The sequence below is a fragment of the Trachurus trachurus genome (assembly GCF_905171665.1).
Source record: "Trachurus trachurus genome assembly, chromosome: 3".
NCBI lineage: Eukaryota > Metazoa > Chordata > Actinopteri > Carangiformes > Carangidae > Trachurus > Trachurus trachurus.
Window position 1 is genome coordinate 8659741 of NC_139893.1, and position 288358 is coordinate 8948098.

At 42.0% G+C, this 288358-nt stretch overlaps 6 protein-coding genes across 18 annotated transcripts in view; 1 reads left to right on the top strand and 5 right to left on the bottom strand.

Annotated features, from left to right (window-relative positions):
- cilp (cartilage intermediate layer protein, nucleotide pyrophosphohydrolase) overlaps window positions 1–2563 on the top strand; it is a 6112-nt gene extending 3549 nt beyond the window's left edge. For both annotated transcript variants that reach the window (XM_083999987.1, XM_083999988.1), the window contains exon 9: window positions 1–2563. This exon is cut by the window's left edge and continues 274 nt beyond it. In XM_083999987.1, coding sequence (XP_083856113.1) covers window positions 1–2086 — 2086 coding nt within the window. In that variant the 3' untranslated portion in view covers window positions 2087–2563.
- Window positions 2564–3093: 530 nt separating this feature from the next.
- eif3jb (eukaryotic translation initiation factor 3, subunit Jb) lies at window positions 3094–7690 on the bottom strand. Its single transcript, XM_083999997.1, has 8 exons — window positions 7580–7690; window positions 7278–7393; window positions 5251–5314; window positions 5017–5120; window positions 4808–4904; window positions 4147–4317; window positions 3967–4040; window positions 3094–3645 (listed from the first exon to the last, which is right to left on the bottom strand). Exons 1-8 carry the CDS (start codon window positions 7590–7592, stop codon window positions 3517–3519), a joined length of 768 nt encoding a protein of 255 aa, XP_083856123.1. The 5' UTR covers window positions 7593–7690; the 3' UTR covers window positions 3094–3516.
- Window positions 7691–37058: 29368 nt separating this feature from the next.
- ctdspl2b (CTD (carboxy-terminal domain, RNA polymerase II, polypeptide A) small phosphatase like 2b) lies at window positions 37059–51777 on the bottom strand. The gene is made up of 13 exons (XM_083993947.1): window positions 51548–51777; window positions 47463–47653; window positions 46300–46438; window positions 44923–45075; window positions 43868–44116; window positions 43676–43772; window positions 42883–42994; window positions 42700–42786; window positions 42417–42479; window positions 42250–42329; window positions 41900–42026; window positions 41330–41425; window positions 37059–40440 (listed from the first exon to the last, which is right to left on the bottom strand). The coding sequence occupies exons 2-13, from the start codon at window positions 47628–47630 to the stop codon at window positions 40375–40377; spliced, it is 1437 nt and encodes a 478-aa protein (XP_083850073.1). The 5' UTR covers window positions 47631–47653; window positions 51548–51777; the 3' UTR covers window positions 37059–40374.
- Window positions 51778–53741: 1964 nt separating this feature from the next.
- On the bottom strand, window positions 53742–67143 carry golm2 (golgi membrane protein 2). 3 transcript variants are annotated; one of them, XM_083994366.1, is made up of 11 exons: window positions 66435–67143; window positions 65909–66285; window positions 62313–62367; window positions 61910–62012; window positions 61469–61559; window positions 60602–60725; window positions 60292–60375; window positions 58782–59072; window positions 58165–58302; window positions 55770–55937; window positions 53742–54773 (listed from the first exon to the last, which is right to left on the bottom strand). In XM_083994366.1, exons 2-11 carry the CDS (start codon window positions 66233–66235, stop codon window positions 54697–54699), a joined length of 1458 nt encoding a protein of 485 aa, XP_083850492.1. In that variant the 5' UTR covers window positions 66236–66285; window positions 66435–67143; the 3' UTR covers window positions 53742–54696. The 3 variants fall into 3 exon arrangements, with proteins under 3 accessions (XP_083850492.1, XP_083850491.1, XP_083850493.1); XM_083994365.1 differs by having other exon boundaries at window positions 65909–67143; XM_083994367.1 differs by lacking the exon at window positions 55770–55937 and having other exon boundaries at window positions 65909–67143.
- Window positions 67144–68948: 1805 nt separating this feature from the next.
- fam189a1 (family with sequence similarity 189 member A1) lies at window positions 68949–186827 on the bottom strand (the record flags this gene model as incomplete). Its single annotated transcript, XM_083994787.1, has 12 exons — window positions 68949–69152; window positions 70869–71194; window positions 71727–71798; window positions 72227–73018; window positions 73112–73190; window positions 74899–75034; window positions 76637–76797; window positions 79403–79510; window positions 88741–88872; window positions 92079–92189; window positions 134928–134984; window positions 186564–186827. 12 exons carry the CDS (start codon window positions 186825–186827, stop codon window positions 68949–68951), a joined length of 2442 nt encoding a protein of 813 aa, XP_083850913.1.
- Window positions 186828–190588: 3761 nt separating this feature from the next.
- tjp1a (tight junction protein 1a) lies at window positions 190589–247852 on the bottom strand. 10 transcript variants are annotated; one of them, XM_084001788.1, is made up of 30 exons: window positions 247267–247852; window positions 227607–227663; window positions 226383–226507; window positions 225570–225672; window positions 224967–225294; window positions 224210–224316; window positions 223055–223223; window positions 222212–222347; window positions 217484–217623; window positions 216713–216818; window positions 215953–216103; window positions 212621–212729; window positions 212296–212515; window positions 210813–210997; window positions 210045–210140; window positions 209093–209119; window positions 207084–207166; window positions 206595–206805; window positions 205969–206069; window positions 204599–204943; window positions 203398–203652; window positions 201163–202041; window positions 200334–200416; window positions 199956–200132; window positions 198879–198985; window positions 198531–198787; window positions 197230–197384; window positions 196917–197137; window positions 194731–194874; window positions 190589–191438 (listed from the first exon to the last, which is right to left on the bottom strand). In XM_084001788.1, exons 1-30 carry the CDS (start codon window positions 247288–247290, stop codon window positions 191344–191346), a joined length of 5196 nt encoding a protein of 1731 aa, XP_083857914.1. In that variant the 5' UTR covers window positions 247291–247852; the 3' UTR covers window positions 190589–191343. The 10 variants fall into 10 exon arrangements, with proteins under 10 accessions (XP_083857914.1, XP_083857916.1, XP_083857919.1 ...); XM_084001790.1 differs by having other exon boundaries at window positions 224210–224313; window positions 247267–247851; XM_084001793.1 differs by having other exon boundaries at window positions 194791–194874; window positions 247267–247851.
- Window positions 247853–288358: the final 40506 nt, after the last annotated feature.

Consider the following 288358-nt stretch of genomic DNA (forward strand, 5'->3'; position numbering starts at 1 on the left):
CACCAAGGCTATTGTGCATGGTAGGGCCATTGCTGCAGACAATGGTGAGCCAATGAGGTTTGGCCATGTCTTCATGAATGGAGTGAGAATTAGTCGTACCGGCTACAAAGGTACCTTCTCCATCCAGGTCCCTCCAGACACAGAGAGACTTGTCCTGACTTTCGTGGACAACATGCAGAAATATGTCAACACCACAAAGGTACTTCCATTCAACACCAAAGGAGGGGCTGTTTACCATGAGATCAAACTCCTAAGAAAGAAAGCTCCAGTCACTATTAGCTCCACAGAAACCAGCACTCTGGAGCTTGGGGAGGTGGAGGGCCAGGAGGCAATGGTTCAACTCCAGATTCCTCCAAATTCCTTCTATAAGGAGAACGGAGAAGTCTTTGTCGGTAACGTCAATGCTAGCGTAACTTTTCTTGACCCAAGAGATGTTTCCACAGCGGCTGCAGCTCAAAGTGACCTCAATTTTGTAGGAGATGATGGAGACACGCTGCCACTGAGAACCTATGGTATGTTCTCAGTTGATTTCAGAGGGGAGGAAAACAATGAGCCCTTGAACGCAGGAGAAGTAAAGGTATTTCTGGATTCTGCCCAGGTGACAATGCCTGAGCACCTTGACACCATGAAGCTGTGGTCACTGAACCCCGAGACTGGCCTGTGGGAGGAGGAGGGAAGTCTACAGGTGGAGAAGAAAAGACGAGGCAAAAGGGAGGAGAGAACCTTCCTGATTGGTAACATGGAGATCAGAGAGAGGCGGCTGTTTAACCTGGACGTCCCAGAGAACCGCAGGTGTTACGTGAAAGTGAGGGCCTTCCGCAGTGAGCGCTTCATGCCCAGTGAGCAGGTGGAGGGAGTCGTGGTGAGTCTCATAAACATGGAGCCCACAGCTGGGTACTCCTCTAATCCACGAGCCTGGGGACGATTCGATAGTGTCATCACCGGCTCCAACGGCGCCTGTCTTCCTGCCTTCTGCGACGAACAAAAAGCCGACGCCTACTCTGCCTACGTCATGGCCAACCTTGGAGGAGAGGAACTGGAGGCCGTCCCTTCTGCTCCCAAACTCAACCCCAACCTCGTTGGAGTGCCTCAACCTTACCTGGGTAAACTGAACTACAGGCGCACTGACCATGAAGACCCAAGGGTGAAGAAAACTGCATTCAGCATTAATGTGGCAAAGCCGGGTCCCAACGCAGCCGAGGAAGGCAACGGTCCAGTGTACGCGTTCGAGAAGCTTAAGGAGTGTGAGGAGGCCCCGTTCAGTGCAGCACACTTCCGCTTCTCAAGAGTGGAAGGAGACCGCTACGATTACAACACGGTGCCGTTCAATGAAGAGGACCCAATGAGCTGGACCGAGGACTATCTGAGCTGGTGGCCCAAACCCATGGAGTACCGGGCCTGCTACATTAAGGTCAGAGTCACCAGCCCGCATGAGATCAATGTGCGGTCCCGCAACATGGGTGGCACACATCCCAAAACAGTGGGCCAGCTCTATGGTCTTCGAGACACTCGTAGCATCCGTGACATGGATCAGGCGACTGTGTCGGCCGTGTGTCTGGAGTTCAAATGCAGTGGGATGCTGTACGACCAGGAACGCGTCGATCGTACCCTGGTGAAGGTGATTCCACAAGGAAGCTGCAAGAGAGACCAGGTCAACACAATGCTTCAGGAATATCTGGTCAACCACCTGCCTCTAGCCGTCAACAATGACACCAATGAGTTCACCATGCTCGCGCCTCTTGACCCTCTGGGCCATAACTACGGAATTTATACGGTCACAGACCAAGATCCCCGCACAGCTAAGGAGATTGCTCTTGGACGCTGCTTCGATGGCACTTCTGATGGCACATCTCGTGTCATGAAGAGCAACGAGGGCGTGGCGCTGTCGTTCACCTGCGTAGATCGAGAGGTGTCACGCCAGAGCGTTTTCCAGGCGCAGCAGAGCTCTCAAGGTCAGTCGGTAGCAAGTGGGGGCAGAGGAGACAGCAGGCCGAACCGACGCCGGCAGAGGGCAAACACACTCCGCAGCAGTCGGAGACGCAGCACCAGAAATCCTACAGGAAGACGCACAAGTGCCACAAGCTAAATAACACTGAAGGTCAACATGTCAGACCAATTGAAAACCTAAGAGTGGAAATGAGTGGGTAGTTTCAACCATATGTTTTGATACAAATACTTTATATAGACTTTTTTCAAATTAAGTGAATATGTAACTGAACAAATCTCGGCCAACTTCTTCCCAAAGAATAGCTGCATTATTTCTCTTACTCTACAATTTCAACTGTACTGTCGTAAATATTTACTTGAAACTGTAAATAGAGTATTTATTACACGTGCCCTCAAAATCAGTAATTGGTGAGTTGGATGCTGTTTCATTAAAGATTCCTACATTGATGTTATTAAAAAGAACAAACACATCTTATCTTTTTGACCAGTGATTTATTAAATTAGATGTTTATAAAACACTGCAGATGCTGTATTTTCCACAATATAATGTATCCAATTGTCCATGTAACATTGAAACTGGTCAATTGCTAGAAAAGAAAAGGAGAAATATGCCCCTTTCAACTAACTGTAGCCCATATGAAGACATGGTGGGGTGAAGCCCATAAGCCCCCGCTCCTCATCACACTTGATACAAGCCTGCAGAAGCAATGATTAGGAGACCAGTTGTAGCAAGTTAACCTTCTTGCTTGATCCATACTTTTTCTGCATTAGTACAAATCAAATTAGTAAATTACATGTTTGTCATGCACAAAAAATACCTATAAGCACTCTTTGCTCCAAATTTTCAAGGATATTCCAGAGATGTATCAAGAGAATGGCTGTGAGGTTTTAAAGTCACATTTATTATACTTGTCTATCCCTTTTATCTTACAATGAATGTCATGTGCTCTCTCTCTCTCTCACAACTACTACTTACATGTTGCATCAGTCTCTCAAATCACCTACAATGCAACCTTTCCAGAGATAAAGATGAATAATGTACTGAATAATTGTTCCGCATTTGGCAACCAAAGTTATAGATACTATATACTTTCCTGTAAGAACCATCCACAGGTAAGTGAGACCTATAATATATACATGACATTCTGGTTAAAGAATTTGCATAGAACCTTGTGTTTCTATGTCACTACGGTTATAACTGCAATACTATATCTGCCATTTTGACAGGAGCAACGTTTAATAAAAAACGAGCCCCTCAAAACTCAGACAACAGCAGTTACAACGTATTCTCCATTGAAGCTGGGTCACCCAACGGTTACTACATGATTATGTGTGTGTGTGTGTGAGTCGAGGCTGAATGAGACAGAGAAAAAGGCAATTCCATATGTATGAACATAAAGAGTTGGTGAGACTGTATGCTCCCTGGTATAGTCCCTCTGGTCATTGAAGCAATATGAAGGGGGCAACACATAGTTCAGATTTTCCAGGATGGCACTGGACAGCATGAGAAGTTACAGCTGCATTTCTGAGGGGTGGGAGGAGGAAAGGGCAGTAGTGATGGAGCCAGTGTCACATGAAGTCCTCATAGTCTTGGGCGTAGCCACCATCAAACTCTGCATAGTCGAGGTCATCTCTCAACTGTGCTTTCAACCCGCCACCAGGTACGACGCCTTTCTTCTTCTTCTTTCCTTTGTTTTGCTGTAAAAAGGCAAAAATGACTCACTTAAAATGATATACATTATATATGAATACACATTTACAGCAGAGTGGTTTTCTCATTTGATCTGAAAATCATCTGGTTGAACAAGACAACACACTAAATTATTCAAATGTATTTGGTCTACATGTGGCATATTACAAATAGGATAAACAAATATGTCACTGCTGATTTAGATTCAGGAGCAAACCAGTTGATTTGAACTATGAGCACACATCACGTAACTAGATAAGGTAAACAGCACCCCCTACTGGATATAAACTGTAGATAAGAGAAAATACCTAAAGACAGGTTTCACTTACTTTTTCTTGTTTCTGTTTTTCACTAAGTAGAACTGTCAGGGAATTACTGACTTTCTTCAAGTCCTCTACTTCCACTGTAAGAGAGAAGAGAAAAACAGTTAGTAGTTGAGTCTTGTGTTGACTCACATGCTGAATATGGTATCTATAAGTATGTTTCAGTATGATGAAAAAGATCCTTACATGAAATACAGAGTTCCCGAAACAATGAATCCAAGAAACTTGAATAATGCACAGACTTTTCAAACTGGGATATCTTTTCTTTCAGCAACTTTTCAAACTCTGTGAAGTCTTCTTTGGATGATGGACACATCGCATCGATCCCAGTGACACTGTTAGAAGTGCTGCTAACACCTAGAAAGAAAATGTATAAAAGAAAATCGTTTTAATGTCTCCGCTAAGTACATTCACAGTGACAGAAACAATTACATGCTGTTGCAAGTGTTTATACACAAACAATCTGGCTCAAGAGTGTAAATATGAGCTGGATTTTTGAGAAGTGCTTATATTTTTGTTGGTTGTACAAAAAGTATGTAATATCAGAAAGGTTTGTGTTTTTGCTAGTCATCAACACACATTTAAATTCTACAAACACAATATAGCTAAACATGACTATAGAAACATGAGTTGCAGAAGGTGTCAGTATGAACAAGAGGGTTATTTGTTTTTGAGAAATGCAGGAAACCATTGCAACAATCAACGAAAGACTTAAATACCAAATTAAACAAGTGATACTAGTTACATACTCTCCAAAGTATGCAATTGTTCTAGTTACATCTGTACAAACTTAAGTATTGTATATTGTGACAGACTACTTTTAATTTGAAAGGTGATTCTGTCTTACCAAAAGCATCTTTTGCTAGCTCCAAGTCTGCGGCTTCCTGTAATTTCTGCACTCTTAACTTCTCTTCGATTTGTTCCTCAGCAGTGAGCTCTGTCTTCTGTAGCCGAGTCAAAAGTAAAAAATTTGAGATGACAGAGGGGGAGATTGTTTTATCCTTTATAAAGAAAACTGTAAAAACCACATAATGGTAAAAACAAACAAAAACTCACTTCCAGCAGCTCTTTCTCCTTCAGCTCCTGTTGTTTCTTCTTTAACCGGTTTTCTTTCTCTTTGATCTTCTCACTCAATTTTTTCTTTTCGGAAACCTTTGCCTCTGAAAATTAAAGTCATTAAATATAAGATCAACATCAAGTTGAAGACAAAGCAGAGAATTTAGCACCTGATTAACATACAACAATGAAACAAATCATGTATGAATGAAAAAGGTGCAATTATATACGTACCGGCACCTGTCTTTTTCATCTCTCCTTTTTTCTCGTCATCTTCATCCTCATCATCCCAGTTATCCTTTCAATAAAGAAGGTGGGACAGTACGCATTTGTTATTCAGGCTACATAGACAAACAGTGTTATGTACATTAATTGAAACAACTGTATATTTTGTTATAAAATAATTATTCTTTTGCAATATTTATATAATACACGTGCAAACAGTATACAGATTACATTATATTGTTGCCTGCATTACCCCAACTCTATTGTAATGTTGGATAAATCCAAGTCCATCGAGACCAGTAAATATCTTTATACTAAGGATGATAATTCCAGGAATCTCATTTTAGTGAAATCGGATGATGTAAAATGATGGTTTGTTGTTCTACAAATGTGTATTGTGATGAATGAACCTCTACAATCTGTGATTAAAAAAACAAAATCAGTTGTTTAAGTTTTCATTTGACACATTCAATGACTTATAATCCAAACAGGAGAACACATCTCATTGTTCATATAGAGATGGTACTAATTAAAAATTCACATGCCCTACATCATTCTGCATTAAGTAAAACACTGCAAGTGCTGGGGAATGATCCAAAAACTCAAGTACAAACACGCAGTTCAAGATGTGCCAAGTAGTGCACTCCGATAATATCCACTTAGTCCCTGTTTAACATTTAGAATAGATCCTATCCTTTAATTTCGTTGTGTAATTAATGGCCTTTCCCCAACAAATACTTCATCTGAAAAATGAAGTACTTCACAAACTGCTAGATGAAAGATTGATACAGTTGAGTTGAGTAATTACGTCTACTTAAAACACAAGATCATAAACCCATTACTCTTTGACCTATTTACAGTCTAATGATTTGACAAGCAGAGTGTAAACTGTAAACACAAGAATAACTCAACACAATCCACTAGAAATAAATAATTAGTTTAATTCATTAAATTAACAGTAAGATTGTTATGAGCATTTTACCATGGTTGTTGATAAAAAAAAAAATAAAAAAAACACGGCACGAAGGACATGAAACCCAACAGCTTCTTTTACTTAGGGCACCATATGGGACAGAAAAATGAACAATTGAAAGAGGCCTCCACCAGCACTTTCCCTGGGTCAATTACCTGAGGTTTCTGGACAGCAACAATGTCAACATTCAGGTAATAACCACCTGTTATGAATGCACCATCAACCGAAAACCCACTATCCTACAAAACGCCTGTTGTAAAGTCGGAAACTTCTAGGCCCTGGGTCTTGGCTCGGTTGAGTCATCAACCCAGATGATGATTTCATGTGATTGTGGCTAAAGTTGGTTAGCAAGCTAACGCTGCCTCATGTTTAAATGAAACTCAACCTGTGGGTATTTAGGGACAAGACAACTTTACGAAGCTCACACAATTATTTAAAGCGACCACACTTTGGCCATTGACGAGATAACCGTGTACATTACAATAACGACGCTATCGTCGAGGTTAGCCAACGGTGAAGCTCATTTCAGACGCAGGCTGCCAGGGAGGCTAGCATGTTTGCTTAGCTAGATGGCCCGGGAAACGGTTAGCATCAAGCTACGTGGTCCTAATTTTAACCCGGCTACCTAACAACCACTCCCCTAACCGTACACATCGAACTAAAAATCAAACAATATCAGCGTTCAGAGCGTAAAATTGATCCAAAACGCGTTAAATTGAGTGTTAACGGTCGTTGTGGTTACGGTGCGTGACGACCGTTAAAACCCGTTTTAGTAGCGCACGGTTAGCCATAGCTCCAGTTACTACTACGGCATGCCCGATAGAGCCACATGAGTTAGCCACCGTGAGCTAACGATGCTAACGCAGAGTCGGGGATTAGGACTGTCAGGCAACCAAGGACCGCGGTGAAGCATGGCACTACAGCCGGAGGTGCCTCTGCTAAGTTACACACCGTTAGCTTCACACCGACCCACCGGACCGGCTAACCCCGGCTCGAACAACGGTCATCCGGCCGCCTTTTATTTATTTTTTTGTAATAGCGACCGTTAGTCAACATTTCTTACCTTAACATCTTCCTCTTCGTCTTCGCCTTCCCATTTGTCCAGTGTTGGCGCCGCCGCCGCCGCCACCGCCTCCGCCGCCGTTTTAATCGGCTCCTCCGGCTCGAAGTTGTCAGCGTCTGTAAAAACGACAACATGAAATTCGTTAGTCCATGAATCCACATCTAAAGACAAGCGAGTTTGTAAATAATGAATGTGTAATAAAAAGGCTCCTAAAAAACGGAGCCCGTGTCGTGTCGTGTCGTATCGTATCGGGATGGTGAGGAACCAGATAGCTGTCCTCCTCCCCAACTTTAGTTTCTCACCCCAGTCCGCCATGTTGGCTGTGTTGGTTGTGTTTGACAGGCTCGCGGTGAAGTCAGTGCTGCAGCCCGCTGGCCACGCTCAGAAGCAGCTCCCACCTCCTGACGTCACCGCCTCTCTGACGGCGGCTTATCTAACGTCCTCGCTCACCCTGGACTGGACTACTCTAGGCGGGCAACATGACACTCACCAGTTTTTTATTTAAATTATTTAAATATAACACAAGGAATGTGCTCGATGTGCATTATATTAGCATTAACCGCCTTTTTATATATTTTATTTATTTTTTTAAATTGTCAGTTAAATAGGCCTACTTTATGATGAGTTCACAGCCTATGGTTCACAGGCACTTTAACTGGACAAACAATTAAATAGCCTACATAAAAGTGATATATTTTATATAAATAATTAATAAATAAATAAATGAACATCTCTCTGTGTCGGTTTATCTAACGTCCTCGCTCACCCTGGACTGGACTACTCTAGGCGGGCAACATGACACTCACCAGTTTTTGTTTTTTATGTATTTAAATTATTTAAATATAACACAAGGAATGTGCTCGATGTGCATTATATTAGCATTAACCGCCTTTTTATATATTTTATTTATTTTTTAAATTGTCAGTTAAATAGGCCTACTTTACAATGAGTTCACACATACACAAAACAAACAATTAAATAGCCTACATAAAAGTGATATATTTTATATAAATAATCTTAACATCTCTCTGTGTCCTTTATCTAACGTCCTCACTCACCCTGGACTGGACTAGGCTACTCCAGGCAGGCAACATGACGCTCATCAGGTATTTTTTTTTAAATTTAAATTAAATAAATAACACAAGGAATGTGCTCGATGTAATGATAAATAGTGATAGAATAATAGTGGTGTGATTAGTACCACAACACCAGCTGATGGGAAATAATCTAAACATCTCTCTGTGTCCAACGTCCTCACTCACCCTGGACTGGACTAGGCAGACAACATGACACTCATCAGGTATTTTTTATTATATTTTAACTATAGGCCTATAACACAAGGAATGTGCTTGATGTAGGCTACATTATATTAGCATTAATGCCTTTTCTTTTCTTTTTTTAAATTATCAGTTATTATCAGGTCATTGAGTTCAATATTAAATAGGCCTACTTTACCAGAGTTGATATTTGGTACGGTGAGTTCACACACACACGCACGCACGCACGCACGCACGCACGCACGCACGCACGCACGCACGCACGCACGCACACACACACACACACACACACACACACACACACACACACACACACACACACACACACACACACACACACACACACACACACACACACACACACACACACACACACACACACACACACACACACACACACACTTTAAATGTACAAAACAAACACAATTATATACATAAAAGTGATACATATAGGCTACCATTACCCACACCAAAAAATGACAGTAATTAAGTAATTAAATGATAATGGTGTTAGTACCACAAAACCAGCTATGTGCACAATTTTGTGATGGAAAATAATCTAAACATCTTAAACTTTTCAAAATTTTGGACAGTAATATGCAGCATATAGCCTACTATCACAGTGTCTTACAGTATAAAAAAAAGACCATCAGTGAGTTAGGATCTAAGGGCACAAAGACCTCTGGGTAGTGCTGTTGCAGCACTTTGATGCCCTAGTTTGGATACTTGACTCATTTTTATACACTCTTAGTCCATAATTATACTATTAACCTTAATCTTTCACAATGTTGATTTAAAGTGTTTTTAAAAATCTTATTTTAGCACAAAATGTTAACAAAGTTAAATTGTTACAAGCACACAGTTTGTTAATCAATTCTTACAGCTCTACTGTGGGAAAATCATTTTGCACAATTCCACTTTATATATGCATGAGTGCTAAAAACAGACAATCAGAGGCAGAGTGCTTTGTTTTAATAATTTAGGTCTACATGATCACACCATAAAGTGTGCACAACAATACAAAACTCACAGCAAAATAGACAGAAGCTGCTGACCAGTAGTGTTAGCTCCTATTGAGTATTGTCAATTTAAGATAACTCATCATCAATATATAAATGTAGCAAAGATTTAAGTTCTTACTCTGACAAAAAATATTATATAATTTCACAAAAAATATACAGAACTTTGCAGGTTTGCAAGACAACTTTGTTTTGTTCATAATAAGTGTTTGGGTCACTTTTCTGGATATGGCGTCACATCCCTGAGAAGGACACATTGGGACAGTTGGATTCATACAGGTTTATCAAAATATACATAAATAAATAAATAAAATATATCTATGGGTGTTGGTTAGACTTGGTCGACGTATGGTTTACACTATGAAAATGTTTTTTCTTCTTTTAAATAAAACTTTTAATGTGGTTTGTTTTGTGCTGAATGTTAAAGTGATAACTGCAGGTAAGAGTTACTGAGGACAGTTTATAGAAATCCTGAAGTGCTGCCTATTTCGAAGACGTGTGTGAATTATTGCACGGATCAATGAGATCATCTTGGTCCTGTGGCCCGAGGAGGTGTCTCTCCTGATCCGACAGGGGTGAGTGGGGTCATGTTCCAGGGCAGATCGGGTCAGGGCAGGGCAGGACGATCAGCAGCATCAGCAGTCCCAGCATGAGACACACAGGACTGTGGCTCAGCGCCAGCCCCAGTGACTTCCCTATAGGAACACAGTGAAACCAAATACAAATGTAGAGTCATGCAAACTATGATCCCTGCTGCACATCATCTGTCCGTTGTATATTTATCACAGTGAAAATACTTTTACTAACTAATTTGACCCCACTTTCTGAGTTGAGCTCTGTTAACAATAAACAGCCATAACATCTAAAATGTCATTACACGTCACATTCCACTGTAATAATAAATAGAAGAACACTCAACTCAAGTGAACCGCTTCTGCTTTTTTTTTTTGATTTCATCCTAAAAAAGCACATGAACTTTTACGATTACCCTCAATGTGAATGTCACGTGTTTCTCGAGGGCTGCTATACAATAAATTCAGTGGCTGCACAAACTCAGCCTCTCGCACAGTTTTGCTCAGTGTCCTAATTCCACACTACATACCACTACTACAACCATGATTATATAAAAAGTTAAACCCCTTCTCTTTGGACATGCTGCTGATACACAGAGGAAATAGAGGAGCTACAGCTGATAAGCAAAAATTAAAACAAATTGCAGATGATGTTGAGACAGCTCAAGGATCATCTCATAATAAATCATAACTGACATCTTTGGAACAAAAACAATTAGCTTAAATTTCATTTCCCACAGTATAGTGCACAGTCTTTTGGAACTTGTACACTTCAAAGACATTAAACTAGGAATATTATTGATATAATATATATACTATAGTGTATAGTATTATTATTGATTTGGGACACAACTTTGAACTTTTAAGGACGTTGTTCACCAGATAAAATGAATTCTGCAATTCTGACATGTGACCCGTTGGTTTTAAAAGTCTCTAACAGGGTTTCAAATATTTCTGTGATTTACCTCTGAAGTCTACAGGCCGGTTCTCCCAGGGTGTCAGCACCATAGCCAGGGCCGTCCTCTGAACATCTGACAGAGCAGACAGCTGCTCATTAGTTACCGCAGTCGCCTGCTCGTAGGAGAACATGCTGATCTGTCTGTGGTTCAGTGCCACCTTGAGGAAACAACAAAACACAGAGAGGATGATGAGCAGAGATCAGACGAGAAGACATAAGATGTCAGAATAAATCAGGATTTGAGTGATGAGGATGAGGTCTGAAAAAAACATTATGATTTAATTTAGTCAAAAAAGGCTATAAGAAAGAAAATGATATTTGTTTATCATGCTGTCATTTGTTTTTCAATAAGTACATAATGGTATCATATGTTTGTCTTGAATATTTTTCAATGGCGTTTAGAAAAATGAGTTTAAACTTAAACTATGAGACATGATAGACGGTTCTTCCAGCTAATTCCCTCATTTTGAGAGATTTAAGGCAGCACAACCTTTTAAAATACACTGTCTCTGATAAATTATTCTAGGTCATATTGCCCCAATTGGTTTCCTATTGTACTTTCATCCTTTGGACGGTTTGACTAGAAATTAAATTTCACTTTAATAATATCTTGTTTCCATTTGCTGAAGCTATGCAGGAACCCTGATTAAAGTACAAAGGTGAACATGGTTGGAGATACTTTGAACACCAGAGGACGAAATTAAAATCCTATTAAATCGCAAGAAACCGTGACTAACGCTTTGTTGTGCTCATTAAAATTCAACTTACATAAAACCGTTCAGGTGGTATTATTGAAATAGCCATGGGAGTGATTCCTTCGATTTGCTCTTTCACCAGAGCCGACATGGGGAAGTCTGGGAGACCAGCTGCAGAAGTGAAAATGTTTCAGAGAGACTTTCAAAGTAGTACAAAGGTCTGAATCCAGTCACAAGACACAAGAGATTAAGAGTGTGCCAAAAATAAAAATAAAGATAAAAATAAATATGATGACTTTAACTTAAACTTGTGAACACATTTGACGACGCATCTGACGGCGAGGACGGCGAGTGACCTTTTACCTGCCAGGACTCCGATCTCAATGAAGACGTCGGTTCCCCAGGAGCTTATTGGTCCGAAAGCAAGACTGTGGGTCAGCAGCCCGACCAGAGCCCCCAGCTGCTCCTCTGAGCAGGAGAGCTTCAGCTGGCCCAGCCACAGCACCGCCTTACTGCAGCCACCGGGGGGCGACACCACACGAGGAGAGAGAAAACACAAACATCCAAACATCAAGGATCAGGAAAATGTGTCTGTTGAGAAGCATGAAATTAAGATGTCTGTGGTTATTAACTCACCTGAACTCTACGGCGTTAAAAGAGTTAATCTCAGTGGTTTTGGCTCCACACACGATATATCCCATAGACACCAGTGTGCTGGACTCGAGCTGGCTCGGGATCTGTTTGGTGGAGTTCAACACGGTGGTAAAGAGTGCAGCCAGCTGGAAGGAAAACAAAGGTTATGATCTGGACATTATTCACACATCCACATTTTGATTTTAATTTTAATGCACTTTAGTCTCCTCTTCTTAAAACATTTTGTACAGTTTCTCCTTTAACTTGCTGAATGTCTAAACTTCCATCAGGATCAATTAAGTATCTATATACGTATGTATCTGTATTGTAGCCTAATTAGGAGGTAGGAATAAATAAGTTCATACTTCTTCCCAATCCTTTCGAATTGCTTTCTTTTCATGGTCCTTTTATGTCCGCTTGTGGTTAAATGACCATCTGTTTTTTGTTTTACATTTTTAAATATTCGAATAAAGCTTAACTGAACAAATCTATGCTCTTCTTAAGTTTATACTCAGTATGTTAGGTACACTAGAACAACAGCACTGCAAAAAGAAGTGGATTTAACTTCATGGTAAGTTTTTAAAGATGTAGTTTGTTGTGCTGTGTTTTATCTATTGGATTATTATTATCTGAGAGATGTTTGTAATATTTAGTCTACTCTCTTTATCTGAATTGTATGACAAAACAAAATATAACAAAAATAGTAGGCTATAACAAAATATTATTAAAAAAAAAAAGTTCTATTAGGCAAAACAACAAAATTGGCTGCTATTAATTCAACTTTGACCAACTTTGTCCACTGTTTAATGCAAATGGCATAAAAATAAATTGTGTTGGTGGGTTGGTGGCTGAAGCAGCTACCTGTCTGTTGTTCCAGGTGCTGATGGCGCCCAGAGCAGCGATGCTCCTGCGCTCCGTCAGTCTCAGGCTGCTCAGCTCCTCCACCGTCAGTTCAGCGGCTACTCCGCCCAGCTGAGCGATCACAGACTGGTTGAAGGAGGAAACGGGTCCGTACATCTTCACGAAGAGATGTCGAATCCAGAGGAGAGGGACCCAGCAGAGACAGAGCAGAAACACAAACCGTTTAAAGGGATAGTTCAACACTTTGGCAAATTGGCCCATTGCCATAATCCCTATAGTTTTAGTAGTCGGTTCGTTACCTTTAATTGTCGGTGCAAGCTGTTTTTAGAACGGTGGAGCAGAGCCGCAAGCTGCTCAGAGCTACGTTACGGAGGCTCATGGGATTTCTTGGTTTCCCTCATCAAACTCAACAAATACACAATCCAACAACTCCAAAACGTTGTGACCTGCACATTCACAACACTATGAGATAATAACAGAACGTTACGAGACAGAGTTGTTTTAGAGATAAATTCATGCAAAACCGCTGATGCGTGTTCCTGTCGGGGGCAGTTTTTCGCCAAGCAGTCTCTGCATTTACATCTAATGGGGATTTGATGAGTTTTATGAGGGAAACCAAGAAATCCCATTAGCCTCTGTAGTGTAGCTCTGAGCAGCTCGTGGCTCTGCTCCGACAATTAAAGGTAACGAACCTACTGCTAAGACTAAATGAACACGTTGTCCGAGTCAGACTACAAATGAATCTCACCTGTTTGACCCTCTGGAGCACCTGGCCGCGTTGGTAGGATGCAAGAAACGAGTCATTGCCTATGAGCTCCAGACAGTTGGAGAAGTCGGATGGAGACATGTTGATCAGACTGTTGGAGGGCCAGGCCGCCGGAGGTATTGTGTGTAGGAGCTCACAGGAAGGAACCATAGGAGCCGCTAACAAATATATGATCAGAAGATGTTAAAATTATGTGTTATTTGATGGTATTATTTTCTAACATTTTTTTTAAATGTTGTATGCTTGACGTAGAGAACAATGCTCACGTGACAGAGGGTTAATTTTGAGGAAGCCCAGGAAGAACTGAAGGACAAACTCCTTCTTTTTGAAAAACTCGCTCCTCTCGTCGTCGTTCAGGCAGCGACTCCCCACGTCGCCTCGTTCCCACTGGCTCTGGCTCATGAACAGCTTCTCTATCTGCCCCACCGTCATCAACGCCTGCAGCAACACACAGACAACACACACACACAAACACACGGATCAGCACACTAATTGTTTATGGGGAAAACAGGAACTCCACCACCTGATCCTGACACCTACAGGTGATGTGACACCTGGGGGATTTATTTACCGGCCTGGAAAAGGGATCAGGTAACAATCCCGACACTGCACTGTGGGTTTCTGGAAATGAGTCTGTTAAAGCTGCGAGTTTCAAAATTTCGTCAATGTGTGGATCAATTTAATAGGTAAAAAAATAAAATGAATAAATAAAAAGAGCAGTGAGTGGACTGACCATGGGGACCTCCTGCAGGATGGCATCAGGCAGGAAGAAGAGGAACCGGTCCACCTGGCTCAGTGTGGTCTGGTTCCAGTTCTTAACTGGGCTGAGAGGAAAAACGACAAGAAATAATCTTCCTCCAGTTTCCTGCTATGTGAATATGTTTATCACATGAAACCTCTCACATAGAAGATCAATATTATATTTAAATGCAAACTTAAAGTCCCATATACATCCTTTAAAAGCCTTGTTATTAGGGGGATAATTTCTTAATTTTACTTAATTGTATTAATTTGCTGCATAACTAATTTCTCACAAAGGTTTATAATAAAATATAGATAAAAATAAATTCACTCAAAGTCACAAATGTTAATAAATATGCAATATATTTTACTTGAGCTTCAGATTCAAAGAGCCTGAATATAGCCAATATTTTACTGTTTTCCGTTAAAATTTTTATTTATGTATCTCGTTTAATTTTCTTATGATCTGTTTTATAATTGAATTATTATGGGTTGTGAGTTGTAATTAATTATATCCAGCATATGTAATGGCATGGTTATACTGCTTAATTAATTGTTCAACAAAACTAAAGTGCGTATTTTACAGTCCTGACAGTTCAAACCTTCAGGTCAAAGTGATAATATATTTATTACCCGAAGGTGGCCGGATCTTGCAGGACTCGGCCCACGATGTCCATCTTGCTCCTGGTGTAGCAGAGCCCCAGGAGGAAGTGCAGGCTGTCGATGAAGAAGCTGCGCTCCACCTGGACGAAAACCTCGTCCACCACGAACGGAGCCATGACGCCCAGCGAGCGAAACTCCTCCTCGGTGAAGACGCCCGTGTACATGCCCTGTGGAGAGATCGATCGTATACACGTCACTCTGCACCTTGTCTCTCCCTATTCCTGTTTCTTTGCCTTTTAATTTTAAATTTTAAATAGTATATCGGCTCTGAACTGACCATCCCTTGCACTATTTTGTCCACCAGCAGCTCCTGTTTCGTTCTGGCCAGCAGCAGAAAGTGACGAGGCTCCTGAATGATCACCCTCCTCAGAGTGTCCATCATGTCTGAAGGAAACTTCTTTATTGTGCTCACGCTGCAAGGAAACACGCAAGAGCAATATTATTATTGATATTTTTCAACATATTGTCAATGAATCTACAAATCACTGTTAATAAACTGCGTATAAAACCAATTAAATGTAACATTTGGCCAAGTCTTGTACCAAATACTTCCAGAGTTGTTTTCTATCAGCTCAATCATACAGTAAGTAGACTCTCTCAGGGAAGAGTTTTGATATTTAATTCTTATCTACTCAAAGTGAGATGAAGAGAAGTTGTCACCAAATTAACAGTAAAGTTATTAATAGCAGTTTGTGACTCACGGCATGGACAGTGCGATCTCAGCACCAAGATCTTTGAGCAGCTCAGAGAAGAACTCGAGCTGATACAGCTCCTCGATCACACACTTTTTCTGTCCAGAAGAACAAAGACATACTTAAGTTGAAGGTTTAAATCCAGATATATAATCACACACATTATAATATCTAATATCTTAAGAGACAGTACAATCCTTAGTTTACCAGTGAGGTGTGCAGAGGACTGGGCTGCTGCCTGAGGACGCCCAGGATCCTTCTGACTGCAGAAGGAGACGAATCAGCTCGAAAACGTTCCTTTAAGACGGAGCAGCTCACACCTTGACCCAGCGTCCCCAGACTCCTGAGCAGATAATTAATATAATAAGATATTAAAACATAAAGCTGCAGGGTTAAAAGAGGCTGAGCACATGTATCACAGACAGAAGCTGCACTTACAGAAAATGATGTTCGATTATATTTGGTTTGGTTTGAAGCACCTCTCTGAAAATCGCTTTAGCCTGAGGAAGAAAAAAAAAAAAAAACAAAGAAACAAAGTTATGTTGATTGTTGCTGTAACGCGTCGTTTTGTGCTCGTCTCTATACGATCAGACACGAGAGGGTAATTTGATATTCAGACGGTTTTTGTCTGCGCTGTTTGTACTCTCAGGCGACTCCATTCACAGTGTCACAGTGTTGATGACGTCTCCACTCAATAATTTAGCAGCTAATCAAGGTACTGTCATATGCACCCACACATGACAAATTGAGGAAGCACGATATCATCACCAGATCATAACACAGAGTAAAAGTCATGAGGCCGGGGTCGGATCGGATGCTTTTACATATTCAAATTGTGTTTGAGGGCCAGTGGGGCCGATTACTAATTTATCTCTGCTAATCTGTTGATTTAACATTTTCTTTTTTTGCGTGAACAAGCAAAACTAAATTTCCCGGAGGACAAGAGATACATTTGGTGCAAAATAAAACAGTTGACCTCCTCTGCATGTGCTCCCTCCTTGTGGATGGAAGCTCATATGTGTGTGTGTCGATGCCCGATGGGCTGTTCAGTACCTGCTGTGTGTTCCAGGTTTTTGTGGACAGGTTGGTGCTGTTGTTCACGAGCAGACGGGTTCTGGCCAAGACGCTGAGCAGCGGCGTGCAGAAGAGCAACGGCTCCACAGCGTCCAGCCAACGCACCACCTCTGGGAAGCCCTGGTACATACACAAGAAAAAACCTCTAATAATGGCTATAATAAGCTAAAATATTAAAAAAAAAAATGAAAAAGCTTAAATCTTTCATTTGTGTTATAAACAACGTGGACAATAAACCCTCACTACCTTACTCTGCTTTTCATGTTCAATATTATGTGAAAATGTTGTTATATACTCAGACACAATATCCCCCCCAATACATTTTCCTTTTCACCAGTGACAATTATGTTTACGTGTATGTTTTTTTTTTCTTTTTCTTTTAAGGTCTTTATTCCTGTTTACAGCTTTTCACACTTCAGTGGTAGTACTCAAAATGTATAATTTATTTGATCACAAAAAGAAGTTGCGCCTCAACAAAAAGGCTCATTCAAATCAAAATGCTGAACCAATATGAATCAAAAAGTTTTCAAAGAACTTGCAATGGTAGCACATCTTAATTAGTAAATTTGAGGACAAAATACTCACTTTCACATGATTTATTCTGGCTCAGATCATGCAAAAACATGTTCATAATACATAATAATTTATTTATAATATTTTTACTTCTATTTTATCATATACTTTTCTTTTCTTGGATAGAGTTTTGGGCACTTTTTTATTACAGACTATTAATATGTGCCCTTCTGTGTCTTTTAACTTACTACTAGACTCCAAGAGAGCCCTGCACAATAACTCCTATGTGCCTGGACTGTTTGGTTTGTGCACAAATGGCAAATAAAATCTCATGACTCTTGATAAACGATGCCTAAATTCCGAAGTGAGTGAAATTCATTATTTCAAGCCGTACCCATAGTTTGGTGGAGATGGCGTTGGCCTGTTGTGGGCTGAGGCCCGGCGTGTGCAGGGCCATGGCGGGCAGGGACGACAGCAGCTGGTCAGAGGTCAGGGTTAGCAACGTCTCTGTCTTTACGCCTGTGATGAGGGAGCCGAGCTCCTGCAGTCGACCTGGAGCCGTCAGCTGAGGAGGAGGAGGAGGAGGAGGAGGAGGAGGAGGAGGAGGGAGGTGTGAGTGTCAGGGTGTAAATATACAGAGAGTATAAATTCATATTGCGATGTGTTCGCAAAATAACTCACTGTGGTTTCTGAAGAGAGTTTGTCTACGATCACAGCAGCCTGAAAAACACAGAGAATGACGACAAATGAGTCAAAATAAATGACTTTCAACTGGTCAAATGTCCTCTATCAGTTCTTCATCATGTTTAAAGTAGCTGAAATACTCATCATTACTTCACCACTTAGTTGGATATAAGATAAAGTTCTGTGTGTCATTTATCTATTTGTTAAGTCTGAGGAGCTTCATCTTCTCCCAAGACGCCTTGTGAATTATAAAAAGCAAGACGACAGCTGTGAGGCTGAGGTGAAGGCAGGAGGCTCCGGTTCAGATGATCACTGAGGGGGAAGTGAAGCTCACGTCTGAACGAAGCCTCATGCAAACCGACCGACAGCCTGTCAGCTGTTCCTCAGCAGCTACGAGCTCCACCAGCTGCCAGGAAACCCAACCAGGTAGCCTACAACAATTAAAGGCTTATACAGATGAAAAGAAGTAAAGAGTGAAAGGAAATCCCCACTTAGGTCCAGCTGATTTTGACCAAAGAGTCATGATTTAAAAAACAGAAAATAAACTGTTTATGTTAGATGTCACTAGAAACTGAACTATAGAAGTCAGAAGTCAGAATCTTTATTGTCATTGCTGAACGCAATGAAATTGAGGTAGCAGCTCTCGATTCAGCGCAATATGAAGTGCAATTAAAGCGACTACGAGGACTTTCGGAAAGTGGAAGTGTTTTCACACTACATTTCCCATGAGCCTCTGCGCGCACAGTGAAATTCTTGGACCGGCGCAAGACGGACGTAAGCGAAAACATTTGCCAGGAATATTTTCATTCATCAAGAACAAAAGTTGGAGGTTGGAAGACGATCAGATACCGTCGTAGTTCTGACCATAAACGGCGATACGGTGGCGTTATTCCCATGACCCACCGGGCAGCGTCCGGGAAACCGAAACTAGGAAATGCTGGGCGAGTCGACCACTAAATAATAATATCAAAATAACTATAAAGAAAAATGATATATTTATCGAAAATGGACCCATTAACAAGTGTGGGTAACGTAGATTCATCCACATTAATATGAGACTCTTTTATAACCAAAAGCAAACTCCTCAGGGTCTCTTTAAATAATATAAGTTAAAAACAAAGCAACCAAGAACAACAAGTTAACAAAAAAAAACACAAAGACAGTTAGGTAAAAAGCAAAAAAAAAATGTTCAGAGTAAAACAAAACACACATGGATATTGCACAGTTGAGTATTTGGTGAGAGTTCACTGTTTTCAGGATTGTGCAGAGTTCAGCGCGATGACAGCTCTAGGATAAAAGCTGTTTTTCTCATATAGATGATAATGTGTGTGTGTGTGTGTGTGTTTTCCACGGTGTGCCACAGGTGCAGCGTGCTCCTCTCTCTACCTGCGCCGGGCTGAAGGAAACAGAGTGGAGGGCGGGGAGGACGGTCTGCAGCTGCGACGGTGTGAGATCCTGCAGGAAGGTGACTCCCAGCAGCGGCAGGAGGTGGGCGAGCTCGTCGAGTCGAGCCGGACTGAGCGAGGAGGGAACCTTTAACTCTGAGCTGTCCAGTAACACACTGGAGATCTACACAGACACAGGCACAGAACAGGTATTACAGTTATCATAAACACTTTTGAAGTGTGATTATTAGGTGAAAACTGAACAACTCTTACCAGGTGGTTGGACAGAGTGACTCCCTGACGTGTGCAGTTCATCACGATGTCCCTGAGGACGCCGGCGGCTTCACTGTCTTTGTAGAGCAGTAGGTCCTCTGGATCCGCCAGGCAGGCGAGTTTACCCAGCCTGAAAAATGAAAATACACACACTGGTTCAACACACATACACACACACACCTACCAGATAACAGTGTATAAGTCTTCATTTTGTAAAAAGAAAAAAACAAACATACAGTTTTAGATCCACACTGATCAGCACCTCAAGTCTGAAGAGGTCGTTCATTTTGATTCAGAGGTCATTTTGCTCACAGCACAAAAGACCATTTTATATCTGACTGATGTTTAAGTCTTAATTCAACAGTTTGCGTAGTTATATGTTGTTTTACAGCAAAATAAATACTACTTAATAATTAATTTACTCTATTTGATTTCTTATTAAAGCAGAAGTAAGTGGAATATTTGTGTTAATATAAGTCTTAAATAGTTATATCTTCCGACAGCAATCACTTATATAGAGTGTTTGGTCTGAAACACGGGTCTGTCAGTCACTCTGCTCTGCTGTAAGCCGAGGAGAAAACTTTCCTTGTATCCTACAACCTTTATCCAATGAGGAGAGAGAATGGCATAAAGGGGCGGTCCTCTCTGTGTGTGCAGCCAAGGGATGCGCGTGAATGTGGTGACGTAGGGACGAGGGCGGGGACTGCTAACTCCATCGGCTGACAAGAAGTTAGCCAAAACGACCTGAGGCCTGTACTGCGAAGCCAGTTTAGTGGGTTAGCGAGGTATGTTGAGTGTAAAGCCAGCCTCTCCTGTACAGCGACGGTGGCTGTCTTTTAACGAGGCTAGATCACCATGGTAACTTATGCTTAGCTCATAACCTGGTCCCGACCAGGTTATGTTCAGAGTTTAATCATAAAACCGGCTATAAAAGCGCCGCTGTTTCACTATTTTAACTCATTTACAGCTGCGGCACCTTTACTTTGAAAGTCCAGTGGAGCTGGATCAGAACGGAGTGTTTGTACGGAGGAGAGATCAGCTGATCGCTGCTGTTTACTTTCTCTCTGAGCGTCTCCGCTGAGTCTCCGCCTCTTCACCCGTTGAGCTGAGCGTCAGGAGCTCATTATATATTAGACTATAGCCTATATTTTACTTTTATATACAGTCAGTCACCACTGATCGAAGTTGTTCGCTCGCAGCAGGACAGATAATCAGATGGATAATCGGTAAAGTTAAAGGTGTACAGAAAAGAAAATTGAATTTGAGCCCACTTTGGGTCATAAAATTAATGTAATAACTCATCTATCAGACGTTGTAGGCCAAACTTTGTGCAAAATTCTATTTTTGAGTAAATCCGGGATGAAAGTGTGTATTTTTTTTTTCGCATTGGATAACGCAGGCGCACGGATTATACGTCAGCCTGTACACGATTCACCAGCCACTGATATTGGATCCGTCATCCGTCATTCAAACGTCTGAGACACGCACACACACACGGAGCTCGGGCTCGCCCCAAGCTTTGAATATCCCGCCCGCTCGATAACGACCAATCAAATTCGTTTTCCTCACTCGGGTAAACTCGTGTTGCAGCTCGTGACAACTCGGCGCGACAGACAGGACAAACGGCCATTTCTGTACACCTTTAATAATTTCACTTAATGTGGCCATGAATAAATTAATTCCGATGTGTCGCCTGTTATATTTCAGTGTTGCCCAAACGCAAATCTTGAATAAGTCTCCGCTGTTTTCACATTTAAAAAGGTCTTTGTTTATGAGATTTGCTTGTAGCTACAGCACCTAAAAAAAACCTCACTGTAACCTATCCAGCCTCGCTTCCAATAAAACACACACTCGCGTTATAATTGCGATCAGTGAAATATATAACAATATAAAACACAATTTAAAATGACAGTTGATGTTGCTCTAGTTTATATGGATAAAGTTTCATATTTAAAAGTAGCGCAAGAGCTGTCAGAAAAATTAAAAGTAGCCTCCTCTCTTGTCATATTTGCAGCAACACTGTTGCTTCAGGCTGTGATCGTGCTTTTTTTTAATATCGCTCATACTCTCTCCATTAAAACAATTGCACTCGTCTTGGCTGAAATCAGCCCGTTGTGGATCAATTTCATGCGGAAGTAGAATAATATGACGTCAAACGCCCCCTTTTATGTGAACGCGCGCAGAGCACAAAGCTGAGAACCGGACTTGACTAATTAAGTTGATAACCACCGTCACAGTACCGTTTAGCTCTGATTGCGGACTTGAGGGTTTGTTGAGCTGCATCTTGAGCACAAAGCCTAGGTATGTTGAGCCTCCTTCGCAGTACAGGCCTTCTGATCACTTCTGCTTTAACTTGTCTTATCATCTGAAAATAATTGGCTTCGCATAATTTGCCCTTTGAAAATGACAAAACCATGTTTGTTTGTTTTTGGAGACGAGGACTTTATTCCCCCACCTGGTAAAATCCTGAGCTGTGAGGTTTTTGAAGGTGCCGATGACGCTTTGAGCGATGAATTCCTGCTTCAGGGAAGTGAGATTGTTTCTCTGCAGCACGTCCAGTCCGTCCAACAGCTGTGGATAAACACAGTGACAGAAATAGAGAAGTGCCTGTTAACTGAATAAAACAACCACAAGGTCACACGATGTTCACAGGTGACAACAAAGAGAAGGACGGGACAAGAGGTTTGTTCAAAGGTAATGCAGTCTGTTTCCAGCAGCAGCTCCTGTATTAGCACTAAAACATAATAAAATTGTGTTTTTCTAAACTATATCTCAGCAAAATGCCTCGATGTAAAAAAAATGGATGGGACATTTGTGCACATGTTATGGGAATGTGATTTTTTTTTTTTTTTTAAAGTTTCTGGAACTCAATTCGATCCTTCACACAGTCAGTCTTGAAAAATTTGATTTAAGCCCCAGTTTGTATTTGTTAAACAATACGTTGAATCTTCAGTTCGATAGGAAAAAATGCAGGATATTAATTATGATTACATACTTTGCTAAGAAATGTAAATTTTATTTTGTCTCCAACCTTTAAGGTTTTTATGGATCAAATATCAGTATTTTTTACCATTAGAAAGATTTACCTTGAAAAGTTTGGAGAAATTTTCCAAAGGGGATTAGCTAACCCTGAATCTGTTCCTTACGTCGCTGGGTTAACATGTGCGTAATGCCTGTCCTGTTATCTAACTCTTTGTAGTCAATCAGCATCGTTCTCAAAATGTGAAATTATTTCTTTAAAACCTTCGGTTACATCCACCTTTTGGTGCCGAGTGCTCGGCAGCTCTCTACTTTCCGGCCATTGTTAATTCATGTGTTCCTATCTTTACTTATTGAACATTAGTGACAAGCGTATGACACACATTGGTGGTGACAGAGAAAGAAGACGCTGTCTGAGCTTTTCTTTTGACCCACGATGTGACGAGGAGCCCGGCCGCCGTTGCCCCCGGGGCTAATCGAACTCAAGAGTCCTGCTTTCTCGGGTTTCGCAGCCAGGTGTCGGAGCTCAGAGGGGCTGTTACCTGAGCAGGTGAGAGGTGTTGGAAGTTGCGGAAGGGCAGGTAGGCGATCAGGTTCCCGGTGTCCCTGATGAGTGATTGATGACCTCTGCTGATGTTGGACGGAGACAAAACTTCGCTGAACCACGAGCCAAACGCCTCGCGCTGCTCCAGAGTCATCTGCTCCAGGTTTCGGTTTATGGTCTCAATCCTGGAGGAATAATAAACTTGGAAATTGGAAATGTTCCTTTGCAAAATTATGACATGTGGCCTTTAAAATGTCACGTTCTAGTAATTAACACATGGTGGGAGGTCAAAACCTGACATTTACTACAGTAAAGGCTGCATATAAATTACATTTTTAAAGAAATGACTTGACATTTGAGAAGTTTATTTATTATTTGCTTTCTTTTTTAGCACTAGGTGAGAACACTGATGCCAATTTTATATTTCTTTGAACATAAAGAGGATTAGAAACAGCTAAAGGTTAATTAGTTGATTTATGAGCTTGTCACTTTTGTTTAATCAATATATAAAAAAGTAAAAATCAAAGTGTAAAACAGAAACCTGTGGTTTTAAATCAAGTCAAGCTGCCGGAATATGAAGCTATTTCTTTAAGTAGGGTGTACTGTATTGCATAATACTGAATATGCAATTTCGCAGCACTGTTTTACTTTCACAATCTTTAATTTCTCCAAATGTTGAACATTACTTTTTGAGCACAGGCTCCAGTGATGTTCATGTATCTGGTCCCTGGTTCAAATCCAGATTGAAATCCAGACTTTCTTGTTGTTCCACTGATCTGATGACCCACAGATCAACATCAAACACTTACACACACACATTAAAAGCTCTTTCTAGATTGAAATCCAGTCAGTGAACTAGTTTCCTTTACTGGTCATGTATAATGCATGTTCCTGGCACCTTGGGGTGCGATGACACATCACTTCTCACCGAAGCCCGACACCAGGCCAGTGACCAGATGGAGCAATAATGTATGTAGGAAAAGTGAGACTGCATGATTGTGCATCATTGAAATAAATCAGGGTGTTGACCAGGTTCTCTCTGCTTATGCAACAGAGACAAACTCAGGAGTAACTGGATTCAATTCATCATTTAGCTGCGCTGCACTGTCCATTAATCGACTGCAGAGGCTTGTTTCTGTCAACATGGAGGACGTTTGGTGAGGTTTTAGGCTCAGATTTATGGGAGGAGGTTTGTACTTGTTACTGCCATGTCTTGTGTTTAACAGCATCTGTAAACATGTATTCTTAATCACACAGCTTCCCACTTTAGTAAATACCGTACTCTAACTGATCCACCTGATGCTGGGGATCATGGTACGATTTCTCCTACTGACACAGTCCACAGGGAAACAGTCTCAGAGACAAAGAGTCCAGCGACAACAGCAAATAATATTAACAATATTAATAACATGTTCAACATGTACCCAGAAAAATGGCATCTGCTCATAACATCATGCAAAATATTCCATAGTGCATGCATACACCCACAGAGATAGTTCTGCTGTTAGAGTAATCACTACGGTGGCCCGGAGAGCTCAACTCCCTGCTACTCAAGAAAACACAAACACAAACGCTACAATTCGATAACAAATGGGCTGTAAAAATCCCCAGAGAAGTGGAGAAATCAAAAAGGGATGCACCTGGCTAAAGACTGATGCTAAGCTAACAGTACATATTAGCAATAATATCTGAATTATTTTATATTAACGTCATGAAAACCATACAAACTCACTTTATTTTGCTTATTTTAAAACTCCACAAACAGGAAGCTTCTCTGTTGCAACTCTTCTGTTGTGTTGTGAGTTTTTTCAGTGCATGTGTCAAATTAATGACGTTGTTTTCTGACTTTGTAGCCTGTCTGTACCTTTGCATGTGTTGTCTTTAAAAAAAAAAATACTTTATTGCAAAGCTTCTTGCCTTCACATGCCTAATCACTAATTTAATTCTCTTTGTGTTTTTGTTCTTTGCATTTTTTCCCAGGTATATATTTATAAAGTAAATAACAAACCCTAAAGAAAATAGACAAACGTATAATCAGGTCTCATGGAGAGAAAAAAAAAATCACGTACACAATGGGGTCGTTCTGCAGCGGGGGCAAAGCCAGGATGTCGGCTGGACTGGCTGCAGCCAGCAGAGGAGCCAGCTCCCGGAAGAGACTCCCGTCTTTGACCACGTGGGTCTGGAGCAGCACGGACACCATGGTGGACAGGTAGTTATCAGGCAGCTGGGAGACAGAAGTAGACGTATGAGCCAGAGTGGGACCTGTTTGGTTTGGTTTGGTTTGGTTTGGTTTATCAAGATCCCCATTAGCTTTTGCAAGGCAGCAGCTATTCTTCTTTTCATTTTCACAAGTGACAATACAAACCAACTGCAAACGACACATACTCAATACATAGAAAACAAAGAACACATACAGAAGAAACATACTTAATATATACACATACAAACAAAACATCCAAGACGAACACCAAACAAATTAACAGCTCCTACATTGAATCATTACAAAACATAAATTTTACTACATATCCTGTCACACAAGGGTGCCATGACCCAATTTACAGATTTACACTAATGGTCAAAATTATGATCCAAATAATAATCTCTTAGTTTCATTTTTAAAAACTAACCTTTCTTTGTTGTATAACATAATTAGGAAGGGCGTTCCGATCCTTCATAGCTCATAATATTATGTCATAATATTATGTTGCAATAGACTACTATTAAATTAGGCAATCATGTTAAGTTGAATTCAAGCATGTTAATACACCTGCGTTGAACATTTATGCTTTAGGTTATCTCATGTATACTCTTCTTTAATCATGTAACTATTTTATAATCATGTAAAAAACTATATTACTCCTCTTGATCATGTCATGTCTATAATCATGTAACTATTTTATAATCATGTAAAAAGCTATATTATTCCTCTTGATCATGTCAACTCATTTACATTGTACTACTTAATATGCATTTCTATAATCTTGTTAATATATTCAGGATAAATGATTTTATGTAATTCTTTGTATAAACACTGTATTGTTGGAATAAGTGTTTGATTTAATGTGGACCCCAGGAAGAATAGTCTTCATCTTTATGTAGACTAATGGGGATCCAAAGAATACAAAAAACAACATAGCTCTATATAATACTGTACGTTGAGAAAGTGTCCTGGGTAAAGTAAAATAACCTCCAGCAGCTTGTCGAGTTGAGTAATTACAGTGTGTACGTCTGTTCCTGTGTCACGAACTGAGACTGATCAGATTCTGTGTGAAGCAGCAGGAAGAGAGAAGCTGAGCTTCACTCACCTGCAGGATGTCCTTGTTCCTGCTGTAGTACTGAAGGATCAGTCTGACGGTGGAGATGTGAGCTGAGCCGAGCACCGACTTCAGGCGGCTCAGTGGGATATTGAAGTATTCCTGAAAACACACACACACACACACACACACACACACACACACACACACACACACACACACACACACACACACACACACACACACACACACACACACACACACACACACACACACACACACACGAGTCTGTTAGTCCAAACACACATGAAAAAGACTCAGTAAAGACATTTGTGTTTAGGTGACGACCGTTTATCTCACGTTAATGACAAAGACTCCATCGTTGGTCACGTCTCTCGCCGTCTGCATCAGGCTGGTTAGTACAGTCTACACAAAGGAAACACACACACACACACACACACATAAATACACACAGTTGAGACACCGTCTGATGAGGAGTTAATGGCGCCGTATAATCTGGGAGTGTTGACACTTTACTTAATTGTCAAACTCAAGTGTAGTGACTGGACGCAAAGAGATTCATCAGGCTGATATCGATGACAGCAACAGTACACCAGCTGTAGGCCGCACCCACACACACACACACACACACACACACACTGCTATACAGTGACACTAATGGAAACTGATATGTGTGAATAATTAGACAAACTATAAAGTCAGTGAATTGTTCTGCGCAGAAACTGATTGAGCCCCGATGAATAAAAGATGAGGGAGAATCTATTCAGACTATTAACTCTGATTAACCTGCAGAGTTTTATCCACTGGTTTTTTATTGAAGGAAAGATTCTTCACTCTCTCAAAATAAAAAAATATAATAACCCTCAATCTTAATGAACCAACACAAAAAAAGCTATTGAGACATTATTATAAACGATAACTGATGATAGTCCAGTAACTTTGTCTGGCTGTTTGTCACTCGTTACTTTGCAGATTCAGTCTATTAAATAACAAATGTGATCAACTAATAAATAATGATGCACCATTATTGATTTTTTTACCCAACCAGAAGTATATAATGTCAATATCATTAACCCCATTTTTATTAATAATAAACTGTATATGATTTTCTGCAGTACTCTCATATTTCTACATTTAGACTTATTAGTACTTTTACTTTTGATTTCGAATGGTTTTTGTACATGTTGCTGGTTTTACTTTTACTGAAGTGACATCTGTAATGCATGACTAGTAATAGTCTCATGACTAGTAATGCAACAATGGCTGAAAAACAACTAACCGGACTTGGGACTACTTGAATAACTACTTATCTATCGCGTTGTTTTAATGTTGTTGCTTTGTTTTATCCCATCTGAGTACTGTGATCTATATTTTATTTACTGTATTATCTTATCCTGACTGTGTAGTGTACTGTTAACTGTATTTTATTTATTGTATTGTTTTTATTCTATGTAGTGTACTGTTAGCTGTATTTCATTTATTCATTAGATGCAAATTAGTGGCTCTGTTATAATCTGGCATATTTACAACAGTATTCTTTTTTACTATTGTTCATCAATATGCACTGTCCCTATCCAAATAAAGTATCATTATTATTATACAATACTTCTATATTGCAGTAATGCTACTTGGGGATGTGGATATTACGTACCCCGAAGCACTGCAGCAACACCCTCTTTTTGTCGAAGTTGTTTTCCCTCTCCAGGTAGCGAACCACAGACGCCAACACGCCGAGTCTGATGTTTTCGGTGACATGCAGCGAGGTGTTCTGGACCTCCTCCAGCGCCAACAGCACCACCACCGTGGTGCCGACCGCCTGCTCCAACACCGCGGACACGGGCGGGCTCAGCAGAGCCTCCACCCGGGACCTGAGGCTCTCCACCCAGCAGCGCAGCATCATGGACAGCGCCGCGGCGGGACTGGCGCCGGGCCGGCAGGCGGAGGTGAAGTCGGCCGAGCAGCTCCAGTTGAAGCGCTTCACCAGGCTGCGGGCCAGGCAGGAGTCGGGGTCCGAGGTGGTGGTGGTGGTGGTGGTGGTGTTGTTCTTGTTGTTGTTGGTGTAGTTGGTGTAGGCGGTGCAGATGGTGCTGACCCACACGCTGGACGGCTCCCGCGACAGGAGGAACAGGAGGATGGTGTTGGGGCAGATGGAGGAGATGAAGTTGGCCTGGTCGTGCTCCCAGCAGAGCGTCAGCAGGGCGGCGTCCGGGAGCGACACGGTCCAGCTGGGGTACTGGCACTGCTCCGCCGGGTCGAACCCAGTCAGCCCACCTCCCGGTCCCTCATCACCTCCATCACCACCGTTACCACCGTTACCACCATCACCACCATTACCACCGTTACCACCGTTACCACCATCACCACCGTTACCACCGTTACCGTCACCATCGTCTCCTCCACCATCACCACCACCATCTCCATCTCCACCATCTCCACCGTCACCGCCAGGAGAAACCCCGGTGCCGCTGTCCGATTGGTTGGCGCAGTGCTGGATGAGCCAGGTGTTGTCCTGATTGGTCAGCAGGTTCTGCAGGACGGTGTGGTTGTTGCAGACGATGGCGGTGAAGTTGAGCGGGTCGCTCTCGGCGCAGAGAGCGAGCTCGGTCATGTCCACGATGACGGGACGGGTCCACTCAGAGTACCTGCACACCTGGAGCAGAGACGATCAGATTACAAAGTCGCACAGAGTTCAAAACTTAGATTGTGCAATTTTCATAGAGAAACATATAAAAAAACCCTCTCAGCACAGTTACACAATAAACACGCAAACAATTGCACCAAGGAATGTTACGAGACAGAGTTGTTTTAGAGGTAAATGCAGAGACTGCTTGCTGTAAAACTGCCCCCGATGGTAACGCGCATCAGCGGTTTTGTTTGAATTTACCTCTGAAACAACTCTGTCTCATAACGTTCTGTTATTATCTCATAGCGTGGTGAATGTGCAGGTCACAACTTGTCCACCAGAGCGTTTTGGAGTTGTTGGATTGTGTATTTGATGAGTTTGATGAGGGAAACCAAGAAATCCCATTAGCCTCCGTAGCATAGCTCTGAGCAGCTCACAGCTCTGCTCCGCCATTCTAAAAATAGCTTGCACTGACAATTAAAGGTAACGAACCTACTGCTATGACTACAGGGATTATGGCAATGGGCCGATTTGCCAAAATGTTGAACTGTCCCTTTCAGTAGTTTTTGAAATGACAGTGTGTTTTGTGCATTGGCTGTATGAGAAGTCAAAGCGTCTCAAGACATTATGAAACAGTAAATAACTGTGTGTTTGATGATGATTGCTCTTTGGCCAATAAGCTATTTATATCTGCAGAATTACATGGTCTGTATGTTGGGTTGATGATGTTCCTGTGACTGAAATGTGGAATAACTTTTTTTTTTTTTACCATTAAAAGCCTCTCCAACTTTTTAAAATATAGCATTTGTCACTGTTTTGATGCGTACATACACAAAACCCACCTTTGGCAACACCTTGATGTCGTCCATGTCCGTGCAGACCGACACCAGCCATTTGTTCTGGGGGTTTTCCAACAGCTTCTCCAACACGGCCGCCTTGCAGCAGACGTTCTTCTGAAAAGCCAGCTCGTCGCTGTGCCAACAGAAGCCGACCACCGACACGTCCACCTGCCGCTGCCCCCACGTGTGGTAGTCGCACCAGTCCGAGATGCTGAGGGGCTGCGTCGGCTTCGGGGTCGGGATGGTCTGAGACGTCTGGCAGTGATTCTCCAGCCAGTCGTTCACCGGGTTAACGAGGAGGCCGCTCAGAAAGGTTTTGTTGGAGCAAACCGCTGTGGCGAAGCCGCTCTGATCGAGGCGGACGCACTGCAGCAGAACATCTGGAGGGATCTGGGACAAGTCGTGCCACTCTGAGTACTGACAGGACTCTAACGTGGAGGGATCGGTGTCGGGGAACGGCAGCGGAGGAGGCAGGCGAGTGCAGTTGGGCATGAACTGGAAGTTTTCAGGGTTGGAGAACAAGAGCATGAAGAAACCCGTGTGCTCACAGATGAGGCTGGTGAGTCTGGGCCCGTCCAGGCTCATGCAGAACTCCAGGAGGAACGGGCCGACCGGCACCGCGGGCGCGTCCAGCCACTGCTCGTAGGTGCAGAGGTGAGTCACCATGTAGCCGAGGTCTGCGGACGAGTTGGAGCAGTAGGTGTAGAGCCAGCTGTTCATCTGGTCCGAGAGCAGCTTCCTCATCAGCTGGGCGTTGTTGCACACCTGTGTGGTATATATTGATGTGTTGATGAAAAGAAGGGATCACCGCCGACACGTCTTCGCTTGTATTCAAAAAGCAAGTTTATTAACAAGAAGAAGAACAGTGTACAAAGAATGTCGAATCCTGGAACATCTCGCGACTGGCCCAAAACTCTTATATACCTTTTCTGACACCCCCATCTCCAAACAGAGAGGGGCCCTAAACCAGATGTTGAATGACCCTTGACCTACCCCCCTACCCCTGGACCTAGAGTCTAATTTAAAAAAATCTATCTATCTATCTATCTATCTATCTATCTATCTATCTATCTATCTATCTATCTATCTATCTATCTATCTATCTGTCTGTCTATCTATCTATCTATCTATCTATCTATCTATCTATCTATCTATCTATCTATCTATCTATCTGTCTGTCTGTCTGTCTGTCTATCTATCTATCTATCTATCTATCTATCTATCTATCTATCTATCTATCTATCTATCTATCTATCTATCTATCTATCTATCTATCTATCTATCTATCTATCCAAAAACGTGAGAGCTGTAACTGTGTAGTGGAAAAGGGCCGTTGGTCTTTTTGGCAACGAAATCCTCACTGGTCTTAGCAAAATGCCGACTAGGGGTGGGAGAAAAAATCGATTCACATAGATATCGCGATATCTTTTTTGACGATTTTTAAATCGATTTTTTTTTTCAAAAATCGATTTTTTTATTTTTGAATTTTTTTTTTGAATTTTTTTGAATTTTTTTTTGAATTTTTTAAAATATTGTGCAATGTGTATTTGTTAGCCTCTTTTACATACAGAGAGTACAGGCTTTGAAAATGTTTTAAGTTCACTTTATAATGGAGTATGTTAATTTATAGGCTCCTACAGTATTTGTGTGCAGATAAATGTTAAAAATGCGACTAAAAATCGAGAGAATCGGCAATATCGTAGAATCGCAATTTAAATCGAATCGCCATCCAAAAAATCGTAGAAGAATCGAATCGGGAGAAAAGCATATCGTCCCAGCCCTAATGCCGACATGCTTGTTTCCAGTGTGTGGGGAGAGCAGTGGGAGAGCGTGATGGAAGGAAGGAGGCAGCCGTCATTACGATAATTCAGCGCAGCCCAGATTCATGAACGGGGGCTTACCGTAATTACCCTAGTTAGAGTAAAAAATCGATTTTTGACGATTTCAAAAAATCGATTTTTACGATTCCGAATAATCGCAATTACGATTTTAAATCGATTAATCGAACAGCCCTACTAAGGAGTATAATATACTACACCTGCTGCACAAACTCCTCGCGCCCGTTGTCGCTGCACAGCGTCACCAGGACGGCCTCCACCGTGTTGTTGTTGTCCAACCAGCTGTTGTAGTTGCAGGCCAGCAGCTTGAGGTTGGGGGCTTCTCTGGCGACGCGGAGGAGGGGGGGAGTCTCGGTGGGGGGTAGAGGAGGAGGAGGAGGAGGAGGCTGCAGCTTCCCGGCGCCGCAGTCCGACGACCTGCTGAGGAGCGGAGAGGCCAGGGCCTGAAGGATGTAACAGGCGTTGCTCCACACCTGCTCTATCTGCCCCGGGCCGAGGAGGCTCAGCGCCTGGCAGAAGGTGAGGACGGACGTGGAGGAGTTGGCTCTCGACCCGGCGAGGACGTCGGCGCAGAGCGTGTCGTTGAGTCTGGCCAGGTTGTGGCGGTCGCACCGGAGCAGGACGGTGTCGTCATTGTGGTTGTTTTCAGCGGAGGAGGAGCTGCGCTGGAGCGGGACCCGGACCCGGAGCGGACTGCGACACTCTGGGCCTGGATACGTGCACGCAGACTGATCTGGAGCCAGGAAGATGTCCAGCAGGATGTCGACGATGGAGTTAGTGAATGACCAGTTCACGTTGTGGTTCATCCCCCTGAACAAAACACATGTCAGGATTCATTCTTTGCAATCTTTTATTTTCGTGTTTACTGCCTTTGTGTCAGTTTTTATTCCAATATTCACTTAAAGGGATAGTTCAACATTTTGGCAAATTGGCCCATTGCCATAATCCCTATAGTCATAGCAGTAGGTACGGCGGAGCAGAGCCGCGAGCTGCTGAGAGCTACACCACGGAGGCGAATGGGATTTCTTGGTTTCCCTCATCAAATACACAATCCAACAACTCCAAAACACTCTGGTGGACAAGTTGTGACCTGCACATTCACCACGCTATGAGATAATAATGTAACGTTATAAGACAGAGTTGTTTTCGAGGCAAATGCAGAGACTGCTTGCCGAAAAACTGCCCCCGACGGGAACGCACATCAGCGGTTTTGCATGAATTTACCTCTAAAACAACTCCGTCTCTCAGACTATACGGATAGGGATTATGCCAATCAGATGCATGAATTTAAGAAGAAGAAAACATGGTGACTTTGTTACACAATTAACTCTGCATAAGATGCCGAATTAATTTAATCTGAATATGATGAAATAAATGTAAGGTCTCGCATAGTGCTGCAGGACTTTTGCCTTGTGATTGGATGTTTTTTTTTTGCAAAATGCACCTTGGGGCTCATGGTTTACTTCTCCTATTAAGTTTTTCCAGCAGTTTTCCAAGTGCCACTGACTTTTCCTAACACGTTTGGTTTGTGTCTTGTTTGTAAAGTTTCTTGCCTAAAGAGTCATCGAATTACTTCAACACAACCTCCCGTGCATGCACAACACAACAAAACAAAACAGATAACCAGTCTTAAAATCATTGCTCCAGTGCTGTTAATGGTCTCAATCTCCACATAGTTCAAGGGTTAATCTGAATTTTAAGAGTGACTTACCACATAATGAGCTGCTTGAGATCTCCTGCAGAACAAGTGGGGAAACAGTTAGAAAGAACATCTAAGAAAAAAATGGTTATAAACATTGATGAAAATGATGTTTGACCTTGTTTGCAGGACTCTTGTGCATCTAGAGACGGCACACTGACTCCAAACTGTAGAGCTATTCTGATGAAGTCCAGTGGTACTTGGAGTAAAGTTGACATGAAGGTGGAGACGTTCATCACGGCGGCATCGGCCAAGAAGCTCACGGCGCTCATCAGACTCCCACACAGAGGGAAACCTGACAGGATGTTTATCAAGGTTTGCTGCAGGCCGTTCAGAGCCGTCGACGCCGACCCCCCCATCCTGAGGTAGAGTCCGGAGAAGCTGAAGTCTGATTCGTCGTCGTCGTTGTCGTTGTCTCTGCCGTCCAGAGGGGAACAGGTCTGGGATCTCAGGGACGACACAAACAGCAGCAGCGGTTTCACCATCTCCAGAGTCACGGCCTTCGTTAGCTCGGCCTCCAGGCCACAGTCCTGCCTCCCTGACAGAATACAGACTAATATTCTAGGAAGGTCGTCCATGAATCTCTCTCTGAGCAGCGGCTGGACGACGGAGAGCAGGTTACTCAGCGCGCTGTAATAAGCATCGAGGGAAAAACTCTCCTCCGGGGGAGAGGAGACGAAGCTCCGAGCGTTTTCCTCGTCTCCGGACAGAGAGTGGAGCTGGTCGATGAGTCTGTGGATGTCGTCCTCCAACGTGGTGGTTTTCCCTTGAGCCTCGTCTCTCTGTTTCTGTACGACTTTGGGTTTTGAAGACGTGTGTTTGGCATCACACAGGATCCCTGTACATGGAGGAAAACAGAACAGGACGAGACAGTGAGTGAGTTTATCTCCTCTCTGCTGTTAGAAAGTCACAATTATTGACCTTAAATGTTGAATTAGTGCTGTTTTAGAAATTGTATTGTTGATTTTGACCTTGTATTTCTTATCTTATCTTCTGTTTTCTCTGTTGTTTGTCTGTGTGTATTGATAACTTGTTGAAAACTTCTTTTTAAATGACTTTAGAAGCCAACAAAGAGATTTTCAACCTCCACAATAAGTTTTTCTTCTCTTGATAGTTTTATAAAAGCAGGTCGGTATCTACTTTGATGCTTTTAATCAATCTTATTTTGTGTCTTTGTTTATTTATCCATAATTTTACTCTTATTACCATTATCCTGTGTTTTTATCTTTTTTTATAACTTGTTAAAATAAATGCTGTATTTATTTGCTTTTCTTTCTAGTGCTCTTGAATATAAAGGAATTCAAAGGTGCTACACAAATGAGGTTTACCTATTTAAAAAAAAGATATATATATATACACACAACATATCAGGGACTGTAAGACTTCAAGTTTAATTTTTATCTGACCATTGAGGTTTAAAAAAGAAACTAGTGCTTCCTTTTGTTTTACTTTACTAGATGAAAAAAGAAAACTAAAACACTGCTGGTTCCAATGAGAGAAAATAAATCTATTAATGAAGTTAGCTGTATTGACATTGTAAACCATTGATACATAACTAAACAATGATATTATTTACAAATCCCAGTTAATCCCTGGTTTTTAATTAGGACTAGAATAAAAGTCTCTTACCAAACAGGATGCAGACCGTGTAGGCTGCAGCAGCAGCTGGTGTCGCCCGCATCGTGAAGAGTCCTCCCTCCCTCAGACACAGACAAACAAACACAAACAAACAACAACCAGCTGGGACAGAAGCAGCAGGTTAATAAACACAAAGCTGTGTTTTATCCTGTTGCAGCAGCAGCAGAGACGTCGATGTGAAGCTGAAGATCCGGGCTGAGAACAGACATCCTGCTGCAGTCAGGAGTCAACGAGGAAGGAAGAAAAAAAAAAACCTGCACCGTGACAGGTTTGTGTCTCATCCATCAAAGATCAACATCCTCCTCCTCCTCCTCCTCCTCCTCCTCCCGGGGAGATGCAGCCTCTTAACGGGCCACTCCGCTGAGAGGCCGCGGCCTCTTCACCTGCAACTCTACACCTGTCCTCCTGTCCCTCTGTCCCGAGAGGAGCTGCTGCGTAATTAAGGACGCGCGTAAAAAGGGCGCAGAGGAAGGTGCGAAGCTCGGGCTGTGAAACGCGGAGCGGATTTCTGCGACAAGCTCGGCCATCGCTGCTGAATTATTAACCGGCTGTGTTGATTAACTCTGAAACCGACTGAAACCCGAGACCCCGAGGAGCAGCCAGGAGACACACACACACACACACACACACACACACACACACACACACACGACTATGTCTAATCCACGTGTACAACCTGATGTCGTCTGAGGCGATGGCGGCGTGGACATGTGAACACAACACTGAAAAGACATCAAGTTATGTCTGAAGACAGTTAGATTAAGCGATAAACTATAGTTTTCTCTCAATTATAACACATTAAAAACTTATTTTTTGCAGCTTTTTCGAGAGAAACCAGGTGAAAATTAGGCCTAAAATAAGTAAAATTTTTAATACCGTCTGGTAAGACTTACTGTTTCCGGGGTCAACCTCATTAAAATAGTCCATTAATTTCTTTTTCTTATTTACATAAGGCCAATTCACAACTGGAGTTACCTCAAGGCACTTTGTCTCTACCAAACCCATCAGTTCCCACCAGGAGAAGCACAGTGACAGAACCAGAGGGGTTATCGGCCTCGGCCCGTTGTGTTGTAGAGGAAAAGACAGAGATACTGTGAGTAGCTACTGACAAAATCTGATAAAGATAATTATAATTACAGAAGGATTTTGCAGCTGGGATTAGACAGAGTCATGCACCAGACGGCGGCTCAGTTGCAGATCCAGGCTCAATAATTGAACATTTGAAATCTAATTTAAATTCTATCAGTTAATTAAATCAGTATTATTTTGTGTCTGTGTCGTCTTTTTTTATAGACAAACTCTAAAGACTAAAATAAAACCACACAGTGAAACCCTGCTGAGATGAATACTCACCTATCCGAGATGAATAAATATATCTTAGACAAGTGATTTGGAGATTATGTAGAAATACATTAAGTGCTACAATGAAGATAAATGTGAGGGTAGTGTACCTGTACCATTACACTGCACCACACCTCCTCCTCCTCCTTTGTCCCACATGTGGAGAGAAATAAAAACAAAAGGCATGCAAGAGGTTTTTTTTAACTTTAAAACTTTGTTTCAGAAATTCAATGTAACTGTATATACACTTTACAATAGCATAGCCTGACGGCTAACAAAGATGTCTTAAAACATTTTTTAAATACATCTTCAGCACAAATAGCAGTTTCTCGCAAGTAAAATGGCTTAACGGATAAAGAAAAAAAAATCATTAACACGATTGCTTTTTTTTTTTCTGCAGAAAAAGTGCCATGAATAAAAAATTTAATTCAGGACTCTCCCACAAAGCAAGCTGTTTTCTCTACATGCTAAATTTAACAGTTCAGTGACATAGCGCTAAACTAAACATACAGATATTTTTTTAAGAAAAAAACAAAACAAAAAAACTCCATTTGATGTAAAGTTAAATCTTCATTAATACATTTAAAAAGTAGATATGACATGCCTTTTGAAATCAAAAATACAAAATTTTTTCCTTACTTTAAGGATTTTTTTTAAACATGAAGCTGCATGTATTGTACAACACTCAAGTGTACAATAAAACTGGTAATGCACATAAAAACGAGCTGGATTAAAAGTTATCAAATGCCTCCCACCCATCCTTCGCAAAAAAAACAACAAAAAACAAAAAACAAAAAAACAAGCCGCGGGTGACGATCACTCCGCCCACTGAGGAGACGAGCACACCTGGGCTACATCACGCTCTCCAGGTGAGGCTTGCATACTGAAAAGGTGGCAGTCAGGATGGTGAGAGGTCATGGGGGGCGTTAGGATGGGGGGGCGTCGGGAGGGGGTCAGGGAGGCGGGAGGGGTGAGGAAGGGGGGAGGGGCACTACCACCATGTTGGGACATTTCCTTTTCCACGGCCTCGTCTTCAACACCTGGCTGGCAGATGTGAGCCGCTGCCTCCTCCCTCACGGTGACGAGGAGGAGAGGACGCAACAAGGAACTCGGAGAGAGAGACACTTAAAAAAAAAACTTCACCCCCCCTCACCCTCTCACCCTCCCCCATGTACAATTTTTACATTCATAGTCTGGACATGTGCACTCGTAACTTTACGTAAAGAGTAAAACACAATTGTGCCCTGTAACAATTGAACACAAACTTTAAAAAAAGGAAAGTCTAATTTGTGGAGAGCTACCAACGTCTGGTTAGAAAAAAAAAAGGCAAAAAACAAGCGGAGGGGAGGGGAGGGGGGAGTCAGGAGGGAGGGAGGGGTCACAGTGCACAACACATACTGTAACTGCACATGGGGGGGAATAAAAGAAATGAGGGGAGAGGTGAGCGTCTCCAGGTTTCAGTATCGGCAGAGAGTTGAGGTCTGATTGTCTCTTTCCATCTAAGTGTTTTTTTAAGGGGGTGGGGGGTCGGAGCTGGGGGAGTAGGGGGTCTGGGGGGGTCTAGGGTTTTTTTTTGTGAGGAGCAGAGTCGTATGGCACTGTACAAGCAACCCAGACAAATCCAAACACCCACATCTGCTTTAAAATAAAATGCACTTTTGATTTTTAAAAACTGAACAGGAACTGTAAAAAGTTCGACGATAACATGCCAAATGTTTTTTTTGTTTTTTTTAAAGGTTTGGCCTTTTTTTTCTCCTCTTCTTCCTCTTCTCCTACTGACCAACAGGCGTCTGTCTGCACCTCACAGGTTTATTAGGCTTTGTATAATGTGGATGTCGATAACAACGACGACAACGACATCTTACAAGGTCTGCCTTGAACTGTTTGTCTCACTACTTAAATAAGTTAAAAGTTGAAACAACAGCGAGAGAGTAAAAATGTCAGTTTGGCTTGAATGTCCAGGCTGAGACACATTCATATAGTTACCATTCATAAAAACACAATGCTTTAAAAACTGTGCTATACAGGAAGAACAAAAAAAGAAATAAAATAAAAACAAAAAAAAAAAGCTGAAAAGTACAAAGTATGAAACGACAGACAGGTAAGAGGGGCAGTCGATGGAGCCGACAGTTAAAACAGTATGTTGCTGGTACAGGGGTCTGAACCGTCGTTTCTCTACCGCGGCTCGACGTCGTGACACACTGGCAGAGGATGTGCTACATTAGTCATAATGCTACTGACACAGCCATCAAAGTACACACACCACAACTTAAAAAGTAACTGAATTTTAGCCAGAATACTTGATTGATTAGGAGTAAAAAGACAATACTGATGATTATTATTATTAGACAAAAATGACAAAATCAAATACTATTATTAAAGAAAAAAGGCTAACGCGTTGTTGACACATGTCACGTTGAAAAGTTAATGAATGAATGCCCTCAGACCTTTTACAATGTGTCAGATTTACAGGTAACAAGATTGAATTCTTAAATCCTAACATTTAATTAGGGAGCCATGTTGTGTCCACGGTGAAGCCAACACACTGATTTTAACCTCTAGTTGTTAAGAATGAGAACAAACTATAATTAAAAGTCCTGGATTAATTCAGTTTTATCTCACTTATGTACTGTAGTGGACTCATTATTATTATTATGCAACCGTGTTCTCCTAAGTAGGAAAAAGGCTCACAATTAAACTTACATGACCCCCTTTTAAAATATCATATCTTACAAACAGAAGCAAAACATTTTGAACATGTTATATTAAAAAACAAAAAAAACAATGAAACACCAGTTTTACCAGAAAAAAAAAACTGCAACCAACAATAGAAACTTGACTCAGCTACGGAGGAATGCATATGATTTTAAAGGCTACAGAATCGTAGGTTTGCCAAACACCAAATCAGTGAGTGTGTGTCCGTCTGTCTGTGTGTTTGTGTGTGTGTGTGTGTGGCTAGGAGTAAACATACACACATGCACAGATTGATTTACAGGCCAGTCATTCCCGCTGAAAACCGTCTGTAGCCACAGAGTGTCGTTATTCGTCAGTGTCAACAGCGTGAGCACCAGGGGTCAGAGGGAGGGGGTCGGAGTTCCTCTTTTTACCAGGCGGCATTTCCACTTCCACTAAAACCAGCACCAAGACTTCAGAGTTTAGTGTGGAGGAAATATCCGGCTCCACGGCTGGAGAGTCAGTCAAAAAGGAGGAGTCCTACCTGGGCTTGTTCATAGTGTGTGTGTAGTTTCATCATCTATACATTTTTAGAGAATTAGAAAATGTCACCCAGATCTTTAAAAATGTTTTTCTTTTGAAGTTTTTCGTTTTTTAAAAAGCAATGGTGGATTTAAAAACAAAAACGAAACAAAAAAAAGGGGGGGAGGAGGAAAGGCTAAATTTTTTTTAACAGTAATGGCAATGTTGTAGTTTGTAATCCAAAGAAGGGCTTTTTACACGCATGTTGTTTTCTCAGTTTTTTTCATCGTCGTCCCAGTTCTGAGAGACTGTGGTCCAGTTCAGTCGGGGGGCAACAGGTCGTGAAGCCGGAACCGCTCCCGAACGTGTGGGCGCACATCCTCGTTCTGACGGGTGAAGAAGAGGCAGGAGAACCACGACAGGAGGAGATCAAAGAAAACAATTAGATTAATGACTTCTGAAATGGTAAAAACTAAAGGTGCAACAATACGGTATGTATACATGTATTTGTATTGAGCTGCTTCGGAACAGGACGTTCGGTTTGGAACAGAAGTTGTGTGTTTATTGTCCGACTGCAGCTACACGCGCAGCCCGTTTATGTCGTGGCTACCGCTAATGCTACCGCTAACCTGAGAAACCAGAGTTTGAAGACCCTTCCTTGTCGTTTTCTTTTTCTTGCCGTTATAAAACACACATGCTGCTACAGCTGACTGGCGCTCAGATGGAGGTTAGATCTAAACATTTTGAACTCTTTATACAAAGTGCAGCCAAACACCAGGCTGAAGAGAGAGGAACAGCAGAGCTAGCTTGCTGCGAAATATGACCGAAGGCGTGAATGCGTGGAAGTCTACGTATGTCGACAAGCCCCCATGAGATGACCGATAGTATTAGTCAGTCAAAGTTCTTGTCATCGGTTAACGGTTAAATGGTTAATGTGTTGCATCCCTATTTGAGAATATTTTATTTATTGTAAAGCTTATCTTATATGTATTTTGTTTATTTAAGAATAATTTATTTAACTTATTACCAGGCGGCACTTACAACAGTATGTTGTATGTTACAATAATTACATTTGACTAAAACGTGTAAGTTGTTGGTTTACAAAAGTTCCAAATAAACAACGAGCAAATTTATATTATGCATTTTGTTCCCATACTGTACCGAAAATGAACTGAACCATGATTTATATATGTATCGTTACACCTCCAGTAAAAACAGTTAACACATATCAAATAAGTCCTACATTAAAACTTGAGGAAGAGGAGGATCTCTTACCATCTCAACCAACTTCTCCAGGAAGGGAACCAGCTTCAGAAGCTCATTGTCATTCTTGTCCATGAACCAGCTTTCTATGGGAATCCCATTGGACAACTGTCAGGACAGAAAACAGAAAAACACAGAGTTAAGTCTTCCTGTTTTTAAACCGACCTCTATGGTGCAATAAGAGCACTGAAACCTGTTTTTTTTTTTTTATGAAATACAATATGAAGCTCCAGGGGAAAAACGAGCTGAGGAGTTATATCAGACAGAAAACGCCACATATTTGAAGAGGGTGTTGTTCAGAGAGTCGTTGGTGAATAATTCAAAGTGACCTGCAGCTGATTCAGCTCAGCAGGCTGCGATGACTAACCAACGCCATAAGTTTGTTTTTGTGGTAATTAATCAGAGCAGCACATGACAATCAGGAAAAAACCTTGGGGGTTTTTACAATGTGATTAAAAGGTGGATGGTGGAGGAATGACTGAGCACTTCCCTGTCAGACACCAGGAAGAAGGTGGTTTGAGAATCTGTATTGTTGTTAAGCAAATAAAAGACCTTTGTTTTTGTTTTGTTTTGTGTGTTCACCTGATATGCAAAGGCTTGTGGTGAATTGTCGATGATGATGGTCTTTGACAGATCTCTGCCCAAGATGTTGAGGTCCTTGATGTAGTTTCCCTGGACGCAAACACAATGCTCACGAAACAACCTGTGTCTACAGTTACAGGAGGAGGATGAAAGACAAGACACGGGAGAAGAACAGAGAGAGAGAGGAAAAAAAATAAAATCAATCAGTGACAAGGTCGGGGGGGCGATCAATAATTCAGAAAAACCTACAACACTGACACCTGCACGGCGACACTCTTTTCATTCAGGCTTGAATCAGCTCTGGGAGTTCGTTGTGTAACTATAAAAGATTCAGATGCAACACACTGTACCTCACTAGCTGCTTTTTAGGATCCAAGATGTTGAGCAGTTTGTCTGCGTACACTTTTTTAGAGGCTGTGAAAAGGATGATCTGGAAAAAGGAGAAAGACAAAAGGTCAGTTTTTTTCTAATCTAATGCAAGTAGGATGTATTTAAAAGAATTATGGGTTGTATTTACCTCATAGATCTGAGACATGCGTTCCAGAAACTCTCTAAAGAAAGGCCTCAGGCGCACATACACCTGCACATGATGACACAAACATTTCATAAATAAATAATAAAAATACGACATATTTGACTTGAAGTTAGAACAGAAGCAGATTAAAGGTTATAACCTCTTAATTTTTACAATTTTTCTGCATAAACCTTCCTCAGCAGGAGGTTTTTTTCCCCCACCTATGACTTTAGCCCCCTCTAGTGGAATACACAATGGGGAACCGTTCCTGTGAGGCAACGCTTACCTGGTAAATGACATCCTGAAAGAGAACAGGGAAGGTAAGTGCTGCGTCTTCCAGCTCATTTAAACTGCAGTGAACCAATGTTTCGTCCTAAAGAAGGAAAAAAAAACAGAGAAAAGACGGTGAAACTTTAAGAATATCTGCAGTGTTTCAAAAAATGATAATAATACAAACACTTTAACTAACCAGGTCTAGGACCAGGGAGAATTCAGGTGTGCTGCGTGTCTTCAGTGGCAGGGCTGGCTTACGGGTGAGCTGCTCTTCTGTCAGTGGAGGGACGTGCTTGATGAAGAAATACCTACAAATAAAAAACACCCCACAATATAACATCAATTTAAATATGTTAAAATAAGTAGATGGGAAAACTAATGAGTGTCATAGAAATGGATGCTTGTTTAGGTAAACTTAAAGCATTGCATTGTTTTTAACTGCCAGATATGTATCAGCTTGTAGTCTCTCTGTATTTAGTATATGATAATAAAAAAAAACATAATAACTAGGCAATTAATATATCCTGATTTGAAAATGAATAAATTACACAGGGGAATAAAAAGTAGAAGGCAAAGATCAGCAGAAATGTAATGTGTCTGCTCGGAATAAAAGGACGCAAATGCACAATCAGGTCAATCAATGTTAAAATCGTAAAAATAATCAATGCTGTCACCAAAGTTATTCACATGGGAAAGACATGTTTTGATTTACCCACGGTCAAACCTGCTGTTACAACAAATGTCCTGTTTATCTCTAACTGAAAGCTTTCACAGATTAGTCAAATGTGTGTGTATTATAGTTGGCTCTGATGTCCGGTCAGTGGTCCAGATATTTTAGGTCATAATGTTATCATTGGTGCCATCAGCCCTGTCCTCCTTCAAACCATCCCACTATTCTTTGCTTTCCAAATGTCCTCATTTGGACTTTCTTGTCTGGCTATATTAGTAAGCTGTATCTCTTTATCATGATGATGCAGAATTAAACTCACGGGTCAAAGACTTCCCAGTCCTCCTCATAGGACGCCTCTGGTGGCACCGCAGTGGGAGGAGCGTCCACATACGCCATTTCTGGACTGGATCCTGGAGCTTCGACCACAGTAAGAAGAAGATGTCGAATAAATTTTGACACAACAAGAAGGAGAAAGTCTAATGATTCAGAACCAGGTTTTTTTCTTATCTACCTGTGAGAGGTGGAAGGTCGGCGTCGGGATCGAGCTCTCCCTCCTCCGCTGTGGGCGACACCTCGGGGATGTGGGGAGGTCGCAGAGGCGGCAGCTGTGATACACTAGAGTAAAAGTTAGTGGGGGCACACAGTTCCTGCGTGGACGTGGCTGTGCTGGTGGGCGTCTCCACAGTTTGCTCCATGTCCAGCTGCTTGACTATCTCCTCTGCTTCCAGCGCCTGGTCTGGGGAGTCCGAGCCAGAGGAGGCTGCAACACAAACACAACAAAGAGATGAATGAATGAACATGATCAAGAACTAATTAATGAAAATGCATTTCATGACGACATACAGTAAATAATATTGTGGTTACAGTGTCAACTGCATCCAAAAATTTAGAGAGAAGCCTGGATCATCATTAGTTGTGTTTCCATTACCCCTAGAAATGCGCAAAACCTAAATATCACTATAAAAAAAAACAGGTAATGGAAAGCCCTACATTTTCAAATAAACCTCTCATGAGGTGGTTTTTCATACATGTCGATTACAAAGTGTAATGGAAACACTTTTTTCGCATTTACATGTCACTGCAGGTCTGATAAGATCTGATCCCGTTAGTAATTGTTTCCGTTTCCCTTTGCTCTCCCTCTCTGCTGTCTGTTTTGAGTCGTCCCGCCACGTCACCACAGTTGTTAAGGGGCCACCGTTGCTAAATCACTAAACGCAAAATGTGTTAAACGTCCAATTTCTTTAAAATTATGAGAAATATGGGGTGTCACTGTTAAAAAAGTCTGTTCTTCATTTACAAGAAGAGTATCACACTTAGTACCGTTTTCACCCAAATGCGTTATTTTAATAAAAAATACATAGGTACAGTCTGATAAGTCAGGCGGTGTCACACAATAACATGTCCATGTAAACACCTTTCAATGGAAACCCCTGTAAATATCAATGGTACATATAATATATGTAAATATTGCTTTTATTTTGTGAAAACCTGCAACGGAAACCTAGCTATTGTTGCTGTAGTAACATCTAATGGTGCGATTAATGAAGAGGAAACGTGGCTGCTCACCATTTTTAGCTGGTGAGAAAAAGTTGAAAACAGGGGAGAAGATGGTCCCAAGAAGGGTGGTCCTGGGAGGGCTGGTAACTGGCAACTCAACGGCCGTCGTCTCCTCCAGGCTGCCGTTGGGCTTCTCCTTACTCCTGTCATGATTGGTTGCCTCTGTTGAAGAGGAAGCGACAGGTTAAAGACAGTTAACAAAAGACAAGGTGCAGGTATGGTGGGTGTCACCGTGTGGTGGTGCAGTGATGGTTTGACTCTCAGCCCACACGGACCTGGACCCCCAACAACGTTGATATTTTTAAAAGCAAAATGAAGACCTGCTACCTTTTTAGTCTGGCGTTTGATTGAATTTTATTATTATAAGATTTATAGCACTGTTGTTCTTATTGTTTTATTAGATCTAAACTTTGATTTTATGCAGTATCTCAGTGTTTATTCCCTTGAATTATTTATATATCACACATATATTTATATATTTCATTTTATCCGTTTATTTTAGGTGTAAGAAAAGTGTAAGATAGCATTTCCTCAGTATTTCTTAAAGGGATAGTTCACCCAAAATTCAAATTTCACTCATTATCTACTCACCCTCATGTCAACTAAGAGCTGTGAGAATTTTCAGAGTCCTCCGTTCCTTCTCTGAGTTACGGGGGGGTCTGCGCAGCAGTATTTGTCCATATAATGGTTGTCAATGGACACCACGTTTCTTCGTCCAAAAAGACACACCAAAAAACATCCAAATACCTCCATACTGCTCGTCTGTAATGTCCCTCTTGTATTGAAGCCCCGAGATGAGAAATTGTTCCGAAAAAAATTAAATAAGTCTATATTTTAAGCTTGTTTGTAGCGGAAGCTCCCAGTGTCTCGGTTCACTGCTCTGCCTGTGTAAGTGCAAATCTCACGTGATTTGCACTGACCGGCGGAACAATTTCACATGTCGGGGCTTCAATACAAGAGGGACATTACAGACGAGCAGTATGGAGGTATTTGGATGTTTTTTGGTGTGTCTTTTTGGACGAAGAAACGTGGTGTCCATTGACAACCATTATATGGACAAATACTGCTGCGCGGACCCCCCCGTAACTCAGAGAAGGAACGGAGGACTCTGAAAATTCTCACAGCTCTTAGTTGACATGAGGGTGAGTAGATAATGAGTGAAATTTGAATTTTGGGTGAACTATCCCTTTAACTCCTCAGTGTTTTCATTTTTGGTTAGGTGAATGCAAATGTCTTTGTATGTAAATGTCCTCTCTCTGTTTATTACTTTTTATCACATTAAGCACTTTGAGCTGCTTCCTGTATGAAGTGTGAAAACGTTTGTTTGATTGATAGACAGATAATAAAGATGAGTGATTAGTTTTTTTCCTTCTCTGTGTAACTCACGTCCATTGATGGAGCCTCTCCGTCCAACCCTGCTGATCGTCCTGCGGGGGGTGTTGGTGTTTGGGGTTGTAGAGGTGATCAGGTTGTTGTCCACATCACAATGGAGGCGTGTCTTTTTGGCCGGGCTTTCCTGCTCCACCTATCGGAGACAAGAAGACAAAAGACAAAATACTGTTAACGGTGACGTGGGCGTGTGTGGTGCTTTCCTGTTTACATCATAGCACAACAATCCACCAGAAATTAGCTGCATACTCCAACCAGCTACTTTGATGCTGCGCAGTTTGTGACTTTATAACATCCAACATTATCAGTGCACCATGGCCTTAAGATATCTTTGGTCTGATTTATTCAATTCTCGCTAGCAGTGGCAGCATTTTACACTTAAAATTTAAAAAAAAAGAAAACTTGACAATAAATATTTAAATGCAGAAACAGTAGTTTAAAAACGTATCCCTTTCAAAAGCATTTCAAGTTTAAGATTTCATCACAGCAGAAGTTTAAAAGCAGGTGATGCAGCAACAATGAAAGGACAGGTTATGTTTATATACTATATATAAATATCTCAAATGTCAGAAAAGAAGACTAATTAAAATATAAAAGATGTATTTCTCAACTGTGAGGTTGTTGAATAACAGGCACAGATAGGAAATTAAGACATGGCAGACCATGAAATAACGATGTTAAACATTAAAACTTTCTCGTTGTCTTTCGAGAGGAAAAGTTCCTTTTAGCCAAGTTGACTTTTCCACTTGTTACTACCTCCTGTCCCTGCACACCAACTCTGTGAGCCAAAATCTAAAATTAGACCCGAGTCCGAGTTCTCAGACAAGCTGCTGCATTCCTCCAGACATTTCTTGGGAAACATGACACTCTGCACCAAGAAACACTGTATTTAACTCACGGACCTGGAAAGCACAAGACTAAATACTGTTTTTTAAAGCACAGAGGTGGCGAAAAAGCTGAGGTAACACTTAAGGGAAAAAACACACTGACGAAGAGTTGGATGACTTCCACTCCAGCTACAGTTTTTCAGCGCCTCCAGAAGGGGCACCACCACCACCACCACCACCACCACCACCACCACCGCCGCCGCCGCACTCATTTGCATTGAACTCAATTATAAAGCAAGGTCAGCTGATGTGATCACAAAGGTCGTTCGTTACCTTAACCGCATTTCCTCTGATGAACTTTTTGATGGTTGAGAACAAGCCCCTCCCACCACTAGTAGGAGTGTCCTCTTCGACTTCTGAATGCCTCCGCTTGGTCCGGGACGGGCGGCTCGCCACACTGGGGTTCGGCTGCTGAGACGCCTTACGCATTCTCAGCCTCATTGTTTTAGCAGTCACATGTAAGGCTGGGTAAGAAAAAGAGAAAAAAAATCAGACTGAAGGAAGACAGAGAAAGAGAGAGACAGAAAATCATTGTAACTGTGTGCAGTCAAGGAAGCAAATTTAAGCAAATATTCTATTGTTGCGGTGGACGAACAGGTTGTTCTTACAGTCTTAACTGCTGGATAACTGTGGGATGCATCTATGTGTACTGAAGTAATACTGGTGCATTTTCTGCCAACATCTGGATGCATTCAAGATCCCATTTCACTTACATCACAGTGGATCACGGCAGCCACAGCTGGCTTTACTTCCATCACTCTACAAACGCTCCCTTACTATTAAACTACATGTATGCGAGATCAATGTTTAAGTAAAAGAAAACAGAGAGAACTAAAATAAATAACTGGATGCACTTACAAAAGATTTAAAATGTGGTTTATTTCACCTAAAAACTTGTGTGAAGGAAGTACATTCCTTATACTCCAGAGCTGAGGGGATTTAATTGGTCAGCGCTGTCCTCAAGTTTCTTACAGGAAAAACTAAAAACTATTCACAGTCAACACAAATCGTCAGTCAAGCATGCCAGCCCTTTGCTCTTACGTAACAGCAGCTGGCTGAAAATGTGTCTGGACATATCCACAACCTGTCAGGAAACCTTAAACACACAATAGCACCTTCTCAATACAGTAGAGCACAGCACAGCACAGCACACCTCACATACTGTAAGCGCCCTTCCCTACATCTGCTTTACATTTATGCAGGGGTGTACACATAGACGCACAAGAGGTGTAGACCTACGTACTGTTGCTCAATCACACAAACACAAAAAGGCGCTTTAAAAGCATCAGGGAGGGTACATGTAACATTTAAGTAACAGCCGCAGGCAAAACAAAAAAAAAAGAACTGAGCAAGCCGGATAACTGATAACTGTATGTAACAGTGAGAGTATTAAAATAAAATTTGCAGATTAAGACAGTGAATTCATGTGATATAATTTTCAATATTTACTTATTTCCTCTAAGATAAAATATAAAAACAGGGCATGTTTATGTTTGAGAAATAAAAACCTGATGAAACCGAGGAGAACTGAGAAATGCCTCAGTAGTAAACTGTATATGTAGATCAGATTTACAGTCAGTACCTTTATGGAAAGCAAGTGCTTATTTCCATCTTATTAAGAGAATAAATAAAGGATTTTTTCTCCCAGATTGGATTGGATAAAACAAATAAAAAAAACTAATTAACATCTTATCTATCCATCAAACACCTCATTAACAGCGAGGACTCTTTTAATGTCTTTGTCTTTCATCCCCAAATATAAAAACAAGAAATATATCTGATGTGGGTGCAGCAGTGACACCGTCCTTCACACATTAATTGTGTTTGTAAGACGCAAATCCAGTGAACTCAAATTACTTCTGCACTAATCGCAACACTACTGTACAAGCGAGACATGTGTTCAGCGCAACAATGACGCTCATGCAGCAACACTTTTAATAAACATGTTGATGACGCTGCTCTGATTCAAAGACAGGGATATTTTAAGCTGCAGTACTAAGTGACAAATTAAGTAACAAATCTCCATATCTCACTGGTTGGTCCAAATTAACAACTGATCTGCCTGGTCTGTCTCTGCAAATACAGTACAGTACATCTGTAAATATCTCTATAACTATTTGCATCACACTACAGTTCACAATAGCTCAAGCTACAACTGTTAGGCTCCTTTGTGCTACTGAAATGTCAAACCTAACATGCAAAACCTGGCAGAAGCTGCAAACTGGTATTATCACTGACAGAGTATTCAATCATACAGATGCTATTCCTTTAGTTACAACTAAATGATGCCATTGCTTTGAACTACATGCTTTGTCTGCTGTCTTTTCATTCTTTACTTCCATGTTTTTAAGCTCTGTATATGCCACAATACACAAACTTTTTTTTTTTTTTTATCAAAAATGAAGTACAGTACTGCTTATCAAATGTAGTTACTATAAGGTCAAACCTCGCATGATAGCAACACAATAGCTGCTGAACCTCCACCTTACTGGGGAAATCTCCCACTGCCCACAGATTACGCACATACAGTGTCATCATGCAAAAGTCACAATTTCTGTTAATGTGAACAGTTAAGCAAGTGGAAGAGGAAATTATCTTCTCCAAAAGACAAAGTTACAGATGACACATTCCCTTTACATTTTAAACACTATAATTTTTTTTTTCATTCTCATCTTTTACATTTTCAAAATGACAGAAAAGGGCCCACAGCAAAGGTCTGGTCACCCTGCATAGTTAGTACCTGGTAGCCCCTGGTAGAAACTATCACAGCGTGTAAAATGGTAAATAAATAGCTTGTCTGATACCTTGGTCAAAGTTAACTGAGAGCTCAAGTCTCCTGTGTTTCCCATTCAACACACTGCTATTGCTTAAAATATCGCAACAAAAAAAATAGTGTTTTATGTTTAACTGTATGCCTTTTGGAGATCATTTCATCTTCCTCTTGCTTAACTAGTGTTTACATTCACAGAAATTTTGACCAGGGGTGGCCAAACTTTTGCATGCCACTTCAGCTTGGTACGAGCAACTGAGCGGGAAATAAGAACATGCATGCGACTGAGACTGTATGAGCCAGGCAGCTAGCAGCAGACAGACGCAGTGGAGAAACAAGCGAGGCCCTTTCCTTTTTACAGCCCCCCACGTCCACTCCGCAAAAAAAAACTACTCCGATAAGGTTAGCTAATAGGCTAAAGAAGTGGCTAACACACGTATCAATCATAATGGATAAAAAATAAAGTTAAAGCACATGACACACGGTTTTGGTTTGGCTTGGCCCAGCTGCCTTCACCAAATCGACCTTAGTGAAAGTTGCACTACATGTAATCACGACTGTGGCTAATCGAGCAGCTAGAGGGAAAACTACAAGAGGTCGTGTGGGGAAGCGTCAGGGGTTGTTGTAGTACTACTAGAGAATGTAGTTTGTTAAGTGGCACTAAAACATAATGTCACACTGTTACAACAACAACACTAGGTGAAAACGTTCACGGTTCAACAAGGCGAGGCTAACTCACCGTTAGCATAGCAAAGCCAGTGCGGCGGCAGCGGCGGCATCACAAGTTAAAGGTGAAATGCGATTAAAACAATAAAAATAAAATTAGTTAGACGACTACATTGAAGGTTTGTGGGCGATTTATGCATAGGATTTTACACCTTTTTCTTAACAGCAAAGCAAAGCTCGTCAGGCACCACTGCCGTTATTATTATTAATCAAAACAGCTAACTGACAAGAGAGGCGTTATTTATTTATTTACCGGTCGATCGATGGGTCAGTTAATCAAATCAAATCAGCGCTATCTTAACCGAACAAAGCATTGATTAGATTATCTTGTAATCGTGACACTATATGGGCTCCCGTTGAGTTGATTTGATTTTAAATGGAGAGGACGTTAGCATTAGCTGAAAGCTAATGTGAAGCTAGCGAGGTTAGCACCGATGCTAGCTAGAAGACGTTAGCTCGCGTTAATATGTTCATTGTTAAATCAAGCGGGGGTTATTCCGCTTGGTTTGTTTTCCAGTGGTTGTTTTTTTTAATTAAATTAACCAAATTGTTTAAATTAAATTGCTTATTGGTCGAGTCGACCAGGCAGGAATTAGCCAGGTCCGACTTAGGCCGTGTTTTAGCTATGTATGTATCCTAGCTTAGCTTAGCATAGATAGCTTAGCGTTAACCTAACCTAACCTAGCCTAGCTGTGTACCAAAAAAAAAAAAAAAAAAAACTGCTTCGGGCAAACAGATGTGCACAGGCAAGGGAAAGGAAAAAATATGTATCCTGTCGTTAGCCAGCATTACATAAACCGCAACATCTGGAGAAGACAAATGCACGACAACGGGTTGGTGGTTAATGTTTTTAACGACTTACTTTACAGTGATCCGCAGTCTTATCTCGGAGATAACTCGACTCTAGACCGATTAAACCATCACAACTGATGAGGCGGAGGTGGACGTCGTTGTTGTTGATGTTGTTGCTTTTCGTGAGCTTGTTCCCGACCTTTTTTTCCTGTGGTATCTCTCGTACTCAAGGGCCGTCTCTCCGTCCGAAATGACACACCGTTGTGTTACCAGCAGCACCAGGCGCCATTTCCCGCCTCTGCTCGGTCTCTCCGAAGCAGATACCCGTATGGGACACAGACACACCCCCTTACCTCTCAACAACACCAGCCACGGTCTGCAGCAGCAGCAGCAGCAGCAGCCAGGAGCACCACCACCACTAGTCTTGTCTTCAGCCTCCTAGAGAAAGGTGGTGTTTGTTTGTTCTTCCTCTTTTACACACATGATGATGACTGATGATTTTTAGAGGCCAGCCAGCTAAGCTAAGCAGCAGGGAACCTATTGTTTTCGCCAGTATTTTCCTTCTTCTTCCTAGGAAATCGTACTTCCCATAGATGAAAAATCACCAAACCTTGCACAAAGGTCCAGTCCCATGCCAGATTTGCTGGAAATGCAAAGGCATGCCAATATGTATCATAGGGGAAGTGCAAATTCCTAATAAACCAACTGTACGTACACTGCATCTTCGGGCTGTCCTGCACAAAAAGTGGAAAAAATTTAGCCTATAGTCCATGAAAACGTTTGACTGTAAACAACAGTACTGTATACTGTACTGTAAACTTGTACCAGCCAATTTTTGCTAAATACATTTTCAATCATCTTGAAAGAAATTGACAATATTTCTAAGTCGTTGTTGATGAAGTTTGCCAATTATCAGAATTTTATCTCAAAAACTGAATTTTTAAAAACATTTTGAATTCTGCTATCAAATCATCAATATTTCCATGCTGTCAAGATGCAAGTATTATCAAATTTTGGTCTTGATAACATAATTTTTGACATTTTGACAATTTTGGAAATCTGTTCATTAGTAGGGTGACAGCAGCTGAGGTAGAATGAACATTGTAATGTGGATGTTCCTGTTGTCTTCCTATTTTGTCTCTTGTTAAATTGCCTACATTTGTCCAAAATTGCCTGGCCCAGACCACTGCGGCGAAGCAGCTTTAATTTTTTTATTTTCATTAGTTTCTAAATGGTAGATTCAAACTGAAGACTATGAAAACTATGAATGAACACACATGCAATTATGCAGTAAACAAAAAAAAGCGTTAAATAAAGCAGAATATGTTTTATATTTTAGATTCTGTGAAGTATTTGCACATTCTTAACCTTCTGTCATCAGCTCCATGAGGTCGTCACCTGGAGTGGTTTTAGTTCCCAGAGGTGCTGAGCATTTGTTGGCTGTTTTGCCTTCGTGCATCTCAGTTGGGTTTAGGTCAGGTGACAGATAACAGTGTTTTTTAATTAATGCTTTTGTGTTTACAACATAACTCTACTCTATGTGTTCCCTCATAGTTTTGATGTCTCCAGTAAGAATCTACAGTGTAGAAAGTGATGAAAAATAAAGAAAAAACGTTGAATGAGAAGGTGTGTCCAAACTTTTGACTGGTAGTGTAATATCACTACCCTGCTGCACAGACAGACTCAAAAACTCATTGTACTCCTGGCTATAAGACTGCACAACACTGCCCAGCTACAACTTGGGAAAAAACAATAACATCAACCCTTTGCACAGCTGTATTTGCACAGTTCATACATTATGCAATTTAATTTGGCACAGTTGGTTCTATTTATTCTAATTTTAGTATTTTATCATAATATATTAATGCACATAATTTATATGTATGTGTATATTCTTTCTTACTATTCTTATCACTGCATTATTTTTGCTCTACCATTCTCTTATAGTATATGTATGTGCACTACTGTAGATACTTGAATTCCCTTTGGGATCAATAAAGTATCTCTAAGTCTATTGCGACAATTCTTGCTCGATACCCTTAACACATGTATTAACATGACTGAAAAATACATGGCAGTGTTTATTTATGAACTAAAGACACTCACGCATTCACGCAATGCGCTCTGCACACCTTGACAGTGTTTGCATTTAGAAATCAAGTGACTGGTTCTTCACATCTACATTGACTCTAAAGCATCATCACAACTGACAAGTGACATGAAGCATCACCTTTAATAAAATTAAATTACATTCAATCTGCCTTTCCATGAGAAATAAAAAATAAAATAAAACAAAAAATAAAAATCTGGCTGCACAAACAACTGATTTCTTGTTAATGTTAACGGATTTCCCTAAAGTTGAGGAATTCAGGTTTCCCCAGTACAAATGGTAACATTTCAACTACATTATGTACATAAGAGACCTCATTAATGGAAGCATGTGTACAGTATGTCAGTTCCATGTGCTGAGTTCATCTATGCACACTGTGGAGGATACTAACATTGCTCTAAGTATTGCTTAAGCATCAGTATTTTGCTCAACTTGATTATTAATAACAAAAAATAAATGCATGCAATGCCATCATTTAGGAAAATAAAACAAAAAAACAACGAGGAGCACTTTTGAGTGTCTGTCATAAAGAAAAGAAATTGATTTAATAGGCCATAAGAACAGTCCTTGGCATTTGCGATGTATTCCCATTCCTGTAAACAAAAAAAAAGGTCTTCCATGTAAGAGTCCCAAAATAATGTTGGAAAGACAGAATGCCAAAATAGTCTCTTTGATAAACGCCTCAAGAAGAGTTTGTTTATATGAAGCAACAGCGACCTGAAAAGAAAAAGTAGCAAAAAACACAGTTCGACCTTGAAGTCCAGATGTCAGCAGAGCTCGTTGGACCACTCCGTTATGAACTGAGGCAGTTATCAAATAACAAATCTCAACAGTCAATGTACAGTACGTCACCTCTACCGTCTTGGGACCATTAGCAAATCAAGAGCAGCTCAGGACAATGCCATGATTTTTTTTTCTTTTTCTCTGTATTTTGTTATGTTATTCAGAATTAATTCATTAGTTGCAATGTCTGTTCAGTCCATGACATTGAGAATGCACCCTAAAAATCTTTAAACATACTGATGTTCAAACTAGTTTGTCAAGAAAGACCTCGGTTGTGGAGGAAGGTCTGAATATTTTTAGTGAGATACAGCTGTACAAGTCCCAATTCAAAGAATGTCAATGGCTTGATGTCTTTTTCCATAATCCACAGCCCGGTCTCCCTGCATGTCCCGATCGTCGTCATCTGGAACAAAAGAACGCAAGACAATCATTAGACGTTAAGTAATAGACAATACACAGTACTCCACTATCACACAACCTACATTATTGCATATGGTTATTGCATATGCATTGTCTTAACTGCCATGAGTCCAATCACATCAATAGCTATTCAGAAACAAAATGGCAGTAGGAAAAGAATCAGGATTTATGTTTTCCCATTGTTTTGGATGTTGCTGAAAAACAACCATTTAGTTCTCCTGATTTAGCACAATGTATGATATAAATATGATTTTGTAAGAAAAGGTTTCCTTCATCAATATTCGAAGTTATGATATTCCTTGATTGTCACTGCCATAACAAGAACATCCGACTGTTTTCCCCAAATGTATTGTTTTGTTGGCACGCCAATCAATAATTCAAACTCAAATCTAATATAGGCAATCACAAATTCATGTCAGGGAACAATCACAACAAATACATAAAATAAATAAATAATAAAAAGTTGAGCATGCATTTCAATATTTCAAGGAGAACACAGACACATTCACGAACACAGTGAGCTATATTTATCTACTGGTCTAGATGTGGGTCAGATTTGTGGTGGGCACAGACAGGTGGTATAGCTAAAAAAGAAGCACAGGCAGGAGAGAAGAAAGTACTAGATGGCGACTGATTTACTCTCTCACAGAACCGTAAGTTCCTGGGTCAAGTTTTCACTGTACACCGAGATTGTTGTTGTTGTTATGCTGCTAATCTGCCTATGCAAAACGAAATGCATAGAAAAAGTCAGTTAACTGCATATACAGCAGTGCAGTTTTGACTCTAAAAAGGTGAATATCTATAGTATTATGGTGCATTCAAGGACCAAACTCATGGTACTGTGAGCTACTCTTAAACTGTTGGGGACAAATGCAAAGGAGGGGGCAGCAGCAGGACAGGGGGGGTGGAAGGAAGGAGCAAGGGAGGAATGGTGGATACACATCTGAACGGGCAGTCCAGTTCCCCCGGCCTGGCTCACCTTGGACGTCTTCCTCCCCACCATCACCATCCTCTTCCTCATTGTAGGCCAGCTCAGCCTGCTTGTCGGCCTCATACTCACCCACGTTCCCATCGTCCCCATTGTAGTCCGCCAGCTTAGAGCCGTGTTGCGGATCTACTGGGGACTCGTTCTCATCAAAGAACCGGCCTGCAGGAGGCAGAGAAGGGCCTCATCAGGAAGGGAGGGAAGCGGAGGCAGTTGAAGGGGGGAGGGACAGGGAGGAATGGGTGAAATACTGCGTAATGAATGCATGAAGGAGGAGGAGGAGGTCATCGCATGAAGAGTGTGATCATGAAGATAAAAAGATGATTGATTAGGAGGAGGAGGAGGAAACACGGTGGCAGATTTTAAGTGTAAGAGATGTTTCTGAAGAGTAAAAGAAAGTCAAACATGAACTTGAAAGAATAAGAGTGGAAACAAAAGGAGGCTTTTTTTTGTAATGAGCGTTTGTTAAAAGTGTGTAAAAAGCACCGAGCACCAATCCAATCCATCCAGACAAGAACACTGCAGAAAATCCTATCACTTTTTTGTTGGTTCTGTGAGTGAAGTGTTGATTTAACTCGGGCCACAGATACAGTCAGGCTACACTAACAATCTCTCTTCCTACACTTTCACCTCTCGTCTCTGGTGTTTTTGAACACGTGGTGCACACTCCACCTCATTTCTGAACACCTAAAACAGAGACTTTTGCAAACCCACGGTTGCTTCCTGATTGGCTTTTTATTTGCCTCCTCTACAAGTGGTGAAAACAACATGGGTGACGAATTACAAGTGCTCTTTTTGCGAGCAGCTGCTGAGGAGTTAAACTCTGCATTTTAACACTGCAGCTGTCATTGCTGCTCCGCACTCATAGTATTTTTATTTTTTTTTTGCGACTAATCAACTGCAGCAGGGTAGACTATCCACTTCCTGTTTCCACTGGGCCGAGCATGTCCAGTGTACGTGACTTCTCAGGTATGTGCGTGTGGATTTCTGGACAGATATTTTTTGTTTGAAAACGTTTTTTTTTTTAAATAGTGTGGATGTAATGTAGGCGTGTTGTTTTATTGGGTTGGGAATATATGTGATAAAGACAGATTATTAAAAACGCCTCAGTTGAACGCACCTTCGGATACAGCAGCCTCTTTTTATTAATGGTTGATCAACTTTACATAAATCACCTCTCTCTTGGCTATAAACCAATAATCAGTGGCTGTTGGAGGCTTTTTACTGGATAAGTGCCAGTGGAGCTGTGATGTATTTTTTTTCCAATCCTGTAATCTCCAATATTTTTCATTGTTTTAACTGCTTTAATATTGAGCTGTGACCATTTTATTATTACAGCTGCTCATTTTGGAGAGAACTGATTTGAACAAGCACCAATAAGGCCGTTCAAAATGGTGTTATGTTTTCTTTCAGGAAAAAACGGATCACAACAGCATATAAATAATAAACAAAATCACAATTAAGTGTTTTTACTGCCTGCTCTACAATAACTGCCTGGTATCGTCTGAGGCAGCTTATGTTTATGTGTAGCACTGCGCAGATTTGGGATGGCACCGCTGATCGTGACAGGACTGGGTGGGATTCGAGCCGCACACCGAGACAGACGGTATCTTCAGTCTGCTCGTGCCTAGTAAAGTACCAGACACTGCCAAAGAAAAAAGAGACATCTGGTGGGTGTCGGGTGTTAATTTGCCATAAAAGGGATGCGAGTATGAAGAGAACAGAGGCAGAAGATTAGAAGAGAAATAAAAAAAAAATGGAGAAGACGTGTTCTGAATACGGTGAGTTTTTTCTCGGCAGCGAGAGACTGCAGAGGCTGAGATGGATGTGTGAGGGAGATGAAAGAACAGAACATTTTGAAAACGGGGAGAAAATGCAGCAGAGCAGAAGCCAGGCAGCAGGAAAGGATCATCTGGGAGCCAGGTGTGTGTCATTTGTCTCCTCTCCTCTGCAACTGAGTCTTCTCTCTCTCTCTCTAGCCCCTCCACACTGTTTCCTCCCCATATTTCAGACAAGAACAGAGACTCAGAAACGCTTTAACTTTCATGAAAATGTGTTAAGTAGAAGTAGAGGTGTCACCAGTTAGCGATGGGAAAAAATTCACACAGATGGCACAACACCAAATTGCGTTTTTTTTGTTTTTTTTCCCTTTCTCCCTCTCTCTCTCTCTGCATTGACACATTACAGAGAGCTGGGAGGCAGCAGCTAAGCACAAAGGCAAAGCTAACAAGAACAGCTGTGATTATGCTTCTTAAGATGTTATTCTTCCCCCATCCCTTCAAAACCAGTCAAAGGGTTAATAAAAATATATATAAAAAAGATGCACCCCCTCCAGCAACTCCCTTGCCGACTACAGTAATCCCTTTGTCAAAGCGTGGGGGGAACTCACTTTGGCGGTGGTGTACTGGCTCTGCGGCGACCTGGTCTTTGGCGTGGTGAGGCTGGATGGGGTTCGGCACCTGGGCGGGGTTGGGGGGCAGAGGAATCCCCTTCAAGTGTTCACTGTTACCCTTGACGTTATCCGGAGCTGATGGTGTGACACATGTTGTTTCACATTGACTGAGAAAACTCATTAAAAACTAAACACAACTGATTAGTTTCCTGAAGTAAATGAAAGAAACTCAACTGAAAGCATTAAATCAGTAAAGCTATATTATATTATAATGAAGACTGAGAAATAATTATCCTCTACCTAAAAGCTCAAAAGATAGACTATTATTATAATTATTAAAACTCTTATAATTAAAACTCTATATCAAAATGTAAAAAAGCAAAAACAAAAGAAAAAGATTATGATATGATCTGATTATGAAAAAGATTTTATTCTGTGGGTAATGGGGGCGGGACTAGATAAGCTTTTGCTTCTCCCGCTTTCCCTTTCGGCCATGTGTATTGTATTACTCGAACTAAGATGAAGTGTGATGATGATGATTTAAATTGACATGCCCGAAATAAACAAATTGATTGATTGATTGATTGATTAAACGGATGTGGTGCATACTGTACCTCGGAGTTGTCTTTGCTGCTCCCCCAGTTCATCTGCCTTGATACCTGCCTTGTTATCTTCTTCAAACACTATGGGCTTGTCTGCCAGCTTGATGACGCCCGGAGCTGCAGCCACGGCCGCTCGCCCCTCCAGTCGGTCCTGCTGTAGCCGGGGCTGGTCCAGGGAGAGGCCCTGACCCCCCGGGCCGTCCGCCGCTCCGACTCCGGGTCCGGGTCCGGGTCCGGCGCCGGCTCCCACGACCGCATCGGGGGCGTCGTCGTGCTTCTGAGTGATGGCTGGTTTCTTCAAGCCTGTGCAGTAAATAAACAGAGTGACAGAGTGAGGAGGTGAAATCATTTTCCAAGACATTTTAAGCTGCTACAGTTTGACAGACATCAGTTATCGCACCGTTCACTAATAACATCCCTCGTCACATTCATGCTTTGGGGCTCTTTTGGTGCTCTTTTCGACAGTTGTACCTTATTTTGTACATTTAACCAGTTATGTTTATTCCTCTCTCACCTCCACAAGTCTGATTTAAAACCATCCCGCTGTCCTTCTGGGTCAAATCTATTCCCTTCCTCCATCCTTCCTTCCTTCCTTCATCCCTTCCTTCTTTCCACAATCCCCTTTCCCTTCCTCTTTTGATCCAATTAACCTGATTTGTTCCCTCCCTCCATCTTTCCCTTCCTTTTCCTCTTCCTTCTTTCATCACCTCTTCTTCCTTCCTTGAACGAATCTGTTCCCTCCCTCCTTTCTTCCTTTTTCCCTCCCTCCCTCCCTTCCATCCTTCCTTTCTTCCCTTCATCCTTACTTCTTCCTTCCTTTTTGACCCAATTGACCCAATTTGTTCCCTCCCTCCCTCCCTCCATCTTTCTTTCTTTCCTTCCTTCCTTCTTTCCTCCCATCTTTCCCTTTGTCCTTCCTTGCCATCATCCTTTCTACCTTCCTTCCTTGACCCAAAAGGAAAACAGGAGGGTTAAAGATGTGCAGTCTATGGTTCTTCTAACGTATCTGTCATGTTCGATGTATGAAATAATCTCTTACATGCTTAGAAATTATGACACATTTATATTAAACCAACGCAAACATGTTGTTTTTGTTTTTAAACGACGCCCACTCCAGCTCTCTGCTGCTCCTCTTTCTGTCACTCAGCAGAGGAGACAATAGGTCCAAGACTGGAAACACTCACAAACTCAAAGTCTTTTCCAGGACGTGTGGGAAGCCTGTTTAAGTATGTCTTGATGATGAGTTGCCACAACGGCAGAATTAAGAAAAGCTGGTGTCATTTATCCTGATATATCTGAGTGCTACAGTACAGTAAGTGATTGAGAGTCACATCTATGGTCCATTAGTCAGTTTTTAGTTCAATCCTCCCCCATAGTCCCTTCAACAAGTTTCCAGAGTCTATAGCTAAAACCTAATTGGCCAATACATTGAGACTGTGGTGGTTATTAAACTTATCCTTGCTCTGCCTTTGGGTTTGTCACTATAAAAAATGCTCTTTAAAGTTTAGGGTCAGCTTCTTACCAAACTGCACGTCATCGATTTTTCCCACTTCACTGTCTTCAATCCCAGGCATACCAGCATCACTGCCAGGTTTACCCATCTCCTCTGTGACAGAGCAGAGGAAACGTGAATTAAGTTGTGAATGGGTTGATGTTAACAGAAACATACACAGAAAACCGACAGTATTTACCATTTTACATTATTTTCTGCAGGATTTACATATGTAGTCTGTGTATATATTAATTATATTAGCAAGCAAACACTGTATTTATTGTGTAAGCACATATCAAGAGGAGAAGAGCCTTGGTCGAGTCCATCACATCCACTCTACCTTTTAAATCTGGAGCGTTGTGCCGGTGAGTGGCCACTGTGTGGCGCTCTCCCACCATCTCTAGACCTGGTGCTCTATCTGCATGTCGACCTGCCATGACGCCCTTCTGGCCGTCCAGCACGCTCTGAGGGATTATCAAGAGGAAGTAGTGAATGGAAAATAGAGAAAGGACAAACAGTGAAGTGACCTGAAGAGCTCCGGACAAAACCAGAGGAGGAATTCAAAGAATGTAGCTGCTGTCTTTACATTTGTGTCATTTAAACCTTTCAACATGTACTTAAAGGGATAGTTCAACATTTTGGAAAGTTAGCCTATTGCCATAATCCCTATAGTCATTGGTGTTGGTTTAATTATATTAGTGCATGTTGTTTTGAGATCCGCAGGGCAGAGATGCGAACTGCTCAGTGAACACAAAGGAGGTGAACAGTGCTGGTCCCCTGTCCCTCATCAAACTAATCAAATACACAATACAACAACTCCAAAACACTCCATACCTGCACATTCACCACACTATGAAATAATCATGTATAATTATGTAACATTACAACACTACGCTACGCATTTGCCTCAAAAACAACCCTGTCTCGTAATGTTACATGATTATTTCATAGCGTGGTGAATGTGCAGGTCTGGAGCGTTTCGGAGTTGTTGGATTGTGTATTTGATGAGTTTGAAGATGTACCATTCATCTCCATTGGGTTCACTGAGCAGCTTGCGGATCTCAAAACAGCATGCACCGATAATTAAAGGTAATGAACCTAATGCTAAGGCTATAGGGATTATGGCAATAGGCGAATTTGCCAAAATGTTGAACTATCCCTTTAAGAGCCAAAAGACATGTCCACTATCAGGTTTGTTAAAACTCACCTGTCTTAACTTTGATGCTTCTTCTTCCAGGGTCTTTTTTGATTCTTCATACTCCTCTTTCAGTTGTGCAATCTGTCGTCCACACTGTAAACTAGTAAACACATGATCCTCCTCAGTTTCCACTCACATTATCTGGATTTTTTTTTTTTTTTAACTAGACTGTAAAATTTGGGATTTTGTGTCACCTAAAAATTAATTCTTGAAAATCTGCATGCGTGAGATGGTGATAAATCTGTCCTAAAAACCTTAAACCTCCTTGTAAAAATTAAATATGTGAAACTATATCAGACAAAGAAACGAGAAATAAAGATAACCAACGACGTAAAACCACCTGATTATAGGGAATACTCAACTGAAAAAACCAATAACTGTCAAAATAACGGATCATTTAAGAACCAAAAATTCACATATTAAGAAGTGACTTCATATCCATTAACCTACCTCTCGTACTCCAGTTTTCTTTCCAATGTGGTGCTGTTTTTCTTCACCTCTCTTAGCTGCTCTTCCTGTTTCATGAACTCCTGCTTCAGCTCCTTCAGCTGCTCTGTTTCCCCACAACACATAAACATAAACAATATAAGACAAAGTTCCACCATTACAGATGTTTTATTTTATTTTACTCTGTTCCCATTCTGCTTTTATTTTAGTAATAATATTTTTATTTGTCTATGTATATCTCACTTTGTGTTGATTTCTCTTACAATTCAGTAGTTTGTAACAAAGAAAAATTTCCCTCCAGGGATAAATAAAGTAATTCTGAATCTAAATGTTTTATTGGGACTTTTTTTGCCGTGTGTGTCCAAGAGTGTCCCCTGCTGGACACACACCTAGGCTGAAGTCCTACCTTTCAGCCTCTGGATCTCTGTCATCTGGGCAGTGACATCACCCTGCAGCTTCATCTGTGCACAAAAGAGAGAGAGAGAGAAAAAAACAAGGTTCAGGAATCATGAGGAGAAGCTGCAGAAGTTTTGACTTTTCTATCCGAACCAACAGAGTCTCTAACTTGTAGACAAATATCACCAGGAGGACCAACAACAGGTTTGTCTTGTTCTTCTAGATCAGCGAGCGACGCCACTGCACAAACACATGGCACCCAGTTTGACATTTCATTGGAGGCATGTGTTTCTGCCTCATCAAACCCAGTTATGTGTATTTAGATATTAAGACGCCTCCACTTTGCTGATATCATGCGGAGAAGTAGCTTTGCAGGGGAGTATCTCACTAAGCTTAACTACTGAAGTGCTCTTTGGTAGATTGTGGAAAATACCAGTGCAGCTGCTGGTAACTCGTAAATTGCTGGATTATGATGTGTTTTTTCCCCCCAGCATGTTTTTCTTTTCCTGACCTGAGAAACCAGAGAAAGACTGTGATGCAGAACATTTTGATGTGAAACCTAAAACTCTTACCTGTGTGTCCCACTTTAGTGCTCACTCATATTACCAGTTTAATCTGTTGGCTGCTCTTTAATAAAAACAAAGTGTTGTATACACTGACTCTTGAACATGAGGACATTGGAGGGAAGCCAAAATCTAAATTCTTGTCGGTTTGAAGATTAAAGATGTAGTTTAGAAATCTATTACAATGGTGATACGTATTATAGCTGAAAGAGGGGTGTTTAAAATCCCACAAAAGACTGCACTGTCTTAATCAAAAACATAGATGTTTAACAACTTTTTGTTCATAACAGTGACTGTTTTTAACAAACTGCACAGCCCTGAAGTGAATTATGCTGCGTAAGGAGTTTGAGAGATTTCTATCGTTGCACTTTTGAATCCACTGTGTCTGGCTTCTGGACTGACTATAATATAATTGACTGCAACAGAAGACAAGTGAGGAAAGAAAGAGCGGACAGGAAACAGAGCATCACTGTCCGCTGTGGTCAAGACTAAAGCTTCAACATGTCAAACCCACACAGGCAGTTAAAGGCTTTCCACTGCAGCCTGCTGAAAGTGGCTGTATAGACGACGATAATAGCACAGGAGCTATAGACTTGTAGGCTTCATGCTTGAACCTAATGATTACTAGAGTACATATACTGTACTGTAGGGAGGCCATTTAAGACTTGGCCCCATCTCCACTTCCCATTGTACAGACCTCTTACTGTCACCAGCGTACGTCTGTTGAAACAGGGTTGGGCTGTTGACTAAAGAAAGGTGTGTGTGTGGGGGGGGACATGGTGATTAGGATACAAAGAGCAGGATACCGGAGTTGGTGCCAGAACCACTAGGAAGCTGAGAGTCACCTTTACTCAGCACTTCGACACCTCATCACACAGACAAAAAAAATCTATCATCTCTAGATTCATCTGCTCAAAGAGGGACTCTAGTGTAGATGAATAGGAACGAGGAAGAAAAACTAAAACTGGTCGGTAAAATACGTCCATTTGTAGATCATTAAACAGCTACACAGGAGGAAAAACTGTTTATTTGGCCATCGAATATGGGTTTATTTTGGTTCACAAACACAGTGTGTGATGATCAGCAGGAGAATTGCTTCTGAACAGGAAATAGGTTGAAAAATGTCTGATATTCGTCCGATAGGATGACTTACACAATAAGAATTATGAATGGCCAATAACAGGCAGGTGTAACCTTGCTTGTTCAATAAGTAACTAGTTCAATCCTGAAGGTGAAGTGTTGTGTGGTCAATATGGCCGCTTATCATCAAATATTGCACCAACAAGAGTCCGTTCTTTATGACATTCAGTCAACTTGATACTCCTACAGTTTAATGTGCAAACATGCTTGACAGCTCTCTATCTAACGTCTTCACACACTGTGTCCAAGCTCAGTTATACTGGCTGGACAATGGAGACCAGCGGGGTTGTCTATGTCACTAAAGCCACAGATAGATTGGATTAAAAGAAGTAAAACAAACATGACATGTCAGTCGGAGTTATAAGGAAGTCAGGGCTGTATGCAAATGACAGGAAAACACACTCCTCTGGCGTTGTCTAAAATAAGAAAAAGAGTCTGCCAGGGCAACTGGACACACCAGTCAGTCAATATTCAACAAAAAAGGCGGCAAATTGTTGGCAGTGTGCAGGAAAAAAGGTAGGAACAGTCACCGTATTGTGGATAAAGAGTCGGGCAACTCGTGAATATGTAAAGTCCACCAAATGTGTAAAAAAGTGCTGATTAAAGGAAAACAAATATCAATACGGTGTAAGAAACACGAGTTATTTTTTGTTTTCTTCACAAATGTAGTCATATCTTGTGTGTAAGCTTATAAATGTGTGGATTTCTAAACAATTAAGCTCAGACTAACAGGGGAAAGCAAACAAAGTAAACAAGTGAGGTGGACGACCTCAGCTCAGCTCATTACATAGTGAAGACTATCAAACCTAATAGATTAAAAGTACAAAATCCACTACTATAACGTCACCTACACATAAAAAAATATATGCACTATTTACACTATTACAATCATGGATATCAAAAAAAACTTGAGAGGAGGTGATCTATGGAAAATTAAAAATCATCATTGGAGCAGGTGAGAGGTGGGTAAAATCTTGTGGATGAATGAGTCCAGAGTTTCATTTGTCACCAAAGACAAGACGGCTCAAGACAAAACCACTGTCTCATTCACAAGAACTGAATCATCTTCCTTCTTTAAAATAGATAACTGAGTTAAAACCCTCCATCCATCAGGAGATATCCATATCCAGGTTTCCCTAAGTACATGTTCTTCCTCATACAGAGAGGAGGTGGAGGGGAGATTAGGGCAATATGATGCAGATAAGATGATGATACGATATTGTATTATTTTGTGATGTAAAGGAAATGCAGTCTTTTCCTAACTGCATTAAGGCTGAACTTGAACACTGAACTTTAGTTGCCATTATGCCCCTGATCCTATTATTTGTTTTCTCAGAGAACATAACTCACCCTTAAATCAAATATTATATGAGAGCTTACAGAGTTTCTACAGGATGTTTAAGACTTTATAAAAGAGATTTTGATACCACTGGGAATATAATTCAATAACTTTTTTTTTAATGGCCCTGCCAATAAAATTATTCTCACAGATTTCAGTTTCTTTTCTGAACACTTCCTACATACTTTAAAAAGAACTAATTCAAGGTCTAGATGTCAATATTACAGGAGTGATAAATCAAATCAAATCAAATAGAAAATACATTTTACAGTGCAGTGGCAGGCTTTGAAACTAATTCTTAGAGATTAAAGAGGTTTAAAACATTTCCAAGGCCTTTCCATGACCTGCAGAAACCTGACACTCTCCATAATAAAACCCAATATACAGACATAAGTCAATTAAAAACTACTGTGTGCTATTATCACCTTTCTCTTGCTCTGGGGGTAGTTTGATCAAAGAGCTGTGAAAACTTTGGATTCTTAGTACGTGGTCGTGGTGGACCCTCTGGACACTGAACTCCTGCACACAAACACTCGCTCACAGGTTGTGGGTCAGTATCAGTACCTTTTCATCGGAGCACTTCTTGATGAGCGCCTCCCGGGCCTGCAGCTTGCCCTCCAGGACGCTGTAGTCTCCCTCCTTCTGGTCGATCTGCTTCCTGTGAGTGTCCACCTGCACCATCAGCTCCGAGTTGCGCTTCTCCAGCCGACTCCGCGCCGCGTCCGTGCGCTTCACCTGCGTCTGCACCTCGGCCAGCTCGTCCAGCAAGTGGCCGTGCTTGTTGGACACCGTCCAGTAGTTGAACGACAGTATGGCGATGATCACCATCAGGAAGATGAGGATGAAAGACGGGAGGCGGCCTCCCCGCCGGTTTGCACCAAACCCGACCATTTCCACAAAGTATACACAACGTTACTTGAGGGGGGGTTCGTTACCGCAGCCTAGAGAGGAAGAGCTCAGCTCAAACACATCTGTCTACGTGACATGCCGTGTGTATGCGGCAACCGCTCCGAAATACAAACACACAACACCACACACAGATTCACAGTCATGAATGTGGAAGACTTTCACATTTCTAATCGGTGCTTACTCTCCTCCCTTCCTCCTTCCGCACACTCGGCATCTCTCCCTCTCTCTCTCTCTTTCTCTCTGTGTGTGTCTCTGCAGCCCGTCCTCCTGTGTCGGTAGCAGAAAAACACCCGTGGGGACGTGGCCTAGCTCAGCTGGCTCAAACGTTAAACACACAGCGCACGAGACGAAGACGAGACGACACGAGACGTGGACCAGAGAGTCGCGCGCGGCGGCGGCAGCAGCAGCAACGGCGGAGGCTCCGTGGCACCGAGAGGACGGAGGAGGAGGAGGAGGAGCGCAAACACAAAACCACACAGCTAGCCGCTATTCATAGTATCACTGTTATTTGTTATTAAACGTTAGCATTGAGCTAATTCCTCTCCATTTTGTCGGTCTGACACCGTTTCTTCTTCCGCTGCTGCTGCTTTTTAATCACAGAGCAGCCGTTAGAACACACTGCACGAGCCCCGGTGACGTCAGCAGCTAACAGCCACTTCTCCACTAGCTTAGCAACGTAGCAACGTAGCAACGGCTGATGCGAAAACACAACGAGCAGCAGCGGTCGGACTGGTAAACCCGTCTCTCCGTGCAAGGTGGCGGCTGATATCTAACAAAAATAAATAATAAACAACCAAACCGTAAACACACACACTATGATACAGGGTTTGTTTTATAATAATAATCTCCACGAACCGCCGGCCGCACACCGACCAAACGTGATTTCTGCTGCGCTCAGTGCGCTGTGTGTGTGTGTGTATGAAGTCAGCTGCGACCAGCCCGCACCACTTCCGGTACAGGAGTGCAGCCGTCTTTCAAAATAAAAGCGCACAATTATGTTTCCTGAATAGTATGAAAGGAAATGGGAGAATAATTGAGAAAAAAAAAAGCACAGTGGCTAAAGGTAGCACTTACGACAGCTAAAAGAGTCATATTGAGGCACTGGGCAGGGAAAAATAACTATTTACTTTGAATGGCTCAATGCATTAACAGAGACAGCCTCATATGAACACAATTAATAGCTTAGGCCTATAAAAAATAAATAGTAAGATGGACATTTACACAGAAATTTGGAGGCCATTTTTAACACAAATTTACAATTTTAAATTTAAATTTTTAAATCTTAAAAGACGGGACGAGAGCCATCAGCCTCACAGTGAAAACAATAAATCCCTATGAAAATCGCTTTTATTTGGCGAAGACCGGAAGTACGCGGCCGAAATGAAGGGCGCTTTACTATTATAAATGAAACAATCATCCTGATTTAATTATTGATCCATATTTTGGATATGAAGTGTTGCGTGAAATAAAAGTCTACAAATGCATTATTACAGCAGTAATCTTTTCAAACCTGGTTCACTTACCTTACTTCTCATTAACAGGATTCCCCAATGTGTTGCAAAAGAAATGTCACTTTCTCAATTGAAAAGCACTAGATGCCTTTAGGTGCATATAAATGAACAAAACTGTTCATGCATCTTATGATTTTATTTTGAATAATTATTAACAGGCTACTTTTTCTCAACAGCTTAAGAGGCTTGCTGTGCTCTGTATACATGATACCTGGATTCTCTCCATCACAGTAACTTGTTTAGAAATTTACCTTTGAGAGAAAACAAAGCTCTTTAGATACTCAACTCATAAGTATTGATCTCACCAATAAATATAACGACACCCAATTAACATCAGTAACTCTGCCTCTGCAACTTTGGTCTATTTGCCAGAAGAATTGCTGGTGTAATGTGCAAGATAATATAGTTGCTGCTAGTAGAACAGTTGTCAAAAGACTCCTACCAATACAAAACTAAACGTTGTTGGTTTTTAATGAATTACAATCAACAAGAACTTTGCTGTCCACACACACACACACACTGAAATGAGTACACAAACCAGCGCATACAAACTCAGATTTTATTGTAACACGGATAAGAATTGTAACACAATGAGGTAAGTTAAATAATCCACATCTGTGATGTTTTTGAACCAGCGACACCACGAAATATTCACCACCTTATCAGTAACAGTTCCACAAAGTCTGCAAATAACGGCCAGTAATGCCCAGTCGGTTCAGTTCACAGTTTAATACAAACATATTTCCCTCTGTTTCTTACGAGCACAAGAGGAATACTGAAAACAACATCTCCTTTGTCGTTCAGTCACAGATTCAAACTTACCACTTGTATATTTGTTTGCGTGTTTTGTTCTCAGAGATGAAACTCGGTAGAAAAGATCCCCTGAGGGAGAAACATTCTTTTGTTTTTTTCTGATGAGAAAGAAGCCACTACAGTCACTGGCAGGCTCGCTCCGAGTTTGCTACCATTTCTGCTGATGACTTGGCACGGTCTCACAGGGCACTAAGAGATACGGCATGAGAGAGCATTTCAGTTTGCCTATGTCGCAGTCACCCCGCACAAATATATGATCTCCCCCCAATGAAGAGTTATTAATCACTGTGTGTCTGCAGCTAAAGCAGCCTGAAATGCCCTCAGAGCTTCGACCCGAGTCCTTGCTGGAGAGAGAGAGAGACAGAGAGCGGTCAGAGAATCGTCTCTCTGCACTCAAGGCTTTGATCAGAGGAGGGGGAGTCCAGGGGGTTGGTGGAGGTGCTGGTTGTTTGTGGGAGGTGTTTTGGACGGCGCATCGAAGGGGACGGGGATGAACTCAGAGCGCCGCAGCTCTGGAGGTGAAGATCCTGGTAGTCTCGCTTCCTCGGACTGCCGATGATGCGCTGGGTCATCACCTGGGCAAAGAGAAGACAGAGAAGTCAAAAAAAAATGAGACACAAGACGGCAATCGTCTATTTTCTTTTTATATAGTATGACTCACACAAGACTGAAATACTCCTGAGTCAACCCAACTCCCTGATATGCAAAAATGAAATTAATTGCATTCAGAGGCAATATCTCTAAGTGCCACAAGTTTCTGCAGAATGATGTAAATCTAAAAGGCTGAAATAAATCTCACTACTGATGTCATGCTGTTTTATTTCTCTTGAAAGAAACTACCTACTGTGAATTTTAAATATATCGTCAGAGCAATAAAGGGAGTTACAACTGCACATCGTCGCCCATGCATATTAGGGGTGTGTGATACTGCAAAATCTGGACTCGATCTAATACCAAGTAAATACATGGCCAGTATCCCAATACCAATACCAATACTTTTTTCTTTTAAAAGCAGCTTATGTAGTGGAAGAGCAGCGTGTCTTGATTTTTGAGGTGAATGAAGCTCAATCTGCTAAATCTGAATACATTTTCATCACCACTAAATCATTCATGACTTGTTTTGTTTTGTTTCCTGCACACTTAACCACACGCATGTTAGAACACAGTTGCGAACAACTTTCTTGTACATATTGCAGTTTGTTGGCAGCATTTTACTGACATTTAAAAAAATACAGCACTTTCTGTGCCGAGTGTTGTTCTGTCTGATTGATTGACACCGGTGCATGCAGCTGCACGTGCGCGGCCAGTTTGTTCACGTGACGCGGGTCATGACAGCATATAACAGCAGCAGCAGTGAAGGGAGGAATAGCATATATATTTACGACAACAGCACGTTGTTTGCACACACAAGTTTTACTCTTTTTTGTTTTAGTTACATACAACACAGAAACTGAAACTGAAAGTAGCATTGATCCTATAGCACTAAAATCGATCTGGTTTTGATGCTCACATGGTATCGATAGTATTGATATTTAGATTGATCCGCCCACCCCTAACCCATATACAGTAACATGCTTTGGATGTCAACATCTATGTTGTCTGATGACTGTGCAACGTACATGTTAAAGGGATAGTTCAACATTTTGGCAAATTCACCTATTGCCATAATCTCTATAGTCATAGCAGTAGGTTCATTACCTTTAATTATCGGTGCATGTTGTTTTGTGATCAGATACACAATCCAACAACTCCAAAATGCTCTGTTGGACAAGTTGTGACCTGCACATTCACCATGCTATGAAATAATCATGTATAATAATTTAACATTACGACACATGAAGCAAATACTCAGAACTACTTTTTGCGCTTTTAAAATCACTCCGCCCAGCAGCTGTGTGTGGAATGTAGTTCAGGCTACGCATTTGCCTAAAAAACAACTCTGTCTCGTAATGTTACATGATTATTTAATAGCGTGGTGAATGTGCAGCGTTTTGGAGTTGTTGGATTGTGTATTTGATGAGTTTGATGAGGGACAGGGGACCTGTACCATTCACCTCCATTGTGTTCACTGAGCAGCTCACGTCTCTGCCCCGCGGATCTCAAAACAACATGCACCGATAATTAAAGGTAATGAACGATAGGAATTATGGCAATATTTTGCCGAATTTGCCGAAATGTTGAACTATCCCTTTAATGTGCTCTTGTTTACATGTCATTCGGCACTACAGTATGTCTTTACTTTTTCTAATGTGATCCATGATTGGCTGTTGCATCCAGTTTAACACAGTTACCTGGTCTATGACATTGGCACTGAAGATGGCCTCCTCCATGTGTTTCTCATCCGACTTGATGACGCACTTGATGTTGTTGACGACCTGCTGGACTTCCGGAGGTAGACTGCAGCTCGAATGCTCCAGGAACTTGGCCACCAGTATCTTGGTGTCTTTGTACATCTTCAGGTCGGCCAGGGAGTGCGGGCGCTCGTGGGACGAGTGTGTGTGCAGCGAACGAGGTTTAAGGTGGATGTCGACCTTCCTGTCCTCTTTCTGCTGCTTCCTGCTGACACACGTGTGACTCGGTTTGGCTCCAACCGCCTCGGCTGAAATGTCTCTTAGCTCTGGAGATAAAACAGAGAGAAATAGTCAAAACACTGAATTAATTAAATCACATACAGTTCCGGCTGATGCCAGAGGAGTTTGTGTTTTTCGTTTTAAGTGAATTCACAGTTTTCGTGTCACTGATGTCAGCGAACACATTTTCATTATCAGCTCGCTGAGTTAAAATTGGCTGGGGATTCTTTCTTCATATGAAAGTCTGAATATCAGATAACATGAGTCTCTAAAATGTCAGCTTCATAAGATAAGAAATCCAGCCATGTTTTCGACTTTTTTTTAATGAACATTTTCTAAGTTACCTAATGAATCCAGTGGGATTTTAAATAGTTTCTATACAAACTTCTTCTTAACCATTAATCCTGTATCTGGGGATTCAAAACCTTTAGTTATTATAAAAAAAATCTTTGCTAAATCAGCTCCGTCACCAGATAGAGTTGGTCTTTGTTAAAAATTAAATATGAATACCATTCAACAGCAGACAATGCACTATATTATTAACTCCTTATCATGAATTCAGTATTTGTGCGGTCCTACCTTGATCTGGTGACGTGTGAGCTGAAGCTTCAGTATCAGGGTTCGTTGCAGAGGCACAGCCGCCGTTTTCTCCTGTAGAGGGAGACAAAAACCCGACAAAGCAACAAAACAGGCATTAGCTGCAGGTTACTGGCTGCTGCAGGACTCCCTCTAATGATTCATTTCATCAGCAACATATCTTCCAGTTATTTTCATGGTTAATCAAACCTTTGTCTAATTCTAAAATGTTTTCCATCCTATGTTTACAGAGTCAAGGTGGCGTCTTCATGGGAGTCATTTTCTCAGATTAACAGCCAAAGACTCGTTTATAATTAATTAAAAATCACACAGAGCAGAGAAAATGGGCAAATTCTCACATTGGAGAGTCTGGAACAAATTATCATTTGGAGTTTAGTGGCTGAAAGAGTCACTCAAAATGAGGGATTAGCTGACTGAACTAATACTCTCTCTGTTATTATCAAATATTGAAGCTGTGGTATAAGCTCGTGTTAACAACTTACGTCCTGTGGCGGAGGAGCAGGAGATGGGATCGCTGGTGGAGCGGACGATGCGTGCCAGCTTGCGGTACCTCCTGGCTGCTCGGAGCCCCCGAGGCCTCTCTGAGGGCGAGTAGCCACTTTGGACTGAGGTAGAGGGGGGTTGTTGTGATGCGGAGGAGGAGGAGGGCGACCAAACACTGAAACACAGCCGGGGGCCTCGTGGCCTGCTGGGTGGAGAGGGGGAAGGAGAAGGAGCCATGGGGCTGATGGCTGAAGTTCCACCAGAGGAGGCCACAGAGATCGGGGAACAAGGCTGAGGCGGTGGGGGGAGACTGACGGGGAGCGTGAGCTTGCGGCTCATCATCCGTGCTTTAATGAGGGAGTGCGTCGCCGCTTTAGGTGGCTCCTCTGGTAACTGTTTGGCCGATGCGAGCTCGTCACATATGTGCATCGAAGCCCTGAGTTCTTCACCTGGGTGTGCATTGTCTGTGGACTCCTCCTGGTCCAGGTTGCTGAAGTTTCCAGAGGACCAGTCGGGCGAGCGCTCCAGAGACTCCTGGGTGTGCGAAGACTCACTGTATCCGGTGTCGCTGGGGCGAGCGTCCGCGTTGGGCCGGCCACGATGCAAACGTGAGGAGTCACGGGTGCAGAGTTCGAGGCTGGTGCAGCTTCCGTCGGTCGGGGCGATGTGGAGCATGCCATAGGGAGAGGAGTCAGAGCCCTGGACCTCGAGGGAGCACAAGTCCTCTGATGAGCAAGTCTGGTCCTGATCGGCCACCTCTGACACCATCAGTGATGCGCTGTCCACCGAGGCTAAAAATAGAGAGGAGGGGGCAGCGTCAGTATGACATCCAGCAGACAAACATACTGAACAACAGTCCTCTGCAGTGTTGTGACTGTCTTTACCCTGAGTACTGAGGCCTGCGGTGGTGTTTCTGTCACATAAACTGGACTCAGTGGCCTGTTGCTCGATGCTGGTGGTCACCTGTGGAGAGGAAATCATCAGTGGAGCTGCAAACATCACCGCAATAAAATGTTTAAAACAGAAAGAGAAGATGGAAATACGTTTAGATCCTCTGTATGTAGGATAATGTGGTTACACATTGCGTAATAGCAAATGTGTAAGACAGAAGCTTCAACAGTGCTTTCTGGTCTGTAGGGGGCGCTGTAAGACCACAACACATCCACAGAGATACCTGAGTGTGATGTCTTTAAAGAGCAGCTGCACCAGGAGAGAAAACTACTCCATCACATAGCGAAGAAACTTTAATTATCTTCAATTATGGTCTTCTCAAGGTGCAATGTATTATATATATATATACACATATATATCTAAACATCATTTGCCAAACCATGCGGGGGCCGTCTGCTGTCTGTCTGCTCTTTCACACAATCAATCGATCACAGCCTCCGTCCATTAGCTATTTACAGCCCCCACTGTTTATCTGTTCCAGGTGAGAAAATCATCTCTCTTTGAAGGGCGCCGCTCAGAGTGGATGTGGACAGAACTATGGATTTAACAGGTATAATGGATATAAGGGATTAAAAAGCCTGAGTTGTTAAATGATGTTGGGAATACAGTGATAGATAAGAAAGGATTTAAGTGCACATGAGAGCGTTATTTTTTTAACTATGAACAATGAGATGCAGTGAAGCCTGAGATTGGAAAAGAAGTCCGACATGACGGCAAAGTGAGACTGAACAGAAGATCATACTCAGGTTAAATGTGATGTACAGATTTGATGCAGATATTGGAATTTCCAAAAATTAAATGCATTTATGATGGGGAAAAACATTTGAACACATACATATGTTTAAAAAAGTAACATTTCGACCCGTCATCAGTCATTTAGAACAAAATGCTATAATGTCTAATCAGAAGAAAATCTGTTTGAGGGTTTTTTTATTGCAGCTGTTTATGTGATGTATGTGTATTGTTGAAATTAAAACAACCTTCCATATTCCTCATACTTTACATGGAAATAAAGGAGTTAAAGGGATAGTTCAACATTTTGGCAAATTGGCCCATTGCCATAATCCCTATAGTCATAGCAGTAGGTTCGTTACCTTTAATTGTCGGTGCAAGCTATTTTTAGAACGGCGGAGCAGAGCCACGAGCTGCTCAGAGCTACGCTATGGAGGCTAATGGGATTTCTTGGTTTCCCCAATCCAACAACTCTAAAACGCCTTTGTGGACAAGTTGTGACCTGCACATTCACCACGCTATGAGATAATAACAGAACGTTACCAGACAGAGTTGTTTTAGAGGGAAATTCATGCAAAACCGCTGATGTGCGTTCCCGGCGGGGGCAGTTTTTCCAGAAGCAGTCTCTGCATTTGCCTCAAAAACAACTCTGTCTGTTAACGTTCTGTTATTATCTCATAGCGTGGTGAATGTGCAGGTCACAACTTGTCCACCAGAGCGTTTTGGAGTTGTTGGATTGTGTATTTGATGAGTTTGATGAGGGAAACCAAGAAATCCCATAAGCCTCCGTAGCGTAGCTCTGAGCAGCCTGCTGCTCAGCTCCGCCGTTCTAAAAATAGCTTGCACCGACAATTAAAGGTAATGAACCTACTGCTATGACTATAGGGATTATGGCAATGAGCTAATTTGCCAAAATGCTGAACTATCCCTTTAATGTGCTGCTCTTGACTGTTGTTTGAAGGACAAAGAAGCTGAAATTCATCCTCACCTGGCTGGCAGGAGTCTGCCCCACCACGGACTCATACGGAGGTGGGAGGTCAGTGGGGTACAGTGTCCCGGGGCTGTTGATGGGGACCCCGTAGATGGCACTGAAGGGAGAATGGGGGAAGTCCAGGTGCAGGCCTCTGCAGGGACATGAAGGCAGAGTTTCAACTTAACATTAAACACTAAAAATCCAACTCACATCTCAATAAAGTGGAATAAAAAGCACAGAGAGACACTGCAGAGTGTTTAGCCTGTTAAAAACATTAAGAAAGAAAAGGAAAGATAAAAAAAATCTCCTTCTGTCCAAATGATAGATGTTGGCACTGTGATTATATGTGCACCACTGCAGCTTGATCTGGTGCCAATTAAGAATACACAGCCATGCTCACAGTAATATCTTTTAATTACAACCCCATTCTCCTCTAAAACTGGCAGAGCATGAAATACAACCTGAGAGTTTCCACCAATCATCTGAGGCATGATGATGTCATGACACATCCCCAGCCCTGGGCAGGGACACCATAAATGCTTCCTCTCTCTGCCTTGTTTATATTTATGGCGTAACTGACACACAGATATGGGCTTCCTGCCAAATGGCTACATCAGCTCCACCCTCTCTGGTGAGACCAAGACTGAGAGAAAATGGAGGGAGTGATGAGGGAGGGGTCGGCCGATCTCTCACAACCACAACCACAACAACGGAGAATCGCATATGTCACAGCTGCTTAATAGACGGGAAATGCTCCAAGCTGGCCGTGGATGATGGCACCACATGTGACAGTCACAGTTAGACGGTAAACAGAGCCGTGCCATTTCCGTTTAATGTGATGGGCTTGGATTTGTGTCCGGATGCAAATGTTACTTGTGTGGCCACTATAGATTCACCTCCTCATGGGAAATTCAAGAATGGTTTACAATAAATAAAAAACGATAAAGCTGTTTTCCACCTGACAAAATCCTTTAACTTAACACCACACCAGCAGCACGAAGATGTAACAGAGCTCATCTCTTTTCTTTGGTGCGTTTCCTCCCAAAAACATCTTTCCACTATCATCAACTTCTCTAATTTCTTTGCAGTAATTGTTGCTCCATCCTTAATTTATGACCACTTTTGTGTCTCTTGGGCAACATGGAGAGAGAGAGCTGCAAGAAACACTTATAGTTTCCACAGAGTGAATATCAATATTATGCCACAGGGCTCAACCACAATCAACGTGTAGTTTTTCTTCCTCTTAACGTTATGATTGTTTGGAAGGACTTCACTTTGCAAATAGTAGGCTAATTTCTCATTGTCAGTTATTTGGCTTTGCGTTTTTAATGTCAAAAATGCTTTATGCGATGTCATTAAAGTGTTATTTTCTACCATGGTGCACATTAACGATGATTTGTAGTGTTTTTTAATAACTGCAATGAGCAGCAACAACCAAAACTTTGGCTTTTTCAACTATGTTAATGAAACGATACTGTGCGAAGTGTCACTGAGGATTTAAGAGCTGGTGGAGCGGTGTGTGTGTGTGTGTGCCAAACATTTTGGGCAATGAGGCATTTATACAATTTTAAAGGGGGTTCTGATTTACAAATGGACTATTGTGCATAATTACACTGTCTTGTAACAGTTGGATTGTTTTCATTGGGGAATTTGCAAATGGCCTTTTATTGTGCTCTGCTCTGACAGAATTCACGTATACGAGATAATGAACTTAGACTCAGCGCCGGAGAAAAGATGGTGAGTCATACTTCACCTCTGTCCGTCCATGGAGGGGGTGCAGGTGTACTCCGGGGGGTAGTAGGGCGGCGGCGGGATGGGAGGAATAAACTCATCAAAGTCCAGCGTTTGGTGGAGGATGGTTCCATGGGGGGTCATGCAGTCGGCGTTTAAGGCCCGCGCTCTGTGCGGCATGAACTGAAACACAGATAATGACAACCATGATCAGGTCTTTATTACATAGGAGTCCTTGTTCACTGTTTTTTTTTCTTTCTGAAATTTGTTTTTATTTCAGTTTTGTTCAAATTCACTGTTAAAGAAGCTAATGTTTAATTTTACGTGTCAACTACTAGATCAGATGGGTCTGAAAATGCCATTAAAACAGCCCTAATAAGCCCCATAATGGGCTATAGGTTCACATCCAGGCTTCGAATGCACTGGCATGTTAGCTTGACCCTTTTTTAAGTAAATGCTGTCTCATATGTGCCTCATTTATATGCATGGTTTATGTATTTTTATATAGAATGTATTTTTTAATGGCAATGGTAACTTATGGTACTGCACAATGTACTTCCTCCCGTTCTTTGTCTGTCTTTCAATTTTCTTAATTGTCATATGGACTATGTGTCTGAAATAAAGAATTATTATATTCATCATATTATCTGCTGTTTTCTCAAATTTCAATACAATGCAGTGCTTATAGGGACATAACATAACACTTAGGACACAACAAAAGAAACAGAAACTGTAATAACAGAAAGATAAAAGAAAAATAAAATGAAATGAAAAAAAGAAACAAAATAGAATTAAAAGTATCATATTAATAACATAGATTGGATTCAAAATGTACACAGAGGTTCCTCACTGTAATAGTATACCCATAGCAGGGCTCCACTTTTTAATGAATATGTCTTTTTGAAGCCCCTTTTTTGTTCCATTTGATGTATTTCCTTTATTTTCTCAGTCCACATATTGAATGTTGGAGGGTCGGGCTTTATCCACCTTACTGTTGCTAGTAGTATTTAGGAGATCATTTTTGGTGATTGGTAGAGCCACTGTTGGATCCATTGTAATATTTCTACCAAATACTTCTTCCAGTGATTCAAACACTTCCTCCAAGAATGTTTTCAGTTTCGGTCATAACCAAAATATGTGAGTTTGGTTGCCCCTTATTTACTGTTTTAATGCAGATGTCGCCTTGCTCTAGCTCCTTCCTCCTGTTGGTCACTCAACAAGCTCCACCGCTGCAGCTACGTCGAAGTCAAAGTGCTGCTGTACACTCACTCTCTCTCCTCACTCAGACTTTTCTAAGTGGGACAACTTCTCCAGTCACAGCCAGCCTGCTTTTCTAATCTCCAGGCTGCCACTGCTGATATTGACTCGGCTAAATTTACCGAGCTAAATAAAAGGTTAACACGTCTTTTGGTAAATGGGAAACAAGGCCACACTCGCTAAAGACTGTCAGGGATGAGACACACTGCTTTTGTCCTTTACCCCTCTGTAAATCAATAAGCTGGATCCAGCGTTTCACCTTATAGACTCTCCTCCTGCTGGGGCTCATGTCTGCTTTTATCTAACACTGCCATGTTCTCACTTCATGTTAGTCTATTGTATTGATCAACAGAAAATACCAACAAGACTCATAACGTTAATGGTGTTTATACCTATCGAGAGAAAGGGCGCTCTGAGATAATCTGCGCAGGGACGACTGGGAACTAAGGTCTTGTGTCAAGATGAGAACGATTTCCCATTTCCATTTTAATTGCTGCGTAATTCAAGAAGCTTCTGATGAATTCATCTTTGCCCTCTTATCATTTTATGCATCAGCTTTAACAGGAAGAGATTCTGTGTAAAGGCCTATTAAAACACAATGGTGTCTTTTGTTTCTATGACCCTTCCCTAGGGTTCAGGAAGGTTTTATTATCCGTCTATTCCAGTATATAGGAATAATAGAGCAGCATTGTGTCAGGATTATATATGGATAATGAATGGTTGCAGATTTTATCACTTTTTTTTGTGCAATAACACTTCTGTGAATTCAACTTTGTCGACATCATAGCCGAGATTAATTGCTGATTTCCCTTTTCTTCGAAGCTCAGAGCCTCAGTTTTATCATCTGCACTCAATCCAAACTTTACAGTATAGTTTATAAGATGTGTAAAATCTTCTTGCACCACATTTTACTGCAGAGCTATTTCATATCTGGTGGGATGTTGGCACTAGTGTTGCTCTCTACCTCTCCAGCTGTTGACGTGTTTGGAATGGAGGCACGTTCGGCCATGCTAATTTCCCTCTTGACTGAAAAGCATTTTGCTGCCGGTAATAGTTTCATTGTTCCACACAGAATGACAGAAGAGGGTCAAACTGAGGACGGTGCAGAAAAGAAATACCCACTGAGATGTTTTAAGCTGTTTTCTTAAACTCCACCATATTGTTGGGGCTGCAGGTGGAGGCTGACAAGGGAGGAGGTCCCTGATTGAAACTGACCTTCACTGTGTGTGTTTATATTAAACTGTTTTTACCAAGCAGACGGATTCAGGCACAAAAAAACAAAAAAAAAATCAAAGGTTTCTCTCCCACCGTCTTAAAAGAAGCCGATAAAAGCTGGCACATCCCTCCTGAGTCTGCGTGTGTTTACCTAACCTGACGATAGTGATCTCCAGACCCCTGGGTGGTCACTGAAAAGCAAATAAAGTCAAGCTACCGTCGTCGGTCGGTCGGTCGGTCGGTCGGTCGGTCGGTCGGTCGGTCGGTCGGTCGGTCGGTCGGTCGGTCGTCCGTCGCCCCCCTCAGTCACACTCACCATCTGCAGCACATCAGTGGAGACCATCTGCATGCAGCACATGGCGGTGGCGAGAGCACACACGATGGTGGAGATGACGTTCAGGGCGCACACGCTGAACAGCAGCTCCTACGGGAGAAGCAGGGGGAGAGGAGGAGACTGTTAGAGGAGCAGGGAACAAAAGGAGGAAAGGAGGAGGAAGATGAGGTGGGTAGGTGGGTGAGAGAGAGAGAGAAGGTGAGGTGAGGAGGGAAAAAGAGAAAACAGACGATGCTGTGAACTTGTTAAATAAGTGTGATGTTTCAACAAAGAAAAGTGAACGTGGTATATAAGGAAAAGACTGGAGGTGACTCAGACAGCGCTGACGTCATCAGTCAGGTAACCAAGTTTAGAAAAGCACAGCAGGTTCTGATTATGATGCTGTGGTGAGAAAACCTCCACGGATGTCAGGTTAAGTAACACAACCACATAGAAATAAAAAAAAGAAAGAAAAGAAAGGCCGATCTGCACTATTAAAAACATTTAAAACACATTTTATAACTCATAAATAACAAATATCACGTCTGCATATATGATCCCCTGAGGAAAAAAATCAATTATAAAGGAAAAAACAACCTCATAAACATCCAAGGTTAAAGCACAAGCATATACTATACATGTTCACACTCTGCAGTGAACAGAGAGGAGGAGACGAACCTCTATTGAATCTGTCAGCACAAAAAAACCAAATGTGCACACTGGTGAAATACTAGTCAGAGAAAAGACTCATGACTGCAGTCTCATTATGCTGCCGTTTGTGCGATTTGTCAAAAAGGTGGAATATTATCTTAAAGTGGGGCCATTTTTAAACCGCACTCGGTTTTGAATGTCCTAATAAATGAACCTGTAACATCCACTGCATGTACGAAGGGCGAGCACAGGAACAACGACTGGCGCTTGCCTGGAAATTGACTCTGGGAATAGCAACTTTCACACACACGTACACACGTACACACAGACTGAGAGGCGAGGACAACAGCAGCCTCAACAAAATGAAAGAAAATAAATATAATTTACGTATGTGTATGAAGCAGTTTGCAGTGATCAGGAGTCGTCTTAGATGTTCTAACACCATCACACAACATATTCTGCTCTTCTTTACACGGTTCAGATGGTTCCTATATGTGAAAATAACTTCTCAGAGAAAATACGAGATTTTATTACTATCAGTGCTGCTTGTCAAACATTAGAAGATCATCAAATGATGAGACGGCAGAGGGAAGGAGAAGCAGCCGTGAATGTCTGGCACAATGACTTTGACTCTGTGATGTTTTAATAATTTAAACATCTCACAGGAAAGTGAGAGGAAGTAAAATCACTTTAGAAATCCTGCACTTCATAGTGTACACCTGCACAGATACTGTACACCGAAAAAAGATGATAATATTAGGATTCAAAATGAAAAATAAAGATAGTATTGAACGCAGCTGCCCCAGAATATAAGAATAAGAGACATTCAGCACAGGCATGAAAATCCCACGTAACCAACACGTTCCACCTTTTGATTGAAACCCAGTTACCACAAAAAAGGTCTCCTCCAGATTATTGACTAGATTCAAGAGGCACATTGTTACCAGCAACAATAAAAACCTCCACTTGTGCTCAGCGTCTGATAACCTGCCGTCTCCCCCGCTGAGATCAGTGCGAGGCGGTGGTTTGTTTTGAGGCTGCAGGTGCTTTGAGTCTCTGAGAGAGAGACGTCCTAACTAAACCAGACTCCATGATCCACTTCTCTTTCCTTTAAACCCCTTCATGTTAAATTGGATTCAATTGGCAAGTGAGAACGTGTGAGTTACCAGCAACTGCAACTGTTTTTCAAACATGTTTGATATCCAGTAACCAGCTGCCAAAGATCAAATCTGTGCTGAGCTGAGGTTAAAATGCAGACGATGCCAGTTGGAACCAGAGAGGCTTAAAAAACTAGTGCGGTGCCAAATATAAAATACAACTAATTCATGTTTGTCTTGGAAGCTTAGCGTTTCTGGAACATGGTTTGTGTTTGGACGAGAGTCTGGAGGACATGTGGACGAAGCACGAGTCCGTCTGACACGTTAAGTGGAGCTGGTGGTGAGAGGAGACCTCGCTGCTTTCAGCTGAGTGAGAGCTGCACTGGTTTACATGGTGGAAACGTTTTTGTGTTTGGCAGAGGAGAGAAACTCAGCAGAGCTCAGCAGTGATGTGAGACTTCCTGGTGGTTTAGCAGCGAAGTTCATCACACTGTTTTTTTTTGCATATTTCACCCAAATTGTGTTTTAATTTTCAGTAGTTCAGGTTTAGTTCAGGTTACTTGCTTGTACCCGTAGGTAAACTTGTTCTGCAGCTTATAAAGTGTAAAGCATCCAGACTGCCAACATGCGACAGTTAAATAAAACATCTGAATCCATTAAGACCAATTAAAACAATCAGGACAATTAAAGTTTAACACTAAATTAAAAGTGCTCCTGTGCTAATCAAGATGCCAAAATACCCAATAAATATTGATTTAAATAAAGCAATTACAAATAAATACATAAATAAAAAGTCAAGGAAGTGTGTTTCTCAGATTGACATCACTGACATGTGTGACAGTGAAGATTCAACCTTTTAACGTACTGAGGCTTCAAGATTAAACACAGTGTTGTTGGGTTATTGCCTGCAGGCAAAACATCTGAAAACACTGGAGGGATTAAAGCATCGTACAATGAAGCTAAGCTGAGCTACTTTAAATGCAACAAGTCCTTGAAACTAAATGATCACATACTGCAGGAGGTTGTTTTCCCTGAGACAAGCCCATGGGAGTGTTTACCGAAACAGCGCCACCAGCCTTTAAATTTAATATTGAAAAACAACTCAACTTTTATTGACGTGACAGAGAGGAAGACTTGTTTGGTTGTTTTGGTTAAAATAACTGGTGAAGTTACACAGGGCTTTCATCGTCATGGTTACAATACTAACAAGTGGTGAAAATGATTGAATAATTTGCGATAAAAGTGTGTTGTCGATCCATCTCCTCCATCCTCCTTCCTGTGTGGACTGAACAACATCGCTCTGCTCCTGTTATCACTCCGGCCGCTAAAGGACTTTGTCACTTGGATGTAAAAACGTCACTGTGCATTTGCTGAAAAGACAGATGTTGTCTGGCACAACTTCTCGACGATAAAATGTAACGTCAAGTCGTAAAAAGCTGCACAAACAACCGATGGGGCGATTTCTAAAAGAGCGACAGTGTTTTGAGATGTTGTCCTTTTAGTCTTTATTTAGTCTGCACCTTCAAATGCTTCACCACATGACTGTAAAAACAACCTCTTAATTGTTTGTTTGATGTTCACCCAAAACATGTCCCCCAGCCACTTCCTGTCTGAGACCAAAAAAACTAGGGTAACCCTTTAATTTACAGGACACTAATTACGTGATAATGTCAAGAAATTGCCAAGAAATAGCAAGTAACTGCATCATAATGTCGAGAAATAGCCTAGAAATAATGGTAAATTTCATAGTAGCCTAATGTCGAGAAATACAATATAGCCAAGAAATAATGATTGATTGTGTATAAATAGCCCAGAAATAATTTATTGTAAGGACTTGGTGAAGAAAAATCCCCAAAAATTCAAAGCATGAAAAGCATCTTTCTTTCTGAAAAACATGACATTACTATGAAATTGACCGTTATTTCTTGACATATTTCTATTTCTTGACATTATCACGTAATTAGCGGCCTGTAAATTAAAGGGTTACCAACTAGAGCTCCGTGCTGAGCTTTGAAACGTTTATGTCTGTAAGATTTGTGCGAATTGGGGCGGTGTTCAGCTCATTTGGTAGAGCAGCCGCCCCAGGTTTTAGAGGCTACAGCCCCGGTTTGAATCGGCCCTTTGCTGCGTGTCATTCCCCCTCTCTGCTTCCCCATTTCCTGTCTGTCTCTCGACACTTTCCATTAAAGGCGGAAAAGCCCAAAAAAAATACTTAAAGGGATAGTTCAACATTTTGGCAAATTGGCCCATTGCCATAATCCCTATAGTCATAACAGTAGGTTCATTACCTTTATTTGTCGGTGCAAGCTGTTTTTTAGAACGGTCGGGCTACGCTATGGAGGCTAATGGGATTTCTTGGTTTCCCTCATCAAACTCATCAAATACACAATCCAACAACTCCAAAACGCTCTGGTGGATAAGTTGTGACCTGCACATTCACCACACTATGAGATAATAACAGAACGTTACGAGACAGAGTTGTTTTAGAGGTAAATGCAGAGACTGCTTGCTGAAAAACTGCCCCTGAAGGCAACGTGCATCAGCGGTTTTGCATGAATTTACCTCTAAAACAACTCTGTCTCATAACGTTCTGTTGTTATCTCATAGCGTGGTGAATGTGCAGGTCACAACTTGTCCACCAGAGCGTTTTGGAGTTGTTGGATTGTGTATTTGATGAGTTTGATGAGGGAAACCAAGAAATCCCATTAGCCTCGCGGCTCTGCTCCGCCGTTCTAAAAACAGCTTGCACCGACAATTAAAGGTAACAAACCTACTGCTATGACTATAGGGATTATGGCAATGGGCCAATTTGCCAAAAATGTTGAACTATCCTTTTTTAAAAAAAGGAAAAAGATTTGTATGAATTAAACATGAAAAAACACCAGGTGGTGATTTTCCTCCACTTTGACAGTTAGATCTGTATTCACGACGATTACCAACCAACTCCCTGCAGGAGAAGCACCTGCTGCCCCGTGTGACCACAGACCTTTCAGTGGGCAGATTTAATTGGATTCTCACGTCACTGACACTCAACTGTTATCTCCCGAACTGTGACGTTTCTTGACCTTCTTGACACAAACTATACTACTACAACTACTACTACTTCACACACACACTCTGATGCCTCCGAGTGGCTGCTGCCCCCGTCACGGTGCAGAGCGGCACGCTGCTGCTTTCCTCCAGCTAACATGGAGCTTCTGTTGATAGTCTCAGCGCAGGTCACAGCGCTGACCTACGCTTTTTCCTTGGCATCCCCGAGCAGCTCTTTACAGCGTCTGACAGGAAACCCGGGACGTCCCCCAGGAAGCCTCGGGGAGGGCAGTCCAGTCAGTCGGCAAAGCCCCTCGGAGATTTTCCAACATCCAATGGCAGTGGCGAGGAGCAGAGGAGCAGCAGGTGTTGTAGCTGTGTGATGCCACTTCCCATGAAGTATTAAAATCACTGTCTCAGTAGTGAAGGAAAAACTGTTTTCACACCCACGGTCTTGTCCCTTCACACACCAGAGCACGGCCCCGTGGCAGCCCCCCCCCCCATGCAAATGTGATGGTTTGGCTTCTTTATGTGCTCCCAACACTCATCATCACCATCAGGGGGGAGGAGGAGGTGGAGATGTACAAGTACCCGAGGGGGGGGGGGTTGCACATAAACAGCAATCTGGACTGAAGCAACAACACGGTCGAGACCAGGAGGCAGCACAGGCTCAATAAACCTGTGAGGGAGGCAGTCGGTGCAGGAACAAGAGAGACGGTCCTAGATAACTCTTCACACCCCCTTTATGAGGAGCTCTGGCAGACGGGGGCAGATTTACCCTCCCCAGGCACAAAATGGAGCCATAATACTAGACAATAGAGCCTAGATGGCCAGCATCACTATAAAGAACCATTTAAAATATATCTTACTGTATAGTATGAGATGTACTATGCATATATTTGGATCTTTATAATGTAGGTGTTTATTGCTTTACCTATTTTACTATTCCACTGGTGTTATAAAATGATTCCCAATTCAACTACTGTATTCTGTCTTAGTACAATTTCAAGACTGTGTATGGCTACAAGGCAAAAGACTACGGTTTGTTTCATTCATATCATGCTGTTATTTGTAGCATATTTCTATTCTATTCTATTCTTTTCTCAGGAGAGTGAATGGACAGACACTGTAAAAAAAATAATGGCTCATCCAGTGAAATCCAAAAGAAATTTCCCCCAAAAGCGAAGACCAATCTTTTTTTTTAAACTCAGATGCAGATTATAGAGTCTTTACTCTCCATCCAGACTCTACTAGTCCACTACAACTGGAGCCGACAGAGAGATTGATGATCCTCATGTCACATAACCTCACAAAAAGGTGAATATACTCCAAAGACTATACAACTCGTCTCCAGCTAGCTGAAATACTCAAACTACCACTACTGCTAACCACCAGAGATAAAGATGGAAGTAAAATGTTTTATTTTATCAGTCCATCCCTGAGAAAATGTGGTGCATTACATTTTAAAGAACCAAAGATAAAACCAACACCAACAAAAAGGTTTGATGTCAATGAATCTAACAAACGACACCATAACAACATTTTAACGCCTCATCATTTGGTCAGAATATAAAACAATAAAAGTAAAATCATACAATCACAACTACAAACTACAGACATCTCATTCTGCATGGAACATTCAGGATGGCTTCATCTGAGCTAATTTTTTGTGATGATGATCCATCTGCCTCCCAGATGTGAGACGCTGTGTTTCTGTGATTTCCCTCGTGACCACAATGTACATAATGACACAATAAATCCTACAGGGGCAGAATGTAATGATACCTCTGGAGAAAGTGCTCGACATGCATGCTCACCAGATATTTAACCTCTTGAAGACACCTTGCCCCGAGCCAGTCGGTTACACAAAAAGGTTACACATCCGCCCCCATGTAGGAAATCACAAATTATCTCAGCTCTCCCTCCCACTGATTATTTACAGCCTGAGGCCGTGTAAGGAAAAGAAAGAGAGCAGGGAAATTAAATGTGTTGGCAAAAGGGTGAATGACACATATCAGCAGCGGCGACGTGGATACGTTTAATTGCCTCTTAAAGAACGACACTTTTCTGCGTGGAGGAGCTTCTGTGAAAAATACGTGAAGAAGCAACAGAAGAAGGTCGACGACTTTTAGTCTACCTCAACGATATGGCAGCCGCAGCACGTGCACTGCGATCAATGGAGGCCTAAGAGCCGTGTGAAATGGCCGAGGGCTTTGGCCACTTGGGTGTGACAGGTTCCTCTGAGACATAATTCAACACATCTGACCACTTTGGCACTTAATAAAGGTTTATAGCCCCAATTCCCATATCTGTTTTAATGAGCTATGATCACAATGACAAATGTGCTTGATCTTTCCTCTTTTCATAAGCATGCTTCATCCTAAGAAGTCTTTTATTTGGTTATCAATGTTTTATAATCAATCAGGGACATAAAAATGAATGGATATGATTATCGTTATCCAATAAAAGCACAGTAGCACACACTGTATATCATTCCTGCAGACACTCGGAGTCAAGATAATCTACCGAGATCATGCACCGGCCCCGGCTAGATACACACTGCATACTAAAAAGTCTGCCTCTTGGGGAAAGACAAATGCTGTTGCCATTCTCCACTTCCTGCTCAATTAATCTGAGACTGAACACTTTGTTTGGTATTTCATGTCATTTGACTGTTCTCAGGGGGCATATTTTACACTGTGAGGGATGGAAACTACTGACTGCTACTCGTGTTATATTGTATATTATTGTGTTACACTGAGTAACATCACTGCCAGTGTCAGTATGCTCTAATGATATACTGCAGTTTAGCTGGTATAATATTGAATTAAATATCTGTTCAGCTGTATGTGTGGAATATCTCAGTCACCAAACAGCATCATTTCTGCGCTGGTAAATCCTGTCCTAAGTACGGTTAGGTTCAAGCATTGGCGTTTTAGCTTATATGTAAATTTTTTTTTTTTTCTCTTTTTTTTTTTTAGCTTTTTAGCTTATATGTAAATATTTGACATTTTTGAGTATCTGTCTGTCTCTTTTTTATTTGTATTTTTATTTTTGTGTGTTTTTATTGTTCTATGGACCGCCTCTGTGTCTGAAATAAAGAGTTGAATTGAATTGAATATTTACTGAAGAGGAAACTAAATTTCTTAGCAATTTACACAGCGGTGGTTTGAGATATTTCACCAAAAACTTCTGGTGGTGCTGAAGAAGTGAAAAAGTCGAGGGATCAATAATAATATTGGTAGGATTCATTCATCCTCTGGGATCCATGAATGTCCAAACTGAAAATATACACATACTGTATACGTATATACAGTATATAAGATTTTGTGGCAAATCCAGTGCATATTTGGTAATCTATTTTAATCTGGACTATAGTATCTGACTAAATTGCTGTTATTGATGTTGTGCATAGTATTTCTGATTTAGATAAAAGACCCTTCTATGCATTTGCATGTTCTCCCCGTACTCCAGCTTCCTCCCACAAACCAAACACATGTAGGTTAGGTTAATTGGTGACTCTAAATTGCCCGTATGAATGGTTGTCTGTCTGTATATACGTATGGTTAGCCCTGTGATTGACTGGCGACCTGTCCAGGGCCCACCCCGCCGCCTCTCGCCCTAAGTCAGCTGAGATAAGCTCCAGCTCCCCATGCGGCCCTAGTGAGGATAAGCGGTACAGAAGATGAATGGATGAATGAATAAAAGACAACACCACTGCAAGTTTTATCAATGTGGCCTCTATGACAAAGATAGGAGAGAAAAGAATAGGTGCAAAACCTAATTTGTCTTCCAGACTTGTACTTAGATGACATGACACATTTTAAAACCTTGAGTTCCACCAAAGTTGGGACACAGCAGATGGATTTTTCTCCAATTCCAACTGGTGAAAGTTTTCGATGTGAAAAATCGTCTTTTTGAGTTTCTTCCACACTTGAGCTGCATCCTCCTGAGCTTTGTTTAGAAACAGAGAAGATATAACCGAGTTTTATCTTGGATCCTGATTTTCACTCTTTTCTGCTGTGGTAAATAAACAGCCTGGATCATGATAAGTGGAAAAAAAAACTCTCATGTGAATAGTGCATGGGGTAGTTGGGTTGGCGAATTATTCATAATTACTGAGATATTAAAACCGGAGGGAGTATCATAAAAATGCACCGGACACGCGACACCTGTGTGTCTGATCCATTTTTATGATGCTGTTTTTGGAGGTTCGTCTCCGTCTGGAAAATCCCAGAGGATTTAAAACAGTCACCAAACTACAGCGACATCACAGAGAGTGATTAAAACATGGCAGCACACATCAACAAGTACATTTCTTAGTTACTTGGCACATTAACAAGACACTGAAATGTGAAAAGTGACAGGCTGGATGCAGCAACCAGTACAAACAGATAGACCCCAATCCAATATGCAGTTTGATTTGCAGTCAGTTAAAGTATTGATTTGAGATATTAATCCAATCTCAAAGGGGTCCAAACACAGGCCAACCTATATAAAATGTATATTTTCTTAGAATATCACAGCTCTGACATGTAAAAACACATGCAACGTCCCACGCACCTTGAGACGGAGGCGTATGGTGTTGCAGTCCCTCAGAGGATTCAGCTTCAGTGTCTCTCCCAGGTTGTTGCAGCTCGAACTCTGCTGCTGTAGCTCGCAGCACACACACACTCCATCGCTGTCAAACTTGAGCTGGTGGGGAGGAGGGGGAAACACACATCCGCACTCATGCATGAACACCATACACACAAACACACACACACACGCACGCACGACACACACAGAGGGACACACACAAACAGACACAGGCACAGATCAGGCCTAAGCTTAGTGCTCTGAAGTTATTTCTCCTAAAAATAACACCGGAGAAGTATATTCAATAAAAGTATGTTATCAAAGGACTAAATACACATGAGAATAATATATAATATATTTATATATCATATTGTACCTGAGAAAAGTAGCTGCACATCATGAGTGTACGTGAACGAGACAAAGGCTGTGAGACATGAGGAGCTACCCAGGGAGAGAGCGAGGTAGAGCATACCTCTGCTGTGTGTCCCAGATAGAGAGAAAGCAGGACATGAACCCAACAAGTGTGGGTTAATTACATTGGGGAGAGGAGATGAGGAACGTTAATATTTCAGTCACAACTGGGGGGGGACGGTCTCTGGGGAAGCACACAAAAGCAGTGAAGCTGGTTTTGCTCGTTGTGCACAGGGAGAAAAGCTGCAGCTAATGTGGAAGTGGTCGGGTTAGTGGGTTGGGTGCTGGATGAGTCACAAGAGACTTCTTCTGTTACGAAAAAGATCAGAACCCCTGGTGCTGTAAATTCGAAAAAAAAAAAAAAAAATCAGCTTTGCATCTAATTATGAAAATGTGAAGTCTGATCACCAGCTACAAGCAGAAAAAGCTTAGTAAGCTTATTTTGAAGTGCGCCGGATTCTCCTGTTTTCCACGGTGTTATAACGCTGCAGCTGAAAACAGCAGCGGAGTGGAGGAGCTTCTGGTAGAAACCACTTGTGAAAAAACATTTCACTCCAGTTAAGAGTGTATTCAACCAATTTTACGCATGAATCTCAGTTTAGAAAACCGCTCAGAACTACTCAGCCTGTGAAAACACAGCTACTGTATATCCACCGTGGCTCTGGAGGAACTTCACGTCCTCCAAACTTCGGCTTCGAAAACAAAAACATCACCACCGCTGCTCTCTGGGTCACAGTTAGACTTCATTAGCTTCATTAACTAACCTGTAATTGTTTTTATGAGCTGCGTTTGTAGCTTGATTGTTCCTATCTGCCCTGATTTACTGTGTGTAGACGTCTGACTGTGGATGTTTAGTGCTCTTGTGTTTCTCCTGAAAAGTAGGTCTCAATTTCACTGAGACTTGCTAATTAGACAAACAAAGAAAACCCATGTTTCAAATGAGAGGCACGGTGCCGTTAACTGGTCATTCATTTAACAAAAATATGCAGCACGGGAGTTATTTTTGGAGATGGATCCAGTGTTTCTGGAGCATCTCATATTAGGAATTAACAGCAGGATTAAATATGGACCCAAATGTCTTTCATTGTAAGCTGAATTTGTATTTTTTTAAAAAGCTACTAATGCTGCAAAGAGTTACAATGTGCACAAGTTGAGAAAGGATTAAACTGTTTTAAACTGTAAATGTAAATGTCTCTAGTGGGTTTTAGTCAGTTTTTGAAACAGAAACAAGTTGTTGTTTTGTCCATTCGAATGCATTGAGGAAACACTTACAAGGGCTTCAAACTAAAGCTTTGTTGTGCTGTAAAATAGTAAATAGCTAAATTCAATGCACTTATGTATCTGTAAAGTGTGAGTGAAGGCACTCTTTAAGTCAGGAGATCTTTGTGTCTCTTCTGAAATCGTCTCTTTTGAGTCTGCTGTCTTTCGGAGCCGTGATATCAGACGCCCCGGAGCATCGTGTATCTGTACTTCAGCTTCAGCTCTGAAGACGACCGAGGTGACAATCACGAGTCATTAGTCACCAGCAGATAAAGAGTTCGGCTCTCTTTTTGGTGCTGACTCAGCGCGCGCAGCCTGCTGAGAACAGAAGTGCTGCCAATGTGGACTCACGCTGACTTCGTGGCTACTGGTCTGACTGTTGATACCAGCTACAACACTGCAACAACAAAACGCAACACAAGCTGTGCACTTACAAGTGACAGCTCACAGCTTTTTTTTAAGTGATGCAACTCATTGCAGGGATGAACCCTCCAAAGCCCCGGCTGTTTTCGGGCTGTATTTACAGGCTTGTGGTGTGCCATATGTTGTATTTTCAGTCTGGGTAAAGAGTGTTTTTGGCTAGAAATAGTTTTTTTTGGAGGTTTAGGAGTTTCAACATACAGTAAATATTTATATGGCTATGAATAAATATGAGTGTCAGAGGATGATAAGACACATGTTGAGGAGGAACTCGGAGCCTCACAAAGCATAAAGAAGATGTTATTGCGAGTTAGACGAGACCTCACATGAGCCCCGTTTCTTTTAATACATCTTGGCTGAGGTTGGAGATACTGATATCACTGAGTAACTGTTTGAGTTTTGATGCACACATTGCATCAATCTGGTTCAGACAAGTATATTTATTTGGGTGCTGTACCTTCACGCTTTACTTTTTATGGTATTTGTATTTATTTATTTTGGGGGGGAAAACCTTGAAACCTTGTGACTTTACTTTTGACTTTCTATGAAGTATTTGTTGTGGGGTAACACTTTAATAAGTACACACTATTAAGCATTAATTAAGCATTAAATACTGAATTCATCATTTATAACACATGAATACTCATTAGTATGTAGTTTATAAACACAGTTAAAAATGTTTTACTCATCATTGATAAGCACTAACTGTATTCATAAACTACATACTAATGAGTATTCATGCGTTATAAATGAAGAATTCAGTATTTATTAATGCTTAACTAATGCTAATAGTGTGCAGGCTATTTATCATAAAGTGTTGCCCTGTCAGAGACCTAATGATGCTGCGTTAGATCAAGATGAGGCAGAAGATTCCTCAGCAGAGACCCTGATCTGATCTGAAGTCCATGTTTTGAGGTTGATGAGAGATGGAAAAAGATTCATTTAGTTTTAATCGTTTAACATGTTTACCTCAAGCAAACCTCATCATTGCATAAGCCGCTCCTTTGGTCAATTGAGTTTTTTGTGTCATAATCTACAAGCTTCAGTGGGTTGAGGCTGTAGGTTCTGTATATACACTGTGTAACTTGTGGTTTGATGTAAATATATACCTTTGAATACTTCAATATCTTTAAAATCAAGTACTCCAGTAGTTTAATTCAAGTAAAAATGTGACTTTCACTTGTCTTCACTAAAGTTGGAGCATGCACGGGTTAAGGTCCAGTTGGTCTCACCAGTTGACAGTCTTCCAGAGAGTTAACCAGCTGAGCGTTTTGGCAGGAGAGGATGGAGCCGGCCAGGTTGAGCATCACACACACCGCTGACAGCAGCATGAAGAAAGTGATCTGTAACAGAGGAGGAAGAGGAGAGAAGGACAAGACAATGTCAAAAATGTTGCTGCTTATACCAACACCAATTCAACTCTGTATCATGCTGCATGTGACAGCAGCTGTGATTACAGAGGCGCAGTCCACTTTGCTAATCAATCGTCACTCAGAGTGATTTCAACAGATCAGGGGAAGAGGAAATGAAGCACTGATGTGGAGAGGAATCGATAACCTGTTTTTCCCTCAGACCTCCAGAGTCTGAGGAGGAGGAGGAGGAAGAGGAGGAGGAGGACGAGAGAAATCATAATTACAGGAGAAGCTTTCCACCCAATGACGTGAGAAACAATTTATTGACAGATGGAAATTCTCCACCCACAGTTAGTCACAGATCCACATGCACTCACACTATCGCCACAGGGCTAATATTTCTTTACACCCTGAGCCGACTGAGCTGGCAGCTTAAGTTTAGTGTACTTTCACTCCAAACGCCCCCTTTGGCCTCGGCTCATCAGGGCAAAGGGCCTCTTTTTTTTATTTTCTAGCTTCGCAGGAATATGGCAACCACTGCTTACTGCTACCTTAAAGGAGAATTCCGGTCATTTTTGACCCCTAAATCGTTGTCCTGATGGTCACCCAGTGTTGGGGGGAGCAAAAAACGTGACTAAAATTGATGCAGGCAAACTGGAGTTACGCCATGGCTAAACTATGGGGGCAATATTTTCAACCACAACAAACACTCAAAAAACAATCAAATATCTATGGTACATGACTCGAATCCTTACGAGACACCACTGAACTCATATAGTGTACAGTATAAACAGTATAAACTTTGTGTTTTTGCATGTAATTACAGCTCAGCTCTAAAGAGAGTGTAAGACTGTAAAACCAACAAAAAATCAGCAACCTCTTAGTGTGGGAAATTGTAAAAAACCAGGCACCGACTATTTCTGAATGGATGCCACAACTGTTTGGTTCTGTGGGGAACATGATGACAGCGGCAGAGCTCCCGAAGCTCATAAATGGTCAATGTAATTAAAGAAAAGAAAGAGAGAGAGAGAGAAAAATGACAATAATAGTGTATTTTCTAAGTTTGTTTTTATAAAGTGTTGGAAATGAGTCCAGGAATAGTGTTGGTGGAGCGGATGTGAAGGAGGAGTCATGAAGGTTGCCGAGAACACACATCCACAGATGGAGAGGAGGAGAGAGGGACAAGAGGGCGGCACAGAGCAGGAACTGGAGGTGGCATGTAATAAACAGATGGAGCGATAAAGTTTAAATGCTTCTCAGCGCAGCAGAAAATTGAAAAGATTGAGAGGCTGATGGGCAAAAACTCTTTGGAGGAAAATGAGACCGAGAGGAAAGAAAGAGCAAACACAAACAAGAAGAAGACAAAAAAAAAAAAAAAAAAACAGTGAAAGGAGACAGCTATTGATAGACAGAGACTGAGACATGCATGAGTGGGGACAGACAGAACAAGTCTCTGTGGTCCCGTTGGTGCGTTGACGGAGATGATGTGTAGATCTGATTAATTAGCATTTCATTTGAATGGGATATCATCAGCTGTTCTGGTTCTGGTTCAGTCCTCCGAGCCCCGCGGTGATCTGACCGCCACGTTGGAAACTGACCCGACACGACTGTTTCTGTGTCACAGCGTCATGGAAACAACAAATAAGGAAAATAAAATGTTTTATTTTACAGGGTCGTTATTTGTTTTGAAAGGAGCTGTGTTTGGTGCCAATTACAGGGAAAATAGAGACAAGGTTATTTGTCTAATTAGTTGTGTTGGGTTCATTACTCCATTCAAAAGCTATCATTATTATATCATCAATTATGTCTGAATATTTATTATTACCTTCTCACACAATAAATGAAGAACATCTAATAATTAAGGGATGTCTGAAAGCATTTTAATACTGCATCTATACAGCCACAACTACTTGGTTTGCGTTAACCCTTCAGGATCTATGATCACGCCAGTGTAAAAGTGTAAAAGTGGGATGAGATGTGCAGGCATTTGTTTCTCTCTCGATATATTTGTCTTTTTTTGTGTAATTTTACAAAAAAGAAAAAAGTGAACCAGTTGAATAAGCTGATACTACTCTTTTTGTGTATTTTTGGGCCCTACAGTATACGTTAAGAAAAAAAGATAACAAACATTGATAGGGTGAATATTTATGTGGTATTATGAAGGTGAAATCAAAAGTACAGTATTCAAAAGCAACCAAAATAGGCTCAGACCTACATTATAAGGGTTAATAAATAAATATCTATCATGATTTCTGTCAACCGTAACACAACACTCCTGCATAAACATGATTCAAATTGGACTGGACTTACACCAACTCATCATCGCACCAGCTACTACAACCACCACATGTTGCCTTATAGGAATGTGACTATGGGTCATAATAAGCTGAATAAACGACCAGTGGCTGAACGCCTTAACTTTACCAGTAGAGCGGTGCTGGTGGATGGCTCCTCTCTCTTCGCTGCTGTACATTAGCATTCTTCTGCAAATGGTAGATGAGCTGACAGACAAATGAATTTCCCTTTGGGGATTAATAAAGTAATTTGTATTCATATTTGTATCTATATTCTATTTTACCTGTAATTAATACCAAACTGTTACCAAACTGTGTGGTTAATTTTCAGGAAACTTTCCCCTAAGACATCATCAACATATTCACCACTTAAAGGCGTCTGTGTTCATGGTGTGTAGCACCCACTGTGCGCTAATGTACCATCAGTCCAAAAATACAAAACCCTTAAAGGTGTTATCCATAATTTAAAAGGAGTTGCATCTGTTTCCTCAATGATATAGCCTAATTAACACAATGTTGTTTAACCCAATTTCATCATTGCAAAAGAGCAGTGAGTGAACAGTGACATGTGATATTGTCACTTTAAGGTATAAATTTAAGCTAGAATAAACTTTAAATTAGGTAATAAAAGGGAACATTGCACACAACACACAACAATGCATGTCTTTATTCCTCTGTGAAGGTATTTACTTGTTGAATCACCGACAGAAACAATGCTATTAAAACATAAATCAATGTTAATCTTGCAGTGTTAATTACAAGACGGCGCCTCACACCGTGCTGACTGATGGCGAAGCTTCGTGTACTCATGAGCATTTTCACCAACACTACTGTGTCATTTGCGTCATTTCTGTCATGGTGAATTTAATTTGCATATGAAAATAGGATCAAACCGTCACCTGGGCAGAACATGAATCTCAATTTTATTAATTAGATTCTGCTGTAAACAACAGATGTGACTGATTTTCTCTACACCGTGATGAAGTTTGACAGCATGTGTATGTGTATGTGTGTGCACAGAGTCGACGTCTCTCTTTCTCTCTCAGACTGATGGATGAATCTACCTGTATTTTTTGCTTAAACTACCCAATTTACATTCTGTAACAAAAAAAGAAAGAATAAATAAAAGTGGAAGCAGTATGAAATGTCACTAATGCAAGCGTGGCTTTACATTTTAAATTATTCAACTGCCAGCTGGGATTTATCTCAGTTTTATGCAGGAAACCACAGGTAAATCTGACTGTACTTTACTCTAATCACTGTACTGTCACCACTGGGTCTTTAATATCCACAGAAAGACAGGACTCCTGTCCCAACACTCATATACTACTGATTATCCACTGACACAGTAACAGTTTACATTTTCCGAGTGCTGCGAATAACGAAGAGAAAGCAGCTTCATTACTTTCACTTGAGAGTGCAGGAGCGTTTAAGTTGAATGATGCCGTGACAATAAGTATCACAATGAGGATATTACAGCGCACACACTAGTGACACTAAAAGCTCCTTCCCTGACACACAGGCCATAAGTTGTTGTTTTTAATGAAACCTCCCCGGGTTCGTCTTGTTGCCAGCTGAGCCGCTCGGATATATACAAGGCCACCGTGTGACTCAGACAATAACCAGCTGCAGTTTCAACAATCTGCCTTCTGCCACAATGAGCTGCCATATCATCTCGCCAATTTAAAAGTATGTCTATATATATATATATACCGAACTCACTGCCCCCTCCCTCCAAGGCCGTAACCATGGAGTCAGCATTGGGGGGGACCAAATCGCTCTCTTTCTATTTTCTATTCTATCTCTTTCGGACTTGGACAGTTCCCTACTGTCTTTCTGTGTAAATATCTCATGTTACAACATGAAAACCTGCAGCGTATTCAAGTGTGGCCTATACTGTATATGCATTAAAAAAAAAAATTATCTGGTGCAGCTTATACTCAGGTAAAGTACGGTAAATTCACTAACACATGGAATACTTTTTTATTTTTTAAATCAGCTAGCTATATATTGGGGGGGGGGGCATTTTGAGCATATCTGAATATTGGGGGGGATGTGTCCCCCCCCCAATATATATGGTAACTACGGCCATGCCTCCCTCTGGAACTCACTCCCCAAACCCACCGTATCTGCACACCTCCAACAACATTCAGGATCATGCTCAAAACTTTTAATATATAATTTTGTGTGTTTTATACTGTTTTATTGCTGTTTTTAATTGAATTTCACTCTGACTTTGCTCTATTTTATGATTTGTAAAGTGTCTTTGAGCATCTGTAAAAGCGCTTACAAATAAAAATGTAATGTTATTATTATTATTATTATTATTATTATTATTATTATTATTATTATTATTATTATTATTATTATTATTATTATTATTATTTCTAGTGTTGCTGATTGTTTTGGTGCACATTTGCATGGCTGTTTAACTCGTTTAATTCAAGTCAGATTGAAAAACAACAAAGCCTGTGCCACCAAACTTATTGGTTTAGAGTCACAACACACAACAGTCCCAATAAGCAAATTGTATAATCGTATTTTCTTTTTTTTTTTAATGGCTCAGAGTCCCACAATAAATCCTGCTGGGTCGTCCTCTCTGGTCTGGGTGTCACCGGTGTGTCTCCCATGCTTTCTCTCTGCTGAGCTGATTGTCACGCTTGGCCCCACACCAGTGCCTTCTCATTACCATGTAGAATCACACAGCACCATTTAGCTGCTACTCATTAATTACTGCTGTGCTGCCCTCTGCATGCCAAAGAGAACAACACCCACACACACACATACACATACACACACATACACATACACACATACAAAAAAAAGCCACGTACATACACGCCACTCTGTCTCGCCCAGGCAGATTTACGCTGCATGTCATCATCACAATCGTTTAGCGCTCACTGCGGAGGACAATACACCACAATACAATCACCATTCATCCCCATGACACACACTCGTAGATTACGATATAAGACCCTGGGTTCAGGTGTATCACTGTAATTCTCCATAACTGTCAGCGAGGTGAGAATCATTTGCCTCCTTCTATCCGTCATCCAGCTGCAGCCGTTCTTCAGACTGCACGGAGAGGAAAGGGATGAATCAGACCGCTGAGTTTCACTCTTGTGTCAAATGGAGAGGAGAAGCTCTGCAGAGTTTCTGACCTCTGGTTTCACTTTTTCTTTTTCTTTTTTTTTTTTACCAGTGGCTATCAGTTGTGTTTGTTCTCACAGGAACATGACCGTCCAGTGGTTTTACATTTATCCGCAGGTGGTGGTAACACACCTGTCAGCAAAGGCCTGGTAGAAGAAGAAGAAGAAGAAGGGAACTGCAGGATGGTAAATAATGCAGGATAAAAAGAAGGGGGGTATGCCCGCACACTGATAGCAACAGAGTGATTTCTTTATTGCACACACAACGTTTCGACCGGTTTTCTCTTCTTCAGGTGCTGTTAGGAACATCTGAACACACATCTATATATTTGATTTGAATTTGATTTGAAAATCTTTAATGTCCCCGAAGGGCAATTTGGTTTGCAGCAAAAGTTCAACACAGTAGAGCTCACATAGCACACACATGACACAATAAATACATATAAATACATATAGTCATCACAGATAACAGTACTGTACATCCTTCCCAACAGGTTCGCCTACAGCGTGTTAAGGAATCTAACGGCAGACGGGACAAAGGATTTTAAATATCTGTTTGATTTGGCCTGACAAGGGAACGTGTACCTCCTCTTAGATGGGAGGAGTCGAAACTCTGCATGAAGAGGGTGAAGAGGGTTTGCCAGAATGGCCCTTGCCCTCTGAATGGCTCTGACCTGATAAACATTATCAAGGTCATTCAAGTTAATGCCAATTGTTTTTTGGCAGAGTTTGACCACATTCTTCATCTTATTCTTATTTGATATGCTAAGGTTCCCAAACCAACAAATCATTGCAAAAGTTAAGATAGACTCAATAAAAGATGAGTAAAACAGTTTAAGAAACTTCTTATCAACGTTAAAAGACCTCAGTTTCCTTAAATAAAACAACCTCTGATTTACTTTCCTGCAGATGGCATCTGAGTTGCTCTCAAAAGACAGTTTATCATCCAGGATGGTGCCTAGATACTTATAATAATAATAATATAAACATGAGACACAGGTGCTTGCAGGTGTGTTAATGTGTGATCCAAGTGGGTGAAAGGGGGCAAACCTGAAGATAAGGGGCACGTCATTAGACTTGAAATTGCCTCCCTGTGCGTTAAAGAAGTGTAAATATTTAGCAACAATTAATAAATACAAGCAATGACATCATAATCCCCGGTGGCGGTGCATTTCAGAGAAGCTTCCCTGAGACACATCGGCATCGAGCACGTAAAACCCCCCAGAAGAGATGGAGACCACAACACTTTTACTAAAAAGAGAGATCAGGAATATGACATAAAACACTTTCTTTAATCGCCCTCACAAAGGCTTGAAGCATGTTTTTCACGTTTTTCTGTGTCTATGTTTACACTATATACATTGATTTTAATCTATTCCCTCATAATGATGGATTTTTTTGCTTTGAACGTTGTTTCTACTGATGATCTTTATGGGATTATGGATTTGTTATGGATTTATTTTGGCTATCAAATAACGTATGATGTCATTGCTTGTATTTATTAACTGTTGTTAAATATTCACACTTTTTTAACGCGCAGGGAGTCTAATGATGTGCCCCTTATCTTCAGGTTTGCCCCCTTTCACTTGGATCACACATTAACACACATGCAAGCGACATGTTTATATATAGATGTGTGTTCGGATGTTCCTAACAGCACCTGAAGAAGAGAAAACTGGTTGAAACGTTGTGTGTGCAATAAAGAAATCACTCTGTGGCATTTTTGTATTGCCCTGCACCTCAAGAAACCGTGATGTGCGTATATTTGCTTTCTCAAAATAATGCAGGATACAAACATGATTTAATGTTTCAGTAAATGAGACAAAGACCTTCATGTCTTTGTGCTAAACTAAGCAAACCAGCTGTCGTCTATTCAAGAATTAGATAAGTCTAAACATCAACATTCACACTTCACCTACAATAAATTGTCTTAAACAAATCAGAGAAATAAAGCCGTCATTCAAACGCCTCTTGTCTCTCTGTTGTAGGGCTCTCCTTGTGTCTCTGTGCTGACAACAACACCGACAACAACACTGACAAAAAAACAAGCTCATTTATCACCTCTGCTTATTTGAGGAACCATTCAGAGATAAGAGCCTCTCTGGGAAAACTGGACCGATTCAGCGGCGAGCAGCAGAAACAGGCGTTTCCATTGTTTCAATATAAACCAACTTAATAGAAAGAAATACAAAGATGTTTAATGGAGATTCGGCGCCGTATTTCATCGACAGACAATTTCTGCAGGATTTCGAGCAGAAATCTATGAATATTTTATTAGGAATGAGTGGCCTGAAGCTGATACATACCGGCGTTGAAGACAACGCTTTTCATGTATGTGCATATTAGACTAATCCGGTGTGGCAGCATTTAGGCATTTTCTTTTCTATTTTGTAAATACATTATGACCTATAACTGGGGTTTAACCCTCTGGGGTGCCTCGGGGAAAATTAACCAAAGATTGAACCATTTTGACCAGAGGGAAATTGTATGAAGGAGAATTTGTAAACAGTGTTGGAGCCCTCTGACTGCAGCGCAAATTAGTATTTAGTCTGCAGCAGTACTGCGACACAACACTATTTATTTTCAATTATCCCGGAGCCACAAGAGATGGAAGTAATGTTGTTTTGTTTTTGCTGCTGCTCAGCAGATCACTAACCCCGCCGCTTCAGTTTCCCTCCGATACTGTATATCAATCCTCAGGCCCCTCCACAGCTCAGACACAGCTGTGAACAAAAGACACTTTAAGGAAAGCGTTAAGAGATCATTAATGAATATTCATCAAGGAGAAGCGATATGATATGATATTTTGGCACTTGAAGCCTCCAAATCGGGCTGATTGTCCTGATGCTTCAAGTGATGTAAACAAATATGCTGAAATACACACAACCTGGGGGCTAAGGCACAATCAGAAAAGATCACAAAGCCTCCCACTGACTCTATAAACACACCAGAAAAAGAAAACGCAGCGCTGCAACAGCTGGTTCTCATTGGTTCCCATTGGTGACTGAGGTCACTTTCCACCTTTCTGCTCATCCGACAGAGGGCCGTGGGGTATATTTATATGTGTGTGTGTGTGTGTGTGTGTGTGTGTGTGTGTGTGTGTGTGTGTGTGTGTGTGTGTGTGTGTGTGTGTGTGTGTGTGTGTTCAGACCTCGTCACCGGGATTAGTAGTGATAGGAGTTGAGTGACCCTGAGTTCAGTGCCGGTCCAAATAAACAGTGGAGGTGTTGATAGTAACTCTCAGCAGCAGAAGAACCCGGGGGACATCACACTAAACCAGATGTAACGACTTCCACAGACTCCTAATCCTGCTGGGAAATAGCTTCATCACAGACACACACACACACACACACACATCGCCTTAAAGCCTCCTATATGTGCAGATGTGTTTCCAGACACACACACACGCACACACACACTTGCAGAAGCCGTAAGATACTGATGGGGAAGATGAGGTTTTACCAGAAGCAAATGTACACAAAAGTATTCTCAGTAAAGTAAAGTAAAGAAGAAGTGGTGTTTTATCTTGCTTTGATAAGTTGAAGTCATTTCCACTGAACAGGACACTTGGGGGTGTATTATATTATATTATATTATATTATATTAAAGCCACACCAAGTAAGATAATGAAATAGTGGATTCAGCACTAAGAGAGGATGTTCGAACGTTGACCTTTGTCGGCTATGACAGCCGAGATCACAGCATCAACACTAGTCCTAAGGTTGTTTTTGATCATCTTCCTGCTGATTGCATCTAAATGAGTCAGGTGAGAACACCAGACGTGGTGTTTTTTTATGTAGCTGTGGACCAGGAGAAGAGAGAAAAAACCTCGCCTCTGACTTTCTACCCTTTGATGTGCAGCCATGTTGACAGCAAGTCAGAGCACATCTCTGCAGGATGTGATGGATTAGTTCCTGTGGTCAGAGACATCATGCGGAACTTGCAGTCCAACACCTTTTGTTGGCCGATGAGATGAGAAACCTGGACATCAGAGGCGCATCGTGCCAATCTACATCTACACCCTCTTGAGTTTAACCTTTTGACTTTTTTTAATAATAATGTGCCTTCACACTTTCAGATGGAGCCCTTCTACCTCCAAACATCCATGGATGGATAATAGCCGGACAGGCAGTGAGGGAAGTGATAGGCCTAGTGGTTGTGTTGTGTGCGAGGTGGGTGGAGGAGTTCATCTCTATGCCAGTGCTCAAACATATTGATTAAAACACACCATGAAAGACAGTATCACCCCGAGGGTCAGTAGCTGATTAACCTCCACTTCTCAACATTTTAATCAACCACTGACCTCTAAAGGGCTAAAACAAGGAGGCTCTGTCTTCTCCGCTGCCCCCCTCTTGGTTTCCTGGTGGTGGGGGGGCTGCAGCTGCTGTAATGAGACAGGTCTATAATGAACCCGGTCCCAGCAGACACTCACACACCACACAGAAGTACTGCAGGAACTTTGTTAAAAGATGCTCCATGCTTGTCATGGTTCAATAAAAAAAAATCGAGGATAACGACTCCAGGGGGTTTTTAAAGGGGACATATTATGGAAATATCACTTTTTGAAAGGTCTTTAAGTATATTTGGGTGTTTGTCTTGCCCTCCGGCCCCTGAAATGTGAGAATTGACAAAAAAATCTGTAATTTTCAGGCTCCAAATCAACGTGGTTTTATGAGCTGTTCCCTCAGTTGTCTCCCAGTGATGTAACTAGGTGTCGAATTTGCATAATACCACCCCTACCTGGTACCGGTAGAAGGGGCGGGGCAAGCAGTGGTTCATTTGCATTTAAAGGGACAGGCACTGAAACCAGTCGTTCTGAACAGGGCTGTTTGAGAGGATGAAAAGAGCTGTGATGTTTGATTTTTGGGGTATTTTGACCAAAGCATGTCACAGACATGTCTTTAACAAACTGGGAGCTATTTTAATTTGTGGAAAGGGAGCATAATATGTCTCCTTTAATATGATGTAAAACTGAATTACACACAAGGCTAAAGTACAGCTGTGACATGTGACTGTAAACAAACAGATGATGGTTTAAAAAGACAGCTGAGATAAAGCTATAGCTGCTAGGTTTGTCAAAAAAAGATACTCAGATAATAATCAACACTAAAAATTGTCATCACTTCTTCCAGTTGACACAAACAACTTCACACAGCAGCTTGTTGACGTTCGTGACAATAAAATTAACTTAAGATGACAAGAGGATGCCTGAAATATCTAATGTCAGTTTGCACTTTATGGTAATTAGCAGATTTGAGCACTGAGATGTTGGACATGTTAAAAAAAGACCTTGCACATCACACATTGCTCCTCCATAGGTGACACAGCTCAGTGGAGCTGCCGTGACATTAGACACTGGTCTCATTCAGTGACTTTAATGAAGGGTGATTAAACGTGTTAGTAACCATCAGCCAGTATCATATCAATGCCAACCGATGTGCAAGAGCTGCGCTGCTCTTTGTCAGTGACATTTCCTGTGCTGCTTCCTTCCTTCCAGACCAAACTCATTTACCAATGAAATGTAAATAATGAATTTTATATGTTGGTAAACAGCACTGAGATAATGAAGTCTTTGCTGTTTCTGTTGTGCATATAAATGAGTTTATGTTCTAAAATATTATAAAATTACCTTTAAAAAACGTGATCTAACTACTCTTTCATTTGTATTTTAGGTTGAGAGGGAGCAACGTGACCTGAGATCTAACTATTTGCTGAAACACCTCTGCTGCTGCTGCTGCTGCTGCTGCTGCCTGGATCATGCCGCTCTCGCTGCTATGAGCCATCAGATAAGGGAGTCTATCTAATTCATATTCTAATTAATATGGAGCCACACTTCCTGCTTCTCGGGCCTTAGGGGAGGACATCATTCATCAGGCATTATCTGCAGCCAAAAGGTTCCTGTTCACCCGGCCAACTGTGCTCTTTCACACTCTGCCCCCCGGCTTCTTTCTCTTCTTTCTCTCTCTCTGCTCGTCCTCTTTGTCCGGTCTCTTACCTGTCACTTCCTGTCATTTTACGCATAAATAAGAGCATATGGAAGAGGGATACTGTATGTGTGAGCGTGTGTGTGTGTATATCGTTTTATATGCGCAGAGAGACAATGTGGTAAACAAGGGAGGGGTATCAGCACAAAGAGAGGAGACAGCAGGATGCAAAAAGCTTTTGAGAATTGCCTCTAGGGAGACATCTTTTAGTCTGTGTGGGAAACAGAGGAGTGGATCGTTTTTTGTTTTTTTTTCATGTTTGGAACCGAATGATACAGAAATTCAGCTCCTTTGATGCTTTTGTATGAGTAGAATGAAATTGGGTTTGCAGCAGCCTTGCATTTAATCATTAACCCCGAAATAGCTTTGCTTTCTCGCTTGAAGAAATATTAGTCCATCTGTGTGATATTACTGTGTTATATCAATACTTAACATGTAAAATTGATAATAATCACTGGGCTTAGATACAGTATCTGTGTAGAAGGAGAAAGTATAGCCATTTTAAATAATTATTCATAAGCAACCATGGACTCTGACTCTTTAGGAAAAGCTCTTTTCCATGTGCGTCAGGTGAAAATTCACAGAGTGAGTTTGAGTTTTTAGTTGCACCTTGTATTTAAACCCACGCCCACTCCTATTTCTGTGAAATATAAAAAGAATTAATAATGCAGATGCAGAGACGGTGGTCTATAATACAAAATACACAGTCTGAATGGAAATTAGACGGAGAAAGTGTAAAAGCCGAGTAGCAAAATGCATAAGTAATAATGTGTGTGTGGAGATTTCCTATTTTTCAGACATGTTATTTGTCTCCGGCTATTTTACATTGTTGGGAGTTCATAGCGCCCTCTAGCGGCGGAAGTACACCGTGTATTTCTTCTTCGGTGGTTATCATTACTGTGACTCGGTTTGACCGGTGAAGCTGAGCTGGTGAGTTGATGTGCATAAAGTGATGCAACTTGTGTTAAATATCATAAATATGGCCATTAAGTTAGTAATGTTTATATATTTGTGTTTTACAGTTGATTACCTGCTGCTGATGATACTGCTACTGCGGCTGCTATTGCTGCAATACAGTTGCTACTGACGGCATGATCACTGTTTAAGTGCCAAAAGAAAAGCATGTGTGGAGTTGCTAATGAAGAATAAACAAGTGAAAAGACAGAGATTGTGTCGGAGCTGAGTGTGACACTGTTTCGCCGGTCAAGCACACCCCGTGCGGTGGGATTTATTAGGTTAACACAGTTAGGTTAATAAAAAACCGTACAGTAATCAACACTAAGCCATTACCCCGTGACGGAGAAGCGGAGGTCGGACAGTGTCAACAACAGCAAGCTACAGGAGGCTAGCGTGCGGACGAGACCCGGCGGAGATTCGCGGCCGATCGACGGAGCTTCGGACCCGGTCCCGGTCCTCAGGAGAGGAGTTCGTATGTTCTGTGACTGTGCTTGAGTGACTTTCATTGTGACTGTTTAGCGCGACGGCATAGGATAAGCCGATCGCCGCGAATTAGCTGTTAGCACGCTAGTTAGCCGCTAAGCTAACGGCTAAGCTAACGGAAGTGGATCGGCGCCATCTTGGTCCAGGTACGGCCGGCCGGAAGTGCGTCATCAAAACAAACAAAGAGTGAAAGAGAGAGGGTCATTAAAGCATGGCGGACTGTGGGGAATTAAAGAAGAAGCGTTCCTATGCACAAGGGGCTTTTACTAGGAAGGCAAATGCCATTGAGTTTAACATGGAACTTTTGAATGAGCATGACCTCAAACTTGAACTGAAAGCGCTCAAGGGAAGTTATGAAGAGATCTGTAATAGCAGTTTTGATTACATTGCTGTTATGGAAGAAGAGGATGCAAGTGGATTCGACATGGATGTAGCTGATGTGAAGAAAAGGCTGCATGAATGCCGCGCAAAGTATCAAGACACAGAGATGAAGGTAAAAAAGACATTGTGGTCCCGCTGTGCATCGGGTCAATTTGGCTGTTTGAAGGCGGACCTCAAAGAAGCATTTGGCCAGGCCGAAGCGCTTCTTTCAGGCCACTTGACCCATGACCAGTATGAGCTGGTGCACACAGCATTAGAGAGCAGAGTCGAAGCACTGGAAGAGTTTGTGCGAGAATGGGACCGCTTCGTCCCGAACAAGGAGGTGGATGACATGCGGGTCTGCCTCAAAGACTATAAGGAGAGGAGAAAAATGACTATAGTTGCACTGACTAACTACATGCACCAAGGCAAAAGGTCAGCGCATGGCGACCTTGGTGTCCTGGCGAGCGGTCAAGACGACGTTGACGTCGGAGACGATGGTCAAGACGGTGTGGACGGTGGAGGAACGTCCACCGCTGATAAACCGAGTGCGCCTCCGGACGGTGGCGGGGGGAGCGGCACAGCGCAGGATGATGGAGGGCAAGGTGCAGGTAAAGGCCCAGCCACCAACCCGACCGCTGCTGTGACTGGCAGTGCACTAGATGGTAATGTGGACCTTCTTGATGGGGCACAAGGCACGGGCCCCCCGTCGGGGTCTCCCCAAGCGCCACCACAGAGACATCCACCACAGTGGTCCTTGAACCCAACGTTTAACCCCGGCTTCTCTAGCACACCGCGACAGCAGCGAGGAGCGCATGCTGTGCTACCGGACAGTGTGGGGACAGGACGGAGCATGTCTGCTACCTCTCAGGGGTCAATCGGGCCCAGGATTGCGCTCGCGCCCCTAAGCCTACCAAAGTTCTCTGGAGACCGGAGAAGCTATTGGAGATGGAAGAGTAACTGGGGGACCCTTCAGGCATTAGCTGAACCTACAGGCTCCCCTGAGTGTAGGCTCTTCCACCTGCTGGACAGTATCGCTGATGCAGTAAAACGCGAACTCAGGCTGTCTCATTGCCGTTCCGCGGAGGAGGTCTTCCGGGTTTTGGAGGACTGTTACGGGGACATGTCGCAAATAGCGGACGACATCGTACTGGAGCTGCAGGACTTACCAGCTGTGCGCAACAACCAACCAAGGGAGGCATTGCAGTTGATCCAAGCGGTGGAAAGAGCGCTGTTGGACCTTATAGACTTGGGTTGTGAGGACGCCATAAAAAACCAGTTGGTGATCCGGTCACTGGAAAGTAAGCTGCCGGAAAGTATGAAGGAAAGGTGGCTTTTGTACCGATGCGACGCAGCTAGCAACGTCAACCCACGTAACCGGTTCGACAAACTATGGCAGTTCCTGAGAGATCAGAAGACGGTTCTGGTGCAACTGGAGCAGTTACAGATCACCAGACGACCAAACTCTGCCAGAGCGGGTGAACCAAGCCCCCGTGAGAAGCCAAAGGAAAGACCGGGGGATCGAAGGCAGGAAAGGCGTTCATTTACCAAGGCCACGGCAAGCGAGGCGAGAGACGAATCATCGCGAGATTCTTGCGGTATGTGTGGCGAAGAGGGACATACTGGACGCCTATACCGCTGTAAGACATTTAAGAAGGCTAATCCAGCAGAGCGCAGGGCTCAAGTAAAAAAGACCAAAGCCTGCCCCAAATGCCTGGATCTCCATGGAAGGGACAGTCCCTGCAATAAAAACTTTCTGTGTCGCAATGACGAATGTAAAAGAGGCGACGCCCCTCCAGATCACCACTTCTTCCTGTGCCTCAAATCACCAGCCAGAAAGGACACTGCTAGGGCGGAGACCAAGTGGGAAAAGAGGAGAGAACCCCGTGGCCCGACTGAAGAACAAGAGGTTTTGTTTGCTAGCCTAGGTCTGACTCCGGAGCAGCTGGAGGCTGTTCGTAAGGCCTGCACAAATAAAGTGTCCTCAACAATATGTGCTGGCAAAGATTTCGTGGACGAGAGTGGACCGAAAGAACACCCGGTCCTCATGATGTTGGTGGAGGTCACGACCAAGAGAGGAGACTGGGTCGGAGCCCTCATCGACCTAGCCTCTGATACGAACTATATCACTCACCAAGCAGCAGAGAGGCTTGGATTGGCAGGTGAGCCAATCACACTGGTCGTGTATGGTGTGGGTGGTATGGAGGCTAGGGTTGAGACAAAGAGGTACTGTGTGAGCATAAAAGTAGCCACAAAAAGGGGAACATGGCGCCTCCATGAGATGCTCTGCTATGGACTAGAGGAGATCGCCAGAGTGGACCATGCAGTGGACTCGGAGCGCCTGGAGAAATTCTTCCCTGGTGTTGTCAAACCGGGGGAGCTGACCCGCCCGGAGAAAGTTGAGTTACTTATCAGTACCCGGGAAGGTCGCCTTGCTCCCCAGCGGATGATGAGGTGCGGCGATCTGGTGTTGTGGGACGGTCCGCTCGGAAAGACCGTCAGTGGCGTGCACCCGGACCTTTTCGAGGACATTGAGGTGACTGCGCGCCACTCGTCGACCCACTTTGCATGTTCCATGAGGGCGGAGTCCAGGAGAGTCGAGGTTCACCATAACTACCACCCCGAGCTAAAGAGCAGCGTGGAAGTCGGAACCACGGCTGCGTGCAATGCTGAGATCGTTAAGTGGCTGCAGTGGGACAGCATTGGGGCCGCCTGTGACCCTATGTGCGGTGGTTGTCGGTGTGGAAAGTGTGCCCCTGGGGGAAAGGAGATGTCTCTCGCTGACGAGCGCGAGTTAGAGATCATCAGGGGAGGTCTGACCTTCAAATTGAGCGACCACCACAGCGACAAGCCCCACTGGGACGCCAGGTACCCCTGGAAAGAGAACCCTGCTACCCTGCCGAACAACCGCGAAGCTGTCAAGGCAGCGTTCCTGAAATCGGAGAAGCGCCTCGAGAGGGATCCGAAGTGGAAGGAGGCTTACGCGAGGCAGGTGCACGACATGGTAGCCAGGGGGGCCGCAGTCAAGCTTTCCAGGGCTGCGATGGACAGTTGGAATGGAGCTGTGTGGTGGGTGAACCACCTGACAGCACCCAACCCACACTCCGTCTCCACTCCTGTAAGACTAGTCTGGGACAGCAGCCGGGAATTCAGGGGTGTTAGCCTGAATAGCATCCTGCTGAAGGGTCCAGATGTCTTGAACCCCATCCGCGCGGTTCTGCTCCGTTTCCGGGAGGGGGAGCACGCGGCGGTTGGAGATGTATCCAAGATGTACAACTCGGTGTGGTTGGAGGATCAGGAGGTGCATGTCCATCGCTTCCTGTGGAGGGACTCTCCGGCTGATGACATCGAGGATTACGCCGTGGTACGGGTGAACATGGGCGATAAGCCGGCTGGCTGTATTGCCCAAGTGGCCATGAGGGAGACCGCCCATCTACCCCAATTCGCCGACAAAGTGGATGAAAGACATGTCATTGTGGACAACGCCTACGTGGATGACATTCTGGTGTCCCACAATGACCCCCAGAGACTGAGCGAGATCCTTCAGGGGGTTGAGGCCATCCTTGCAACCGGGGGATTTTACCTTAAGCCATGGGTGCGGTCTGGCCACAGTGGGAGGAAAGGTGGTGTTCCCACCAAGACTGAAACTATCGTGTTGCCCAACCAGTTGCGCGACGAGGACAACAAGGCCCTAGGAGTGGGTTACCACGTGGGGGAGGACAAACTTTTCCTCATGGTGGCTGTCAATTTCTCCACAAGGAAGAAAAAGATGCGCACCGAGCTCGACCTCACCGTGGAGGACATAGTGGAGAAGACACCGGATCCTCTTACCCGTCGTATGTTGCTGAGCCAGGTAGCCGGGCTTTACGACCCCCTTGGTCTGGCGACGCCCCTGAAACAGAAGGGCGTCATTCTTGTCAGGAGGGCCTTTCAAGAGGCCGGGACATTGACCAAGGATACGTGGGACAAGCCACTGTCTGAGGAGCTGCGCGGGAAGGCGATCAAGCTCTTCAAAGAGTTTGCCCAGCTGAGCACCATCACATTCCCCAGGAGTATTACCCCTACCGGCTGGCTGGGTAAACCCTGGGGGATTACATTCTCCGATGGGAGCTGTGACTCTTATGGGGCGGTTCTCTACCTGCGCTGGGAGACTTCAGGAGGTGTTGTGACTCGGCTCGTGGAGTCAAAGGCTAAATTGACCCCCCTCGACCAGAAGGGCGACGCTGTTAAAGCGGAAATCTGCGGAGCTGTCTTTGCCGCCCGCTTGAAAGGTTACATATTGAAGCACGGGCGGTTGGAAGTGAGCAGGTGGTACCACTTCGTTGACAGCCAAACTGTGTTGGGAGCCATTCAGCGGGAAAGTTATGGGTTTCAAACTTTCTTCGCTAACCGTGTTGGTGAAATCCAGAAGGCCGGACCTGTGACAGATTGGTGGTGGGTCCCCGGTCAGTACAACGTGGCCGATCTTGTCACAAGAGGGTGTTCCCCTGAGCAGCTTGATGGTGACTCCCTGTGGCAGAGAGGTCCCGAGTTCCTGGCTGGAGCGGTGGAGGAGTGGCCCATGAAGTCTGCTGCAGAGGTGGCCTCCGGTACCAGGGAGGTTGTGAGTAAGCTCCAAAGGAAAGCCTTCTCTGCCATCATTACAAGGGCCCAGGCAAAGAAGTTGTCTGCTTCAGACGGTCCTACCGGTGTGGACACCATGGTCGAGGACGGGGCGATCACGTGGCCTCCTACGGTTGATGATAAGGGATCCTCGTCAGGTGCTGCTACAGGGTCTTCTTCAATAGCATCTAGTGCCTGCAGAACGAAGAGGTTCTGGGGTTTGGCTCTTGTAGGACAGATGGATCTTTCAAGGTTTGCTACACTAACCAAGCTCTGTGGTGCTGTCGGATACATCCGTAGAGCCATTCACTCCTGGTTACTCGACAGAGATCGAACTGGTGAGCGAGATCAGTGGGAGGCAGTACTCACAGTCCAGGAGCGAGAAGAGGCATTCAAGGACTTATGTCTCGCAGCCCAGACAGGTGTGGCCTTCCCCACGACGACACTCAACCGTCTGGTTGTGAACAAGGACCATGCAACGGGCCTCTTGCTGTGCCACGGCCGGATCCAGTCCGTTGATAAGGAGGGACCTGGGGTCCCGCTGATCCCTTACAAGGAGCGGATCAGCATCCTTCTTGCTGAAGAAGCCCACCGTGTCAACCATGAAGGCGTTGCCGGTACCCTCCTTCGGATGAGGAAAAGAGCCTGGGTGGTGCAAGGCCCTAGAGTTGCTCGCAAAGTCATTGACTCATGTCTTCATTGTCGGAAGTGTAGAGCCAAGTTATGCTCTCAAGTAATGAGTGATCTTCCTTCTGTACGCACCGGGCCAGCAGCTCCTTTCGAGTACACAACGCTGGACCTGTTCGGTCCATACACAGTCAGGGACGGTGTGAGGCGGCGCACGAAGAAGAAGGTCTGGGGCGTTGTCTTCAGTTGTATGGCCTCAAGAGCGATCCATGCGGATTTGGTTGAAGACCTATCAACTGAAGGCTTTCTCAAGACTTATCAGCGTTTCACCGCCCTAAGAGGTCATCCCCGTAAGCTCTGGTCCGACCAGGGCACCAACTTCGTGGGGGCCAGGCCTGCGCTGGAAGATCTCTACAGCTTCCTGGCAGGTATCGACAAGGAGGAAGTCCAAAGGAAAGCAGTTGTGACTGGAACTGACTGGGTGTGGGAGTTTAGCCCAGCGGACTCACCGCATCGGAACGGGGCAGCGGAGGCTGCTGTCCGCGTGTTGAAGAGGTCGTTGAGCAGTGTTGGTGAGGAGGGCGACTTAACCGTCCTGGAGTTTCAAACCCTCCTCTACCTAGCGGCCAACCTTTCCAATGAGAGGCCGATCGGAGCCAGAGCACAGGTCCAGGAGGAGACTGTGGACGTTGTGACACCAAACTCGTTGCTGTTGGGTCGAGCGGGGCCCAGAGGTGACACTCAGGGTTTTGAATTCCCTACCTACCCGTTCAGTCGTCTGCGAGCAGTCCAGGTGGAGGTGGACACGTTCTGGCGACGTTGGAGCCAGTTGGCAGGACCTCACCTGTTCGTACGACAAAAGTGGCATGCCTCAGCCAGGAACGTCACCGTTGGAGACCTGGTATGGGTTGCAGACCAAAACGCCCTCCGGGGTCGATTCAGGCTGGGTCGTGTTGAGGAGGCACGTCCAGATGATAAAGGTGTTGTCCGAGACGTCAAGGTGAGGATTTGCCATAGTCTTCCTATCAGCCTGTCCCAAGCCAGGAAGGACAAGGAGCCGTGTCCTTCCACAATACTGCACAGGGACGTCAGAAGACTGGTGGTGTTGCTACCAGTAGAGGAGCAAGGGGAGGCTTAACATACCCCTAAGAACTTGAAACTGTGGACACTTGAATCAAGACTCAGACCAAATCTGTGTCATTGGACAGTTATGTTGATTCTTTATTTGCCAATTGAAAGGTTTCACATATTCTGTGTAATTACATTGTTGTATTAATAATAGTTATTGTGGCCTACTTGGTCAGAGACAAGTAGCCCAAGTGGGAGGTGTGTGGAGATTTCCTATTTTTCAGACATGTTATTTGTCTCCGGCTATTTTACATTGTTGGGAGTTCATAGCGCCCTCTAGCGGCGGAAGTACACCGTGTATTTCTTCTTCGGTGGTTATCATTACTGTGACTCGGTTTGACCGGTGAAGCTGAGCTGGTGAGTTGATGTGCATAAAGTGATGCAACTTGTGTTAAATATCATAAATATGGCCATTAAGTTAGTAATGTTTATATATTTGTGTTTTACAGTTGATTACCTGCTGCTGATGATACTGCTACTGCGGCTGCTATTGCTGCAATACAGTTGCTACTGACGGCATGATCACTGTTTAAGTGCCAAAAGAAAAGCATGTGTGGAGTTGCTAATGAAGAATAAACAAGTGAAAAGACAGAGATTGTGTCGGAGCTGAGTGTGACACTGTTTCGCCGGTCAAGCACACCCCGTGCGGTGGGATTTATTAGGTTAACACAGTTAGGTTAATAAAAAACCGTACAATGTGAGTCATGGCGTTTGCACAGTAAATGAATGTGAATGAGACAAAGTGAAATAAACTGGGAAAACTAAGTAATGCAAATATAGGCAGGAATACAAATGTGTTATTAAAAAAAATATTAATAACATTGTGACTATGTAGAGTCTTTAATCTACTTAACAAACTTCTCCTCTGTTTTGGGTTGTTGTGCTCATGTCTGAACTCTGACCTCCTGTTTACCTGCAGCCAGTGACTCAACATGGCCGCACCTGGTGGAGCTTAAAGCTTAAAGCCAACATGAGAAAATCTGAGGCCTGTACCACAAAGCAGGATTTGGGCTTAGCGAGGTAACGTCAGGGTTAACTCTGGGTTATCCGTTCCAGAGGAGGTTATGTTTGAGTTGGAAATAGCTGGGAATAATAATAATAATAAAATCACTGCCTCCTGACCAATCAATGCTCCTGCCATCACCGTAAAAATAAAAACTCAGAGCGCTGATCATGAGTGGATCCCTCCCAAGAGCAGGAGTGTTCATCTCAAAATAACAGGAGCTTTTGACAGTGAACATCTCCAGAAGAGACCTAGGTTTTGGTCGGAGGGACTGACACACCTCAGTCAGCTGATTGAACGATAGCTGGCCGGTGACACTAGAATCGTACGCTCTCTGTCCAACTAACGCTCTGCATTCTGTGCACACACCACAACATTACATGTGGGCAACAGGCCAATTTAGAGGAATAAACAATGTGATTACTGTCAGACCAATGCCATAATAATGGAGAGGTGATTTTCTTCCCTTTCCGCACTTTGCTGCAGCGACTGTTTTGCATTTTGCCTGGATTTGATCTTTCATCTCTTCATATTGCTGCAGAATTACTATAGAGAGCCGAAGCGGAAGCAGAAGAGAAGCTCGCCATGGGACCTCAATTCGGAAAAAATGCAGCACCTGACCAATCAAAAACATGAACATGTCTGCAGCAGAGCGGTGTATTTCACTAATTAGGAGCAGACAATAGAGAGTCTAAGCGGAAGCAGGAAGAAACGCTCGCCATGGGACCTCAATTCAGAAAAAATCTCCATGTAAGTGAACGAGACTCAAAATTTTATTTTGTGATCCGATTGAATTGTGCCATGAGAAAAATGCATGACCTTAACCTGTTTGAAACACTGCGTTTCATGTCAAGAAATCTGCAGTTTGACGTGCAATGGAAGAACAGGCAGTGGAGTAGCCGACACGGGAAAGGGGGTGGCACGTGGTGTGTGATGTCACCTACGCCACCTGTAGTCTTTCTGGTTACGGATTTTATTTTATTTTATAATAGTTTTACAACAGACTGCTGATTTCTCGGTATGAAACGCGATGTTTGAAACAGGTTAAGGTCATGCATTTTTCTCATGGCACAATTCAATCGGATCACGAAATAAAATTTTGACTTCCGTTCATTTACCTGGAGATTTTCTGCTCCTAATTAGTGAAATACACCGCTCTGCTGCAGACGTGTTCATGTTTTTGATTGGTCAGATGCTGCAAACTCTGCGCCTTTGATGTGAATGTGCTCATACTTTGGTTATCAAGTCGATCCAGGGTTTTCCAGTCACTGTCGTGTGACCGTTTAGTGACTGCAACTGTTAGTTTAAGTGAAGCCAGGTAACTGGAAAACACCCTCGGTATGTTGAACCTGCTTCGTAGTACAGGCCCCAGGTCAGTGCCGACAACTGACAAGCTGTGTGTGTGTGTGTGTCGTCCTTGAGATGCTGCGTGGAGCTGCAGTGATTGATAGTTATTGTTATTTTGGATTATCTTTTTTTTTTGCAGCTTGGTTTACCCACTGTTCAACTGTTTGTTTTCCATTGTGAATAAAATCTGTTATTTCAGCTGAATCCGTTCTCCCATCATCACTTCTTCCCATTTTACCCAGTTATCTTATTTTCATTTATTGTTACTTCCCCTCATTCACCGAACTTAAACAGCCAACACAACAGTAATCCTGGAAGAAAACATCGCCAAGGACACCGAGTCAGAGATGTAGTGTTTAGCTGTGGAAAACATATTGACATGCATTAAGTAAAAGTAGCAGTATTGATTAGTAACGCCAAGGTCTCGCTTTCTCAATTGTTCAGCAACATTCACTTACAATAAAAAGTTTCTCTAGAAAAATGGCATCTGTTACACTGTTATGATGTTATATTCAATTATCTCTTATTTATTTACACAGGAACTGTATAATAATGCAGCTGAGTCAGTGTAACAATAAACTGTATAGACTCATTCTAGGCTTTATACTGTTAAACTATATTCTTTTATTTATTATTTATTTACAGCTTCATAATGTAGCTGGATGAAGTGGAGGATGTTAACATGAAAAGTGAGTAGTGAGTAGGGCTGACAGGTAAATGAAGAGGAGTAAAAAACACAATATCTCCCATTGAAATGAAAAGTAGCATGAAAATTAAAAAAAACACTTGTTCAAGTACCTCTGAGTTGTACTTATTTGTGTAAAAGTGTGTAGTTAGCTTCCAGCTCTGTTTCTATTCATGGCCAATATTTGCCTGAATAAAGCGGAGACTCCCTCAGTGTGTATGCACATGCACATGCACAATGAAGTGGAACAATGATATGATGAACCAAGTTAGACAGCGATGCAGCACCTGGTGGAAGCAGCGCTCAGTTGTTTGTAGGTTTTACAGCGGAGGAGGAGGTGACGTGAGTCTTCTCCCACGGGAGTGAATCTGAGCTCCTTTAATCACCCTCGACTCTTTTTTCCTCAGCTGTTAAAGAGCGAGGGGGGGGGGTTTCTTTGTAGAGCAAAAGATGCTGCGACTCCTGCTCCCATTTGATTTTATTCCTGGCAGATCCACAGTGAGTGAGGAGAGAGGAGGTGAACTGAGGAGCAGTGGGAGACGGAGAGCCGCGGCGCTAATGCAAACTGACCAGAGGTGACAGGCAAACTGTGACCAGAGGGAAAACCCACACATAGGCTACATACACACACACTACTGTCGCCCGGTGTATGGAGCAATAACAGAGTCTTTATTCAGGCTGGCAGCGAGGTGGCTTCAGAGAGAGACACCTGTCAACAGGAAAAAAACAGCGGGCGAAGCCTCTGCGTTGGCAGAAATCCACCCTGCTTAAGTGTCCCTGAGCAAGACACTTCAACCCTCTGCAGCAGGTGAACACAAGTCGCATTAGCAGCTGCTGTTGATGCGTAATTATGCATTTACTGCTGATTCTGCACTGTGATTAAATGCGAGATGGTTCATGGGAGTTAACAACAAAAGAACAGCACTTGTAGCTGGTCTATTTGTTACGCTTATTTAACCAAATTAATAGCAACGGCTCTCGCTAAACAGCTCTCATTTCAACCGAGAAACAAATACGATGGTGTTTTCTGAACTGCAGGAGGAAGACGGGACGACGCATCATCTCAACTCAACTCAAAATTTACATATTTAGCACATTTAAAAACAACCTTAGTTGCCCAAAGTGCTGCACAACATAGAGTCAAGTGCGAGCAATATAGATAAAAACAGCATTAATCATCAATAAGATAAGAACAATTAGCCTACTAAGATAAGGTAAAACAAATAAAAGCTATACTAAAAGATAAAAATAACAGGAAGGCCAGTGAGAAGAGGTGGGTCTTTAAAAGTTATTGAGTTTCTGAACTTTTCACATTTGTGTCACTAGAAACGGCGTAGAGCCAGATAAACTTTATCACTATTAAATAAGCATCCACACACACACACACGGAGATGCAGAACTAACTTTAAGATTTTACAAAGGATGCTGGAAGGATGTTGCTTAGCAACGGGAAATATTTTTTCTTGGCTGAGAACCAAGAAAAAAATGTATCAAAACAAAACGAAAAGCTTCTGTCTCTGCTTTTGTCCTTGCGCCTACAGTCACATCATCACAGCCGTGCTACTATCTCTGACTATAAATCCTCCTCTTATGTTGTTGTTGCTTTTGTTTGTTTTTAATAAATAAATAAATGTGACCAAAACAAAATGGAAATGTCCAGAATACCTATCACACAGTCCTGGGTGTTAAATAAGAGCTTTATGTGGGAGGTCTCCGGCCATGTCAGGAAAAAAACATAAGAGAGGAGAGAAAAAGACTAAATCTGACTATTAAATGATAAAACCCTGCAACTCATTTCATTTCCTGTTGTTTGAAGTTGTGCAACGTCTCCTACAGATTCGCTCTTTGTGAACTGCGTCTCCACCCGAAACACCATCTTCCACTTCTCTTCTCACACATTCGCACACGTATGCACTTTTGTTTTCATCTCTGTCTTGTCTATCTGTCTGTCTGTCACACCGAGACACACACACACCCTTCCTTTCTCTTTGTTTTCCTTTAGCAGCCCCTGACAGGTGGTCCTGCGGGGCCCATCTCAGTTGGCAGTGGGCTACATCTCCCACTAAAGCTTCTCCATCTGGGTCAAGTCAGGGAATAACAGGCCTCAGAGGAGGAGGAGGAGGAGGAGGAGGAGGAGGAGGAGGGAGGCAGAGGATGCACACACAAGTGCAAACACAGGAGCTGATCTGGCATCAGCATGCATGAATTTTGTTGTGTGTTTTCTTGTGTATATGTGAATGTGTTAGCGCGGCGTCTCTCGTGTCTGCAGCATGTCTGCATATGCACATAGAACTAACAGAGTCCCACAGTGTCAGTGCTCCCTATTTACACAGCAGTGGAAGCATTAAAGACGGTTTTCATTCAGCAAATAGATCCTCTGAAATGCTGAAGACAGTGTTTTTCTATCTTTCTGTGCTACAGTTGGAAACCACTTTGAATCAGAAATGATCTACTGTTGCACAACAATAAAAACTGTTGAGTAGCATCAGAAAAACTATTGCCAATAAGAAAAAGAAAAATCTAAGCATGTCACCTCCCATTTTACTGCTGCTCTATTAGGAGGGGGGGGGGGGGGGGCAATCATTTGAAAAGGTGATACGGTTTTATTGATTGGAGGGGGAAAAAAAACTTATTTTAAGTTGCATTTTGAAGATAAATCAATGTTTTGCCTTTTAGTGACTTTTTCTATTATATTCTCAACACAGTGGGCTGTTTAATGCTTCTGCTTTAAACTCTGAAGATCTCTAAAAATCACAGCAACGATGAGCAGCTGGCCAGCTGCACAAAGTGGCACTGAGTGTTTATACAAAGACACTTTGCTCTTTGGTCATAAGTACGGTAATAAAGTATTAAAAGCCAAAATAAACACAGTCAGTTGACAACCAGAGATAGTTTGTGATATGAACTTACATGACTTGACCTGAATTTACCTTTTCTGACATTAGTGGAAAAAGTTGAGAGGAAGTCACTTAGATTATGTTTTATTGTATTTTATGAGACATTGATGAGTTTCTCTGCCACCGAATCACATACTGATTGGGTTGTTTGTAGCTTTGCTGGACTTATTCACCTCTATTGGCCTCATCTGAGCTCTTTTGTTATTCATAATAAACTGAATCAGTCCATGGCTGATAAAACCAAACCCTCAGCTCAGGGTTTCCAGCTTTCATCCTCTCCTGTCAATGATAAAGAGGCAGTGGAAGTCGGTGTTGTTTAATCTTAGTGTGCTGCCGTCCTGCTGAAGACATACTTAGTTAGTGTGCTGTGTGCTTTCATACACGGTGTCTGCCTGGAGAGAGATCAAACACTGGCAGGTGGAACTGCAGTGTAATGCTCCCAAACACTGACTCAGCTATCTACACGTCCACAACAAGTCGTGCAGACACGGAGGCATGAATCATGCATGCGCACATTTGTGAGGACAGTCAAGTGCACACACTTAAAACAACACGGGCTCTCCAGGGTTTCCCCTCTCGGTGTTACCTTTTTAAACTTGGAGGAGAAAACAAACTCAGAACAGGGTTTTTATGATACGGGGGTTTTATCAATATACAAAACGATCTGTCCAATTATTATATTGGATGAACATCATACAGCACTTGGATTGTTCAGTCAGAGACACTTAAGTCAGTGAATGGACCATTGACCTGAGTGAAATGGATTTACAAAAACTCTCTTTCATGAACCAGCATCTAAGATAGAGGTTTGGTTGAAAATAAAACTCGGGTTATCAGAGACTTTGTAAGCTCTTGTTATTTTAATGGTTGTATCTTATGATGATAAGAAGACTGAATGCAAAAATTCAATGAACTTAAATGATAGTTCAACATTTTGGCAAATTGTCCCATTGCCGTAATCCCTATAGTTTTAGGAGTAGGTTTGTTATCCTTTAATTGTCGGTGCAAGCTATTTTTAGAACGGCGGAGCAGAGCCGCAAGCTGTTCAGAGCTACGCTACGGAGGCTCATGGGATTTCTTGGTTTCCCTCATCAAACTCATCAAATACACAATCCAACAACTCCAAAACGCTCTGGTGGACAAGTTGTGACCTGCACATTCACCACGCTATGAGATAATAACAGAACGTTATGAGACAGAGTTGTTTTAGAGGTAAATTCAAGCAAAACCGCTGATGCGCGTTCCTGTCGGGGGCAGTTTTCGATAAGGCCAAAAACAGCAAATGCGTTAAAATGTTGTAAAACGTCATAAAGAGTGGGTAAAAAGGTGGTGATTCATTGTTTTCTTTAAAAGATTTTGAGTTAAAAATGCCAAAAAGTTAGCTGCAGATCAAGTGTATCGTCGTCCATTGCTCTTGACTTTCAGGTAAAACAGGTTAAGAGAGATAAAACAGATTATTTGTGTTTAAAATGTTTTATTTACCTCATATAACGATATAACGAAGCTCTAACTTGTTTTCTTTCTTCTGTAAGTTTTAAATAGTTGGTTAAAATATCGATCTGTTATTTATTACTGATGTCTAGTTTAGCCTGTGTTGGAGAAAGTGTTGGTATTAAACAGTGCAGTCACATGTTGTCTCTTCTATTTTCCCCTTTACTCAGGTGCAACATTAAAAGCAGGAAGTGTTATTTTAGAGCACTATGACGTCACAGTGATATTCACCTTTCACCATTTGGAAATAAAACATGATTAGTCACATAGGGTATGAATTTGTGAGCTACAATCAGTTCATCTTTAAGTACGAGTGAATATTTGTGCTAAATCTGAGGAAATCCCCTCAATGGTTGCAACTGAGACGTTGCATTCATGAGAATCGGACAAACAGACAGCCGTCGCCAGCACAGAGGTATAAAAAGTATCATGTCCTGCTCTTTCCCTCTCGAGCGGCATCATAATGCACTGGCTGTTTGATATTTCCAGCTGCCATTTCTCATGTCAGCACTACTCGCAAAGAAAGAGGCTAATGCGATTAAGATGGTTATTGTGATAAGACGCCCACAGAAAGCTAATCTTAATGAACTACATACAGCCGCTGTATAGCACTCCTCACTTCCTCCACCTGCTCCCTCCTCCATCTCTCTCTCTCTTTGCCTCCTCAACAAACATCAAAGGTCAGAAGTGTGTTCACGGTGGTTTCCTGTGCCCAGGAGCAAGGCAGCGGCTCAGTCTTCAGCTGCTAGAAAGAGCTGTGAAAGCAGCGGCTGCAGTCGTGCCGCAGTATCAACTCGCTCAGCTGTGAAATATGGCAGACACGATTGTGTGCAAACCACAATTATGTCTCCAGTCCCTGACAAGTGACCGCAGAGAACTAGCTGTTCAGTCAACTGTGGGATATAAACCGGTGGACTCTGCCTCTAATGCCTCCATTTTCTCAAAACACAATCACTGCGATGTCACACACAGTTTTCTAACCGTCCGCTGTGGAGGGAGATTGGCAGCAAAGTGACAGGAGAGGGAGAAGAGAGGAGCCCATTTGTGCTGCTTAACAATGGCTGAAAGAAAAGCACAAGCACCATTTTGTGTGTGTGTGTGTTGCTGCTTCTGCTTTGTGAAAGACCAAAGTGAATTTCTCATAAACTATGATTTTATCATTATAGCATTCTGCTGTCAATGTGGCATTTGAAAATTTTGGAGAGTTTTATTTTGGGGACTGAGCAGGATGACAATACACAGGAAAAAACCTCTCTATCCAATAACGTATTACTACTTACTACTACACTAACAATTCAGTATCGGTTCAGTCTGTTAGAGCTTCAGCAGGGAAGTGTCTCAACAGGTCCATGTACTGTAGAGTAGCTACACTCACATCACGCACTGCTGCAGGTAGAAACCCAAACAGAAAACGGACGGACACTCAAAACAACACGTTCAATTCCAGACCGGTCTTGAGAAAACATCTTCAAGGTCTTGGTCTCAGAATCGACTACATTTTCACTCGGTCTTGTCTCGGTCTTGGTCGACCACAGCTGCAGTGACATCTTTAATTTTTCCTTCTCCTCCCCTCTTTCTTTCCTCCCCTTATCTCCTCTCTTCTTCCCATCCTTCTCTATTCCTTCCTTTCTACTCCCTCTTTCATTCTTCTCTTTCTTCACGTTGTCCCCTTTCCCTCTCTCCACTTATCTTTTCTATCCTCGTTTCCATCCTTCTCTCCGCCACCCTTGTCTTTTTTGTTCTTCCTTCACTTTGTTTCCTCCTCATCACCATTTTTCCTTCTCCCCCTCTCTTTCTTTCCTCATTTCCTCTCCCTTTCCTCCCTCCAACTCCTCCTATACTTCCCATTGTTCTCTATCCTTCCTTTCCACTCCCTCTTTCATTCTCCTTTCTCTTTCTTCACGTTATCCCACTTCCCTCCCTGCATCTTTTCTATCTTATTTTCCATCCCTCTCTCCTCTTTTTTCTCCCTCTTCTCATTTTCTTTCATCTCTTCCATCTCCTCTGCTCTTCCTTCTCTCTCTTTCTTCCCTCCTCTCCTCTCTTCTGTCACATTTTCCTCCCTCCATCCCTCACCTCCTCTGCTCCCCCTTTTCTTTTGTCTCCTCAATCCTCTTATCACTCCTTCCCTCCTCTCTATATGTCTTTACATCCTCCCCCCTTTTTGTTAGTAGAAAATGTCTCTCTTTGTCACTCGCTCACTTTGGTTTATGTAATGTAATAATTCAATAACTTTGAGATGATTAAAATTGTTCCACAAAAGTATGTCGCTTGTGTAACCATCTGAAAAACTTGGTTGCAAAGTTCTGTTTAGTTCTGTTCAATCCTTACTTCATGTAATGATCTCACATTGGTTTGGTCTTGGACTTGGTGTCGCCCCCCCTGGTCTTATTATGGTCTTGTCTTGGTCTTATCATGCTCTGGTCTTGGTTTTGACTCTGTCTCAGGTTCGGTTGTCTTTCTTGACCACAACACTAACCTGCAGATATCACCAAAACGTGGCTTCATCCGTGTCTGTAAAACTCACCAAAGCTCTGTTCTGTCTGGCTGAAATCAAAACAAACACACAGCGCTCAGTCCTCAGTCTGTGCTGTTGTTATTACAGACATGTCTGAACCGACTGGGACCCCTGAACTTGCCCGTGGAAATTTTTTTCTGTCGAGCCGTGACATTTAGCCATCCAAACAAACAAAAAAAAAAGAATCCAGAGGATTACGGGAAATGCACTTTGTTAAAGGGCACTACACCTAAAACATAAATATTGGATAGTTTTTGTGTTATCAAGAAATATGATGTTTGCCACAAGCAAAGTTGAGAAAGGTTCTGTTGCTACAGGCTGGATTTTTAGTTATTATTACTATCATTTGGTGTCTGTTGGGCTTTACATTCCCTCTTTATATTAACAGTTTGACACAAGGAGCAACAGGTTAGAAATAATTTCTGCATCTTCTTTAATTAAGGGCAGAAGGGAGGTCAGTAAAATGAAGTGTGAAATGGAAGTTTTTTAATACAAAAAGTCTTGAAGGTAAAACTTATACACTGTAGATAAAATAAAGCCTGCAGTGGTCACAAATGCAGAGGAGCTGTAGAAACAGATTTATGGGCTTTATCACTGATGCTCTCCAGGAAACACACACACTCTCTCTGTGTGTGTGTGTCTGGTAATTATTATTACTCTGTGTTGAAACTCTGCAAAGCTCAGATCAGGAGCCTGACACATCAAACTTGTGTGTGGATAACGGGTGAACACATAATAACATTAATAAATTCAAGATTATCAGCTTTGTATGAGGACATTAGCTCGTTTGTTTGTCTGTTTTCATGTGCATGGCAGAGAGCCGTGTTTGAGAGTGAGTACAGTACGTCGAGTTGTTCGCCAAACCAGATGGAGCTGGTCTCTCTTTTTTTTTTTTTTTTTTTAATGGTGTGGACATGAGGTTTAGCGTTTTTATATGAGCTGATGTTTTGAGCCAGAAGATTTCTGTAGGAGGATTTCTTGCGCTTGATGTTCAGAGAAAATGCCAGAGCCATAATAATGATCTTTTTTTTTTATACTCACTTCTACACGTGCAGTGAATTTGAAACACAGCTGCAAACTCATTTTCACCCATGTACAGTCGTATAATCATTTTACCTCCTACATCTGTATTTATATTTGCAGCATACGATGAACAACCACCATAAATAACCCCCTGTGGGATCATTAGGATCAAAAGACAACCCAACAGCAAAGACTAAAAGCTGCAGTTTCTCATAGTGCTTTTGTTTTTCATTAGCTCATTCATGAATTAAACATTTAAAAGCCTCACGGGGCGTCATCGTCATAGTAGTGGTTGTGCTGGGTGTGTAAACCAGAGAACAACCGTTGTTCACGTTCACAAATATCCAAATCGAGCATCTGATCTGTTTACATCAAACATCGCACTGCAAAAAACTCAAATATCTTACCAAGAATATGTGTCTTATTTCTAGTCAAAATGTCATTTCTAGTCAAAACAAATCTCAAATAAGACTCATCACATAAAAAGTAGCTTGTTTTTAGACACTTTTTTTTTATTATTCTTTCAAGCATATTTTCACTTGAAATAAGTAGAAAAATCTGATAGTGGAGCAATTTTTTCTTCCTCATTACAGGCACAAAAAACTTGCTTTGACTGGCAGATTTTTCTACTTATTTCAAGTGAAAATGTGAAAAACATCTAAAAACAAGTTACATTTTAGGTAATGAGTCTTATTTTAAGTGAAAAGAGATTAGTTTTGACTAGAAATGAGACATTTTGACAAGAAATAAGACAAATAAAAGAAAGATTTTGAGTTTTTGCAGTGTGTGTTGCACAGTTTCAGTGAAAAGTGCTCGAAGCGTGAGAATGGATGAAGGGACATCGACATGATTTAGGGTTAAGGAGGAGTCGGGTATTGTCTGTGTGGGAGCCGAGGCAATTAGTCAACACACACAAATCAACCTGCTGTCTCAGTTGAAAACTCACAGTTTCAGTCTCTTCAGTCCAACATGAAACACTTTGATTTTGAAGTCGGTCCAATGCAACAAATGTTCAGACGATCGTCAGTGTGTTGTTGTGAGGGACCGAACTGCGTCTGATGTGCACTTTCAATTTTGGTACAAATGAATTCATCCATGTGTCTTTAGTTATAATTTGAACAGTCCATAATTCATTCAAAAGCCTGTGACCTTTCTATCTGGAACTAAAAAAAACTTCCATTTGCAGCCATTTCCCCCCCCTCAAGCACACACACAAAGAGACACACACACACACGTGCACACTCACACACCTATGCCACAGAGCCAGGAACAGAGGCTGCTAATGGTCTAATTTCACTCCTAATTAGAGAATTAATTTGTCCATTTAGGTCTGTATGAAAAATGCTCAACTCTTTGAAGGCTAAATCGAGCCGGACAGATCCAACATAACCACCTAGACAGGTCTAATGCACAGTCGTTCCATCATCGCATTAATCGCATGATTAAAACAACGTCACTCACAAATGCCGTAGTTTAGATTTGGGTTTTTTTTTTTTACTTCTTTGTCCTGGTGTTTGGTTACAGTATAAATCGTTATTCCTCTAGTGTAGATACGCCTGTTTCCCTGTCACGATCAGTCAGCGTGCCATCTCTCTCTCTCCCTCTCTCTCTCTCACACACACCTACACACCTACACACACACACACACACACAGTCATATTTATGGCCTGTCAGGGTCGCAGCCCGTCACAGAGAGCACACTCATAAACCCTTTCACCGCTGTCCTGCTGGCCCGACTGTAGTTATGTGATCATAATGGAAAGTCTACTGTTACTGTGCCGCCGTGATTTGTGTGCATCATTAGCTGGATATCTGCAGATGTGGAGAGCACAGGTGTGTGTGTGTCTCTGTGTGTGTTGTGTGTGTGTGTTTATATCCTATGTCTTATGGTTTGGAAAAATGGAAAACATACTGTCCGACCATATAGTGGGCATGATGTATACGTGTGCATGTTTATGAGTTCAGATTTATCCCTGTAAAGTCTGCAGCCATCAGTGCGTCACTGCAACGCTGCTGTAAATCACACACGCACACACACAAACACACACTCTTCTCAGATAAACAGGTACACACACACATTTATCAGATTAAGCTGTGGTGGAAGTTCAACACACACCTGGACACACTTCATTTCTACTCTGCCAGTCAGATCCACAACCGTCCTGTCTTTAATTTGTTAGTGTACATTCATCACTCTCCATGTTTTCTCTCTAATCTTTAATTTATTTCCTTCAATTTACAAACTCAACACAATCTCAGTCAGGTATTTTTATACACAAACACACAGACAGACACACACACACACACACACACACACACACACACACACACACACACACACACACACACACACACACACACACACACACACACACACACACACACACACACACACACACACACACACACACACACAGAGATGCCAGTTTTCTGAAGTGACATAAAAAAAAACATTGGGTTGTTTGTATTCGTTTTCTGTTTTTTTGCTGATTAGAAAAACATGTTTCCTAAAAGAAACCAACACTATTGCATCATCAAAGTTCAAATTTTATTTTGAAAAACTTTTTTTCCCCCCCTTTCGCAAATTATCAAAAATTATTGGCAGATAATTAATAGGCTGTCTTTGTGGACACTTGGAAACTTTTGCACAAACACAAAGTTCAAAAGTCTGAGTGCCGGCAGACTTTGCTTTATACATGTACCAACACACAAAACAACAAAATAAATCAGTTTTCTATGCTCATTACAAGAATAATATATTTGTCTGTGTTTTCCAAAACTGTGATTGTTAAAAATCTCAACAGGAAAATAAATCTGGGGACTAAGGGACTGTTGTAACCATGGCGACAACAATAAAAACCAGGTAAGTTTGGAAATAAAACAAAAAATCACAAACAGATGATTTGTTGCTTTATAAATACTTCAAATATGGAAATGTGAATTCTTCCCAACTTCCAAACACAACAACAAATCCCAGGACACGTTGTCAGTGTCCTCATGCACCCGGTCATACAGGCAATCTGCAGCTACGTTGTTAAAGGGATAGTTCAACATTTTGGCAAACTGGCCCATTGCCATAATCCCTATAGTCATAGCAGTAGGTTCGTTACCTTTAATTGTCGGTGCAAGCTATTTTTAGAACGGCGGAGCAGAGCCGCAAGCTGCTCAGAGCTACGCTACGGAGGCTAATGGGATTTCTTGGTTTCCCTCATCAAACTCTTCAAATACACAATCCAACAACTCCAAAACGCTCTGGTGGACAAGTTGTGACCTGCACATTCACCACGTTATGAGATAATAATGTAACGTTACGAGACGGAGTTGTTTTCGAGGTAAATTCATGCAAAAACTGCTGACGCGCGTTCCCATCTGGGTGCAGTTTTTCAGCAAGCAGTCTCTGCATTTGCCTCAAAAACAACTCTGTCTGGTAACGTTCTGTTATTATCTCATAGCGTGGTGAATGTGCAGGTCACAACTTGTCCACCAGAGCGTTTTGGAGTTTGATTGTGTATTTGATGAGGGAAACCAAAAAATTCCATCAAGAAATTCCATCCATTTGCCAAAATGTTGAACTATCCCTTTAATAAACTATATAAGCACTATGGTGGTGACAGAACATGATGATGACGGACTCTAATCTTTATATATCAAACATGTGTGGTGTCTAAGGCGTGTTGCAGCAGCGGGCGGCATCGGGATGAGCATATCCGTTGGATCAGGCCAGAAACATGCTCCAGTCCGACCTGCTGCTCTAAAGGTTAATGGATGCACTGAAACATCAGTATCTCTGTGTGTATGTGGTCATGGCCATTGTCTGAAATAACTGAAGTATTTTTTAGGGAGCTCATACTGTCACATGCTCGAAGCTCGACTCTCTCCTGGGAATGTACAGCAGCGTCTCATTTCCATTGGAAACAATGAAGGGAGAAAAAAAAAGAGAAAACAGATTCTCCCAGCGTTAATATTCTCCGGGCGTACAGTATAGGTCGAGTGCTCGCTGGTGTCGAGATAAACCTCTGTGGCTCGGTTGATTAATGCATTACAGTGGAAGGCTGGCGCAGCCGTGGACATGAATTCATTTACTGACAGTAATACAAAGCAAAATGAAACACTCCCAGGTTATAGACAGGTTGTTTCACCAGCTCTACCCGGCTGCCAGATTGGCCCCTCGGTGATGGACACAATTACAGACTGAACTATTCCAAAATCACACTCAATTTTCTATGTAAACAATGTAATCTGATTTTTTTTATAAACAAGGTGAAAGTCAGACTGTGTGAACGTGTTTCAGATCAGCCACCTTAATCAAACTGCAACACTGTTTGATGTTCAAAAGCCTTTTGCAACACGTGCATATGACCTCCAACAACACAAACACTGTGTTACCACCTAAAACTGATACACTCCTATTTCACTCCAGTGGACTTTTATGCTTCAAGCTAATTTTCTTGTGCTTTGCATGTAACTTGAGTTTGTTCTTGGGATGCACCGATGCAATGTTCACACCAAGAAAGTCCGATAGTTCACTTGGTTTGCTGCAGACCCAATTTTTTCCTACTTGGTGCAGTTCCTATTCACATTGCATTTTTTTTTTTACAAGCGTACCAACTTTGTAAACAAAAGCATGTGTGTCCCATTCGTTCAATCATTGGATAGAAAATACTGCATAAAAAGTAAGTACACAATGAAGGTCATGCATGCGTTTCTCACTGCCCTTTTACTTTGGTGCAAGACAGCTATGGATGGGAGCCTTCATCAATACATGAATGCCTACGATACGATTACAACAGCAGGCTTCATCAGCAGAGAATGGACAGAGACGGACTATGTGATTAATACTCAATACTTCCGAATTATGTTATACAACAAAGAAACATGGTTAGTTTTAAAATGAAATTAAGAGATTATTATTTTGATCGCAATTTTGACCATTAGTAGCCTATTTGTAAAACTGGGTCCTGGTATTCTTGTTGTGTAGTGATTCAATGTAGGAGCGGGTAACATATGTTAAGTGTTTGTCTTGGATGTTTTTTTTTCTTTTCTTGTATTGAGTATGTGTTTTCTGTATGTATTTTTTTGTTTTTGTTTTATGTATTAATGTATTTTATGTGTTAATGGTTTGTATTTGTCATTTATTATGATGAAAAGACCCCAGGAAGAATAGCTGCTGCGTGGCAAAAGCTAATGGGGATCTAAATAAACTAAACTAAACTCAATCAATATGTCACTGTCTAGCCGCTCATATATAACCCATAATGGCCCTAAGATCAGATATTGGCCCAGATGCTGACCAAATAGCTAGACTGGGTATCGGAAAATGGGATGTTTGATCCATGACGCCGATCTATTCACTTCAATCCTATGTTTATGCCATGTGCTACATCACGTGTCAGCATGCACAAACACAGAGCAACAGCTGTATGGAAGTATTTCACACTCGCTCTGCCAACAAGTTCCTCAGCAACAATATCTGCAATGGAAGTGTTGCAAGCGGTGGTGATTGCACTGCAATATACAATCGATCTAGGTTATCGGCCAATACGCTGAGCCGAGGCATCGGTATCGGCACTGGGACTGAAACAGCAGAATCGGTACATCTCATTTGTTCTGGTGTCTGAGTTTCGACTTAATGCAGATTCTCCCTGTGTAAAAGTCTCACTGCTCTAGTGGCTCTATGAGGATGTCAAATGAGAGATAATTAGACAGAAACTGTGTTTTTAAATTGTTCACGGTACTGTCAGCACCTGCTCTTACCTGCCTGCCATTTAGTCTTACAGTTGTTCTGCTTTTACTTTATTTGTTCAATAATTGCCCTTAATATTGTTTGTTTATTGTGGTGTTTACTGTCGTTCTCGTGACTTGGTCACGACTGCAAAAAGGGTTTACTCCCGGGTTAAATAAAGGTTAAATACAAATGGATGATGACAAGAGGAAAAACAAGCTCCGTATGATTCATCCTCAGGGAACCATGAATGTCTGTCTCAACTTTAAGGTCAAATCCTTCAGTCGTTGCTGAGATATTTCAGCTTTAATCATTTGTGGCTCAATGAAGAGGAATATAGTTGATCAAAACCAATGTCCTACAGAGCGAGCGCAGCAGTCCGACTGTGTCAGTCTATGCCAACAGGGTAAGTGGAGCAGGAGATCACTGTGTGACATTCAGACCGTGGCTCAGCCTCTCAACCCTGCACCCTCTCTCTCTCTCTGTCTCTCTCAACGGGAACAATTTGCACTTCCTCCATGTGGAAACGTGAGCGTAAAGTAGCTGCTCGTGTTCGACTCTCTCACTGCCCGACACCTCACGAGTGCAGTGACCGTTTCACCTCAATGCTGACGTGTCTCTCCATTATTTAAAATCTCTCCAACAACGCCGGTATCAGGTCACTCCAGCAGAAAACGTGTTCGTTTTATGAATGAAACTGCCAACAGAGGCCGAACTAAATCACTAATAGGTTTAGGGGGATAGTTAGCATTTTAGGATATGTTGTAAGACACTATCATGTCTGCTGTTGTGAAAGGTACTGGATCTGATTCAGCTGACGAGAGAGATGATTTGATTCAAATAAAATGAAAGGAAAGGTATCCAGACAAATGTGTTGTGTGCACAGTGTTTACACATTAAAGAGGAACTATGCAGGATTTTTACCTTAAAGGCCCCATGGCATGAAAAATGTGATTTTGGTTATTTTTTCGTGCTTGGGGAGGTCTCTGGGCCACATATATACTGCCCCATGCATCAAACTGGTCATAAACGGAAAAACGCACACCGCCCATTTGTAGGAACTGTCTCTTTAAGACGAGCAGATAGCACTTCCTCCTTTCTGTGATGTCACACACAAGGTAACTCCGCCCACCGTGACTAGTTTTTTTTTTTTTTTCAATTTTTATGAATGCAGCTTAGGTTTCAGTTACTTGCCTGTGATTGGCCCGACCACATGCCACTCAAAAACAGTGAGCCAATCAGAGGAGAGGTTCTCATTCTCTCTTCTGATTAGCCAAATGAACTGTGCCTGCTAGAGCTCCAGAAAGAGGCAACAGAAAGGGGCAATATAGACCCTTTCAGAGAGTATAAACAAAGACAGGTGTTACCAAGAATACTAATTAAGGCTCCATTCCATTTAGTGTACCAGAGCGTTTTCTAATGAGCCACACCTGTCTTTGTTTATACTCTCTGAAAGGGTCTATAAACGATATTAAGCAGATCACAGGTACTCAAAACCAATGATCTTGTTAGGGATATCAGCAGGTAAATAAACCCAGAGAAAAGTGCACAGCATGGGGCCTTTAACTATACTACATGTTTACCTTAAACAGCTTTGGAGTAATTGTGATGGTTAAATAAATGAGTTGTAACTTGTTCCGGGGAAAATTGAGGCTCTCTGCCTTCCAACACAACACAAACGCACCCTGTAACCAGTAATCTCTTGTTTATGACAGATAAGACTACACAAATATGCACATTGCAACATCGTATAGGCTATGTGATAAATAACGGTATGCATCACTGCATGGATTGCTTTCTTGCCGGCTTTGTTGAAAACAAACGCACATGGCCGGGAGGAAGGTTGGCAAAACAGCAGAAAAGCGACCAGACTTCCCCTTTAAACAAACTAGTAACACCAACACAGCAACACAGACACACAGTCGGGGCTTCCTGAGACAGAGGCTGTTTACTGCAGACTCCGAGTGTTTCCCTGCAGGGCAAACAAGGACTTACTGCCCTCTAACTCTGTCTCATTCTTTCTCTAAACACACAATCCATCACGGTCACAAACAGCAGAAGACTGCAGGTAGTCTCGTCTTCCCCCTGGCTCGGAGTGATACACTGTAAATCTTCTGTGGCGTTAATGCAGCACACAACTACAATGTTTATTAGCTGTTTCTGACAAAGTGGAGTTCAACTACTCCACTGACCAAAAAAAAAACAAAAAACACAAGGCTATCAACAGCACAAAGTTTATACGGTAACATCAGAATCAACATTTCTTATATATCGCTCCACAACTGTGTTTTTCTTTTCTTCCCTCAGTGGCTTTTTACCCACACACACGGCATCTCCAACCATCCAAACACAGCACTCAGCATCATGCACCGCCTCGACTGCAGTGTGACAGAGCCAAAAATGTTGCACAAGCTTTCTTCTCCATAGTCTGTCTCACCTTTTCTATTTATAACCCATGTCTGCCTGTCTGTCTATCCACCACATCAGGGTGAATACAAACATCTAAAAAAATACAGACTCACTCACTCACATATCTATTGAAAGATTATTGCAATGAAAAGCACATTGCTATATGTTTCATACCAGTTTATAGTTCAGTCTATATAGAATAATAAAACACATACGATCCAATTTCACCAAACCATAAAAGAGTAGAAAAGAAATTGAACATGTAGATTTGTTTTTCTTTCCCTGAGTCAGATTGGAAGATTTATTGATATCTCTCTTAGGTCTGTCTTTTCAATATGAAGCCACAGATGGCAGAGGGTTAGCGTAGCTCAGCATAGAGACTCGATGTGGGAAACAAACCAGTGGAGACTCCAAACACTGCTTTTTTGTGTGGATTAAAGAAGATATTAGCGAGTTGCAGAGGTTCTGGTGTTACCTTCCTTCTGCTTTGTGTAGCTTCATCTTTAACCAGACATGAAAGGATTGATCTTCTCATCCAACTATCAGCAAGAAGGCCAATACATGTATTCCCCAAAATGCCAAATGATTCCTTCAAGTGATGTTTTATCTGTTTAACTGTTCAAATACATAATAACCAATTTTGTGAGCTATAAAAAAGAGAAAAATAAAAAGTCAGTCCAAACACTCCAGACTTTGGAAGCATCAACTATTGAGCATTTTTGCATGATAATTGGTTTGCAATCTTTATGGAATAAATAGCTATTAAACTGACTAATTGAGTAATCAACTAATCTTGTGCTTTTCTGGCTGAAATCCAGAACTTGACCAGATCAGAGACCAATCTCAAATATGTCAGCAGTTTTTAATGCACATACTTAAAAGGTTTGGAGAAACTCCAGGTATTACAAATCCCGATTCAGAGCGTGCCCACCCACAGTTGGCAGATGGGTCGGTGCAGCGTTGCCAGGCCTGAAAGCGTCCAGCCGGTGTATTAGTCACCTGCCAGTCAGCACTGGGTCGCAGCCAGAAATGAAAACAGCTCGCCTGTCAGGACGGAGCGTTAGATGCTACATTAAGAGTCATAAAAACACACAACATATTACCTTTTAGGCCCCTCTAAAGACAGGGTGCAGTCTGACACATCTGTGTACATCAAGGCACAAGACTATTCCAGTAAATTAGCCACGCTTTTTAAGGAAAGAAAAGTAAAAGGATTTAACTCTTTTACAGTGCACGACGTGTGACCAATTTCTACTCACACCTCTGTGATGGGATATTTCCTTTGATCCCCAAGAGCCAAAAATGATTCACATCTCCCTTTTCTGGTCTAACACCACACAAAAGCAAAAGAAAAGAAAAGGAAAGGAAAGGAAAGAGGTAATAGAAATGTTAAGGGAGAGGATGCTGATATTGTATGGGGAGCAAGGTGAGAAATCCAGAAGCAGCGAGGTAAGTGATATGCTGCAGCGAGAGAGGCCGGGGAAAAGCAGTAAAAAATGAGATGAGATTATTTACGGTATTAAGAGACCATGAAATAGAATTGGGCAGGGGCTTGTAGTTCATCTCTACTTTAAAAGACAGAAAGACGAGAGATCATCTGCAGTCACAAGTAAACCATGATGCATCTGTATGGTATTCTGAAGTACGAAGGAGGGGATAATTGTCGGTCAATTACAGCTTTTCAGCCTCTATTCCTGCAGACAAATGGCTCCGTGGAACTCGTGGGAATGAGAGAAACGTTTTACCGCCCAGACATAGCGGAAAACCACACGACCAAACGTTTTATCTCTTCCCTGTTGTTTGCAGCCATGATGGAAGAAAAACCAAAGGGAAGTGGTGTCACATCCCATCAGCATGCGCTACATCTATCTTACCCCATGTGGAAATGTAATATATGATATATATGGCCCTGTATCCAGGAAGACCATGCTATGTTTACGATGACATGGAAAATATCTATCTGTAATGAATTTTTATATGGTATTATATGACATAGGTTGGTATAGCATTATATAATATTAACACATGTTGATGGGTATGGGTACACTATCATATAAATATGAATATAAATACAGCGTGGAAAATAAGTACTGAACGCGTCAACATTTTTCTCAGAAAATATATTTCTCTTCACCAGATGTTGGCAACAACCCAAGTAATGCACACATAGAAAGAAATCCAAACATTTATGTCCATAAATGATGTGTAATAAAGTGAAATGACACAGGGAATAAGTATTGAACACATGAAGAAAAGGAGGAGGTTCAAAAAGGTTTGGAAAGCCAAGAAAGCAGCTGGAGTCTGTCAGTATTTAGAAAGTAATTCTGTCCCCTATCAGTTTAAAGTAATATCAGCTGGTTTAGTCCAAACTGACGCCTATGAAAAGGTTTCTCATGGTGTCACACAAGAGGCATCTCATGATGGAGAAAGGCAAAGAGCTTTTATCTGTTAGTGCCGTTAATCTGGAACTAGTCAAAAGAAAACTAAGAGTTGTCAAGGAGCCAAGGATCACTGACAGAGAGCTGTAGAGAGACCTGCAATTAGCAGGTACAGTTATAAAAAGACAAAAACAATAAGCAATGCATTTAACCGCCACGGCCTCTATGCTGCTCACCATACAGTACGTCTATATAAGTCTACTGACACGTTCAATACTTATTTTCCCCGCTGTATATACAGACATATAGGAGACTGTTGTCCATAAAGTTGGAATAAAATATATACTGTATATATACGTATATATTTTACTTCTTCTCATGAAATGACTGTGACAATATGATTTATTGTGAAAATTAAATCACAACCTTTATAATAGGAACAAAAAGAAGGTTGTGTCTGAAAACATAATTATTTAAACTTCATGGGCAACAGTGTACTGTATACTGTATTTAGACATTGAATAATCAACTTCATGTACAGTATGTGTATGTATGTCAAACAACTAAGGAAAATACATAGATGTTATATGTATAAATAATTATATATAAGATATGGAATATACATAAACATACAGTAATGACAGATCTGTCACTAAATGAAATTATTACCATTTATAATTGTTACAATTTATATGCAAATATATATGTCATATATGGAAATTCAGTGCGTCTATGGGATGTCAGTCACTTCCAAACATGCATTAGACGGTGTGTGTCCATCTCTGAGTGGAAACCCTCTAAATCCTCTCTTACATTTATCTTTTCCTTTAAGTGTAAAATTTCTCTCTAAGCAGTTTGATAAAAAAAATCCAACTTCCTGTGATCTGAGCTCAGACAGCGCTGTGTACATGGCAGCGCAAAGCTTTCAACCTTGAATGATGCTTTGTGCGTTTGAGCCGAGTAACACAGTTCAGCGACTCCTCATCTGTGCAGGCACAGACAAGAAAAAGTGAAAACTGCAGAGACTTGTGAGTGACTTTGGTCCTGTAGTTTCCAGGTCAGCGGCTGTGAAAACACACGACACCGGTGCCTGTGATCCGGGGAATTTAACACAACCTGAACATGATGCCCCCACGAAGTTGAGACCGCCGCCTTCAGCTACAGTTTCTACAGCTGCTAAAACACAAGTGTGATCAGCACACAGACAGCACCGGGGATTTCAATTCTCACCCTGTTGTGTTAATAAACTGAGATAGCAAGTTATTTATAGGGTTACAGATCATGCATATATTAATAATCAGTGACAGAATTCACTGGGGAATATGTAAAGATTGATTTTTACGCTCCTTTGGTTTTCTACGGTGCATAAAACATCTCAGGTAATTACATCACTCCACAAGGTCTCATGCTTTGTTATGATTTTCTTTCCCATGTAAGTGTGTGTGTGCAGTGCTGCAGATGTGGTGAACCTCACATGAAAGAAACAAAGCATCTGTTTCATCATGTGAATATGTGTGTCTCATGTACGTCGCCGCTGTGTCTCCATCAATCCCATCCCATCCTCACGATAAAAAAGGCTGCCTCACGGGGCATTACGGCTTTGTTCGGGGTTGTCAGATTAGCGGCTGTATAGTGTGTGTGGGCGGCGTTCAGAGCAGAGGACACTCACCACAAGAGAGAGCGGCCTCTTCCATGACACCACTCCGATCAGTCCAGAGAGCAGCACCTGGCAGAGAGAAGCCAAAACAGATGCTGTAAGAGGAGAGTGACAGAACAAGTATACGAGCGAACAAAGATGGACGTCATGTGACAGATGTCTGATCTAAAGCGTAATTCCACTTTCATGCAATCTGTCGGCTGTAGATATATTTAGATCGTGTGTTAACAATGTGTAATTGGCAACAGGTTTTTGGCAGTGGAAGCTCCCACCCTTTAGAAACGGCTCATGACGAATCTACATGTGTGACTATAGTATGTTTGTTGTTCCATCAATGTCAAGACAATCTCAATATCTCAACCACTATTTGGCTCATAGATTCATGCCCACATGTCCAATATAAACATCCTTTACAGTATGACCTCAGCTTTGACCGACTGAACCATCTGTGTAGTTTGTATAATCTGGGATTTTTAACAACATTTCAAGAAACCTCATTTTCTGTTTTACTCAAAATGCAGTGGTTTGAATGATCTGGGTTGGTTAAATCTGAATCTGAATCAGAGGAACTTTATTAATCCCAAAGAAAATTGTTGTGACAGAGAGTGCTCCAAAATGCTTTACAGAATAAAATACAAAATATAAGTATAAATAGGAGTAAAAGTAAAAAAGTATAAAGGTGAAAATGCAAAATACATAAATGTAAAAGTGCAAAACAAGTGCGTCACGAATACCAGGAGAAGTAAGATGAGTTAGGTTTAATAAAATGCTCCTGTATTGACATAACAATGAATGAAATACTGCACATTATATAATTAATAGGAGAACTGAGCATGGTATTGAATAATGAATGTAATATTGTACATGAATGTCTGAGTGGAGCATCGTCATTACTTGATCATGTGTTTCTTACTCTGTCGAACTTGTTGCCAGATTGCAGCAATTATTTTTGATGAATATCATTTTATCAGTACTGTGCCAATTAAAACCACGGTGAATGTTATCAAAGATAAGACCAAAGTTGTAATCAATGAAAACACAGCAATTAACGTTTCATTTATTCAAAGACAAAGATTAGACAAAACAGACTTTCAATGTGAGGTGCAGCTTTCTTCTTTTTCTCATTGAAAAGTTTATGATAAGTTCACATCTGCATGATAAGTTAAGTAATACGCAGATCATGCAGGAGTTAAAGCTCCTTTGTGTCTGTCATCATCATCATCATCATCATCATCATCTGCGTCTCTTTGTCATTTAGTCATCAAGTATTTACCGATTCACTGCCAACAAATATTTCTCCTTTATCCGGCAGCAAATTGGCCTGATCGTGTAGTTTGAAGTGGTTAATTAAAAGGAAATTGAACGCAGCAAGCTCTTCTCGGGTCGCAATGTGCAAGAAGTGTGATGCCACATTTTTCAGCTTTAATCTATTCTAATCTGTTCCCAGTTTCTTGCAAGTGTGATTCACTCCTTACACAACCCGATCCCCCCTTATGGAAACCTGTGCACTTACAGTACTTCTTCTAATTTTACTTGGCTGCTGCCAGTGACTGAAATGAGATGAAAAAGGCTTCGGGGTGCTCTGATTATGTTCATGTTTACCTCTTTATTAGCTCATAGAAGTATTTTTTGAATGCGGTGCAAATTGCAGAGGAGTTTGGGCTGGATGGATGCGCCAACAAACAGTTAACAGTGTCAAGAGTTATCTATGATGTCGGCAATGGTGATGGGGTCGCCAGGTGTTGTTCTGCAGGGTGTTACAAGCAACGTGTTTTGCTTTCGCCTTTTATTTTGAAGGGCTTGTTGAAAACGCAGCGTCTTGTGTCGCCACCACTGAGGGCGACTTCATCAGACCGTCTCTCTCTCTCCAGGACGTATTGATACTCCCAAGTTTTTTTCCCATTAGCTTTTTAGATTTTGTGCTCCAGCTACCTGGAACCAGTTACCCTGCAGCTCGGCGACGGGATGAAACAATTCAAACTACCTGAACCCATCTCGCTGGGAGGTCTGCGGTGGTTCCCTCTAATATTCATTACTCCCATCTGTTATCGATCCGTCTGTCTGATTTAAATCCAAGTAATCCTGCCTCTGCAACACAAACTGTGTGTTTGTGTTTTGTGACGATGCAACTCCAAACAGCAGATGTTTTTTTTTTCTTTTTTTTTTTCTCTTTTTTTAATGAGATGCCTGATTAAATTGAATTTAGATTTGAGGGGAAAAAAACAAACATCCATTGGCTTTCTCAGCACGCTTCACACCGGGTGTGGTGTTGCATTTTTATAGAGCCGGCTACTGTACGGTAGGTGTGAATTCCTGTATCAGTGAAAAGTGTGTGAACAAAGGGTACTCATAGCCTCCAGTGCTCCATTCCTCCATGGTCGCTCTCTGCCTTTCACCCTTCTTCACCCTCCATTAAACACCAACACGCTGCCCCCCCCCCCCCCATCTAACCATTTTCTCTCCATCTTGCTCCCCTCCTTCCCTCCTCTCTCCACCGACTTGCTCGATATCCGCCTTCTCTCTCTTTTCTTTTTTTTGGCCATCTTTCCCTTTCCAATTTCTCCCCACATCACACTCCATCTCTGCAGCTCCTGCTCCTGCTCTGCGCCCACACAGTCACAGTATATTTCTGCACTTACACGCTCACTTTCACTATACTCCCTATCCAAACCTTCTCATTTCTATTTCCCTCTCCATCCCGTTCTCTCTCTCTCTCTCGAGTCAATCTTCCACTGCTCCACTCGCTTTTGATACTCACAGGACCTGGTGAATGGGATGTCAATATTTCATTTGAGAGCACACACACACACACACACACACACACCCTCACACACAAGTTTTGGGAGCCAGCTATAAAAAAAGAGCCCTGGATAGATAAAGCTGATGCCATTTTATCAACAAATCGCCACAGAAAAGAACAAATTCAGCAACAAATCTATCTCGATATCTTGCTTTATGCTCTGACATACACTTACCATCCAAAAGCCATTCAAGAAAAAAAAATATCATACCTCCGGGCACATTTTTTTTCCTACTTTACTCTTTGTCATGCTGCAGTCATGCTTGGATAGTACCAGAATAAAGGCTGTCCCCCCACAGTGTCCACTGGGTGCAATTATGTCACTGCCCAGCTCGGCTGTTTTACTGCCAGAGACAATCTGTAGCCGTTCGAGCCGACGTGCCAATGTCCTCAGCTTCTTTCATCATTCCACTTCTTTACAGGCTCTGGGTCTATTTTTACTCCAACAGTCTGTTCTGAGGCGTGAAATTCACTTGTGAACGTATATTCCTGCCTGTATTTATTGACTTAGAGTGATGCATTTCATTTTCTCTCTTTACATGCATGTTTTTTTTCTTCTTCTTTTTTTTTGCTTTGTCACTTTGAAGCAGCAGAATGATGATTGCTACCATCTATAAGAAACCTTCCTCGGTGCAGGTCAGGTATACACTCTTCTGCAGGGGACCGACTACAACCAGAGACAATTTATAAACGTCTCTATTGTATCGTTCGTCTCGGTTGCTGCTACAAACTGCAGCAGACAGCAGGAGACAGAGGCTTGTGTTACTCCTGTGTTTCTGCAGGTATCCTTCACACTGCATAGTGGTGTCAGGCACTGCCACATGGAGTCAAGGGAAATGGTGTCACTAATTCAAGCCTGTCTCTCTCTCTCTCTCTCTCTCTCTCTACAGTCGGTGCCGTTCCTTATTGCAGCAGAGAACAAGTGAACTGCAGAAAGCTCACTAAAGGCTCTACTGACTTCCTCTTCCCTGATCATGTTGCTCGTTATTTATCCAACTATTTTCTATGTGTCATCAGAAACTGTATAGCTCAAGGTAACTGAAGGACTGAAGCTTGACACTGGATGAGACAAATCACTGACTGATTCAACATATAGCTGTAATTAAGGGTTATATATCAATTTAAAGATGCTTTTCATCATTTCAACTTCTGACTTCTTCCGGTTTCTGACTCTATGTCTGATATTTTCTTGATATATTACCTTCATACTTCTCCCCTTTGAGATATGCCTTCTTGAATTGTTAACTACTTTCAGATGTTTATCACCCCGAGCAAGACGGATGGTTTACCGCACCCATCAACACAACATCTCACAGCCTATTTATGCATATATAGCAAATACATGCATATATGGATGTGATGGTTTCCATATTTACAACATCAGTGGAAAAAAAAATGACTACAAGGCACAAAATCTGGTTCAGTCCAAGTCGGATCTTCATCAGGTAAAAATGAGGTAACACCATCAGACTATTCCTGTCGAAGGTGTTTCACTGCTGCTGTGATGAAATGGAAAACTACAAAGACCACAGAGGACGTGTGCAGAAAAGGAAGCAATGACCTGAAAAGGCAGAAAGTTTTCTCCATGTACTTGTAAAATACAGCTCAAGTAGAAAAAATGGAAATGGAGAATCGAGAAGTTTGGGATGAGACACAATCAACGCAGTGGACACTGGATGAACCGAGCTACAAACATGAGACTTTTCCTCTCGTGTCGTCCTTCCTGTCTCTCCACTGCTACGCCTTGCATGTGCCCGCATGTGGACATGTGTGAAAGCCTGTGTGTGTGTGTGTACCTGTGTGTCTGTGGTGTGTGTGAGGGGGGGAAATAATGTGAGAGCAGAGACCATGTGATAGCTTTGCTGGTTGTCAGTCACTGGAGGCTTTTCTCCTTGGCTGCTCACAGAACAGGATTAACATGCAATACTTAGCAGCATTAGTCACTGAAGCCAAGGCAGCACACACCCACTAACACGGGGCAAAAATGCCGAAGCATATTCCAGTTTATTTTTGCATATTCACTGGTAATCTTTGTGGTGTATTAATATAGAATATTAATATTATTGTTATTATTTATTGAATAGCATAAATGTGTGGTTCACATGAAGTTGAAAATAGTTTGAAGTTGTCATGGTGATACGATATGAGTCCTGTTCAGTCATTGGTCAATATGGAAAAGAGTGACCGTTGTGTATGTGTATCCATGGTAACGCTTCAGTGTCGATCAGCTGTCTGAGGAGTTGCCGGTGTTTCTGTTATTGAGATGTTGTGAGATGAAAATAAACAACGAAACTAAAGATCAACAATACGACTCGGAGTCATCATCGGAACCCACACCCCGGTACACAACAATGGCGACGAGGAAGTTTATTTTTTGGTAATTATTTTTACCTTAAAATACGACGGTGACCAACCGAGTTGGGCAGTTGATTAACGTTAACGGTTAACGGTTAACGTTAGCAACGGACAGAAACCAGCCAGAAAACGTTAACGGCAACTAACGGGAGCTGTCATGGCTATGTTTAGCACGGAGTCAGGCTTATGCTTCGATGAAGCTATCGAGAGTTTCGAGGCATATGAGGAGCGTTTTTATCAGTTTGTGGAGGCCAACGATATAGAAGATGACCGAAAGAGAGCGGTTTTTCTGGCAGTCGTTGGTCCGAAGACGTTCGCTCTCCTGAAGGACCTGCTAACACCACAGAAGCCGGGTGAGGCTACGCTGGATGAGCTAACGAAAGCTCTACGGGGCTTTTATCAGCCGAAGAGAAATGTACTTAGTGAAAGGTACGTTTTCAGATGCAGAACACAGTTGGCAGGAGAGTCGCTAGCTGAATATATTGCGTCTCTCAAAGGACTGGCCAAGACATGCGAGTTTGGGGCTACGCTAAACGAGCAGCTGCGGGACCAACTTGTTTACGGTGTTGCCAACAAGGACTTGAGAGGAAAACTTCTAAGTGCCGCGTATGGTAACGCGCTAGATTGGCCAAAAGTGCTGGACATTGTTGACAACTTCGAGTGCACAACCCGAAGTATGCTGAAATTCCAGCAACCACAGATGAGGACCGACCAGGTGACAAGACAGCGACAGGGACCACCCAAGGCAAAGCAACAGCAGAGCCAGAGGACATCGGACTACCAGAGCGCCAGCGGGGGAGAGAACAAGCCCTGCTACCGCTGCTTGGGGACCGGACACACGCCACAGACGTGCCGCTACAAGGATTTCCAGTGCCGGGGCTGCCAGCGATCGGGACACCTAGAGAGGGCCTGTCGTCAGAGACCACCGCCAGCGGGGGGAACACCAGCCTACGGGGGAAAACAACGCTTTGAAACAGCGCGACACAGTAGCCAAGCAACGAGAGGCACGCGCTACATTGCATCGACCATCAACACACAGCCGCAGCAGGCTGCAGCGACAGGAGAGGAAGACGACACAGAGCTGCTGCAGTTGACAGCTGAGAGCAGCCAGCAACAACCACTGTCAGGGGAACAGAGAAGCTCTGAAAAAGACTTTGGACTGTTTTCTATATCTAGGGATGACAGTGAGTATGTAAAACCATATAATGTCATCGTCAGAGTAAACGGTGAAAAGGTTAAAATGGAAATAGACAGCGGGGCAGCTATGTCTATTATGTCAGAGAAAATGTACAAAAAACGGTTCAGCGGGTTTAGACTACGTCCATCTGAAGTTGTGCTAAAAGACTATTCAGGAAAAGTCATAGCAGTGATAGGTGAAATGGATGTAACAGTGAAATGTGAGGATCAAGTGCTGAAGTCAGTGTTACTTGTGTCAGAAGGGAATGGTCCTACTCTTATGGGAAGAAACTGGATCAAATATCTTTCACTGGACTGGTCACAAGTAAACCATGTAGCATGCCCAGTAGAGCAGCTTTGTGAAAAGTACTCTGAAGTGTTCAGTGACAAGTTGGGTCTGGTAAAGGGGGTCCAAGCAACTGTTCATGTATCAGAAAAAGCTGTACCAAAGTTCTGTAAGGCTAGACCAGTACCTTATGCACTCAGAGATGCAGTAGACAAGCACCTGGTAGAGCTGGAGGAACAGGGGGTCATCATACCTATAGAGTACAGTGAGTGGGCTAGTCCTATAGTGTGTCTGCCCAAGAAAACAGGAAAAATCAGGATATGTGGGGATTACAAGGTGGGTCTCAATGAGTGGGTTGAAGTGGATCAGTATCCATTACCTAAGACACAGGATCTTTTTGCTACACTAGCAGGCGGGAAGCAGTTTACAAAACTAGATCTTACCCAGGCCTACCAGCAGGTAGAGATAGACGCAGAGTCCAGAAAGTATCTCACCATAAACACACAGAAGGGTCTTTATCAGGTCAATAGGTTACCTTATGGAGTGTCCAGTGCACCAGCTGTTTTTCAGCGTATTATGGACCAGGTCCTACAAGGTCTCCCAGGCACAGTTTGTTTTTTAGATGACATACTCATCAGTGGGAGGGACACAGAGGAACACCTGCATAATGTGGAAGCAGTGCTAAAGAGGCTGCAAGAGCGAGGGTTCAAGGTGAATAGAGAGAAGTGTGCATTCCTTCAAAACAGTGTCACGTACCTAGGTCACAGGATAGATGAGCAGGGCATACACCCAGTACAGGAGAAGACAGACGCCATAGCAAAGGCGCCTGTGCCCAAAAACGTAACAGAGCTCAGAGCATACTTAGCTTTACTGACATACTATGGCAAATTCATAGAGAACCTCTCCACACTTATCAAGCCTATGACAGAGCTCCTTCAGAAGGACCAAAAGTGGGTGTGGTCAGAACAGCGTCAACAGGCTTTTGAGAGGACCAAGGCACAGTTGTCTTCCTCCTCAGTGTTAGTACACTATGACCCGCACTTGCCAGTAATCCTGGCATGTGACGCGTCTCCTTACGGGGTGGGAGCGGTCATTTCTCACGTGATGCCTGATGGAAATGAGAGGCCCATAGCTTATGCATCACGCACACTCACAAAGACAGAGGTAAACTATGCACAAATTGAAAAGGAAGCGTTGGGACTCATTTTTGGGGTGATGAAGTTCCACGACTACCTTTATGGTCGCAAGTTTTTGCTTGTTACAGACCACAAGCCTCTCGTAAAAATCTTAGGACCCAAGACAGGGGTACCAGCACTAGCAGCAGCGAGACTACAGAGGTGGGCGTTGATACTGGCAGCATACCAGTACGACATAAAGTACAAGTCCGGCCAGCATCATGGTAACGCAGACGCATTGTCAAGACTACCTCTCTCAGAGAGAGGTCCAGAAAGCAGTCAGGAGTTTAGAGTGTCATTCATAGATGTCATGCCCATCACAGCTAAGGATATAGCAAAAGAGACAGCTAGTGATCAGGTCCTAGGGAAAGTAAAACACTTCACACTAACAGGTTGGCCTAAACATGTCACAGACACAGCTCTCACACCATACTGGGCCAGGAGAGATGAGCTCACAGTAGAGGGGGACTGTGTATTGTGGGGTCTGCGAGCTGTTATACCAGCTACGCTGAGAGACACACTGCTCAGAGAGCTACACGAAAACCACTGGGGAATTGTTAAAATGAAAGCTCTAGCTAGAAGTCACTTTTGGTGGCCTAAGTTAGACACAGATATAGAGGGTCTGGTAAAAGACTGTCAGGTGTGCCAGTCAAACAAATCTATGCCACCTACTGCACCAACACACGCCTGGAAATGGCCAGAGAGACCATGGCAGCGCATACACATAGACTTTGCTCAGAAAGGAAAGGACAATTTCCTTGTAGTCACAGATGCATACTCGCGCTGGCCAGAGGTTAAGGTTATGACAAACACTACAGCTACAGCTACTGTTGAGGCAGTCAGGGGGATGTTTGCAGCTTACGGGCTTGCAGAGGAGTTAGTTTCAGACAATGGACCGCAGCTGGTCTCAAGAGAGTTTGAAACGTTCTTACAGAAGAACGGGGTAAAGCATATCAAGTCAGCTCCATACCACCCAGCATCAAATGGAGCAGCAGAGAGACTGGTTCAAAATCTAAAACAGTCTCTGGGTAAACAAAAAGGGTCAGGAAGGTCATTACAACATGATGTAGACAATTTTTTGTTTATTTATAGGAACACACCACATGCAGCTACACAAAAAACTCCAGCAGAGTTGTTTTTGAAACGACAAGTACGCACACGTTGGTCACTAATGAAGCCCAGCTTCTCAGCAGACATGCAGGACAGACAGGACAGTAAGGTGAACAGGGGTACAGGAAAGCGTTTACGCTCCTTTCAGGTCGGGCAAGCAGTCCGAGTCAGAGATTACCGGGGAGGAGAGAGAGATAAATGGGTACCAGGAAAGGTAAAGAAGGTTTTGAGTCCTGTAACTTACCTTGTTGAGACAGATGACATGCATGAGTGTAAGAAACATGTGAACCAGATGATTGGAGCAAACACAGTGGACAGTCCACAGCCAGATACCTCAGAGTGGAACACCTCTGAGTGGACTATGGACATGGAGCATGAGGAGACTGTTCATTCTGCCATCACAGGGAGGCCTCAGCGAAATAGAAAGCCTCCAGACCGCTATAGACCAACTTGGTCTTGAGATGGAACAGCTCAGTGAGGCCTGAGAAACAAAAGCCTCCTCATTGAATGTTTTTATTTAAAGTGATTTTTATTGTCTGGTAAATATGAAACCGATTTAAAAACTTGTAATGGTTATGAAATTGAAGTGAATCATATTTGTTTGTTTTCATTGTTTTTCATGAAAGGGGTTTCAAGTTACCGGGGAGGAGTGTGGTGTATTAATATAGAATATTAATATTATTGTTATTATTTATTGAATAGCATAAATGTGTGGTTCACATGAAGTTGAAAATAGTTTGAAGTTGTCATGGTGATACGATATGAGTCCTGTTCAGTCATTGGTCAATATGGAAAAGAGTGACCGTTGTGTATGTGTATCCATGGTAACGCTTCAGTGTCGATCAGCTGTCTGAGGAGTTGCCGGTGTTTCTGTTATTGAGATGTTGTGAGATGAAAATAAACAACGAAACTAAAGATCAACAATACGACTCGGAGTCATCATCGGAACCCACACCCCGGTACACAACAATCTTAATCTAAATCTGTAAATTAAAGAAGATCAAAAGAGAAAAAGCGGCGAGAAAAACTCATGAAGATGTTGAAATAAATGAAAATTATGAAGTTGCTGAATCAGCAAACATGGGAAAAAAAATAAGCAATAAATAATTATGAGGAAATGTGGGTTTGGATAGTGGATCCAGGTTACTTTCAGGCAACATTGCTACTATCAAAGTCTTAATTTCAGAGCGTCGTAACATTTCACGACATCTAAAGTTTGATAGCAGTTAGTCAGCAGTGAACAGCAGAGCAGTCGGATCATTAAGCAGCTGAAGTGACATTCAGGTGGTGGGAAACAACTTCAAAATGACAGATGATGTGATGAAGTGAGAAAAAATAAAAAAGAAGAATTCATTTTTTAAAACTGCAACTCCTACATGAAAATGTGAGGATTTTCTCTGCGTGTCTCTTATACCTACACTCACTACACACACAGACAGACACACACACAAAACGCTCACACGCAGATGCACAAGAGCACTGACGAGTGTAAATGGAGCAGGGAGATAAAAGCGAGGCTTTGGCTTTTCACGGGACTGGATCAGAGGAGCCAGTGTCACCGCCATGAAAGAATGCATTACTCTGATACCCCGACAGAGACAACTAACACCTACACACAGCCAACCCCCCCCCCCCCCCCTGCAGAGGTGACATGTCATCTGAGGCCCCTCCACAAAGCAAACATTTAAAGATGACAACTTAAAAATTCTCTTTTTTCTTTTAAAGATCAGCAACTTATTGCAAAGATGGTGAGAAAAGGTTGAACTCAAAACCGCTTTATGGCAGACAAAAGGCACATGAGCCCCGGCTGGATCCCTGGATGGGAGAAGCCCAGTAGGAGATTAAGTCTGAGCAGCTGCCGCAGCAAATTCCAGCTCTACACACACACACTCACACACACACACACTCACATACACACACACACACACACACACACACACACACACACACACACACACACACACACAACGCAGTACAGACAGTCGCAGCACAGTACGACACTACAAAGAACAAACATTTGTCATATCTTTATCATCTATTATGTTACACATATTCTTCTTATCATTCTGTTATTCTGACGTACCTTTACAGAATGTAAACCTGCTATTTTATCCTAATTTATATATATATTCATACACTGTTTCCCATCTCAAATATAAATATAATATACAGCTTTCAAATTAAGAGTGTACAGTATGGTAGATGTGGGGTTAAGATGTGCATGGAGGTGCAGTGGTTAAGAAGGATTTGTGTGGAGTAGTGTGCATGTTCTCCCTTTTTCCTGCATGCATGGGTCCTTTGCAGATCATTCAGCTTCTTCTAAAGACATGAACTCAGATGCACACACGACGTCCTCGCCCTATGTGAGCTACAGCTGCCTCCAGCCACTCAACCCTGCACTGATAACTGGTATAGTCAATGGATATGTGGGGTTAAACAGCCTTTTTATCAGTACAGTAAATGGAGGAAGTCTTGATAAATGTGTCTCATTGGAAAACTTTTTCACTTTCAAGTTGATACCTATTCAATTCAATTCGATTCAAATGTATTTATATGGCACCATATCACGCAGAAGCAGTTCAGAGTGCTTTATATAGAGATAGAACAACATATTAAAAAGTAAACAGCAATAGATACTGAGACACACAGAAATTCACACATGCAAAGACATTTAAGAAAATGCACAGGTAAACAGAAAAGTCTTAAGGGAATAGTTCACCAAAAAATAAAATTCAGTCATTATTGATTCACCCTCATGCTGATGAATACTCTGGAGTAGTTTTTTATTCCTCAAATCTGGAGACCTGGGAGGCCGGTTCGTAGTTCAATGAAATCCTTATATGAGAGTCAAAACAGCCTAAACAGTCCTGTATTGAATTTGCCTGGGGCGAGAGCGCAATACAGGACTGTTTAGGCTGTAAAAATGTCCTAAATGACGTCATTTCGAGTAAACTCTGGACTATATCCCTTCAGGACACTTGGATTGCAGCAGATGAGCAGTGTGGAGGAACATGACAAGGATTTTGTGTAGTTTTATGGACCTTTTTGTGTCGGGCGCTTTTGACTCATATAAGGATTTAATTGGACTACAAACCGGCCTCCCGGGTCTCCAGATGCACTTTGAGGAGTAAAAAACAACTCCGGAGTATTCAGCAGCATGAATTTCATTTATTTGGAATTTCATTTATTCATTTATTCCTTTACGTTTGGCTTTGAGGGAGCACAACGTCGGAGCATTTCTGAGATCATGTGGTGGACTATTCCACTCCTTAGGTGCATAGATGCTGAAGGCCTCTATAGGAGCATCTGTTAAAAAATAAAAACATGTCTCTCTCTGACTGTCTATACAGATCTGACTGAGAAGGAGAACGGAGATAGAAGCAGCTCTTGGTTTATGTGATGAAGTGAGGAGCTTGGTGATTGAGAAGGAGCCTGACAGAGTCACTTCACTGTGGTGAGTCTGTTCAAGTGGCCGAGGCTCTTGTCAGAGCTGCTTCCTGGACGTTTCTCCTTTGAATATGATCTGGGGTGAACTATACGGACTACGGGGAGGAGAGGAGACCCCAGGGTTTATATCTCCCAGCTCTCTATGGGAGTCTCAGGAAATCCCTCCAGGAGACGCCTCTGGAGAGAAAAGACATCTGAGCCTCTGTAATTTCTCCCCTGTTGGATAAAGAACAGATGGTACGGAGGTTTTAATGGCTATAATGTGGCTATAATGTATTTTCTGCTCATTCTGTGGAAGCATTTCCTTAAAATTCACTGACCATCAGTTGGTATTTAAGTGTTAATTACTGGAAAGTCCTGCAATACTTGATGGTTATTATAAAATAGGTTTAGTTTATACTGTTATTTATTACTGGCTTGTTATATTCAAGATTTAAAGGAGGAAACTAGAACATGATGCAGTAGGTATAGGTACAAAGTGATAAATTGTTCTCATTTAGGGTTTTCTACACGCTGCACATCATCAGCGTAATCCATCATTACTCCACTCCTGTGTCCAAACTCCTGGCAAAAACTGATGAAGTTAATTAAAACTTTGTGCTTCTATCATTTCGTCCTCCCTTGTTTCCTTTTCCTGTTATCCAGAAAATGGTGATGTCGGGTTTATTATAAAGGGCGGCTCACGTTTAAACACAGACATAAGATTGTTTATTATCCACCACCGCTCTGTTTTTTTTATTAATTAGTTCTCTACATCAGGAAGGTAAATTGAATTAAAAAACATTTTTAATTGAAATCGTTGTTTAGTTATGGAAGAACGTCTATTATACTCCAGTATTTTCACCTCAACATGTACGATACTGTGTGTATATACAGTACCACAAAAATTATAGAAGCAGCTTTGGATAAAGTGAAATCAAATACACAAAACTGCAGCCTAAAAAAACAACAAGTAAACAGAACCAGTAGCCTAAAAACATTTACTGCTGCCGCATTACACCGAATTTCATCATGCAGGTGTTTGTTTTCTCCACTCACTTGGTCTATACATGCAGATAAAATCAAGTGGAATTATTTCTTATCCCATAGTAGGTCCCAGGATAAGAAATAATCCCACCTGATTGTATCAAGTCGGGTCAGGTTTATTCATAAAGCCCAATACCACAAAGCTTTGACTCAGAAAATCCTTCAAATTCCATATATCAGGATAAACAGAAAAGAACAAACACGTTGAATCAGTTCTAAGATCTAAAGGTAAATTTCCACGTCAGAAGACAATACATGTATAAGCTTTAACTTTTGTTTCTTCACAGTGAACTCTTCCCATAATAACCAGGCAGCAGTGACGGCTTCACATTACTGATTACACATATAAAAAAACAACAACATCTGCATCAGCATCAGCATCTGCAGATATACTGACAGTGCCGCTGCTATGACTTCTACCTAAATCAGTCTTGACCTATTCTTATTCATGTATGCATGGCACCAATCAAAGAAGCCATTACTGAGAGTGAGGGGTTTAGAGGAGCGGGGGCCGTTTCTCAAACATCATCGCAGCCAAGATGGATGCAGCTAGCGCGGTTGCCGGGGTAACCAGGGACTGGCCATTTACCACAGGATCCATAATGATTTCCCATCAGCTGTGAGGAGCCGTGAGACCCCACCCCAAGACTCCCCCCCCAAACACACACACTTCATGGTCATGTATAGAAACCCTGTGTTACGTGTTAAACTGAAACACAAAATGAAAACAGACAGAAACCTCCCGCTCACACACACACACACACACACACACACACACACACACACACCACAACACACACACACACGATACACAAACTGTGTGAATCCGTCTCCCCTCCGCCTGCTGTTCTCTTTCAAGTAAAACAGCTCCTGTCATTTCACTTTTGCTTTATTTTGGTTAAGGGGAGAACGTCTGTCTACAGTCAAACCGTCTCCTCTCAGCACGGAGTAACCTGACACACACACACACACACACACACACACACACACACACACACACACACACACACACACACACACACACACACACACACACACACACACACACACACACACAAGCACGCTACATGTGTGAGTGAGTGAGTGTGTGGTTGATTGAGCATGAGTGCATGTGTGTTTCTGCCATAAGTGCAGTTCACTGAACAAGAATCCGTCCAGGGAAACTCACCACCCTGGTCTTAAATTAAATGAAGAGCTGCTAATTACATTGACGTCTATAAGAGAGCCAAGTTTGCTTCATGTGCATGTAGAGAATCGATCCGACAATTCACTTCCTGTTCAGTCTGGTTAGTTTATATAGCCTACAGGTCGGTTTTTTTTGTTGTTGTTGTTGGTTGTTTTCTGTTCTTTTCTCTTTTCACAATGAAGCATCACATTTATGTTTCCTGGACAGACTGAGGTATTTAAACAACATTAGATGGACTAATATGACATTTTGTGCAGATGTTCATGATCCCCACAGGATAAACCCTTCACAGCTTTGATTAAACCTTAAACTTTGAATCATATTTCACATCACAACTTCTAAAAACTTTGGTTTACGACCTGATATCTGCAAAACTAATGACAAAAAACGTAAACAACCTCATCTAAAGCATCTTAAGCAACCTTGTAGCTTTGTCATTGTGTGCGTTTGCACTGTTTTAGTCGACATGCAGCTCAAAGCACCACAGAGAATTTATTGCAAACAACGGCCGACCCACGCTTTGATTGACTGATAAGCACCTAAAAAAGTGTGTAATTACTCAAACTGGGAATAATCACATGACTTTTTATAACAACAAAAGCCTGTGAACGAACTGAAAAGCGGTGAATCATACGTACTGATTAAGAGTGTCAATCACGAAGATGTTGAAGTTTGACTCGAGAACAATAACTGTTTTTGTTTTTATTAGATTAGTAATCGGTTTAATGAAGCATTCAACTCTAAAACACAAACATGAAACCTAATACTCTAACCTTGGTCTCTCTTTGTGTGTGTTCATGTGTGTGTTCATGTATGCACCAGTGTGTTTACCATTCTTGGACCACACTTAGTGGAGATGTACAGTATAAGTGTGTGTGTGTGTATTCATGTCCCCCAAATGAAAGACAAATGAAGGTGACTTGAAGCATCAGGGGAGCCAAACTCCTAATGCTTGTGCGACAATTTCGGCTGTAACCTTCAAGCAACCTCTGCCGGCCATGAAAGAGTGGCACAAATGCTTCAGTAAGTGTGTGTGTGTGTGTGTGTGTGAGAGCCTCAACGAGCATGTGAAGCAGCAGTCTGCATGTGGTGTTTGATGCACTGCAGCCTGTGTGACTGAGGGTTCATGCTGACAAAGCTTTACAGACGTGTTCCTCCTCCCTCCTCCTCCAGCATCGGCGCCGTTCTCCACATCCACAACATCCTTCTTCTTCCCTTTTTCTTTTTCTTCTCTAACATCAGTTCCTTTTTACAGTCTTCCCTTCCCCTATCTCTCTCTCTCTCTCTGTCACTCCACCCACCACCTGCTTCTCCTCCGTCCTAACCCCTCCCCCCATCTTGTATATCATCACTCCACTTTGCAGCTCGGCAGCACCTCGCAGCCGTTACCATGGAAACAGCGGGACAACAGCAGGTTGGCTGCTGCTGCTGCCGGGGGGTGTGGCGACTCAGACACCCTTTGCTCCTCTCTCCCTCTTCCACTCGTAGAGGGTCTCCAGCACCTCTGCAGAGTTATATATTTATATTGTATGTACTTCTCCTTCTCGGGCTGCAGCGTGTGTGTGTGTGTGTGTGTGTGTGTGTGTGTGTGTGTGTGTGTGTGTGTGTGTGTGTGTGTGTGTGTGTGTGTGTGTGTGTGTGTGTGTGTGTGTGTGTGTGTGCTGCAGCCATGGCAACGAGACGGTGGGTCACACATGACATGAACAACCTTTCCATGCAACATGTTTTAAAATAAGAACGGGAGCATGATCGTTTAATGTTAGATTTACTGTTTGCTGTTCGCCTTGTCAATCTTGTCACTCAAACTGAGACTGAGACGTTAAATAACACACTCAGAAAATTAAAATTAAGTCTTCAACAGCAAATAAAAAACAAGTTTGGATCAATATTTAATTAAATTTGTTTAATTGAATAACCAAAACTTTGTATTCATCATAATCCATTGCAATCATGAAATACCGTACAATCACGGCTGATGAATGAATCCCCTCTTATTCCTGCTTTTTAATATCCGACACATTTTTTTCCCCCGTAAAATAAGTTCTGCAGAATATTAAAGGGATAGTTCAACATTTTGGCAAATTGGCCCATTGCCATAATCCCTATAGTCATAGCAGTAGGTTTGTTACCTTTAATTGTCGGTGCAAGCTATTTTTAGAACGGCGGAGCAGAGCCGTGAGCTGCTCAGAGCTATACGCTACGGAGGCTTTTTGGTTTCCCTCATAAAACTCATCAAATACACAATCCAACAACTCCAAAACGCTCTGGTGGACAAGTTGTGACCTGCACATTCACCACGCTATGAGATAATAACGGAACGTTACGAGACAGAGTTGTTTTAGAGGCAAACGCAGAAACTGCTTGCTGAAAAACTGCCCCCAACGGATACGCACATCAGCGGTTTTGCATGAATTTGCCTCTAAAACACAATATAAACGTTATTCTTACTGGAACTTTTTCAAAAAGTTTACAACAGCCACAGATAATCCACCGGAGAACAGAAAATATGAGTCAGATTGTTGATCTGAGATAGAGAAACTCAAATATGATATAATTGGAGTTATGGGGTTAAGCTAGAATCTCAAAGTCTGTTTGCAGTCATGCCTGTCAGTTAGTATGTGAACAATACCACTCAAGTCACTGCTGCTCTTCTGTTGCAATTACTGTAACAACATATAATATTGCACATCTGCGCATCTGTTGCAGGTATGTTATAAAACTGAAGATGAATACGAGTCGACGCCTCGCTCTCTGATGTGAGATCGTTGTGGATTCCTGCTTCTGCTCTTTCAGTCAAACACTCGATTCAGACAAAGTGGCTGATGTGAGAAAGGAGAGACAGGTGAGGATGAAAAACACTTGACCTGCTTCTGAGCATCACAAGCATCAAGAGTGGGAGAGGAGAGGAGAGGAGAGGAGGCGAGAGGAGAGGAGAGGAGAGGAGAGGAGAGGAGAGGAGAGGAGAGGAGAGGAGAGGAGAGGAGAGGAGAGGAGAGGAGAGGAGAGGAACATGGGGAATGAAAAAAGTTTGCAGAGCGGGAATGGATTTCAACACATGACCGAAATCTGTTGCGTGTGGTTGTTAAATCTTCACCACATGGAGATACAGTAATAAGCGAGGAGACTCAACATATTTACTCAGAGAGGATGCAGACACTTCAGCAATAAGACCAGATACATTTGAATGATAGACGGACGATTACACCTCTGCTCCCTCGAGATGGTACGATGCATTTTTCTCAGGTGCATGTATGAGTTTGTCTGTACTTCTATATCTGGTGGTGACCATTAAAATCTCAGTGTGTGTGTTTCCTATGCATAAATATAAAAGACTAAAGTGAGTGTTATCAGTCTGGATTGCCTTCTTTTCTTCTTGTTTTGTTGATTTTCTTACATCATATCGTGACAGTCACAGTTGGAAATGACATAATGAGCACACAAACATACTCCAGATGGACGAGCAGAGGGGGGAAAAAAAAATAGACAGATGTGAGAACTGATTTACATGAATATGAAACTAAATTACTAAACTTCAGACTTTTCCCAACTTCTCCCTGGAAGTTGCGAGAGGCACTTTAAGGGGTTCGGCCGGTCATAACTCAGGAGTGAGGAGCTGAAGCAGCAGCAATGAGCCAGACTCGCATCCATCCTGGATACGGCTGCAGTGACACCAACAGCTGAATCAGGCCTTCAGTCCTGTGCTGACAGGATTATCTCGCCCTGCAGCAAACAACATTTGACAGGACAGCGTGCGGCAGACAGAGAGATAGTCTACGCTTAGTGCGTGTGTGTGTTAACTCGTGGATCGGTGCGTGGGTAAATTGTTCTCATCAGGATCAGCTGAGCTCACAATCTGACCAAAAATATCCTGCAGGCTTCTTATAAATATTTCCCGCTATTGTTGCTGTATTTTTAAGAAGTTTAACGTGTGACCCGGTGTGGCAGCCGCAGCTCTTTTGTAAATCAGTGCCAACGGGCTAAATCTAATCAAACATGAGCTTTTGGTTATAGCTTTTTATTATAATCATAATGATAGTAATTCAACGTAATTAAAAAGGACTCCTACCTCGCACACTTTGAGAGATATGGAGAAGGAGGAGGGAGAAATTAATGAATCAGACTAATTCACGCGTTCTTTGGAGATGTAAATCAATTTGGTGCGAGGACTAATATTAAAAACACAGTGTTAGGGCTGTCACAATCATGAAATTTCAGTTTAGACGATTAATTCCTATACAAATAATTGCGATTTACAGTTGTATTGTCTTTTTCTGATCAATTTATGCCACTCTTATAGTTTAAGCCTAAACTTACACAAACACCTTACGAAGAAGAAGAAGAGCCATTTGTAGGCATTAAACATTGAAACATATAGATAAAAAATTACATTTGTTTGCGTTTTGGCTTTGCAACTAAATCCATTAAAGATGCTCATTGAAATGCTGTTGTCAAATATTAGAAATAAACAGATTGTGGTGCTCCACTCATGTGTCATTAAACCACAGCAAAAGAAGAAGCGGGTGCAACATGATGATGTCACTCAAAGAGGACCATGCAGTCAAACCTCAAACGGTGGAAAAAGACGAAGAATAATGGAAATATGACAGTTCTGTTAGTTTCATCCAGCTGTTTTTACACAGACGAATGGAAATGATTTGAACCATTATGTAAGAATCATTGCGGTCTGCTCAAATAATTGCGGTCAGGCGATTATGTTATAACTCTGACAGTCCTACATAGTATATAATGTAGAAAAAACACATCCCATTTAGTTAAAGTGAAAACTGTCTTCACCTGCTTCAAATCCTCAGGGTGTTAATTAAATGAATTTGTGAAAAAGGATCGATTGGAAAGTAACTTTCTGGACTTAATCTCAGCCAAAAGATGCTGTATTTCTGCTGCAAGAAGACGCAGTTCACTGGGGTCTATAGGACAAACAAACACGTCAGAGAAAAGAGAAATAAAAACTAAACATGAATAAGATGCTAGTCACATTTTATCCAAGTGAAAAGAAATGGATTGGATAATGGATTTTGTGTGGATGGAAATGTGTTTTTAATATTCAAATTCCTACTTTTGTGTCTTTTGGGAGGGGAGGGGGGTTCTTGGTGGGGTTTAATAGATTTAAAGAAACGTTGCATGATCTGTAAATGATGAGTCTGGACCATATCCCATGAGTTGTGAAAGAGATTTCCATCTGCTGCCAACGCTTTATCCACTAATGAGCCTGTCTCCATCAGACACTTAACTTCTGTTCTCGGAGCTCGTGGAAAACGCTCGCTCCTCCGCAGCAGCCAGCCACGAACTCTGCAAGTCATTAGAACAAAACTAAGAAAAACACCCAACTGTCATTCACGGGGAAGGCGGCAGCTGAGCGACACTTTCAAGTCAAGAAGCAATTAACGCCGAGAGAGGCCTCTGCGAATGATTACGGCCTCGAGCTTCATTCACTGCCTTGTAATTTCTCTACCACACACGCACACACACACACAACGTGATAGACCCCTCTGAAACACAGAGACGAGCGCTCGGTGACTGAAGCTCGCTGAACCAGGTCTACTGTCGGCCGCCTTGATCTGAGAGAAATTAATTTGGGTGACACTGACAGGACGGCTGGCTGGCGGATCAGTATCCCACCACTACAGAGTGAACGCATCTCTAAACAGTGATCACTGCAGTGAAGTGAAGCAGCTGGCGTCTGCTGTACAGCGCTGATTAAAGCAACAGGCGTTTCTGCCACCGTGACTGTGCTTTAATCAGTTACCCACCACGCCTTTATGAGTGTGGCGGCGCGCTGGAGACTCTACATTAGAGGTCGACCAGCAGTGGGTTTGTTTTTTTTGTTTTATTCGTCATTTGTACTTTTTATTGGGTGTTCATTAAAGTACTCATGACACACCCAGACAAGGAGAAGAACAAAGACGGACTAAACAAACCTCCTGGATCTGCAGGATCTGGCAAATGTTAATGTGCACTAATATCTACTGTTCCTTAAAGTTACGTTTCACATTTTTGGGTCTAGATTCAGGAGAGACAGAAACTGAAAAGAAATGGAGTAACAGTGGATTTTTGAAGGCTGGATTTTTAAAATAACGATAGTTTGGACCAAAGAAAAGCCAAAAGCCAATTCATCACCCAATACCCCACAATAAAAGTGCATTGTGAGTTGATACGACAAAACAGGCAGCTCAGCAGTAAGCTCTATTTCTGTAATATAGGGGATTGAGGATTGTTTATTTTGTATTTAGCTTCCTGGGCAGCATTAAAGGGCAGAGAGCAAATGCCTTAGAGTTCCTCATAGATATCCATGAGAGTCCCTCTACAGTTGTGTTCTCTGACCCAGAAAGGAACAAAGCGGAAGCCGCGTTAAGTCCGAATTTTGATTTAATTTAATTGTAAAGCCAATTCTAAAATTTAAATGATGGTCAAAAGGATGTTACTTGCAACCACAGAACAATTTTAAAACTAGTCCAGAGCCCATTAATGAACATCGAAAAAGCAATAGATTCTTGAACAAAAACGAATATACCAGTAAACATCCACACGCTGCAGTTGGGAGTATGGATGGTATGAAATTAACTGATCATAGGTGACCTGATATCTGTTACAACTGGAAATGCCCTTTAATGTTGATCCCTGTTTAAAGGAGAAGTACCGGGCGACCATGTGCATTTGTTTTCAATGAAGCCGGCAAGAAGGCAATCCATGGAGCGGTGGATAACGTTATACTATACAGTATCATATACATTTTTACGATGTCTATATTTGTGTAGTCTTATCTGTCATAAACAAGAGATTATGGATTATGGGGCGTGTTTGTGTCACGGTGCTGCCGAGACGAGAGCTGGGTCACCGGGTCGCAGGCTCTGATCTTTCAAGGTTGGTTTTCAACGAAGAGACGTGGAAGCCAGAGAGCCTCCATTCTCCCTGGAACAAACCATTTAACCATCTGGTAACGCAAGGCCATTTTATTTCTATAGCCCGTTTTTACAAACAGTTTGTCTCAAAGAGCTTCACACAGCATCATTACAACATCCTCTGCCCTTAGACCTTCACATCGACTGAGGAAAAACTCCCCAGAAAACCCTTACAATTACTCCGAAACTGCTAAATTAAGGTAGAAATGTACACAATGTCGTCACTCTCACCTTCTGTATTTAGATCTGAAGCGACAAAATGATGTCGTCACTATCGGAGCAGATAACAGTGGATCATAAAATGTCCTATCTGTGCCAATTAATCAGCCAAACTGATACCTCTGCTCCTCATTACCTAGGACCACAATCTCCTGGTGTCACCATCAGCCTGAGTGATTCTGCTCCTGCTATATCTGAGCCTGACCCCCACCCCCCTCATCTCCTCCTTTTATAAAAGGGGCGATTTTTACGGTGGTTATTTAAATATTTCCCGTGAAGTTTTGTCTCGGAGGGAAGCCGAATCACTGGGTAATGTTCTCAGTTACATGTCAGCCCGGGCGCTGCAGCCTGGGGTGAGAGCAGTTCATATGATACAACCTTACACAGCGTTTGAAGAGAGTGGAAGAGACAGGCAACAGCACCCACAAGGACTCAGCAGCAGCAGCAGCAGCACCTCCTCCTCCACCTCCTCCTCTTCCTCCCTTCCCTCTCCAACAATAAAGCAGAGACCAAGTGATTTACAGCTCTGCTACCACCCAAAATCTTTCAAGTATCAAACACCCTGTAGCCTAATATGGATTTATGGATTTATGAATGACAGCAGCTGCGGTCATCTTAAATTCATACAGCGTGGAAACACCCACAGAAACCAGATGAACCTGAATCATTATCTACCTCTCTCTGCTGCTCACTGGATGATAAATGGGCGACTACAATGAACTTCCATGTCTCACTAATAATGCTCTGCTCAAACCTCTGTCAATAACTGTGTGTTTAACCATATTTCCCTGAAATGGTTATAGATTATGTTCATTTTAAATGAGCATAGTCTAAATGTTTTTCTGCCTGGTTGGTGCACAGATACAGTATGAGGAGGATTTAACACAAGATAACATAATGTTGCTAATGTATTATAAATAAACACGTGTTTCCTGATTGATAATTAAATTAAAGGTAGGGTTGGCGATATTATTCTGGAGCATTGTTTACTAAATTGCTTGAAATCCTCTTCGCACTCCAATTGTAACCAATTAATTAAATGCTTTTTCACAAAAAAGAAAAAAGTCAGGCACCTCTTGAATGCCATGTTCAAGTCAATTGGATCGGGATGTGTCAATCAAGCTGCCATCTCTGTCTCTCTCTCCTTCCTCTTCGCGTACCGCTATTCGTGCACAGAAATAAGTGTGGAAAGCTGCGTCGCTCACACTGGGATTACCTTGAGTCGCGCTGCGAGGGCGACACCTTCGCAGCTTCACGCGAAGGTGTCGGATGTGTTCCTGCTCTATGGAGGTGTGCCTTTAGAGAGAAGTCTGAGGAAAGGGGCTTGGACTTTTGACTTGTGTATTTTCAAAATGTGGCCTGCTAGAACCGTTTTTCCAGAATCTGCAACCCGACCTTTAAAAGGGGATGATGATAGGTCGTTGCAGTTTTGGTTAAAGCAGATTGTGGTTTGTTCTAATGCAGAAACAGTTCACAGTGACTGACAGACAGACACAACATTTACATCTTTCCATTATTTAAATCAAGATGCATTAATCACTTAAACCACTGACAGGACTCTGGACTCTGGACTGACGTTAATAAATGCAGCACATCCTCCATTCAGAAAGTGTGGCATCCTAACCATCCAAACCAGCCAACCGTTACATTTACAAAACTTTGCTGTTTGCTGTTGCACTTTATATTATACGGTGTTATGAGCCATTTATTAATGCCATTTCCCCTCTGCTATGAATCCTAAATAAGAAGGCCTCATTATGATTTACCAATAACATGCTATAATGTAGATGTAGCCTGCACTCATTTGATTATCTAATCTTGTTTTGCCCTGTTCAGATGAAAACTGACAGCACACAAATTGATGCATTTTGCAGGAAATACTCAGTGATTGGAACTCAGGCCTTAATCTTAAAAAATACATTTGTTGGCACCGTGAACTTGAGTCGGCTACATAAATAACCTTCCCTTGAATTTCAGCTGAGGAGCTATAACAACCCCCCAAACGCTCTTCTTAATGCTTTTTTGTCATTAAAAAGTAATACATTAAATCAGCAGTAGCTTTCACTGTTGGCCATCTTTGATATTGTTGGCAGCCTGGGCAAGTTAAGAAGCAGCCTCACATTGATTATGCACATAAATCCAGAAGAAGTGGTAAAGCAGCTCCTGCAACTAATCGACTGCAGTTTCTTTCTTTTTTTGTGTGATTTCAACTTAAAAACATGTATACATTTAGTATAAAAAAGCCACAACAACCAGACACACATCAGTGCAGATATCCAACAGAGCCATTACGACAGTTTGTTGTATGTTCATCTCACTTATATACGATATACTGTACTTTTAGAGTCCCATCTGAATCAGATAAGAGAGAGAGAGAAACAACAGCCATACATTTTAACTTAATGATCTTCTGCAGACATAAATGTAGGAGTATCATCATCTTACTGAACACACCCAGGACAAATCAAACAGCAATCAATCATCTTATTTTATTTATTTTAGCGCGAGAGGTCTCAAATGATCCGAGGCATAAAACAGACAAAAATAAACTCTGTTTGGATTCACATAGTGTTTTAACAGCCAACTCTGTGACGGGATGAGAGATGTTTCCCCAGCCCTCTCATTACCAGAATAATTGCATGACAACACCCAAGAAAAGCATTCATCACAACTAATGAGCGCAGTTAGCTTCATGTGACTGCAGTTGTCCGCGCAGCACATTCATCATTTCATCAAGGGAAAGCATAAACAGACGAGCGATCGCCGACTCCCAGCTAAAAGATTACCAGTGTGGCGAAGCACAAATTCCACACAGGAACCCTAATTACAGTTTATATGCGAGCGTGCGGCGCTACACACCTCCACGACAAGGTTAGGAACAAGACAAAGAAAGCACATGAGCAAATTCACAGTGTAACCTTGCAGCAGTGCACACTGTGAAAGCATCGGCTCTTCATAATTTCTAGATTGAACCCACCGGGGTGTAAAAGGTGTGTGTGTGCTTTTTACGCCCGTTTGTGTATAAATCCATGTCAGCGAGGCGCAATATCTGAAAAGTCATCCGATAATAACTGGAATAACTTCTCTTTTCGCATTTTGCAAAAGGTCTCAGTTTTACAAAGAAATACATCCTGTAAAAAAAAAAAAAAAAAATCTGCTACATCATTTTGCTCTGAGAATGCCCCGAAGGCATAATCCTTCTTCAAGCATTAGGGTTTAGTTTCTTCTCACAGGCAGTTTTTCTAAAAAAAAAAAAAAAGATATGGGATTTTGGCAAACTCTCCATTTGTACAGCTAATGTTTGGTTTCCTGGTTAACACTTCAGAGTACAGTCCATAAATTAAGAGTCACATTATTTAGAAGAAACAGGGAATCAACAAAATGGTGCCAAGAAAAATATGAACATCACTGAGGAAACTGATGGACAGTCACGGATAAATGGGCAAGTTAAAGGGATAGTTCAACATTTTGTAGCATAGTTCTGAGCAGCTCGCGGCTCTGCTCCACCATTCTAAAAATAGCTTGCACCGACAATTAAAGATAACGAACCTACTGCTATGACTATAGGGATTATGGCAATGGGCCAATTTGCCAAAATGTTGAACTATCCCTTTAATATCCATATTCACACTAAAAATAAAAAGCTACCAGTGTCAAAATGTTTCAATACGAAGCCCATATAATCTTATATTTTTGTTGTTGCTGAAAGTGTAAAATGCGCAGATGAACCTCTAGGGCTGTAGTTATAAAACAGTGACTGGAAAATGCAAATGTAGTTTTGGGATCCAATGTGGAACCAAACTGGAGCTGCACATGGTTATAAGTCATCACCAGAACATGAACACTAATATTTATAAGTCCACTGGGCAACATATACGCAGAATGAGATTCAGAGTAATTGTTTGCTACAGTAAACTACAGACGCACATCAGAAGACTGATGTGTTGTCATGGTGCTAATGAGGCTCTTTGGTGTGTTTAATATGATAGGATGGCGTCTGATATGTATTTTTTTTGTGTGTGTGTGTTTTGCCTCTGTAGATAGGAAACAGTGCTCATGTGGGCTGAACGCCTGGAGGCGCATGATGCTTTAATAAAAATAAATTCATTCATTTCAACTGCTGTGTTCACTGTTATTAAAGTGTAGATGCAGATTGTAAAAATATTTGTTGCTCCATTATTCAGTGTACTCAGTCTGTTCACTACAATGGTAAAGTGTTTTATTTGTACCCTTGTGTAGAAAACATTTGTGAGTCTAATTTGCAGGCTGTAATTTAATGTGTTATACGTTTCCTTTACTATTGCACTTCTCCTAATGGGGGAGGAGGATTATTCCGCCTTCCCCTCTGCGTCCCGGACCGGCCCACCTCCCGCGGCTAAAAGGTTTTACTTAGTTAGATTAGTTGTTTTGTTTGTTGATGATGAAGTGCGTTGTTTGTGCGGACTCAGCATTTTATTCTGCGGCTGCCTCTGTGTGCAGTTGTGCTTTTGTTTGCCCACTCATTTTTTAATTTCACGGCTGTGTGATTAACTTTCAAGGGCATTTCTGCCCCAATTAATTCCTGTCCCACCACAATGCCGTCTGCAAAACACCTGAGTAAAGCATTACCGAGTGCATAAGGTAAATGTCACCTGACTCGCACACACATTCTGCACTCGGGAGTATTTTAATCTCTTCTTTTGTGTAAACACCTTCCTGCTAATGGAAAGAAAAAGCAGTGGGCTACAGCTGCACTGATGATAAAAATGCATCCCACCTACGGGAGCTTCGCGCTGCACAAAACCTCAATTCAAAAGACTTCTTTCCTTTTTTTTTTCCTACCGTACGTCCTTTTGCTTTGAATTATGAAGTGCATGTTGCCAACTGTCATTCTCTGTAACAAATGAATGCACAAATGAGCCCCCACACTGTCATAAATATTAATAGGGATGGTGGTCACCCACACATTAATCATTAGCATATGAAAATAATTGGGAAAATGACAGACAGGAATCCCCTAAATGAGGATCCCCCCTCTTTTTGAGTCAAAAAAGTTTCACTACAAAAGGATGAAATAGGTTCCAACAGATTTTATGATTTAGGGAGCTTTTTTTTTTTTTTCCACCGGGCACTAAAAAGGGTCTGTACTGTAGACTGGTCCACAGGCATCAATTCAAACACCCACACACACACACACACCAACGCACAGAGAACCAAGCGTTGTGCGATGGACCAACACAAACCTAAAACCCCTTCAATTTATCAAAGTGGCCCCACAAATCAATGTGGATTACTTTGGGAGAAAGCATTGCTCATATGGCAGTGCATTTCCATTACCACATAACAATATTGGCCTTTTGGGAGGCTGCGGTAATTTTGTGTATTGATCAAATCACAGGCAAAGATCACATCACCGTGTCTTAGTTTGGGCAATAACTCATATACTGTTCAGAGAAAAGGCAAAAACCTTCATCTCTGTGTGGATAATAGCATATAAACAACACACACACACACACATACAGGCTGCACAGCACAAACATCCCCTGATCAGACAATCGCATCACCGCAGAGGTCAGAGCAGTCTCAGGTAACATATTGTCAAATAATAAAGGGATTATCGCTGTAATCCAAATGGTGAACATCTCCACCACAGCGGCGGGTGTCACCTTGTCTGATGTCACTCTGCAGCGATGAGAAAACTTTGCAGCTTTCTAAACATTTGTGAAATTCACACAAGCTCATCGACGCAAACAGTTTGCGAACAGTTTAAACCTTAAATGAACAATTTTAACATTTTGAAGAACACATTTATTTCACTTTCTGGCAGAGAGTTCAGTGAGATGCCACTCAAATATCTGTCCATTCAATATGAAGCTACAGAATCTGGTGATATGTTGATGGGCAGTGACAATATGATGTGCTGCAATATATTAGGAAAGGATACTGTAAGCAATGGTGATATTCGCCATTTCTTCCCATTTTAGAAAAACTTGCATAGTCTAAAGAGCTCACAATGTTATATGCACAAACAAATATGTGTATTTTTCTGAACAGAGGAATAAGCATCTGCCTTATCAGTATGAAACAAGGCTGCAACAAATCTGAATGAAGTAATCACTATCAGTCAGAGCCTCAAATAAGACACAAAACCACTGTCACCGCCCACAATTATTGATAAAATATCAATACAGCACTTCAAAGAATCAGCATCAATAAAATATCACGTCTTTCAAAGCGTATATACTATCGATATTTTCTAACAACCCTTAAAGGAGCCAGATAACCTAAAGCTTTGCTCACATGGGCCAGTGGGAAATGTTTCTTTACCCCACATCATCTTCTTTTTTTTTGGCTTAACAGAAGGAAATATTTATCACTTTCCAAACCAAACTAAAAAAAAAATCCAACTCAATCTCTTTCCTTTGTTTTTAACACGTAGAGATCCCTCGGCTTCTTAAGGGCTGTGAGAGAAAAACCAGTGTTTATCACCTCAAACCTCAGCGTCATTTGTATTTCAGCTCAACTATTCTTCACCTTGATGCTTCGCTCCCCAACGCTGACATAAAACACAGACTGAAATTGTGTTGGAGCACCTCCTCGGCATTTAACTCTGAAACCACGGCGCAGCCTTGGATGAAACACGAGTCAATGCCACATAAGGAGAATCGATGCTTTGAGCGGCCGTGTTTGAGACCTGCTGCTTCTCATTTATGCTCCTTAGACTGAGGCTGAGGATAGAGAAAAGGTAGCCTTGTTGCTCGCTGGAGAGCAGATTTTCAAACGTTGTTGCTCAAGATAAACAAAGAGCTATTGGGATTTTTTTTCTTTTTTTCTTTCAAATGAGCTGCCGTGGTGTTTCTGTATGGATATAAACATCAGGTGACCTTGGAAAGTGGCACAGCAGGGAGTGTGAGAGTCAGCCACACACTGTGAGGGGAGGATGCTAATAATGGGGAGTCCTGTCAACACATATTACATTCTGCTGTTATTCATCCCACATACACATTTGCTCGTCTCTGTTCACTTAAATCACTTCCAGTTGAAATGAGAAATATTTCAGATGGACGCGGCCACAGTTCAGTTCTCTCCATACGTCCAGATGCTAGATTTGTCACCCATCACCTGTGCCATCATCCACTGTGTCTATCAACACCACTCAACATCTGCTTTTTCATTTTTGGGCTGCAAGTGATGATTAATTCTAATAAATCAGTTCATATAGGCTGTAAAATGTGAAAAATGCTTATAATTTCACTGAAAGAAACATATTCAATTTGTTTTTGCAGTCAATCGTCCAAAACAGAGATATATCATGTCATATTTTTTTACAGAGCAAAATGCCAACAGTCATTACGAAGCTATGAGCAACAAATTGGGTGAGATCAATAAAACCTTCAGATCTAAAAGTCTTCATTTTGACTTGAAACATATCTCAATTCCCAAACTGGCACTAAAACAACTCAGACATCCAGCAGATATTCAAAAACCTGTAATGGGGCGTTCAGACCAAAAGCAACAGATGCAAAAAAAAATCGCTTGAAATGCTTGAAGAGCTTTTATCGCTTCAGTCGCACTTGATGCTAAAAAAAAAAAAAAGACACAGCTGCTGTGTTTTATCGGGGTGGAATAAAAAAGAAGAGGCATGGGCCAAAGTTAGCGAGGAGGTGGGACTCTCTGGTAAGTTGTGAGACTGTTTTACTACGTTACTGACTGTGTTTCTCTATGAATGAAACGTTAGCATCCGTTAGCACTAGCATAGCAGATCGTCCCGCTACCAGTTTCAGTTCATGTGTGAATGTTTCTATCGTCTGAATATTGGTCCCGATAAAACACAGTGGCAGTTTCATAGAGGACCGGGTGTCCACACACAGCGACGATAAGCTTTTCCTCCATGTTTGTGCGCAAACCTCCCTGCTCACGTTGGGATAAAGTCATCGCTGATTGGATGTCGCGGCACGATATCGCCTGAAAAGTTAAATTTTTCCAACTTCATTTGCGCCGCCTGATATAAAATCACGTGTTATCGGGCCATTTACATTGATTTTGTATGTAGAGTTGCCGCTCAATTCACACTTTTGGTCTCTGAACGCCCCTTAAGACCCACAAACCTCACAAACGCACCTCATTCGTCCTTTGGAGGCAGAAGGAATACTAACTACCACAGGGCAGCACACACAAAAACCCAATTATCTTCGGCTCTTATCTTTGTGCTGTTCCACTGGAGCAACAAACGTTGTGTACAACTTTTTAATCCTTAAGACATATTAGTTAATTAATCAGCTAAACCAACGTGAGAAATTCAAACTAAGCTCTTATATGCCACATTTGCTCATAGGACGGAAACTAAACTAAGTGGGTCATTATTGAATTTTGGGTCATAGAAATCAGGAATTTCTGACAGCAGTGACTTTTCCCTCTTTGAAGTGTAATTAAAAGCCAGTGTTCTGTGTTCTCTATTTTTCTTTCCCTTTCTTTTCCTCTTTAACCAATATGACTTCCTGCAGACCTGGAGGCTGCAGTTTTTTTGTTTTGTCTGTTAATATAACAAAATACAACAGTAACACAGTTCAACACCGCAATACAAATTACAATTTTGAGGTATTTTAATTTTGGCTATTTTGCCTATTACCATAATCCCTATAATCATAGGGGTAGGTTCATTACCTTTGATTATAGCGTGGTGAATGTGCAGGTCACAACTTGTCCACCTAGCGTTTTGGCGTTGTTGGATTGTGTATTTGATGAGTTTGATGAGGGACAGGGGACCTGTACCATTCACCTCCATTGTGTTCGCTGAGCAGCTCACATCTCTGCACCGCCGATCTCAAAACAACATGCATAGATGATTAAAGGTAATGTACCAGCTCCTATGACTATGGAGATAGGAGAATTTGCCAAAATGTTGAACTATCCCTTCAACCAGTGTAATGCCATGTGATTTATTTTCGACTTATATTAGCTTTAGTATTTTGCATTTTTTTGTATTATATTTTATTATCGTGATGCCTGTAATTTGACCTCTATATTATGTATTCTGATCAAATTCGTTATTTCTGTTTCCAACTGAGTCTTATAAAAGGTTTTAAATGGATCATGAAGTAACTTTTTTTATTCTTAAATAAACAAATAACCAGAGATTTAATGGTTTTGAGGGGCTCAGACAATGTTCTTGTTCTGCCAATAGGGACAACAGATGAGAAAACATTTGTACAGTTCTCAATAACATGAATTTAGGCTTTTTACTACAAGATAGCTGTCTGTGTATAATGCATGGTAGCATATGTACAATGGATGCAGGACATTTCTATTACATACTAAATGCTGGATATTAATATTGGATATCGGATATTGAATGAAAACTTAGAAGTAGAACAATGATTCACAAATCGTACCGGTCCAGCCTGAGAGAGAAAAGGCAGATTATCTGTAGGACACTGATTCAAAGGCCTGGGGGGTGGCAGCGCTGCAGAGACCAGGGTTCAGTCTCCAGCTGTGGTGCTTTCACCCTCATCAAACACAATTATTAGTGTGCAGTGCACTGGTGTTATGTCCTTGTTGCAGCAGTAGCGAGTTGTTGTGGTTGCTGTGTCCACGCTGTCTGCTCCTGTCGACACCCTGCCCGAGACAAGAGAGGTGGGAGTCTGCAGCAACAAGGACTGCAGTGCAGATAACAATCAATCCCTCCAACCGGGGAGACAAAGCACCAAAAACTGATTTTTAGCACCGATGTTTAATGATTATATTGGTTTGATGTGGTCATTTTAAGTGCCTGGACGAGCAGGAAACACACTTATCGTCCGTGGAGACCCAGAAATATGCTTTTATTCTCAGAGGTTCAACTCTGCTCAGCCTTCCTCTGTGACATTTTGATCCGATCCTCACTTTTCAAAGGATTGCCGCCCTTCCATGTTTGAAGCCCACAGGTTCATCAAACATGCACTGAGGTCTGCTTTCATGTGCTCTGATCAATCCACTCGCCAAGCGGATCATATAGATGTTGGCGATTCTGCAAAAAAAAACTCCACAGGAGCTGCAGCGACTATTTCTACGAGCTCTCAGCAGAAAAGTTTTACTTCATTGCATCGTCACCATATGAGCTCGGAATAACAACTTCACCTATAAAACAATGGTCTTCATGCATCAGGGGTTAGAACTTTTTCCACACACACAGACTTAGTTACAGTTTTAGATTACCTGCTGCACAGACAGTGAATCCAAGGTCAAGATTCATCATCAAACCTGTTTCCTCAGTGACTCACATGTTTTTCTCAATTTCAGGCTGCTGTCTGAATAAATACAATATGATTACTCATGGCTGTGTGCAAGCATCCGCATAATCTTCTGTTATTTAAGCTTAATTTAACCAATTAACCCTTTCCGATCCAAGATCTGTTTTTACAAGGGTTGACCTGGCCAGGAGAGCGAGACAAAGACCTCAAAGGAGACGAGTTCAGACCGGTTCAGCTCATTTTGAAGCAAGTTTGATGTCTTCTTATTCAGTACGTTTACATGACACTTGAAAAGAACAAATTATTGCCTAAATCCGACTGGACAACTGAAGCGCATGTAAACGCAAGACACCCAGATAATGCGATTGGAAATCGATTTTCTTGCATGTATACGTCTTAAATCGGACTGAAACTGGACAATGCATGTGCGCATGCTCCAGTACAGACAGTAGACAGTAGAGACGGCACAAAATGGAGCAGAGAAGCCGCCCAAACCTGGTCAAGTAAAGAAAAAAAAAACACAAGAGAGAAGAGAGAGAGAGAAAGGAAGCCTGTGGACCGACATCTTGTATCCTATTCTCAGCCCCAACCCGGCCCAGACCAGTGGGTGGTTGAGAACTTCTTAAGCTTATTAAGTTGTTTATATTCAGTTTTTGACTCGGTGGCAGAAAAGTCAACAGGACAGGGGGCCGTATTAACCCGCTGAAACGACGCATATCGCCGCCTGAGGAGGAGGACACCGTCAGTTACTCGATTTTCTCTGTTGCATGTAGGACAAGGAGAGAAGTCCGATTAGACGCCAAAATCGAATTTTGGGCATTGCTCGATTAAGCTGTGCATGTAAACATACAGACTGTTCCTAGATTAATACAGCTCGTCTGAACCTGAGGCGCATTGTTTGTAACCAGAATTTGAAAACATATGCTGGAAAACTCATAAAAAAATTCAAAACGACCAAACCATCCTCACCGATCTGACCAACCATGCACAGCACTTGATTTAAAATAAACATAAATACAGTTAACATGCATTAACGTCCATCATATTCACCACTACATCATCGACACCAGCACCGCTACTGTACTGTATGTCGGCAGTGTAATTCCTAGAGCAGCGTTTCTGTTGCAGTGTTTCACTTCTCACAGTTTTGCTCGTGTTGCTGGGGGCAACCAACAAGTCCTTTCCCTAACGACAATAAGCTGTATAGGTGGAACATGAGCAGGCAGGAACAGACACTGGGACTGGGAGCCGAGGAACAGAGTGAGTCATAGTAGAAGAAGTAGAAGAATAAAAAGAAGAAACAGGCGCTGATGGTGCAGAATACAGACGTGTCTTCACACCGTACTGATCCTGTCCGGTCTGTAGCTGCTGTCGTCCGGGGGAAGCCGCTCAGGTTTGATGCTGTTGCAACACAAACACGGTCTTTTGTCCTCCGGTGCAGGCTAATGAGAGGGATATAGAGACATGAGACACGGCCAGACTCATTACCCCACTGCACCGCAGCTGTAATTGACTTCAACCAAAACATTTCACTCCGCAGCCTCGTTCCGCTAATAGAAGTCACTCGTCTCTCCATCCCTTTATCGGCCCTCTGCTTTCATTTCTCTCTCTCTCTCTGTGTGTCATTTCAGCCATGACGAACCTCCCGTCGCTCTGATCTTCATGTGCTACATGCTCGCTCTCTCTTTCTTACACTTGCTCCACTTTTCCTTTAAAGCTCATTTCAGCACACACACACACACAGTACACACACACACACACACACTCATAGTCCCCTGATTCCCTCACCTCCCTCAAAGGATGCTGACTGGCAACAAGGCATAGTAACTGTCTCTGGTTTCTATAGTAACCACCCTTGACGAGGTCCTAATCAAAGTCGACATTGAACAACAACACTGCTCCTACACACACACACACACACACACACACACACACACACACACACACACACACAGTGATTCATTAGGAACACTGACTGTTCACCTGCTCATTCATGCAAATACAGGCCGGTATTCAAACAGCTGATCTCCCTGGATTGTTTTTTTTTTTACACAAAAAAACAAAACCAAGAGCATCGTGAGCAGCAGCAGTTGAGTGGATGGAAACACGTTGTTGTGGTGAGAGGTCAGAGGAGAACGACCAGACTGGTTGGAGATGACAGAGAAGCTGTGGTAACACAAATAACCACTGTTTACTGTATGAACTGTGGCGAGCTCAGAAAGCAGCATGCATCAAAACCATGAGGCAGATGGATGACACCACACTGCATGGACTCCACTCCTGTCAGACAACGACAGAAACCTGAGCTTCACCAAAACCTGGCCTGGTGATGTCGGTGTGTTGGTGTGTGTGTGTGTGTGGGGGCGCCGCTTAATACCCGTGAATCGTGGTTTGAATGCTGCAGATTATCCGAGTATTGTTAGTGGCCTCGCGCCCCCAGAGCGATAATGCTCCACGTCACAAAGCAAAAAGTTGTAGCGGCCTAAAGAGTCACAGGATCTGAATCCAGCGAACAACAACACCTGTGGTATGTGATACAACAAAGAGATTAGAAACATGAATGTTGCAGCCGCCAGATCTGGAGAAACAAAGTGATGCAATGTCAACATGAGCCAGTCTCAGAGGAACAAAAGCTTCCATGGCGTGGTGATAAAGGCTCATTCTGTTGTCAGATATGAATGACATGCACTGAAATATCCACCAGTCTCACCATCTCCTGCCTCCTCCCAAATAACTATTGTAGAGAAGCTCTTAGATTTGTCATCCAGACCTGAATCTGCTTCTGCTACTGCTACTGCACCTTTATATGCTGAATCCAGGAAAACTGTCACAATTCTTGCCCAAAACTTCCTATATGACAGATTTTGTTGCACAACAGAAGATATTTGAGAACGTTACATCCCTTGAAGGGCAAACTATTCCACAACAACAAGTTTTCACAGTGTTATGTTAAAATATTTATTGCCAAACCTTTTCAACAACAAGACAACACTATGGTATATGCTTACTTGGAAACATATACTCTCTCGTTCACACACGCTGCAGCTATTTATTACATCCATTATTGTTTATTCTGCCAAATGTAGCTTATTCTCAATCACTCACGAAGCCTCATAGCCAAAGACGACGTCCTTAAATGACTTGTTTCACCTGAGAAACAGTTCAAAAACACAAGTTCGTCCAGACTACAGTGATGTTAAGTGGAGAAAAGTGTCAACTCTAGAAAACATTCAGCATTTTTTCCCCTGAAAAATGAAACTATTGATAGATTGTTTAACAGAGTTTTCATGCAGAGCGCTCTGGCTCTGGCTCTGGCTCACAAGTGAGGGGGTTATTGATCCGTGCAAAAAAAAAAAAGCTTATATGCAGCATATTTTTTTTAGGTTTGCCACTGCAGTGCTGTGATGGAGATGTTTGCTGAATAAGGAGTTACAGTAAATAAAGTAGATATGGTGGTTTGCTGGTTTTTAGGTAGAGACTTTAGTGTATTTGCAGCAAAATAACATAAAGATGAAATACGACAGTTGCAAAGTAAAGAAAGAGGCAACTGTGAAAAAGAAATTCAGCATATACTGTATGTCTATATAGGGATAGTGTCTTCACATAGGTTGAAATGAATTTTTCATTTTGCCTACAAGGGTGTCAGATGGCAAAATAAAATAAAAAAACAAAACAAAACAAAAAAAAACATTGTTCCTGTGACAGACGTGCAATATCCAGAAGTCTAGAAATCTCAAACTGAGATCCCAGAGGCGCTCGCTCTCCTGCAGCCAGAGCTTAAACATAGACCCTACAGAGATGCAACCTCCAGGGACAGAAACAGGCAGCGAGTTGGATCAAAAAGAATGTAGATTATGAGCGGGGGAGTGGGGGATGAGGCATCCTAACCACGCTGAAGTGGAGCCAAAAGAAACACGGAGCTGGTGGAGCTGAAATATCAACCTGAGGGAGGAGCTGGTGGCTGATGGCCCAGGGGCCGGCTGGCCTCCTCCGCGCTGAGCAAACACCCACAGATTCCCCATCGCTCCCTGCAGCATGGGATCGAAAATCTGCAGCAACGCCCCCACTAACCCCCTGCCCCCTTTTTTTTTTAAAATTCAGCATAAAGCCCTTCTTCTTTCTCTTCAAGTGTATATTTCTTAAAAACCAACTTGTGAGTTAAAAAGAGACAAAATAGCAACTCCACAATCAACTCCAGCCTCAGGACACTTTGACATAAATGAGCATTTAGTGGTGTTGCCTTCAGCTAGAGACGGAGCTGATTTTTCTCACCCCCAAACAACATGTCAACACGATGCACCACAGCAAAGCCTGCAGATACCGAAAGATGCTAAATGTGAGTAGGCAGCGGCAAATATGGAGATAAATATACAGCTGTTAAATGTGGAATTAAAAACAGTATCGCTATTGATTAGATAGCAGAAAATACACACAGAGATAACTGCTGAGGCAGAGAGCGACGGAGCAGCAGAGGAGAAGTTACGAGGCAGTGGGTTGTTCCTACAGGGGAACCTCAGCTGTGGAGAGAAAATAGATCCCTCCTGTCTTTTCTGGAGGCTTTTGCTCTTATTAAAGTCTCTGTGAGGCTCCACAGAAAGGCAGATGTGTTACACTGTCAGATCAATCAGACCTGTACTTTGTTCTCACTCCCTTTTTGTCATGTTTTTACACATATACACACACACAGAGAGACGTGCACGGACACACAAAGTCCTTGGAAAATGTCCAAGATTAACAATTTGACCTGTCGCCTTGTTTCCAGTCCCAGGTGTATTGATGAACCAACAGGAACCACGGGGAAGTGCATCATTCAGGCCATTATCAGTGACAAATGACTTTTAGATTGTGCTGCTGGACTCCCCCCAGGAGACAAGGTTACTACATTATATATGTATTTATCATAGAAGAAAAATGACTCCTATAAGACACTGAATGATCGTGTATGTGTTTGTGTGTGTGTCCTGTGATCTGATTAGCCTCTGTGCACTATTAACTACTGTTAAAGATTTGACCTCTGACCTGCAGAGCTGACCTCTCGGCTCATTTATCTAAACAGTCGTCGTTGTCGTCGTCATCCATCTTCAGCAGGTAAATTGGTGTAATTTTTCCTCTTCTCATTAGTTACAGAGAGCTCAAGTCTTATAACGTCGTCTCAAGGCTGCTGCACTTGACTATCCAGCAGCACAATGTAAGCTCTTCTTTAATCTGCCATTATGAAAAAAAATGACTCATGTTCCTGTTATTATCATTACAGATTAACTGCTTATTTTCTTGACTGATCAAGTAATCCCTTTAAGCACATTTCCCATAAGCCACAATGATGTTTTAAGATTATCTTGTCCAAAATACAAAAGATTCACAATTTACTATTTGTTCAACAATGAGAAAAAACTAAAACTAAAGTAGAAATTTTTCACAATTTGCTTGAAAAATGATTGAAGTTTCACCAGAATACATTTCCTGTGCATTTACTGATTGACTTGTCTTTGCAGCTCTGTTTCATATATTTATGTTTCAAAAGAAACATGTCCGAGAAAAAGTATTTATATGTTTTTTTTTTCTTTTTCGGAAAGTCCTGATGGAGAGGTTCACAGTTTTGCACTCACTTGAACACATGAAAAGAAAAAGGAAGAAGCTGTTTGAAGAAGGGAGACAGAAGCTGAATGAGAAGCTCAAACTCTCGCTCCTTTAGAAAAATCACAAAAAAAGGAAATGGTTGAACGCAGCGCGGTTGATTCTGCCGTTGAGAGGCGGTGTTGAAATGATCTGACAAGGACTTTGTGTGAAGCACAATGACACGATGTCTGCAGAGCCTACAGAGCAAAACCAGCACGTTAACTGAGGACTTTATTATCTGTTATAAAGATAAATAGGAATATTTTATTTAGCCCTGGTTTCGACTCTTCACAACTTTACTGTATTTATTCACATTCTGAAAAACCTCAGCACCTATAATTTTATCTTGTTATCAGAATTATTTGTTCACCTGTGGCCCACTCATGTGACCTTCACACATTATTAGGATGTAATTAGCACCATTAAAATGTCAGTGTGGTTTTAAATTAAGTTTTTCCTGCTGAAAATCCCAGTTTCTAACTCATAATTCTTTGGTGCTCAGCTGAAACGTCGTCTTGTTATGTTGCAGTGTTAAAACTGGAGAAAACCAAACTGACCTGACATCTCTCAGTCCGACCTTGAGCTTCTGGTTTATCTCTCTCATCACCTTTCCCATCACTCGCTGTTGCCTATATCTTCCACTATATAGGGAGTCGGCCATTGTGTAGAGTAGCCTGGTTTAAAATCAATATATCTACATAAACCTTTAATTATAAAGCACTTTTCTTAAAGCAGATATCAGCTTCACGGCCGTTTCGGCTAATGCTGCGTTCAAGGCAGGCTTTTGAAACCGTAAGTTACAGCTTCAAGTCACAACTACGACTTGGTAGCGTTCCAGGTAACCCGTAGCTCGTGTTTTTACCATCCTGTTGTCTGTGAAAGTTCCCTATAACGGCCACTCGTAACTTCCGACCCGTGAACTCGTACCAGATCGAACTGGTATGACTTCACAGGAAGGAAAAACACAAAGTACGAGTTTCTTTGAACGCACCATGAGTTAGCAGCCCCCGCCCTTGTCAGGCATCAATTGGTCCTCGTGCTACGTCACCACATTCACGCGCATCCCTTGGCTGCACACACAGCCCTTCATGCCGTTCTCTCTCCTCATTGGATAACACTTGTATCCCACAAGGAAAATTTTCTCCTCGGGTTACAGCAGAGCAGAGTGACGGAGAGACTCGTGTTTAGGCTGAAATACTTCATGTAAGTGATTGCTGACGGAAAATAGGACTATTTAGGACTTATATTAACAAAAACATTCCACTGATATCTGCTTTAAGCGTTACAAAGTGCTTCAAAATGAATAAAGATAAAAGAAAAATGTAAGTGAACACCACTGAAGTGCATGGAAGCAAAAAACATCTCATAGGCTCTTATAGCAATAGAACAAGTAGGAACAATAATGAGGATGAAACGGTAAAATTAAAAAGAAATCAGACAGCAGATAAAGAAAAAAAGACATTTAAAACTGGTCAAAGAGTTGAAATGTGTGATTGGGGATCAGAGAGAGTTCCTGAGATGTGAAATCTACCAGAGCCAATGAGGGGAGGTGAACACCGAGGTTATGTGACTGTACCTTCTTCTTCCTATGACAGTAAATGGATGGACGCCTGGCTAATACCAGAATAAAGTGCATCAAGGTGAGAACAGATAAAAACATAAAGCATAACTCCTAATAAAATAAGGGTGCAGTATTTGCTGCTGTATCTGCAGCTCATCTCCATAAACACAAGTCTCTCCACTGCCGGTTTGGTTTGTGTCGACCAGGTGAAGGAGGAGGAGGACAAAACGTAATGTCTATACTCCAGCTCCATAGAGACAAATAAATACACTCCAGCACACATTCCTGCACACACACCTATGACCTCTCCTCCCACGTGTGTACACACATAAAAGCACCACCCAACACACTGCAGTTGCTAATCATAGAACAAAGGGAGGCTCCAGTCAGCAGGTTGTCCCACTGATCAGCTATAGAAAGCAGCAGGCAGCGACGACAGTCAGCTTTGTTACAACAGGAAGAAGCTACAGCTGGGATACAAGTCGAGCGCATCAACAAAGCTCCGTGTGTGTCTGATACCAGACCTGAGCGGTGACGCCGGCCTGCTGCAGCACGCCACTGAAAACGGCTTTTTCTTTTAATTGGAAAAAGCTCAGTAAACATCTTTAGAAAGGTCACAGACAGGAGGAGGAAGGGGATTTCTGTCACTTCACTGGAAACGGAGACTCATCTTTTATTATATGGACTGAATGGAGTCTGCTTCATTAAGCCTCCTTCCTGTCAGGTTTGACGTGAGCACAGTAGCAGAATAGATGTAAACACAGCTGCGGCACCGGTGAGCGTCTCCCCCCTCCGAGCCACACCCTCGTCTAATGAACCAACAACAGAAGAACTCAGGGAAAAGACTTTTGCCTCTGGTCGTCCTCTGTTTCCCTCCCTCCTCCCTCCCTTCTCCCTCCCTTCCCCGTGAGCTCCGTTCAACCCTGTTGGCCTTTTGCTATTCAACAGTCTGCAGGCAGACCTCCTGGCAGCCCGGGTCCCGGCCCGTTTGTAAAGAAGTGCAGCATCAAGCGTTCTGTGTCTGACACATCCCGGGCTGTGGGTCAGCCGGACACAGAGGCTGCACTACAAACAAGAGCCGGCTCGGGGGCAGAGGAGGAGGATTTATCAGAGACACCTGAGATGAATGCACATTGCACACACACACAAACAAACATATCATGCATTCAACAACATGAAACCTGTTTTTTTTTTTTTCTCCAAAATACGTGACCTCTCCCCCCTCCGTTATCCCGTCCGTCGTCCTCAGATTTATTCACAGGGTCAGCGCAGGTCTGAAAACACGCAGGGAACCCACGGCTTTCATCACACATCAACCAGCTTCACTCTTCAAAGATCAAAATGATGCATAATAGAGGCTGTTTGTGTTTTTTATGTGCGTGCATTTAGGTGTGCACACATGCTTGAGAGCGTCTGTGAAAAACAACAGTGTGCAGAGCTGTAACCTGTGTGCAACATCTCTACAAGCACAGATATCCTTTTGATCATTTCGGCCTCATTAAAAAAGATCCACCCCAGTCACGTTTAAAGAACTGATACTCTGCTTAGAATAACAATAAGCGTCTGATATGATTTCTCTACAAGCTAAAAAAAAAATGACATAAACTCCATATCTGTGTGAAAATGTGTGTCAGATATTTAAGCGCTGGATAAAATGACGTCTTCTACTTCATGAGAAAGTTTATTCATTATGTGCGAGCACTGGAGGATTTGTCTTTGCTTGTCAAATATTGACCCACGATGATTTAAGTTGAGCTCGGAGAAACTTTCCCCCTGAATGTGAAAACAGCCTCTCAGTGAACTCTGCTCATACATTATTCTGCACAGTGAAGGTCAAACATGTGAGTGAGGCAGAACAACAACAGCAACAACGGGAACGGGCTGAACACTGAGATTGTCCTGCGCTGCGTTAATGGAGACGTCGTCTGAGTCGACACATCTGAAGCCTAAAGTGTGATGTCAAATATAGTGTTAAAAAAAACAAACCCTGCCCTGGTGTGAAGGTGTTTCTTCAGGTGCTGATGAGAGGAAACATCAGAGTTGTTATTTTACAACTGAGAAACATCATGTGCAAAGATATTTTCTGGAACTTAAAGGGATAGTTCAACATTTTGGCAAATTGGCCCATTGCCATAATCCCTATAGTTTTAGCAGTAGGTTCGTTACCTTTAATTGTTGGTGCAAGCTATTTTTAGAACGGTGGAGCAGAGCCGTGAGCTGCTCAGAGCTACGCTACAGAGGCTCATGGAATTTCTTGGTTTCCTCAATTAAACTCATCAAATACACAATCCAACAACTCCAAAACGCTCTGGTGGCAACTTTCGAGGCAACTGCAGAGACTGCTTGCTGAAAAACTGCCCCTGATGGTAACGCACATTAACGGTTTTGCATGAATTTACCTCTAAAACAACTCTGTCTCGTAACGTTCTGTTATTATTTCGTAGCGTGGTGAATGTGCAGGTCACAACTTGTCCACAAGAGCATTTTGGAGTTGTTGGATTGTGTATTTTATGAGTTTGATTAGGGAAACCAAGAAATCCCATTAGCCTATAGCGTAGCTCTGAGCAGCTCACGGCTCTGCTCCACCGCTCTAAAAATAGCTTGCACCAACAATTAAAGGTAACAAACCTACTGCTAAAACTATAGGGATTATGGCAATTTGCCAAAATGTTGAACTATCCCTTTAATAAACTATTATCCACACTAAAAGACACAATTTCACGATTGTGTGCTGCCTGTCTTTCTCTCTCCTGCACCCTCTGCCTGGACATCTCCAGCTTTACTGCATTGAAAACATTAATAAATATGGTAACTGTGCAAAACTGCATCTAATGCTTAAGAATTATGTTAAATGGTTAACTGTAAATGTGTCAGCTGAATAAATTAAGTCTTAACAGACCAGGCTAAAATCAGAACTTGTAAGAGCAGTGAGACAGACGGGGTTTGAAGGCTCTTTAACATGTATTTGGGTGTTTTCTTGCCTTCCGGCCTCCAAAATATGAGAATTGACAAAAAGAAAATTGTAATTTGCAGGCTCCCTAGGTTGAAATCCATGTGGTTTTTACGAGCTGCTCCCTCAGTTATGTTGTTCCTAACGCTGCCAAGAAAATTCCTGTTATTTGTTCTCCTCACAAACACAATACGAGACGAGACAGCAGCGGATACAATTAATATTGTCAGATAGTTCACTCAAAAACAAGCCCGACATTTATCCTTCTTTTTTTGGTTTCATACTTGGCCGAGTTGACAAAGCAGTCCTTTGTGAAACAGAGTTTTTCAGCTAAGTTGCTTCTTTGCTTCATTAGGTAAATACGTAGTGAAGGGAGAGAGAAAAGGGGGACAGTGTGCAACAAAGGGACTCAAATCTTTACACAGCAGCACGCACCAAGAAGCTCAGATCATCCTGTTCCCAACGATGAACACGGTGCAAAAATTACAAAATTACCAGAGAACAAGTGGAAGGAGAAACAAGACGAGGACGAGCGTGGATGTGTCTCAGGAAAAGCGCATCGAGAAAAGAGGAATTAAGTAAAGCTGAAATATTAGCGCAGCTCTCAAACACTGTATGTGTGTGTATGTATGTGTGTGTTAAAGTGGCAGCGGGGACAAACTGTTCTCTCCACCATTATGGGGCTCACTGGTGGCACTGGAGTGGGGGGCAGGATGCACTGGAGGGTCCTCAGAGTAATGAGCAGCAGCAGGCTGAGTGCCTACTTAGTTATTATGGAAAAGGTGCAGCAGGAAAGTGAATTACAACCATTCAGTGACACCTCGGGACAGACTGGGGGGGCACTGAAGCTACACAACATCACAACACACACCGGATGTTGAAAAAAGAAGGAAAAAAAACACAAGAGTGAGGTCACTGGATAAAAAAAGAAAACCAACACACACCAGTCGGTCATGTCAAAATGAAAGTAACCAGATGATTGATGGGAAGCCGTCTAATTGGCTGATCAATATGAGATTTAAGACGGGCAGTGAGTGGTCTGGTCCGAGGCCCGTCGTGTGCCGACCACTCTGCTCATTTAATCTACACTGACGAGATGGACGCAGCGGCCGAGGAGCCACGTCCTCTATTGACAGCTGGGAATAAATGGACGAATAAAACCAAACCAAAAAAGAAAAAAGTGGAGCTCCCACAGTGTTCGAGTTCCACAGTCACAACTACATCAGGTCGTCACACATCAAACAATAGGCAACAGTCACGGTGCCATTACAAAGTGTAGAGCTGCGACTGTAAATGTCACATCGCAAAGAAAAACGTAAGTGCAAATTTGTCTTATTAGTAAAAATAGTCAAAACAAATCTCATTATACTTAAAATAAGACTCATCACATGAAAAGTAGCTTGTTTTTAGACACGTTTTACTTATTTCAAGCATATTTTCACTTGAAATAAGTAGAAAAATATGATAGTGGAGCAAGTTTTTCTTCCTTATTACAAGCACAAAAAACCTGCTTTCACTGGCAGATTTTTCTACTTATTTCAAGTGAAAATTATCTAAAAACAAGTTGATTTTTCGGTGATGAGTCTTATTTTAAGTGGAAAGAGATTAGTTTTGACAAGAAATAAGACAATTATTCTTAGAAATATTTTGAGTTTTTGCAGTGTAACTCTTGAGATTTGTCTCCAGAACCGGTATGATCCACAGAATAAACATCTTTTCAATAAAAAAAACTGCTCTGTGGATCATCCAGAGGCACCGAAAATAATATTACTTTCATTTTTTTACGCAAATGGATCAATTAAATATCTTAAAATCTGACAAAATCAACCAAACTCTTTTTATTCCATGAGAAAATGCTTCTGTAACTGTTCTGTGCTGCAGTCTGTGAAAACTTTTACCCTATCATAAAGAAAATAGTTCCAGTGACTGAGCAGGAAATAAACTCAGCACCAGTGATACCAAAGGGACACAGATTATTTCACTGGAATAAAGTAAACTCAAACAGAAAACTCAATATTTGTTGGCTATTCATGCACAACATTATAATATTATAAGTCTCATCGGACGTAGAAACTATTTCCCATAGATCTTCTTGTAAAAATCGTATTAAAAATAACTTGATCGTGGGGTGGAAGAGCGGATTTTCACTTTAAAGGCAGAGAACGGCGACAGATTGAATGTAACTCTCACAAGTCTCTGTTCGCTTTGATGTCGGCTCATGAGCGACGCCAAAGGGACACGTTTTTTTTTTTTTAAGTTAGGAAGTGTCTCGGTGTTTCTGACAACAACTGTCTTCACTTCACTACTAAACAACACACAAAGTCTCTTTTAATCCAAACGGCGACGATTTCACTTCGTTTCCAAGTGCAGCAGCATCAGTCTACTCTGCAGTAGGCCTGTGTGTGTGTATTAGTGTGCGTGTGTGTCTTAAGAGCTGTTGCCGGGATACCTAAGCCTAATAATCCAGTTAATTAATGATGATTCACAGTCCCTCGCTGCAGAAACAACAGAACAATCAAATCAAACATTCCTCCTCTTTGTCTTTGTTTGCTACCAGAACTCTGCTGCTCTTATGCTCTTATTCCTCACACAGGTCCCAGAATAAATAAAAATAGGCTTCAACAGGGTTTTTCAGGGTTGTTGTTACACTTAAAGCAGAAGTGAGTGATATATTTGTGTTAATATAAGTCTTAAATAGTTATATCTTCCGACAGCAATCACTTACATAGCGTGTTTGGACCGAAACACGGGTCTCTCAGTCCCTCTGCTCTGCTCTGAGCCGAGGAGAAAACATTTATCGTATCCTACAGTTTTTATCCAATGAGGAGAGAGAATGGCATGAAGGGCTGTGTGTGCAGCCAAGGGACGCCGTGAATGTGGTGACGCAGGGAGGAGGACTGTTATGGTGCGTTCAAGGCAGCCCGTAACTCGTGTTTTTCCGACCTGTGAAGTCGTACCAGTTCGATCTGGTACGAGTTCACGGGTCGGAAGTTACGAGTGGCCGTTATAGTGACTTTCACAGGTAAAACAGGTCGGAAAAACAGGAGTGGGTTGCCTGGAACGCTACAAAGTCGTAAGTCGTGACTTGAAGCTGTAATTTACGGTTTCAAAAGCCTGCCTGGAACGCAGCATTAGCCAAAACGACCGGATCGCTTACTTCTGCTTTAAATCCATAATCCATCCACTAAAATAATTTTTTATGAGAGCCCAAAGCAGCATTTATAACTCTGAACTGTTGATCCCTGTTGGCTTGCAGTCTCAAGGCGGCACAAAACGTCGAGGCTCCGTGATAAAAGCCTGAGTTTAGTTTTAAATTTTGAGAAAGAAAAAAAAACAAGCAAAAAAAAAAAACAGGAATATGCTAACATGTCATTGCTAACATCAGTGATACTGTGAGGCTATAGGCCGATTCACGGACAGGAAGCTAAACAATGATATCAGTGTGCGAACAAGCTTACACTGATAATATGCTACAGATTCTGCCTATACCTCTGTAAAATAAGAGCCTGTCCTCACGGATATGGGTTTAAGTGAATCCGCAAAAGTTTTTTTTATTGTTTCGATGTTTTATCCAGACTGAAACAGCATTTTGAAGGGCGAAGACTGTATTCTTTTGTAAAAGGGCCCCAGATAGAGTGAGTAAATCTAAAAACGCCGCCCCAGTGTTTTTGTGTAAACACCCAACAGATCTTTTGTGAAATTATGTCATACCCCCCACCGCTCTAGCTAAACCACACCGCTAGACGTAACAACGGCCAACTACTGTCGGGTCCCTCGGACACTGCGGCTGAAATGCGGCTGTTAAATCATCATCGAACAATTCGTCATTTCGTGCAATGACACGACTCCCTGTCAACATTTAATCGTCTTATAATGTTTAGAGTTTGAAAACAGTGGGCAAGCTTTCTGTCTTCTCCCGTTTTGGTGTAGGCTATGTGCAGCGGCATTACAGCGCCACACAGGCCTGCAGTAGCCTATGTACTACAGCGCTTTGAGTTGTTTTCAGTGGACCTGTGTGTACGCAGATAGCCTATTTCTTGAAACAATGCTGTGTTTATGGAAAACTTTTTCAAAACGACCAAGAAAAAGATTGTTTTGGGGGGAAGCTCCGTTTCTGTGTGGACGAGGCCTGAGATTATGAACTACTGCTAATATCAGTGAGCTACTCTACTCACATTGACAACTGGCCGATGCTAACTATTCTGGAGGATGAAGAAGTCTGACGTTTCAGCAATGCTAATATTTAGGGGTGTCACGATTTCGATTTTTTATCGAAATCGATCGAAATTACGTCACGATCTCGAGCATCGAAGTCAAAGAGAGGATCGACGATCCCCCCTCCCCCCCGCACGCAAAGCTACAACTGCCCGTTGTCCCCATTGCGCACCAAGCGTCTTGTCAGTCACTGGTCCGAGTTCTCCTTTACTTTTTATTTCGAGACAACACTCACTCATTCTCTGCAACTCTCTCTCTCTCTCTCTCCCTCGCTCTCTCTTTTTTTTTCTACCGGCGGTGTCAGCTGATGTGCACGTCTGCAGCAACCCAAACAAATGCACATGTTGACTGGCTCTATTCCAGCCACATGATTGGTTCGGCACGGCGCAACTCTCAATATCATTGGCTATTTGCCAAAACATGGATGAATGAAACCGAATCGACCACGTCTCATATTTCTATCGAAGTTATTTCACAATTTATAGCGTTTTATCACCCAGCCCTGGTGGGCTACTGTCCCCCTCCTACCTGGGAAACAGGAGGGAGACACAGCTCTAACTACACAGCACCGACAAGCGCTGAGAGCCGCATGTTGCAGAGACGTTATAAGATAAAAAAAAAAAAAAAAAACCCCGCAAATAATAAGCCGACGAAAAGCTGCAACTTGCCACTTTTTGTCGATGTATTATTTGCGGGGGCTTTCTGGGGATCTGGTGACGGTGGAGGATCCGGGACTGATTGACTGTGGGCCACCACCAGTCTGATCAGGACTTGATCATCAGGTCCATGGCAGCGCTGCAGCTGCAGCTCTGCCCCGCTGTCACATGACTCTCGCGTATCAGCGCAATCTGTTGACATTACATTAAGCCGACATCAGGAGAATAATGAGACACAACGGTAAATTAATGAAAATAAAACTATGATAATGTACAGATATAAATATATTTGTTTCAAAACCTTGGGGGCAATTTTGGCCCCAGGATCATGATTTTTGGGGGCATGTTACCTTTATATTGTAAAGAAATTATTTAAATGTGACCATTAGTGCCTAATGTGATACATTATGGAAATTGCATCACTTATATGTAGCCCATCTTTTGAAATAAGATTTACTGTACAAAATTTGATGAATAAAACCAATGATCGTAGACTAGACTAGTCTGAAAATAGCATAGGCGTCTGTGCTGTAAGAAAAAGAAAAAAAATCGAGAATCGAATCGAATCGTGACCCTAAAATCGAAAATCAAATCGAATCGAGGATTTGGAGAATCGTGACACCCCTACTAATATTTGTTGACAATAAACACAAAATATAGCCTAAGGATTAGACAGGGTGGTTTCATGAAGCAAAAGATTAACAATGAACAAATTGGCAATTCATCTAACAAATGTCAAACTACTATGTAAATTAAAACTTTGAACTACTGAGAATATGACATGGAAACTCGCCAACATTGGTAGGATTCATCTGCTGGCGATCAGGAATGTGTGTAGGCTACAAAACCCACCCAACAGTGGATGAAATAATTCACTATCTACAACACACACACACACACACAGAGTGAGAGAGAGAGAGAGCGAGAAAAAGAGAGCGAGAGAGATTAGTGCAGAATTTGCTGACTGTTCAGAAAATGCAGCAGAAAGCAGCTTCACAACAAACACCAAGAAAACCATCTTAAGCCGTCTCTCCCCCCCTCTCTATCTCTCTCTTTCTCTCTCTTTGAGACATGGAGTCTGTAGATCGTTGGAGTGGTGGCTACTTAAACATGAAATCAACATTCCTCCCTTTTTAACACAAGCAGGAGAGCGGAGGAGGGAAAAGAGAGAATAAATCCTTCTCTAGAGCTGGACAGGAAACATCTTAGTGAGGGAGAGAGAAAATCTAACATGGATTTGTAAATGACGCCTGCAGTAACTCCACTCAGTTTATATATTCACATATTTTTTTTGTCTAAAAGGAAAGCAGTTTGATATCTTTGCTCGGCTTGTTCCCGTTTGTGTGTTTGTGGACTCTCGGATCAGCACCGAGCTTGATTCACGGAGACATTACGAGGAGTCATTTGTTCTGCGTCTGGGCTGCTGACAGCTCCACAGGCCCCTTGGCTCGCTCGGCCAAACTCGCAGCCAAGCAGGTAAAAAAACCTGACGTGGGCAGAGTAAAAAGGCGACAGAACGCCGTGGCGGCTTCATGTAAGGATACTTTATGCAGCCGCAGACTCTGCAGCACAAAGACAAAGTGGCTGCGGCTGAAGCTGCAGAGTTACAGCTACAGCTACAGTACGGGGGAGAGTCGGGGGTGATCACAAAGCTCGAGTTGGGTGCAAGGAAGAGCAAGATATTTGTAGGATTAGTCTCTGTTGGCCAGGCAAGTGTGTGCATATGTGTGTGTATGTGTGTGCATGTGTGTGTGTGCAAGTGTGTGTGCATGTGAGATATTATGCCATCAAACACAGAGCGCTGAACATCAAAGCTGTAAAAATGTTGGAGTGTGAAGAATCAGGATGAGGGACACAGAACAACTGATCTGCACAAAACTGAGATGGGATGTATAAATGTGTGTGTTTCTAAGTGTGTGTGTGTGTGTGTGTGTGTGTTTCTGAGTGTGTGTGTGTGTGTGTGTGTGTGCAGAGAGAGGAGGGACGAGCCAGGCTCAGCAGTGATTGCTCGGTGGAGGAAGTAAAGATTACGCCTTCTCTCGCTGCGTCTGTGATGAAATCCCACAATTCCAGTCATCACACAGAGATCCTTAATGATGTCCAACAGTGACCACACGCAGCCACCTACAGAGCGCACACACACACACACACACACACAGTCTTCACCTTCCTCATTAGCCGAGGTCACCGCTATAGCAGGGAGCTCAATATAAAGACGCCCAGGTTCAGAGCTAAACAGAGAGTTTAATCCTGGTGAGACGTTCTTCAGTGCATACAAACAACTTCGACCTGAAAAAGTCATTGGACACAGTCAGACTCACTCACTCACTGCAGATGTTCAGCTTTTTACACATCTGGCCCTGCACCATGAGCACCATTAACTGCTCTCTCTCTCTCTTACACACACTCAGATTGGAGCCAGAGAGGAATCAGGGGGAGATGAGCTGCTCAGAGACTAAAAGCTGCACAAATGTGTACAAATACTCATTAGATTAAATCACAGAGCAACAACCAGCGTCCCGGCCTCTTCCCAAAAAATGAGACGCTGCTGATTCGTCTCATTTGCTCTGACAAAAAAAACTCTTGATCTTGATTGAACTGAAGACAGTTTCTAATCCAATCAGCTCCTCGGTAGCCGACTCTCTCCAATAAATAAACAAAGATGTGACCAAGATTTCCCCTCTTCCTTTCCCTCTGAAACCACATATTTTTACACTTGATTATAAATCCTGTGAAGATTTTTCTAAACTTTAACAGTGTTTCCAGCAGTTCAAAGCTCTTCCCTGTGTAAAGAGAGACTTCCACTGTGATTGCTTGTGGGCAAATTACTTCCACCACCACCACCACCACCACGGCCTCCAGATGGAGATCTGGTCTCAACTACATTATCTGGGTTTTGGCGCCGCTGTGGCCGATGACTCTCGCCGCCAGGAGGCTCGTTATAGTTTTCAACACCTGACCAGCAGCAGCAGCAGCTTCTCTAAACCTCATCCTCATCTCTCTGATAAGGATAAGGATTAATGCCAAGCAACTGATACCAACATGAATCATATTAACAAAAACAAACCTGTAGCGTCGAATCTGTGCAGAATTTCAACTTAGTTTGTGTAAATCATCCTTATAGAAACAGGTTTACTCATAATCTCCCTGAAAACAAAGAGCTTTGTTGTGTCTTTCAGGTGAAGATGAGCTCCATTTCATGCTTTATACTAACATCTCCTTCATCTGCAGTGAAGCTGTTTAATTCCTCCCTCTAAGAATCAATCTGTCAATCGATTGATCCCAGTTTTTTAAGTGCAATAATTAGATTTTTTTTATTTTTTTTATCTATATGTATCTCACATATGACTGTAAAGTAAATTCCCTCTTTTGTATTTGTTAAATGTATGTAAGAGAAAACAGCAGCTGGGAACCTGCATGTGCATGAAACAGTTAACAAGATTGACACAATGTGAAAGTGCAGTGTGTGTGTGTGTGTGTGTGTGTGTGTGTGTGTGTGTGTGTGTGTCTGTGTGCGTGAGATAACAGAAGGTAAAGATGCAGAACAACAGGCAGAAACATGATCCATCACACACACAAGTTTGTCTTGATCAAGAATGTGCATTGACCTTTGACCTGCAGCTCTGGTTACTTACTATTCGCCCTCTTGTATGGATACACACACACACACACACACACAACCACTCCCACACACACACACACACACACACACACACACACACACACACTAATACGCACACACTAACCACACAGATGGCCCTTGTGCCACAGACCTCCCCTCACCCCTGCACTCTGGCCCACCGCTGCCTCTATAATTAATGGCTCAGCTCTGCTCAGAGACTCTGGCAGGAAATCAAGGAAGTGTGTGTTCATAAATATTTACAGAAAGCACCATGAAAAATTTCACATGTAGAAAAACACGACAACATCTCAATGAGTCTATACTCACACACAAACACACTCACACACACACACCAGAGCTATAGTATACTGTAGCTACACAGGCAGGAAGGAGCATCGAGTCACATTTAAAACATCCCTCTGAGTGTGTGTGTGTGTGTGATCACTGATCAGGCTCAGCATCAGTTCAGCTCAGACTAAAACGCAGCATTCAAAAAGGAGAAAACGAGGCTTTATAATGTTCTTTAAACAGTGATATAAATGTATAAAATACCAAATGTGTATTCAGTTAATTAACTTATGACACCAATTAACACATTCTCCTGTTTTATGGATCTGTGATGTCACAATAAGAGCTGATTAGGCACCGCCCCTGCCTCTATAATAATCTATTAGTATAATCATGTGTAGTGTGTTTGTGTGTGTGTAGTGTAGTGTGTGTGTGTGTGTGTGTGTGTGTGTGTGTAGTGTGTAGTGTAGTGTGTGTGACTGATCACTGATCAGGCTCAGCATCAGTTCAGCTCAGACTAAAACGCAGCATTCAAAAAGGAGAAAACAAGGCTGTAATGTTCTTTAAACAGTGATATAAATGTATAAAATACCAAATGTGTATTCAGTTAATTAACTTATGACACCACATTTTCCTATGTTATGGTCACAATAAGAGCTGATTACGCACCGCCCCTGCCTCTATAATAACCTATTAGTGTAATCATGTGCTGTGTGTTTGTGTGTGTGCGTGTGTAGTGTGTTGTGTAGTGTAGCGTAGTGTGTGTTGTGTTGTGTTGTGTTGTGTAGTGTTGTGTAGTGTAGTGTAGTGTGTGTAAACTCGTGTAGCTACTCACAGAGAAACCGGCCCAGAAGGGGCAGGAGTGTCGGACTCGGGGCGACGTGGTGAGCGCCAGCGCCGCGAAGCTCACGGCCAGGATGAGGCTGCCCAGGACCATCTGGGAGACCCCCAGCGCCAGCATGATCCGGGTCCGGGTCCGGAACTCCCTGAGCCGGGACAGGCTGCGGGACAGCGACGCCGGGCTCAGGGACCCCGGACCCCCCCCGACGGCCGCGAGACCGCTGCTGCCGCCGCCACGGGGCAGCGCGTGCACCGGCATTGTCACTGGAGGAGGAGGAGGAGGAGAGGAGGAAGAATACAGCAGCACCGGAGGAGGAGACGGGGGGTCAGTAACATCCAACAAGGAGCCGGCGGTGTTGTTGAGTCTCAGCCTCTGTGTGTGTGTGTGCGTTTTAGTGTGTGTTAGTGTGTGTATATGTGTGTGTGTGACTCAGTGTCCGAGCTCCATCAATTAAGATGCTCCGAGCGGCTCCAATTAGAGAAGCTCTGCGGCGGTGGAGGAGACGAGGAGGAGCAGGAGGAGGAGGAGGAGGAGAGAGCGGAGGAGAAGAAGTAGTGGACCACCAGTAGGCACCAGATGTTGTTCTTCACAACCACCACCACCATCACACGCACAACAACAGCAACAAAGTGTTAATCTTCTCAAGGTGAAACCAACGGAACTAAACGCTGCTGCAGCTTCTTCACACCGGGAGCCCATTCCTCAAAAGTCCAAACGCAAAAAAGAAAAAACGACAATACAAAAAAAAGAGAAGAAAACGCACCATCCATCCCTGTGCTGTCAGGCAGCAGCTCTGCACCATTGTCACGCTGTCATCGCCTCCTCTGCGGGCTCCTCCAACTACTCAGCCACGGTGGGAAATAAAAGATAAAAAAATAATAATAAAACAAAACGTCCTGATAGTTGATGAAACGATGCTGGAGTTGTTGTTTTGTTTTAATTATTCCTTATGTGTGTGTGGAGATCTCCGCAGCAGCTTCGCTCCTGCTCACAGTCACAGGCGACAGCAGCAGCAGATCTGAGAGCAGCGCGGACAGGAGAGGAGACGCTCACTGCGCATTGGAGATGTGCCACTCTGCGCGTGTACATGGCGCCGAGCTGCACGGAGTCTGTTTTTACTACGACTGTGAAGGAGGAGGAGGGGGGAGGAGGAGGAGGAGGAGAGGAGAGGTGGGGGTAGTGCTGCTGCTGGTGGTTGGGTAGGTAGGTGGGGGGTGGGCTGAGCTCTTTTACTATCGGGATGCGCCTGGTTTGTCCCCTCTGCTGCTGCTGCTGCTGCTGCTGCTGAAGAAGAAGAAGTGACGGAGGCCGAGAAGACAAAATGTTGGCGACGATCGACGCGATGAGGTTTTATAAGTGGTGAACAAACAACGTGACTGATTTTACCCGAGTCTCATTAAAGCTTTTTCACATAGAGTAAAAAAAAAAAAAAGAAGAAAAATCTGACTAATTGAATAAGATTAAATTAAATGTTAAATCCAGGTGTGTGTGTGTTTCTTTTTTCTTTTTATTTTTACCTCGTTATAAAGCAACGTGAGTGTGGCTGCACCGCATTGTCATTGAGCTCCGGTCCTGTGTTGTGTTGTGTGTGTCCTTCATTTCATCTGGCGACTCCGGACAGGTAGAGTGAGAGGCTCCTGAACGCAACACACCTGGCTGCTGTATCGTTTCTTAATCAGTATTGATTTGCGTATTTGTCCAATCAGTTTTATGATAAACTGGAATTTCCACTTCAGTCACATTGATATGTAGGATATATAGAAGCTCCTGTGTCCCAATACACCGCACGACCACAAGAGATATGCTACTGACAATAGAACATACTGATTAGATACCGGAGGGACTTCACCAACCGTACACCTACTTCAGTTATGGTGTCAAATTGTGTGAGCGACTAGAACAAAGTCATTAGTAGCCTATGAAGATCAGTAACTAATGATTGTGTAGCAGATTGCGTTGATGGTGACTTTAAAACACAATTCACTTGAACTTATATCCATAAGCACACTGTCTCAAAGCATGCTGGGAAACTCATCCCACCTACTGTATACCCCCCAACGCGCTTTAGTATTCTTTTTTTATTTTTTTAATTATTAGTTATTGACCCATTAAAATGAATCATACAGTGAAAAACCTCCTACATCCTGCACAGCTTTAACACCTTTAACCCTAAAGAATAAAAAACACTGTCGTTTTCTACAGGAAACAGGACACTGTTGCAGCAGCAAAACTTTAAATTAAGGATAAAACTGCTTTTTTCTTTTTCTCATCTTTAACCTTTATGATTATTTATCCAGAGACACTGAAAAAAAAAATCAATCACAGCTGAAGGACTCCTGTGTGTCTGACCTTGTGTGTCAGATTCATCCAGAGCTCAGCAGCGCCACCTGGAGGCGAAACCTGAGCTGTGCTGCTGTGATTGGCCATGACACACACACACGCACACGCACACACACGGTCACAAGTGGAGCTAAAGCAAACAGCCATGTAATTGATCAGTTAAACGACTGAACTAATCAGCAGTAATTCTGATAATTAAGTCTCTTTTCACACAAAAAACAAAACAAACAGAAAAAACTTCACTGACTCAAAGAAAATTAATTACTTCTGGATATTTTTTTGTTCTGTTGCAATTTGAAATTTGTTCTGGCAAATCCTGATCCTGCATCTTCACTGTTTTATAGATCAGAACAATTAATCAATTTAGATATTAACCGATGATGAGAAGAATATTTTTCCATAATAAATAACCAAAGCAGTCCACTTTGTGATAAATAAAAAACAACTCCCTTTAAAAGACACACACAGTTTTACTTTAAAAATGACTTTATTTATTAATACAGTGGTATACTTAAAATTGTGTTGCAGAGGAGAAAAAAAGTCAGCCACACGTGAAGAGCTAATATCCAATTAAAGCCGTGTTATATCTAAAAATAAAATGGTACTGGTGTGCCATACATCATCATATATTGTCTATTAGTACAAAAATACATTTAAGGGCACACAATACAGCATCCAGTATCACAAATCAGTGAGGGGGAACACTTTGAGAGCACACCCTTTTTTAATGTTTTTTTTAAAAGAACATGTTTTAAATGTATTTCAGGCCTGAAGTACTTTCCTGATCCTTAAATAGCCATAAAAAGAGCTTTTGTGACCGTAACATAGTGTGAATATATTGGTAGAAAAAAGGTGTGATGTATTTATTGTTAGGTTATAAGTTCCAAGGCTCGAGGGTATAATCCAGAATACAAAGATAACCACGTTCACTTTTCTTCCACTTTTTAAAACATGTTTTCTCTAAGTTTTTTTATACAAAAAAGAAAGACAATACAAAAAGTTCATTTACAAACAAAAAGAAACAAGGCAATATGCTAGCTTTATTTACAGCCACTTCTTTTCTCTTTTTTCTTGTTTATTTTTTTTTATTTATTTAAGTAATGCATAGCAGATAAAAGAAGAGCATACCTTTGTTATCCTTTATCGACTGTTATTGTGAGCTAAAACCCAAGTTCATTTATACAGTGGGTTCACAAAAAAAATAATATAATGAAATGGCAAAAACAAAATGACATTATACCATAATTTATCATAACTTATTTTGTTTTTCTTAATGAAAAGTGAATAATCTGCAGATAAGGCATCACTGCTTATTTGTGTGTGAGTGCAAGAGTGCACAGAGAGAGAGAGAAGAGAAAGAAAGAAAGAGAGAAAGAAAGAAAGAAAGAGTAGTAGTCGTAGTAGAAGTAAAGATGTGAGGAAGGAACTGAAGAGGCTACTGGACCTGAGCAAAGAACATGCATAGATCTCCCTCAGGCTGGAAGGAGAGACGTGGTACTCTGTAAGAAAAGTACGCTACAAGATATTATACTGGAGGAAAAAGGAAGAAGAGAGGAAAGAAAGGAGGCAAGGAAGGAAGGAAGGAAGGAAGGAAGTGGCGAAGGAAGAACGTCTCTAAAAGAGTGTGCTGCTTGGGTTCATGTCCAGCTTTTTTTCTTCTTTTTTTTTTGCTCTGCCGTCTCCTTCAACAGACACTTGCAAAGGTCACGTCTCTGGTTTCTGTCTCAAACCTTCATTAAAGTTCCCTCAACGTGGACAATAAAGAAAAAAAACAATAAAAACGAAAAAAAAAAAAAAAAAAACACAACGTGGAGGATACATATTTGCTTTCAGATGTCGACTGAATCCATGAGTAAATTTTTTTTATTTTTTTTTTAGTAAATCTTCACTATACTACTATATATACTGTATGCATATATAGCATAAATATCTTTGAAGCCTGTACGCTGCCTCCTTCCGTCTATAGTCATGTAAGAAATTACATTAAACATCTCGTTACAGTAAATATGACGTCAACCCTCGGTGGCGTCATCAATGGGGACATGCATCATCAATGTTTTTTTTGTGTTTTTTTTCTCATCTCACATCAAAACTTCAAAATGGGGGAAAAAAGAGTTTAAAGAACAGCTCGTAGTGATCATCATCATCATCATCATCATCATCATCATCATCAACATCAACATCATCATCAGAGTTTCACCTTCATCCATTGGTGCAGTAAACAGCACTGACTTGGATCCTCTTCATACTCCTTAATGTCTGTGTGTGTGTTTGGAGTGCATCCATCTGTATGTATATGAGTGTGTGTGTGTAAATGTGTGTGTAAATGTGTGTGTGTGTGTGTGTGTGTGTGTGTGTGTGTGTCCATCGTCTTCATGTTCATCCACCGTGGTTCCACATTCAGTAACATCGCACCTCGCTGCCTCGTCGTTCCTCAGAAGTGGTCGATGAGCACGGACACACAGTTGGCTCCCACCAGGTAGTTGGGGTCTCCGGGCAGAGACTTGTTCTGCCAGCTCTTTGGGTCACCTGAGGACGGAGAGAAAGACAGGAGAGAGGGATTAGGGGAGGGGGAGGGGGAGGGGGGGTCAGTGAGTGATAATAAACAGCTGATTCGCATTTACAACTAAAGCTAGGATCCATTTTATAAAGCACTGTTCACTTGACCGCAAAATCTATCGTACAACAAAGTCATGAGCTCCTTTTAAAGCCAGATTCGATTATATCTATTGTCTACAAGCTGTCGTTAAGTGATATTGCAAAGTTCTGGCTTCGGTCCAAACACGGCAGGAGGATACGACTAGTAAAAGCTATATATAGTGTATATATATATTTTTTTTCTGTTTTTATTGATGGTCCCCGGTCTCTTGTTGACTGCAAATTAGACCTGAGTGACTGTGAGGTCTCGGTGTAATTGCAATTATAAACATACAGGTCTGTGCCAAGAGGAAAGTTCCAGTAATCAATCAGAGGCGAGCGGAGCCGGTCTGGCGCCGGTCCATCCGTCCGTCCATCCACACGCTGGACAGACGGACAGACAGACGGACGAAGACAGGTGACATGTGGCTGCAGGAGTGGAGCCGACTGTTGATGTTGTGGTGAAGTGTGGATGATAAAAGAGGAGATAATCACAGGAGCATCTTCTCATTCTTCTGTTTAGGTTTTAAAGATCGATGTTACGTCGCACTGACTTCATCATGTGTTGTGTTTGGATATGTTTGAAAGGATAATTCAACATTTTTGGAAAATTGGCCCATGGCCATAATCCCTATAGTCATAGCAGTAGGTTCGTTACCTTTAATTGTCGGTGCAAGCTATTTTTAGAACGGCGGAGCAGAGCCGTGAGCTGCTCAGAGCTATGCTACGGAGGCTAATGGGATTTCTTGGTTTCCCTCATCAAACTCATCAAATACACAATCCAACAACTCCAAAACGCTCTGGTGGACAAGTTGTGACCTGCACATTCACCACGCTATGAGATAATAACAGAACGTTATGCGAAGGAGTTGTTTTCGAGGCAAATGCAGAGACTGCTTACTGAAAAACTGCCCCCAACGGTAATGATTATCAGCGGTTTTGCATGAATTTGCCTCTTAAACAACTCCCATCTCGGAATGTCCCGTTATTATCTCATAGCGAGTTAAAGTGTCCCGTGGAGTTTTTAAAATAAACATTAATGTTATTATCAATTTATCTACTTCATTAATTGCTTTGTCTATAATTACAAAAATTCATTATATTGTCTTATTAAACTCCTTGTTTTTGCTTGAAAAATACGAGATTGTCAATCAACTAATCAATTAAATCATGAAATTGTTTCGATCCCAGTGCATCCTCAACAAACATGTTAACATGTGATTCCTTTATGAAGGTTGTCGTACCAAATATTTCTGGCACAAATTTCACTTTAGTGGAAGTTTTGTAGCACTTTCAGACAGTATCCTTAGAGGATGACCAGAGATAAGTGTCTGAAAGCTCCAGAAAACCTCCACTAAACGGCTCTTATTTGTAAAAATGAGACATCACACTCAGTTTTCTGTGATTTCTTTGACCTGACAATGTCAATAAAACCTGCTAGTGTTATAATCTCCTTCTTTTTAAATATTAATTTAAAACATTGTTCATAGAGGTCAAACACTCTGCAGGTAAATTTAAAAGAATATTGTATAATTCGATATATGTGGTTTATATCAGTGCATGTTTCACACTTAATTAGTTTCATGCAGCTTTCAAATCAAACTCTACATGAACCAGAGGTCAGTTATTTACAGAGCTCTAAGTTAAAACATCGATCCACAGAGGAACATTGACAACAGAAGCAGAAAAGCAGCAGAGGAAGAGGAGGAGAAGGAAGGAGGAGGAAGAGGAGTGGAAGAGTTGTAGAGGAGGAAAACGGAGAAGAGGCAGCGAATTAAAAGTAAAAAGAAAAACCACAGAAGGAGCCGTGAGGAGGCCAGAGAGAGAGAGAGAGAGTGGCCTCGCTTTACAATAAGAGGATTACGCCGCCGCCTCATAATCCTCCCACAATTCAGCGGGACAATGGGGTGAGCGGACGTGTCATTCAGCGCTGCACCTCTCATCCTTAAAATGAGGCTAATTAAAGAGCTAATTCTGACCAGTGCCAGAATTACCACTGTTTTTGAAGACAGGAGAGCGAAGGATCAAATTAAGACGAGGGAGAACTGAGTCAGTTTATTCTGCTTTTCTTAGGTTCTTAAATCTCAGTTTGTTTACTCAGTTATAGATTAAATGAACTATCTAAAGTAATTTGTCTTGGTCTTAATTTGTGCAGCGCTCATTGAACTCAGCACTTGCTTCAAATAAATGTTCTCCAATTCTCTACTTTGTGTCTTTACATCTTCATCAATTGTTTAATTGTTTGCAATCGTTATCAATCAGGCCAAAACTAAACTGTTGGGAAGATAAATTGGGTGTGGTCGTCTTTAAATTACAATTTGCTGGTGGTTGAGTTACATTTATTTTAAGACACTTGGTTGAACGCTCATCTCCTGCAGCCAATGAGAGCTATAAATGTGTTTTCATACATCTTCCCCTGATCCAATTACACAACTAAGACTCATTTTTGCAAATAAACTGAGGCCAGTCTGAAAAACACAATTTGCTAGTAAACCAGTTTTCTGACACCTGAAAGCTCCTTTGAAGAGGAGAAACACTGCGATGGAGGAAGCTAAATTTAGACGTGGTACAAAGATGCCTTTGTCTGAGTTTTCTTTTTCTTTCTTTTTTTTGACGGGCATTATTGGTTGAGACAGTGTCCCAATTTCCAGAGGATGTGAAAGAAGCTGTTCTTCAGGTCAGGATTTGGGCGGCTATGTGAGAAAATCATTCTTCAGCAGAGGAGCATGCACTTTAATTCTACCTGATGAAATTTAATGATTATACAGCCAAGCGTCTGGTGCATGCATGTTAAATGAAATAAGAGGAAACTTGTTAAGGTGATTCAGAGGTGAAAAAACCAAGAGAGAAACACTGCAATTTAAGCACGTGAAACTAATAAATACCACATAAAGAAAAACCAGTGATGAAGCTAATGAGAGATTGTGTGGGTGAGTTAATTGGTACAAATGATGAAAATGATTCAACCCAAAAGCCATGAATATGAAAAAACACGATTTTCCCCCCAGATTGGTTCTTTGTCATAAATGATCTGGTTTAAAATGTCTGAAAGATGTCAGAGAATTTTTTTAAAATAAGAACCAAAACCAGGGGTAAAATCTCCATTAAACAGTGACCCATAACCCTCACACTGTCACACAGCCAGCCCAAACGACCCCGGAAGAACAGAGAGAGCACAGCATACCCGACGAGGAGTCGGAGGATTTTAGAGCAAAAGACCAACCATCAGGGGTCATTGACGCACAGTGAGGTAAACGCAGCTCCACGGGCTTCAAAAACTTGAGGCCGTGAGGTCCACACATCACCAGAGGGCTGAGCAGAGTCTCTCCTGTGGACACAAACACAGAAACACAATTGTATATAAACACACATGGGCCGACTGAATTAACTTCATCTGATGGTAAATGTAGTCACTCTATTACTACACACACATCACCCATTAACACACATTCATACAGCTCCTTTTTCCTCTACATATAGACTTCAGTAAAATATCTAATATCAATGACAGATGTTTAATATTTCAGGTGTAGAATTTGAGCCTTTTAATAAAGTTACTGTCAAATGTATTTTATATTACTAATCAAAATTTTATCACTATTAAATTAAACCCTGAACACTTTTCCAAAATGTGACTTTACAGCAGTTTTTAAAGGGATAGTTCAACATTTTGGTAAATTGGCCCATTGCCATAATCCCTATAGTTTTAGGAGTAGGTTTGTTACCTTTATTCACCACGCTATGAGATAATAACAGAACGTTACAAGATGGAGTTGTTTCCGAGGTAAATGCAGAGACTGCTTGCTGAAAAACTGCCCTCGACGGGAACGCGCATCAGCGGTTTTGCATGAATTTACCTTGAAAGCAACTCTGTCTCATAACGTTTCGTTATTATCTCATAGCGTGGTGAATGTGCAGGTCACAACTTGTCCACCAGAGCGTTTTGGAGTTGTTGGATTGTGTATTTGATGAGTTTGATGAGGGAAACCAAGAAATCCCATTAGCCTCCGTAGCGTAGCTCTGAGCAGCTCACAGCTCTGCTCCGCTGATGACTATAGGGATTATGGCAATGGGCCAATTTGCCAAAATGTTGAACTATCCCTTTAAAGACCAGAGAAACACATAAAGGAACCAACATACAGAACATACACATGAAACTTATGGCAGTCTAGTGCCAAATGTAAAATAAATATGATAGGATTGCAATACAAGCTGCAATAACTTGTTAACAGTTACAGATCATTTGTCTATTCACTCTCTTTAAGCTGCGTAGCTCATGAGAGGAATATCCTGCTCTTTAGCGGCTAAGAGCCTCGGTTTGTTTGGCAGCTGGTCTCTCACTGTGTCCGTCTGCTGTTTAGTGCCGAGTGAAAATATCTGAACACGACGCCATGAGAGCGGTGAGAGTGAATTTAAAAAGACTGGAGAGCAAACACACTGAGCTGAATAAAACTGAGAGGAGCTGAAATTTTAAGGTGATAATCTGATGCAAGTTCATCACTGTGACCGACTGTTTCCACAAAGTCACATTGATTTTACATCATCATCATTATCTAATCTTAAAATCGACAGCGACATCAGTAACTAACGACTCTATAGTGGTTGATAGTCAATCATCACAGACCTACTCAGTTAATCAAAACAAGATGATTAAACTTTAAAAATCAAAAACGACAGATCCTTTGAACCGTCTTTGTCGTGCATCCAATAATTTAGACGTAAATAAAGAAACTCCATCTTCTTCTTTTTTTCTTTTCTTCTCTTTTTTAAAGACCCCATGAAATGAAAAACATATTTTCCAGCTTTTAATCCTGTATCCACATGTTAATTGTTAACTTATCTCTATATATGAACAATTCAGATATTTGATGACTCATCCTGCACTCGTCCTGATTTTGCATCCAAATAAAATAAATTTTTCGAATGTTTACATGTTCCTCAAACTATAAATTCTGCCAGTCGCTATGGCAACCTGTTAGCTAGTTTAAGAGTTTGGGTTGATGTTGTATTTTCTGTACCTTTATTGTTCACTGTGGACAAACTCATGAGCTTGTGTCTCTCCCCCGTTAGCATCACTGCTAGTGCTACCTTCAGGTATCGGCTCCAACATACTGTATATTAACCTTCGTCTTGTGTCAGTTTTCTGCTACTATCTATGGTGTTCGGGTCAGTTTTGACCTGTGTTTTAAATCAGCTGTAAAATACACGATACACAATACTAAAAACATTTTTTTCATCCAATTTGTCTTTTTTCTCTTGGTTACATTGTTAGGCTTCCTTATTCATGAAAATATCGGTTTCAATATTTTTGGTGTGGCCTTTTTTTTGTCAGTATATCCCTTAGCTTCAATTGAATCTTCGACGAGTTACCTTTCTCCTTGTCGAGCGGCGGCAGGATGCTGTTGTCTCTGCAGACCTTGAAGTAGATCTCCTGCTCCACGCCCTCGGGTATGGCGCCCTGTGGGATTATGATGCTGACGCCCGTCTCGATGGAGCTCAGGACGCCGCCGTTACTGTTGAAGATGCCACGAGCCGTCGCCACCACGGTGTGACCCTCGTCTTCATCTTCATCATCGTCCAGGGCAGTGGGGCTGCGAGACGAAACAACAACGACTCGACTGTGACACCGGTGTGTTCGTTCAGACTCTCGGTGTGTGTGTGTGTGTGTGTGTGTGTTACTCACCTCACAGGGATGGCCTTGGGCACGGCGTTGATGTTGTTGTGCTGGTATTTGGAGCGGTGGTCCATGGTGCGTGTGAACGTGTCCAGGCCGCTGTCGTGGTCGGCGTTCTGGGGCTGCGCAGGAACCTGAGGCTTCACTGGGCTGGAGCTACGGCCCTGCTCCAAAAAACACACACAGAGAGGAGAAGACAAGAGTTACACAACAACGAACAGACATCAGGGCACTCAGAGTTACACAGATAAATATAGGAATAAATATAGCAATAAAGCAACTAAATGTTTTTAACTACCACAGCACTGAAGATAATAATGACAAGGAAAACATAAACAAAACAGGCAACATTGTTTATTCTCATAAAGTGTCTTTAACAAGAAAAAAAAAGCATTTTAATTAAGTAAAGACACTATTTTGTATAAAATATATTATAGTTGTTGATTTTATTCCATTTCAGCTTTGTATTTTTTAATTGTTCTGCCATATATATTACAGTATTGCTATTATTATTATTATTATTACCATCATCAAGAACCAATATCGTTACAATATGTATCACTGAAGTGTTTTTTTTTTTTTTTTTTCATGTCTTTTAATTTTAAAACAAGGTTACATTACAACAAGAATAATCTCTCTGGGTTGTGTAATTGAGAAATTAATCAGACCTGCTGCTATGAGCTCTGTTGCATAAGACAAATACAGAGTATACACGTGTATATACACTATATAAACCATACACATAGTACAAGCAGGAATATTTATAAGAAACACTTTATTCCATGTTCTATACAATGCAAATGACTGCACCTGATTTTAAGTAGGTTTTCTGTTTTGATTCTATAATTTGTTCTTATTTTAACCTATCGCTGCTGTTATTTATTATTTCTTGTCCACTTGTATGAGTTGTCAGTGTGTGCAGTGTAATTCTATGTGGGAAAAGCAAAAGACAAATTTCCACTTAAGTTAAACTTAAACTGTGCACAAGTGAACTCAAATCCATGTGCTCCGATGTTTAAAAAGTTGAAATACATGAATAATCACAGCTGACACACTGTTGGCACATACATCAATAAATCATTGAACCCTTAATTGCAAAATGTTCCTCTCATTTTTACATTAACATCTTATTAAATCTGTATTTAAATTTTGACTTTGGAGCAAATCTGGAGGGTTAAACTCAGATTAATAGCATCATTAATGATACAATCTATTCATCTGATTTTGATTCAGCTCCTCTTATGACTCAACAGTTAATCTCCACTTGCACCGTTTTTTACATTCGACCTTTAATAATAAGTCAGTTTTACCTTGGGAGCGGTCTCCGGTTTGTCGTTGGGCAGAAGGTTGTGGTTGAACTTGGGGCTGTCGAACATGCGAGCGAACGGCCTGGCAGAGGTGGTGTAGGGTTTGGGCGTGTAGCGGTTGTAGCTGGATGCTGGTGGCGCCCCGGTGCTCGTCACAGTCTTCGGAGGTTGCTCGCTTGTGCCATTAACTGGAGACTTCTCAGGATAACTCTTGTGAGGCAGGAAGTTGGTCTGGACAGTGTCCTCACGTGCAGGTTTGGCTGTGGGGAGATTCACTAAGAGTCAGACAACGAGCTCTGCAGTGTGTGTTCGTGTGTGTGTGTTGAACTGATAAGACTGGAGGAACTTTACCTTCAGGTGAGGGTTTGGGCAGTGTGGCTGGTGGCAGAGATGGTGTCACCTGAGGAACAGGTTCGTATTTTTTCTCCACTGGACTCGGTTTCTCCACCGACTCCGACCTGCGTCAGAGACAAAAAAAACAACATTGATTTAAAGAGGAACTATGTAAGTCCGGTGGCTTTTCCTCTGTTTTGCTAACCCTCCTCCTGGCCATGTGCATTTGTTTACAACGAAGCCGGTGAGAAATCAATCAATAGAGGGGTAGATAACGTTATATATCATGTTACGATGTTATGATGTGTATATTTGTGTAGTTTAATCTCTCATCTCTCCGTTTTTCAGTCAATAAGTGACACGTATGTGGAAGGCAGAGAGTCTCCATTCCCCCTCATATCGAGTTAAGCCATTTATTAAACCATCACAATTACTCCACAGCTGTTTAATTAAGGTAAAAATGTAGCATAGTTAAGCTACAAATCCTGCATAGTTCCTCTTTAAGATTCACAAAGTTGGCAGAACTTGTGAAATATTGGCCATGTTTCAGAAAATAAAACTGATCATGCAAAAAAAAAAATCTTATTATTCAGAGTTAGTGGTTGGGCAAAGCCATTTATTATCACACAATTGTGTTTGTGCTCTTTTTAAATCATAATGATAAGTGCAACCACAGAATTGGCCCTGATCAAAAGTTTTGTCCTTATACTAAACACATAAATTGACACAGACATGTTTAAATGGCGACTAAGGGGAACTGTAACTGTCCACACCTGTAACTTGTGTTGTAATTTCTGTCTGTGTATTAAAAAGTCAGTGAGATTCTGGGCTCCGGACAAACACCTGCACATTCGATCCATTGCTGCACTGGCAAAAGAACTGTCTAAAGTCCTGAGGGAGAAGGTTGTTCAACTTCATAAAACAAGAAAAGGATATAAAAAGATATCCAGAGATTTGGTACACATTTTACAAAATCTGCCAGGGTATGTAAACTTATGAGCACAACTGTAAATATATAAAACAGAAAGGATAAAAGAGGAGGGAAGCTTTATCTTATCTAAACATTTCATGACAGAATATGTGAGCGAGCATCACCTGGGATAGTTGTGGGTTGTTTGTGCTTGTGGCTGCGGTTTGTTGGGGCCGGTTTGGAGTCGGTCAAAGTACGACAGCTGTTTCCTGTAGTAGTCCTCGTCCTCGTCCGGGTCGTAATGGTTCGAGCGCACGATATCGTCGGCCACCTGGGACTGAGGCTTCTGCGGCTCCGGGGCTCTGGGGTGGGCGGGCGTTAAGTAGGTAAAAAGAGATGGAGGAGACAATGAGAGCAGAGCAGGAGAAAACAATTACAACAACAAAATGGATAAAATGAAAAGAAGTTGGGCGTATTGATCAATGATGTGGAAATCAAAGTGAATAATAACACATTTTTATTCCTGTATTACTGTAATCAGGGTGAGAAGCTTCAAGGCTTACCTAAAGGTTTTCTCTTGATCCAAGTTGCTCAGTGAATTTGCTTTAGGGATCACTCCTCCTGCCTTCAGGGGTAATTCTGCTGCCTTCAGGGGCAAAAGCAATGAACCCATTAGTAAAATAAAACATTAGCGTATCTGTGTTCAACTCTTACGTGCCGATTTTACAAAATGTTAAAGGGATAGTTAAAAATGTTGGCAAATTGGCCCCTTGCCATAATCCCTATAGTCATAGCAGTAGGTTCGTTACCTTTAATTGTAGGTGCAAGCTTTTGTTAGAACGGCGGAGCAGATCTGCGAGCTGCTCAGAGCTACGCCACGGAGGCTCATGGGATTTCTTGGTGTCCCTCATCAAATACACAATCCAACAACTCCAAAACGCTCTGGTGGACAAGTTGTGACCTGCACATTCACCACGCTATGAGATAATAACAGAACGTTATGAGACGGAGCTGTTTTAGAGGTAAATTCATGCAAAACCGCTGATGCACGTTCCTGTCGGGGCAAGTTTTTCAGCAAGCAGTCTCTGAATTTGCCTCATAGCGTGGTGAATGTGCAGGTCACAACTTGTCCACGAGAGCGTTTTGGAGTTGTTGGATTGTGTATTTGATGAGGGACACCAAGAAATCCCATGAGCCTCCGTAGCATAGCTCTGAGCAGCTCGCAGATCTGCTCCGCCGTTCAAAAAATAGCTTGCAACGACAATTAAAGGTAATGAACCTACTGCTATGACTATAGGGATTATGACAATGGACCAATTTGACAAAATGTTGAACTATCCCTTTAAGAATGAAACGCGCATGTTTCTGTAACAAATGAGCTAAAGATTTTACCCTGTTTCCAGACGAGTCCCCTGCATCTCGGGCTCGGTCCATAGACACCGAGCGTTTGTTCTCGAACATCTTGACCCTCGTCAGGACCGACTGGGGCCTCATGGCGGGATCGTCCTCCGACTGCTCGGGCACGGCTATCGGCGCCTCCACGGGCGAAGCCGAGGGCGCCTCCGCTTTGGGAGGAGGCGTGGGGCTGGTGTCAGAACTCACAGGCGCAGGTGCCGCGGGGTCGTACTGCTGCTGAGGTTTGTAGCCTTTCTGCTGCAGCGTCGGTGGTCCCTGGTTGTAGGCGGATCGCTGCGTGGCGGCGGGGTCCGGGGAGCGGGCGGCGGCGGGGTAGGGGCTCAGGTCCTGGTCGTAGTGCAGGTCGGAGCCCGGGGCGGGAGGAGGAGGGTCGTCGTAGCGGGCGACGGGCCCCGGAGCTGCCGTCGTCGTCGTCGGTTTGCCGTAACGAGGCCGCCCGCCGTCGAATCCCTGCTGAGGCGGGGGCTCGTCGTAGCGCAGGGGAGGCGTGTACTGGGAGTCGGGGCCGTCGCCGTACGGCAGACGGGGGTCGTAGCCCTGCGAGTTGTTGTTGTTGGCAGTAGAGAGCGGCTGGTTGTACGGGTTCCACTGTTGCTGGTCGTAGTGAGGCACACTGTTCTCGTAGGGCGCGTTAGAGTCATAGTTACGGTACTTTGGTTCTTGGTAACCGCCGCCTCCGCTGCTGACACCGCTGCTGCTGACATCATACCGGCTGGGCGGGTGGTCGTAATCTCTGTATGGCTGCTGCTGGTCGGGGGGGTGATATCCCTGCGGAGGGTTGTTGTAGTTCACAGGCTTCATGCTGTGACCGATTCTCCCTCCGTTGTCTGTGCTGTATGGATCCTTTTGAAACATCTAGTGGAGAAATACAGAAAAAACAAAGAACGAGGTAAATACAACCGCACAGGATCCACAAACATAACTGCATAGATATTTAAAATGTGTGATATTTAAGAAACTGGACATACAAAAAGCTCAGTTAAAGGATAAGAAAGAGGAAAATATTAAAAACAAGTGAAATTAATTGGAGAAGAGGAAAAAACGCGAAGGGACAGACCTGAAATAGAGAAACTGAGAGGGAGGGGTTACTGGTCAGATAAGATATTAGATTAAAACAGAAACTGCAGCACAGCCAAACACACATGGCAGCTTGAAACATCACAATGTAACCACTGCAACCTTAAATTAAACACTGAAAATAAACAAAGAACAACAAAGTGGTATAAAGAAATACAACAAAACAATGGGATCAATTTTCTTCACTTGTTTAGGTTTTTTTTTTGTCCAAAACGTTAAAATTTAACATAAACTAAATAGAGAAGGTCAATAAATAATTTGTGTAATAATTCATGGTTTATGTGTGCACTGTAGCATACACCATGGAAAATGTCACCCACTGTCTTGATGCAATTATAAAGGCAACTCAAACATCCACAATAATATTTAAAAAAAAATTACAAGCACAAACCCGTCGTATAAAAACATATTTAAAATACCCATATTCAGGAAGTAACCATTAATTATCCATCCAAATATCTACAGAAAGTTTCTCTTTAGACGATCTCTGTTAACTTTGGAAATGGCTTTAAGATAGAAAATATAGATACAAATGGTTGGAAAATTAGTGGCTACTTTTACAAAGAAACGATCCATCCATTCAGTTTGATAGATAAATAAATAAATAAATAAATACATACAGCACAAACAGATCTACTTCTAGTGGTTATTCAGAGAAACGAGGCAAACATGTTGCGGCCATGCAGAGATATAAGATAAGCAACAGTGAGAGCTGCAGGATCTCCACTGCTCTTCTAACATGTAGGCACAGCCGTCACCTCCAAGCCCACTGTTGTTTACCAGCGTTTTTTTTTTGCTCGCCACTTTTTTTTTGGGGGGGGGGGCACGTGCACACACACACACTGCTGCATACACACTCTCATACACACAGATCTCTGTCTCTTCTGGGCAGCACTGTGGTCAGCAGCGCACATGCAGGGCGGAAGGAGAGAGAGAGAAGCGTGGCAGCAGGTAGGTAGGTAGGTAGGTAGGTAGGTAGGTAGACAGGAAGCAGCAACAGCAGCAGCAGCAGCAGCAGCAGCAGCAGCAGCAGCAGCACAGGAGGTCAGCCAGGTCAGACCGAGCTGAGCCGAGCCGAGCCGAGCTGGGCCGAGCCGGGTCACGGAGCATCCAGAGGAGGGGTCGGGTGGATACCTTTGGTTCGGAACTGGCCAGCGCCGACTGTAGAGGATCTGGAGTGACGCTCTTAGGGGCTAGCTGCGGGGAGGGCCTCCTAAGCGAGCCAGCCTCCTGGTTGGGGCTTGGCTGGCTGTGGGGAGCTGCAGGAGCCTCGTCAGGGCTCAGACCCCCTACAGTTTTTACAGTAACGTCGACAGCAGGAGGGGGCATTGTCTCAGCCAGGGGCTCAGGCTGCTGGGGGGTGCTAGGGACGGCAGCGGCCTCTGCTTTCTGTGAAGTGGTTCAGAAATGTTTAATAACACGCGCTGACACACTACGGTGCAGTCCTAAACAAGTGCTACTACCTTCATGGGTCTGCTCCTATTTAAAAGAAATAAACAAAGAATAAAAACAAAAAAAACAGCCAATAATAACCTGCCTCTGTGTTTTTTTAACAGTAGCTGTAAGATCGACCAATGGGATGCGACTGAGAGTTAGGAATTAGTAGCAGGACAAGTTTTCATCGGTAGAGAATACTACTGTGATTTTAATTCTACGGTTACAATACAGTAATTTCTTTTGTTCCCTTTTTATGTTCATTAACACACCATGAGACGACAAAATGTTTAGATTTGGGTGGGGGGGGGGATCACACGAGCCAATCGGGTGTTGATAAATACATTTCACAGTTACACTGGATTAACACGGGTATTGCCAACATGCACATTAATACTTTTCTTGGTTGTCGTATGGTCACAGTCCCAATCACAGGTAGAACAAAAAGGTAAGGAAGTGCACATAGGTGAATACTGATACAGACCCGCGGACAAATATAAGTTTGGTTTCCCAGTGACATCAGCAACAGTCACACTGATAAGACAGCTTGTGTTAATACAGGGTACAAGAGTAACAGTAAAACTTATCAAGTTCTTCTCCGTTTCAAAAATAAAAAAACACACGTTCACAAACATCAATCAACAACATGTAGAGGCAGATAGATTGAATAAATATTATATTATTATATATATTATATATGTATAATTTAATATTTATATAGATATTGCGATAAATACCTGACCACAAAAGTTTTCACTTTCCCACTGATATTGTTTAGTAGATAGACAGAATAACTGTAAAAATAAAAAAGGTGCCTTCAATAGCGCCTCCAGAAAACCCTTCTAACGCACACCACGTCCTCCAGACAACAGGGGAGACGTGCAGCTCTCAGAAACGCTACCTGCTGCGGCACTGGCGCCTTGAACCCGGCCGGGTCGATGCGGTTCAGGGGGTCCGGCTGCACTGTGTAGCCAGCGTAGCCGGGCGGCTCCTGGATGACGGGCGGGTCCTCGCGAACGGGCTCCGAGGAGCGGGTGATGGCCGGCTCCGTGGGCGGACCCACGTCGTCGTTCAGTGTCTCGTCCAGCTCCTGGTCGGTGTAGGCGCCGCCCTCCGTGTCCGTGTCCTCGTAGTCAGAGGTGTGGCGGCTGTCGGTGCTGTACATCGAATACTCACTGCCCGGCGCCGACAGGTAGGACAGGCGGTCGTCGTGGATGTCCAGGTCGTCCTCGGCCGCTCCGTCAGCCTGGGAACGAGACGATACGAGGGAGAGAGAGATCATTTAATATAAACTATGCGTATATATACAGTATTTTTCATTATATAACAACTTGTAACTGCCTAATGACACTCGATCTGTGTATAATTATTACATTTATTCGTATATGATTCTGCGAGTTGTATTTGTTTTGTTTCATTGATTCTTGATGCTTTGGCAACATAGTTCTCGTAACATTCATGCCAATAAAGCAAATTTGAATTGAATTGAATTGAGAGGGAGTTAATATCTACTACAGTTTCTCCGACAGAGTAGGTTTTAGAGCTTGGGACAAACGATCTCAGCCGAAATCTCAGAATACACTAGACGATAGGTCAGCAATCTTCATTAAAGGGGAACTATGCAAGTCTGGTCGCTTTTCCTCTGTTTTGCTAACCCTCCTCTCAGCCATGTGCATTTTTTTTTTACAACAAAGCCGGCGAAAAATCAATCCATGGAGCGGTAGCTAAAGTTATATAGCATATATGATGTTACGATGTGTATATCTGTGTAGTCTTAACTGTCATAAACAAAAGATTACGGGTTATGGAGCGAGTTTGTGTCGCGGTGCCACAGAGACAAGAGCCGGGGCGGTGACCGAGTAACTACACTGATGTTGCAAGGTTGGTTTTCAGCCGTGAGACGCCAGGTGAAGGCAGAGAGCCTCCGATCTCACTCGTAACAAGTCACAAGTCATGTAGTTAACGATCACAATTACTCCTGAGCTTTTTAATTAAGGTAAAAATGTAGCATAGCCACGGGAGAAATCCTGCTTAGTTCCTCTGTACGCTCTGTACTAATGCTAGGGCAAGATAATATTTTCTTTCTTTTATTGCTGTTTTATCTCTTTTCTTTTCTTGTCATGTTTTTTTTAGATGTTCTTTTAATGTTCCTTCTTTTATTGTGAAACACTTTGAGCTGCAATAATTGTCTGAAATGTGCCATACAAATAAAGTTATTCATATTATTAATTTATTTATCTGTGTGTGTGTGTGTGTGTGTGTGTGTCTTACCTTGCCCTCTGAAACCCAAACCAGCTGGTTCTGCTGCTGCTGGATTATCTCTTTCAGGGCTCCAAACCAACCATCATTCATGTTGTTTAAGTTAATAGTTGCTGGAAACACAAAGAAAGAGGAGAAAAAAACAAAACACATCTCTCCAATCAACAATTATTCAATCAGCAATTAAATACAGTTCATTCAAACCCCCTTGTGTGTGTATGTGTATGTGTGCGTGTGTGTGTGTGTGTGTGTGTGTGTGTGTGTGTGTGTGTGTGTGTGTGTGTGTGTGTAACAGTGGCTGAATCTAAGCTGTGGCGAATGCTTTCTAGGACAAATGTTTCTTTTTTTTTTTAAATCACCAGCAGATGCTCCCACACCACGGTCACACCTCGTCCCCTGACAGGAAGAGAGCCTGCTGAGGAAAGAGGAGCGGGGCTGCTCTTGTGTGACGGTCAGTGCTGAACAAGCTTAAATACAACAGTGTGACAGAACAAGGCCAAGTGCAACAAGTGCAGCAGCAGCGAAGCCGCACGGCCTCCAAACGCTGCGGCAACCTCCTCCTCCTCCTCCGCTGTCGAACAACGGCCTGTGAAATGTGTTGACATGCGTCGTCATGCATCTACTACCACTGGACTCACTGGTGAAGAGGTGGTGGTTGTTCTTTCTTAATTTGAGGGCGCGATCGTAGAGCTTCCTGGCGCTCTTCCTCGACTCGGGGCAGAGGCGGGTCCTCATGTTCTTCACACCCTGCTTGGTGTCCGGGTTGAGAAACACCACGATTGGATACCACTGAGCGTAGTTGAGGCGGTCCACTGCATTAGGGGTGATGTCCAGCACTGCATGCTTGTCCTTTTATACACAGAACGCAACAAAAAGAAAAGATAAATGTGCTTTTTTTTTTCAATATATTGAGAATTAATCCAAAGATTTTTAACATATTGTGTGTGCAGCAGGTCCACTGAACACTGTGGTGCACCAGGGGGCAGCAGCGAGTTGTGCAAGTTATTGTGTGGATCACTGCCATGTTTTTTCTTACCATAACAAATCTGCCAGAGTGTGTTTATATCCCTATTTTTTTTCTGCAAATCATTTTAGATCAAGGTGTGTTTACACATAGATCCACTCACTCTGTCAATGATCTGTTTAATGGTGTGCAGGCGAATGATGCCGGAGCTTTTCGTGTCCGTCCCTGCGTCCCTGGGTTCGCTCTCTACGGAAGCGGGGAAGAAAAAAATAAAAGGACAGCGTTACAGCATCGCATCAGCGCGAGAGACAAACAACAATAAACAGACGCTGTGCACCAATTAGACGTCCTAGTGCCACGCAGTTGTCGACTCCCATAAACAGAGCTGTTACATAGAGAGTAATAATCTGGGTACAGGAGAGGACAAGTGTGCGTTTATGAAAGACAGCTCGATAGTAAAAGAAAAGAGTCAAAATGAGAAGAGCAGCCAATCCATGCAATAGTCATTAGGGTCGTTTGGGTTGATTTAGGAAAATGAAATCCAGTGTGTTATCGATGTGTGCGTGCAACTGCAATGTAACAGTATAAAAATTATGGTGCAGGAGAAATGTGTTATGTGAGAAAACACTGACATGAAATATGCACATACAAGAGCAGGAGGGTTCGTTTGGGTTTAATAAGAATATGGTGTCATTGAAGCCTCTGGGATTTAAGCAAAAAGGATGTGTGGAGGGGTTTTTGATCCAAAGATAAGCAATGGTTTCCTGCCTAGAAACACGAGGTTCAAACGAGGCCAGTCATCTCGCTCTCTCTCTCCAACTGGATGTTTCAGTACTGTAATGACTCCAACTGGGGCCAGGCTTAATTTCTAATATTCTAATAGGGTCTGGGATTTGCAAACACTGGCTATCCGAGACATTAAGACGTTTCAATAAAGAACAGATAAATACAGCCATGCATGCAGAGGTTCAAGCATATGCAGCAATGTTCAACAGCAAATTGTGGTTCCGATTCATTAACCGTTCTCTTGTTTTTCCTGATTTTTTACTGATCCTTACTGCAATCTGAACATTGTAGCATCACATGATGAACTCTGATCACATTTTATACCATTTAGATTTTCTTTGTCCTGCACTTACTTGAACCCAGTTCTGCTCTACATGCAGGGTTATACACAGAGAGGTGTTTTTTGAACACTCCACAAAAAGAGATACTAAAAAATATATAATTCATGTATTTTTTGAATGTTTTGACAACTCTCATCATCATACAGCAAATTGCACTACAGCCTGTTTGTTAATTAGAATCAACTGCCATTTCATCTATCATGTAATTTATGGACAAATTAAGGGGGAAAAAAATCCACAAAAATGTGCAAATTAAGTCATTACTCCAAGTCTAGTTAGTAAATACCAATCTGGAGTGGATTACTTTGGACTTTTTTTGTTTAATTGGTTCATATGGTTTGTAAAACTTAAAAAAAAAGGAGCACTATGAACATCTCAGTTTCCTCTGCATATTGATCTGCACAGCTCAACATGCTGCTTTTGCTGTTGTCATTCTATAAGATGCATCCTACATTAAAAGAGGGGAATACCACTGAGTTTAATCACAACATTATTATCATCCTGTGCAGGAAATACAGTATTTTATAGTTGTCCACCATTACTTATCCATTGTATAAGTGGGGACAGGAAAAGATATCACACTGATACACTGATCCAAAAAAGCTCAGAAAGCAGTCAAATTAAATACGAATCATGCAGCAGAGCAAAGCGCCTATTTATCCACTGTAAATAATTGTTGTCCAATCATATATTGATATATCTTTATTGATAATAATTTAGAGTCAACTGTTGTTTGGGAAGTAGACTGTCAAAGCGTATCATGTGTGTCAGTGTGATACCTCTCTGGTCTCAGGTCTCCTGTGTTAAGTGTTAAGTTAAGTAACACTGGGTGTCATTGTTTTAAATGTATTGATTTTCATGACAAATGGGAATTATTAAATCATTAAATCAAGTGTTATTCCCCTGCACGCATTATCCACACAATGGCTATTGTTTAAACATCTACAGAAAAGGGCGACTAGCCACCAGACACTAGTTTTATAGATTATCTATCATTCACTGAATCAAATCAAACAAAGAAAAGCTGATGCACTAAGTGACATACTTTCCCCTCCTTGTTGTTGCTGTGTTTCTGAAAAGAAAATACAGTTACACACACATCACTCACTGTAGTTCTGCAAATAAACATCAAGGATAGGAATAACTTTGTTTCTTTTATGTGGGTATGCACTGTAACTGTGGCATTTGTGTGTATTTGTGCTGTTGAAGTAATTGAAATTCATTCCTGAGTGTTAAAGTGACAACCACACATTCAATTTCATCAGGTGAGAGGAGGCGGACAAGGATTGAAATGAAAAGGAGTCCGCAGCTCAGCTCTGAGAGTGGAGGAGTGAGAGATAAACAGACGAAAGGGACGAGAAGAGCTAAAAATAAACAGAGGAAATAACGGCCTGATTAACCTGACTAACTACAAATAAACTGGTAATATCCAGTGCTAGCGCTGGTGGTTATTCTGGAGGAACGCAGAATAACACAAACTCAGGAGGGAAATACTTTTAAACTGGGTCAGAACTTGATTGATAATGGCGATTAGCCTGAGTTAAACTGTTGAATCTCAATAAGCTGTTTGTTTGTGAATGTGTGTGAACAGTGCAGTTAAAAAGTAGAAAAAAAAATTACAGGCAGTGATGAAGCTTCATAAATATCTTTTTTTAACTGGAAACAAGTGAAGAGAGCTATTGTTACAAATCACTGATGAACAACCTCGTACAATAAATATAAAAAAAAATAGTCTAACACCTCCCAGGAGCAGATGTGTACTATTACATTCAGACAGAGGCACTGATCCAACCGCTATTTCAGCATCAACTGGATACTATCCACTGCTGTGAATAATTAATGGTAAGTTTAAACAGCCCTCAGCTGTATCAATGTGTGCTGTATTAAATTAAGAGTCTGGTCACTTATAATCATCCAAGATGAGTAGTACACAGCACAGAAAATGAAGGTTAGGACGGAGCGAGGGAGGCGAGTCGAGTGAGTTCTTCTTTACTTACTTGCCAGCTCAAAAACGTCCGGCTCCTCCCTGGCCAGCTTCTCTCTGCCCACGTCAGCGATCGGCCCGAAGATAACCACGGGCCTGAGGAACCCGGCTGCACGGGGAGCAAGAACGTATCATGGAGATTAACAGAGGGTTAGCATCATGTGACAGAGACAGGTCTGCCTTATAAAACACAAAGCAATGATACATAATATAATAATACAGTATAGGGATGTCACGATTACTTTGTTTGCACAATTAATTAATTAATCAAAAACATTCCTCAATATCGTCATTTTCCAAAAAAGATTACGTCGTAATTGTATCGGCAGATTAGCGCAACTCACACAGAACAAAAACATGAATTGGTAGGAATTTAAATCATTGTAATCATTTGTAATTAAAAAAATATATGATTTTAAATATTTGGTATAGATGACAAACAATCACTGAAATAGTTCAAACATTTCCCCTGGGGGATTAATAATTGGTCCGATATTAATAGATACTTAAAATATTTTGTGTATATAATTAGTAATGCAATATATTTTGACTATATTTGATTTTTAAACATTCATAGTGTTGTGAAATTGATTAATCAATAAATATACAATTGAGACATCCCTAGTACAGTTACATTATGTTATTTGTACAAATACATCTATATTTTCTCTTGATCCTAACGCAGCAAAGTCCATATTCTACTTTTGTCACTAATGATGAGAATACGTTTCCGTGGGAGGATTCGGTTGGTCGCCATGTCTTTTGTTTTTTGTACACTCACCTTCCCTCAGCACCACCCTCTCGTAGGCCGGGAACTTGGTCTGAACGGGCTGGGCCGACAGGTCTTCCCTGCTCTTCCGCAAATTCCTCTTGGAGCTTCGTAATCCTCTGAATCTCCAGAAGTCCGCTCTGTCGCCCCCTGGTGTTTTAGGGAGGGTGTACTGCACGCTGGACAGCTGCTCGGCTCTGCACGGAGAAGGTCACATGTGAGGACTTCAGTCACAACTGCAACGTCGGCAACTTTTAGGAAATTCAGATATTCAGCATTAAGCTCAAAGAAGTTTGGACCAAAACTGCTGGTGATATAAATATAAATATACAGATTAACACACACATTTGTAAAAAACAGTGCAGTAAATGATTGTCATCCTGATTGTGGAGTATTTACCATCACTAATTGAAGCAAGTGATACATTAGAGATTTAACATGGGGTTAAAAGCCATGAAACACAATATAATTCATAGTTCACAGTGTAAAAAGTCAAATTATTCTTTAAGTCTGTGATTTCTTTCCTGTGAACTGCTGTTTTTTGATGCAACAGATTACTGTGATGAACACATTGCAGAGATGTGCCAATGTTATCACAGTACACCGAGGTAAGATCTTGCATTGAAATAACAAGCCTCGATTTCATAACGCTGACATACTTTCCACTATTACAGATTTGCAAACCATGTTTTTTTTGGTAAATCCTTTGCAGTACGCATGTTTTTCAAGTGTGTGTAATTAAATCACTGCAGATAGAACAGTACAGAGGTCAGGGAGGAGACAATGGGAGTATAATTAGACCTGCTTTGAATAATAATGGTCTTCCTTTCATCTATGTTTTTAAAATATCTTATTACATTTTGATATTTTACCATAAATAAAGTCTGGCTGTAATTTCACAGTCTCATCTTTTGAAAGAATATGAACAGAGAGCAGTTTAACTTGGCCAAGGAGCAGGGGTGTATTTCATAGTGCTTAATGCATGTGATAAAAGTGCATGATCTGTCTTTTCCGTCAGCAGGACAGTGAGGAATCTCTGTATAAATACTGCAGGGGCCCGTTAAAGGCTGTTGAGACAGGTACTACAGACAAAATGCTGCCGTGGGCTACACAATGATGTACGGTTAACTACATCTCATCAGAAACCCAGGCCTCAGAAACCTCACACAAGCTTAAAATCCATCTGACATGCAGGATGTGTCACATATAAAACTTTAAAAACACCTAAGACTGACTCCAAAAGGCAGAACTGAAGATATTTCTTGAAAAAGAAAAGCAGGAAAAACAATATTAAGCAGAAAAAACACGATAGAGGTGTAAAAAAAAAAAAAAAACAAGTGAAAGGAAATAATCTGCACTCACATCTTTGGACTCTGAGATCAACCACTGTGCTGTAATAATTGGGCTCCACCCTCTCCCATTCATAAAGTGCCAGAACAAGCTGCACAGGTATTAAAAAGGTGTGACTGTGACCTGAAACTTCTTCTTCTTTTACCTGTTCTTGTTGGGGATGATACCCCGCTCCACTTCCTGGTGGTTCTTCCCGATGCGTATGGCGAGCCAGGAGCCCAGCTTGCCGTTGTAGAGGGTGTCGACCACGCGGAACACCTCGCCCTTGTTGAAGCTCAGGCCATACGGCGACTCTTTCTCATACTCAAAATGTGTCCGGATGTAGAAGGAGTCGCCCACGTCCGACTCCACTATCCGCCGATACACTGAGGAGAAGACAGAACACAACAGAGATGATTACGGTGACTTTTAACTTTTTTTTCTGGTTTTTAATAGTTGATGCGTTTTTGTTTTTTTACGCTGCTACTCACCGTCCTTTTTCTTCTGAGCCAGAATAGTAACTTCTTCTCCTCTTGGGAGATCCAGCAAAAACAGCACAGCCTCCTCCCGGATGATGTTCGCAAAGTCCACATTGTTCACCTACACATGACAAACACAGGAGGTAGCAGAGATTAACTTGACAGCGCCACAATTACAAACTTTCAACTGTTTATACTTTATATAATCAATGTAGGCCAACTTAAGCCAAACAAGCTTTTAAAACGATCACTGATAAATGCTGTTGTTATGTGATGAAAGCTACTGGATGAGAGCGTTCGCCACTTTCACGTTTGCAACTTTGAATGACCTTGGTTATTTTTGAAAAACACACCCTAGGTGCTGCTGCTCATTTATTTCCCACAGATTAATAAGAGAAACAGTGGAAAACCTGTTCCTCAACAGAAGCAGGGAGGAGGTGTATTCCCCTCACAACCGAGCGGCCTCCTCCTCCTCCTCCTCCTCGGCTCCCGCTGCTGTCCCAAACACAATAAGCGCTGTTTATTGACTCTGCTCGAGGGGCAGCAGGGGAAGTAGAAACACATGGACTGAGTCACTGAACCTCAGAAAGACACCTTTATTCTTCCCAGAAACAGGAGGGCTTGACGTCTTTATCTCCACGAGCACACCGCAACCGAGGGGAAACGGCCTAAAGATGGAAAACAGTGTCCTGGAAGTCTCTGAGTGTTTGTACAGTGGGCAAAGCACACACACACAGACACACACAGGCACAAAGGAGAGCTACACTGTGGACTGAGGGGGAGTGGAGGACATTTATATAAGACAGAAGATGTGTATTATCTTACATGTAAATAAAAGTGATAAAGTAAAGAATAGATTTGTTTATCAGATAATTGTTGTTTGAAGTTAAAGCTGCTAGGATTTTTCTTCAGAAATAGAGCCTGTTTCTCTTTTAAAGCCAGACAACGTATTGTAGCGGCCACTTTCTTGCCACTCTTGGATTATGGTGATGTTGTATATATGAATGCCTCTGCTCACACCCTGCAACCGCTACATGCTGCGTATCACGGGGCCTTGAGATTCATAAGTGGTTGCAAACACCTCACACATCACTGTACATTGTACTCTCTCACAAACTGGTCTTCACTCTCCATGCGCAGAACCACTCACTGGTATCTATTTATCTATAAATCCATCATCGGACTGCTCCCCTCCTATTTGTCCACATATTTGACATGGAAACAGTCCAATCGCAGCCTCCGGTCCCTGGACTTCATCCCGTTTGCCATCCCGTCAGTCCGTACTGAACTTGGCAAGAAGGCGTTCTCCTACGCTGCGCCTGCGACCTGGAACATGCTCCAGCAGCTGTCCAGCTTTATTCCTTTAGGGGACTTCAAATAGCTTATAGGAAGGCTGATGAGACAGTCTGTGGGGGTCTGCACATGTCTTATTCTTCTTTGCACTAACTACTCAATGAGATTTTACCTGTATAAATAAAGGTTAAAGCAGAAGTAAGTAATATTTTTGTGTTAATATAAGTCTTAAATCTTCCAACAGCAATCACTTATATAGAGTGTTTGGACCGAAACACGGGTCTGTCAGTCACTCTGCTCTGCTCTGAGCCGAGGAGAAAACTTTTCTTGTATCCTACAACCTTTATCCAATGAGGAGAGAGAACGGCATGAAGGGCTGTGTGTGCAGCCAAGGGATGCGCGTGAATGTGGTGACGTAGGGACGAGAACCAATAGATCCATGACGAGGGCGGGGACTGCTAACTCCATCGGCTGACAAGAAGTTAGCCAAAACGACCGGATCGCTTACTTCTGCTTTAATAAAAATAAAATAAATAAATAAATTGTAAACATTAATGTCATGGGAAAAACCTTCAGCTTGCAGAAAGCCGAAGCACAGACCTTCACAGTAACAGCAGGTGTAAAATCCCTGACCGTGTAAACATGTCACAACGAATCCAACGCTGACATCAAGAGGGTTTCCATCATCCCATCAACAATGTTACTCTAGTATTTAGTTAAACAGACAGTCAACTGTTCCGAGGTCAGACTGCAAGAACGACCTCTATTGTGTTTTTCACATTGGAAACAAGGGGCAGTTCTGACACGAGGCACAGCCTGGGAATGACTCACAGACTGACAGATACATTGTACTCTCTATTCCCAAGAACTCGTTACACAGAATTAAAACTATTGTGACCATGGGGATCACATAGTTTCACCACTGATTATCAGCACTAGTGTGGGCAGCCATGGCTCGTCTATTTCGACATTAACACCAGATGTTCTTCCCACTTTCATACATGTGACATGGGGGAAAAAGAAATAGAAATGAACTCTGAAAGAAAACAATATGTTATAATAGTGGTACAACATATTGCAAGTACAAGGCACTAGCATTGGGACATGTGCATGGGACTCAGACGAGCCAAGCAGAAAACACATTTACACATCATACCTATGCTTCGTGTAAAACCTGTGCAGGGACGTCACGATTATAGATTTTTTGGTATGATTGTCAGAGAAATGATCATGGTATTACGATTATTATGCATCAATAAATTTCACAACACTATGAATGTGTAAAATCTAATCTCTTAATATAGGTCCAGTTATTAATCCCCTGAGGGAAGTGTTTGAAATATTTAAGTCATTAATTGTCATCTATACCAAATGTTTAAGTTACCAGTAATTTTAATAATTTTTTCTTTATTACAAATGACACGCTAACATTTATATTCCTACCAATTCAGTGTTAGGTTAGATAATAGATGGACCAGTATCTGTGCATTTTCCTTTACTTTGGCGCCACATCTGCCGATATGGTTCCGACATAATCTTCTTCGGAAAGTGGTGGTATTCAGGAATCTTTAATACCGTGATTAATTGTGAAAACGAGCAATCATGACATCCCTAAACCTGCGTTAACATGCAGCAAATATGTCCTCCACCTTTGTGGTATTATATATTTGATATATGATGATGATGTAGCCTGAGGAGTTGCTTTTCCTGGAGGCACTTTGACTGTGCAATGAAAGAAGACCCTCAGTTGTGGGAGAAGAAGTTTATAAATAGTCCACTTCAGCTGTGAAAACCGACTGTGATCTACTTATTTCAGTTTTAGTCTGAATCAAAGCAGAGACTAATGATCTTTTCCTTTCTACAGACCAAACTAAAGCCCTTTGTAAAGAGCTCCCTCCATGAAATATTTGTTATGTACAGTTCCGCATCTTTAAAAAAAAAAAAAAAAAAACTGGTGAAGACTACAGAGTGCGACATGACAAATCAGTTTTCTCCGGCGAAAACATATTTGAGTTAACGGTCGTGTTGTTTAAGTGACGAGTGTGGCGTACCCTGAGAATCTGGTCTCCCTCCTCCAGCCCCTCCTTGGCTGCAGGACTGTCCTCTAAAACTCCTGCCACAAAAATTCCCACGTCGTTCCCGCCCGCTAACCGCAGACCGACACTCTCTCCCTTCTTGAACTTGACCAGCTTCATGCTCGGCCTGCAAAGGGAGAAAACACGAGTGGACAGACAGAAGTGAGCGAAAAAGGTCAACAAATCATGGCTGTAAAAACAGTCGGTCTGAGAGACACAAAACACAGGCGGTTACTCAAGCAGGCAGTGTGTGGTGTAACAACAGAGTCAGAACAGAACGAAAGCTGCCCACAGCCTCTGACCTAATCTGAACTAAACATTTGAAACCCTGTGCGTGTATGACAGCAGGTGGGTTCATCCTGCGACTGAATAAAACATTCAGGGCTCCAGTCTGCCCCTAAATGGGGATGTTTGAGACAGTGCAAGTGAATTTTTCAGCTACTTGAAACTAATTTGCTGTTGTTTTTTTTTCTTAATACTGGTGAAACGTGGATGAGGAGACTCAAGGAATCTGGTATCTGTCATTACAGGTGTCAGGCCAATGTGTGTGATGATCATGAATGAATGAAAAGGAAATGTGAATATTTGCTTTGCAGGATTTACAATGTGCAGCCCTAAATTTTCTGCTTGCACTCAATTTCTAAATTAGGCGCCACTATGCTCCTAGTAATTTAATCTGGACATTTAATTCATACATTTAACATGAATAATATGAGGTTACTGAGAATAACTGTACCTGAGGATGCTGTCGTCGTGAGCGGCGCTAGGCACAGGAGCATCGGAGGGGCTGACGGGCAGGTCCACGTCAGGCTGACCCGGCTGTGCATAGACTGGTTTTGGTTCTGTCGCAAATACAAACAGAGGATATAGAAGTAAGAAAACATGTGCACATCTTTCATCTGTTTTCCCTGGGGCAGGTTGGTAAAGTTAATGTTGTGTTATCAAAATACGACTGCAACAATTAGTACAAAATAATGTATAATACATTACAGAAATGACATTATATAAAAACAGTGTGTGTGTGGAGGCAGCACCAAAGATGAGATGGTTTGACTGATTTGCTTTAAGCCATATCTTAATTTCATGTGTAATGTGAAACTTTTACTAAGACGTGCTAATTAGATATTACACCATAAACAACAGCTCTTAAGAGCATTATGCCTCATCATTAACAGTATTTTATTATTAGTAGTATGTTGTATGTCTTCTGTCTATTGTGTCTGTGATGCCTGCTGCAAATCTTATTTTCTCCGGGATCATCAATAAAGCTGAACTAAGCTGAACTGAACTGAACTGAACTTGTATGTTTTTTTCCACATGCCTTAATAAGAGATTGAATTTACTGATCCCTGACTCAGTGTCTGAACGTTTAAATCTAATAGTCACAGCTCTGCAGGATGCTTCGCTGTATTACTGGCTATGAGAAGCAGAAGTGTAACACATGGTTGAAGCCACACTGATCCTTAATGACGGTGGGTGGCAGCGGCGGTGGCGGCGGGTTCTGTACCAGGCAGCGGAGGTAACTGTTTGTCATCTCTGGAGCTGGCCTGGTCGCTGGCCTGTGACAAGACGCCGTCGTCAGAGCTTTTGACTGGTGTGGACATGGCCCCTGGTTTGGATACGCGCTCCTCATCTCGACTTCGATGGCTGAAATAAATAAATAATGAATACAAATTTACACATGGCAATTCAGTACAAGTGGACCATCATCAATCTTATACACAATGACAGCTTAAGGGATTCATTCATCAAAGTGTCAGCGTTAAATGATCGCCGCAGCTTCTCTGATTTCAGAGCGCATAGGAAGGACCTTGTGTGCTCTGTATGTGTAGTTTTGTCCTGAGTTGACATCACCAGGAAAATGCCACACTAAAATGGGCCATAGCACGACATAGAAACTTAAGACGGATGTGTGGGTGTGTCAAAAAAAAAAAAACTGCCGCAAATTCAGATCTTTCCTCCTTTTTCCACCTTGTTTTAGATTTTGTGTCCGTGCAGAATGAATATTTTGACTTCCAAGTGGCATTTTTTTCTCAGAGATTAATATAAACTCGCCCATTTTATTGACCAAACGTTAACCTTTCCAATAAAAGCACAGAGGCAGAGAAAGGAAAGAGAAGAAGAAAAGAAAAAGCCTCCCAACATAAACTCTGGAGATAGGATAGTTTTCAGTCCAAGTTCCTGTTTAACCTGGATAAAATAAACAAGGTAAAACCCTGTGTGAATGTGAATGTGAATGTGTGTGTGTCTTGTAGGCTCTGTCTAACAGAGTAGAAAGGGCTCTGCATCTTAAAACAATGGTTGAATTCCAGTGTGATCACATGACTGGCTGCTGGCACCGTGCTTGAGCTCTGAAGCTTTTGTAGAAGAATGTGAAGGTGCAGACTGTGCCACTGGCTCAGACCAGACAACTTCTCCCATTGCCCATTCTTTCAACTCTTGGCTCACGCTGTAATGAAAATGTAGTGGAGGGAGAGAAATGAAATGCATGAAAAACATGTACAGGTCTGACCTGTTAGCTCTGCAGCCGTTGAACTTATTTACAGTGTTTACCACCACAGACTTGGCCTTTTCTAGGTCACTGAATTTGTCCAGCCGCTACAATTCAGTTTTACATATGAATCCGATCTGGGCACATCCATGTGTCAGCACAATCAGCGTCACACAGAGACCTATAAGGGAGTTAGTTGGGAGGGAAGGAGGGTAAATGAGAGCTGCAGCAGCCCCGCGGATAAATAACAGAATTGTAAAGGGAGTGAAAGAGAGAGAGAGACAGTGTGTGCATGTGTGTGTGTGTGTGTGTGTGCATGTGTGTAATGGACGGATGAGAAAGAGAGTGTGACACAGGGGGAAAAGAGAGAGGGAGAGAGGGAGAGAGAGAGGAGTGGAGCAAGAGCGAGGGACCGAAAACGAGAGAGGGAGAGAGAGAGAGGGAGAGTGTTGTGGCCTAAATCTGCTGCTCCTTGCTGCAGAATGGTGCTAAAAAAAGGCTTCAGTCTGACAAACACCATTTGACAGAAGCCTTTGTTCAATCCCCCCCCCCCCCCCCCCCCCCCCCCGCCCCCACTTCGCTTAAGACATTCGTACAGGTGCAGGCGAAAGAGCCCACGTCAGAGAAAAGTGAAGGAGAAACAAAATAGATGTGGATTGCACAGACATCAACAAATGATGAGAAAAAGAAAAAAAAAATGGTGCAGCCACATTTGAAATATCTAAAACGCAAAACATCCCCAGTCTTAAAAACATAAATATTAATAAAGCTGACCTGATATTTACTGCTCAAAACAAACAGCCAACTCTATTACTCCACTTTACTAACTACTGTTGAAAAATAATGAAACAAATTATTAAAAAAAGAAGAAAAAAAACATTTAAAAATACAAATACTCACATATATGTATCTGGAAGTTGAACCATGATGTTCATTAAGAGGATTTTAAGCTCAATTCCTTGAAAGACGATACACACACAGAGCCTTGTGCCTACACACAACGTGTACTCATGGTCACTGAGGGGACACTTTGGATGAAAAGCATTTTCTTTTTTTTTTGGGATGATCTGTTGTATTCAGAAACATTGGGACAGTGTTGTGTCCTGGGGGAAAGAATGCCTCTAAGCCCTGCAGCCAATCAGGTTAAGCGAACCATCTGGCTTGGGGCAAAGCTCTGTGGGAAGTGTGTCAAATTCCTTTTTCCCCTCCTAAACTGGGAGATAGTAACAAGATTCCCTGAAATCACGGCGCAGTGAGTCAGACTGTTATTTCCTCAGCTACTTTCTAAACCACAACCACGTGTGAAGCAGGTGCAGCTTCATCTTGTGACAAATGTGCACGCCTATCAGATAAACCGGTCATGCACAATGTCTAAAAGGTTAGTAGATGATAAGAAAAATGACCAAAGTTTTGGTTTCCTTTGGTTTTAAGGATACAAGAGGGGGAAGAGGGGATAGAGCAATGAAAAATATCAACAGTGTGTGTTTGTCCTGAGCATTTTGCAGACAGATGCATTCACTTACATTGGGAGAAATCTGTGCAACAGTGACCCTGCTCTCATCCTGCATTGAGACAAGTGTTGTTACTCCTCTGTTAAACAAAATCTACCATCTAGGGATGTCACAATTACTTGTTTTCACAATTAATCGTAATTATTTAATCGCAAAAGTTCCTAAATATCAGCAGATCAGCGTAACGCACTGAGAGAAAAAACAAAGTTACCCGAGTGTCTGATATGAATCATAACCTGTGGGATAAGCACTAGGCTTTGTACAGTAAAGCCACAGTAAAGGTAAATACACAGTAAGTGGGTTAAATTATGTTAATGTCAATTTACCTAACGTAACACTGAATTGTTAGCGCGTCATTTGTTATTAAAAAAAAAAACACTTAATTTCTCTGACAATAATTGTACCAAGAAAATCTATAATCGTGACATCCCTACTACCATCTAATGATACGACAGTGCTAACTAAGAAGCCGAAAACTCCTAACTATCAGCAGCAGCAGCAGCAGCAGCAGCAACATGAACTATCATCCTGCAGCTAAGTGAGCAGTCTAGTGAAGGACACGGGTTTAAGAGCTACACTTGAGTTTTGTTCACATGCTGCAGTAAGACGTTGTGCCATTTCAAATAGAGTCCATCATAAACAGCGCATTTATTTAGACTTCTGTCTCGCCAAGATCACAGAGGCTTGAAGGAAAACTGAATTTCATTAACAAATACTTTGAAAATGACTTCCTTCTGAAATAGCACATCGACTTTGGGCCTTCTGTGCAGCTTCAACTTCTCTGGTGTTTCATTGTTTTGCGTGTGCAACTCAAAGTCCAGATTATAAACATGATGAAACAGAGGTCCGATTACATTCGACTCGATCCAGAACAAGTGCTTGAGGGCAAGCATGGATTTTGGCCCCTGATTCAACCACCAGCAGCAGCAGCAGCCCCCTACTTCACAGTATCACAGAGCTATTTACTGTGAACTATTTAGAGAAGCAAGCAGCACAGAAACCCTGTGTCTTTTCTTGGGGGCAGACTTAACACTGGTCTGGAGCCTGTTTCACTCCCCGGTCCTGTTTCATCAACTGTCTGCAGCAGCCTGTCATCTTGTCCCCATTTACACAAGATCAGTATCTGGTTGTTGCCAGGTAAGGTTACGCTGCCCACGCTCCACACAGACTCAGAGGAAGATTTATGTCTTTCCTTTTTCGCTCTCTTTTGCCACTTATGTGTTTGCCAGCTGCAAAAAAAAAAAAAAAAAAAGCAATGCAACCTCTAAAGTTCTAAACTATGCACTGCAAAAACTCAAAATCTTTCCAAGAATATTTGTTTTATTTCTTGTCAAAATGTCTAATTTCTAGTCAAAACTAATCTCTTTCCACTTAAAATAAGACTCATTGCCTAAAACTTAACTTGTTTTTCGATAATTTTCACTTGTTTCAAACAAATTTTCACTTGAAAAAGGTAGAAAAATCTGCCAGTGAAAGCAAGTTTTTTGTGCTTATAAGGAAGAAAAACACTGTCAGATGATTTTTCTACTTATTTCAAGTGAAAATATGCTTGAAAGAAGTAAAAGGTGTCTAAAATCAAGCTACTTTTTATGTGATGAGTCTTATTTTAAGTATGATGAGATTTGTTTTGACTAGAAATAAGACAAATATTCTTGGTAAGATATTGAGTTTTTTGCAGTGTGTGAAGGATAACTTACTGAAAGCTCCAACTGGAGGTTAAGAAAAACAGGAGAATAATGAAGCAGGATGGACGTTAAAATTAACTGAAAGAATTGCATTAGGTTCAATTTGCGTTATAAATAGAGAGCGGTGGTGACAACGGTAAAACTAGCTCTGCGTGATTGTATTATACTTTTCAAAACAAGCCCTCGGTCCAGCAGGAGATGAATCAATCCCTCCTCGTTTCCCTTGGACTCACCCTGAGCAGCATTATCCTAACACAGCGATGGCTCCGGAGGGACCCTGATGGTTTATGCATGCTATGTCTTTATCCATTGATTTATGCATTAGTGAAGCAAGGTGCTTACTCAACATCTACTAACCTGTGGGTGTGAAAATGATTTATGAAGTTGGGAGTGGTGGGAGTATGGATGTATGACTGCGGGCTGCGTGACAGCTGTGTGTGCCCGTCCTGTCCCATGTTCCTGTGTGTGTGTGTGTGTGTGTGTGTGTGTGTGTGTGTGTGTGTGTGTGTGTGTGTGTGTGTGTGTGTTCATGTGTGTGCTGAGCTCACCTGCCATTGCTGATCTGCCGAGGCGAGTGACGGAGAAGGTCCGACGGTTCGGCCCTGTCAGGCGAACGTGATCGACTGCCTCTCCCGTGGGATCGATTGGAATGGTCCGATGTCAGTGAATGTATTTCTGAAATGTCTGTGCAATGCACATTAAATATGTATTAGCAATTAATCAATAACATCAATCAGCGCAGGGTTAACGACATATCCCTAAGATATCCCTAAGTGTTTTGAAGGTTTTGTAATCTTTGTGATAATAATTGTCTTGCCGATGAGTTCCACATTTTGTTTGAGTGCAAGAACACAAGTAGAACACATTTCTGAGAAAAATATCTGCCAAGGTATTATGTTAGTCGCCCATCTATGTTTAAAGGGATAGTTCAACATTTTGGCATATTGGCCCATTGCCATAATCCCTATAGTTTTAGGAGTAGGTTCGTTACCTTTAATTGTCAGTGCAAGCTATTTTTAGAACGGCGGAGCAGAGCCGTGAGCTGCTCAGAGCTACGCTACGGACGCTCATGGGATTTCTTGGTTTCCCTCATCAAACTCATCAAATACACAATCCAACAAATCCAAAAAGCTCTGGTGGACAAGTTGTGACCTGCACATTCACCACGCTGTGAGATAATAACAGAACGCTACGAGACAGAGTTGCACCGACAATTAAAGGTAACAAACCTACTCCTAAAACTATAGGGATTATGGCAATGCTACGTTTGATTATTGATGTTGTCTAATGTTTGTGCTCCATACCATGTGCGTGTTCCTGAGCTAAATAAAAAGAAGTGTTCGAGCAATCAAATCTTTGCTGTATCCACGTGTGTGTGTGTGTCGTCTCACCATCTCTGTCGGAGTTGTTGGCCGATGGGATACTATCGTCGAGGTCGGGGATGTTGAGCAGCGTGGCTCGCTCGTCTCTCTGCACCACCATCTTTAACTTGCCCTTTGATCTCTCAATAAGCTTCTTGGCATCTATCAATGATAGATTCTCCGTAACTGTGCCATTGATCTGGGGAGGAAGAGGAGAAGCCAGTCAGCTCAAGAGCACTTCCGATAAGGGACCAAGATATTAATGAATGATTTTAAGTGGACTGAAATGTTTGTAATTTGACTTGTTGGATCAGGTATCTGACATCTATTCTATGCGATTTGTCTTGTTTTTGTCATGGAAATGTTTTTAAATCGACTTGTTGGATCAGATAACTGATATCTATTATACTGTATCTTGTATTTCATGTTATTGTAATACTTTGTAGTATGCAGACCCCAGGAAAAGTGCTAAAGGGGATCTGAATAAAGAATAAAGAGCTGAATAGACAGGTCGTCATCAATGCAGAGTTTTTGCCATTAAATTAAAGGACCATCACAAGGCAAAGAGGAATTACAAGCTGCCTAGTTCTGCTTCAACTGAACAATAATTATACCACAAATAAAAAGAAGGCTATAAAAAGTTCAGAAATGTGTAATATAATTAGTCTCGCAACACACAAAGAGCCCACAGAAGCTCTATTACATTATATCCATTGTATAAAGCAAAAACTCAATTACCTCCATTCAAGTATGAATTCTATTAGTGTTTGTCCTGCAATCACATTTCAACCAGAAAACGTCTCAGCCTCTCTTCAGAACTATTGATACAATAAATTAGATTTTGAATGAGTCTCTTTAACGTGAAGCAGGATTTTTTTTTTTGTTGTTGTTTCCCTCCTCCGAGACTGAGTGGATAAAAATTCAGAGGAATAAAAGGAATGTGTGGCATTCCTGCTGCTGAGCCTGCATACTAATGATCTGTGACCTCACTCTGTGAGACGCAGATTATCCCGGCAGACTACTGAACTTTTTCAGTGAAACGACGGCCCGATCCCACCTCCAGCCGTTTCCTTTCTCACATTCCTCTCGTTTGCATCTATTCTTAAATTCTTTTTGTCAGTTTACGTCTCCATTACTGTGATTTAGCCACTTGAAATACCCCAGTCGTGCTTCTCTCTCTCTTACCTTAAGTACAACATCTCCCTCTTGGATGTTTCCATCCCTGGCTGCGAGACTTTCGGGAGAAATATCCTTCACGAAGATGTGGCTGGCCAGTCGAAGTCCGTATTCTGCTTTCAGAGATGATAAAAATAAAGGAGTAATATTAGCGGAAACCCTCAGCCTTGATTTCTGGAGAAGCTGTGATGTTGAGAACATGCACATTAGGGCTGCAACTAAGGATTATTTTCATTATCGATTAATCTGTTGGTTATTTTAACGATCAATCGATTAGTTGTTTGGTCAATAAAACGTTTAAAAATGTTGAAAAATGCCAATCAGTGTTTCTCAAACCACAAGATGACATCCTCAAATGTCTTGTTTTGTCCACAAACCAAAGAGAGACTCGGTTTATCGTCATAAAGGAACAAATGAAACAGAAAAATTCACTTTTAAGAAGCTGGAATCAGAGAATTTAGACTTTTTTTTTCTTAAAAAACAACTCAAACCAATTATTCGGTTATCAAAAGAGTTGACAATTAATTTAATAATTGATTATTGTTTGATTAATCGATTAATTGTTGCAGCTCTAATGCACATCATCAACCCCCTCATGGGGGCGGGACTAGATAAGCTTTTGCTTCTCCCGCTTTCCCTTTCGGCCATGTGTATTGTATTACTTGAACTAAGATGAAGTGTGATGATGATGATTTAAATTGACATGTCCGAAATAAACAACTTGATTGATTGATTGATTCATCATCATCATCTTTGTTTTGCCCACCTTCATTTTTGCGGGACTTGACGAGGGTGACCTTGGCAGGCCTGGGTGGAGCGGACGAGGCTTGTGATCGGCGGTCGGAGCGCGGTGAGACGCTCCTCTCCCGCGAGGCACTGTGATCCCGCCTGCCGCTGTTGCTGCGCTCACGTTCTTGACGCCTGCCGGTGCCCGTGCCTCCGCTCGCTCCTCCGTAGGCACTTTGGCCACCACGGCCGCCGTGGGGCTCGTAGCCATCCTCTTCGTCGCTGTCCTCTTCCTCGTGCTCCGACATGGTCTCCCTGTCTCCTGGCCGCGAAACAGGGATCTGTACTTTCCTTTTCCTGCGGATAGTCTTTAGAAACGAGACAAAAGTTTTGATGTTAGAAGCTGAAAACGTTTGAAAAACACAACAAAGCAATTGAGAATTAAGACAGAAGACTCTTTATTAATCTCACACATGGGAAATTTGGTTGTTACAGTAGCGTTTGTAACATACAAGGTATAAACGTAGGAGAATATGCAAATATAGAGATAAAAAAAAAAGCAATGTAAGACAAACAGATAATTATGTAACCAAATGTTTCAGGAATATATACAGTTATTATTTGTTGTATGTGTTGAACTCACTATCTTTGCATTCTTGCCACTCTTGCGGAGTTGCTGCACAGCGTAGGCATGCTCTACGTTGTCCATAGAGACAGCATTGACCATGACCACGCGATCATTTTCTCTGGAAAAATACAAGAAAAACAAAAACAATGCATGAATAGATTAAAAGATCTGTCAGTCAGGTACCATCTCAGGCGGCTCATTCTTGGCAAAATTATCAAAATCTGAGTATATCTGGTAAGTATTAGACAGTAATCGATGACATAAGTGATTTGACATATCAATGACTAAATTTGCTCGTCTGTGTGAGGAGCAGGGGCCGAAATCTGGCCGACCAATCAAATTAGTCTCAGACAACTTTGGTTGGATGGCCCGGCTGTCAGTCAAACTACCAAATAATGTAACCGCCATTAACGTTTACAGGACACGTTTGTTCCACAGAGATGAGAGCTGTGACACCGGGTCCGTGGCTCTGATCGCAGGTTTGGTTTTCAGCAGCGGTGTGGAAAGCAGAGAGCCTGTAACAACCTACAAGTCATTTACCTAACATCACTTATAGTCCCAAACCGTTTCATGACGGTAAAAGCAAACGTACAGTATGGTCTATGTAACGTTTTTGGTGATTCCTGATTGGACGGAGGGGGTGAGTGCTTATCAGTTGTAAGTCCAGCCGCCTGGGATGGAAACTTTAATACAGAAAAGTAATTAATGAGTAATTCTGAGGTCAGGCCAGTGTTGTTACAGAAAATATTTGTATTTCATTATCATACAGTGAAAGATTGAACATAATAATAAAACATAAAAGTTATCAACACATGGTCCAACACTCACTGTAGCAGTCCCTCTGCAGGACCTCCTTTCAACACATCAGATATCACAATGGACGTCTCTCCACTCTGGAAGTGAGGGTTGTCTCGTCCACCTGAGATGGCGATGCCAAACCCAAATCCTGGGGCCTGTACACACACACGCACACAGAAACACAAGACACAAGACTCACTGATGTGGCATGAATGGAAAGATCCATCAGAGTTAAGTCTCAGGGTGCTGTAATTGAAATTAGACCAAATTGGACTCTCTGCAATCTAATTAACTATAAAACTGTGATTTGAGTAATGCAATATGTTCTGTGCAGTGAAGTGAGGCTTTGAAAGTTGTGCACAACAACAAAAAAATGTGCATTTGAAAGTTAGTTTGCCAGTTTTCCAAGAGCTTTTTTTTCATGTAAGGTTTTTAAAGAACTGCTGTTTTCGCCCGTTGGCAAAATCAGCACCAGGGGAACAACAAGCAGCCGTGTGATGTAAATGGCTTACATCTTACAACCACAACAACACCGGAGAGCCGCTCGGCCACACTGGGCCACTCCATCAGCCTCGATAAAGCCACTACTAATTAGATTACAGCAAAGCAAGGCCAGTCTAGACAGGTACTCTATGAAATCCCACAGCGGCACAACAACAGCATCAAATGAGTGCCGTTTACTGTCTCAAAGCTTAGAAGTGCATTCAGGAATAAGTTCAGCATGCGATAGGAGGATGAGTAGAGTAATCTCTCTGTGGGAGAATATGGCTTTGAATAGTTAAGACAGTGAACTGGTGGTGGTGATGATGATGATGATTGTGCCAGAGGGGATAGTCAGTGATATCCTCAGACCTGACAAAACGCACGCGGCCCCTAAAAAACTATCCTCCTCTCCCTCCTTCCTTGGAGGAGCATGCGTTGCCAACAGGAAGGAAGTGAAATGAAGTAGTAAGGAAGTGGATGCTGATGTCTGTCTTCCTTAGCATTGTTTCCTGCCATCTGGGTTCCCTGACTATTGTTTCATTACCACACATCCTGCTGCCACAGCTGGCCGAACTCAGTACAGAGGCAGGAGAGAGATGGATGAGCAGAGGACAGTGGAGAGGAACAGTGAAGAGAGAGACAGAGAGAGAGCGAAGAAAACAACAAAAATACAACAAGATTAGAGAGCGCCGGAGACGAACAGAGACGGGGGGAAGAAAGACAAAAAAAACAAGAGAGGGAAGAGTGGATTAAAGAGTTGTAAACACTTACCCTGTGAAGGGTCACTGTGTGCTGTTCCCATATGACCGTTTCCTCCATCGCTGCACTCTGTAACACAAGAGAGAGAGAGGATGAGTTTTCAGCTCAGAGTGAGGTACATGTGTGCGGTATGAATCTCAAAACAATCATCAATGGATTTACAGTATAAGATTTAATGTAAAGTGTGTCCAAGCAAATTTCTGTCAGTACGATAAAAAGTAATGTTGTGACAGTTTGTATACATTAGATCCAACCTTTAATCCCACACTGTACTGTACAGCCTACCCATGACACGATACATAAGTGCAGAGACTGTTTGCTGAAAAACTGCCTCCGATGGGATCGATCATCAGCGGTTTTGCATGAATTTCCCTCTAAAACAACTCTGTCTTGTAACGTTCTGTTATTATCTCATAGCGTGGTGAATGTGCAGGTCACAACTTGTCCACCAGAGCGTTTTGGAGTTGTTGGATTGTGTATTTGATGAGTTTGATGAGGGAAACCAAGAAATCCCATTAGCCTCCGTAGTGTAGTTTAAATATATCATGAAATTCTACCAAACTTTGAGCTGCCGGGTGCAGTAAGTAAAAACTTAAAAATAAAATGTGCATAAAATGTCATAAAAAACTCTGCAAACAAAAAAGTGCTTTCATGTATTTTTAGGATAAGAGCACCGCCGGTCTTAAACCTACACGTAGACACACAGTGTTTCCACAGATCCTACTCAGCTGCAGCAGGCAGCGTGGAGCCAGGTAGACTCTTTCTGGCTGATTTGCATGACTAATTCCTTGAGTCGCACTCGCAAAAAGTGTAACATATGAAAAGATTATGAATGACAGCAGCAACCCATGAGTAAACACAGCTGGCAGAGCCCGAACCGAGGCTCCGGAGACTATAAAGACAGTAAACACTCCTATATTATTATTATTATTCCTGCCTGGGTCATCTGAGAGAGCTAAGAAGCCAAGAAGGTATTTAGCTGCTCCTCTGACCTGCCACGCTGGATTAAACCGTTGCTAGGCAGGCATCTTTCGCTTACACCACAGAAAACAGTGTGAAACTCCAAGAATGTGAGACTGTTACTATAATCAGAGCAGACAGACGCTCCCGAATTTGTGTCTCAAACCACATAGACTGCTTTAAATTACAGATTTAGTCCCTCCCTCCCTCTCCTCTCTCTCCAGCTGATGAAGCAACACTGTTGTCCTGTGTGTTGGAGCCTGCAGGGAGTGATGGTACAGCAGCTGTCTGTAGCCGAGTTGCTGAGCACACAGTCTAACGTGGCAGGAGAGAGAGAGAGGGAGACAGAGAGATATAAACACCATCACACGTGGCTGGGTGCTTATTTGCAACACCTTCTGTAATCAGCCTTTTTAAAATAACATACCGTATCATCTGTGCACCCTATCATCGTGATAATCTCGCTCCCTCGCCCCCATAATCATCTCCTAATCCTCCGAACCATCTCACCCGTCATTTTAAACATCACCATGGTCATTATTACATACTGTCATCACCTTCCCTTATCCTAAATACACTGTTGTTTACACAAAGGTCCGAAGTGCAGAGTGGCCGAGTGCGTGAGAGGACGAGACAGAGCAGCAGCAGCAGCAGCCACCTGATGTTTGTTATGTCCAGACACATCACACTGTACGTATGCTTAAGTAAACACACACAAATGGAGGATTGATACTGGATGTAGGTGAGATAAAGAATCAATATGGTTCAGATTTTACTTCAAATGAAACATTGCTCAAATATAAATATGCATTTACTGTATATACTTTACTACATATAAAAAGTTTTTGTATTAGACTCCTGATCAAACAAAATGGTATAATATCCACATTAGGAGTGAGTTTGAGCCACTAAATTACAGTATTTAACGGTCACAGTAAATGTTCACAATGCTAGGTAGCCTACGGTGATAAGTGTCTGATGTATTACTGTACGTTTGCTGAAGAAAACATACACAAATACACAAATGGAGGATTGATACTGGAAATTCGGTGAGATAAAGAATCAATATAGTTCAGATTTTACTTGTGGTATATTCAACTGAAACATTTCTCAAATATAAATACGCATTTATTTACTTTACTATAGGGAGACAATATAAAATGTTTGAATTTTGTGACTCCTGATCAGACAAATTGATATAATATCCACATTAGGAGTGCGTTTGAGCAACTAACTTAGAGTATTTAATAGGCCTGGACAATTAATTGAATTTTAATCTAGTGATTCTGATTTTTGTTCGAAACAATCCCAAAACTTAATAGTTGATAATCAAATATCAAAGATCATTTTTGTCATTTTATTCTTGTCAAAATTCAGCCTTTCTACCAACATGTCATTTAATTAATAAAAGCAAATGTAGTGACTCATTACAGGCTGGTTAGTTAGTTAGCTCCTCTGGCCGGTTGTTGCTGGTCAATTAAACATGCAGGTTGCAATACCTCCCATCCCTCAAGCAAAAATATCACCCATCCCCCTAAATATACGTACATAATCATCTAATTAATTGTGATTTCAATATTGACCATAATAATCGTGATAATGGTTTTTGCCATAATCATCATAATCATCATCAGCTCTAGTATTTAACCGTCACAGTAAATGTCCGCAGCGTTATGTGCAGCCTTACAGTTAATTGCGGGGTCACGCTCTCTGAATGCACATTGAGCGGTCGCACAGCGCTACCTGTTATTCCCGTGCTGCCTTCACTGTCGGCCTCCTGATCTGGGTTTGTCATTCACTCTCTTCCCTTTCACTCCTCCGCTGCCCCGTACGACAATGAATCGCTCGGCCTTCACCTCCAGAATACACAGTTAACCCTTTGACCCTAATTTCCATGGCAGCCCTGTGTGGATGTTATTTATGTCCATAATTGCCGCAGAGGGCTTGGGTGCCCTCTCCCCCACCACCACCCCCACCCCCACCTCCCTCTCTCCCCCCTCCCCTGTCTGCCCGTACGACTCCCACAGTAATGCCACTATTGTGTGAAGGGACCTGACCCATTTAACCGCGGCTCCCCCCGACATTCCCAAACACATCCATTCCCTCTAAAGTGTTTTGTGATATATTCATCCATCCGTTCATCCATTCATTCATCCAACAGTCCAGGCAGGCAGACAGAGAGATAGAGAGAGAGAGAGGGGCTACGCCATGAGAAACAACACCGCGCTGGGGTCATGTGACCAGGCGGTCATGCAGGCAGGTGGCCTTGTCCTTGAACTGTGAGGGCTGAGAGGAGGAGGAAGGCTGAGCTCACATGTACAGTACCGAGGGACAGGGGACATAAACGTGTAGCAGATAAGATGTGAGGGAGGACTTGATCATTTTTATAGAGTTTAATACTTTAAAAAAAAAGGAGATTCTGAGCAAAAACACATTTTTCTCAATCATGCTCTGAAAGCTGATAAGTCAAACACACCCACACCTACACACCCACACTAGTGACCATAAGCCGCGCTGCTCACGCTAGGGAGGGAGGCCTTGCGTACACATGAGCCACAAGGGCGTGGCCACGCTTGCACCAGCAAGAGGCAATAGGTCAAACTCTCTGTGCATGAGTCATCAGAGAGAGTGGAGACTTCCAGATTAGTAGCCTGGCTTTAATTAAATTTCTATTTAACATTTGAGTGGGCACACCGTATGAAAGAAAGCCATTTATTTTCTGTTCAGTAAACAGCAACAACTGCAGCATGGCAGCTCCACTTTACAGTAGAAAGAGAGAGCGTTCACAGTTTGATTTGGTTTTAATACATAAAATAGGCTGTGTTCAGTGTTTTCACTGGTGCAAAAATGTGAGAAGCAAAATCCCTGCTCATGAGAGTTGTGCAATGTTTGTGTGGATTAGTCAGGAATAAAGTAAATGTGCATGTGCAGAGAAATAAAACAGGCAAGTGAAAAAACGTAGGTAAACCGGTGACAGCTAAGACGGCTGAGGAGAGAGAAGCGTTCAGAGTGTTTACACCAGGGACTGCAGCTCTGTCTCTCAGATGAGATTATTATAGTAATTAATCACTGCAATGTGAAGTGATGATTAACAGGCTGGCTGATTGAGTGTGAGATATGAGCAGGGGAGAAAGTAGACAGCAGGAGAGTGTGAGCTTGAGGAAAACTGAGAAAAGGACATTTGAAAAGAACTCGCCTTAGCAAAACCGAGTTGCATAACCGCGCGGCGGGCGGACGCCTGCAGATTTATCAGGAGACGTCTGAACATTAAACATTTCCTTTTTGACTGGGTGAATTGTCAGAGGTGATATATGTGATACACGATGGGATGTGGTGGGAGGCCGATGCGGGACTCATCTTTCATAATTTCATCTATTTTCTGTGCAGCAAAGAGATCTCGACGCCAGCTGTAGTTCAGTGTCAAAGGTAATTTGGTTATCTCACGGATTTTGTTACCGGAACATTTTAGATCGTGCAAAAGCAAAGATCACATAACAAGTCGGGGGCCAAAACAAACACCAACACAACCGCGTCTCGTTTTTCTGGAGTGAAACGATAATATAAATACTGACGGGAACAAAGGATGAGGTTTATCTCTGAAGTCACAGAGTTGTGTGAAACAATGGCGCCCTTGATGTTGCACAAACTGACGGCAGCCTAGTGTATTTTATACATCCATATTAGTCAGAGTTGAGCTCTGGCCAGCAAAAGGGCCCAGGGCTGGAAAACAAAGAGCACCCATCAAACCATATACATGTGTACTTGTCCATGCTCACATCATGCACACAAAAACAGACACACACACACATGATCTAACACTATAGGGCTCTCTTTGTTCAAGCTGCAGCCGGCTTGGCCCGGCCTGGCCCACCACAACACACAGTCCAGTTCTGATGATAACAGTTCTCGCTCGGGCTCTTCAAAGAGACTGAGACTAATCCAGTTCTTTGGGGGCATACTGATGAACTGACTGGAAAAATTAGTGCTGAAGCAAGACAATAATAACCAGCTGTAGAGAGATATGATAAGTAGGGAGTCTCAGTCTGGTCAACCACGCGTTGAGTCTTTGACGCATACCTCTCACTCTACATATTCATCAAACCTGCTCATGCTTCCTTTGGATCTACACAAACTGAGCACACACACAGTGCAAACATCTTAGGAATCTGTGGTGCATTGTTTTCACTCATCCACTCTGTGACCAAATGATAAAGTCAGCTGACGAGCATCACTGAACCTTTTGGGAGGAGAGAAACCACAAATATGTTCTGCAGCTTAAAGCAGTGAAGAGAAGGTGAAAACATCCCCCGATTATCTGTTGTTGTTTTTTTGATCCAATAGAGTTACTTTGATTAATTTGATAAGGAAACTATAAAAGCAGCAGGTGACAGTGAGGTCATCCTATGAATCATGGTCTCAGAGGAGGTCTTGAAGCTGTTTATCACTGCTTCACCAATGAAACCGTTGTCCAGCGGCCCATTACTCACCACCTTCCTCTAAACTTCCCTTCATCTGAATCACAGGAATGCTTCACACTGTGGGCGAGGGCTCTTTCTGAGAAAAAAGGCAGGTAGGTAGGGGAGGGGATACAACGCGGGACATGCTGTATAACGACCAAAAAAAAAAAGATAAAAAAGAATAGGTCACGGCTGACATTTCTGCCCCTTTCAGTGAGAACAATTCATTATTCATGTTGGGCTATTCTGAGGGTATGGAGAGCACAACGGGCTACGAGAGGTGAGTGTCTTAGATGACGACAAGTGTGAGGGAAAAAAAATCCTGACAAAGCTTTAGGTCAGTGTGCCTGCTCTTCTCTGATAGCCCGAGACAGGATGTAAGCAAGAGCAGCCGCGGCACCCACAGGAAAACACTCCACTTCCTGTTTGCAGGAAATAGCTTCAGCTCCCAACAAAAATCCCTGTGCACACTATTGAAAATTCCTCCTGGTATAGCTCACCTCATCTCAAGACCTGAGAGAAAAATCCTCACTCGGAGCTGAAGAGTTACAAGACCACGACCAGAGGCTGTAAAATATCTAAAAAAACATTCCTTATCTCGCCACGGTGTATTTATTCAAATACCACAAGGTCAAATTGTTGTTACTGCTTAGTCCTAGTTTTTTTCTGCATGGCTATTCAGCACTCCTGTAAACACACACATACACACAACACACAACACACAACACACAACAAAACACAACCTCAACCACAAACACGCCATCCTTGAAAGGGAAAAAATTACATAAACACAGCTAATAGGGCTGCTGAGCTGGGCAACAGAGGGGTCAAAATACTGCTGGAGAGGAAAGGAGAGGAGAGGAGAGGAGAGGAGAGGAGAGGAGAGGAGAGGAGAGGAGAGGAGAGGAGAGGAGAGGAGAGGAGAGGAGAAGAGAAGAGAAGAGAAGAGAAGAGAAGAGAAGAGAAGAGAAGAGAAGAGAAGAGAAGAGAAGAGAAGAGAAGAAAGGTAAAGAGAAGAGAGTAAGAAAAGAGGAGAAGAGAAGAGAAGAAAGGAGAGAAGAGAGTAAGAAAGGAGGAGAAGAGAAGAGAAGAGAAGAAAGGAGAAGAAGGGTGAAGAGAAGAGAAGAGAGGAGTAAAGAGCAGAGGAGAGGAGAGGAGAGGAGAGGGGAAGAGAAGAGAAGAGAAGAGAAGAGAAGAGAAGAGAAGAGAAGAGAAGAGAAGAGAAGAGAAGAGAAGAGAAGAGAAGAAGACTTTAGGATGAATGTTTACACTGGCAGCCTGCACAGAACAACCACCCTGTACCAGCAGCTCACTCACTCACTCACTCACCCCATCACTGGGGCAATTGTATCCATGGTGACCATATCTCCCCTCATACTGGACCCAGAGGAAAGAGTGAGGCAGCACACACACACACACACACACACACACTCTCAAACAACAACACATAATTAGAGACAAGTGCACATGCTCTTTCTGCAGGGCAGCCGGCACTCGGCAGCAAACACATGCAAATGCACGGAAGCCACCAATGCAAGCTTTTACATTTCTGCCTTTCATATTAGCGTGTGTGTTACTGTCGTGTCCCCGGAAGTGCATATGTCATGATGTCACAACAACAAACCCCCTCCTCCCCTCCCGCCCGACCGACCCCGCTGCAAAATAACAGCCGTCACCTTCAGTGTTAAACCGAGGCAGCAGAAGAAGAAGAAGACGCCATTTTTTAGGGGCAGGTTGCGACTGTGATAGGAGGACACATGGGTGTGCAGATGAGGGCAAGTAGCCAATAGGCAGATGACGACGACGATGGCGATGATGATGATGATGATGATGCAGAGCCTCAGTCAGTCAGTCAGCAGCAGTGATGTACGGTTGTGCTGACATGTTCAAATATGCTTGGGTTAATTAGTTTCAAACAGCAGCTCTACTCTGTCGCACGGCTCCATTAGAAACCCCTCCATCAGGACTGTCCCCTGCACAACATACAGGACACACACACACACACACACATACAGACACACACACCTCAGAGTGAAAACTATCTGACACAGTCAATGCTAGAATAGTGAGGGTAGGAATAAAATACAAAACCTATAATCCAGGCTTTTGGATTAAAATGTTAATCTGAGCCATGCTTCCCTCTGAAGTCTACTGCTGCTGTCTCATGAAAGCAGACAGAGTGAAATAAATGGATGGATGGATGGATGGATGGATGGATGGATGGATGGATGGATGGATGGATGGATGGATGGATGGATGGATGGATGACACCGTTATGGCTCCTATGGTATACTAACTGTTAAAACCATTAGGACACAGATTAAAGTCATATTCAAGTATCAGGAAATGCTCCATGAACAGGTCTTCAAACTGTCTTGCTCCATGTTTTCACACCTCTGTGAGACGATGTAATGAGGAATTGTGGATCCAAAGGAAATGCATAAACTAGTTCAGTAGTTTTTGAATGATAAAGAAAAAAAACGAATCGCTGCTGATGTCGAAAACAGAAGACGGTTGGTGAGTGGGTCCCGTTAGACATCAGGCAAGATTTTAAAGCAAAATGTAATACCCATTTATTCACTGTTGTATGTGGGTCTTAGGTTTTCATCAGTGATGTCTTGTTTTAAGTGTAAATTGTGTTTTTTGCTTGTAGATTTTCGTTTTCTTTTCATCAGCTTGTACAGCACTTTGACAGGGCTTCATACTAACTTTTATTTTTGCTAGGTGCGCAGTGGCCCCTAACTTCAAATTTTAGGAATGCAAGCAGAACATTTAGGGGTGTAAATCGATATAATATTAACATTTCCTTTTCATTCATGATGACAGATTACAGATTTTTTAGTCGCCTCTTCCACATTTCACCACATTGTAAAAAAAAAAGAAGGTAAATTTACTGGTTTTACATGTGCAAGTAGATGAAAAATTTACTTGCACTGTCTCAAATTTTAGGGGCAAAATGACCTAATTTAGGGGCCCTGACTTTGATGTAATGCACTTTATATATACATTTAATATTATTATTATTACTAAATATCAGAATTGATATTCGGAAAGAAAACAGGATTCCTGCATTATGAGTTTGTTGGTAGTTGTTTCTAAGTACATTACCCTAAACTGCCTTTTATATTGTGATTAATTTTCATGAATCTCTCTTTTCTTTCTCGCTAAGAGGGATGTTGACAAACTTAAGGTATCAAAACCATAGAGAGCATTTAACATAAAGGTTATAACATAACACATACCTATAATGAATCACATGCAACATGAAAAAAAATAATAATCAGGGATTAACGAAACGCATAACTTAGAAATAACTGGTGGCCGTAGGTCAGGTGCAGGCTCTGATTGCTGTCTCTGACCACGCAGCCGATGTGCAGCGGGCTGTTCACTGCTCTCCACTGACCCAGACACTCAGCTAGGCTAGGCTAGGATCTCATGTGCAGCTTATCCAGCAGCAAAGTCATCCCAGCTCAACCACACTAATTGTTCTCCGCCTAGAGAGACGGGCAGAGTGTCGAGGTCACAGAGGAGAGCGATAACTTCTGGTGGGATTCTGACTTTCCATTTTTTCCCACAATCCCTCACATCGGTTTAGTTTCGAGCTGCGGTTTTTCTTGCAAACTTCAAAGTATCAAACGGCCTCTCGGACGGCGGTTCTCTCCTGGTGTAAGGTGTTTTTTTAGGGGACCACACTCATGAGTGAAATGTTTTTCCAAGGCTAGAGGATGTTTTCTCTCCTTCAGGGTGTGCAGGTGCAGGTGGAGGCGGAGGTGCCAAGTTTCCAAAGCTGGAACTGACGCCCAGTCAAATATGTCATGCATGAATATATCTGTACTGCGTGTAATCTCTCATCTCGTGCTGTGAAAACTTAAAGGTGATGATCGATGGTTGATTACAAAGTCATGGAAGGAAATTGCTTCATGAGTTGAGCCCGACCGACATATCCAACTATAATATTTATACAATAATATTTATTAGTGCCAAGTACATGGACACATAAAGTGGCGTGTTTGTTTTTCACGTTGTTTCTGGTTGACTGTACCAGGACACATGCACACACACACACAAACTGCACTTGTGTTTTGTTTTTGTGTCTGTGGAAACCAACTGTGAGCCGAGGCACTAGTGGGAACGATAACCAGATCCAGCACTGGAACCTCTGGATTCAGCCAATCACTGAATACACAACTATCAGTACTTCTCGCCGACGCCCCGCCCATCACACACAGACACACATGCGCGCACACACACAGAGACACACACACAGACTACAGGAATGTGCAGATAAGCAAACAAGGCTCTACTATGCCTGTTTCTCATTCCAACCGGTTTCCCTCACCTTCTCCTTCCCATCACACACTCAGTCTTTCCACTTTAACCTTTTCTTTCTCTTTCACTTTGTTTTCCTTTTATCCCCCCATCACCATCATCACTCTCTCCTGGAAAACAAGCACAAAATAAAATCTGGCCACGGATTTAACTGGATCTAGTAACCAGAGAGACAAAAATAGACAAGTTTCAGTAACTGTGAAGGTGAAAGGGGAGTCATAGTTTGGTAAATAGGCGTGACGGCGGCGACCACTGTGATGAGTGTTTTAGGTTTCTGAGAAGTTGCTGTGGTGTAAATGATTCAGTGTGTGAGGTAATTTGTTGTTCAAAAAGTCCTACATTAAACTTTAAAATCATATTTAAGACGTTTTGTCACAGTTATATTTACCACGTAGACCCCGGTCCTGATGCTGCAGCATCTTTTTGGACGGTGCCAACTGAAGTCCTTCATGGTTTTACATTAACAATAATAAAAGTGTAGTTTGTGGAAATCTGAACTCTATGTTGCATCATCCCGCTCGCCAAGTTCAGTGTAGAAGGTTATTAAAGGTCAAAAGCTGAGCAGCACAGAGTTCAAAGGCTACAGGAGTGTCCGTGCTGTGTTCCCCTTTTAAGAGTTTATGAATGATGGTTTCACTTCACACTGTGGTTGGGTGAAGAAAGCTACTGCACCACCCAGGCATGTACGCACACACACACATATACATGTACGTACGCACACACACATTAAACAAAGGAGTGATTCAGCATTAGCAAAGGGTCTCATGTTTGCCTGCCCCCACAGAGCACACACAGACCAAAATTAGCCGCTACCAGCAAGGACACACACACACGTACAGTCTCTTCTGTCAGAAAGATTACCCACAATTCTGCTGAGATAAGAGCAACGTTTGAATGTTCAAACACAAACTTGGGAGGCGTTAAAACAAAATGCCTTTCAAATTTGAAGTTGCACAACATCTTTTAAAAACTACGCAACGCTGAGCCGCGCGACTCGTCGTCTGCGGATTCACATGTTGCCATAAAACAAGAAGCCAAGCCCACTCAATGGCATTCCCAGGCCTTCTGAGGACTTTGCCACAATAGGCATGTTGTGGGGCAGAATCTATAGTGAATTAATGAGTTACTGTTGGAGCGGCCATTTTCCCAGCACTCAACATAATTACCATTCCCTCAAGAGATGAGAGACAGGGAGGAAGGGAAGGGAAGGGAAGGGGGGGGGTTCATGCATTCTTCAACGAGATGCACAAGCACAGAAAGATAATACATAAACGACTCGTAAATAACAACAACCCTCCAAAGCAGAGGGAGTAACAGCCGTCAACGCACTTAATGAACTAATTACAATGTGCTGAGAACAAATGGTGCAGACCTGTAATGAAGCCTTCTCATCTTGTTATTGTAGTGTACATTAGGGATAGACCGATTATCGACATAGATAATATCGGCCGATATTTGGCTTTTTTTTCAATAATCTGCACCAATTAAAATTGTTTGTTGTTTTCTTAAACTGGTGGCTCCAAGTTTAGGGTTTGGGGGGAGGGAGGGGAGTTGTTTAAAGGTGTACAGAAAAGAAAAATGAATTTGATCCCACTATGGATCTTAACATTAGTGTAATAACTCATCTATCAGACGATGTAGCCCAAACTTTGTGCAAAATTCTACTTTCGAGTAAATCTAGGATGAAAGTGGGGTAGTTTTTTTCGCATTGGATAATGCAATCCGTCAATCAAACGTCTGAGACACACACACACTGAGCTCGGTCTCGCCCCAAGCATTGAATATCCCGCCCGCTCGATAACGACCAATCAAATTTGTTTTCCTTACTCGGGTAAACTCGTGCAGCAACTCGTGGAAACTCGTAGAAGGAGGCGCGACAAACAGGACAAAAGGCCATTTCTGAACACCTTTAAAGACTTGAAAGATGTAACAAAATATTTTTGGACAGATGGTGTACCAAGTTCCAAAATCAATAAAGATATGCATTAAAAAAAAACATAAACAAAACACCACTATGTTGTTTTTTGAGCAGGTTGGCAACAGCAGGATAGAGGAATGGCAGAAACACATCCATACTGCTCCGATGACATTCTTTGGCCCCGACCCAAGTCTGGTACTTGTCAGTATCTGCAGAGACCAAGTCTGAGTTTTGTTTAGGACACAGTCAGGGCACAGTGAATCACACAATAGGCCTGTTTTAGATGATTTAAATATAGGTCTGAAATTTGAATATAGATGTTTGGTAACACTACAGGCATCATGTACTTCACACACACAGGTCTGAAGCACCTGTAAACTGGAGCTGAACTCATTTTCAGTGTGGCTCTCATTACATCACTCACCGGCCTTCATTATCATATCATTAAGAGAAAGTGAAAGCTCCTGCTGCTGTTTATGTTGTGCACTCTCACGTGGTTAGTATTAAAGATATGCACGGGGCATTTTTGACAGTGGATGTACAGCATGTGAAACAAGCAAAGCACTGGAGATATATTGTTTCTTTTATGACTGATACGACTCATGAAGGAAAACCAGCAGATATAAGATAAGATAAGGCCTCACTCTTATGGGACGAAAGTGACATTGTGTATCTGTCACCGATGGCATTACCGATGTGTTTTTGACTTTTATTTTTTGGGGGCAGACTATTATGCTCTACAGCGATGATGACAGGTCAGGATACAGAAAGTTGAGTGCACATTTAATCCTATATCTAGGACATGTGCACTATAACAGATTCAGAGAAGGAGCGCAGCAGAGATTTCACACACTAGATTATAACTCCTGACCTTCATATTCATGTTTCAACGCCACCACCTTCAGCAAACAGACTGGGAAAAGCAAAATAAAACACCAGGTTTAAGATCTGCTAACATGATGTCAGTCCTCTCTTCTCCTGCACAGTGTCATGACTAACTTCTCTTTTACACTGATAGAGAGGGAAGTATGATTTTATCTCTCGTGTTTGACCACAGAGCGGTTTATAGAGAGCACAGCACACATGAATAATAACCAATTATTATAACGATGATGGTTTATCTTTTTCACAGCAGGGTGTGAGAATAATTGCTTGATGGTCTGATCTCATCACACGTTTCACCTAAAAAGGCCAAAATGTCAACAGCAGCTGAGGATGATTCAGCAGAAACAACACATATTAAAGGGATAGTAGCATTTCTTTAAAGTGGGGTTGTATGATCTACAAATAGCCCCTAAGTACTTTAATTGCAACGGTCCAAATAAAAACTGCGTTTTTCCTGCACTTTGAAGGGCTGGAAAAAATTATATTATAGCGAACAATGGAACTGTGTATTTTTTTTCCAGATAAAACCTCTTGTAGGCCGCGAAAATAGGCCGTTTCTTTTGGGTCTGTTCACAACACTGTATGTTGTAAATCTCTGGGCAGGGCTATGGGCTGGCGTTGCTAACGGGAGGAGTGAAGAGAGTCTTCTACTGCAATTAAAGTACTTAGGGGCTATTTGTAGATCATACAACACCACTTTTAAAAAATGCTACTATCCCTTTAACGCCTATTGACTAAGCGTAGTGGAGAACGATGAGTGGAAATCAGCCCAGTGACTGTAGAGAGAAGGGAGTCACCTTGATCAGAAAGAGGCCTGACATCTGGGGGACATTTCACACAGCTTTTATATCACCACTAGTGATGTTTCTCTCGTTTCAGCTACAGCCTTGCTGCCGATACGTGACGTCTCCCAGAGGCTGATGTCTCTGTTTCCCAGACAGAAAAGACAGCAGCACGCTCGCCGCTCTACGCTGCCTGCTGCTAACACTGGAAGATGAGCAAAAGAAGAAGGAGAACGCAGAGCGGCAGCGGCGGCGGTGGCAACGGCGAATGTGCGTGTGAAGGCATCTAGGGCAACAAGCCTTGGGATGAATCTGTTCCAGCCTCGTCCTCTCCTCCCTAACCAGCTGAGCCACGGCTGCCACATGCACTCTCTCTTGTCCCTCCCTCTCTCTCTCTCTCTCTGTCTCTCTCTCTGTCTCTCACAACACCCTGTGTCAAATCCCTTATGCCTGTAGTGGGAATGATAAATCCCTACAGAGACCTGCGCTGCCATGATGCCAGAAAGGACGCAGCGCTGCCTCTGAGTGAGTGTCCTCGCTTTGCTCAGGGACGACGAAGACGCTGCTGCTTCTGCTGCTGCTGAACCAAGACTCAGGGTTGTACAACATTACACATCCATTCATCTCAATCAAGAGCATCGTCTACTCTCACTCTCACACACACACACACACACACAGCACATCTGAGCAGCTCGGTTTTCACTGACAATCCTCCTTTTCGATTATTGTAGATCTAATCTGCAGCCTGATGATGTTGGTGGTGATGGTTTGACTATGTGACCCAGTTTTTGAGTCATATTTCTCAAAAATAAAAGATAAAATAAAAAAATGGACATAGCTGAGCTGCATCCACACAGGTGGAGACCAACGTGGAGCACTTCCATCAAACCAAGTGTAAGAAAACAACAGTCAATCCTCTGTTGCACAAACTCACACACACAGGATCGTCATAACAATAATGTTGAACCACAATTAGCTGGATAAAACTGCTGCCTTGCACGTACACACACACACACAAACACGGGGCAATGACGTTTGTTGTTTTTCCACTGTAGCGGTTCGAGTTAAACGGACGTAGTGTAAAACGTGCTTTACAATAAGCTTTATAACACGAAAAAGCCAAAGAGCTATAAGGCTGTGATTATGAGAGCGAGAGGCAGTCTTTTTAAGATCCGCCATGTGACTCAGATTATAGCCGATGCATCTCCCCCTCCCACTCCTTCCTTTCTCCATTTCACCCCTCCTCCTCCTGCTCCTGCCTCACCTCCTCCCTCAGAGGGCAGTTTCCCTCCTCTCCGTCTCCCTCTCACTCTGCTATCCACCTGCCTCCTGCTGAGTTGTATCTGCCCTGGATTTCCCTCCAGAGATGAGAGGAGGATAAGCAGGTCAGATATCCTTGATAAAACACCACAAACAGCTGCTTTCCCTCAACGTTTTTTTATCTCGAGTGACAGAAGGGTGATACAATCCACTGTCTGCACTCCTTCTTTCAATGAAAATACACAACAACTCCCTATAACTTGAATGAGACACCCCGCTCTGTAAATGTTAAAGCGCACTTTAAATGTCTTATTACGCCTGAAAACTGAACAAATTATACTCGTGGTGTTCAGATCCAGATAGGTCACACAGCCAAAAACACTGCAGCCCAGCTGAACCAACAAGCCCCCGGCTGCTGTCTTCGGTCTGAGCGACTGGCAGCTCTCTGGTCTTATACACAGACGGCTTACACCTGCACTGTTGAAGGGCTGGGAGCGCTCTGAATCATGGGACGGACGACAGCACGTTCAAAGACTCGCCTCTTAGTCTAAACTAAAGATAAACGATGGGGCTTGTGTGCTCAATGTAGGACTGTGTTTAACAGAATGTTTTCTTTCTTTTGAGGTTTCCAAAAGGGATGCCCTGATCGCTTCTTTTGGCGCTAGTATCAAAACTAAAACCTATGTCACATCAGTTTTACACACTTGTAAGCTACATGTGGTCAAAATCCTGTTTTGTTTTGATTGTACTTTACCATGTTAAGAGAGTTTTTGAATTATTTTGTCTTTCCTTTTACATTTAAAGTGACTACGAGGAGTTTCGGGAAGCAGAAGTGTTTTCACATTACATTTTGCGCACGGTGAAATTCTACAAGACGGACGAAAGCAAAAACATTTGCCAAGAATGTTTTCATTCATCAATAACGAAAGTCGGAGGTTCGAAGACGATCAGGTACCGTCGTAGTTCCAACCATAAACGATGCCAACTAGCGATCCGGCGGTGACCCGCTGGGCAGTGTCCAGCAAACCAGGAGTCGACCACTAAATAATAATATCAAATTAACGGGACAAAATGATATGTTTATCAAAAACGGACCCATTAACAAGTGTGGGTAACGTAGATTCATCCACATTAAAGCAGAAGTAAGCGGAATGTTTGTAGTAATATAAGTTTTAAATAGTTATATCTTCCGACAGCAATCACTTAGAGTGTTTGGTCTGAAACACGGGTCTGTCAGTCACTCTGCTCTGCTGTAAGCCGAGGAGAAAACTTTCCTTGTATCCTACAACCTTTATCCAATGAGGAGAGAGAACGGCATAAAGGGGCAGTCCTCTCTGTGTGTGCAGCCAAGGGATGCGCGTGAATGTGGTGACGTTGGGACGAGGGCGGGGACTGCTAACTCCATCGGCTGACAAGAAGTTAGCCAAAACGACCGGATCGCTTACTTCTGCTTTAATATGAGACTCTTTTATAACCAAAAGCAAACTCCTCGGCATCTTTAATGATAATAAACATTCATATAAAACCACTGCTAAATGGTCTACATTCATTTGTCACTATACCAACACTGACCGACCAGTTAAAGTGGAGTGAACCAGCAGAAATTAGACAAATACTTTACAAACTGATGGTGCTACAGACACCAGACATTGACTGTACAATACTGTGGTTATCACTTCCCATCAGCTCTTATTTTTGAAAAAAGGGACAAGGAGACTCGGACAGAGAACAAAAACATCACCAGGGCTCTGTTCCTCTTCTCAGCACTTGGTCCTTTAATTACATTTCCCTCCTTCAGTGATGTAAATGGAGATGTGTAATCATCAAAGCAAAAAAATACAGGCCTGCTGTGCAGCTCCTAATTAATACAGCGTCCTCCAATCCAAATGCATTTTCCACTTATTTCAGTCTGTCCTCTCCACACACAAGTCTCGAAGCTGGAGGGACTGCTGATGCTCTTAATTACATTTCTTTTTATTTGCGGTGCATTCACAAAAGCAAGTAGGAATGGCTGGAGGCCAAACACAGAGATAGAGGCCAGCGTTTATGGTGGAGCCAAAGAGATAATGTGGTTTTCAACAAGTCTGATTTCAGTTACAAGATTGATTCGTCTAAAAAAACATATAATAAACTTAATATTTAAATAATACGAGTACAAATGTGATATATTTAAAAATCTAACAGAGCGATCAGCCGAATTGCTTCATAAATCCTTTATATTGAATAGTACTTATCCGTCTTCCTTTCATAAAATATTATCCACCGAGCACGGAAAACTTTCTCCTGTGTCTTTTAAACTGCTAACACTAACCATGTATCCTGGGATTACAAGATACACCGAGCAATCTGACAGCGACACAGCTTTGTGATATCAGTAAACTGACTGATTGTTTCTCTAACTGGGGAAAAATGTTTTCATTAAAGTAAAAATCCCAAACTTTCCTGCCCTGCTGAGATGACTGTGAGTGACTCAAAGGTTTGGAAGCAGCAGAGACTTCAGCTAACTTCTGCAACAGAGGGAACCAGCGAGGCTGAGCTCTCCTCTCTCTCTCTCTCTCTGGTGCCAGGGCGGGAGCTTATTGGCACCGAACCCAAAGATGTTTCCCTTTCCGTCTCACACCTAAACAACTATTAGCATAATGTAAACTGTCATTTTGTTGTGAAGGTGTAGGCTTCAACTAAGACCGGGTAAGACAAAGTGCTGTGAGGTGTAACAACTGAGTGAACACTAAATACACACTGAAACATCCTCCCAACCTAATGATACATTATTAGCGCACTGCACTGTGCAATAATAGCATTACTGACCTCTGATACATGGGTCAACACACCCACTGTCTTCCTGGAAAACAAAAAACTGCAACATTTTCATGCCGTTAACAGTCGTCACCTATAGCTTCACATGCTGTGTGAGTAACACGGGCGTTACGGGCTTTTATACAAATATAACTCATCATCAGGTGGAGTTAATTAGTGGAAGGGTGATGAACCATAGACAGAGCAAGTAATACTTGTTCAACTGATTATTCCTCACATTACATCATGGAATCTATTACCAAAGATTTAAGTAAGGGGCGAGTCCATCTTACCTTTTGTATCTACTGTCGTTTATAGTGTTGGTTAAACAGTGCAGGGACCCCTGATAAACATTAGCACTGTATTATTCTAACAATAATAGATAAACTTGGGATATGAGCACAGATCACTGTGTCCTCACTACACTGAGAGTTACAGGCAGGATTAAACTTTTTAAGGTTGTTTTTCCACCTTCAAAGAACATATATATTTTCTGTAACCGACACATATGGCTTTCTGTAACAATGATCTCGCTAAAGGAAGCAGTCTGTCAACAACAACCAGTCAACATGACTTCTGCCACTGCTACACTCCTGTTTTAGTTTCATCCAACTGATAGCAGCCATGGTCATTTGTAGTGATAATCTGCTTTTTTAATTACAACCCAACTTGCAGCTTCCTAACAGGAAAGCTTTTACTCTGGAGGAGCAACAGGAAACGTAGTCTTAATTAGGAGGGGTACCGAGTCGACCGACCATGCTTACTCATTGTTTGTCAAAAGTCTACATCAAGATCCTGACTTTCTTTTTGTTTTTTCAGTCTATTCTTTTGTCATCTTATTGCTTCAGGCGTTACTGAAAACTACGTTGCTCTAAGGAAATGGGAATACATTCACAGACGTTTTCTTTCAAACCTTACAGTTTCACTATCAGAGGAAAGCAAACAACAATGTTCAAAAGTGCTACTGTACCTACCTACTGAGTAAAATTAAAAACCAAGAAAATACAGAGTAAGAAGAAGAAGAAATACTGAAATTACAAATAAGCACATGATGACAGACTCTTGGCTCATTACCATCTGAAAGCACAGTACAGTAGTAAGTTGTATGTCAAGGTGTGACTGTCGCCGTGGTACACAGTCCAGCATAACGTCACCACCGGCTGGTTTCGTCTAACAGGAACAACCGCCCAAACCTGACTATCACCCCGTCCAATAGACAAACACAGCACATTCCTGACTTGTCAAACCGAAATCTATCAATCTCCTCATATAAAACACTATTGAACACACTGTAAAATACTAATATGATTGACCTAGCTGAGTTTCATTCACTGTAACTTTTGGTCTGTTATCAAATTCAAGTACATTTTTTTTTCAAACAGTGCAATCACATGGTGCATGATGGGAAATGTAAACTCACCTTGTAATAATGTACTAAGCATACAGTTTTATGTTCAAGTGCTGCTGTGAACACCTGGCCTGACCTAGTTTTCCCACAAATTCTGCAGGAATGCATCATTGATGCCTTATATATATTACATAAATCTGCACCAGAGAGTCGATCTGTTCTTTATAAATGAACAGCAAATTACACACACAGCTGCTACGGCGCTGCTGGTGAAAACAACTCATATTAAATTAGTGGTTTCTAAAATTGGGATGTGCTTAAAACAGCCACAATCTTAAAAAATTCAAGTTAATTTACAGGTCAAAGATGTCTACAAAGGTCACACTATGAGTAACAGGTGGCTGTTTGTCCTGGGTTGCTAACACAACCTTACTGGCCTGATCAATATCAATTTTACACGACTTTCATGAAACTCACCTCATATTTCCTCAGTTACAGTTTGTATCCATGGGGATTTCCTGTTACCTTAGCAACTATTAAAACTGTAACAGTGGATATCAACAGGTAGCTGAGGTCAGAGCCACAGGGATATCAAAACACACATGGGTGATTTATCACTGATAATTTATCAACTTGTAAAAACGTATATGTTATTTTTAAACCCCAGCATGGCAGGTTGTAAGCTGTAGGCTACTAAGGTGTAGATATCAGAATAAAACACCCTAAAGCACACACACACACACACACTTATGCAAAACACAACCACCATTGAGCATATAGCCCCACTACTACTACTACGTGGTGCATCCACAGCACAATTAACCACTGTTTGCCATTCAATTCATCACAGTTATTACATGAACCCGCAGGATAATGTTGGTATTTAGCCTAACACTTGATTTTTTTGTGTGTTTTTTTTTGTTCTGGTTTAACTCACCTTATTTGAAGCTTTGGAGGACATTTTATTCTCCTATTCTGCTTGGGAAAAACCAGCAGGTCAAAAGTTGCTGCTGTCTCTGTTTGGGATAATCACTTGGAGGGAGAGTTGCGCTATTTTCCTTCCAGTTGAAAGTGTTGAGTGGGTTTTTCAGTTTCTGTGTTTGTTTTGTTTTCCTTTTTTTTCGCCCAGCCGCCGCCACGCCGGGCTGCGTTGTTATTTTATTTTATCCGGGACGACGGGAAACATGTCACGAAAAGCCGTGTGGAAAGTCCAAAGTTCATTATCTTATCTTCGTTGGCCGAAACGCTGGCGTTACTAGTAGTAGCAGTAGTAGTAGTCCGGTCAGGTATCGAGTCATGGAAGAGACGGGGAGTTGAGGAAGAAGAGGAAGAAGTAGGGAAAAGGAGAAGAAGGGGGGGAGAAGAAAAAAAACAAAACAAAAAAAAGCGAATAAGAAGACCACCTCACTCGGTACGTGTCGTCGCTAACCGCTGGATGAAAAGTTGGAAAGGGGAGGCATCACCCGGACGGTGTACAGCAATGGCAGGCGGAGTGAACCTCTCCCTGCTCCCTGGGCCCTGCGAGCAACGGCGTCGGTGCGGAGCGAACCATTACACACACGGAGGGGTGGACCACTCCGGGAAAGCGGGGGGTATTTACTTATTCTTCCGATACGTGCTCGTTATTTTCACATTTTTTCACTGTATTACATCTGATTATACACCTTTCTCTCATATTTGATTCATTTTTTTGGTTTTTAATCAATTTTTATCGCGGCTACAACAGAGCGGACACCCCTGTTGTCCCGTGTTGATCAACAGTCCGGGATACAATGAGGAGAAGCGACGCCGCTGTCTCTGCTGATGCTGAATGCTCACTTTCACCGCCAGATGATGGTTAATGTTGTGTGGGTATCTTTTTTTTTTTTCCTTTTTTTTTTCTTTTGCACTTGTGCTTCACTTTTGAAATCACAGGAGTGAAGGAGATATAAACAGCTGAGCTACAAAAGTGCCCTGTCTAATGCACCACAAAGCGGTGTAAAAATATTGCTCTGGGACTCCTGCCCCCCCGCCCCCCAGAACAAAACAGCGTGAGCAGAATATTAAAAAAGTTAGTTGCATAATGGCCCCAAAACTGTTTCCCTCTTCGGTGTTTTGTGCAGAGTGGTAGTGCATGCATCTGTTAGATTACACAACGAGTCACATAACGAGTCCCTATTTGAAAACATTTCTTCTTAGCAGAGAGGGGAAATTAGCAGTGTTTGTGGTTAAGTGACCTCACAGGAAACCACAAAAGCCATTCAGTTGAGTTCCTATGATTTCCTAAACCACACCCCACTCACAGGATGCAACAATCTCAGCTCGCATTGTTTCACCGTTTACTTCTGTTTCCAGCAAACAATGTGTGATCTCAAAGTGGGCCACAGAAGAAACGCACAATGATGTAGTTATGTGATGTGACATTTTTGGAGAGTCTTCTGCGTCCACAGAACCAGATAATGCACACAGAGACAGGGCCGATCTTCTCCAAACAAACCGAGCAATCGCATTCCCTGGATCTAACTCCTCATGATTACTTCCCCTCTCTCTCTCTCTGTCTTTCTTTCTTGCTCAGATGTGGAGGAGGGCTTTGGCGGCTGTATAGGTGGTCTAAGGGGTTAATTCCCACCAGACTTAATCCTGCAGGGCTAGAAAACCGCCAGTCAGGAGAAGTAGCAGACATGTCTGGAGGGTTGCAAGCAAGAGGATGACCTCCAGAAAGGCTAGGTCACAGTGAGGAGAGGATCAAGACAGATGAACAGCTCTAAAACCTGCAGCCTTACATCAGCCGAGAAACACATAATCATTTGAAGGAGATATCGACCCGGGGCGCACTGTTTTCATCACACACATGTACACACGCAGCAGAATTAAACATGCCCCTTGGGGTGATACATACTAGTATTGATGCAAGTCGTTCACTCCTCCTGAAGCTCCTCAAACGCCTGTCGGGATCGATCAGTGCGGAAAGCAGGATGTTTAACATGACCGCTCTCGTGTGTGTCCACTATCAAGTGGTTTGCAATCCAAAATAATTGAAAGTATTGCGAATAATCAGCCTCCAAAATGATAATAAACAGAACAGAAGTGCTTTCTCTGCTGCGCGCCGCTCACTCTCATCCACGCCTCTGATCATACCTCAGATGTTCTGTCAGAGAGGAGCAAGACATTAGTGACACTCCAATGTGATCAAAGCTATCTTTGTCCTCTATGTTTGCATCCCTGCTCCCATCTCTCCCTCTTTTTTCCCCCCTCTGTTTCCCTCTCTCTCTCTCTCTCTCTCTCTCTCTCACACACACACACACAAACACACACTTATATGCACAAAGACACAGCTCTTCTCTGCAGCGGGCAGCTTCAAAGCTCAGGTGCGCTCATGGAAGAGCAGGCACATGGAAAAACAAAAAGGTGAACATGCAGGCCCACATTTGGCTGGAGCACATCACAAGGTTCAGTCAACCCAGCGTCTCCTGCAGCAAAAAGGCTAATGTAGAGTGAAACAGCATAATGTGCACACAGTAAAAAAAAAAAAAAAAATGTAAAGCTGGCTGTTGATGCGCACAGCAGCGGCATAAACCATGTTAGCGAGCAGCACACAAAATACACAGTGATGAATAAAGAAGAATGTGACGTTTGATGCGAAACAGTTGTTTTTCCAGCGATGAGAGTTCTTAAGCAGATGTTATTTCCATGTTTTCATCTGTCCTGAGTTAGGTGTCTGTGGGAGGGTGTGTGTGATCCCTCCTGTGCCCTGTTGACTCACGGCTGCCCTGCAGGTCCGGCTCGGGCTCTGTTCCCTACTTACTAATAGAAACCTTCTGGAGGCTTCTGGAGTTTCTTTATTAATCCATGTCACATAATATAGACCAGGTCAGGACTTTGGCTGCACTGAGACAACATTCATCTGGAGGTTTTTATATTTTCTTTTTCTAGCTTGCAAACTTTGGTAAACAGTCGGTTGTGTGTTTTCCTCTGTAGTAGAATAATCAAATTGAATGATTTCACTTTATCAATTTTCTGGATATTGTAGTTTTCCAGCAGAGGATTGATACAAATTTGACACAGATGAACTCTAAATACACTAACAGTACCCATGAAGAAACATGTGTTTGTACACTAATAGAAGAATAAGCTAGGTGAGGTTTGGGCCACACAGGCCGTGTTAGTTACCAGGATCAATTTGCTGTTGGAATTTATTTACACTTGAGAAAAATATAGAAAATCACCAGCTTTAACGCTTTAAAATACAACTTAAATCTTCAGTTAGAGAATATTAACACCCACAAGAAAAGCCTGAAAGAACAGGGTTTTAGTGTAACCTGTTAATGACCGGTATAGGAAATGTCACATCTCCGCTTAAGAGGCCAAGTGTTTGTCCACAGATTAGTATCATATGACAGGATTAACAGGCATCTCTCGATTTCATCCCCTTCCTCTCACTCGGGTCAACATTGTTCAGGTTTTTTGTGAGGGACTCAACCAGTAAACACAAATCTGGTTTGGGGATTTCAAGAAACATGAGTGCACATGTAATGGCTGCAGGGTCAAGGTCGAATGTATTCATGCATAAAGAATCATGGTAGTTACAGCGCTGCCGTCCTAATAACCAATGATTACATAACACGAGAGAAAGAGATCTGTAAAACAAGGCTATAAATAAAAAACAGTATACAGAGTTATCTCCCATAATAAAATAAAGTACTGTTCAAACAACAGCATGAAAAACAGGCAGACGCTTTTGAACCCGCGTTTTACTTTCCACATATCAGCTTAAATATCGACTGTGCAAACACACTCCCCGACTTCTGCTTTCTATCAGAAAGAGTTTTCACAGGGTTCAGAGAAGGGCAGGCGGGCGAGGAGCCTATCCCTACAGTACAGTAATAACTCAGGTCTCCATCCTCTGAGAGGGACTCTAAACTTGATTTTCCACTAAACCTGTCAACTGTTTCCAGTCATGCGGTGCCTCTCCTCCATATCCAGTCACTGCACCGGCATCACATGATCCATCACACCCTCCCACAAGACGCAGTCATTTAAGCACACCTGTTTCCAGCAGCGCTGTGCAGGTGACCAGTCGCATTAACATATTTATGGATTAAAGAAAGACGTTTAGATTAAGGACTCCACAGTACACCCATGCTGTGAAACCTTACTTAGATATTCAACTTGAATAAGCTAAAGTTAAAAAAGAAAATTTGACCTGATGAAGGCGCTAGTGCTGTGTTTTTCAACCTTGGGGTCGGGACCTCACGTGGGGTCGCCTGGAATTCAAATAGGGTCGCCTGAAATGTCTAATTGATTAAAGCAGAAGTAAGCGATCCGGTCGTTTTGGCTAACTTCCTGTCAGTCGATGGAGTTAGCAGTCCCCTCCCTCGACCCTACGTCACCACATTCACGCGCATCCCTTGGCTGCACACACAGAGAGGACCGCCCCTTTATGCCGTTCTCTCTCCTCATTGGATAAAGGTTGTAGGATACAAGGAAAGATTTCTCCTCGGCTTACAGCAGAGCAGAGTGACTGACAGACCCGTGTTTCAGACCAAACACTCTATATAAGTGATTGCTGTCGGAAGATATAACTATTTAAAGCAGAAGTAAGTGATATATTTGTGTTAATATAAGTCTTAAATAGTTATATCTTCCGACAGCAATCACTTACATAGAGTGTTTGGTCTGAAACACGGGTCTGTCAGTCACTCTGCTCTGCTCTGAGTCGAGGAGAAAACATTTATCGTATCCTACAGTTTTTATCCAATGAGGAGAGAGAACGGCATGCAGGGCTGTGTGTGCAGCCAAGGGACGCCGTGAATGTGGTGACGTAGGGACGAGGACTGTTATGGTGCGTTCAAGGCAACTCGTAACTCGTGTTTTTTCCGACCTGTGAAGTCGTACCAGTTCGATCTGGTACGAGTTCACGGGTCAGAAGTTACGAGTGGCCGTTATAGTGACTTTCACAGGTAAAACAGGTCGGAAAAACACGAGTGGGTTGCCTGGAACGCTACAAAGTCGTAAGTTGTGACTTGAAGCTGTAATTTACGATTTCAAAAGCCTGCCTGGAACGCAGCATTAGCCAAAACGACCGGATCGCTTACTTCTGCTTTAAGACTTATATTAACACAAATATTCCGCTTACTTCTGCTTTAAAAAAGTTATTCATAAAAATATATTTTAAACTAATTATTCTTCTTCTTAAAATGATGATTACAAACACCACACACAATCTTAAACAACTGTATTCTATACTTTCACTTTCTCGAATATAAATGGTTGGTGCATCTTGATTGAGCGACAAATCATCTTGATTTATGAATGATGTCAAAATGGCGTCACGAGCCAAAAAACATTGGGAACCACTGCACTAGTGGATAAGTCTGAAGATCAAATTCATCACAGTGCATCCTAAGGAGAATCCCACTGCAATCCATCAGCCTGTTGGTATATGTAGAGTTCGAGTTGACCTAAGTTCAAAGGACTCATTCACTGAGGCCATGAATGTCTGTGTAAATAAATATTCTTGGAAAAATTGTTTAGATATTTCAGTCTGGAACAAAGTGTTGAAACGCCCAAGTGACCAACATTGAGATTCCTTGAGTCATGCTGCTAACACGTCTGTAAACATCACATCTTATCAACTGTACTATCAGTAAGACGCAGTCTATTTTGCAGTACAGTATCTAGGCCTACATATACTCTATGACATGCTGACCTGAAAAGATAAAATGACAATAGCCCACTGACGTCACAAAGCAACTAAAATGAAGTTAGAATATATTAAACAACACAGTCCTGAGGAGAAGTCTGAGAATGACAGTGTGAATGAAAATATAAAGTAGTTTCTCATTATAGGAGTTCATATTCCTGCTATTTTTAGACTGTGTTTCTCCCTAATTCATCCGCAACCACAGAAGAAACGTTAACCTGTGTAAAAATAGTGTGAAGTGCTGATATTCATAGAGAGATGCTTATTTCCCCGAAGCTCTCACGCTGAAGAAAACAGGTTATAATACTTATCCTTCCAGTGCTAAATTTACCATGGAGGGTCTTCTGTCACTGATAGTGAATCAGGCTACTTCTAATCTTCTGAAGACATTTACTCTAAGACGCAGCCTGTGATCAAGCAGCAAGAAAAAAACCTCTCATTTTCCTCTTTCCTTTCCTGCTTTTTCACTTCGTAACAGACAAGGACTGCTGAGCCTTTTATAGCCAGAGAGTACAGACACTATGCTGCAGTGAACCTGGTTGAACTCCACTCCGCTTCTCAGCAATATCTCAAGTAGCTTAACAAGTAATGTCCCAAGTCGCGGAGCACGATAACGGGTCTACTTGAAATTCCACCACTTTGCTATTTCTGTGATTGTTCCTCTGTAACATGAACAGGCCGTTATGAGTTTCCTCCCTTAAACCAAATTGAAAACTGGAACGTTGAATCTGTATTTTTATTTTTTATATTTTGCTTTGAATGTGTCCCCTACCCATTAAGAGTCAATATACAGTGTAAATCTGCTGAGGAAGAACTAGCCATTATGTAATGCTTTCCATCCACGTGACGACCCCATTGTTTGCTGCAGAATGAGACTGTAAATTAAAAATATTGCAAATCCCAAGGTACAACCACAATGCACTCAGCTCGGTTCAGTGTGTGCGCTTTGCTGGTACTTCACGACAAACAATGCGACCTCTCTCCCTTTCATTATTGTGATATAGCCGCCATGCAATGCATGTAACCATAAGCAGCATTTTGTGCAGTGTTATTTGTCTAGGAAGATAAACACATTACACTGTGTCTGTGCTGGATCAGTGTGTCCAACAGCCCTCTGCTCTGTTCTCCGAAGTTTCATATCACACCGTGATGATAATCACGTGTTTTCCACTTTCTGAGACTGATAAAAAATAGAAAACCAAGAAAACAATCATCAGGAAATTTCCAGAGGGTGCAATAAAAAAAAAAAAAAAAACTATGGATTTCCAGCCGTTACAAAAAGAGGGAAAAATCAATTGCAATTGTTGTCACAGACACATGTTAAATAACATGCACCCAGGTCTGACTCTACACCTTTATGTGACTTTTATCATCAAATTACACATAGGTGTGCTAAGTGACAGGTGGGTGCATGACAATATTTTGCTGACATGTTAAACAGCTGTGTTACTTTACTGCACATATAAGCCTCGATTGTAGGCAAAATATTAGGCTTTATGCATTTTATTTGTTATTTCACTGCAAGAATTATGTGAAATGTCAAATTTAGGCATTTGAACTATAACAGCAAGTTACAAAAATGAATTTAATTTGACTTTAATTCAAATCAAATCACTGATTATTAACAATTCTGCCGTAGTGTTTTCATTAAATAGTGATTATTATACATGATTGCGTCCCTATAATCAGATGAGCAACGCTCGGCTGTAAAATATGTGAGCTCAAGGGTCAAAAACGAAACATATTCAAGCAAGTCAAGAGATGGAAAATGGCTTGTGGGTAATGAATAGGGCTGTGACAAAAACGTGCAGCAAAGTGGAAAAGATCTGTGCAAACCGGCAGCGGCATGACCACACAAATCCTCTCAGATAATCACATATCCTTAATCACATGTTAAAGAGCATTCAAAGGACAAGTTCAAGTTGTTTTTTACAACAATAGTTTAATCTGTGAAGGCTGGACAACAAAGCTGCAGATCCTAAACGGTTGCAGAACAACATGTAAGTGAATTTAATCCTTTAGTTGTTGCTCTACATGCACAGCTGAGGGAGATGGGACAGACAGAGAGAGGACAGCACCTGATGTAGGTAACAACGCAGTACTAGTGTAGTAGTGAAAGCCCTACATCACAGATATGAAGTGTATAAAGGCTTAAAAAGTGGGACTAATTTGTTATGTATAAGAAGAAAACCCTAAAGCCATCAAAACTGCACACTCCGGATGATGTGTACCTCGTTAAAAGAATGGGTTTACACTCTTTCCCTTCAGGTCTTCCATCTATGTCATCAGTAGTTGCCTTGCTTTCATTAAAATTCCTAACACGTTTGACACAATTGGAGGGAAGCCTGCTTCAGCCTCAGCTAAACCAATCAGCATCCTTGTAGTATCCTTGTACTCTAGTAAGCTGAGGATGTGCACGTCAGGTATTCTCTCCATGTGTGTGGCGTAGTAGACACTGTATTAAAGGAGAGCACTGCAACATGTCATGGATAAAAGTCAGCCTGCAGGCCTCACCTGGTACAACTGAGAAAAACAAAACAATAAAACACTGACGCTGGTAAGAGAGACACATTATCACTCACACATTAGTGCGGCTACACAGAGATACGCAGCAATTATACTGCACTGTTGATTTGAACAGGTTTATGTTTCACCTCACACAGAGCGAGAGGAGAGCGCAGTAAAAGCTGCAGTTAAACTGTCCGCAGGCACTTATAGTAAATGTCCAACTCTGGCTGTAAGACGAGAGCAGCGAACACAGATCTATACATGTTCACTGATGAAACCTAAAGATTATTGTCCACATCAAAAGGAATTACAATCTGGCTCTGTAACAGTAGCAGAGTGCAATCACAAAGAATCAGTACATGCGACCAAGCCTGGTTTACTCTAAATCGTTTTGAAACAACCAATGGGGAAACTCAACTAATCGACCAATAGTAAAACTTTATCACTCAGTCACAGGGCATTCAACTGACCAATGATGTAACTTCATCAGTCAGTCAGTCAGTGGCCACATTAATTTCCCTTCACAGGGATTAATAAAGTCAAGCAACCAACCAACCAACCAACAGCGTTGCAGACGAGCCAACAAAGACATTCAAGATTCAGTTGAAGCTGCAACACCAAAAATCAGCATCACTGTTCGTGTATGCGGTTGTATTTTAATCGGATAGTTCAACATTTTGGCAAATTGGCCCATTGCCATAATCCCTATAGTCATAGCAGTAGGTTCGTTACCTTTAATTGTCGGTGCAAGCTGTTTTTTGAACGGCGGAGCAGAGCCGTGAGCTGCTCAGAGCTACGCTACAGAGGATCATGGGATTTCTTGGTTTCCCTCATCAAACTCATCAAAAATACTCATCAATGAATGGATCAAGGCTGTATTGACTTATTTAATACAAGTTAACTCAAGTTCTCATACGGTGACACACGGAGCAGAAATGCTATTACGTTACACCACGTGATCTCTATTGTTTTCATTGTAAACGCTGCAGTGACAACAAACCCACTGTGTGTTGTGTGGCTGAATGGTGGTGCAGCTACACATGTAATGACATATTGACCAGCACAGTGGGCTGTGACTGTGGGTGGTCTATTTGTTCATTATCTTACATTTAAACATGGGATTTGGGAATGAAAGTGGCATTAGGGCTTGATCCAAATAAATCAATCAAAAACACCAACACTGCATGTTGTGCTGGGACATTGAGACCATTCATTCAAGGCCACTGTTCACAGATTTACCTAATCAACATGTCAGTGTTCGCTCTTGATAATAAAGACAATCTGTATCAAACTGTTCCTGTTACAAGGAAAAATTACAGCATCCATCCAAAAGGGAAGAAACTGGTTTGGAGGCATTGTGCGCTGACATTGTCACTTGTAATCACAAGCAGATACAGAATTGTAAACAGCAGACTTGGCCATTTTTCGAAGTGATAAATGTTTTCTGTTTGTGCTGTGTGGAAATCTGGTCACGAGGCTTGAAAGAAGGAGTTATTCTAACAATCAGTTACTTGAATTAATTAAATGTTTGAACTAAACAATAGTGTTTGCACTGATACATAGAGACTAATAAATATTTGACTTAATTTTGTCAAATTTGTCAAGATTCAATATTGCCTGTTGCCTCTTCAACTCCATCTGAACATTATGATGAAGGAAAGGAAAGGGGAGGGAAAGGAAAGAAAGGAAAGGAAAGGAAAGGAAAGGAAATGAGAGTAGGAAATAAGAGGACAGCAAAGTTAGAGCAGAGCAGAGCAGGGAAGATGAAAGGGTAGAGGGATTAAAGTGGGAGGAAAGGAGAAAGGAGCAGTGGAAAAACGAAGTTGCAGCTTGGGAGAAGAAGAAAGAATAATGTAATCTAAAAGGTGAGAGATTTAATTTAATTTAAGGTACAGTAAGAGTCGACAAGATGAGAGAAAATGCAGAGAGGTGGAGGCAAAAGGAAGGAGAAGAGATAACAGTAGACGAGATAAGAGAGAGAGAGAAGGGCTGAGCTGAGCTACACTGCTCTATTCTGTAGCACAAAGTTATGATGAATTAGAGGATGTTTCAGGCCCAGTGAACTCATGCGTTGGTCTGAATACAGGACGTGCATCTCACCCCGGCTGTCAGTGACTCTTCCCATGGTACTGCCTGTTACTGCTGCATTCCTGCAGCATGAAGCCGCTCGCGCTGGGCAGAAAGGAGCAGAAACAGCAGGAGCTTCCAGAGAAACAGGCGCAGGCACTCAACACCCCAGAGCAGAGGGTGAACAGTTCAAGCTGAGAAGTGCCAGGCGGATGGAAAAGAGCCGTAAAACTCTGATCAAAAATATAAATTTCATTGAATTAACTCCACATTTTTTTTACTGAGGTTAATTCGTTTCTGGTGACTGTTGCTGTACTGTAGTTATTGGCAGAGAGCAGTCAGTCGGTGAAAACACTAGAGCGCCCTCGAAATACTGAATGTGAAAGCTTGCAACTTATTGAAACGCAACCCTTCCAACATGACACAATAAACAGATAGGCGTGTGTTTGATAAGCATTTTGAATCGAATAAACACGAAACTACTGAATCAAGCTCCTCTAACGCCACTTAACCCTTTCAACTTTATGCTCCTCCAGTGAAATCATCAACGGTGCTAGCCGTGCTACAAAAAGGAAATTATGTTGTGTGTTTTTTTGCTAGTAGAGCGGAGGAGGAAGCAGAAACGATGGAGGATGGGAACCAGACCCAGCCGGCCAGAGAGGCGGATGGAGACACGGCAGCCACGGGGGCCGCTTCAAGCCTGGTGGTGATGAGATGCGATGGGACCCGACCCTGCAGACGCCCCAGCCAGTGTGTTAGCTGACTAATCCCCTTGCCGTCCAGTGCCAGGATCCAGACTCATCAGCTTTGGTGTTCTCTTGTCAGACTCATTTTTATAACGTCCCGCTGGTCAATTCTAACCGCTAATGCCCAACACAACAGCCCCTAATGCCAAGTGATTATGGAGTGCTGTTTTAGCACATTTGTCGCCTGAAAAGAAAGAAAGAGCCACAAGGCAGTGGGCTAGCTCCATGCTCAAAGGACCAGCCTGATGAACTCAGCAGAAAGGGAAGCGGACCCCAAAAGCCAGTCTAAGCCACGCTCTCTCAGGGTGGGCACTGTGGGGCCTGAGCCGGGTCGGGACTGAGCTGGGCAGTGGGCAGGGATTTACAGTACACTGCCCTATTCTGCAGCAGCATATAGACAGTTCCTATGAGCTCATACGTGAGGCCAGACGAGTGAAAAAGTGTTCGTCCAAACCTTTCCTGCATGCCAGGAACAGAGAAACCAGGGGTGTAGGCTTGTTTTTAAAGCGGGCAGGGACACAAGGGTGAACGAGGACATGTCAAGGCGGCAAGAGGTTTTATGGTATGGTTTGTAAACAATGTAGAGTATTCGGGCTGTAATGTTAATATTTTAAATTAAACGGTCATCTTTTTTTAATCCGTCATTTGCTCTATAAAATATCAGAAAACATTTTCAGAATAAACTTAAATATAAAGTAAAATACTGACATGTGGTGACGTTCAATGAGTTATGCCATTACCTACAGTACACTTATAATAAAATAGCCCACTTGTCATAAAATAAGACAAATTGGGACGCCATACTTTTATATTTGATCATAAATTCTTTAAAGGTCCAATATTTTACAATTTAAAAAAGTCCAAAGTGTTTTTCTCTGGTGCTCTGGCAAAAGCAGGACATTTTACAGACTAAAATAATATGGGATTGCTAGGACAATCTGACCTTTTGACCTTTTCAAAAGGTCGAGATTCGCTTCCACTTTGCTGTTTTATGATGTTGGTGTATGAAACCAAACTAAAACCAAACAAAAAACTACTTTTAGCCTTGAAATACAAGACAAAACATTGATAAGTAGATTTAACTTTAATGTTTCTGACATGGCATTTGCTGCCATCACTTCAAATAGATAACAGTCTAATGAAAACTACACAAATCAGCAAAGCAGAGAACAGAAAATGAAATGCTGCGTGGTGGTATGTTGTATTTGCGTTTGCTGCACCACCAACAGGGCACACAGCACTTTGTGTAGAGATGTTATCTGCCTCTGTTTGCCTACGGCTCCTCTATCACCTGAGGCCAGCTCAGTTGAACCAGTGCCACCGGCCTGTTCATGTGACATGTACAGTAAACAACATATGGAAGCAGCACTGAGGGGACAACAGGAGCAAAAAGAACAAAACAAAACCTTAAATGCTGCACTTCTGTTCTGCTAATGTTTATTCCTGGATGTCAAGCCAGCTCAGCTCTGCTGTCATTGATCTTCCAGGTTTTTTTCCCGCACGGTCGGCTAATATAAGCCAAAGACGACAGACCACACAGGACGGAGCTGAAGACGTCTGGTTTGGTCGGATATGATTACAGTCAACAGTGTAAGCAAAAACCATGACTGGTTTCTCGTAGTTTGCATTGGCAATACATCCAATGCTGCGTAAAACACAGTATCAGATGTCATCTGAGCGCCAAGACAGTGTAGCTGCTTATACAGGAAGTTGTGCTCTGCAGCTACTGTGCAAAGAAATAATTCCCAGGAGGTTGTATAACATTAGCCACTAGCAAAATGTCAGCAATTTGGGAAAATGTCACACTGAAAAGTCCCATCAGTAACAAGGCAACACACACAGCATGCAAGGCTTTAATTTTGAAGCGTGGCACCAGTGTTTCTGGTATAGAAAATGTTATTCATTCAATATTCAAAATTGATTTATGTCAGTCAAATTAGATAATAAAAGAAGGATTCTATATATTCACGTATTTGCTGGTGTTTTACACAGGGTTTAACCTGAGTCATACAACAATTACAGCCATCACAATTTAGTTTATCAAAGAATACAGCAATTCATTTTTTTACTAAAGCACTGGTATTGGATCAGCATGCAATATCTGAATCTGAAAAATGGTATTTGAACATCTATAGGTGTAGTTAGGTAGACATTTAGATATAAATGTCTCATAAAAGCTGACATTTTAAAGTAAGTTATTCTGCAAAAACATAAAAAATAATACTAAAATGTTTAGATAAAACATTTAACTTTTAATAAAGATTCAAATTCTGATGTTACCTTTGACTTTCCAAGAAAAAAGAAAAGAAAAACTCAAGCACAAAATTTAAGGAGCCTAAAAACCATATGGTCTCGCTGCCGTCCACCCCCCGTGTGCAACTAATGGAACATGGATATCTGTAATTAGAGTGTATCAGAGGGAACATTATGCAGACCACAGCTACGAGGCTGTGATTAGTCCTGTTGTCATGCTGTTAGTCAGTGTGTAATATGCAAGAGCAGCAGTCCCGCGGGAAGGTCAGGCTGGATGACACACTAGGACAGCAGCAGTGCAAACCAGAAAGTGTGTGAATCACAGCAGTTAACCTCGGACTTGGAGATATAAATACAATAAAAATATATTTTCCGCGGAGCACTATGTGTCCCATGTGACTTTCAGTCGTTGTTGTTTTTTCTGTGAGTCCAGTTACATCCAGCACAATGTAATCCACTTTGAAAGAAAATTATTACTGCAGTTACAGTATATATATAGGCAGGTGTTTCGAAGATACTCGGTATGTTACATGATAAACCTTCATCTCAAATCTACGACAGGAATAGTAAAAAGGATGGAAATAATCCCCTTTGTATTTAAATGTATATAAGCTACACGACATTATGCATGGACAAGATTAAGTGAAATCACACTGAAATCCCCTCATTGGAAGTTTGCACTGAAACACTCGACCGCAGCTTTACATAGAGGTTGTACTATATGACTGAATGAATATATGCCTGCGAGAAAAACTACATGGTGCATTTTCTGTAAACAGCAGCAGCAAAAGTTTCTGCATGAAACCAGTAGATTAAAGCTTTTTGGACAAAAGTCAAATTAAATTTTTTATGTTCTTTGATTTACTGTGGAAAAACCATGGGGAAACTCCAGTAAAGGGAGTGTTAAGGAAATAGTCTGGGTGAGTTTAATACTCAACACACTTGTCTTTGGGGTGGAAGGAATCTAGAGCATCTGCAAAAAAAAACACGCAAACACGGATTACCGTAAAAGATCATAAATTTAAAAAAAAAACAAAAAAAAACGATGCTCGGACCCTGGATGTTGTTGCTGTGAGTGGAGACTGCTAAACATCCAGTGAGTCACCAAAGCTCTGGAGCCACATCACTGGTTAAAAGACATTTTAAAATGAAGATTCATAAATTCTCCTACTGGTTTTGGTTTTGTGTCATCAGCAGGCTGGAATTTATGTCTTTATTTTCACTGAATTTATTACTGTCATTACTTCAATTCATCTTCATATTTAATTTACTGCCCACAACGGCTGTCAAGATGATGCAAATCTGCACACAAGTGAGTAAATCCAAGTGGCGCTTCACAGAGGTCAAACAGTTGGGATACACTAGTGGATGCTCATTTATCAAACCTGTTCAGAGTCATCAACGAAAATGAAACATCCTTAATCATCTATCTTCAAAAAACATCACAGCATTCAGCATGAATTTAACACATAAACATCAAAGACTAAAAAAATCATCATCATAATCTTCCAAAAGATCACATTCGATTAGCTCTGTGCTCGCGATACATTATCAAACAATTTCTCACGTTCACTCACCACACATGCGTGCATATGCCTGCCCACGGTCTGACTCCAGCTACCGTTAACCCAGAGGGATGCTTCTGCCCATGTATGTGTCCCTCCGCATGCACGAGCAGTATGCGAGTCAGTGCGTTTGCCTGTGTGAGCGGATGATCCTCAGCAGCAGCAGCAGCAGCAGCAGCAGCAGCACACACTGTAGACTGAGAGCAGAGCCAACCTGGTGTGACATCTGTGAATGCCGTGAGATAATCTACATGACACTGCCACTGATAGCGGTGGAGATATATTGATTTAAAAAGCGGCAGCTCTAAAATTAGACTCCTATGTGTTCTGATTGGGCCAGAGGCGTGCACCTCTGTGGGTAATACGAGCCCATGGGCCCAGCTGAGCGCACGGATCAAAGCTTTGATGATGGGAACTCCTCCAGCTCCAGCAGTCCTGACCAAAAGTCAACCTTACAACGGTGGGGTCTCTCTGGCCCGACCTCCCGTTCCCTTCCTCCCTCCGTTCTCCGGCCCTGTGATAACAGAGACATTCCTGAGCTCGCTCCCTGCCTCGCCGCAGGCCTCTCCCTTAATTCCAGTGGAGTGTGTGGAATGTGGAGCTGGAGAGCCGAGCGGCCGGAGGCAAACAGACGAGAGGAAATTAACAACATTAATAAACTCAGGTCTGTTGTGGCTCCTGGTGCTTGAGCCACCTGGATGCCCACAGCAGGGTGGATGGATGGACCAGCACACACACACACACACACACACACACACACACACAGACACAAACACATGCACATGTACACACATATACACACCCACAAGCATGGAGAACATCTGCCATACAATGTGCAAATCTGGAGCAAGCCCATCCATATGTAGCTGTGTAGTTGGATTAACTATGTAAGAGAGTCACAGAAGTGGATTACAGGGAACGATGGGATCTTTTGAACACGCAGATTAGACAGATCAGATCAATGTTCTGCTAAGGATCCCAGCAATAAAACGTCGAAGAAACCCAAGCAAGACAGAGGATAGAAAAATAAAAACCTTTACAAAAAATGTACCAAAACAATGTTTGGGAATGCCTTTTTTTTTTTTTTTGTTCGGTTGCCATGATTTCAGATGCATAATGAGGCTGAAGAAGAAACAGCCGAAGCCACTCAAACCGAAAAATGAGGAACAGAAAAATCAACAAAATGAGCCAATTCCAGAAAGTTAGAGTCCGGTTTATTGGAGTCTGCTGCTCAATTTCCCCTCTGACATCCAGAGGGTGTGTTTTTTTTTTGTGAGAGGAGAGCAGAGTGGCTACGGGCCCAGGTGAGCCGAGCACATGGGCGAATAAAATGATGAACCGAGAAGGAGAAGATCAAAGAGGGGGAAAAAAGAAAGAAAGGTTTGGCAAATGTTATAATCTCAAAAGAAGAGGAGGGGAACACTCTGTTCTCTCCCTGTACAGTCAGCGGCAGAGTGATGGCCTGGAAAAAAAGATGAAGGGCAAAACATATCAGAACGAGTGATATACGGCGCCGCAGCCGGGTCCGACTCCCGAGCATAAATCTCCACCACTCCTCCGCGCTTCTGGAAATCAATTCTCTCCATTGGTTTGTTGCTTTATTTATGGGTCGCCATTAGGGATAAGCCATCAGCAGCAGCCGGGATGACTGAGCTGGCGGTTGCAGAAGCAGAGGTGGGGCTGGGTGGGGCAGAGGGTGGGGGGACGGGGGGGACGGGGGGTGTCTTCGTCGATACGCCCGGCTGCCTCCTCGAATGAGCAACGACGTTCGGGGTCACGAACCTGCAACAGTTGCAACCGTGAAGGCCGTTCATCATCAACCTGAGGAAACTACCGGATTAGAATTTTTTTGAAACCTGAAGCTGGAGATGAAAAAGATTTTCAGTTTTGTTGTCGAGTTTGTGACCGTTTGAGGTTTTATGACTAACAAACTATCTCCTCACACCGTCTGCACTGTCCTGAGGTCCACAGATGACCTAACCCTCCTCTGGTCCAGGCTGGTGACGGAGGGGGGCGGGGCCTCTGCCATCAACGCTCCCAGAGCCTCAGGTTAGCTGGATCACTAAATTTCAAATCTCTCTCAAACTTACTTCAATAATAAAATGCCTTTTTAACTCCTTGGGCGACTAGTTGCAAGTATTCTCAATTTCAATTTGTTCTCCATTCAGCTTTTTATTATGTAACTCATGGTTTTAAACACGTTAGGTCACAGGATTTTACAATTTATTTTATTGTTTATTCACTGATTTTTGTCCTGGTCTTTAAAGGAGACATATCATGCCCCTTTTCCACAAATTAAAATAGTTCCCAGGTGTCTTAAAGACATATCTGTGACATGCTTTGGTCAAAATCCCCCAAGGATCAAACATCACAGCTCTTTTCATCCATTCAAAACAGCCCTGTTCAGAACGGCTGGTTTCAGTGTCTGTCCCTTTAAATGCAAATTAACCACTGTTCACACCGCCCTGCCCCCTCTACCGGTACCGGTACTCACAGGTAGAGGTGGTATTATGCAAATTCGAAAACTAATGATCACACAATAATCACTGTATGTCAACTGAGGGAACAGCTCGTAAAACCACATGAATTTCAACCTCGGGAGCCTGTAAATGACAGATTTTTTTGTCATTTCTCACATTTTGGGGGCCGAAAGGCAAGACAAACACCCAAATATATGTTAAAGAGCCTTCCAAAAGTGATATTTCCATAATATGTCCCCCTTTAATTGATGTTATTTAATCTTCCTCTGTACATACACCTTGTAACTTTATTAAGAAATGTACTCTATAAGTAAAGTTTCTTATTCGATTTGTGGTTGGCGGAGTCAAAGCAGTCGATGTTTCTCCTTCCAACCGGTTTGTTCTCCTGAGCAGAGCCAGTGGCGACCAGCGTGTGGATCTGGATGTATGTGTGTGCTCCTGCTCCATACACATGAATGTGTTTCTGGCTGCCGGTCGCTCTGACACGAACGTCGCCCTTCACACAGACAACACAGGATCAAACGCGACAACGTCACAGACAGAGATGTCCCTTTCCCTGTGACTGCACCAAACACAGGGGTTTTTTTCTCTGTGACCTCCTCCTCCTCTTCCTCCTCGTCCTCCTCGTCCTCTTCCTCTCAACACGTCTCGCTCTGCGCTCACTTCATCTTCCACATCCCACACCCGTTAACTCCTGCCCACCTGCGTCGGCTCCTTGTCTGCCTGTCTGTCTGCCTGTCTGTCTGCCAACCTGCTCCAGGACCGAGGAGGAGGGCCGGCACAGCTTTTTATTAAAAGAAAACAAGCAGGAGGAATAACAAGGGGGGCACACACACACACAGGGGCTATGCGGACAGTTAATCTGTTGGCAACGTCACTGAGGCTCTGAGGGAGCTTCCACTGAAAATAAGCCTGAAATATATCCTGTCTGAGGAACCGGGCTCCTCTCTGACAATGCTTCAGTCAAAGCTAGGTGGGGATTTGGAAGAAATACCAACACTTATTCCTTGCTTACTCGACCGAATTGCCAGGTTATACAGTACAAAAGGCACCAGGTAGCGTTCAACCTGGACGGGCAACAGAAGAGACACAGAACAGATGAGAAACATTGTTTTCCTTCGTCCTTTGACGTTCTGGCAAGCTCCAAGAAAAGGCGCTGACCCATGGATGACAAAATCCCTATCACCTGACTGAACAGTCATCCCCCGCTGCTGCTGCTGCTGCTGCTGCTCCCTCTCTCACTTTTTAATGAAATATCTCCAGCTAAAAACTTGACACCGCCTCATAAATATGAGCGGGCCGAGGCGGCGTGCTGGGGGAGTTCATATCTCCCCTTTCTGTATCATCAACAAGAACAAGAACAAAAACATCAGAACACTTTGTACTCGTCGTTGTCCAATGCACAAACATCTCTAAACACTTTCATTTCAAAGATGATGTGGTGGGGGGGCCACGCGCGGATGTTTGTGCACGAACGACAGCATTAAATTGACCGCAGCTGCTTATCTTAATGCTGAGATCTGGCTTTTACAATTGCTTCCTGTCAGACAGGAGATGTGATGTTAAAATAGTTATACTCCCCAAGTATGCCAACACCACTAAAGTGCAGATGGACCCGGGCCCATCTCTCTCTTTTTCACTCTGTGATCCTGTGATGCTGCACAGATCTGCCACTCCGCTCGGCGCTGAGATCCCCACTGGGCTTTTCTGGAATGTCAATTTCAGTTAATTAAATTTTCTGGCATCTGCTTTGGCCCTTAAGTCACAGGCAGCCGCGATAGTAAAAAGGCGTCACAAGTTCCACTGAGATGTAAGTGAAAAGTGAAATATACATACTATACTGTACGTGGTGGCTTGCTCTAATTCAAGAGACTTGAAACGCACCACACATGCTGCTCATAGAAATGTTCAAAGGTCTGTAAAAAAGAAAAAAGGAGGCGCTCCACCTTCTTCTGAATCATGATTGATGGGAAGCTCAGCTGACAGTGAGTCTGCTTTTATCTGTCTGATTCATCCGCTCCCCTTTTGTTTGCTCTGCTCATCTCAGCCTCACACTGGCTTAAAACTGCTGGGAAATGATTTCAAACACATGCTACAAGACAGAAAAAGGTGTGTATGAGTGTAAAAAAAAAAGACACGTGTGTGACATATGAAAAATATTCACACATGCTCCTACTGTAAAAGCAAAACACAACCCTCTCCCATTCGGGTGGTTAAAATGGAGACGGAGGAGTTGGTCGGTGGTTTGTGGTGAAACGGCGCCATCTGCAGGATGAACGCTCTCTCTGACCCGAGAACAGCTTCTGTTTCATTAGTGTGACAACAGCACCGCCAGTGGCCACACATGTGAACTGCACAGTGGAGCTCTGATGGATACTGTGTGTGCATGGTACTCATGAAAACACATGGATAATGGTGTTTTGTGTGTTTTATAACATTTTGGTTTGTTTTTTTAATGTGCTATATATTGTTTCTTTGTTGTATTCTTGTTTGGCCCATGAATTTAACATGATTATAATAACACTGTACGTCACCAGTTTAGCTTTCATAAGAAGTTAAAATTTAACACATTTAAGTTTATAAGATACTAGTTGTGTAGTGGTATTTTGATATATGTGGTTTATTTTCTTACATATCTATATGTAACTCTGCCTATGGGTCCTGATAACTGGAGGCCGTAAGCAGAGGATGAATGACAGACAATATAGTAAAAAGTAGTAATAATGTGATAAAATATGTTTTAATTGTTGACAAATATGATTATATCTGCTTATAATTACACTATAATATCATCATTTTATTTTCAAATACTTGTATGCTGCTTAGAAATGCTGAACAAGAGGACTTACTGTAATAGTGATACATTTAGTGAATGTTTTCATTTGTTTAATTAAAAGAAGATCTATGTACAATAAGATTTAGGATATAAAATCATTCATATCTTTATGTAAGTAATTTAATTTAATAATAAAAAACAATGGTCCAAACTTTTTAAACATTCACAGGCTGCAATAAATCTGCAGTTTATTTTTAGCTGGATGTGATGTGACCTTTCGACCTCAAAGGCCACAGAGATCAGTTTGTCCCTGTGCAGTGGAAGTCAATCAGCACAGAGATGCTGACTCACTTTCCTCAAAGAACCACACACACACACACACACACACACTAGTACGTGCACTTTCCTGCCCTCACGTACTCATTTAAAAACTGACACATCAGTTGCCAAATTATCTGCAGACTTTGAGGACGTTTGACGTTTGATCCAGTGAATCCTCGGCAAAATGATTGATCGCGTGTCCGTCAATTTTACTCACTGTCCTGTTACTATGACTACAGTATAAACCACCGTGTAATTCTGCAGACACCTCAGTGTGAAGGACAAAAGTGTAATCAAATGGATCATGTCAGTGTTGCAGATCAGTAGGGCTGCAACTAGCGATTATTTTAATTATCAATTAATCTGTCTCTGAATCTCTGTTTTTAGCCTTGTTGTAGCAGTAGCTCCCAGTCGCTCTGTTGATGTTTGTGCACATGTGCGAGATGTTTGTCGTTGTAAACCATTGGCTGTATGATGTAAACACGGAAGAACATCTTGCAGCAAATCTCGCGCAGCCACTGGGAGCTACTGCTACAACAAGGCTTAAAAAAACCAGAGATCAAATTCATTTTTCTGAACAACTTTTTCATGTGGCGGCTTCAGGACACTTGGGTCAGTAGGACGAGCAGTATGGAGGTATCTGGATGTTTCATAGTGTGTGTTTTGGACGATTCAAAAGTGAACTCTATCTGCCGCCATTATATGAAAATCCATTGCCAGCCGGACCCCCCCTGGAACTCCAAAAGCATTTTGATGACTCTTAATTCAAATTATTGATTTTGGGGGAAGTATCCCTTTAAACGACTAATCGATTGGTCAATAGAATGTTAAAAAATGTTGAAAAATGTCAATCAGTGTTTCTTAAACCACAAGATGACGTCCTCAAATGTCTTGTTTTGTCCACAAACCAAAAGGATACTCTGTTTATTGTCATAAAGGAACAACGGAACCAGAAATATTCACATTTAAGAAGCTGAAATCAGAGAATTTTGACTTTTTTTCTTAAAAAAAACAAAACAACTCAAACCAATTATTTGATTATCAAAAGAGTTGAAGATTAATTTAATAATCAATTACTGTTCAATTAATCGATTAATTGTTGCAGCTCTACAGATCAGTGATGAAGTTAATAAAAAAATGAAGAATCACTCACTATACCAATTGATGTCATTAATGGGATAGTTCAACATTTTGGCCCATTGTCATAATCCCTGTAGTCATAGCAGTAGGTTCGTTACCTTTAATTGTCGGTGCAAGCTATTTTTAGAACGGCGGAGCAGAGCCGCAAGCTGCTCAGAGCTACGCTACGGAGGCTATAATGGGATTTCTTGGTTTCCCTCATCAAACTCATCAAATACACAATCCAACAAGTTGTGACCTGCACATTCACCACGCTATGAGACTGCTTGCTGAAAAACTGCCCCAAACTCATCAAATACACAATCCAACAAGTTGTGACCTGCACATTCACCACGCTATGAGACTGCTTGCTGAAAAACTGCCCCTGACAGCAACGTGCATCAGTGGTTTTGCATGAATTTTCCTCTAAAACAACTTTGTCTCGTAACGTTCTGTTATTATCTCATAGCGTGGTGAATGTGCAGGTCACAACTTGTCCACCAGAGCGTTTTGGAGTTGTTGGATTGTGTATTTGATGAGTTTGATGAGGGAAACCAAGAAACCCCATTAGCCTCCGTAGCGTAGCTCTGAGCAGCTCAAGGCTCTGCTCCGCCGTTCTAAAAAATAGCTTGCACCGACAATTAAAGGTAACGAACCTACTGCTATGACTATAGAGATTATGGCAGTGGGCCAATTTGCCAAAATGTTGAACTATCCCTTTAACATACTGTATAAATGTCTGCACTGAAATAAGTGGTCAGTTTGTGGAAACAGGTCCCATCCCGGTTACTCGGCAGCAGCAGCTCAGCCCGTCTCTGCCTGGTTTAATGGACTTGGGCGGAGGGGCCATCAGAACTGTGAGCAGAGTACATCCCTCAGCAGGTAGCATCCTGAAATAGCAACCTTGATCCTAATGGTGCACAGCACAGCCCCCGGCGCCTGACGAATCCATCCTGAGAGCCCCCCTGTCTCCCAACAACCAGTCCTCCTGAGGCGCGCACACACACACACACACACACACACACACACACACACACACACACACACACACACATGCAGTGACGGACAGAAAGACACACACACACCCGTCGGCTCTGATTAACCCATTTCCTCTTGTTTCGTTTTGTTGTTTTTTTTCACTCACTTGCAGACAGATGCCACAAAGCTAGGTTGCAGGTTTGGCACCATGACTTCCTCGCGCCCCCCCCGAGGGCGTCTCACTTTACTGGAGTTTCACATTTCTGGTGGTCAATTTAGTCGAGAGGGAAAATAAAAGTCAAACATGAAACCGGAGCCGCTGGAGGAGCCGGTGTGGAGGGAAGAGGCCAGAGAGAGAGAGAGAGAGAGGAGGTGCTGGTGTTCACCTGACGCTGCTGAAACAGTGAAGCACATGGACAGAGGTGACGCTCCGCTCCACTGACACGTTAAAGACTTGTGACGAGCAGGAGGGTTTGTTTTTTATACGTTTCCTGAAATTCACTTTTACCCAATGTCGTCTGTTATTCTTTACCTCACGTCAGTTTCTTTGTATTTCTTTCATTTCATTGTTTTTATAGCTTTAATTTATCCTAATTATCTTTATTTTATTCTTTAGTCTCCTGTGTTCTCTGCTCTTATGTCCTTTATTTCATTGCACAGTTGTACCTAAGTGCTCTTATCTGTTACTTTTACCTCTTTGTGTCTTATGTTTTTATCTTACTCTGCTTTATATTGTTATATAGAGTTTATACGTCCTTTTTATTATTTCTATTCCTTTACATACTCTGTGGTTCCTCCTTCTCTCCATTTGTTCTTATTGGTTTAAAACATTGCTGCACTTTGTAAATAACACGAATAAAAGAAGGGAGCTTCTTTCAGCTCGGTAAAGTGCTACAACACTGAAAATAACCAGTTCGTTAATGTTATTTAGCCTTTTTTTCCCCAAAAATTCAAGGACAAAACCATTGATTTATTAAAGATCAATCAAAAGATTGAAGGGATCAATACCGATAATAATCATTAGCTGCTGTCAAAAACATTTGATCATTATATGGCGGATAAACAGCTATAAACTTAATTTATCTGCATGTGTCCAGCAATTACTATCAATAATAATAATAATAGCTCATCATAAATGTTAAACAAACACTGAAATAAAGAACATTTTGACACAACTGAACACCTCCGCCTTATTTCCCTCTGTGCTCTTTCAACATAAAAGCCGCCCATGGACGTTGATTTAACCCTGTGCGCCTCATATCACCTTAACCTCCCACACCCATGGGCGGCAGGCGGCAGAGTAATTGCGTTGCCATGGAAACAGAGGAGAGGGCCTAAATTCCATCCCAACTCGTTTAGACGACGACGATGCTGCTGCTGCTGCCACGTGGTACGAGACGAACGCTGCGGAGTCATAAATTAACCCAATCCTCCTCTTTCATAATCCAACACATCTAATGCACAACTGTCACGCCATGCAGGGCCTTTAAAAACCCACAGACCGGGAATTAAGACGAAAACATGAAGATAGGGGGAATTGTTAATGCCATTTTAGGGTAATTTAACTCAAGACTATACGAGGTGTTGTGATTGCTTTTAAGTGCGATGAATTATTTAGAGCAAAACATTTCAGCGCTGAGAAACGGAGCTGGGGCCGATACAGAGAGAGAGACGGAAGTGAAGTGAAAGCAAAGCAAAGCAAAGCTAAAATTACTTCAAAACACCAGAGCTACTGAAGGTCACTGAGGAAACACTGTCAGTCGCTGAGGCTGAAAATGGCTCCTAAGTGTTTAATAAGAGAAGAACGTGCCGCTGTGAGTAAATTAAAGCTTTTTTTTCCCAACAACTACAACAAAGTCGGCTTCCTCCCTTGGAAAACGAGCGTCCAGGCCGCTGTCATGTCATGTCATGTCATGTCATGTCATGCTGGTCTCTGGTCTGATCGATACGATTAATTCTGCCCCTGTTAAGTGAAGTGAGAGTGCTTAATGTTATTTATTCAGTATTGACAGTTAGCAATGTGATGCTGAGCAAAAAAAAAAAAAAAAAAAAAGAGAAACTATTAATATACTGTAAACAAAGAGCGCGAAGGCAGGAACAATAGGTCATCTTTAACCATCTGAAGCAGATTGGATCAATACTATATAGGGCAGGGATCGGGTGTGTAGGGGGGGAGGGGAGGGGGGGAGTTTGTGGTCATGTGAGAGAAACAACATCAATACTACTACTTTTCTTCAATCAATACATCACTCATCATTCACCTCTGCTTTAATTTTCCGTCCTTCCATCACGCTTTGTAGTTGCTCCCCCTCATCCCATCGTCTCTCTGCCCGTGTCCTCTACGTAGCAACTCCTCTCGTTTTTCTCCCTCAAAGAGGATAATTACAATAATACAGCTGGAAATTAAGTGCAATATAAAAGTGCAAAAACAAAATATTATAGGGGTTCATGACGGAAAACAAAACAACACTAAATGGTAACGGATAAAATACAAAAAATACATTATATCAGGTGTTTTAATTTAAAGGGATAGTTCAACATTTTGGCAAATTGGCCCATTGGCATAATCCCTATAGTCATAGCAGTAGGTTCGTTATCTTTAATTGTCGGTGCAAGCTATTTTTAGAACGGCGGAGCAGAGCCGCGAGCTGTTCAGAGCTACGCTACGGAGGCTAATGGGGTTTCTTGGTTTCCCTCATCAAACTCATCAAATACACAATCCAACAACTCCACAACGCTCTGGTGGACAAGTTGTGACCTGCACATTCACCACGCTATGAGATAATAACAGAACGTTACGAGACAGAGTTGTTTTAGAGGTGAATTCATGCAAAACCGCTGATGTGCGTTCCTGTCGGGGGCAGTTTTTCATCAAGCAGTCTCTGTATTTACCTCTAAAAAAACATGTATTATTTCATAGCTCATAGCGTGGTGAATGTGCAGGTCACAACTTGTCCACTAGAGCGTTTTGGAGTTGTTGGATTATGTATTTGATGAGTTTGATGAGGGAAACCATTGAAATACCATGAACCTCCGTAGCGTAGCTCTGAGCAGCTCACAGCTCTGCTCCGCCGTTCTAAAAATAGCTTGCACCGACAAATAAAGGTAACGAACCTACTGCTATGGGATTTGCCAAAATGTTACTATCTATTATCTACTACTAACTATTTAAAAAAAAAAAAAAAAGAGGAGTTATAAATAACAAAAGACGGGCAAAGTTCAGGCTTAATTTTCTTGGCATATTTGTCTAGTAACTCCTCTTTGCCTTCCTCCATCTCCATCCTGCTCTTCTTCTTCTTCTTCTTCTCCCCCCCCCCCCCACACACACACACACACACACACACATCCACCCCACCCCCTCCCATCTGAGATGTGCTGACCTGCAGACTCCCTAATGCGACCAATCAATATCACACAGAGGACAGCAGACCGCCGGACATACTAATATGAACACACACTTCCTGCCGTCGTGGTTGTATGCGACCAGGCATCCCATCAGCCACTGCTCTCCAAAGATCTTACACACACACACACACAGACACACACACACACACACAGACACACACACACGAGTGCAAACCAAGAGTGATTGATTCATTTAATTTAATTTCATGTGAACTGTTCCATATGACCCTGTGTTAAATAAGGGCCTTCTCACTTACAGGCTGGATGTGGATGTCATAGATCATCGCTTCATCTATCTATAGAACCCGCATTGATCCTGCCTTGCCCTTCCTCTCTGACATTATGGGATGTGTGTGTGCGTATGTGTATGTGTGTATGTGTGTGTGTGTGTGTACTGTGCAGCGAGCGAAACATGAGGGGCAGGGTGGGAGCGTGTCATTATGCAGAGGCTCTCCGTGTATTTAAACAGCTAATGAATCACTCCGGTCAAAAATCAAACGCCATAGGGAGCCTGAGAGCTATAGATCTATAGATTCGCAGCTGATTAACGGCGAATGCAATTAACGAGGGGAGGGGTCGTCATCGGTCGCCCCACATGTCACGGCGTGAAGCCACCACCTGCAGAAACGATCAAACACCATGAGCTGGAAAAGTAACATATAGTGACAATATATTATCATCATCATTATTAGTAGTAATAGTAGTAGAAAACAAAAATCTAAATGAACAAATATTGACAGAAAAATGTTCTTTAAGCATAAAAAGTCAAATCCCAGATTGTTTTACATAATGGATATTGTCAGTTTAATAATATTACACACTATATGGATGGATTTTTTTTTCTTGCTGATATATTTATGCTTGAGCAGCAGTTTGATGTTGTACCCGTTGAATGATTAACTGAATTATACACTGTCGGATGGTTCAATCTGTCACGATGTGTAATATTTTATAAACCCCAGCTCATGTTTTGTAAAATCTTAATCAGCAGAGCCACTACATCTGTTGGATAAACACACTCACGCACAATATTTCTCAGGGATATGTAGTAGAAGTTTAAAGCAGTATTAAAGAGGAAAATCTTAACTTGAATACTTAAAATACTTACACAAAGTGTTTAGGTACATGTTCTATGTTATTTTCCACCAGTATTGTATAGATTGCACAATCAATGGGTAAAATGAGAAAATGTATTTCATATTTTCTGTTGACAGTCAGAAATCTGCTGATGCGTTTTAACCATTCAATCAATATTAAAAACAATAGATAGACAATAGAAATAGAGTATCATCTATCTATTCTACAACATGCCTTGTCATTGAATTTATGTATGCTGTCAATAAATAAATGTGTTAGTGCTGCCCCTAGAGGACGGTAAAGACAAAGCCTCAGTCAGATGTTGCCTGCTGGCTCTGTGTGCAGCTTTCTCTTTATTGCATCATATATCCAGCAGAAATATATCTGGAGCCTCACACTGCGAGTGCATGTGTGTGCGTGTGTGTGTTTGTGTGTGTAGAACAGTGATAACAACCTGCAGTCAAGACACCTGCTGTAATAGTTCAGCCTCAAACACACACACACAGACACACATATTCATGTTCACTCCCTGATACAGTGGTGTGAATTAAATAACATCAAAAAGACACCTATTGAATTTCAAATTGACTCTTTTTTTTTTATAAACCTACATGATCATCCACCTATAGAGAAGAAGTAACAGGTGTACAAGATATTTTATACTGTTCATTAAACATCATTATTTGCTAACAAAGAGATAAAAAGATGGGAAGACTTGGCAATAACAACAACTTGACATTAAGATTCAATATAGTGTAATGTTTGTTTGTTTTCTTTTATTTATTTATTTGCTGTAGAGTGAATTACTTAATCATATACTGTATCTATTTGAGTTATGATATGAATTTATGGTGTGTGTATTAAAAGTGAAAGATATGTAGTATGCACATACTGATGATATGTTTTGATCTATTTCTATGTCGTTAAATGTATGTTTTGTTGCAGTCTTATGTTGAATATGTGTTGTTTTGTGTTTGTTATAATATTAATAATAATAAAAAAAAGAAGTAACAGGTGGACTGACACAACTTACAAACTCAGCACCATTTGGCTGATGGTGGTGGTGTGATGATCCCAGAGGCTTAACTCGTAGCTTTAATCATTTGTTCAGAAATAATCACTGCTGTCGCTGCCGTAATGCCACATCCAGTTCACACACACACACACACACACACACACACACACACACACACAGAGGGGCAGAGGACAATCTCCAGTGGCCCGTTTTAACTCAGGTAAGATAAACGACTCGTATGTGAGATGCAATTTTTGTCCCGCTGTGCCTTGAGAGAACCGGGGATGAGCAGAGTGAGTTATAAGGCGTCGGGTCCGTGGAGCCTCCTGTCGATCCAGGGGAAAATATATTCATCTAATAGGAACATCCTGCTCCCTGCTGTCAAACCTTTCTCTCATCCCTCACATGGCCCATGCATGTCATAACCGACACTCCTCCCTCACATTCATCACTCCGTTTTTTGTAATCTCTCTCTTTCCCCCCCCCTCTCTCTCTTTCTGTCTCTCTGTCGGTCACTGTTTGAGAGTCTGTGTCTCTGGTTTGGATCCACCAACCAGCCCAGCAGGTGGGTGATGATAATGATGCTCAGAGTCTCTGAGACAGATTCCTCCACATCTGGAGTTTTACAAGAATCTCCAGCTAAGCGAGTACTGTAATCTTCACTCTCTTTTTTACTTTTTCTTTTATTCTAAGTTTGTTTTAAATTGAGTTCTTACTAATCCTTGTATTGTTTTATTTATTATTATATTGTCCATGATGAACTATAGTGTATTTCCTTTGTATAACTGTACAGCACTTTGGTCGACTGCGGTTGTTTTGCTTTAAACTGTGACTTGATTAAACTAAACTCAGTTCTGAAATCAGTTCCTATTCAGTGAAATCTAAGAACTCATTAGCTCGGATTTCTCTCTTTAACGTAATGTTTTGATTCCTGTTTCCATTCAAATGAATCATCATACAATCATCACATACTGTACTTGTCTTCACCTGTAGAAATATCACTGCTACATTAGTATCACTATATAACTATCTCAAGTTCTTATTGAGGCTCTTTATCATTTTGATGTAAAGAATGAAGACGAGTTAACGAGACATCCACTTGTGGTAACGTAAAAACACATCGTAGCCGATCTGCAGTGCTGGTTCTCCTGTTTTTGTTTTCATCCCTGCAGAAGAACAAAATTGGACTCTGTGTTTGTTTTTTTCTTTACCCTTTCATCTTTTTTCACTAGCCTCATTTCGCCTTCTTCAAGGTCTTCAATGCACATGCACACATGTCTGTGTTAGAGTAGCTGTAATGTGATGTAATATAATGTACTGTGTTGTATGCAGGTACAGTGGACTCATGTTTATATGTAAATATACACTGACTTCCTGTTGTGCATGCACACATTTACATGTGCACTGAAACCAGTTAAATGGTTAATGTTTTTTTGCAGACGCTGTAAATACACGGTAAATACATAATATGTGAATAAATAATACATGAGTACGTTTAAAAAACGCTGTTGGTGCTTTCGGTGCATGTACGTCTGCAGCCATGTTGGAGTTTTTATCATATCTGGCCCATTGACGATGGGATCAGAGGGAGGGTGTGAAGATCGGGGTTGGGGGATGGGACGAGTTGGGGGATGAGTAATGATGTCACACAGACCTTCACCGTGGTTGTGTGGTATAAACAAATGAAATGATATGCATCCAAACCTGCATAAAAAAAAACAATATATACAAAAATAATAAGAACCAAAGAGGGATGTATTCAGATAAAGATGCAAAAGATCCACTTTCACTTTGCTTTGACAGGTAACTTCCATTTACACCAGTGCTAATAATATGAGAGTGATACCAAATTAGCATACAGGATGTGTGATCACAGAAATGCTTCAGGAGTAAAATAAGAAACAGGGCTCATGGGCTCGCCAGGAAAAAACGACAGCATAAGCTGTTTGTTGAAACGGTTTACAGGCTCTGTGTTCATGTTTCCTGACAGTGAATGTAGCACGAGACAAAGCTGCAGAGGGATGTATGAGGGTGAGGTAAATAAATGTGTTGGTTTTATTAGAATAAAAACAATTACACATGGCTGGTTGAACTAATGTTTTTATGCAGACAGAAGAGAGAGGGATTTTGATATAAAAATACTCTAACGCTCACGTGATCACAGAGGTTGTGGGGAGTGGGAATTAAAAATACAGTGCATTAACAGCATTGAACTACATCTCTTAAAGGGGAACTATGCAGGTCCGGTTGCTTTTTCTCTGTTTTGGTCATTTTTCTCTACAGAGCTCCCCCTACAGTTTCAGAGTGCATATTTTCACTGTCGTAAAAACTCACCTCTAACCCTCCTCCCCCCTCGTTCAACGAAGCCGGCAATGTTTTTGACCCATTGTCATAATCCCTGTAGTTTTAGCAGTAGGTTCATTACCTTTAATTGTCGGTGCAAGCTATTTTTAGAGCGGCGGAGCAGAGCCGCGAGCTGCTCAGAGCAACGCAACGGAGGCTAATGGGATTTCTTGGTTTCCCTCATCAAACTCATCAAACGTTACGAGACGCAGTTGTTTTCGAGGTAAATACAGAGACTGCTTGCCAAAAAAATGTCCCCGACGGGAACGTGCATCAGCGGTTTTGCATGAACTTACCTCTAAAACAACTCTGTCTCGTAACGTTCTGTTATTATCTCGTAGCGTGGTGAATGTGCAGGTCACAACTTGTCCACCAGAGTGTTTTGAGTTGTTGGATTGTGTATTTGATGAGTTTGATGAGGGAAACCAAGAAATCCCATTAGCCTCCGTAGTGTAGCTTTGAGCAGCTCACGACTCTGCTCTGCTGTTCTAAAAATAGCTTGCACCAACTATTAACCCAAATAGAATAAAAATCAAATCCAGAATATATACACGGAGGTAAAACTAAAAATAAGGCTGTCATTTCGAAAAACCCTTAGCCCTCATTTGAAAACTTTTTCGTATATTCTCGCCGTCTTATTTGGGCAGACTTAGTGGAAAATGAAGGCCACAGCACAGCAGGATCTATCTGGAGTCAAACCAGAGCCCTGTGATCAGACACAGAGCTGTGCCACATGGATCTCACCAAACCAGTGTGTACTTTCAGTTCAAGGACAAGGACGTATCAGGTCACACTTCACACTTTACACACACACACACACACACACACACACACACACACACACACACACACACACACACACACACACACACACACACACACACACAGAGACACATCTATCTATCGTCTGACATTGGTGTAAAGAATCAATCATGTGCTCCACAGTGAAGTGCACATTGGCAGCTGCTTTGCATTAGAAGACAAATAGAGGAGAGGAGCCATCGGTCTGTATTGAATAAATAACAGCAAAAATTCCCAGGTGAGTTCACCCAGTTTAACCACAGACTTTTTCAGATTCTCCTTCTCCACAGTGCCGGGGTTTTTATCGCACAAAAATAGCTGCGAGTTAAAGAAAGAAAACACTGCATTATGTAGCAGATCATTTCTTCCATCTATTATTCATGCTCGAGTCTTACACTCGTGGACATCTTGTGATGGTCCACAGCATGAGAGCATGAGAATGGAGGCTAATGTATTTGTGTAACATGCTCCGAGCAGCCGATACTGTTGCTTTGAGCGAGTGCTCAGTGAGATGAAACAGATACTGAAGCTTTCTTTTTTTTTCGCCCTGCATCTTCAATACTCTTGATGGAAAAGGAGAGAAGATGCAAACTCTTAACTCTGAGTGCTGAAGAAGTTAAAACATGGTTGTATATAACCTGAGGTCTAGTTGAGAGGAGGGCTGATGGATGAAGATGAAAATGAATCTTCACTATGACTCCTTCTCCAACTTTCAGCTAAAGAAGCTGCGAGATACATTATGTTGATCTTTGAAGTATGAAACACCAAAATCTTATTTCCACCTTTGAAAAAATGAATTGTATGCATTATCAACATTGCAATGTAATGATTCAATTTAAAAAATCATCAGGGTCCAGTTTTTGCATTTAAATTTAGTTGACATGACAAAATGTGTTCTGTAAAGACAGTTTTTATGCACCTCTGCATGGTGGAATCTGCACATGACCCAAAAATAGTTTTGCTGAGGAAGAGACACAGGCCTTTGTGTTAAAAAGCACTGAGAATAGGTGCTTAAAAAGACTGACAGGGGGTTGAGTCTTCCTCATCATTTTAAGAGAAGCTGCTCAGGAGTTGTACATTATAAAAAAAAAAAACATGACAGCTTTTGAACAGACTTGTCTAAATATACTGTAAACTTCTAAGCATCGCAACATTGATTTCAGTTTACTCATCTCTTTAGAAGCTCTGCAGTGGTCGGTCGCCCTGTCTGTCTGTGAAGTGAACATCAACTAAAGCAGCTACTGAGCAGAGCTGTCAGCAACATCACTCAGACGTCCACCGATTATTATTATTAACCCACTTTACAGCAGTTTGTCATTATTATCATAAGTGCTTATAAGTATGTGGCAATATAACATTGATTGATTGATATGTTCACGTTTATTTACAGTATATGCAACACTTATGACGTCTACTCTTCTCACCTATCTACACTGTTGTGGATAAAGTTGGATTTTTTTTTTTCTTCTCATTAAATGATTGTGACAATGTGATTTATTCTTGATAGATAAAGGGTATATCTTCTCAAAACTTTATTAATCAATCTCTTCCAAACATATCACTGTGAAAATTAAGGTAAAATTGACCTTTATAATAGGAATAAAAACAGGAATGTGCCTGAAAACAAAATTATTCCAACTTTATGGGCAACCATGTATATGAAATTGATGATTGACATTCCTTATGCACAAATATCTTGTTTCTCTTTTAACATTACGTTAATGTCATTATGGTCATAGAAAAATACAAAAAAAAATCCTGTTTGGTGGAAATAAATGAGTAGATTCGCAGAATATAGTGAATAAAAATCTCCACTTCATCATCATCAACTGTGAATGAAGAATGTTCATAGGACTCCACTATTTGTAGAAACAATGATTGACAAAATATGTGTTCATGATATCTAATACAGTGTATATCTACATGATATGTATCTACAGGCCTGGAATTCAATACAGTCACATCACCCACAAGTGAAACCGCGGTATCTGCCAAGTGCTCGGCTCCATTTTTACCCCAGCGCTGCATTAGTAGGACAGCCCATCTACCTCTCGACCCAGAGACGAGTTTGTTGTAGATGACATAACATCAAAGTTGCATCTAAGTTTCATTCACCATCTGCCTCTCTCCGGCTCCACTACAACTCACTCTTTTGCTTTCACTGTAGAAAAGGAACGAAAAGAAGCACAAAAAGCAAAAAAGCACAAAAAAAACTCGGATTGGGGCCAGAGATGTTTCACTGCCAAGTATTACGCAGCAGAGCACTCCAAGGTTGTTTTAAAAAATCCATGAGATATTTTCGCCTCTGCCTCAAAATTAGAAACTGACAGGGAACTTCATGGCAGCCGTCAATCAAACTGACAAATTCAGTCAAACAGACGCCAACGTGTGTGTAAGTGTGTGTGACTGTGTGTGTGTGTGTAACAGTGTGTCCCCGGCTGCATGCAGCTGACTGTCACCCCCACCTCGCCGCCCTGCAACTTCCTCTGTCCACCTTCAGCCCTCCTTCACATCAATAATGGATTAACTTGTCTGAACTGCAAATGCTGCCTCTTTCTTTTTAAACGTAATCATAACGAGTCCCTCTCCGGCCCCGACGACAGTCTGGCTGCTGTGCAGGGGAAGAATAATGACTCCTTATACACAGACGCACCAGGCAGCAGCTCCCAATTAAGGCCGGCTAAAATACTGAGCACCCGACACACACACACACACATACACAGATTTAAACACACACACATACTGTATGCACACTGCAGACTGCTAGCATGGAGAGGAAGGATGGGGGTGGATGAGGAAACATCACACTGTGAACATTTATTAAAGGAGACGTTTACAGAGGGTCAAGACTAGGGATGTCACGGTATTAAACGCCACAATGAATTAATCGTAAAGATTCCTAAATACCGTTACTTTGCAAAAAAGATGATGTTGGAACCATATACAGTATGCGCCAAAATAAAGGTTAATGCACAGATACTGGTCTATTTACCTAACGTAACATTGAATTGATGACAATTTATGACCTGAAAATTTCAAACATTTCTTCTAGGGGATTAATAATTCTTCCTATATTACTGTAATAGATACTTGAAATATTGTATGTAAACATATGAGTAATGTAATTATATTTTGACTGTATTTGATTTTACACGATTCATAGTGTTGTGAAATGAATTAATGCATAATAATTGTGATAATTGTAGTACCGTGATTATTTCTCTGACAATAATCGTGACATCCCTAGTGAAGACATAAAGAAAGTAGCAGGAGAAGGGGGTGGGGGAGATTGGGGGGGGGATTTCAGTGGTGCTGTGCAGGAGAGAGATTTATCTGTATCTGAGTGACCATCGCGGCCCCATGCCACAAAAAGAAAAAAAAAAAAAATAGCCTTACCAAGCGTGCATTAGTAGCAGGTTGGCATGCTTTTACATCATAAACCGCTGGTTGCTTTCCCAAAAGCCACATCACTCATAAACACACACTCATAGGTACACACACACACACACACACACACACACACACACACACACACACACACACACACACACACACACACAAGTACACAAGTACGCTTTGAGTTGACCGGTGGAGAGCGTGGGCCAAACGCAGTTCTCAGCTCAATGGACAATCCCAGAGTTAGTAAGGGGTTTTTAGATCCAAGCAGCTTACCCAATCATTTATCAGATTAATACTTTTCATGAGAATAAACCAGTCATAGAGAGAGAGACATATGGAACGTGTTAAACTGTGCTCATCTGAAAACCAAAGAAATATTGCATAACCAAAAGGTCATCCTGTGTGTGCTTCTGCATGTGTGTGTGTATGTGTGTGTGTTGTTGTATTTTGTGTAACTGTTAAATCTGAATGAAACCATTTGGATAACAAAAAAAAAAATGTATTTGGACTTCTTGGCCATTTTTTCTCCCTTGAAATCAAATCACAGTAACTGTAATTTAGTAAATGTAATCACAGCTTATATTTAATGCAGGACTATAAAATGGTATTTCTGCAGGAATACAAACAACAAGACTAGGTTAAAACCTTGTATACAGCTGTTTGCATTCTGCCTGTTGTCAGCTGGTTTCAGCCTTTTACCTGTTGACTTCTCTCTTATCCTCTGTGCCTTTCTGTTTCTGTTTGAGCAACTATAAAAGAGTCACTGAATTTGCAGCCCATTAAACTTCCAAGCTGCTTCTTAAATCCTGATTTTATAACTGTGACGTTGTCTGACAAAGTCACCAAACACGTTAAGTTTAGTTAGACGAGAGCTGTGATTTGATTTGCTCAGAGAGAACGATAGAAAGTTTACAGTGACATAATATTATTAGGTTATCTTCATATGTATGGCCTAGTCCTCTTAAAATGAACCAAACAAACCAGTTCTGTTCAGGTGGACTAAATGTTTTGAGTTGGTTCAATACGTCAGAAATTGAGTTCTTGAAACATGTAATACAATACAACAAGACACAGTTATAACAGGCGTTTTTCACTATTTTCAGATGTTTTATAGAGAGAAACTCATCAACAAATGAAGTCACAATGAAAAAGGAGTTAGTTCCAGTCTCAGTTTTCCTCCTTTTGCGTGTTTAGGTGTTTACATTGTGTGTGTGTCAGACTTACGTTGGCGTCGAGCAGGTCGATGCTGTCTAGGCTCTTGCTGCGGTGAATGCGGCCCTTGATGCGACGCAGAGAGGGTTTACCCTGGCTCATGGGCAACGAGAGGGTGGAGGTGGCAGGCATTGCCATAGCACCGGCGCCACCCATAGCACCTAGAGGCCCATCTGAGCAGCCAGGAGCACCTGAAGGGGAAGTCTCTCCATCTGGCGGGGTCACCCTGCAACGGAGGAAAGAAACACAAAGGACACAAAGACCACATTAACATTGCAGACGACAACGGAGCACAATGACACCTCATCATCGCTGACGCCTCGAGTCATTCTCATGCACTCTATTATATAATCAAAAAATCTAAGTGACACAAATTTAGGCATCATCATCATCGTGGCAATGAAGCTGCTGTCTTTCAGTTTCTCCCCGGTCCTTGAGTGCAATCACATTACCTCGGAGAGCTGATAATGATCAGGATGCTTAACGCTGCTGCACTCATCAATGTTTATATGAACAGTTGCTCTGCTCTCGGCTCAGTCTCACTGCTCATCAACAAATAAAAAAAACTCTCCTCTTCACTGTTCAGCCTCAAACATCTCAGCCTGGTGAACATAATGGAGCATTTAGCGGCTTGAGAGCAGCAGGTGGAGACCCAAGTGGAGCTAAAAGATCAGAGGGTTGAAAGTCAAAACAAAGTTAATGTAGCTGTGCTTGGTTCATCTATTAATAAGCACATTTGACATATCAGTTTAATGTGATAACATGTCAAAGTTGTGTTAACGCTTTGTTGATCCAACTGTTCTCTCATTGGTCAGATATCTTTGCCGGAAGGAGGAGGAGGAGTTTACCCGGGAAAAACAAAAACGCTGGAATAGAGGTCTCAACAGGCCTGAAAAAAAAAACCCTACCCGTGGTTGAAGCCCCAAACCGACTCATTTGTATATATTTTTGGCCCAAACCCGAACTGAGACCCAACCCCCCACCCCAAAAAAGGAAGCCATCCTATAATCCTGTATATTTTCTGCCTGAACCCGGCTCGAACCAGCCCGTCAAGTTGGGGTGGCGGGGCGAAACCACCCTGTCTGTGTGATCTTGGCCGCTTGTTTTATCCCACATCCCAGCACCATTGTGTGTGTTCACATTAGACCTGCAGCATATCAGCCAAAATGTCCGATGTGCAATGACACTGTTCAATATCACGATGACGATATGGCTTGCGATAAATAAGCAAATGTTCAGGGGATGTGCATGATATTAACCATACAGTTCCTGTGTCTTTCTGAAAACGATTCAATGCGCTATACAGTAGTAGCCTACATACACCAGGCCTGTAGTGGCACTGTAACACTGCCAACATAAATACACCAAAAACAGAGAAGAAGAAGAGTGGAAAACTTGCGCACTGTAAACAAACTCCAAACATTATAAGTCGACTAAACATGAGAAGTTATGCCAGTACAAATATGTTGATTGATGCTGCGTGTTGTTACGTTATGTCTAGCAGTGTAGCTCAGGTTACAGGTATGAGGTGCGCCTATAAATAAAAGGTACTCATTGCATTTCAGGCAACTTTTGCAATGTGTTTTGTGCATGTTGACAACATCACAATGGCGATTAAATTACAATTAATCATGCAGCCCTAGTTCATATATGACCAACTGAACTGATCTTTGAGCTTAAACACTCCCTGTTTCGGAACAACTGCTCCAAAAAATGTGATACTTTTTACTTTTTACTTTGTTTTTGCCGAGATGTTGAATAACTTAGTTCTCAGCTTCCAGTTTCACAGTAACCACTCAGCCGATAGCTCCACAGCTTTAATTGATAGTGCAAACACATCTCAGACTTCCTGCTGTGTTTTAAACCCCTCGAATGCCTCTGATGCTGTTTGTGCTTGTGGGCTCAACAAACGTGACATAACCATTTTCCATTTTTTCCATTAAATACCACACGGTTCACAATGACCATGTTTTCTCAAAAGAGCAATCCACAGCGCACGGAGGCTCTGCTGCGTATCCGAGAAAGAAAAAAAAAAACATAAAGATGCCTGGAGGATCTAAGTGACATAACTTTTTCTCTTGCTTGTCTTTACTTTTTAAAGGACATCCTCTCCTGTTGGCTGTAGTGGCATCCAAGCAAGTGTGAGTAATTGGGCTGAATGTCAGTGGGTAGCCTGCAAATGGAGACTAGGTATGGAGCATCCTCTTGTCTTCTATTATTAAAACACAATGAAGCTGCTTTGCCTCTAACATGCGCGGCTGGAAACAGAGGGGATTTCTAAAGTCATTTAAGAGATGTTTTGTTTTTTACCCTCATGAAGCTATTTGAAAAATACTCTATATTCATGTAGTAAAGACTGTCGAACAGGCAAAAACTTTAACTTTATGTACGTTGAATGTACGTACGACTGTCCTGTCATTGTGGCTGGAAATCACTGATTGGTCTGTAGGTTTGTTCGTTGCAGTTTGTAAACACAACGTTACATTTTTGGCCTGAAAGCAGTTGTCAGGACTGATGTTCATGTTCAAGTGCTGTTCACATCAAACCCTTCTCCGCTACGGTCTTGTGGAGGAAAGTGGAAGATATGTGTGTGGGGGGGCGAAGAAACTGAGATTTTTCTGCAATTTATAAAAGAAGCAAACATTAATTTAATGCTTGATGGAAAACAGTAAAGAAACGTCATGCTCATCAGACGGCTGCTTCACCAGCTGACTGAGAGGAAATCAAATGTTTACGTGACTCCAGATTGTGAAAATCTCATGGCGCTCTTCTTCTCCCAATAATCGCAAAACAAAGCAAATGTAAACGGGCATACATTTGCATTTTCTTTTTGCGCATGTTCACAAAATTCGCAAAAAAAATTTGATACATTTGGATGGAAATCTGACCAGTATTGGGCACGATACTTTTTAAAAGACATTAGTTATAGTTACGAGTTAATAACTGACATTCCACATTCTAAAAGTAATTAATTACCAGGAAAAGTAACTACTACTCCACAGCGCTTGCCTGTGCGGAGGAATATGGAGTGATAAAAGTCTTTTTTCCAACTAGTTGATGGACCAAAAAATGTGTGTATGTAACGTAGCCAACACTTTAACAGGTGTATTATTCTGGGATGGGACTTCTTGAGTCAAGTAACGGCGCATTTTATTGTCAGTAACGGTAACAGTGTTATAACGGGTGAAACAGTAACTTCTTTGATTACTTGTTACTAAAAAAAGTAGCGCCGTCAGTAACACCATTATTTTATAACACTGCTCTGCAGACACCGTCAACACCACATGAGTAAAAGCACATATGATTAAGCAGAATTGCTATGTGTTATTTTTTTTTAGGAAAATCCTACAGACCCTTCCTTTAATAAGGCAATGATTAAAAACAGAGGTAATCAATAAACCTTTTCACTTTTCAATTACTCTATTCTATATTATTGCAAATCAAATGCCTGCATTGGCTTGATGAAACAAGTCCTTTCAATAAATCTCAGTCAGTGGTTGCTAGGAAATTGACATGGATGGCATTTAATAAAGAAAAATATTAGTTGATCACTTAAGAAAAGAAAATATGGATTAATGGGTCATGGAAATTAACATCGGCTGCAGTCGGTCGCCTCGGCTCTGCAGGGCTTTGGAGGCCTTTGAGAGAGAAGATGGATTATTTTCTGTACTTGTGATGTATCATAATGACAAGTCATCAGTCAGCTCAGAGCCTTTCAGATGGTGATAGCTGATGACACATGACTTCAGGAGAAAACATAAACCTACAGACGCCATCGCCATGTCAGTGACTGAGGCTGCAGCGCATTCACATGTTTTGATTCACTGAAAGATGATCTATCAAGTTTTTTCATAAAAATACTAATCGGCTTCAAAGGTTCTTCTATAAAGATCACGTCATAACTGAGAGTAACAGCACAAACACCCAATTAATTAGATATTTTATTTACTTAAAGGTTGATTTCCAATTTACATCATTAATAAAAACAGGTACCAGCTAATCCCAACAAGCAACAGCACCATGGCAACCTAACTATGATGGTAGATCACCTTACTGTTCATCACTCAGACCCACTAAGCAATAACATGAGAACACATGTTGTTGTGAATGGAGCCCATACAGGTGGACAGGTGCTAGAAAGGTCAACTTGCCATTGAATTTGAATATATTGCTCCCTATCATCATCAGAGGAGAGTCGTTAAGACGTGTTAATGCTCTCATGTTGTTCCACTACAGCAGACATGTCAAACTCAAGGCCCGCTGGCTGGGAAAATGTTGTATTTCTATACTATTAATGGCCCACCGTTACAGCGCTTACACTACTCACACTACAAATCCCATAATACACTGCAACAGTTACCATACAATCATGACCAGGCAATAGCTCGACAAGCACCACGTCCTATCTGGCACTAGCACACAGAAGTTGTCTCACTGATGCACACCTCCACCTCAAACATAAATGAACTTGCAGCCAAGAAAAGATCCTAAATATACATGTTTTGTTCTTTTTTTTTTAACACCCTTTTCTGAAATCATAATACTTGTATCATCAATATTATCAATCATATCTGAAATATTCACACTTTGCTTAAACCAACACTAAGGAACTTTTCAACCTTCATAAAATATTTTCATAACTTTTGTGATGATACATCGACTTACAACAAGTTGAATGACACCTCTGTCGTGGTCTGAGGGGGTCTGTATCTCTTTCTCTGGCACTAAGCAGCTTTGAGGAGCATGGTAGGAACCCTGCTCTCACGCTAGTGTTCATGGGAAATGGAGTCTTCCTTCACTTTCACTTTTGCGAGTCACAACAAGGAGGGAACAGGCAAAACGGCACTTTAGCAATGGATTATGTTTGTGTTTTCACTTTGAAATGATCCACTGGAAACAGAAACTTAGTTTTGATGTCTTTTGTTAATTTTAATGCAGGATATTTACAGGGCTTCACGCTAGTGTTCATGGGAAATGGAGTCTTCCTTCAGGCAAAACACTACCGCTTTGGTCCACAGGCGCCGCCAAACTCAACCAAAACTGAAAGTTCTTTAGTACTGCTTTAAAGGCTCTGTTAATGAAAAACAAAGTTATTTTTATTTTCATTCATTATATCCTTATTTAATTCTATTTTTATTGAGAATATTTACAGTATGCGGGATGCTCAGGTACATACTTCTAATTAAAACAATGTCAGTTTTTGGTCCATGATATGCTTTGTGTGATTGAGTGTGGCACCCCTGCACTACAGGCTCTGCTTCAGTGACATACCCTGCGATACA

What these genes read in the sequence shown, in the direction of transcription:
- eif3jb (XM_083999997.1), bottom strand. An exon ending in GATGAAAAAGACAGGTGCCG is followed by an intron (nt 5,121 to 5,250) that starts GTACGTATATAA and finishes TTTAATTTTCAG; the next exon opens with AGGCAAAGGTTTCCGAAAAG. An exon ending in TCGGGAACTCTGTATTTCAT is followed by an intron (nt 4,041 to 4,146) that starts GTAAGGATCTTT and finishes TCTCTCTTACAG; the next exon opens with TGGAAGTAGAGGACTTGAAG.
- ctdspl2b (XM_083993947.1), bottom strand. Translation starts at nt 47,630, where the DNA reads ATGAGGCTGAGAATGCGTAAGGCGTCTCAGCAGCCGAACCCCAGTGTG. An exon ending in CGACCTTCCACCTCTCACAG is followed by an intron (nt 43,773 to 43,867) that starts GTAGATAAGAAA and finishes CTGTGGTCGAAG; the next exon opens with CTCCAGGATCCAGTCCAGAA. An exon ending in CACAAGCCTTTGCATATCAG is followed by an intron (nt 41,426 to 41,899) that starts GTGAACACACAA and finishes CTGTCCTGACAG; the next exon opens with TTGTCCAATGGGATTCCCAT.
- tjp1a (XM_084001788.1), bottom strand. Translation starts at nt 247,290, where the DNA reads ATGTCCTCCAAAGCTTCAAATAAG. An exon ending in CAACCACCACCTCTTCACCA is followed by an intron (nt 206,070 to 206,594) that starts GTGAGTCCAGTG and finishes TTGTGTTTCCAG; the next exon opens with CAACTATTAACTTAAACAAC. An exon ending in GGGACTCGTCTGGAAACAGG is followed by an intron (nt 200,417 to 201,162) that starts GTAAAATCTTTA and finishes TTGCCCCTGAAG; the next exon opens with GCAGCAGAATTACCCCTGAA.
- golm2 (XM_083994366.1), bottom strand. Translation starts at nt 66,235, where the DNA reads ATGGTCGGGTTTGGTGCAAACCGGCGGGGAGGCCGCCTCCCGTCTTTC. An exon ending in GCAGCAAAGACAACTCCGAG is followed by an intron (nt 58,303 to 58,781) that starts GTACAGTATGCA and finishes TCACACCATCAG; the next exon opens with CTCCGGATAACGTCAAGGGT. An exon ending in GCCAGTACACCACCGCCAAA is followed by an intron (nt 55,938 to 58,164) that starts GTGAGTTCCCCC and finishes TGCCTCCTGCAG; the next exon opens with GCCGGTTCTTTGATGAGAAC.